Below are 288,358 nucleotides of genomic sequence, written 5' to 3' on the forward strand. Positions count from 1 at the left end.
AGCCCACGCGACGGCGGAGCACGGAGCCCACGCGACGGCGGAGCACGGAGCCCACGCGACGGCGGAGCACGGACGAGCTGAGAGACATGTTGAGACGAGTGTAGTGACGCATCGCCAACCCGCCGACGAACAGACCTCCTGGCTCCTCACTTGGGGAGCTCCGCTCCCCGGCTGCCGCGCTTTGACAAGCGTGGGCACACACACACACACGCACACACGAAGACACGTGGCACTGAAACACGCCTGGACACGCTTGGCGGGGAGGCGTTGCGGCGGCGTCGAACGGGCCAAAATGTCCGCCGCTTTGAACGAAGCCCCGGCGTCCGTTGCATCCGCGCCGGCATTACCGCGCGTTGTAGGCGAAACGTAACAGTCCCTTGTCATGACTATGTTGATATATCTGTCGAATTTCTGAGGCCAGTTGTTCATTGGGTCCGTGACGCATTGGGCTTTGTATGCACTGAAAGGCTGCCTTGGAGTCCCTAAAGACTGTCCATTGTTGTAGTGCTTCTTGATTAATGAAATCAAGTGCAGCACGGAGTGCCGCAATTTCTGCACCCGTCGATGTGGTCACACATGAAGTTTTTAATTTGATTTCTTCAGATTTTACCGTGATGATGACTGCAGCAGCAGAGCTGTTGAGTTTTACCAAACCATCTGTGTAGACATGTTGCCGGAATTTGTGCACGTTGTGAATGTGTTCCAAAGTTGCTTGCTTCAAAGCTTGCAACGGCGCTCCAGCTTTCTTTCTGATGCCTGCAATTGTCACTTGCACTTGCGGCCGGTGCAGACACCACAATGGGTCTGATAATCGTGTAGCAGGCGTAAATTGTGATGGCAAGTAGGACTGATGTCTTACAATACCTTTGGCAAAAGTTTAATGCGGCCTCTTTGCTGGCAAGCAAGCAAGATGGTGTGAGGGAATCCGAGTTAGATGTCGGATGTGTGCTCCCAGGACATCTGTATCAATGCAGACTGTCAAGGGAGCGTCTCTGGCAATGGCCACTGTCGCAATCGATTACGTAGTTTTTTTAGAGACCGAGACAAGTTCTGAGTGCTTGTGCTTGCACGCTCTGGAGCTTGCGGATATTTGCACTGCAAATATTTCCTAGTACAGGTAAGCTGCACCGCAGGAAGCCCAAAAACAGTGCTTTATGCAGTTGCAACATTGATGGTACTGTTGCGCTCCAGGACTTCCCGCCGATAAACGCAAGAAGGTCCACCATGGCGGCCAAACGCTTCGTCATGTACGAGACGTGAGGGCTCCAAGATAAATCTCTATCGATGATGACGCCAAGAAATCGGTGCGTTCGTCTGTATTGTAGAGTTTGATGATTAATCCGCAAAGCAGACGGGGCCATCGTTTTGCGAGTAAAACCAACGAGTGCACATTCCTCAGGTGAAAGTTCCAGGCCTTGCCTTCTTAGGTATGTTGACATGGCCGTTGAAGCCTTCTGAAGTCGTGCGCGAACTTGTACACCTGTCCGAAATGCGAAAGCACCGGTGTGCTTAGATTTAGGTGCACGTTAAAGAACCCCAGGTGGTCAAAATTTCCGGAGTCCTCCACTACGGCGTGCCTCATAATCAGAAAGTGGTTTTGGCACGTAAAACCCCATAAATTTTTTTGTACACGTGTCACTCCTGAAGCCCATATGCAAATGTCGTCGGAGAGCTGAACGGCTTGCGGGAACGAATCGGCGAGACCAACGAGCACCAGGTTGAACAGGGTAGGGCTGAGTACCGCCTTGCGGTAGGTACACCACGACTGGCATAGCTAGACGGCGTTGGTCCGTCTTCAGTTAAAATAAAGAAATATCTTCAATTCAAATAACTGCTTATCCAGCGAAAGGCGTGTCCACCAATCCCCACAACTTCTAAAACGTCCTGAATTACGTGAAACGGCTGCCCTTCTGTTAACTATTGCATACGTTTTATGGCATGCCCCCCGTTTTTGTACTTGTTTCTCGTCCTCACACTTATTAATGCACTGTGATGGGTCATATAAAAATTATGGTAACGATACGTGAGGGGCTGAAAATCGGCATAATTAGAACATGTCCGCCGATACCGTTATGGAAACATGCAGCAGGCCACCTCTTTAAGCGAAACCAATTTTTAGTCCGTATAAAAACGATTCGTGGCATCTTCGTGTGTTTCCTCCGGTTAAAATCCTTGTTACAGAAGTAACCCCATATTGCCGGAGTAATACGTACGTCATAAACGGCACTGGCCATAGAACATATATACTTTAAGAGTGATTTACTAGCTATGACCGTGCAGTTAGTGAACGCGTGGCCACACGTTTGGTAATCCGCTATACAGCACCTGCCTCTGCGCAACTTAAGTTCTAGGCGGATCATGCGGAGCCTGATTAAGGTACACTGCTTTCGTGCGAAGTGATCCGGGAGTCTGCCCACGTACCCGAAGCGACATAACGAACAAAACAGCGATTGCATTAAAGCGTCAATTTATCGTGCAGAAGACGTCTTTGGCGTTTACGGCGGGCGTTGGTTCTTTAAGGATTGTTCAAAAGTCGGGTCAACTGGTTTTAATCTCGATGCGTTTTTATGATTCCGGCTGTCCGGCTTTGTGTTCCCTTTTTGCTGTTTCATTGTTGCTTTAGTATGTGTGCAAGCTCGATCTTATACGGTGTGGTGTAAAAAGTCGTGACGTCAGCAGAATCGGCTCAGTTAATTTGGTCGCATGGCGCCCATGGGGCGGGGGGCCGTCGCGGTCCTAAAATCTCTCCTGTGTTCTTCCAATTCGCGCTCAACGCATATGCGCTCGCATTTATTGCATGCTTCTGTGGCACAATTCTTAATTGCCCACGATAGCTTACGCAGGAACACCTCGCTCAACGTTAGTTTTGACATATGCGCAACTCCACAAAAAGCATCTGGCTTTCAGAAAGTAACCCAAATATTGGAGCGAACGAAAGTAAATTAAAGGAAAGTGAAGGCATGAAGTGCGCCTAATTCCTATCCACCAGACGAAAAAAAAAAATAAGAAAAGAAAGACCTCGAATGTGTTAGTTACCACGACAGCAAGCAATTCTCGAAGCCCTGCGAAATCTTTGCTTAGGAGGACAACCAACTTTTAGGCTCCACTTAGGCAGTCGTCCACAATGTCGACGTGGGACGCGTCATTTGTTAAACGTCGAACGCCGGCGGAAGATGCCCGATCGCCTTTCGCTACTGGGCGCCCGCGAACAGAAGCGGCGAACTGTTTCAACGCCTCTCGCGAAGGACGCGGAGGTTGCAACGAGACCTTTGCATATTTTGCGCGGTCGTTCGGCAATTCAGGAACACAGATGTATATTAAATGTCGTAATCCGCCACGTTTTGCGTCACTTCACGCCAAACCAAAACAGCAAAAAAAAATACAAAGTCGCCTCCGTGTCCGCTTTTTCTCGCATTTCTTCTTTTGCCGGTTTTGTACGTGTTTGCTTGCGCGTTGCGCCTGGCATGGGATAAGTATCCGGATATGTATAACTCCGTTGAGTATACGGTCCCCCCCGGGCGTCCCTTCTCTCCCCGCCACTCTTTCGCTTCGCCCCCTCTTTCCTTCCGAATCCCGGCGTTGCGGCTATCCGTCTCTATATATCTGGCACCCGCCTTCAGCCTTCGGCAGCGTGTGAGAAAGAGATGGAAAGAAAGCCGGAAAGGAGGAAATAAAGGCGCCGGGAAAGAGATAGGCAGACGGAGCAAGAGAAAGGTGGAGCGAGAAGGGAAAGAGGAGAGAGAGATACAAAAAAAAAAAAAAAACTGAATTTTCCGCCGCCAGCCGACAGTGAGACGACGACGCGCAGTTGGCGAAATGAGAGAGGATAGAAAGAAGAACGACGGAACAAGAAAAAAAAATTGAAAGCAAAAGCCTCCGCACGCCGCGAACAAAGGAAATGAAGGAACGAAGAGAGCTGAAAAAAGTGGTCCGTACGAATGTGCGCAATGGCGGACGGGAGGGATTAGGTGGTTATTCGTACTTATACTCTAACGAAGCGTAGATTCTCTTCTCTATACCTTTTTCTCAAGATTTTAAGAAATCGATCCGCGTTTAGAGGAATCATTAATCCGTACTTTAACTCCCGTAAAATAACAGAACGAAGGTTGCGTCTATAGCTGTATTTTTGTAGCTTTTCGTTGGTGCCGAACAGTATTTGGCTACCTTCTGAAGTGAACACTGCTCTTGAACCTTCATGTGACGCTATCGAAAGACACGAAAGCGAGTACTCTGCGAAATCTCATTCATTCGGTCAGAGGAATGAATCACCTCTCTTTGAGATTTCGTTTGCTGAACGAACAAGTTTAGGGGATAACGATGGTACCGCTTCATAGGAAAAGTAGTTCATTCATTAAAAAAGTTTATGCTAATTAACCGTGGATGACATTCTGTTATGTGACAGTTGCTAGGGGGGAAAGCTTAACACCAGAGAACCGGGCCTGAACACGGCGGCTTCTCGAACCTATCGCGTGTCGCACAATCGGCGCTTTATGTAACGACGGAAAGAAAGTTGCATAACGGGAGATCGCCGCCACCCTGCCGAAAGCGGACATCTCGCAGTCTGAGAGCGGCAACTCCGAAAAAGCGCACGCGTTGTCGTAGGCCATTATTGCCAACTGCGATCACGTGGTATAATTTTACCGCTTATTTTCTTTTGCACGACGTCCCCTCTTATTTTCTCCTCTCCTAGCTAGCAGCCAGCAGCCGCTCTTAGCGGTAGGGTTGCCCGCTTGCTAATATTTGTGGGATATCTGATGACGTCAGCCAGCGCATGCGCACATACCGAGCGCGCGCGCGCTCTCGCGCGTGCCCCCCTCCCCCCCCCCCCCGTTTCCCCAGGCTTCTACCCGCCAGTCCATTTTCCTCCTCCACTTTGTTGCAGGAGCGAGGAGGGAGGGTGTGAGAAAATAACGTAGACATCTTTACGCCGATAGTCTTCTGTGTGGTGCCCCCGGCGGACCTACGCTCTCCGGCCCCCTGTGAAAAAAAGATTCGGGGACACGTTTTGGCGTTGTCCAAACTGCTATGCCCGCGCCTTCCGGACGCGACGAAGAACAGTCAGAAGATCAGGAGATGGCCACCGAAGAAGCAGAAGACGATTCTTTAGCCGGTGAGCGGTGATGCGGTTGGTCTTTTTGTGTGTGCGCGCCCGCTGTTCTACCTGTCGAAGCAGGACCCCCCCCTCTTATTCGAGCTCGCCGGTCGCTCGCTTGATAGCCGGCGTCGTCGGCTCGATATCGGCTTCATCCCGCGTCTATTCGCCGTTCACAGTGTCTGCGGGAATCTCCCGAGCACGCTTTGAGCGCCGGTGACCGCGGTCGGCCCCTTTGAAACGAATTCGGAAACGCCGAACTTTCGCGCCCGCTATCCCGATCACGCTAGGCTTAGTAAGCCGTACGGCGGCGTCGGACGCGAAGGGCTCTGTGCTTGCGTTTTTTTTTTGACCGGCGTCTCGCCGAGCACATGGGTCTGTTTTGGTGTGCGCGGATCGTGTCTTGACGGGTGTCACCGGTGTCTCGAGCACGTTGGGCTTTGAATGGTTGTGCACGGCAGGGCTGGATGGACCCGGGCCTCGATTTTGCTTTTCGGTACTTGTCGCCAATGGAGGAAGACGGCGGGATAACTATCCGGATATGTATATCTCATTATCATATTGATCTGAACCTCGGAACGAGGCTAGCTGGAGCGTATTTCCAAAATGGCTGGGTTTTTTTAGGTTTTCGATGACCGAAATAAAACTGTCAGAATGAAATTTTGTTCCGTTTTATATATATATTTTTTCTTTATTGCGTTTGTATGGGCGCACTATGGATGGTCCTAACGTGGCTACCGAACTGCGTGCTCGCACACGTTTGGGTGGGCACCTCCGAAGGACCTGTTCCTTCTTGATTTCTTTTTATTGTAATTAGCGGGCGACGCTGTTGGCAGTTAATTCATTGCTGGCTTTCGCTTTGGGTTGAGATTTCATTCTCGTCGTTGTCGCTGTGAATGAAAGGCTCTGGCATCAAAAGGAAATAAAAAAGAAATGGCGCCATGGTGACAAAGGCAACCAAAGTTCCTGGTTGTTATGGATGCAAATTCTCGGGTGTCAGCGCATTACAGGATGTCTCACTTTGCGCCGTTTCGAGGCACGTCCCGGCTCGCGGTGCACGCGGTCTACCGAGTTTCTGGAATGCGACTTTTGCATTTCGGCGTCTTCTTAGTTTGGACGCGTTACATTAAAAGCACTTGACGCGACACCAAAGTATGATTGACTGTGCGTTGTTGTGAATGAACACGGCCGGTCATGATCGTTTGGGTATTCCAAGATTTTGCAGGCCTTCAGGGCTGCATACCGGTTGCATTGGCCAACGGCGATAGCGTACTTGCCTTCTTGTGTCAGTGGTCTGAGGTGTGATTGATTGAACACTTTCTACATTAATAGACAATTGGTATGAACCCCTTAAGATATGTGGCGCGCTGCGCAACATGTCAAAAGCTGGTGTTCTAAATAGGCACGAATGCATTGAATTCACCGGCGCAACACTGCACTGCTTTTATTTCTGGACATACTCTCTAATGTCGACCGCCCCTCTCAAAGGTAGCAGTGATGTGTAGCTGATCGAATCCTTGCTTTTCGTGAAATGCAGTTGTAGTGTGAAACCTATTTTATGGGTGGTTAGGGTCCACAGGGCAGAATTGGTGCTTCCCTCGGACATAGCTTTTGCATGTAGTTTGTGCCGCCTACTTCCAACACCGCACAATGCACGTAGCTCTGTTGACAGACTAGTTGGAGCAGCAGTGCATTCACTGACGCAGTGCCTCATAATTTTATGTGCAATTTCTTTTGAAAAGCTACTTCATGAATTTGCACCTGTGCAATGACTTGACATATTGAAGGTGCAGTTAATTAAGGAATGTGGCATCATTAGTGTCCGGACCCATCTTTGAAGCGCTAATTGCTGCCGCCGTAGCTTTTTTGAACCTTGTTGCATGTGCATATGTGCAAGACAGTCACTCAACAGACGTTGCACGGACAGCGCTAGTTTTATTATTTCTAAACCGCATGTTTCAGTGTTGTGGTGCACATAACGCTGCCACAAACTCCCAGGTGCATCATGCAGCTTGTTCTTGGTGTACTATGCGTGCACGCAGTGATTTGGACGTGCACAGTGTGGTTACAGCTGAGACTTTGATATTAAGCCGTGCTTTCAGGCAGGTGCGTGATTTGACTGTTGCATTTAGTTTTTGTGTAAAAACGCAGTATCATCGGATGAGTGAAGGCTGGTTGTCACTCTGCATTAGACAATGCTGTAACATAGTGCCAGATTTTAGGGGAAGGAATGAGGCATTGACTTCCAGTGAAAGTTTGTTGAGAGGCCTACAAATTTATTACAGTGAAGTAATATGTGTCAAGAGAACTGACCAGAGCACTGGTCAAGTAACTGTCCTCACATCCATGCCTTCATTGTTGCATGCTGTGTGGAGGGTGCAAGTGTTGCAACTAGTGATATGAGTTATGTTTTTATTGCTTGCCTCATAAAAAAAAAAAAAAAAATGTTGCACTTGTTTGTATGCATTTGACGGGGTAGCAACAGTACGTTCAGTGAAGTCGGCACATTTTGTTTGCCCGCTTCTCGTTGACCTGTGTCTTTAGTGGTGCTGTGCATCATCCTCAGCAGAGCTCTGGTCATCACTCAGATGACAAGCGTAAGGCGCCAAGAGTATAACTTAAGATCAGGTGGTCTGCTGAGGTCCTGTAACCACCTCAAAGCAAAGCTGTATGTTGGTGCACAAACAATTCGTTTTGTGCCAACTACACCACCCATGAGATGTCGGAATCAAAAATGCAACAAAATATTAACAAGGATATGATCAATGTGCATTCTAGTGCGCAGAAGACGAGCCGACATGTCCAGTATGAATTGCGACTTAGGGTTTAGATTGGAATGGTTTGTGGAACACTGGACAATGCCCAGTTTTCTCTTTGCTTGTCTTTAAGGTTATGCCTTTTCATCATCTTGTTCTTCCGGTTGCTGCATGCACAGGGTCGGAGGTGGCGGAGGAGGAGGAGGAAGAAGCGGGCAGCGGCAGGGGAGGCGCAGGCGATGGGGGAAGCCAAGAATCAGATGAGGGGGCATCGACGCGTGCTCCCCCGACCCCCAGCATCGGCGGGGGAGGCACAGAGGATGAGCCCCCTGGGGAGGAAGAAGAGGAGGAAGAAGAGCCCCCTGAGACACCGCCCAAGCCCAAGAAGACCAAGGCGAAGAAGCGCAAGGGCAAAGGTGGTGACGGTGAGCGCAAGAAGGGCAAGAAAAAGAAAAAGAAACGCGCCGCCTCGGAGGACGACGACGACAGCGACAGCCAGCTGCTTGGTGGCCACTCGGACAATGACAGTGACTATGTGGTGGACCGCAAGAGTGCCAAGAAGCCCCGGCTGGACAAGGCTGCTGCCGCTGCCGAGTCTGCGGCGTCCTCCGCTGCCGCAGCGGCTGCTGCTGCCGCTGCTGCTGCCCAGGCGGCCGCTGCAGGAGAGCCAGAGCAGCAGAAGAGCTCAACGGAAGTGTGCCAGGAGCTGGGCCTGACAGACGTGCCTATGGAGTACACAGATGCGGACTACCAAAACCTGACGAGCTACAAGCTCTTCTCACAGCATGTGCGGCCTCTGATAACCAAGGTGCGCGAAGTGAATTCTGCTGCAGTGATCATTATTCTGCAAGCTGTGAAAGGGCTCCACGCATTCTGTGCTGGAGGAAGTGGTGCTTTTGTCCGTGGCTGTTTCGTGTGCCAATGACTTAGATGTGCCTTGTTGGTTTAGCCCTTTGAATCAAGGTTTCTCCATGTGGAGATGCAAGTTATTTTTGAAAATTCACGCTAGTCACAACAACATAGTGCTGAATCTAAAAGTATGCTAACCAAAAACAGTATCATAACTTAATGTAATACCAGGTTTGACGAGAAGTTCTATGTGTTGCTCTGTATCACTGCATTTAATTAGTGCTCTTCTTTGTATTAGAAGGCCCTCAACTCATTCATAACCAGTGCATCTACTTGTAACAAACATTTCAGTTGTTTTAATGTTATAACACATCACTTATGAGGGACCAGTGCCTGTCATCAAATTTTGTAATTGTGATGACTGGCGCGACGTTACTTATATACAATCATGCTACTGCCGAAACTCTTCCTGCCAATATTTTGCCCCATTTCCCCCCCAACAAACAAAAACGACATGAGAAAACAGTCATGATTTGTTACTTAGAAGGTTAAGAATTCCGATTTTGCTAGGAGTAATTAAACTTGAAAATTGTGCATCCTTAGCCATAGACATTGTCTTCAAATGGCTTGCTGGCTTATGCATAGCATTTCGAATCACCAGTATGCATTGGAGCTTAGATTGTCTCAGCTGCCAAGTCTTTACCTGGTGAAGTTCCATTTCTGATGCAAATTGGAATGATGAGAAACTCTCTTCTCTACTGGCAATTTCGGAAAGCAGAAATGGAACAAGCTTTCAATGATGTCACGATGCATCGCTGCCTTGCTCTGTGGCTTGTCTGAGTATTGCTAGTGCGTCTTTGTGCGGTGCAAGATGTTTCACGGGAATTGTTCACTATCGTAGTTTGCAGGTCAGCTTCTAGCATCCGTGTCTCCATGCATTTTTCAAAATGGGTCGTGATATTCCACATAGTTTCCTCTGTCACTGCGTAACGAGGGATTTGTGGGAAAATACTACTGTATTGCTGGTGCTTTTTGCCCAAATTTTGGTGACAGATTTCTTTACTGTAACTTTTTCTTGTGGTTTCCGGCAAATAACCATAGACTGATTTCACAGTGCCACTGCTGTCGCAAATCGTACTGGTAATCGTCTTTTGCAGGCTCAAGGGCGACTGTGATAAGGAGCATCTTTTGTTTGTATCATGGGGTAAAAGAAAAAAATGGTTTAATACAGTAAACTCCTGTTAGTGAGCCCTTGTGGAACTGGAACATTTGGTTGAATGATCCAAAACGTCGAATTATCCAAAAGGTTGTATTAAGAAACTGCTGCAAAATGATTGAATTCAAATCTTTTTTATTGCTTGAAGTTTTGAAGTGTTTCATGCTTTAGAAGCATGACTCAACCAGCATGAGGCTTTTAGTAACCGTGGCGTACACGAGGGGGTGCCGGTGGTGCCGGTGGAAGTCGAATTGGCCGTAGCAGCTAGCTTTTGAGTTGGAAATAAGTTTTCCTTTCGTAGTAATGTATATTTGCTGGGGCTTTTAAGCGGTTTCGAAGTAATTGTAAAGTCGCATTAACTGAGGTCAAATAAATGCGATTTGACTATCAAAAGGCAGGAAGGCGTGATAGAGTTTATATGATAGGAGCGGGTTTGAGGAAATGGTTGACCCCCTGGGGATGTGCTGTGAGCATAGTGGAATGGATCCATTGACGCCAGTTTAGGAAACTTGGTTACGCAGTTTGTCGACGCATACTCAAGTGCATTTCTTACTAGTGTTCACTAACCTGGAAGCATGGCAGAGATTTGTGGATGAAACGCTCATTTGTGGGCCTTAAGGAAGCTTCATTTAGGAGCCATGAATTTGAGATGACTGCATAGTACCACTCGAAGATGACTTTGTCTTCAATTTCTCTTCGATGTGAAGCTGCATGCTGAAGGGCAATTTCTTTTTTTTTTTTCTGGAGCAACTGAAATGTATGTACACACGCCCACAGAATTTGATGTTGCGTACAGTAAGATTTATTTCTGGAACGAATTTGTTTACAAAACCTTGGGATGCTTTAAAAGATCTTGAAAATAAGAATGAACTCGTGCAAGTGCAACAAAAAATGCATTTCCAACTGAAGACACTCTATCTAAAAAATCCATGTACGCATCTGAGGACAGCTTTGTATGTCAAAAACCTTAGTAAAGGTAGTCAGAAAATGAACTTTGTCACCAGTTAGTAAGCTACCTTGCGTGAAGGAGTTGTGATAGCTTATAGGTTGCTATAGTTGCAGGCATAGTGACCTAATGACCATGTCACTCTGTACTATGCATGGATACACTATTGAATGAGAGTAATGCACAAAAACACTATAATTGCTCGTAATTGAAGCAAAAAAGCTTGAAAGTGATTAGAGAGCCACAATATGCGATTGTGGCATCTTGCTGGCAACTTGAGAAATGCACGACTTAATTCGTTTTTGAAAGAAGCCCCAGCCGTCATGGTTCGTATGGAACGTAGGATAATGTGGAATGGATAGCTTTGTCATGTCAAGCTAAGCTAAACACTGATAGATTGGAATTGTGCAGAGAGCACGGGAATTGTGCAGAGAGCATGGACCTAGAAAGCCATTTTACATACATGGTTCCTTGCTTTCCAAGTTTCTGTTCTGTTAGCACTTTTGCCAATCTCAAATCGCAACAGACTTGCTCAACTTTGTCCTCAAATCACATGAGTGATACTGCTTGCCTAAGGCGAGCCTGAAACAAACACATCTAAATAATATATATGTAGAAATTAGGCTTGTTAAAAATAATATTCTCTCTACACTTTTGGAAGATGGCTGAATATGTTGTACGATGAGATCCTGCTTTAAGATGCTAAACCTTCTAATTTGATTTAATTTATAAACTGGAGCATGAGAAAGAGACTCGTAATGGCAAGCGCTTGCTTCAAGTTATTGTCGCCCCAACGAAATCTCGTGGTGAGTACTGCACAAATGTGAAGGAATTTTTTGTCAAGCGACTAGGGCAGAAGCAACACGTCCTCCTCGTGAGGATCGGAGCCGCTTACCAGCCCCAAACCGCATGCCTTTCGACACAGGCGAACCCCAAGATTGCAATGGCCAAGATAGTGCTGCTCATCTCGGCCAAGTGGCACGAGTTCCTGAGGGACAACCCCAACGCGGATGACGCCCTCGACGAAGATGACAGGCCAGTGCGTCAGTCTAGGGCGGCTGCATCCACACCTACTGGTTCCACCAAGGACAATGGTGAGGAGTGTTCTTGTGACAATGTTCTTGTGGCAGTGATCGTGTGATAATAGAACAGATGCCAGATGTCTGGGTGTTAACCCTAGCAAAAGTTTAGGTGCAAAAACTAATTGAAAATAACACTAAACAGTCCAGTAGGTCTAGTAGTGTGTTAGTCTAATAGATCTATTGGTCTATTAATCTAAAAGGTCTATTATTGTGTTGATCTAGTAAGTCTATTGGTGTGTCGGTGTGAATGCCAATGTTGCATATGCAACATTGATCCTCAGACTGGCGCACTAATAGACATATATAAATATGAATGTTTGTAACCCACCCCTCGGGCTATGTAAACGTGAATCGCAGAGCAGTACCACCCGGAGAACATCACATTACGGTCTACTGAATGCACCAGATGTAGAAAATCGAAAAGATAGTAAAATTGCAAAAATTGCCAGGAGTATTAGCATATTAGCACATGTGTTTGAGTACATTGCCTTTTGAGATCTTTGGCAGGTCAGTAATCCTGACTGCCAGAGCCTTTGGTCCACTTTGACCAGAGGGTGTCCTTTTGACGGAGCGGTTTAAAAAGCTGAGCACAAAAATACACACATATAAAAACATTTTAAAGCAGGGGAGCTAGTTCCACCACTAAACTTGTGCTGAGCAAATAGTGAGCTGTCAAGCTGCCTAAATGGTGGCTTATTTTTCACTCTTTTTAACGCTGGTGTAGCTAAATTGGTATGGCATTGCAAGGGTCATGCGAAGGTGGTGGGTATTGCTTTCACCAGCAGAAAGTTGTCTTTTCTTCTGCTTTCATTTCCCTTTTTCCTTATGATTTCAACATTTTAATTCAATACAATTTTTCTCATACTTTCCTTGGTTTCATTCTTTGGTTCCTTCTTGTGGCTGTTTAAAAAAGAAAAATCAAGCTGTCAGTCCTGGTTTTTCTTGCTCATTCCTTATACATAGGGTTCTTCACTTTCAGGTAAAGCCCAATAATCCATCGTTCTTGCACCTCAAACAAAATTTATGAAAATCAGGTTAAATTAGATTTCTGCCCAAAGTTTGCATCTTTGTAAAGGATAATTACAAATGCGAGTGTTACAGAAATACCAAATGCTGCCCACCTTTGTAAGCAATAGGTCAATATCTATATTATTATTAATAGTATTATGTAAATGTGCTATTATGCCCCGTTATTGCTTAATACTCATACGAAAATTGTTCGCCGCGGTTGCTTAGTGACTATGGTGTTGGCCGGCTAAGCATGAGGTCGTGGAATCGAATCCAAGCTACTGCGGCTGCATTTCGACGGGGGCAAAATGCGAAATCACCTGTCTGCTTAGATTTAGGTGCACGTGAAAGAATACCAGGTCGTCCAAATTTCTGGAGTCCTCCACTACGGTGTGCCTCATAATCATATTGTGGTTTTGGCATGTAAAACCCCAGAATTTAATTTTAATTTGATGCAAAAATCGGCCTGTATAAACATATATGTTCACCGCCTACTGGTCTAGCCTGTTGGGTTTTTAACAGCTGGGTTTACATGAATACGACAGTGGTGCTTTGCCTCGTATTTCCCATACGTTTCTTGCATGTGAAGCTAAGCATTTCGACAGAATTGCCTGTCTGGTTGGGAAATTGATTAGGACTTGAGACTGACTCCAACCAAATAACTGAATTTTATTAGCCCGATGTTTCGGAGCCCATTCGGCTCCGTCAACAACCCCCCCCCCCCTTTATGTTTCCCCCCACCTTTCCGTCTGTGAAGTGTCTCCCCACCTCCCGTGCTCCCCCTTCCTTTCTTCACAAAGACGCTTTAAAAGCGGTACACCGCCACCCCCCGAAGAACAACCCCCTGAAGAAGGAGCCGAATGGGCTCCGAAACGTTGGGCTAAGAAAATTCAGTTATTTGGTTGGAGTCAGTCTCAAGTCCTAAGTTTCTTGCATGTAAATGCCGGTAATGCACTGGTAAGCGAATTAACAGAGGCAGTGCGTTATGCACAGTGCATTGCAAATGGTAGCTGCAACGTTTACCCGTCTATGTTACATTCAAAGAAGGGTAACCGATTCATGTATTTGGTATTCCATTGTTTTTGTTGCAAGAGCATATACTGGGAACTAGTTATACAGGATGATGGCAAATGAATGAAAGGCTAAGCAGCCCCCCCCCCCAGGATGGACACAGAAATGCTCCCAGTGCATGTGATAATGTACATCAACAATAGCTTGTAAGATAAGGAAAAGTATCACACCTTATGCGAAACATGCCTGTGTGCAGTTGTTTTCATACTTCTCCTATTAAAAAAAAAAAAAAAAGTGCACAGAACAAAGTAAAGAAGGGATCACCAAACCTGTCTCCCCTTGTTGCTTTTGTTAATGTGGTTTCTTTTAAATGTATAACAATGTCTGCAACAAGCATTTTTAGAGGTGAATTTGCCACACGATTTGCGAGCCATTATGTTTGCCATTACATGTTCCTGTGAGCGATTTCACTTGGTTAAATAGAATGTTTTTGTCCAAAGAGATACTATTTCTTGTGTTAATCATTTGTAAAAGTCACCAGGAAAATTCCCGAACTTTGGGCAACCGCACAACGAAACCCCCGATTTATTACTGATTTTCCGTGCCAGACAACAAAATGGCTGACTTCTCTCCGGATTTCCTCTTTAGTTATAACACCCGATTTTTACCCCCCCAAATTTCAAAAAAATATAAAATCCACAAATAGAGAACCTTACTTATACACAGTAGGGAGTTTTAGAAATAGGGGTCCCAATGTTAGATGACACAAACCACTGGGCATGCAAAAGAAAGTACAAAATAGTGCAAACAAAGACGTACGAAGCAGTTTGTGTTTTTGAGTTCCTCTAAAGCAGGTTGGAGACACCGCTTCTAGAACTCGCCATTGTCTCAAGACGTTGCCACAATTGCAGCTGCTTGTGTATGTCTTCCACCAATCCAGCACTTGTCTAACCTAGCCCACAATTTCATTTTTTAAGTATGCTCGCACTGCATCAGCCCATTTGCTTACACTATAATTGCTCTGCCGCTAACTGGTGGTTCCTGAATGTGGCGCATTGTTGAACCAGGGTGCTAGAAGATGAGCACAAGAACTTGATGATTGTGTAGAGAAATGAGGATGGAAGAGTTTGACTTGCTTCTTTATCGTAAGATTAGAAAGCGTGAGTGTCCAGCTTATTGACGAAAGTTTGCCTAACATTTTTGCCCTTGTTTGCTTCTTGTGACGCAGATGGGGAGCGATCAAGCCGAAGCAAAACAAAAAAGAAGAAGTCGGTGCCTTTGCTGAAAATTAAATTGGGTGGCATCGGCAAGCGTAAAAAGCAGAGCTCTGTAAGTGGTTCATTGCATGGTTTGTTGGATTTTTTTTGCGTGGGTGCTTGTCTATGTGTCATGCAGGCACAGTTGGGTGGCGAGAAAGTCTTGCGCTGTGTGTCCTTTACAAAAATCAAGAATATAAGTGCTGTGGGATGCAAATGAAATAACCTATTGCAATGATGTTTATCTTTTGCCATTGCTGAAAATTGAAAAATTTGCCTGAGAACAAAGCATGTTACCTAGGTATGGTAACTTTGTGCTGCAAGCCTTTCTTTCCGTTAACAAGTTACTTGCCATGCTGTACACGTTTCGCGGGCAAGCAGTTTTAACTTTCTTTCATTTAGTAATAGTTGGCTTCACTCAGTTGGGGGCTGCTACACAGCAGTGCTAGTTACCTTTGTAGTCTGAAGAGTAGCTGAACGTAAATGAAGATGGCCATTGTTGTCTGACACAGCTGAAAAGATGCAGTTTATGATGTCACTGCGTAGGCTGGCCATGTGACATTTTCAGCTGCTGTTTACCATCGCTTGTAAGCATTGGATTTCAAAAAGAGAGCCAGGCTAAACAGAACGTGCTGGGAATGGCAGTAAGGCTGTTATTTGTCGGCACTTCTTTTTCTGTTAGCTCTAGCCCGGATGTAAAGCCAAAGTTAGCTTTTAAAAGCGTTCTTGGACTGCAGTGTTTCATAGGAATAACTTATATTTTAAATTAGTTTTTGCAATTAAAGTGGCATAACATTGCTGATCTGTGTGAAAACAGCAATCACTATCTAGTGATGCCATTGGCTATGACAGCGGTTCTCACGATAGGCTGTTGCCAATACTGCTAACACAGTTTTTTAACGCACACACAGACACACACACACATTTTTCAGGCTCTTTTTCTTCGGAAATAAGGGTTTGCATTAGAATTGGGTAAATATAGTACATAGCTAAAAGGGACATGTATTGACGGCAGTGAAAATTTGTTAGCTGCTCCTTGGTGAAATAGGTGACCGTCTGGAGAGTGAATATGCTTGCGTGCTTTGCGCCCTGCAGGAAGACGAGAACAGTGTGAGCGATCAGAGCGATGCGGATTTTGAGGCTGCGCTGGAAGAAGCGCAGAATATGACTCCTCCCCCGGCTAAGAGTGACAAGGGCTCCTCCAAGAAGGGCAAAGCCAAGAAGGCCAAGAAGAAGAAGAAGACCAAGACGACTGCAAGCTTCCCCAACTCGGATGCGGAGAATGATGGCTACGAGGTGTGTTGGATTTGATTAGATGGGATATTTTCTTAACATTTTCTCGTTTTGGGACGGTGCGATCTCTAGTGCAAAGCTGGTGTCGCACAGACAATCTCAATGGTCATTGAACATGGGCCACATTTTTTACGTGTTCACCTCGCTCTGTCCGATCTATACTGGCGCTGTAACATTATGTTCCATAATACTTGTAATTAACTGCCCCATCTTACTTGCTTGACCACATTTTCAGTTGGCTGTGTGTTGATCGGCTTATCAACAGCATGTATGCTTCCTTTCGTGTCATTGAATGTGGCAAAACTGTGCGAGCCCATAAGTTCCTGGCCTGAATTTTGTGTAAACGAGGCTAATCGGGCATATCTGTAGCTTCTAAGTTTTGTGGGTGTCTCTTTGCCTCTGCCGTTAGGTTTAATCGTCCTAACACTGTTGCCCTCTAGTTTTGTGAAACGTTCAGGTTGTAAATTTTTTCAAAAATTAAGAGCTCACGACGAGAAGCAGACCTTCCTGTCCTCATTTGGCGTGCCTTCTTTTGTTGGTTATGCCAACACATGGCAACTAGTGAAATTGATTTGCTTGAAGCTGATAGGCCAAGAAATTAAGAGTTGTTAGCTGGGATTGTAGCTTACCTCCAGTGGCAGGTCATGTGCACAAAAGTATGTTTCCTCGTGTGTCTTGAGCACTCGGGCATCTTGCGTAGCATTCCTGGCAGTTTAGTGCAGCCTCATTTGCATGTTTTATGTTAAGATGAGATGTCTTTGTAATGACGTGTGCGACTAGCGCATTTGCTTTGACACTGCCCTTTGCTATTTTCCGGCACTGATCTGCTTTCTTGCAAACGAACTGTGCCATGCGCAGACGGATCACCAAGACTACTGTGAGGTGTGCCAGCAAGGGGGTGAAATCATATTGTGCGACACGTGTCCACGTGCCTACCACTTGGTCTGCTTGGAGCCCGAACTCGAAGAACCGCCCGAGGGCAAATGGAGCTGCCCGCATTGTGTGAGTTGCTGCCCCCCGATGTCCATTTCCCTCCGTCCTTCATTGCTGTCACCAACAGAATGCCACCGCATGTTTTCAGTGAATGTTGATTTCTTGGGTGGTTGGTTGCTTTATTTATTTATTTATTTTTTATTTGTTTATTAACCGTGTTAACTTGTGTAAGATCTGCACCAACACTGCTGAGGTAAAAAATTTGCAAAATAAGAATGTCTTGTTAAAGATGGAACAATGAAAAACATTGTGTTTGGTATCAGATGACGTCATCACTAAAGGTTTTAATGTAGCTGAAATATCTAACAGCAGGGACGAGACTTCGAAGGACCATCTCGGAAAGTAGGCTGATGACAACTGGAGCAATATCATCACCATGGGAGTGATGATAGCATGAAATTTCATCAGTAGTGTCTAATGTTTAATGTTCGGTAAGCTACAGTAGAACCTTAACTTTTTATTGACAGCTCATATAAATACCCGAAATAAATTTTTATTTACTGCTCATGTAAATCTGCAAAACACATTGAAAACGAGTGTAATCAATGAAAAGAAAAAGATGTTTTTAAAATTTTTTTTCTGCAATAGGGTGCTAACCACAAGCAGAAAACTGGAAGCAGGCTTCACCCCAAGCCACCTATGGCTTTGTTCGGAATTTGTACAGACACCTCTCATCATAAGTTAACTGTAGGTGCACATTTAATTTGCTTTAACCCACGTGTGTCACGTCACGGCTGGAGATCTTCCATCTGTCTGTCTCCTCTGACTGTGCCTTCAAAAGAAAGCGAGTCGCGTGCCTACCTTTTATCTCGTCCTGCGTTCCTGATCAATACCAACAAATAATGCTTGCTGCCTGTCATTCAGGGTTGGCCGAAGACATTTAGCCAGAGACTTCATACTCAATACCAAAACTCGGCGAGAAAAAACATTTCCTGGCATGTTGCCTGTAGGACACATTCGTCAATAATGGTTTAATTATACATTGCTGGTTTATACAATTTCCTGGTTTTGCATACTTGTAGTAAAAAGACATTAGTAATTTCCTGTTTGTATCATGCGAGTTCTCTGATGCCATTTCTTTAATTGAAACCTTGTGATGAGCTGTAAATGACTTGATCACGGTGATATTGTCCTGTACGGCATGCAGGATTGCTGTAAGCGCCAATGTGCCTGTCCTCGTTTGTAGGATAGAGGGAGTATTCGCAGCATATTGTTCAGTTGGTGTGCACCAGGGCTGTGATGGGCGTAGTCCTGTATGGCTACACTGAAAATGGTTGACTGACATGCATTTGCGAGGATTATTTGAAGGCCTTCTCATTGATAACAGCTCGTGTGGGATAAGCAGTTCGTGCGAGTCTTGTTGTGTGTTGCTAAGGCCAAGTTTAAGATGCAATTAGATATGATGCTCACCCTGTCATAGTTGACTTAGCCATATAAACGAAACGTATTGCTTCATTGCGATTGAATTTTCTTGTGTAAATGGAAATTGCTTACATCGCTGCATCCTTATCTAATGCTACGAGGTGCAAAAACAAACTGACATTTATTTCTGCAGTATCGTCTAGGTTGTGCTTAGTTCTTTCTCTCCTTTTTTTTTCTTTATGGATGTTTGTTTTGTCATCATTCTAATGTTTAGTTCATAGTAGTTATTTGCGGTCATGCTTCATGTTGTGGCCATCACCCTGTGAAATCTGTACTGTTGGCATGTTTCCGAGGCAGCGACTCCTTTTATGGAGAGAAAACAGAACTGTTGCTTTTTGGTGCATGAAGAAGCAAGACCAGATGTTAGACGACATTAATCTTCTTGAATATTTGTAAAATCAAAATGTTTAATCCCTCAAAGCACTGAACAAATGGTACAATTCTTCCCATGATCAAATGCATAGTGCATTTCACTCAGAAAAATAACACTGCCATCGATTACAGCAAAATTTGACATGGAGGTGGTGTGCAGGCTATGTTTGCGCTTACGGGCGCCTGACACTTGATATGCGACTAGTCTTAGCCAGATGAAGTTAAAAAGCTGTTGATGTTATGTCCGCTTTATCATGACCGATAATAGTCCGCTTTATTATGACTGACTAGTGGCGGCACCAACATCCAACAAGTTCCCGACATGTTCTGGTGGTCAGAGCAGCCGTCTTTCTACTGGAACCTGTTGGAAAATTGTTGGGTACTGTTGTTGGACTCGCATGTCCGAGAACACGTGGTAGCGTACTGTGTGTCACCTGCTTTTAAACTTCAATAACGAGTTCTGTGCATGCTTTTTACAGAGTCTGTTTTCATGCATTTCACTCTCACTCGGCCCTGATCGCTTGTTCTCTCCCGTCGCTTGTGCAGGAGGGCGAAGGTATTCAGGAGCAGGAAGAAGACGAGCACATGGAGTTCTGCCGGGTGTGTAAAGACGGTGGCGAATTGTTGTGTTGTGACAGTTGTCCTGCGGCCTTCCACACCTTTTGTCTGAACCCCCCTCTGAAAAACGTCCCCACCGGAAAGTGGAACTGTCCGCGCTGCTCGGCAAGTGATCACCTCCTCTTCTCTACCATCTTCGTTTTTCACTCTGTCTCTCTCGCTCGTTTCTCGGGGGCTGCTCTCTCCTTGCGATCAATCGTTTACCCCTTGTAGTACGATTGGAGTGCGCTGCAAGCCCGTATAGATTGCTCTCGAAAAATGTTTCGACTCGTGCCTCCTCAGCTCTCCTTGCGAGTGGTGAGGAGGCAGAGAGATGCGCATCCTGTCGATTGACTCGATTAACAAGCCAGACTGTTGTTTGCTCTGTCTGGCGCAGCTAATGCCTTGTAGGTGTGTGTGCGCCTTATCTAGAGCTGTGCATGCCTTGGTTGCAGCATTGACCTTAGCACTTTGCCAATTTAACTGGTTAGGTTAAAACATTTTAAGGATGTTTATCGTTGAAGCTCTTAAATGTCCATCGTTCTGTTTAGTTTTTCAAGAAGTTTAGTTAGCTTTTAATGCCGAAAATTTAAATTGTTGGCCCTTAACACACTTGTTGGGTCGTCTACTTTGCTAAATTTAGCTGTGCTGTTGTGTGCTTTTTCGTATCAGTACACTGGCACTTGCAATCGTCCTGTGCAGTAAGAGTTTTGGTAAAATTGCACGTAGTTTCCTTTGCGTTGCTTTGTTTGTGGTTCAAGCTTTCGAAAGTTTATTTCAAACTTGAAAATTGCAGGAACATTGTATAGCAATAACTTGTCTAAAACTAGGGTATGTTAGTACAGGTTACTGTGACAGACGCAAATGAAAACAGACAAGGCTGAGCACTTTTCTGTTCGTGTCTGTTTTGTGTTTGTCGCAGCGTGTTGCGCTAACATACCTTAAGTAAGAATATGACACTAACTAGCCCGACAGTCAGTCCTTCTTCAAGCATAGCATACCATGCGCTGGGCAAGTATGCTTTGTAAATGCTTGGCCAGTGTGGGCACACTATGCTGCATCAGAGGCTATTGCTGCAACTAAGACCTCATTCTGACAGCTCCTGCCTGCAAGGCTTGCTAAATTTGACAAGCTTTGCTGCATTGTATACTACTTAAACATAAAGTGTTGAAACAAATTATTTTTCAAATCTTGGTGCCTGGCTTTTGGTTTTCAGTACTTTGGTTCTGAGGCGTTGGTCTTCCTGCACTTGCGCCTTGCACTGCACAGCTTGGTATTTGCATAACGTTTGAGGAAATGTGGTAGGAAATGTTTCTTCTCTCCTTAGGCTTGAAGAATCAGTGCACTAACTTCAAAGGTCTGTAATCACAGACGCAGCGATGGAACTGTTTGCATAGATGCTTGTTCTAGCTTATTCTAGCTGGCAAAAGCTTAACATGACTTATGTATTACTTGGAACTTCGAGTTGCAGGCATTTGAGAATGTTTACTTAGCATTTCTTAGGAATAAGACTGGTTTCATCTTAATTCGTTCTTGGTGTATGTAGTGGTTACAAATAAATAATGGGCTTTGAGAAGTTTGATAGAAAGCTTTAATTGTGATCGCAGCTGTAGCATGCCTTTTATCTAATGGTTAAGCTGGGTTTTCCACGCTTACTCATTGCAGCTGAAATTAGGAGAGTCCATGTAGGGATCTTATGCTGCCATTACTGGAATACCAGTATATGTAGAGTCCCCTGCCACTGGCAACAAGTTTTGTCAACAATTCCCACGTTAACCTGCACAGTAGCCAGTCATACTTTTGCATGATGTCGCGGAAGTTGCAGTTTTAACTGCTAGCACCAGCTTTTTTTTTTTTTCTTGCACATGGCTTGGTCTGGTTTGCCTGCTGTCTCGACTCCGCTGTCTGGTCAAAATTTTTTTGTTTGTTTATCTTTCACTTTCCTTGCTTCGCTACTTGCTCGTCCAAGCGACTCTCGCACTTTTGGTAATGCCAGCCTAAAGTGTCAGGATCCCCCTTCATGTGCCTGTCTTCCCTCTTCGAAGATGAACACCCTCCCCACTTTTTCCTTCGTGATCCCAGGAAATTCCGTGTAAGTTGTTTTGTGTGCCCTTGCGCTCCTGATCGCGCACATGGAACTTCGGGTTTGGACTCGAATTAATGTTTGCCTGCTGTTGAATGTCTTTAAAGATACATTTCCTTTTTTGTGGGTCGAAAGGTTAGTGCAGGCGTGCACGCTCGCACTTATTTCATTCCTTTAATTCTGCGCTTGTAGCTAACACTGATTCATTCATTGTCTTCGTGCAGCTCGCCTGATTTTATTCGCAGGTTTCTTTTCCCCTTTGTGTTGGTGCTTGTTTCAGAATTCGTTCTCCCAGTGAAAACGAGAGTCTAGAGAATAACGGTTGATGCTCTTGTTTATGTGAAACTAAATAATCGCCGAAACGTAAGTGTTGGAGTCATGAAGGCTGCCTTTGGCACTGTAGCTACAAATTATTGTGTGTGTGTGTGTGTGTGTTTTTTTTTTTGCTATCTGCCTGTATGGTTCCGTATCTTTTTGTCTTTTGACGTGGCCAAAATCGTGTCGTTTCAGTAGCTTCTTTTATTTTCTTTCGGCATGCTTGGGAAATGACGGTGTCGTGGAAGAGATGCAGTTTTATCAAACTGTACATGGCAGCGGGGCATTGCAGATATTTGGATTGGAAGGGCTAATTTTTGCTTGATGGACGGAGGCTTGCACAAAACTGACAATAGTCAAAGTTAGTGTTGTTTTTTGTGTATTTGTGCAACAACGCTTTTTGTTTAAGTCGGAGATTGTGGAAACGCACCAAGTTGTGTAGTGAGAAATGGGGAGAAGGTGGCCGGCAAAATGGGGAAATAGTGGGGGAATCGGGGAATAATCGCAAATGCCACAAAGGAGTGTGTCGGTTATTGTATGGGAGGGAAGGGATTTCAGTTTGCATCTATGGGAAGACGCCACTTGCTACAGGGCGTTGTTACCCTCAGTCGGAGTATGTATTTGGTGAATTACAGCTTTTGCCAAGAGAAGCGAAGCTACTGCTCGCGTATGTGATTGGAGCTGACTCCAGGCTGCATAATTGGGCTCGCATTGCATCTGTGCTATCTTAAAGCACTGGAGAGGGAGGCAGACTCCTCTCCTCATACTTTAGCTTTTTCTGCCGCCACTAGCTCCATGGAAGCAGGGTGCACTTGAGCACACTCGTGTGTGCTCTCAATGGCATAGCCTCTTTTATTAAAGGCTTCAGTGCCCAACATCTAAAGCTGCCTGAGACCTTTCAATGATCCTAAACATGCCTAACAATATGATAACGGTGAACAAACATTGTGAGTGAATGTTTAATTCTTCCATAGCATAAATTAAAGGCAATGAAAGAAAAAAAAATGCAGCAGCATGTAAAACTGGCCGAGTTGGTTGATGTTCATTGTAGTGGCAGCGCAAATGGGAAGGCTTTAGACACAGAATAGAAACACACAAGACAAACACTGAGCTAACAACTGATTAGTTCAAGTTGTTAGTTCAGTGCTTGTCCTGAGCGTTTCTATCCTTTGTGCCACAATCCTATTTGCACTGCTACTTTAAAGGAAAAAAAAAATGCTAGGAGAAAGAAAATGAATTTCTTTTTCTTGCTTTGTGTCTTTTTTCTTTTCCATCACACCCTTTCCCATTTCTTGCACATTCTTTTTTTCTTTCTGCCATGCACTTGTGGTGCTTGCGTGTGCGGCGGCTGCGGTCAACACCAGGTGGAGCCGCTCAAGGGAAAGGTTCAGAGAATCCTGTTCTGGCGCTGGGCCGAGGTGAAAGGAGACGCAAGCGGCGACGCCAAGAAGGAGGAAGGCGGCAAGGCCGAGGACAGCTCGAGCAGCAGCAATGGCCAGGTGGCCGCAGTGCCGTCAACGTCGACGGCGCCCCCACCGCAGCCGTCTACAAGCAAAAAGCCACAGCCAAAGCCACTGAGAGAGTTCTTTGTCAAGTGGCACGACATGTCCTACTGGCACTGCTCCTGGATCTCTGAAAACCAGGTTGGGCAGCATTTGAATTTCTAGTATTGTGTCATGTCACATTTTGCTTTTGGAATGAATGTCGTCACATGCTAACTGTTCGCAACTGTACGAGTGACAGTGAAGCTGTGATTACAGAAACCCAAGTGTCGTGTGCATTCTCGTACTTGCCATGATGATAGTGAAGAGCAGATTGTAATGGTTTTGGGGACCTTGGTGAGGCTGTAGATTCTTCCACGTGGTTTGAACACTTTGGTTAGTGAGGTGAACCTCTTGTTTGGACAAGAGCAAGGCTGGAGAGCCGACACTGATACTGAGAATGGGAGGTGTGTTTCTTGCCTTGTTCCGCATTCTTGGATTGTCAGCAGTATCATTTTGGAGGTGGCATTCTAATGGTATATTCAATGGGTCACTTTCAAGTGCTCTTGCGGTGTAGTTTGCATTCCGATGGTTGAAATCGAGCACTCAGAATGCGTTCACCTGGTTTGTTCAGAGTGTCATGCTCTGTCTCAGAGCACCCAGCAGCACTGTCATCTTCAAGGTGCGAGTGTAACCTATATTCAACAGATTCTAATCATGTAGCCCCTCGTATTGCTCTCGGAGTAGCTGAACATTCGGATAAGCCTCTAAGGCACGCCTTTTCCACCTCCAATGTTGCAAAGCCTCCACATCACTACAAACTGCTCAATAGCAACCAGTCAAATGTAGCATAACTGTACATGGAAGTGTGCTTGCCATGCAGAGTTTTGAGTATCGACTAGTATTGCACTATTTCTCGGAGTGTGGCTTGTGCGTGCGAGGGCTGGAGGCACGTAATTCACTAGTGTTCAGAAGTGTCAGCTATCTTTGAAAGAGCCTGTGATTTGCCTTTAATGGGTCCATTGCTACAACTTGTCTGTAGGAAGAGGCACACTTCACATTGATGCTGAAAACCAGAAACAAAGATCAGGGTTGCTATTGCACTGAATTTCTTGCTTTGGGTGTCTTGAAAAGGTGAGTGAAAAAGTAAATCTGACATCACAACACACACTGTGGAAAGTCTGCAGCTAAGCTTTGCGGTTTGTTGGCTTCCGTGTTTTCATAGGCCTCTCGTTCAGTGTTTGAGCATTCTTGTTGGCTAATAATGTTCTGGGTATGGTAGCCAGGGGTATGACGCTACTAACAAAGCCTCCTTACAGTGGCAAATGTTTGCCACAGCCCAAGCTAGTGTCTCAAAATGCAGCATTCTGCAGCACATAATTATTTTATTGCTTCTGGTATTGCTGATTTTAGCACTTGTGTCGTCAACATATTTCTGCTCCTGAGGATTTTCTTGTTCCATGCTAGCCGTGACGACTTCTACCTGCTGCAGTGGTTCAGTTCTGCTGCTGAGCTGGAGGTTGCGGGTTCGGTTCCCGTCTGCTGCAGCTGCATATTTTGATGGGGCAGAACACAAAAAACACTCGTGTACTTGGGTTTAGGTGCATGTTAAAGAACCCCCAGGTGGTTGAAGTTAATCCGGAAGCCTCCACTATGGTGTCCCTCGTAGTCCTCGTGTTGCTTGCAAGTGTGAAGCCCCATAATGTTGATATGACTTGTTGTGATGAAATTGACGACATTGTTGTGTTTCCGGTCAACCTTTGCAGTTGGATGTCTATCACCCGGGGTTGTATCGCAACTACTGTCGCAAGAATGACATGGACGACCCCCCGCTACCAGACGATGGCTCCAACGGGACCAGTGACAACAAGAGCAGCCGGGGGGAGAAGCATGCACGAGACAAAAACTACCAGAACCTGGAGGAGAAGTACTACCGGTACGGCATCCGGCCCGATTGGCTGCAGGTACACCGTGTCATCAACCACCGGACGCTGCGCGACGGCTCGAACCTGTACCTAGTCAAGTGGCGCGAGCTACCCTATGACCAGTCCTCGTGGGAGGCCGATGAACCCGGAGAGTTCGAGATCCCCGATCTCCAGAAGGCCATTCAGGACTACTGGGACCTGAGGGCCTCGGTCGAGAACGCCGACCAAGCTCCTGCCGCAAGCAAAAAGTCCTCCGGGTACTGCATGCCTATCCCTGCTTCTTTTTCCTCTAAGGCAGTGGCTGTTCTGGGGGCCAAATTCTATAGCAATCGATTCCGTTTTCCATCCTCCTTTAGTCCGAGCCAATGATGGGAGCTGCAGTGTCTGCCTTGGCGTGGCTAAGGGGACAGTGAATAGATCAAACAGATGTCATCCCCTGCCAAAAACACCTATTTCCGGCCTGCCATAGAAAGATTTTACAAGCAGGGACAGTAGCTCATAATGAATGATTACAGTAATTACCCAATTCTAACGTGGGCCTTTTTTTTTCTTCAATAAGATAGGGCTGAACAATTACTGGCGCGGTCTAATCGGATACAAAACTGAAACTATGTCGAACAACCTACCATCATAGCCAGCATCGTCGCCATCACAAGGTGGCACCGTCACAAGCTTAACTGTGGAAATGTGCTGCTTTCATCTTCGATTACAAAAGCTTGTTCAAAAGATCAGTTATCGTATGGGCTGTGCTAGTGGCAACAAGTGGCGTCGCATGTTTTTGGCATTTTGCAGCATTCCATGCGTTGCAGGGCAAACTAGCAAAGCGTCTAGGCGTTTGCCACCATCCAGTTTGCGATTGTTGCGAAGCCGTTTGAGAAATGGATAATATCAAACATGCAGTGGACCAGAGAGCACGTAGTTCAGAGGCAGTGATGAAGTTTTATCTGAGAGTGATGACAATAGACATTAAGTGTAAATAAACTTCTGTTCTGTTAAGGTAAAGTTAACTGGTTTCATTTTTTTCTCATTTCCAGAATTTCTTCTTTTTAACTAAAAATCGGTTGTTCATCAGATTTCTACTTTGTTTAGGAGTTCTATTGTTATTTCTACGTTAGTTCTCTACTTTGACACACAGAAAAAGTGGGAGTGCGTTTGATTCAAGTCCGTGTTAGAATCTGGTAAATGCTGGCAAATAAATTGGTGGTGTATTGCGGCCTTTTTTCTGCCATTGGTTTAATTCAGCCGATTTCGTCATTCCCATCAAGATTGAATTAGTGGCAAGTCTACTGTCGCTGGTGGCATGATTTGATGTTGCAGTCTGCAATAGACTAGCACAAAACCAGCACCAGGGAGATACATAGTTGTGCATGCTTCCCTGTCTTTCCACGAGTACTTGTTCATATTTAGGTGGCTGCATTTTCTCATCGAACACTAGGGAGAAAGGCTTGTTTCTCAGTGCTGTTTAGCTTTTGCCCCCTTTTTTCACCCTCTGTTGTGTGCTTCTGTCCTTCAGTGGGAAGAGCAAGTCCAAGAGCAAGAAATCTAGGGATCTCCGGGACGACGACTCCCGGGGCGGCCGGGGCACCCCAACCAGCCAGGACCGCACCCCTGTTGACCCAAAGCGAAAGTACGAGGTGCAGCCCCCATTTGTCCTCGAAAACGACAACGAGCTGCACCCGTATCAGCTGGAAGGGGTGAACTGGCTCCGATTCTCTTGGGCCAACCACACGGACACAATCCTCGCCGACGAGATGGGTCTGGGCAAGACCATCCAGACAATAGTTTTCCTCTACTCACTCTTCAAGGAGGTGAGTAGTGTCCTCTCACTTTCTGCTCTTTTGCTGCCACCTGAGCTGGAAGCTTTTTACTGGCTGGATACAGAGTTGCTTGACTTGGAGCTGTTTACAGGCTGTTTCGCCTGCCTGGCCATGATCTAAAGCAGTGATGAGTTTTTATTCTTGTTTTCCTACTTTTATGCTGTGGTTCTTCTCTGAATACCATAAACTTCTCATTCGACAAGCCTTGGTTGCCTGTAATATTGCAGAGCAAGCACGAACATGTCTTGAAGATTTCCTAAAGAGAACTTGGCTTGTATGGAGTTAGCCGATATTCTAGTCGGCTTCTAGTTGAGCTGGGTGGGCCATGTAATGCGTAGAGCAGACCGGTGGCCTATTAGAGTTACAGAATGGGTTCCAAGAGAAGGGAAAGGTAGTCGAGAATGGCGGAGAAAGTAGGTGGTGAGCTGAAATTTTAAAAAATTTGCAGGCATAAGATGGGGTCAGCTAGTGCAAGACATAGGCAATTGGGGATTGCTCAGAGACACCTTCATCCTGCAGGAAACATAAACTAGGCTAATAAGGATGAAACCAGCAAGATTAGTGTGCTGTATTTTGTTCCTTAATTTGGCGCCTGTGACCTCACGCACTCATTTATTTGGCACTGGTGTGTTGCAGGGCCACTGCCGTGGTCCCTTCCTCGTGAGCGCCCCGCTGTCGACCATCATCAACTGGGAGCGAGAGTTTGAGGTGTGGGCACCGGATTTCTACGTGGTGACCTATATTGGGGACAAAGACAGTCGAGCTGTCATTCGAGAGCACGAGTTTTCTTTCGACGAGAAGGCGGTTCGCAACCCCAACAAGGCCTGCCGCATGAAGGTAAGTGCACACCTGTACCGTTTTGCTATGCTGTTGGTTCCAGTGATGTCTGCTCTTGCGAAGGTTTGGTCAGCATATGCACCACGCTTCCCACTCTGAAGGGATGCTAGAGCTGGATTGTGAGGTTGTGTGTACTAAAGATTTCACAGTAATTGAGAACACTGTCGGGATAAGGGGGAGCATGCCCACAGTGCTATGCCTTGGCGCACCGAGCCCCCCGGTTGGCGCCCACCTACCCTTCAACTGCGGTCTGGAACAAGCTCGACGGAACAATAGACGGCAACCACATGTGCATTACGATTACAACTAACACATCGAGCAGGCCAGCCGACCGATAAATCGAACACCAATAGTCCGGACATGCTCTGTATTTCGGACAGCTTCGTGGCGCTGCCAATGGCCCCGTAGACTTCATGTGTAAAGACGACCTATATTTTGGACAGCCGCCAGCTCTACATTTGATAATCCGGACTCTGTCCGGGGCTGTAGTGCAGACCGACTCTGCCACCATTATCTCCTTTGGAAACCTCGACGAGACATCGAGTGTGGCCTCAGAGATTACACACCAGACAGTAATCCCTGAGGCCTTGCCTTGGTCGCAGCACTGTGCCTCAGAAATTCAGCTGCAAATGCTGATCTTGGAGGGTTTGCCTCTATTGTGAGGTCACATCAACATCGCGATCATTCTAATCCATTCCAGCACCACCGCGCGTGGCCCGCTCTTGTTTGTTGAATTTGCCTTCCAGACAGGCTCTGCCTATCTGTGCTTGTTTGCTTAGTATGCTTTCCAGACAGCGCTCTGCTGGCTCCAAGAAGTCTTCCTTCTTCCTTCTGAAGTTATTGACAGTCTGCCTTGAGTCAAAGCTCGAATGAGCCCAACTCCATAACTGAAGAGCCTCAACTGCCGCCTACCACAACGAGCTCAAATGCGGGCATCATTGATGACCTGCTAGGTTGCGGTGTGCCTATTCCTGCCACCGTTACATTTGAAGACTTCGCAGGCACCAACAGCGCGGTGTCATTGTGTGTCGAACTGAACGATGACGAAGCAATTGAGCAAGTTCTCCCACCGTCAAGCAGAGGCTCTAACAATGATTATGATGGTGAAGATGATAATGATGGTGTACAGTGCGCTCCGGAGCCTTCACATGTGTATCTGACTCGAGTCTTTGCATCAGCGTACAGAGACAACATAAAACTGGCAGAAATACAGGTCGACTTGGTTGCATGTGCGCGGATGCTTGTGCAGCAATGAATCGACCACTTCTTACTTGCACAGGGGCCATAAAACGTAAACAAAATAATATTTTTTTTATATAGATTGGATTTTTTGGACATTTGATAGTTCTGACTTATTTACGTTCCCAATGGAGTCCAAATTATCGGTCGTCGACTGTAGTTGACATCACTGAAGGTTCCCTCGGATTCGGACTTAACACCTGGGGATACGGGTGGCTGCTAGTCTTGCCATGGCAAAAGATGTGGTTGACTAACCACGTGCGGGAAAATCGGAACCGCGGCGGAGACTTCCGAACTCGCTGCTTGCTGGTGATCGAAGACAGTCGGGAGATGCCGGAGGGATCTCACGTGACACACCCGGTGGCAATGATAGCGCTTGAGATTCCTGTGCGTCGCCTGCAAAAGGGTTTCCGCTCTCCCAAATTTGCTTGGGACACGCATGCCCGACATGACGTTCGCCACACCTGTGACAGTCGTGGGACCCGAGGAATTCCACAACAGTTAAACATGTACATGTAAGCCACCCACCATGGTAGTTTTGTGCCTATGTCTACGCGCAGCTGCACTTGAAGTAAAGAGTTCCGTCCAGTCCACGGCGGCCGTATTTCAGTGGGTGCGAAATCTAAAAAATGCTTGCGTTACTTAGATGTAGGTGGATATTAAATAACTCCAGGTGGTCAAAATTAATCTGGAGTCCCCCAACTGCAGCATCCCTCATAGTCAGATTGTGGTTCTGGCTTGTAACACCCTATGATTTATGAATTTTTTAAGACTCCAATCATCCTCTGGTAGTAGATAGCTTGGCATGTAGCACTTGCAAACACCAGTTTATGGCATCTTTACTTTCGAAAGGCTTACTGATGCATATTTCTGAGGTTGTAAAAATGCTGCATCGCTCCTTTCATGCATAAAAAAAATTGCACTTGGCAAACTTAAAGTTGGGAAACATTTCTAAGATATTTAAATTTTATACTTAAGTTGGTCTTGAAGTGCTGGACCTGGTATCCTCAAAGTTATCGTGACGTCATGACATGGAGCAAAATTTGCAGATGTTATTTAGCAATAAGGCTAGCTGTGATGACATTGCTCGTAAGAAAAGAAAAAAAAACTGAGATCAGTAGTACTCTATGTGTGTGTATGTGGGACAATTGCAGTGATTGCAGTAATAGTGCGAGCTATACCTAATAGGGAGTTTTAGCTTGTCCATAAACGTGTTGCTGTTTGCAGAATACTGGGTTACTGGAAAGAGATGCAGTGGCAGCAATACTCGTAGCGACATCTTATGACGCAGAGTCTAACCAGACAGCACGCAAAACTAATATTGCAGTGGCTTAAATATTGCACTTCAATGCTGGTGCAAAGCAATGGTAGCGACATAATCGTTCACGTGCAGCAGTTTCGTCATTTTTCTTCAATAACAACATTGATGGGACAGAAAAAATTTTCAAATGCATTGTAGTTGGACAAAATGCCACAAGGTGACGCTACCAGCATTACTACTACTGTCCGTGGCTCTGGTAACCGGTCATCCGTGAACGTTGAAGAAATTTGTTGACAAACTGAAACTCTCTGTCTGGATGCATCCACTTCCTGAGTAGTGAAATCGAAAACTAGTTTGCAGGAACAAATGCAGAGTACAGTAAGTTATTTCGGGCACGCTGATGCTTGCTAGTATTTCTCCTGTAGCTTGGGCTTTCACCCTACATGTATGATACAGTTGACTCTGGTAATTCGACCCTGATGGAACCAACGAAAATGATTGAATTATCCAGCGGCTCCAATTAAACAAGATGCAGAATAAATGTAAGAACACGCCACAACTTCATTTGGCAGTATTTTCCAGAGTCTGGCATGCCCCTGAATTAAATGTGCATCCACTTTCTGTCTGTCCAAAGCAGAAAACTAAAGCAGAAATGACATTAAAGCTCCTAAACAAAGTATAAACATAACACGAGCCTGATTTTCTATTTTTAGCAAGAAAAATGGCCAAGGGGCTAATGTGGGTTACAATGTGGCAGCCAGATTCCTAAGATCAGCTTCGCTGCAACAGGTTTGTGTTCTGCGGTAAAGCATATGAACACCACGAAGGTGGTTTTGATAGTGTGTTCGACTGCACCACGCAGGCAATTTTCGACCCAGTTTTCATAAGGAAAAAAAAAAGGCACGTTATAGAAATGGGTAAATACCCTAATCAGACATTTTAAGTGACAGTTAATGCTTGAAAAATAAGGGTGTGCAGATATCAAAATTTTCTAATACAAATGGGCTTTTGACTTCGAGGCATTTGATTCTGTGCCGGCTGTCACTCATCGCATTTGCTGTCATGGAATGAGCTCAGGAATGGGGGTGGTGCTGCAAAATAGTGCACCACAGCCGTCCGTAAAAAGTGTCCCTTGCTATTGAGAAGCTGGCTTTCCTGTAAAGACTTGACGTCCAGTGGCTAAGCATACCTTACAGGCGAAATTTCACCAACAGCACAGAATTATGACTAAATTCAGCACAAAATCACACATATTCTTAGATCATATAGAAACAAATGCTTTGCTCTCACACAGCCAGCCATATATTTGATTTGTTTAGAACATTCGTATCCAACCGAATGTTCTACAACTTTTAATATATACTTTTCAAGCCAAATATGAATATTAGAAATGTAATATTCGATAATATTAGAAATTTTCGAATATTTGCGCTAGACCTACACAAAATGTGCAGGAAATGTGCAGGGTTTTTGATGGGAAATGACTTGTGGTTAAGGCATTCACTGTCTTCTATGCTTCACTGACACTTCCACTAAAGAGATCGCTACTGGGGTCACTATAGCAGTTAGGCGCATGCGTGCTGACTGGTCAAGTTTGAATTACCTGGTGAAGGCCAACTTTAGGATCGAAATAACGAAAGTTTGGGCATGCAGAAATGCAAAGGCACCGGCCGGGACCTTTAGGCAGGATCGAACTAACTGAAAAATCAAAATGGTCCGAGCTAGATTAACGGAAGGCTGCTGTATGTCAAGGATATCACATCAGCACTTCTTTTAATGTTGCAAGTGGGAAAAGTTAACTCTGCCAGCTTTTTCATTTGCCTGAAGCGTGCTCTCTGGTAGCAGTGCAGCATCTAGTCTCGGTGAGCTTGTGTGAAGCAAATTTTGGTTACCAATTCGCATGAACAAGTTCCACCTTCAGTATTTGTGCGTTTTGCTTCTCCTCATTGCAGAAAGATTCAGCAGTGAAGTTCCACGTTCTTCTGACGTCTTACGAATTGGTGTGCATTGATGCCACCATTCTCGGCTCAGTGGACTGGCAAGTGCTGGTCGTGGATGAAGCTCATCGACTGAAAAATAACCAGTCTAAGGTGGGTGCACGCGTGCTTGGGGCCCGTTCTTCGTGCTCTTGAATTTTGCCGTTGTAGTATGTGAAAGGGAAGGCACCGCATCGGTCACTCTTGTGGAAAGACCGTGAAACAGGACAGTTTTCCCACACTTTAGATAGTGCATTCACGAATATCTGAGCTTAACAATACTCTGGTAAGCAATGCTAAGCATGTTTAGGACTCAGCGGTTCAAACTCGATGCTCGGATCACATGGCAGATGGCACTTTTTGCAACACCAGCAAGCGCTGGGTGATCGTTGAGGAGCCTAATGCATTCACAGCGCATTAAAAGGGCTCTCACTTGCATTTGATACAAAAATGCACGAGCTTGGTCTCCCCAGCGCCCACTGGCAGTAAAGAAAGTGCCGGCAGCCATGTGTTCAGAGTACAGTAAAACCTCGTCCATACGGTTTCAGAGAAAAAAAATGCAAGAAAGAAACTTACTAAAAAAAAAGTCACTAAAAAAGAAAGTCACTAAAAGAAACTTGCCATAGTCAACAGTAGTTGAAATCTACATAATGCAAGGCATTGCGTGAATTGTGGAAGCACGAGATGCCAATCTGGTGGGGCCTGAGTGGCCTGAGAGACGCGTTGTTTTTGCAACTTCAGCAAACTTACGTTTACAATACTCAAGTTCGGCCTGTGTCAAGCTTCTTCGAATGGGGCACTTCCACAGGAAGGTTTACTGTGCTCACTCGGCATGAATTGTTGCAGCGTGAGGCCGTCGAGCTGGTCCCAAGCGACCCGAGACGCACATTGTCATTTTCTTAGTGCATGGTTTTTAGACGGTGGCAAAATGAAGTTGAGCTGGCTGCTGATGCTGGAATACAATGCTTATTAAGCTGCCAGAGCAAAGAATGGAGGCGTGTTTGGGTTATTGTCTATTGAAAGCGTGCAGTGCGTTTCCAATGGCACTATGCCCCATGCACTGCGAAACAGATAAGCGAAGATGCTTATTGTAATAGGGTTGGTGGTGGTAGCTTTGAATGTGGTGTTGTCGCCCTGGGAGGAGATTAGCTGGTCCAAAAATAACAAGCCGAGTGTGCGCTGCCATTGTCGCGTGAAGCCGGCAGGCAAGTATTGCGGTGAAGCTGCTCTGGCGGGTGGCTATGGTCCTCGCTGCACACGCCTTGCACCTTTTCTCATCTACGTGGGATCTAGCTGCCTGAAACGTGTCATGATCACAGTTTCGCAGTGTACGTTCTGTACGCTGGTGCCGAAAAGATTTGTGTCTTCCGGGAACATGTGAACCGGTAAAAAAGAAGAGTAACATAATTTGGTCATTTCATGTGCTCTGAATCGTAGGGGTGTGCGAATATTCGAAACTTTTGAATAACGAATGTGGAATAGTGTCCTCTTTGATTTGGTCTTCAGGTCGAATATACATTATTCGAAAATGTGACTGTTTTTAGAATACTTTTTGAATATTTCACAACATCAACTGCGCTGAAATAATAAAAATTGGAGCAAAAGCATGGTAAATTTTCAGCGCCGTGGGCATATTATAGGCATAAAATATGAGAATTTGCATAGTGGAGCAGGCTATGTCACTTACGTAGCCATACCGTATTTACTCGAATCTAACATGCACTTTTTTTCCGATAAGACTGGGCCAAAAATAGCCTGCACGTTAGAATCAAGTACGACCTTGAATCTGCGTTACCATTTTGCCATAGGCATTTCAAGATGGCCTCCTTACACATGCTTTGAGCCTAGCTGCAGTAGTTTTCTCCATGTGCTGTAGTATGTGTGCTTAGGTTAGTGCACCGTCCGTTTTCCCGGTCTTCCCGCTTTCCGCATTTTCTTTATCAGCATGGAAGTGCCGACTGCAAAGACATGCCGAGTTCATCACGGTGCCGCAATTAAAAAGAAAGTGATCACATGTGTGGAGGCGGACGGAAATTAGGCCGTATCACGGGTGTTCGGAATTCCGGAAACTTGCATGCGGGACTGGCGCAAACAGGAGAAGCTTTCTACTCCGGCGGCCGCTACATATGACTGGGATTACTGGGCTGGGAACTTGCAAAGATTACTTGGATGTGAACATTGTTTTACATTAATTGTGATAATGGCTAATTATTATTCAAGAACTATTAGAAAAATACTTGAGATTTGATTAGATTCGCTTCTAGCACTATTCACACACCCCTACTCTATAGTGAACGCTGGCACCGGTTAATCATGTGTTGAGGGGATCGTATCAACGAGGTTCTACTGTATTGCATTTCAATCACTGATCACGGCACAGGTCCGCTTGAAAAATGTTTTGTTCTTAACTAGGCCTGTGTAAGCATTATCCATTGTTTGCCATTTGTGGGGCATTCCAGAGAAGGAACATCTGTTATTGGGAGATGCCTGCAGTGTTGCAAAGACTACACATTATGCAAATGCAGAAATATTATGCAAATGTGCCACGTCTATAAAGTAGCAAGCATGCTCTTGCTGTGACATTGTTCTCATTCTTGCTTTTTGTTTCTTCATTGAGAAGTTTCTTCTTTCATTGACCAATCTTTGCTTTCTTTGTGTGTGTGCATGTATGCAGTTCTTCAAAGTGCTGAACAACTACAAGATCAACTACAAGCTTCTTTTAACTGGTACACCACTCCAAAACAATTTGGAGGAACTCTTCCATCTCCTCAACTTCCTGAGTCCGCAAAATTTCAAGTAAGTTCGAGCAGTGCTCGAATTCTTGGTGGGATCTTGCTTGATCGGCCGATTTATTGTACTTTTGCATGCAAGTTTGTATACTTCTACACCCTTTCAAATGTGCCACTGCCATTCCTCAATTTCCTTTTGGCCTCCTACCTAGGCAAGCAATATTTTCGTGCACATAACCTGTCCTCTTATAATGCACACCTTGGAAAAGTGAAAGAAGGAATATATACTCTAACCCATTTAGATGTATGCACAAAATGGAGCTCATGTATGTATAGGAATACCTAGACTCAAATGTATGCACAGAGTGATATTTTAGTAACAAACGTTTTATATGTTCAGTCATTATTAATTGCTGCTATAATGCAGCAAAGTGCTCAGTGCACTCCGCATTGCCGTGAAGCCATTCTAAAAAAGTTGCACATCATTCACGTGTGCATCTAATGCACGCACTTCTTGGATATTTGGTGCAGGCAATGTACGTAAAGATATGTGAGGTTGGCTACAGTGAGATGGGGAGGTGCAAAGGAACCAACAACAAATAAATAAGTGTATTTGATTACTCTAGTGGCGGCGCAGTCTTCCTTGTCCTTCAGCTTCACTTGTACGCACTTCTGCACCAGGCTCAGGCTTCTTGGGTCACGTGCTCTTGCAAATAAATTAGTGGCTTCCGTTTGCTGGCCTGGTCGGTCACCTATCCGTCTGCCTAGCCCATGGGACGGCCTTTACATATAGGACCCCATTTTGGTCCCTGGTCCAGGTCAAGGTCACCATACTGGTGACCTGGGCATGATACCACGGGCGATGCACCGCTAGAGTAATGGCACATTTAAGTTTGCCAGCATGAGCTGACTGCGTGTTGTTGCCGTCTCTGCACCCGCAGCGACCTGCAGGGATTCCTGAATGAGTTTGCTGACCTGGCCAAAGAGGAGCAGGTGAAGAAGCTTCACGATCTGCTGGGATGCCACCTGTTGCGGAGGCTCAAAGCAGATGTGCTCAAGGTGTGTACACAGGGGAAGCTGGCTGCTGCTGAGATGTGTTGCTGTGTGCGGGACACTCATTAGTTATGTGTGTTGGTTGATGCTACAGTCAACGACCGATTGTCTGGACGCCCGATGTTTCGGACATGCCCCATAATTCAGGTGCCTTCGCTGCACCACCACATGCCCCCATAAAAATGTATAAGAATGTCTGAAATTTCGGACGTAAGACACCTTCGCCGCCTGATTTTCCGAACTTTTTGACAGGACTGACAGGTCCGAAACTGCATTAATCGAGGCTACCACTGCTGCCATTATTTTGTCGCCTCAAACCGGCACTTTTGCGCGCATATACGCTGGCAAAGGCAGCCACCACCACCACGGCAATGCTACGTCTAGCTACTTTGATGTTTGCTACCAAGCATCTTGCTGTTAGGTGCTGTGCTTTTCATTAAAAGACTTTGCCGCCGCTGGCAATGGCACAAACTCCGCCTTTTTGACAACAAAATAAATGATTAAGAACATCTCTTGCACCCGATTACTTCAAAGTGCGACGTGTGATTGGCACATAGTTGGGTGCCGAGTGTGCTCTGGTCTCAAGACTAGGCCTCTGGGAATTAATCATCCTTATGGCATGCACAGCCATGGATGTGGAAAGAGAAATTCACCTTTTAGTTCAGTCTTGTGTTTGCGTTTCATTCAGACGTGACAGCACTGTGCTAAAGAACTGAAATGTGAACAGCGATGAATGTCTGTTAGGTGTAATTACATGGAAATGCAATGTGTAATCGCTCTATAGCCAGTTTCTTAACACGGAGTAGTCCCAGGTGTACATTTGGAGTCTCAGTTAAGCCACTCTTACATGTGCATGCGAACATGAAAATGAAATGAGGCATCGGTGTAGTTTTGGAATTGTTCACATTTCAATTTTTGAGCACGGTGCACGCACTGTGTCAGCACAAACTGTGTGAAAGGACTGATGAGATTGTGACTCTGCTCAACTCTTCTTTTCTGGTATGCAGGAATGGGGAATAGCTTGCTTATATTTATTGTTGTTATTGTGTCGGAGAAAGGTACACTCTTGGTGCTTGCCGATTTCCATGAAACTTGTGCTCACATTTCCCTCCTTTGTTGTGCAGGGAATGCCCTCGAAGAGCGAATTCATCATTCGTGTTGACCTTACCCCTCTCCAAAAGTGAGTTGGAATATTTTATGAGCACTGCTCCAGTTTTATGCCGCCACCATTGGGGGTGGGGGGTAGTGGGCGAGATGTGAAGTGACAGCAGTCACGCTCATTACAATGATGCTTAGGAAGAATTCTAGAGCTTCTCTAATGCCACTCCTGTGGCATTTTGATGGCAAAAGGCAAAAAAACATTTGTGTAGTATATTTAGATTTATGTGTACGTTAAAGAACTCTGGTTGCTCAAAATTAATCCAGAACCGACCACTTCATGGTCTCTTCTAGTGCCAGTGTTGCTTTTGGATGTTGAAACCACAGTTTTATCTGTACGTGAGGAGGGCCTCCATGTTTTTTATCATGTGCTCATCAACATGTGTGCAGGGGCAAGCGGTTTAATTTAACAAGACAAGGCCAGGAAACGATTTCTTTGTTTTGCGTTGTTTCACGAGGGTGCAGGAAAGTTTCAATCTGTCACCTAACGTGTCATGCCATGGAAATGTTATTCATGAGCTGCCTTATGAGACCTGTCCCATGAGGTTATAGCTTCCTGTCGTGGTACTAGTTCGTACGTATTTAGTAAAGGGGAAATAAAGACATGTGCCATCGAAGTGTCGCGAACAGCAATGTCGAAACTACAGCTTATAAAATGGCATGCGCCACTGAATGTACGAAAGTGTTCACTTGCACTTGCAGTGAAAAAAAAAAAAAGAAAATTAACAAATTTTAATGCTGTTGTAATGCTGATATGTGGTCATGCTTTATCTTTTTCCTATCAATGCGAGCATACTATGGCTAAGAGTTTCAGCAATGTGGAGGTGTGCTAGTGCAGATGTTTGTAGGAATTATGGCTCTGGTGACTGAAGCTTATTACTGTTAGCAGCACTGCATGGGTGCTTTCTTGCAAGCAGATTTGAGGTCTGTCCTCTGGTTTCTTCTATTCAAGGCCACCAGGCTTCTTTGTTCATAGGATAAGTGGTCCAGTCTACACCGCCAAGTTGCTGGTACAGCAACAACAGTGGTGTGAGCTCTGGCACCACTGCTGTCATAAAATAAACCTTTCAGTTTGTCCTTCGTCCATGTCCCTGTTGTGGTCCTTTTTTGTGTGGAGCTGACTCATTCATGCTGTATGCTTCTATGTAGTCAACACTGCTGCCTGTTTCCAAAGAAAGTTAGCTCTGGTCTTCTTCAGTTCGAGGACGTTACTGCTCTGTACTCATAACTAACATCGTGTGGACTCGCAGGAAGTATTACAAGTACATCCTGACTCGTAACTACGAGGCGCTCAATGCCAAGGGAGGCAGCCACTCGGTGTCCTTGCTGAACATCATGATGGACCTGAAGAAATGCTGCAACCACCCCTACCTATTCCCTGCTGCCTCCCAGGTACGTGCTTTCTTTTTTGCTTATGTATTCATGATATATCACAATATTCCTTTTGAGATTAGCACAAAAGGGATCTGCAAGTATATTTGCCTTGCCAGAAGTTCAGCCTAACAGAACATGTCAAGGAATTGGGCTACATTTTGTTTGTTCATGTTGTAATGTGCCGAATACAGCTGACAACCATGGAAGGACACACCAGACACGGACAACGGAGCTGCAAGGCTGAATGAGCTCTAAATATATGACAAATACATGAAGTGTTCAAGAACTGTCAAGTTTATACTCACTGTAGTGGTTTGACGGTTGTGGCTTTGCTGCAGTGTGTGAGGTTGCAGGAATGATTCCCTATCATGGCAGTCACACTTTGATAAGGGCAGAATGTAAGAATGCCTGTGAACTACAGTTTGGGTATTTCATTAAGGAATGCCTGGTTGGTCTAGGTTAACCTTGAGCCTTTTACTACAGCGTCTCATAGACTTTGAAAGGGTTGAATGGTTGGGCTAATTGCGCCTGTGTTCATCTTTCTTTCTGTTGTGCTGTCCCGTTGCGTGCTATTTCAAGATGGTTCTCGTGTCTCTCGTAGACCTCTGTGATAAACGAGAAGTAAGGGAGTAAACTGAGGGGCTCGATTTTATCATAGACCTCTGTGGTTTCTTTGGTACTTAAGTCCCATCAATCAGTCGATCAGTCAAGTTAGCTGAAGCCAGCTTATAATTTTCTTTGGTAGAGTTGGTCACTTGGAGTACACTGTTTTGTTCATTGCTGCTTTGTGTAATTTTATCGAGTAAAAGGCCTGTCAAGGAAGTTAAAACTGTTTCACGAAACTGCACTTGGAGCTAGCTGTAATGAAGAATGAATGTTTCTCAGTCTTCAGATCGTAGCAGACTTGCACATCTTCCTGCAATCTGGAGCTCTACTGCACATAGCTTGAAGCCTGTGCATAATGCTAAGTTTGTTGAAATGAACTGCTATGTATCCTTGCTTTTATCTTTAGTCCTTTGATTGCTTGTCATTTGGCTAGTGAGTGGATCCAACTCTGAAGTTTACATACTGCACGTAGTTGTTCTTTTGAACTGCTGTTTTGTGGTGAAAGTTTAGGTAAAAATGCAGAGCATTCTGTACTCTTTCTGTGCCGAAGTAAATGATGAGAAATGTACAGCCTTTCCCAGAGATATCCAACAACTCAGCACCATGTCAACTAAACTTGTCATTAGCTATATGGGTGAAAATTCCAGTGACAACTATGCTCTTCTGTGAAGTGGTAGTCTGTTGAAAACAGTGTTGGAATCCATGTGCGTCTCGTGCACATCTTGCAGGAGGCACCACGCATGCCTAATGGAGCATACGAGGGCACAGCTCTCACAAAGGCATGCGGCAAGCTGATCCTGCTGCACAAGATGCTGCGCCACCTGAAAGAAACTGGCCACCGTGTCCTCATCTTCTCACAGGTACGTTTCACTGTCCTTTTCCACATTGTGGGGTTCTCACAAACGTACTCTTGGGACAAAGGAGCGACAACACAGTAGTGCAAACAATCACAAATGCATTTATTGCACCTTTCATAGATCAATGCCTGCTAGCCGAGTTGCTATCCACAAAACATGCCGATGGGCGCGCGACAAATCTAGAAGTCCGACTCACCGCGACCGGATAGCGAGCGAATATGTTCACCCCACGCTGGATCCCAACGTCTGGTCGTTCGCGTGTACGGTCACGCGAACGGTGGCGCGTTCGAAGGCGGCCACGTGAGACAGACCGTCTCACGTGGATCAGCATAGATCAGCGTACGCGCGGTACGGCACGTCCGCACTGCTTGCTGTCCCGAACCAAAGAGGAAGCGCCTTGTCTTTCGTCGCCCAAGACAGCCTGTCGGCGGCATTAGCAGTGCAACACTCGCGCCATCTCTCGTACTGCACCTTAACCACTCCGACCGCCGCGGGCACCAGGCCACGTGAGCCGTGCGGGAAAACAACATATCAGGGGATGCGTGAGAGTCGCGCATCCCCACAACATGTATGTGACACGTTCACTGCCCAATATGAGAGTATGGTTGGTCTAGACTGTTGTTGCTTAACGTCACTCAGGAGGCCTGTTTAGATTTAATAAGTAACCCCCATCTCTGCTGTAGGCATGCATGTTTTGTTGTTTGGCTAACACAACTTGGCAAGGCATTAAGGAACCTTTGGCTCTCTTCGGGAGCAATCGACTGCAGGGATGTTCGTGTCAGCCACCTGACTAAGACAGGAAGCAGAGACTTGACAAGGAGAAAAAAAAAAATTGTAGACTTCTTGCCAGCACTATTTTCATGTTGTGACGTCACAAAATGCTGTCAAAGTTGTGATGCACCGCTCATGACACAACTGAATGTTGTGTCGTGAGGTACAGTCGAATCTTGTTAAGTCAAACTTGAAGGGGCCCGCAAATTTATTCGAGTTAAATGAAGTTCGAATTAAAGGAAGCTAAATGAATGTAGGACTTGCCTGCAGAGGCACAGTTGCACTGATCTAACACATGAGTGGGAAGTTGCGTAAGATTTATTCACACGTATTTACAAATTACAGTCAATGTCCGGCTGCCTAGGGGCCGCAAGAAAGTTAAAAAGATCTGGCGGTCTGAAAAAAATGAATGTATGCCTTTTACTGCCCTCAAGGGCTCAAATCGCTACAAGCATGTTCGAAATAGCTCTAAAGGCCTGCCAGTACACTTATTAGGCATATCGGTGCTCGTACTGTGACAGGAGACTGCGGGTGCACTTGTGTATGATTAAAGGAAACATACCACAACCTGTGACAATTGCCCCTTCTAACTTTTGGTATCCTTTACCGCGTAACACTGTTGGGGCGAAGCTCACTTTCGAAAACCGGCGTTGTGGAACATGCCATGCTCTCCGCGCTTCGAAGCCATTGGGGAGGATTAGAAATATGAAGTCAGCGCCTCTGCTAACAGTGGTGAATTGTTTCAATGAAAAACACTACACCGAACAGCAAGAAACTTTGTAACGAACGTCGAAATAGTTAGGCCTAGTGTTGCTATGGCTGCTAGCAGATCTGCTGGTCAGAGGCGCCGCCGCGTGATTTGGCGCGCTGCTGAGAGCATTGTCGAAGCGCAGTATGTTTGAATTAACCATTGCAAATGCTTGCGTGTTCGAATTACCGGGTGTTTTCGCCCATTGAAATACATGTAACTTTGACGGGATCGCAGGGTCAGTTCGAATTAACCTAAAGTTCAAATTAAGCGTGTTCGAAATAACTAGATTTGACTGTACTTGTAGAAGACCTAATTACTGCTTTGTAAAGGTTCCAATTGCTTGGTTGTCTTGTATTGCCGAGACACTAGAACTAGGTAACTTCTTAACTAACTATAGGTAGTATTGCATACTAAAACGATTTTGCACCAAAAACAACACACACAAGAAAGACAACGACACCACGGGCGCTGTAGTATAGCTGTAGTATAGCATGTCATATAGCTTGTAGATGCTCGATGCTTGAGTCTTGTGTTGTATTGCCTAGACCCTAGAAGCAAGCTTTTGGCAATTTGTCTTTAGCAGTCCCAGCATAAGATTTCTGAAGGTGATGAAAATTAGTTAATGTCCTTTCAAATATACTTTTGGTCTAGCAACGTGGGTAATGTCTTTTGAAAAGTAAACCTTGAGTGCCATTGATAGTTCTCTACAGATGTGCGCGATTTGCTTGCTGTTCACAGATGACCAAGATGCTGGACATTATGGAAGACTTCCTAGAAGCCGAGGGATACAAGTATGAACGTATCGACGGCGGCATCACTGGCAGCCAGCGACAGGAGGCCATTGATCGTTTCAATGGTATGGCTGTGTTGTGCATTGTAAATGTGAAACCCGCGACACTACGCCCAAGAAGCGAGGTTCTTCAGTGAGCTCTAGAAATGGGAAGCTCAATTTTGCAGAACTCTGTTGGCTGCCAGTGTTTAGGCTGTACACCCTTCATGCAATGGTGCTGTGGCCAAAGCTGACTCAAGGGTGTAGTAACGATCCAATTGCAGAAACAGTAATGATGTCTGTGGGAGGAAGCTTTCTAACAAACCTCGGCATCCACTTCCTTCTCTTTCGGGTACGAGGTCGCGGGTCAATCTCCGGCTGCAGCTGCTGTGTTCTGCTAGGTGCAGAATGCAGAAACGCTTGTGTGCTTAGATGTTAGGCAGCTGAAGTTATTCTGCAGCCCTGCATTTTGGTGTCTTTCATAGAACCTGTATTCCTTTGGGATGTCAAATTTAACGAATCAATCGGTTATTATAACATCCCTAGAGATAGCCCACCTAAAATCTAAGTTGGGTGAAAAGAGGGAGGGGACTAACTTTTGTTGTACAGTCAAGAAAGGTTGGGAAAGAAAGAACATTGTAGCCAAAGTTGTGAAGGTTTGTTTATAAGACCTTGTCCAGTCTTCCTCAAAACTTAAAAAAAGAGAGATAGTGAGTGAGAGAGAGAAAACAGTCTCCATCAATGTCGAACAAAATGTTGATGACCTCATCATGCATATGGTCAGACGTGGTTGGCGGGGAAGCAGAAAGGGGAACTGCTGATGCCAAGTGCTTGTGAAGCTCGCCATCTTCACCACCACTACAGCAAAGGGGGATGAACCAAAGATGACTCTCCTTCTCGGTCAGCATTATTCCTTACCCCCCCCCTCTCCCCTAAGGGCAGCGTGATTACGAGAAGTTGGCTAACTTTTGGCGTTTCGGAAAAAAAGAGCAAATCATACCATAAGTAGGGGTGGGTTTTCTTTCAGGGGTGGGGCATCTATTGGGATATTAAGGTAATCAGTCTGACACTCATTAAGCCAATCAGTCAACCACTTTGCCCTACTACTTATTCTGGGTGCACTAGATTTGGTGTTCGATTCCCGGCCACTGCAGCCGCATTCACATGTGGATGGAATGCAAAAACTCGTGTACTCGCATTTAGTTGATTTTTAGGGAGCCCTAGTAGTTGAAACTATCAGGTATCCTTCATAACAAGGGCATTGCTTTGGGACAGTAAACTCTATAACTTGATTTGATGTTGCACCCTCTCACTCCTCTTCACAGCTTCAGCGCATTGTCACATGAGAGTAATGCTCGTATTCCTTGTTGAAGCTTTTGAGAATTATAAGTACACTAGGAATCTTGCCATCAAGCAGCAGTTTTGTCATGTACTCAGTGGCTTGCTTGCCGATAATACTGTAATTGTATAAGGTACCGAATTGAAGGCGTTCACAATGACTGGTGGGACTTCAGGCTAAGTTAGTTTCTCATGAGTGCTGCCATTTTTCCTGAATAAAATTGAAGGACCCTGCGTTTCTGTATGTCTGTAGACTGATAAGACAATGTTTGCTGTCTAAACATATGTGAGAGCAGATTTGCAGATTTCTAACGCCATGTCTGTGCGTTGCATTGGGCATTGTACTGGACAGTGGTTATACAAGAGTGCTTCTTTTCCTTCTCGTGCAGCTCCTGGTGCGCCCCAGTTCTGCTTCCTGCTGTCGACGAGGGCAGGTGGCCTGGGCATCAACTTAGCTACCGCAGACACTGTCATCATTTATGATTCCGATTGGAACCCACATAACGACATACAGGTATATGGGTGACTGACTACTTTGCGCTCGTTTGTTGTTTGTGTGATTTCGGAGTCTACTGAATGGTGGCTGTGCATGTTTGATGTGAAGGAAAAAAGAAAATATGATGCCCATCTGTAAACTGCAATGAGTGGCTTGGGGCAGTACAGAGATGAGCTTTATGCTTTGTGGTACTCTCTCTCGTAAGTGTCAGAGGTGCTTTTGTCGCTCAGCCGCATTTGTACCGAGGTGCTGCCTCAGGAATTGTATAAATGCGTGATAACATAGTCTTGTGTTCTGAGCAAATTTGGGATTATTCTTTTTCTACAAGCTGGAATTCTGAGGCTGTTTTTAATGTCTAGCACGTTACGAATAGCTAGGCCGCACATAATGCCCAGTTGGTAGCTGGCACTTGAGGCACCACTGTAATACTACTACTCTTAGACAGAAGTACTAATACAAATAGTTAGGTGACATCAGCCATTAGTCAGCTGTTTTCATTAGACGGAAGGGTCTTTTATTATCTAATCTGAACTGTGATTAGCAGGGTGGTACCAAGATGTACAGCAGAACCTCGTTCATACGCATTGGGACATTTGGGGAAGAAATGTGAGAAAAAAACATACTATCTAGCAAAATGTGCGATCCAAAGTCGCTAAAAAAAAAAATTTGATAGACTCAACTGTACGTTTGTGCTTTTGGAATTCTGCCTGGGTCAGCAGCTTCTTTGAGTGAGGAATTTTGGCGGGAAGTTTTGACATGCTGACATGGCATGAATCGTTGCGGCACTGGACGCCGGTGTGCATCCAGCTGGTGAGGCCTGAATGATCCTAGACGCTTATTGTCGTTTTCCTATTGTGCAATGTTTCAGTACGGCGGCAGTAAACTGAAATTGAGCTGGTGGGCAACGTGGAAATACAGTGGCTGCAATGCCACCAGAGTGAACCATGCTGCTCACTTCGTGCTGCGTGCAGCAGAATATGGTAGCGCAATTTGGGTTATCGCGTATTAAAAGCTTGCAGTAGGCTCCCAGTAGCACTATGCCCCATAGGCTGTGAAACAGGTAGTTGAAGATGCATATCGCAATAGGGTTGGCGGCGATAGCTGTCAATGCGGCCTGTGACCACCCGCGAGGAGATTTGCTGGTACTGGAATAGAAAACTGAATGCATGCCGACATTTTGACCCAAGGTGGGCTTTTAAGTATTGGGGGGAAGCTGCTGCTGTAGCAGGCGGCTACTGTTCACGGTCATGCATGCCTCATGCCTTCTCTTGTTTACATGGGATCTAGCAGCCAGAAAATTTATTATACAATCGCAGTTTGGCAATGTACTGAACATTGGTGCCGGATATAGCTTATTCCGGGAATATATGAACCAGTAAAAGAGAAGTGTAACAGTATTGAGTAATTTGTTGTGTTCTCGATCGCAAACGTTGGGGATGGGAAATCGTACGTCACAGGATCGTATAAACGAGGTTCTACTGCAATATCTAGTTTTGACAAGGCGTTGTACACATGTATAGTATCTTATTCCTGTTCTATTCTTTGGCGTGTAACCTGAAAATGAAGACTGCTGTTCAGGCTAGGCATTGCAAACATAGCAGTGCATCGGTTTGTTTCAGGTTGTCAGTTCAAGTTGCCAAGAAAGTATTTCTTCTTTTCACAGAAAGCCTGATCCGCATACTTTAGAACACAGGTGTACCTCTCGTATATGTAGGCACTGATGACAGTAGATTCCGCATTCTGATATGTTAGCCATGATGATGCCTCATCAGACTCTTCTGAAAGAGGTATTACCTGTGTAAAGGGACCGTTAACTAGCGCGTGGATGTATGTCCTTGATGTTCGGCTTGCCATTGAGGAGATTGCCAAATGTTCACTTGATAGATAGATGCCCTAAGCCAGTGCTCTAACCTCTCTTTGTGGTGACAACAACGCAGGCGTTCAGCCGTGCTCACCGTATAGGCCAGGCCAACAAAGTAATGATCTACCGCTTCGTGACGCGTGCCTCAGTGGAGGAACGCATCACGCAAGTTGCCAAGAAAAAGATGATGTTGACTCACCTGGTAGTGCGACCGGGCATGGGCAGTCGCTCAAACACCATGTCCAAACAGGAACTGGATGACATTCTGCGTTTTGGCACTGAGGAACTCTTCAAGGACGACGAGGGCAAAGGTGAGCTCTCAATACCTGGTTGCGGTTGTCCTTCCCGCGCTCTGTCTTTTTGTATGCTTAAGTAGCACCTAAATTAAGCCTGGCTGAAGTGCACCAGTCTTTCTCAATCTGGTTGACCACTGTTTAGTGTCTTTGTTCGGTTACTAAGATATTGAACAAGTGTGTATCCTATGAAATCCGATTGATACATTTTCCAGGAGGTCTCCGAAGCGAAACTTTAAAGCTGGGAAGCCAAGAGTCTGCGATCTATGGGTCAAAAACGTACAAGTGCTGCGGCAGCCAGTAACTGAGAATATGTCAGCAAGGTCCTATTGCGTAGTGTATTACAGGGGTGTTGAATGCGCAGTGGGCCATTTGTGCATGTAGCGTCGTCTTCGTCAACGCGCAGTCATGTGTCATTGACAGCGCCGGGCTTCTTGCATGGCTCGAATCATGAGCAGCAAACAACACACTATCATTCTCGGCTGGGCTGGATGCTGTAGGTGCCACTGGGGTCGGCACTTTTTGCTCGTCGCCTTACCAACTAAATGTAGGGACGACGGCACTCCGGCGTCTGCCACCATAACATCGACCTGCATGCATCTGCGGAGTACTGTTAATTGCGACCAAACACTCTACTTCCTAGCTTCCTTGTCCTTGAGGAAAATTATGTGGTTTTTTGTCATCTGTATAACCCGAGAAATGTTTTGCCATTGTTCCATAATCGCGTCGCTGACGCGCAGAAGACACTATCCACTATGACGACAAGGCGGTGGAGGAGCTGCTGGACCGCACCAAGGAAGGGATCGAGCAGAAGGAGCTGTGGGCCAACGAGTACCTGGGCTCGTTCAAGGTGGCCGCCTACGTCACCAAGGAGGCCGAGCAGGAGGAGCCCGAGACCGAGGTGCTCAAGCAGGAGGCCGAGTCGGCCGACCCCGCATACTGGGAGAAGCTGCTCCGTCACCACTACGAGCAGCAGCAGGAGGACATGGCGCGCTCCCTTGGCAAGGGCAAGCGCGTCCGCAAGCAGGTCAACTACACGGACGCCATGGGCGCCCAGGACGATGCCACCTGGCAGGACAACCTGTCTGACTACAACTCGGACTTCTCTGTGCCCTCCGGTGCGTGTCATGCACCCTTATACTCTCTTGTCTCACTTTGGTTTGTTATGGATGAAGCTGTATGTTTTGTAAGCAGAGGGGCACTGTCCCAGCAACGCTGGAACACTTCGTGCCTATTTGTGCCTTTAAAGCCTTTATTTTTGCACGTTGATACCCACCATGGTTTCGTCCACAGCGGTTGCAGCAAACTACCATATAGACTTGTCTAGTGGCCGCACTTTTTTTTTTGTTCTCACAATTTTGGTGAGGTGCGGCCCTTACACAGGACCAAACCTTTTCGTCAAAATGGTGCCGGTGCAGCTTGACTTGTGCACACCCCGGCACCTCAGATGTACTATTGCATCAGAGGTCAATGCGCAGCTCACGCCATCTAGTAGCGGTATGCAGAAGTGCACAGCAAGCGAAATTTGTTGTGGGGTTCTCGTCCCGTACTCGTGGGACAAAAGAACGACAACACAGTAGTGCAAACAATCACAAGGGCATTTATTGCACCTTTCATAGATCAATGCCTGCTAGCCGAGTTGCTATCCACAAAACATGCCGATGGGCGCGCGACAAATCTGGGAAGTCCGACTCACTGCGACCGGATAGCGAGTGAATATGTTCGCCCCATGCTGGATCCCAACGCCTGGTCGTTCGCGTGTACGGTCACGCGATTGGTGGTGCGTTCGAAGGCGGCTCTGCGAGATGGTCTCGCAGAAGCATGGATCAGCGCACGCGCGGCACGTCCGTGTTGCTGTCCCGAACCAAAAAGGAAGCGCCTCTTCCTTTCCATGGCCAAGTAACCCCGCTGACAGGCGACGTTAGCAGCGCAACACTCGCGCCATCGCTCGTGCTGCGCCTCAACCAGATCGACTGCCGCGGGCACCAGGCCACGCGGCGAACCCGCACTGCAGGAGACAGGAGCTATGCGGGGAAACAAGATATCAGGGGACGTGTGAGAGTCGCGCATCCCCACATTGTCAATGCACACGTGCGGCATCAGGGTACTAAACGCGATTGCTCCTCCACTGAAATATTTTTCAAAATTTTTGGCTGCCAAGTTGGGGGTGCGGCCCTTATACGGGTGTGGCCCTTGCACAAGTCTATATGGTACTTTTGTTTTGAATCAGTGCGCGCATTGGTACCTTCAGTACCGCATATTCACCATCCATGATTGCATTGATAGCCACCGCAGTTATATGTCCAGTTGCTGCAGTAAACGGTAGTTTCGTCTTGACTTGGTGTGTGCATCAGCTGCATGCCTTCAAAACCGCGAGGTCCCTGCCCATCAACACGTCGAGAGTGGCCGCAGTTTTGTCCGCAGCGGTTGTAGTAAGCACTTCTTTCGTTTTGACTTGGTGTGTAGCTGTCGAGGATGAAGAGCACCGGCTACATTGCAATGGCCAGATGATCTGTTAGTGACCAGCTCAGTGGCGAAAAAATAGTCTGGATGTGCGTGTGGTAGTGAAAAGCATGTACAGTCGATGACCGATAATTCGGACTCCATGGGGAACATAAATAAGTGTGAACTTTCGAATGTCTGAACAAAAATGTATCCGAAAAGGATCACTTTGTTTACTCTGTAAAGCCCCTGTGCGAGGAACAAGTGGTCCTTGGTTGCACGTAAGCGGAAGTGCGCGCAGCAACCCAAGTGGGCCTGTATTTCTTCCAGTATTGAGTTGCGCTGTATGCCAGTGCAAGGACTGCTAAGGCTTGATTCAGATCTGCATGTGAAGGCTCCGAAGTACACGGCACATAATTATCCGAGTCAGAGTCCGGTGGGAGAACTTGCTCAATTATTTCGTCATCATTCAATTCAGCACACGACAAAGCTGCACTGTCGACCTCTGCAAAGCCTTCAAATGTAATGGCGGCAGGAGTAGGCACACCACAGCCTAGCAGGTCATCAGTGATGTACATCCGAATTTCAGCCCCTTGTGGTATGCGGCAGTTCAGCCTCATCAATTGTGTAGCCAGGCTCATTCGTACGGCGAGGGCACCCTTAATGCCATTTGACGCGGCCTGTCTATAACTTCGCGAGAAAGACTTCTTGGAGCTATCAGAGTGGCGTCTGGAACGCAAACTAAACGAACAAGCACAGCAATTAATCCGGAGTCCCTCTCCTACGGCGTGTCTCATAATTGTGGTTTTGGCACATAAAACCCCAGGGGGAGTGGGAAGGAAGTTCTAGCATTAACAAGTTTTTCATGCATACGGGTCCTGGCGATCACATTGGCAGTTCTCTTTGCCGTTTGCTGCATTGAACTAGAATCTTTGTCACTTAACTTTTGAAAACAACCATGTCTTGTGTTGTGAATTCCTAGTGCCAAGATGCGTAATCTTTGCAAACTTTTTATTTTATATCCCCTGCAGGCACTGTGTGATAAATTGTACATGCCAAGATAACGTGTCGAAGGAAAAGCAGTGATGAAAATAATATCTAAGAGATGTCGCACACATCTTGAGAACACTTCTGAGTGAACCTGAGCTGCAAGTTTGAGTAACGTGTGTAAATGTGCTTTTAGGTAGAACGAGCTGGAAGGCAGTTGAGTTGTTTGCTCTCAGTGTTGGAGTGCCGTCACGCAGCGCGTTCACTTTTGTTTGTTTTTCACAGTGTTCTGCACAGGGTAAGTAGCTGGATAGGTGCTTTTCAAGTATGATAGACTAAACATAATAACTGCCATGCATATTTGTTGAATGACATCGTTTTTTTTCTTTCATTACCTTGTTTTTTTTCTCCGGAGTCTCCTCAGCACAAGTGCTGCAAGGGGCATTCAAGAAGCAGCACGCACACGCAAGCAGCTGGTGGCACTCGCAGTGGAGCCGGGAGCACGGCTGTGGGCACAGAGGATCCGTGTTGTTGGGCTCAAAGCCGTTTGAAAAAAAAAAAAAAAGAAGAGAGATAATAGTACTGGGTCCTTGTCGTTAACTCTGGACGTCTGTGCGACGCCTTGCCACCCCAGGACATAGCCTTTACTCTTCCACCAGTGGCCCCGGAGGTGAGGGGGGGTGGGGGCTCGTGAATTGTCAGCAAGACACGGGTGACGTGGACCTCTGTGCCCCGCTGTTGTTTTGGCGCCTGCGCCTGCCAACTTCTCCTGGTGGTGTGCTTAAACCTGTTCTGTTGAACCCTGATTCTTACTTTCCATAGATGACAAAGAAGACGATGACGACTTCGAGGAAAAGAATGACGGTGAGTGTTCTGCCCCATCTGCATTCCTTTATGTCTGTGCCTGCATGTGCAGTTTTCGTTATATCTGCTTTTGCATGTGTTTGCGGTGAAGCTACAAGTGCTATCTATCCCGCGTGGCTCTCTATCCCGCGTGGCTATCTAATTTGTCCACCTCACCATTCCGGAACCATACCCTGTGATTATTGTTCGTTTAATCCGGACAGATTTTTAAGATATAGCATAGAGCACTTAGCTAGCTTTAGTCTGCTCTAGGTGGGTTATGTGAAGAGGTGACCATTACTTTCATGGCAAATTACAGTGCCTGAGTAGCTAATTAGATATGTTTGCTGATTAACCTCCCAATTGTTCACCTTAGGACACAAATTGCAATATACGCGTAGCTAAATAAGTGTTTGCTAATTAACTCTTTAATTGTTCGTTTGAGGAAACATGTTGAAATTGGAAACTTGAAGCCAAGCTTTGGTCAAGCCACACCTGCTTAGCAGAAATACCCAAGACTGGCACCACGTGTGAGATATCTGATCTTATTAACATGTGCTCTGCAGTACTTTGTCATTCCAATTAATACTTTTCCTAAAGTCTCCCTCTAGCAGTTAGATATTAACACGTGCTCTGCAGTACTTTGTCCATTCCAATCAATACTTTCCCTAAAGTCTCCCTCTAGCAGTTGGAGACTATACTCTGAAGTTGCGCCTCAGCACAAACTCACATTTACATATTATTTAATGCGGCATAAACAACACCGTGCCAAGCTTCATGTTGCACTGATGTTTGCGTATTTGCCATGAAGGTTGTACTGCATGTTGATAAAGCAGCTGTTGGGGGATATTTAGTTATGCATGCTAAATTTTTTTGAAAAAGAGAAACCGGGCTTTGCTGTCCATGTTGTTCCCTTTCTTGTGTGCCCTGGCGGGCAGCCTTTTACGACGCCCGTCAGCAGACAAGTTTGCTTGGCTTAATGCATGTCTGCCCCAAGATTAACTGCCACATCCTTGGACTATTCTTTCAGATGCTAACAACTGAATACTTTGTTGTGTGCAGCTTTACGCATGTGGAGGTTGATATGAAAGCAAAAATGTTTTTGTTAAGAGTGAACACAATTTTTTTTAAATCTCCTGTTGCTCATAGCACAATCACAATCCTTGAAGTGGAGTGCTCAAAGGGGTAGACATTACTTGCGCGATAAATTGAACTACATAATTAACTGATTAACAAACTTTCACAACTGGCTATGTTATGCCACAAATTGCAATTTATGAATTGTAGCTCTTGAGTTTGCAAGGCGGTAATTACCACTTGGAATGAATTCTGAGAATCATGCCAGTTTTGAGATACTATTAATTCTTGAAGAGTGCAACAGAAAACATTAGTGTTGCAGTTATTTTTATCCGGCTATGCATAAAAAGAAGTGTTGTAAAAAGAAACGTGTGGAGCAGCAGTGTGTTTAGCACAAGTTTGACAGCCTATATCTAAAAAAATTCTGTTCAGTCCAATGCAAGCTTCAACTGCTGCACTAGTGCAATGGCTTCGATATTGCAGTCGAGGTTGTGGGTTTTTAATCATGGGAGCTGAATCAAACTGATTGTGGGTCTGATTTACAGCTTTGGTACTGCACTGTTACGGTCGAGGTTGTGGGCTTGACCTTCGCTGTGGTGGCCACATTTCGATAGCAGCGAAATGCAAAAACGCTTGTGTACCTATATCTACATGTGTAAATTTAGGCCTCAAGCGGTCAGAATTAATTCCGAGCCGCCCACTACGGCATGCTTCATAATGAGATCGTAGTTTCGCCACATCTAACCCCAGCATTCTCCCTCATTTTTGAAATATATTGTGCTCCGTAAATACTCGACTGTTGCATCAGTGCCCGTGTGACATATGGATTTTGCATTCTTGTGCCTGTGGGGGTCCTTTGTTGCAACCCAATTAATGCTTAGCCAAATAATTCACAAACTCGCGTTTGTGCGGCACTTGCTGATGTCTTTTGCCCCCTTGTTTGCTGCCCACCTGTTGCGTGGGAGAACAGGCGGCGCGGGAGAGAAGTCGCGCAACCGCAAGAGCCGGGGCGGGAGTGAGAAGGACAGGCCTCTACCCCCGTTGCTGGCTCGTGTCGGAGGGAATATTGAGGTGAGTGCCACACATGTGCCTGCGATGTTTACTTCGTGCGGCAGTGTAAAATTGCAAGTCTGGCACAAGCCTTGTCTCCGCCTTAGTCTCCGCTTAAATTTTGCACTAGTTTATGTGTTCTGTTGAGTATGGACCATGGCATAGTTGTGTAGGGACATGGACATCGACCCCAAAAATTGAAGTTTGAAAGATCACAAGAGGTTTCGACCCTCTTTTGGCCACCATATTTGAGCCTTGTTCATAATGGTCAGAATGGTCAATGGAACGAATGCCTAATGTTCATTTAAGTCTTTTCTGAATTGTGCTAAGGTCAGAATTTTGTCCGTGGATTTCACATAAGAGTGCAGTTTGTTTTTCACTTCAGAGATGGGTGTATTGCATATAGTCATTTATTCGAGCTGGCTGGTTGTCTCCGGTAAGCACAATGGCACAATCTTCCAGTTTTGCCTCTCTCATTTGAGGTTTCCCCATTCAAGTTTCGTTTGCCCGCTATAGTAGTACGAGGCATGACCAAGCAAAACTCATTCTTTCAACATAATGTTTAGTGCTGCTCCAGGATTCCAATGATGGTGTGGACTGAGCGTAGTTAAAGTGCGGACAAATTGATGCAGACCCAAGTATGTGCTTGCTACCTCATTCTCCTCGCATGTGTAGTTCTTCAGCTTGTCCTAGCAAAATGAGTCTGTGTTTGTGGTTTTTGCTTTTCTTGCGGGAAGGCAGATGATGACTCCTTACTCATCCGACATGTCCACACTCCCCCAGGTAATATGCTAAAATGACTGGCATTGCCCACGAGTTTATGGACAGTGCTGCTTGTTGACGTGTGGACTACATAAACGATAATTGTTGCTGTCCTTGCGTTTTGTGCGAGGCGGGACGATCCAGGCTAAATGGGAATTGGGGCTGAGCAGCGTGCCCACTGATTCTAAAGGGAGCCTGGTACACAGATACGCATGCTCTTCGTCCTGTGACGAGATTCACAGATGTCTGATGCCTGTACGTGGGGTCAAATTTGACTGCTGTGCTGTCCGTTGATGTCATGTGCACGCAGTTTTGCTCATGAAACTGCCTATACCAGGTGTTCTATTTTCCTTTGTTTTTTTTTTTTAGAGACCATATAGAATTTTCGAAAATCTCCTGTGGTGGATGGCACAATTCCTGTCTTTGAACTAGATTGCTTGAAGAGGCGGACGTTACTTGAACAATAACTCTAAATGCATAATTGACTAGTGGGGATGTGCAAATGGTTGAATATACGGATATGAATAGAATACTTGTTAGTTAGAATAATCCAATTCACGAATCGAATATCTGCTTTGATTTTCCTAATATTCAGTATATCCGGTGAAAAAACCCGATTTGATCACACACACTCTCTGTCAGTACAAAGTTCGTCCAAGTGGACAGTACCGATCTAAACATAACACAACAATCGTGTGAACAGCAATCGGCCGACCAGTCTTCACCGATTACTTGAACTTGGAAACAGACATGCAGACATCGTGCATTAACGTGGAAGACCAAGTCACTGACCTGTAAGTGATAGCTGCGACGATAATCGGCCCACCCGTGCACTTGCTTTAACCCTTTCGCTGTCACTGACGTACCGGTACGTCATCGCGCTTCCCCCCCCACGGTGTCACTGACGTACCGGTACGTTCTCTATCGTGCGTTCAAAATTTCGCGCCTGAGCGCAAAAACAGGCGCTCCTGGATTGGCCACGCCATCTGTTGACTCTTTCTACAAGTTCGTATATTCGCTCCGATCTGTGTTAACCCATGTATTGAAGAGTACGGTGTGACTGCCACTCCCCACTTTCTCTTTGCTGAGTGGCGCGGTGGCTCCGCGTTCGCTGGATCATGCGTCGCGCGCCTGTGGTTATGGGTTCAAGGGTTGTTCTGTAATCTCCGCTGGTTTGAAGGTTTTTATTTTTCTTCTGTTGGTGTGCCTGCTACGGCGCGTCAAGTTCAGGCGCACGTGCCGTTGCCTCTCCAAGAAGAGTGACTCGATGGCTGCTTTCGCTCTCTCGCCGCACCCTCGCTTCCGACTTGCAGCAGTAAACGTAAAGCCCTTCGAACTTTGTTTAGCCTTTTTTCATCTCCCTCTGTCTTCTTGATCACGCAACGTCCCATTTCTCTCCGTTGCGCGGGTGACTGAAAGCGCATCCTCCCTGCGCGCGGTTACTTTCGGATGGCTCGGCGCGCGGGACGTTCGTCTGCTCATGGGAGCGGTGGCTGGATTCCGATTCAGAATATGAGCCGAGCTCGGATTCGGACTCGGGACAAAGTCGCTTGAGACGAAGAGGGTTCCGCATCGTCAGATTCGGATGTTGAACAGATTTTATAGTCAGGCTGATGATGATGATGATGATGTTTACTAACAACAGCTGCAGAACACTGAAATGTGCATATTGCATTGACTATGTTATTTGTATGCCAATCATAATCAAAAATAAATTGCTATGTTCATTCCCTGTTATGCTCGTTCCCTGAAACCAAGCCGACACTGGGGGTGCGTCACGGCCAGAAACGTCCGACAGCGAAAGGGTTAATGATACGATTCCTTGAATGTCGTCCGTTTCACTATTGCGAGACTCTGAGGTCTGCATGTACGGCCAGCAGTGTTTCTGGCGATGTGCCAAGCTCGTTATTTTCGCACAATGCCAGGAGTGCTGTCGGCTGTGTAATTCGGCGTGTCCAGTGCCAATATCTCGTGAAAGTGATGGCCCAAAAATACTGCGCCATGACTCTTGGCGCAGTGAACTACTGTGTCAGGCAATCTCATGTTAATGATTAGTTCGAGTAGTCCTGCTACACAGAAAATAAATGTGATATGTTACTTGTGGTGCACAGTTTTGTGGCGCTACAGGTAGCTGCCATGGGCCGCATTGCCACTATTGGGCAGGGCCAGCGGAGCTTGCACCTTTGCACCCCCTTTGCCTTCTCCCGCAAGTAGTGGAAATGAAAGGAGGGAATGCCGCTCATCGGTCCAATAACTACGTCTAACTTTGCTTATGCTTGAAGGAGCCGAAAAATTTTTGCGGCAGGAGATTTGTGAGACAACGTAATTTAATATAGTTATGGCATTCTATGATCAGTTGCAAAAGAGTTTCAGGGCCCCTTTAATATCTCTAAACTGGTGCCATCGTGAGAATTCGTTCCAAGTGCCTTGTGGACTCACCGTCTACATTTTGTAAATTGCAATATATGTCGTACACTAATCAGTTTAAAACTTGGTTAATAAATTTGGTTGATTAGTCGGTTATGTGCATATTTCGATTTCTCGTGCAATCAACTTGTGCCCCTTCGAGTAATCCAGCTCAACATCTGAAAATTGACCTGTCTGCCACAGGTGATTTTTGGAAATTCTATATAGTAAAAAAAAAAAAGACCTTGTGGAACAACAGTAGGTGAGCAAGGGGACTTGCCGAGCACAAATGCACTTGTCAGAACATTAGTGCAGCTCACTGTTTATTGCTCACTGTTTATTGCTCACTGTTTATTGCTCACTGCTTATTGCTCACTGCTTATTGCTCACTGCTTATTGCTCACTGCTTATTGTTCACTGCTTATTGCTCACTGTTTATTTCACACTGTTGTTCACCTACGAATGATCACTTTGTGCCCATCTTGCTGTGAACCTTTGTTGTGTAGGTAGCCTATAGAGCTAGTGTTTGCTGCAAAGGAAGTGCTATGGGATAGTAGGGCCACAGCAATTTTCCATAATTCATCACTTCACTAGAACTGTTGTCGATCACGGTTAGTTCAGGGTTACATGTGATGTCACTGTTTGCTAAGAGGAAAAAAGAAAGGGAGTATATGTGTATTATCTACGTGTTGCCTTGTATGAGTTAGCTGTAAATGCAAACCGTACCCCCTCTCCCCCCCCTCCTTAGTTTTTACTCCCAGGAATCGAAAGAGAAAAGCAAACAAAAGGTTTCTGGAACACGAGTTATGGCGGTTAAATGTACTTGTCTTACTGATGCTGTAGTCCGCATTGCTAGTTGCTGAGAAAACTTATGGCTTGCTGTTGGTGTTGTCTTCTGGAAAGCTTGCAAGCAGAGGCATAGTCAAAACAGAGTACTTCATGAATGCCTTGCGAATCTTGTTGGCTCGTAAGTCTGCACCGCACGCCGTGTACATAGAATGTCGCAGAGGCCAGCATGGCGTGCTCCATTCGTGTGGACTGTTTTTTCTGAGATGCTGAAGCTTGTCTCCACTGTGAGGTAACCTTGCGCTTTGGAGAACAGTATTGCCTCCCATTTGAGCTGTGCTGAGCTTGTAGTGGCTTTTTTGTTGCTTCGTGCACTTGACCACAGACCTTGCGAGTGATTGGTCACTTGTGCAAGGTGGCATCCTTATGCCTTTGGCTAGAAACTAACTCTAGAGTCAAACAAATGTTAAAGTGAATCGTGGCCGAATATGAGGCCCCTTTGACAAAGGTGCAACATAAGCATTATAGTTAAGCCTACCATCCCTAATTTAAATATATATATATTTGCTATAAAAGAACAAAATGAAGGTAGACATGCACATCAGTATACCATAAGTGTCAGTGACATCTGTGAGCAGCTCTTATGTCACGCTGTGTAGTGATGAGCTTGGTCATGTTCAGCCTTTGAAGCTAGCTGGCCACTTAAAGTATAGGCTTGTTCCACGCTTTCATGTGAGTGAATATTATTTTTCTTAATATTTTTGGCATTGTGCATACATTCAAGGCTCCCCTGGTGCATGCTTGGAGCTAAGCCATGCTTCTCTCTTGCAGGTCCTTGGGTTCAATGCTCGACAGAGGAAGGCATTCTTGAACGCTATTATGAGATATGGCATGCCTCCCCAGGATGCTTTTAACTCTCAATGGTGAGTTAATAATGGTTGAAGGTGCTAAAGGCTGGTATAGCAGACTTCCGTATATCTGACCCTGACCGGACTGCTGAAATTGATTGAAATATCCGTCTGGTCAAATTAAACAAGATAAAGAAAGAAACACAAGAGAACACTGCTGATTCATTTGGCAGTACTATTAGCCCTATTTTAATGTGCCCCCGAATCAAACGTGCACCCATGTTCTGTGTATCCAAAGTATAAAACTAACATAGAAATGACATTAAAGCTCCTAAACAAAGCAGAAATGTAACACACATCTGATTTTTTTTTAGCAAGAAAAATAGGCAAGTGTTGCAAAATGGCAGCCCCTTTCCTGAAGTCAGCTTCACCGCAAGACAGTTGTGTGATGCGGTAAAGCATACGAATGCCATAAAGGCAATTTTGGTTTAGTGCTCAATTACACTGAGGCAATTCTCAGGCCAATTTTTCTGAAAAAACAAAAAAAATTCATATGTTAAAATTAATAAATACTAGACATTGCGAGCTACTGTTATTGCTTGAAAATCTCCCTAGTGGAGCCCGAAAATAGGCGTTTTTGACAGGAGATGACATGTTCAATCATTCACTGACCCCTAAGGTCCACCAAGACAGATGCTGCCACTAGAGGGATCTCTGTTGGCTTCTGTCAGGCACATGCATGCTGACTGGTCAAGTTTGATTGATCCAGTGAATGCCAATTTTAGGATCAAACTGAAAATTTGGGCCCATGGAAATGCACGGGTGCCGGTCGGTACCTTTGGTCAGGATCCAATTAACCGGAGTTGAATTCAACAGAATGAACCTGTTGGCATCTAACTGCAGTGACATCTACTGCAGCATCTTGCTTTGTTCGTGCTTCATCCGGTTTGCTCATCTTTTGTTGCTGACACAGATCTATATGACAGCAGAAGCAGGTAGCCTTTCACTGCTGCAATATTATGTGCAAGTTTTACACATGGCACTGGTCCACGTGCTCGGAACTTGCCAGGAGTTTGCGTTGTGATGATAGGTGCACAGTCTGCCATGTTGTTTCAAGATGTAAGGAGGGGCAAGAGAACGAATGGCAGCCAGGTAGTTGTGTTTTGTAGCTCAGCCCTCAACAAATGCTTTCCTTAGCATGATCGTCTAACAATGCAACAAATAGGATAAGTTTCGGAAGAAGGCAACATGCGCTTGGATTGTGTGTGTAGAGTCCGACAAATGGTTGTTGTCGGACTCCACATTAGGCACTTCATGGCACTGTAGATAAAGTTTTCAACGAATCCAAGCCTTACTGGTTTTTTTTTTTTCTTCCTCTAGGCTCCAAGTAGACCTTCTCGTTATGTACTATGCCTCTTTTCTTTGTCCTTGTCATGACCCATCCTTTCCCAGTGTAATGTAGCTGGCTGGAGGGATGCACCTCAGGTTGACCTTTCTGCCTGTGTTATCAAACTTTCCTCTCTCCTGTGAAACTTGTCCCCTTATTGGTCACCTTGATTAAAAACCAGCTGGCTGACTAACAAACCCTAACTGTTGGCCTAACCACTTGCACACAATCACAGAAGAGGCCGCCCTTTATTCAATCCCTGCCCAGGCTGGTAAGAGACCTGCGTGGCAAGTCCGAGAAGAACTTCAAGGCGTACGTGTCGTTGTTCATGCGGCACTTGTGTGAACCTGGTGTTGACAACGCAGAGACATTTGCTGACGGCGTCCCTCGGGAAGGGTTGAGCAGGCAGCACGTGCTGACGCGGATCGGGGTCATGAGCCTCATCCGCAAAAAGGTGTGTGAGCTGTGGACTTTGCATCTATCTTTGCTCAGAGTAAGATCTGCCTACCCCAAAAAAATAAAGTGCCTAGCAGGAATGTCCCTTGTTTGTGGTCTGGAGCGCATACATGAGAACAGCTCTGCCTTGCTTCATAATGCTATGTGGTGCAGCTGTTGTTGATGTGCATGTCCGTTCTGCCTCTTCATCTTGCACTTCAAATTTGATCCTTCGTGGTTTTTCAAAAAGCGGGGAAATGCACTTGCACATTTCATTGTTTAGTAGCTTTTGTGAATGTTTTATTTGCGTTGAAGAAAAATGACCTGATGCATTCTTCTGCAAGAAGTGGCGCTTGTCATCGCGAAATGCTGTAGCTGTGTTTCCATGGTTAGGTTACATGTACAGTTAAATCTTGACATAAACTTAAATATAATGAAATTCTTTATATAGTGAAGTATTTACATTTTATAACTTCTTGTCCATAGAACACCATGTATTTTGAACCTCAGTATAGCAAAGTGTGTTTAATACACAGTTATCCACGTTTATACACGAAAGGGAGTGGGGGGCAGGTTGGCAGGCATCTCCTTCTTCAAAGCTGCCATGGTTGTGCATGGCTGTCAGGTGGCTGAACACATACGCAGCCCGCACGCCCTGTTATAGATGTAGTCTGCTGCGTGTGTGAAGGCTGGGTGAGCTGAGAGAGCGTGGCATCATGCGCTGTCTTCCTGGGGTTCTGAAAGCTCTGGAGGTTGCATAATCTTGAGTTTTTGGAGACGTGTCGAAGCGAGAGGCAGACTACCCACTGCCGTCGCTCTTCATTACAGCATCGTCCCACTGCAGGCAACACTATTAGCCGTCGGGATGGAACGTGGACGCAAAAGCGTCACTTGCTTGAAAACCGTTTCTTTCGTTGCAGACACAAATTCAACAAAATGAATTTTTTGCTTATCCAAATTCGTTTGACTCCAGTAGCGCGATAAATTTGGAAAATCTTGCGACCCCTTCCATGTAAGAAAAATCCATCAGCAACTGTACCTATCTGCATAAAAGGTCGACTTTTAATATAACGAAATTGCGATGAAGTAAATTGCCTGTTTTACTGACTTCATTATATAGATGGTTTAACTGTACTTGCTATGTTTGGAATTCAGTTCTGATTATTTTGTCCAGCTGATAAATTTCCATGCTGCAATCCTTGGATGCACTGTACTTGGCATCTGACTGCGTCGTAACTATTATCCCTTACCGAGTAATTTGTGCCAAATGCTGTCTTTATGCACAGGTGCAAGAGTTTGAGCACATCAATGGTAGCTACAGCATCTTGCCCGAGGAACTTGGCTTGGATAAAAAGAACGCTGAGGCAACGGCTGACGGAGCGGCCTCTTCTGAGGACAAGGACAAGAAGCCATCTGTGGATGAGAACAAGGACAAGGATGCAGCACCCAAGGACAAGGAAGGCTCTGAGGTGCTTTTTCCTGTCTTCGTATATATTTCATTGCACGCTGGGCCAAGTGTAAAAAGTGACTTTTAGAGTTTGTTCTTGCATACCTTTACCTAAAGTGAGCTCACCTCGTCTTTATAGACTTTTTTTGTTTATGAAATCTCCTACAGGGCAGCTCCATGCATCGTTTGGTGGGTGATTTTTCACAGGACTATCTGTACTTACCTGACCTGAGAAATTTTGACAAAGCCTTATTTGTTTTAATTTGTCAAGCTCAGAGTCGTGCAGAAAAGAGCATATGAACCTAGACCCAAGACAAGATGCTTTTCTAATCTGTGTCCTGTTGCTTTAGTGTCAAATAAAGACAAAAATTCAGGTTGTCAAGCCCTAAATTTCTGTGTGCTTGCGTTTGAATAGGTATGTTTGTTTACAACACTCATGCTAGCACATATTGACGCAGTGACACCGGTGAGGAATGGTCAGTATGGAGTTGACTTGTAATAGCTTCACAAAGACTGCCATTTGGGAAATAATAGAGCATGCTTATGAGAGGCTTTCACATTTGGCATCATTCCTGCTTGTATTATTCATTGATGGTACAATGCAGGTCTTGTGATCAAAGTGATAAAACCTAAGTTTCATAATTATTATTATTATTATTTTTTAACTTCACAGGCTTCAACACCCACAACGTCAACAGAGGATGGGGACAAGGCCAAGGAAGCAGCAAGCAAGGAGCCGTCGTCCTCTGCGAGCGACACAAAAATGGAGTCCGAGGGTTTGGGGTCATCAGAGTCAAAGTCGCAGGAAGGCAAAGCTGAAAGCGAGACCAAGAAGGATGAAGAGGCAGCAGCATCAACAGCGACCAAGGACAATAAGGAAGTCGGTAAGTTGTTTGCCACTCGACCAGCGTTACCAACACCGGGGTGACTCGGGGGAGGGCTGTGGCGTTGTGATGCTGGGCGTAAGATCACAGATTCGTTTCTCAGCAGTGGTTGATGCACTCCAGTGTTTGAAATTTACCAAGACAACATCAGCAGTCTTCTTTGCAGTGTTTGGTGCCATGTGATATTCTCAGGCATAGGATGGGTGCTTTTTCTTAATTTCCTTTGCATTGTAAGGGGCTTCAGAATGTGACAAAACATATCGCCGTCTAAACAGCGAGACTACATGCAAATAAGAGAGACGTGTCACCACTAAGTAGAATGTCTAGTTACTACAAGGCGCTGTTGTAGTGCCCTGGGGCCATATTCGCGGCTAATAGCTTTCAGATATATAGAGGTAAACGTTGATATAACAAACTTCAGTTCACGATATAACAAACTATTCAACTTCTTGTGACCTCTTGTCTGTTGAACACCATGTACTGTGTTTACTCCAATCTAACATGCACTTTTTTTCCGATGCAATGGGTCGCACTTTAGAATAGAGTACGACCCTAAATCTGCGTTACCATATGGCCATTGGCATTTCAAAATGGCCGCCTCGTACGTGCTTCGAGCCTGGCTGCCATAACTTCCTCCTTGTGGTGTAGTATGTGTGCTTAGGTTAGTCCACTGTCTGTCTTCCTGTTTTCTGCGTTTGCTCTATCAGAATGGAAATGCCGACTACGAAGACACACAGAGTTCATCACGATGCCGCAATTAAAAGGAAAGTGATCACATGTGCGGAGACGGATGTAAATTGGGCCGCATCACGGGTGTTCGGAGTTCCCGAAACTTTCGTGCGGGATTGGCACAAACAGGAGAGGTTTTCTACTCTGGTGGCTGCTGTGTATGGCACAGCTGCCATCTTGAAAGTGATCTGCGATGGAAACAGAGTCTACCGTATTTACACAATTGTAAGTCGACTTGAGTGTAAGTCGACCCCCCCATTTTACGTGCGACAGAAAAAAAAAAAAGAGGAGCATACTCGAGGGCGCATTCGATAACAGAAATTTGTTAGTAGCTGACATGGTCACTGGACTACTCGTCTTCACTAGTGCTGCCATCGTCATCGCTGCTACAGTCCCACGGCTTTTCGTGGTCCAGCAAAATTCCAGATTTGGCAAACGATAGCATCACGACATCTTGTACAACAGCAGCCCACGCCGAATGCACCCAACCACATGCAGCCGTCAGGGAGGCTCTTTTGACAGGTCTAGTCACAGGGATAGTGAAAAGCTACGGGTAGGGCCATAGAGTAAACATAAATTGTAGCTACGTTGTAGCTCCCATTGGTCACAATTTTGTGGTGGTGCCATGTTTTGGTCTCGATTGTAAGTCGACCCCCCCACTTCAGATTTTCAAATTAAAGAAGAAATAGGTCTACTTACAATCGTGTAAATACGGTACTCGTCTAGGCGCACCACGCTGTGTTCTCGTTGCTTAGTTCGTGTTGAAGCGAGAGGCTGCACAAAGGTCAATTCGCTCACTCCTGCTACTGCATTTCCTCAGCGCATTTTCATAAAGAGTTTCCACGGTCACTGAGTGAGACATGTTCATGTTTGCTTGTGCATGTGTGACACCACGGTTAATAATTTTGTTAGTAAGCGAATGTTTAAAAGTTTATACGGCTGACAAGACTACTATCCTTACTTTTCGTATAGCTGTCTCCTAATTCGCTATCGCAATCAATGCTTTGCCTTTCAGGTGAAACTGCGACTCTTTTATTTATCGCAACTTCAGTGTATTGGAAGTAAATTTTTTTTTTCCACATGAGAGAAAGATTTTCTGTATAAAAGAATGAGAATGAGGTATGCGGTACTGTGAAGGACTTATCTTTTTTTTTAGGTCACGGCAAACAGGTGTGCATCACAATCAAGGGTGCGTTAGAATTGAGTAAATACGGTATTTTGAACCTCAATGTAACAAAGTGTGCTTATGCACGATTACAGTCGCCGACTTCAGAGCCACCGTGGCTGTACCTGGCCGTCAGCATGACTGAGCACATACACAGCCCGCATGCCCTGATTTAGGGGTAATCTAATAATCTGCCGGAAGTGCAAAGACGGAGTGAGCTGAGATGGCGTGGCATCGTGTGCTGTGTTCCCGTGCATTTACTGCTGGAAGTTGTGTAATCTTGACTTTTGGAGACTCGAAGTGAAAGGCAGATCGAACATTTGCTCTCCAGTACGCCAGCACTTTTCATGGTAGTGTCGCCCTCTGCAAGCATGAAAGCGTGGCTGACTTCGCTCCGTGCCTCTGATGTGAACAAATCATCAACATGGCATAAAACTGTATCTTTTGTTGCAGACTCCTAAATTGAACAAATTTTTTTTTCTAAAATTTCCTCTTTCCAATTGTCTGATATAATTAGAAGAATTTTGTAGCTCCTTCCTTGTAAGAAGAATCCATTGGCAACTGTAGTTCTTGCATAAAAGGTCAAATTAGTGTAACGAAATTTCAATAAAGTAACGAAGCAGATTGCCGATTGCGCACAAGTACAGTAGTGCGGGACAAATCAGTGTCAGTGAGTGGCGGCATTCTTGGCACACTGCCGAGCGCGCTGTTTCAGCACAGTGCCAGGAACGCTGTCTCCTGTGGATACCAATCCATCTTATGCAAGTCACGTGTGTGAAAGGTTCCCGAGAATAACACCCCTATGCCCTAGGCCCGAGTACTTATCTCATCAAGTGCCGTGTCGAGTAGCCAATGTGAAAGAAAACGGAAATACAATGATGTCCCAGTTCGTGTGCACACCAGTCATGGAGGAAGGGAAGAGTGGAAAAATGCAATGATCATTGGAGTTAACGGTGCGGCTTCTTCGTTTCTACGCAGTGGTGAAGAAGGAACCAATGGAAGAGACTGTGCCAGAGGCCAAGGCTGCCGCCGCCACCACATCCAAAGCAGAAGAAGGGGAGAGTGGGAAGCAGGCTTCCAAGTCGGCCGAGGACGAAAAGAAGCCCGCTGCCGCTGCAGCCGACGAGAAGAAGTCTGCGGACGGCAGCGGCAATGGCGAGCGCAGCGGTGCCGCAACGCCCGCGCCAAGCACGGCAGCGACACCGAAGCCCATCGTGCCGCTGAGCAAGCGCAAGTTCATGTTCAACATCGCCGATGGCGGCTTCACGGAGCTGCACACCCTGTGGCAGAACGAGGAACGGGCGGCCGTGCCGGGCCGCGAGTACGAGATCTGGCACCGGCGGCATGACTACTGGCTGCTGGCGGGCATTGTGAAGCACGGCTATGGCCGCTGGCAGGACATCCAGAACGACGTGGCCTTCAGCATCATCAACGAGCCCTTCAAGATGGACGTGGGCAAGGGAAACTTTCTCGAGATTAAGAACAAGTTCCTGGCCAGGAGGTTCAAGCTGCTGGAGCAGGCCCTGGTGATTGAGGAGCAGCTGCGCCGTGCGGCCTACCTCAACCTCACGCAGGACCCAAACCATCCGGCCATGGCGCTCAACACCAGGTGGGGTGACCACGTTTGGGCTGATTGGAGTAAACTGATATCATGTTGAGTTTCATTAGGCAGCTTCAGAAGTAGCCTCCCCAAGTGGCCTTGCATACCCAAAAATTCAAACTTGTTTGTGCGCTTGACCGATAGCGTTGCCTAATTCTGGGCTCCGTATTTCCATATCTCCTTAGTTGGTGGTGTTAAGACACCACTGCTGCAAAGGACGCAGAGTGTAGGTGGTAGTTCTTGCTAGACTGAATGGAAGCTACAAATAAGAGTATGTGGTGTATGCTTACTTCTACTCTTTTTTTGCAAGAAAAACTGATCTCGCCCAAATGATGATGCAGCATGTCCTAAGAGGAGGGAGGTTAACGAGATTGGGAGAGAATGTAAATACTATATATTGTACATTAGGGGCAAAGCTTTATTTTGATTCAGATGATGAGGATAGGCTTGGTAGGAAGTATCCTCATGAGGAGAACTGAGAACACAGATAGACATGGGACTCAATGGCCAAGCTCACAGCACAAGAATAAATAAATTGAACCTGCAGTTTATATAGCCATTTAGCAAACTATTTAAAAGGCTTAACAAGATTGACTTTTCTATTATTCAACAAAGGTTGAAAGAAAGATGTGTGCTGAAACATTCCTCCGCCTCCCTCACCCCAATTATAAAGAGAAAAAGAAAATCCACTCGCAAAATTCATAGTGCAGCTAGCTTCGATGTTCAGCTCAAGGTTGCTTTGGGCCTAGCTGTAGCAGTAAACTACAAGCAGCTGGTGCATGACAGGGGTAATTGGAGACTACTCGCAGAGGCATTTGTTTTGCAGTGGACATAAATACCGTATTTACTTGCCAAATGGCCGCACTCGCGTAATGATCGCATCCCTGAATTTTGTTGTCGGAATTCAATTTTTTTTTCTTTCCGATGTAATGATCGCACCCCGAGCTTGTTGCGGCGATATGTCGTGTGCCAAGTCTAGCTAGTGATGATCGCGCTTACCATCTGTCGAATGCTACATGAACGACTCTTGAAGACATACCAAGCAGTCTGTACACACCAAACATCCTTGAGCAGATGCTCCATTTCATTCCTTTCATCACTTTCCGCACTTCCATGAAAAAAAGAAAGCTACAACCAAACTTACCTTGGCTTTATTATTTGTAGGCTTCATAATGGTTTTGGTCAACAACAACAACAACAAAAAATTTGCCTTTCGATTCTTCTCGTTTGCACTCGTAGGCACAAAAAAAATCGCAAGCGAGAATGATAGTGGCCACGTTTACACTGATACGTTAGCAGTGTACCCCATTCATATGCCGACGCTTGTAACGAAGCTAAGATATTTCTTTCGACACGTTTCTACGCCCACACTGAGCAGATTCTTGCCGTATTAGGATAGCAGTGAAGACAAATGCCGCAGTTTCCGCAGCATACCCGCCATGTGTTTCTATGTCACGGGCAGCTAAGCACGCCCATCTGTTTCTGTCCCCTCAAAGTGGACATGGCTACGTTATTGTCGCATACTTGCCGATATTAATGATATTATTAAATACTGATACGGAAGAAACTGGTTCAATGCACGTAATGTACTCGGGAGAAGAAAAAAAAAATATCTTTAGCGCATTCAGCTTGGTCCGCCGGCCACCATTTTTGTTTTGGTGTCCCGCACTGTTCAGCAGCAGCAGCCTGCTTGTTGGCCTGTTGTCATCCCGCAGCAAATGCGGGATGAAAAAAAAAAATTGTTCTTTTCGCCAGAAATTTAACCTGCGTAATGATCGCACCCCTGAATTTGCGTTAACTTTTTTTTTTTTTTTGGCAGAAAAGTGTGATCATTATGAGAGTAAATATGGTAGGTTGGTGATCACAATGATGATGATGATGATAGCAGTAAAGCAGTGAGGACTACGAAATGCGTAATGTTGCTGGCTGGAAGCACAGGTTGGCCTGCGCCTCAAACCTGGTGATGTTGGGGTCTATGGTATGGTATGGTAAAACTTTAATGAAGTCCTGCAGATCGCGAGTCTTCACGAAGCGGGCCGCTTGCACTTGGTAACCAGAAAGCTGTTGGGGTCTAAGCTAGAATAAATAATCAAATACTAATGGGTGCAGGTTGGAAAGCTTGCTTGACTGTTGAGTGTTGCTATGGCCTCTTGGCAAGTTCATGCTTTTATGCCCAGGTTTGCGGAGCTCGAGTGCCTTGCGGAATCGCACCAGCACTTGTCGAAAGAGTCCCTTGCAGGGAACAAGCCGGCAAATGCTGTCCTCCATAAGGGTGAGTGTACTGAACTTGTTGCTTTCTCCTTGACTGGCGTTCCTCGCTCTCCGACTGGCAGTTTTTAAAGCGAAAGCATTACTGCGCCAGCCAGCGAGCCATTTCGGCTCGTTGCACCATATGCCATATGCAGGCAGCTGTATGCTATATGCCATGGCCGACGAACGACCTTGAGGTGTCGCCTCGCGGGGGGTATATATATATATATGCGCTTTGCCTCAGTGTATTTAGTCATTATGGAGAGTGCGAAAGAGACGCAACAACGACAGAACGAAGCGAGAAAGAGACAACGCGCTCAAGAGATGCCAGAAGAACGTGCCGCACGACTCCAGAAGCGTCTAGAAGAAGTCGTGCCATGTCCCGTAGTGACTCTTCAACTGCTGAAGAAACCGCTTTTGCAGCTCTTGCTTTCGCAATTCAAGTAGGGTTAACCAGAGCTAAACCACAGGCAATTTTTATTGCATAGCTTCTTTCCAAAGCTATTGAGAATGCCTTTGTTAGTATTTGTATTCGACCATTCACACTTGAAATGGTATAACATGCGCAAGTGTAATGAATCTGATCGGTTATGCCGTTTCACCATTATCACTTGTTGCAATAAGAAAAGTGCCGCTGACCTATGCAGTCGGACATTATTGACCCTCGAAGATGCGTGATCTGAATTATACGTAACGAACACAGGTTTAACAAAGTAAATCTAAAATGTTTCTTGCCAATATAAGCATGTAACAAACATGTGCTTATGGTGAATATTGTATATAATGAAGACATCTTTGTGTCGGATGTGACTTCGTTATAGTGAGGTTCAATTGTAGTTTCCGCTCAATGACGCAAGTGAAGTGACCGCTGTTGGAATTGGTTCATGCCCTCATCTGGCGCCCTGTTGTGCTCTCCCAGTGCTGAACCAGCTGGAGGAGCTGCTGAGCGACATGAAGTCGGATGTGAGCCGGCTGCCTGCCACGCTGGCCCGCATACCGCCAGTAGCCCAGCGGCTGCAGATGTCCGAGCGGGGCATCTTGTCGCGGTTGGCGGGCCAGCCATCGGGGCAGGCAACACCCCTGGCGGCAGCCATGGGACCCCACGCTGCCGTGATGCCCTCACAGGCCGCCGTCGCTGCCGCTGCAGCGGCCGCCGCCGGCGCACCCCCTCCACCGCCGGGATCTGCCGGACCCTCCTCCGCCGCTGCCGCGGCTGCGGCCGCCGCAGCGGCGGCCGCCGCCGCTTTCTCGAGCCAGTCGGCCCTCGCCCAGGCCTCAGGTCAGACTGCCTCGCCTGACGCTGGCGGCAACAGCAGCCCGTCCTCCTCCTCTTCCTCATCCTCCTCCTCACCTACCTCTGCCGAGCCGTGATAGTGCTTGTGCTGCCTGTTTCCCAACCACCTCTGTCTCCACTGCCCGAAGCAGCCACCTCCTCCTCTTGCTTGTCCTTCACATTGAGGAGCAACGACTGTGCTACTCAATATTGCCTCTGCCTGTGCTTTGTTTCCTCGCGCACATTTTTGCCTGGACATCTTTCTAGACTCTTTTTTTTTTTTTCCTTCTCCTGCAACAGCCCTTCTCACTTGCTATGAATGCACTTCCCATGCTGCCTCAGCCTGATCCATCTGCACTGCAACTGTCTCTCAAGCTAACCTATCCTTTACGGCCCTTTTGTGCAGTGCAATGCATTTTCCTTCTGTTGGCCCTGCCTCTCTGCTTTGCTGTCTCAAACACACGTTTGACAGCCTGCTGTTCCCACCTGCCTCCTCTGCACCTTGGAAAGCTCGTGTTGTGTTGCACGCACATGCACCTTGTAACAAGCTGTATGACCTGTGGGATGCTTGGATTTAATTCTTTGTTGCCGACTCTGTCCAACTTTGTTCAGTGCCTGCTCCTTTTGTGACATGTTCCTGTCCTGTCTGTAGCCAACGCCTGCAAGATTTAACGCCTGCCGGTCTGCTGTTGCCACTAGGCTGAGCCACTTTGCTGAAGGCCACTTGTGGCTTTTCTGATCCAAGTGACACTTTTTGCGTCTTTGGCTGGTCAATTCACAGCATTCTGGTGGTAGTGCTACAAAGGTTGTGTAAGAATGCAGTTAAGCTTTGCTGCAACAATAAATAGGTGGTCCGGCCGTAGTTACGACTCCCGAGTTACCCCTATTAGGGCCTACTCATTCTTGCATTGTGGCCCGATAGCTACATGTCTGGCACAAAATTTGCAGCACAGCTGGAGATCTGTTGAAATGACCAGTCGAAGTAGCCTCGGGCTTCATCAGGCAGGACATTTTGTCCTGCCTGATGGAGCTAGGACAAGCGTCTGCTGCGAACTAAGTGAGCTTGGCGCTGTTGGCATTTGCCTGTCTCCCCTCATGTCTGTGGCTTGCCTGTGCAACGAAAGTCCTTCGCTGAGTGACATTGTAGCACAAGATGGCACCTGTATGCTTGCTTTTCCTGGCCATCTATCCTAAACACGTGCTCGTCAACCCATTTGAAGCTTTGCCATCGTGCTACCGGCTACCCGAAGCTTTTGCACGCTTGTATCTTCAGCTGTAACTGTTTTATTTTTGTAATGTTCTGTTTGATGCTTTCCTGTCTTAGTGCACCTTAGCACATTGAATTTTGATGTTGTTGTGCTTGTGCCAGTAATGAGGTGGCTTTCTCATTGTTTTATGTTGGGTGGCCAACTGGCATTATTTTTTTGTTTGCTTACAAACTGGGATTCTAACCTTTATGCCTCATTCACTAGTTTGCATGTCACTCAGTGGTAGTCATTTGTCATGTACACTCATGCTTGCAGATTGGATTGTGTTACGCTTCTTGGGGCGGCAGATCTTTAGTTCGCCTGCTTTTCCTCACATTGCTCTACTGCGAGCCTCTGTGTTGAAGGGAATAATGTCCTTCTTTTGAAATCTCATTTTCTCACAAAAGGCCTTCGCTGTAACGGACATAACAAAGAAGGTAGCTCTAGTCCCCCACTAACCTTGCATCACATGTCCAGTGCCTCTGATGGCACAATACATAGAATTATTTTAGAAATGCAGTTGCTCATTGCATGAAGACCTATTGGAAATGCTGAGACATGTTTTGGTTTTTCCCCACAGTATATTTGGCTTATGCTTTGATGTTTTGTTGTTAATGTTTGCCATTTTCTTGTTAAAAGGAATAAATGATTTAACTCTCTAGATTTCCTCTCTAATGTCTGCTTCGCCATCTGCGTTGTATGTGTTCTGACTCATGTTTTATATAACTAGTAATATATTTTTGTTAAGAAAGTGTGAGTGTTTAGCTTGTTCTAGTGTACAGGGCAGTCCACTCGCAACACTATTTGTCACTGTTATGTCCCGAGTGTGAAGCAATGAGGTCGAGGGGAAGGGAATTAGAGCACACAGCAACAACCTTGGTTGCGCTCATATTTGAAACTTTCGAATAGCGAGTAATAATAGCCGCCATTCAAACTTTCCAGTATAGTTATAATAATCCACACTCACATGGGGAGGATTGTGAAGTGGAATTTTCACTCAGAGGTGTTACCTTGCAGTTGAATTGCAGATCATCTGTGGACCTGGTAACAGCAATTCAGGAAATGCAGAGGGTGTTTACTTTCTTTTTAATAGCCAGACGGCTGCTTTGATGTAATCGTTCAGGTTTTCTGTGTCGTTCTCGTTGACGAGAATTTCTCGTTAACGCTGGTGTGTATACAGTGGACTCTCTTTAAACGGAACCTCAGGAGACCAGGTAAATTGGTTCCACTTATCAGGAGTTCCATTTACTGAGAAACAAAGCTGAATGCGACTGCATGAATACAAAGCCAACTAACCATGAGGACGGCGTTCAGTTTAAGAGGCACTTCTGTTTAAGCGATTTCCGTTTATCGAGATTCCACTGTAGGTCATTTAGTGTGCATGAGTGTTGTTGCTCGCGAGGCTGAAACCGGAACTTGATGCATTTTCTCAAAGGCATCAGATACATGTTGGAGGGAGTGCAGCAGGAGAGGTGTGATGACTCCAACAGAATCTCTTCACTGCTGCGAGGTATTGTTCCGGATGTTTCAGTACGCGAGAATGTGAGCACAGTAGGACTCCCTTCACAACAGACTCTAGATCAAGACCAAATCGCCTGTCATGTTGACTCAGTGGTAATGGCCATGGAGGAGAGAAGGATAACTTGGGAGAAAGTACTGTGTGACAGTCTTGAAGCCTGGTCATAAACTAATAATGAGGAATCGTGGGAAAAGCACATGACAGCAAGCAGTTGTTTCTGGTTGCCTCGCATGGCAGCGCTGGGTTCGTCGTCTGCTGCAATGCTCGGAAGTTGCAATGCATGGATAATCATGCAAACGCTTCGGAGCAGGCGTTGTTGCAGTGGTGACATTTCCAGGTACCGACGCCGAAATTTAACCCTTTGAAGGTTTTCGCCGTACATGTACGGCGGCGGTTTTCTGTCCCGCAAGGTCTTTGCCGTACGGGTACGGTTCCGACCCTCCGTTTGAAATTTCGCGCCATAATGACGATGAGCGCTCATCAGGAGGTGCTGCCACCTCTTAGCACTTACAAGATGCGTTTGAAATTGGTGCTACCTTCTTGGGGAGATAAACAGAGCTGATTGCTAGCTTCAGCGCGTCGCTCAGACTGCGGCAACGCCCCTTTGGCGATTTCGGTTTCGCCGCGTGATCGCAACGGAGGCGCGCGAAACGTCATTTTTTTCTTTGTCGGCACTCTCTTGCAGGGCGGTGGAAGTTGATTTCTATCTTGATTGGCGCTGCTCTTAGCTTGCTTATAGCGGCGTTCGCGAGGTATTCCCGCTCTCAGTGGCAACGCGCTTTCGCGGTTTCGGTTCCGCCGCGTGATCGCAACGGAGGCGCGCGAAACGTTGTTTTTCTCTTTGTCGGCACGCTCTCGCAGGGGCGGCGGAAGTTGATTTCTATCTTGATTGGCACTTCTCTTAGCTTGGTTATCACCACTTGCTTATCAGCGCCGTTCGCGAGGTATTCTCGCTCTCCGCGGCAACGCGCTTACGCAAGAGGGTGCCTCAGACCTCTGCCCAAGGCAGCCGCACGCAGAGATGGCATGTGTGCGCCAACACAACTCCTCGCTTCAAGAGAACAGACATGCATTTTAGGTGTGCAGACTGCGATAAGGCGCTGTGCGTAGACCCGTGTTACAAGGAGTACCACGCTCGGAAATACTATTGAACATTTTGCAATTCTGAGTGATGCCGACACCAAAATACTGTTCCTAATTATTTTTGACTATTTATTCCCGACTTAATACATCTTGGACATTCAAGATCCGCAAGAAAATAATTTGACCACCTGGGAAAGTTTTTTTCAAAATAATTCGACCCTCAAAGGGTTAAAGGTCTCAAATGCAGCAAGCAGAAAGTGAGTGGCACAGGCTGGACAGAGCAGCAGCAACTCCGATGGCCAGCAGTCATTCAAGTCTAGCATGATCCAGTCAACTTGTGGCATGCTGTTCCTTGAATTCAATGCGCACTGTGTACATTTGGCTTGTGAAAGCAGGGAGAGTATGGCACCATGGAAGGTTGCTTTGCGAAGGCTGTCCATCTCGTGTCATGCTGCCCTGCCAAGTATTTTTTGTTTCTTTACTCCATGGTAATGTCATTCTGGTCCCGAACACTGGGTTTCGTAGGTTTGATGCGTGGTCACAGGGGGCTGCATTGAAAAATGTTGGTGAGGATATGATTGATTAATTTGTGTGGTTTAATACTCCAAGGCAACACTGGGGCTATCAGACACGGATTATAAGGACTCCAGGTTGATTTCGACCTACTGGGACATGCTACCCAAATTTGTGTGCACTAGCAGGTTTTTTTTTTTGCATTTTGTTACCTACCCCATCAAAATAAAACCGCTGCACTTGCGGATTAAACCTGCAAGCTTGCGCTGGATACTGAACTGTTGCAGTGGATGTTTAAGAAAACATGCGACTAAGGCTGATGGCAATATTTGCAGCTGAACATGATGGCAAAGAATTGAGGCCCTTTTATAACATGAAGAAAACAGGTTTATCAAGGAGGCCAATTTCAGAAAGATATAGGCGAGCAATATATCCAGGACTTGCTACTGTTTTGGATGGCAGGGTGTGAGACCTAAGATGCCTGCATGCGACAGGTCCATTTGGCACTCAAAACAAAGTGCTTCGTCGCTCTCAATTCATAGGGCATTCAAGCAGTACTTGTTCCATGGTCTTTATTTAATCCACCACACCACAGGGAATCAGTCAGTGGTTCGTTTTATGCAGTGCAGGTAAGCTGTTCACGAACACTGTCGATTTCATTCAAAGCCAATGATGCAGTCTTTCCGGCTGATGAGGAAGCAGCCATGGTCTCTTGATTATACCGCAGAGTCAACTGAATGCAAGTTGGTTTTCTTTTTTTTTTATGTGTAAAAATGCACCTCGGTTTAGAAGAGCTGTGAATTTCGGAGATGAACAGGCTTTGAAAGTACTCCTCGCATTCTTCCTGAAGGGAGTCTTACTGTGCTGCAGAAAGTTTGTTGTTGCCGAATGCCTGAAGGGAGCATTCACATTTTGAAAAACGGTGTTTGCCTCGTGGGTGCTTTTTGTGGCCACTCACTCGCACTTTCCCTCTTCCCACAGGATTTCCTAGTGGGGCAGCTGCATCGTTGATGGCAGGCAATTTCCCACACCCGTTCAGGGGTCAGTACTAGTCGTATGCACGGCTAATCGAGAATGTAAGAAACGCTTCGCTCCTTCCCTTTTGTTCTGCATGAGGGTTCATTGTGTCTTTTATTTATTGCTTATTTTTTTTCTCAAAGGGACACTAACAAGCGAAAAAAAAATATTTGAACTGTTTTAGTTGTACTATAATACCGAAAATGCCACTTTTACCATAAGATGTTTAGTAAGCCAGAAAAGATGCAAAAAACGAACCAAAGGGGTCCGAAACACCTTTTCAGCATGGTGAGAAAACATTGCCTAGCTGTCATAGAGGCTGCTGTGAACATGCGAGCCAAATATTACTGCACTGCGTGCCACATGTAATTTACAATCTCCTGTCAAACCCGAAAAAAAATTGTGTGCTTTCTCTTCGCAATGTCATCATGTAGCAGCATCGAAAGCAGCTGGACCCACTAACACTGTTGGCTGATCTCGTGAAAGGGAGAGTATTCTCAGTAATATGTAATTGCTAATATTGATTTAAATAAATTAAAGATATACATGTCTGCAATCTTGAAAAGACAAAATTTCCTTTTTGCGCTGTGCCTGGCCTCCAAGATACAAGCGGTGTGCTGCGTAGCGTAGTTTACTGCGGCCGCCATGGGGTGCCGCGACGAGCCCTTTCGGTGCCGCGACACTCGGCTTCTGGCTGGGACTTTGCTTTCTCGACTTCTCCACTGTGTGTAGCTTCCAGTGTGCTAACAGAGATGAAAAAAGAAAGAGAGAAAGATGGATATTGGTGCAGTAGCTCCACTTATTGTTAAAGGATTAGAAAATTTTTTGGGCACGATGTTTGTGAGACGACATTCTTTAATAGTGAGGGCATTCTACAATTAGTTAGAAAAGTGTTTCAGGGTCTCTTCAAGGGTGGCGCCACTGAATTGAAGATTATGCTCCAGCTTGCTGTGACACCATGGATTTTAATGGCAATTGCTCGGGCCCAGTTACACTTTTAGCATTGGCAAAACATTTTTTTGGTATGTCCAGTTGCGTCGCCAATCTGCAATGTTCCTGCATACTGTGCTGCGTTTCAAATGCGATGCTCACGCAAATTTACCGCTCCAGAAGCATGTTTACTTTTGTACATTGCTTTGAATATGTTAAATGTACACTCGCGATAAAGCCTGTCATACCCCATCTGCGGCCCAGCCTCGATATGCCGGAAGTACGAGATCGCCGGTCCTGATGATCAGGTCTCGGCATGGTTGTAAATTTTTTTTTTTTCTGGCTCCCTAAAGTCACCTTCACCGTAATAAAGCCATGTTATGTTATGTTTAAGCATATTAAAATTGAAAAGGGGCCAATATTACAGGACGTAGTATGTGTTTAATTATACATGTACGCATCCGTCATCTCCGGTCATCGTACAAGTGCCGAGATGTCTAATAACTTTCCTGCCAGCCATTCAGAGCTGTTTCTGGCGTTGCTGGGTCAATTCAGGGCCTTTCTCACTGTTAAGTTTTTCTGGCTGCTAAGTTTTCTTTCTGCAGTCTCTTGAACAATGCATTGATAGGGTACTACTGTATGAAGAAATATATTAAAATTTGTGGCATCGGACTGAATCGTGAGGCTTATAGCGCGTTAAAAAGACAAGGACGAAAGTGAGACGTGACACACACAGGCGCTAGCGCCTGTGTGTGTCACGTCTCACTTTCGTCCTTGTCTTTTTAACGCGCTATAAGCCTCACGATGTCTTACCAACAAGCCCAAATCACTGCTTTATCGGACTGAAGTACCGGCATCGGTGTTACAGTGCGAAATTAAAACTGAACTTTGATCATCATTTTCTCCTCTAATAATGAACCCATGACCGCAAAACTTACGAAATTAGGGTCTTGAAAGGATGCTTTACCGGACTCAACTGATTTAGTATTTCTCTTTAGTGTTCCTTTAAGATCTGTCTGAACCATGGTTGAGTTAGTAGTGCTAAAGTATATCAGTGTCTTTTGCACATTGCACATCGTGATGTAAAATGGAAAATGTGTAAGTTATAACCATTGAATCCATCAGGCGTGTTGGAAAGGCGACATTTCCAACCGTTCGAAATTGCAGGTACCTGTGGGAATTTAATGAAAATTTGTTGTGTGCAGCTGCTGGTGGGATTTGTGTGATGGCTGATGGTTTTGACAAAGGTTTATTTTGTGTGTAATGGTTGACTTAGTGTTTTCTTGTGATGGACAGTTAAATTGTAATTTGTATATACCTTATCTTGCTTTATCCTAAAATTGTGAGGAATAGGCACTTATAAATTGGCTTGTGCGTTTTGACCTTGGATTTGACAAAGCTCTCAGTTATGGGGCAGGAAACATTGGCAAGCACGACGTACGTGGTGAACCATAACAGAAGGGAAGACCTGATTTGCGTTTCAGACCATTAGATGTCCTATGCTGGTTGACCATATTTCAGTGTATGTAAAAATACCTATGTGCTCTGATTTTGGTACACATTAGAGGGACACTATAGAGAAAAATAACTTGAGCTGTATCAGGAAATCAATGATGAAATGACAGCTGGGCGGGTTAGTATGCCGACATGGTGAAACAGCGCAGAGGACTAAGATGAAGGTTCGTCCTGTCGTTTGCTGCCCTTTGTCCTTCGCGTTGTTTCACCATGTTGGTAAATTACCCTTTTGTAAAATGACAAAAAAGCTACTTATTACCTTTAAAGGAGGTTTTACACGCCAGGAAAGGTCTAAATTAAGAAAAGAAAAGGAAAGAAAGTGGCACTGCTAGCTTTTTAGCACCAGCTCATTATGGCATCATAGATTTTGTTAGCCTGTGCTCAGGCCTAGTTACTTCTTCATCGCTGAAGGCATTGTTTTCTGAAGGAGCCAAAAGCTGCAGTTCGAGACTTTTGAGAACTCTTACTACACCACAACAGCCCCGATACAAGAAAATAACTTCTGGAATCTACGACATCACACTAACGTACCACTGCTGTGGTTCTAGCACGAAATTCGAGAAATATAACTTTGGGATTCATTTTCTTATCTAATAAGGAACTTTTTAACACCTAAATAATGAAAATAGAGTTTTGAAACATTATCAGTCTGTACAATGATGAAGTGTTTCTCTCCAGTGTCCCTTTATTGGAACAGATTTGGCGCACTCCATTACGGCATCCCTCTTTAGGCCAGGTCCAGGGTTGTATCGTAAAAGTCCACCATCATTCATAATATGAAATTTTGTGATGTGGCAGCGCCCTTACCTTGCATTGTTCGTTCTTCTTGTCTTGTTGCAGAGAAGTGAGCAACAAGTGAGAGAGGACCTTGTACAGTTTGGACAACAAGAATCAAACAAGTCTCCTTTGATGACTGACAGATTCTCAGCTTTCCAGCATTCGGAACCCAAACATTCTTCATTGCCCCCCCCCCACCTCATGTTTTCCCACTCAGGCACCCCCTTCCCATTTTGCAAGATTTTTCTCTTCTCTCGCACAATGAAATGGAAAGAAAAAAGGAGAAGCATCTGTAACAGCGTTACAATGCTTTGTTTATCATTTCGGGAAGGTGGTTTGAACCAGAGTGTGTGTCATTGTGGCGTATCCGCTGTCTTAGAGGAAACAATCTTTACTGCTGCTTTCGGTCCTGTTGGTTGCTTTTCTTCCATTTTTTTATAAAAATATGCCGTGGTGTGGGGTGTGCGGGGTCGGGGGAGGGAGTTATCGCGACATAGGCACATCTGTAAACTGCAGCTGTGTCAAAGATCGACGAGGAGTATTTTTATATCTCGGGGAGGGAGGGAGGGAGGGAGGGAGGGAGGGATTGGGGAAGGCGTCGTCGGGGCTGTCTGTTTTTTTGCTCCTTTAAGATTTAAAAAAGAAAAAGAAGTTCTTGTTGTCCTAGCTCACCAATCGTTTTTCTTCTTCTGTGCAAGTCTACGTCTTGTTGGCAGCCAGAAACGCGCGCCGTATTATTGTACTTTTCTCCTTTGCTTGTCCCCGTTCCCTGCTTCCTATGGAAAGTCAGCAGACGAGGCCAGCTTTCATTTTTTTTTTTTTGTACCATAAGATAAGACACAATCGTGAGCTCAAAAGTGGTGTGGTCTACTTTATATTTTCTGGCACAGTCAATGCGATTTTTGGTGCAATCAGTGACCAGTTGCGATTGCAAACACTGTGCCTCTGTTTACCTGAGGAAAACTGCCTCCATAACTAGCCAAACTACCAAGTCAAACTGCGAGGCTTATTGCAGTTATCTTTTGTCAGTTTAGTTTGTCGGTTGCTTGTGGGTGGGCAAAAGTTAACGGTTGGTTTAAACAGCACAGCGAAGACCACTGAAGCTTTTTGAGCGTTTTTATCATTTGCGGGCAGCGTTGCTGCTGCTAAGATTTCCAGTGACGTTGTTTCGATACTCATTGCCCGTAAAATTTTGCATTGAAAGTATTTCTTCCCTAAGCTCATAGAAAACACCTCTCATCCTGGTAATGAAAATTTAATGGATATGCGCTGCCCCATCCTTATTTTGCTGTGACCATGCTGGATTTTGTCAAACCTGTTTTGCTTGCAATTTCATTCACGGCTTCTTTACTGTGCCAGCATAGATATGAGCCTCCTATAGGTGTGCAGGTGTTTCATGTGCAAAAATTTGGTTTGGTACCTGTAGTGGCCATTCTTTCGTGTATAGTCGTCAAAAAATAAAATCATCATTTCTATGAACTGTGTTTCCCTTGACCTTTTCTTTCTTGGAAGCTCCCAAAATGGCTGCAGCCATTGGGGTTGGCAAGCTTTCTTTCTGGGCAACGGGCGGAGGGAGGGGGCATGGGGGTGGGGGTAGAGGTGAGAACTCCACAAGAATTTTCGCTCTGGACATTGGTATGGGGGTTTAAGTATTTGCTATAAGGGCGGTACAGCTTTAGTTGTGGAGAGGATTATACAGGACACTTCGCGATATGGACGGATGGCATTCTTAAAAGGTAAGAATTACTGACACTTCCCAGCAGTGTACCTGATGTAAGCATGTTCGAGTAACGCAGAGACATTCACAGTACAAAAAGAAAAAAAAATGTAATTTGTTAGACGCTTAGGTAGAAATGCCTTTGAAAGATGTCAGCACCGAGCTTTCTTTCCTCGATTCTCGCATTTATATATAAAAATTATATTAAAAAATTCTTATTGACTCGTACCTAAATCCCGCCCAACTTGAGCTCGGCGTACTGTTGTAAGCGTTTGTGGTTTTCCTTGAATAAAACTCTCCCATTCTCTCTTCGTAATGATTAAAGTAAGCGCGTCTGTTAAAGTTTGCCGGCTGCTAAGTCGCTAGGTACAAAGAGAAGGAAAGAAAAAGCCAGAGCACGGAAAACAATGCTCACTAATTAGTGCAAATGCTGCGTTCAGGAGCTGCCTGGCCAGATTAATGGCGCCACCGCCGCTAGTATTGCTCGATGCCCGCCGTACGTGAGAAGTAAATTGATGTAGATTGTTACAGAATGAACAGAACGTAGCCTCATGGAAAAAAATCACCGAAGTCGAGGCGGGCGAGCTGAGCGAGCCAGCGATGAAACGGTTTCGGTTACGGAAACCAAGCGCGCATGCGCACTTTTTCCTCTTTCTTCTGCATGACGTCACATCCTGTCGGCAAAATATAAAATAACACTTCCTGTCCCGTGCGAAATCTTGATTCTCTCGTTTCTCCCTTCGCCGCACTTGGGTGGAGAGCTACGGTGGCAGGTCGTGTGTTTTCCCCCTTCACCAAGTCTTCACTACTCGAACAACTCCTTCCTCCAACGACCCCCAAAATATGAGCTGCCACAAAGCAAAGTAAGTGCGCCAATTTCGTTCTCGGCGTGCCAGCTTCGCGGTCGCCGAGCCGGCGTCGCGTCAAAAGTACGCACGTTTCGGTGTGTGCGTGTGGATCGCGCGCGAGATTAGCGGTGGCGTGATTATCTCTTTGCGCACCGGATGATCGCGTGCATTAATCTAGTACGTTGTTGCATTAACGCCGCGGAATTCAAGTTCACGCACACACATAACCGATTCGTCTTCATCGCGCGCGATCCTTGCCGTGACCAACGTCGTTCCGTTCCATCGTCATGGGAGCTACCGGCATGGGAGCCGACGGTTTCTGCAGGCTATGCGTGGCGACTGTTATGCAAGGCGATACCGGCAGAAGCGCGTCGATCAGTTTTTTCGCTTGCTGCGACGCGATCGTGGGAAGGAAGGTCAGGTGTTCACGTGGATGCGGCAAACGGGCCTGGCAGGGCTGGCGGATTTCCTGTAGCCGCCAGTAAGGTGTAGTGTTGCTTCTGATGTAGGCGTGCCCTTCGACACACGAGCCGTGCTGCATGTTCGAGACAATCGAACGGATGGTGCTTTTTATGGCGCGCCTACTTATGTTCGGCGTCGTCGGCAGCATGTTAGACATGACGAGATCGATATACGGGTTCTTGGTGAATCGAACCGATCTCTTCAACGTTCGCGCAAGCAACCGAATATGCAGAACGAGCGAACGCATTCCCCGTGATATCGTATGCGATGATCTTTCGCTTGTGAATGAGAATCGAAGCGACCGCGAGGTTATGTTTGTAAGAGCAGTTGATGTGAAGTTCATGTTCTGCACGCTAGCTTTCGGTTTCGTGCTTCTGTTTTTGCTTGTAAGTAAAATTTCGGGCCAAACCAGCGTCTATGTGTTGTCGCTATGTCTTTCTTTTCTTTTGGAGTAAAAGCAAATACAGTGACTGTAAATTTGGCTAGGAGTGCACAAATACGAAATATCTTCGTTGTATGGTTTCTCTTAAACAAACAAGACTGACTGTTTCATTTTGTTTAATCGAATAACACTTCTTAATACATATTATACGCTTAATAAATCGCATAGTACGTTTTAGTCAGTGCGCTATTTCGTTCTCTCAGCGACCAACATAACCAGTAACGTTGACAGTGATCGCGGCTGCGTGTTTTGCTGCGTGATCTACTCGCTGAAATGATCACACGCCGATCCGAAAGTAAGCGTGTACTGGAGGGTGAACCAAATGTGCACAGGTACCTACCGAGAGTAGATTCGAGGTCTAATGAAACCATGTAAAATGTACGAGCAGGGCTTATTCATGTAGAAGAAAAGAGAGAAATAAGCGTTGCTCTCATAGTTCACTTTTTCCTCTGCCTCGTTTGAATGGCCGAGGGATATGTACCATACATTGCTTGAAAGCTCGTTTCCCTGCAAAGCTTGCCGCTACGTGCGGTCCGCACGTGCCATGAATATTCTCGATGTGCCCACACTTGGCGACGGGACGTAGAGCTAGCTGTATCTGTTCAAATTCGTTTTCTTTTTGTTTGTGTGGGTTTTCAGGTGACCCCACATGTTTTCCCAATGACGTAAATCATTTGGGAAAAACCGCTGTAGTCCTGACCGTAATTTCTATCGCAATCTTTGTAACTACACTTGCGCCTTAAGTTTGCAGCGCCACGCTTAGCAGAAACGAAACAAATTTTGGTGGAGTGTAGACCTATATGTAATCGCCTCCTGACATCTGGCACCCAAAGGGCATCTGTAGCTTTAACAACAAACACGTCGCTTGAACGACGCATCTGAGGCGGCCTATATAGGAATGACACACAGTGATTCACTGCTCCGCGGCTTGAGTGTCAGAACCTCCACATGAACCTCACATCTACAAATTTCGTGGAGCTACATGCGAGATGCATATGGTCCAGTTGATCAAGCCTGGTGGCTGGTTGGGATGGATACAAGAATCTGAAACACTCCATCATTATCCATAAACCAACACGTATATATGTATATAAACTAGATTTATCCGGCCTTCAGGCTGGCATCTCTTGGAGGGATCGGGAATGCGGAGTGAACGAGAGAAAATTCGAACGCTGAATTTATTCGGCGAAGTCCACGAAACGCTTGCACCTTGCGCGCTGGCTTTCTGATCGCGCGCCACGTCTGGTGAAGAAGGAACGTAGAAGAGAATAATCTCCGCTCCACCTCGATCGGCCGCGCGGGCGTCACCCGTGCAGGATGTAAAACTTCCGCGTGTCTGTGTGTAGCGGAGCAAACGCCACGGCATTGACGTCGTCTGCAATATAGTCTTTTTCGTCTGCTGGATTTTCCCGCTTCTCTCCGCCTCCTAGGCTAACCTTGGACGAAAACGTATATAATTGAGGCGCGCAGCTGGTGGAAAGCGGGGACGCGCTTCGTCGAGGACCACACGGAGCAACACGGGAGCGTGGCAGTTTTGTTCTGGGCACCCGAGCACGTCGTTCTATTGTTCCTTACTCGCCTGCTTGCGAAACACCTTTCCATTCGTTTTCCTTATCAAGAGTGAACTTAGTGACCCGACATATCAAGCATAGAGAGAGAGAGAGAGTGGGTTAGTGTGCGTGAAAGAGAGAGGAGAGAAATCTAGCACATGACCCGTTGAAAGCATTACGGGTAGCTAGCCTTGTCTTTCTCTGGGCGTGTCTACAGCATTTGTCGAAAGCTTCGAAGCCACTGCATGTACAGTTCGGTCCACTGCTAGAATTGAACATCTGATTAGTAATAAAGCGTCGTATGTATAGGCTCCTTGAAAATTTGGGGTTTGCTTTAGAATTCGTGGTGTCGTGACTCGTAGACTCGTAGGAGTGATATGCGGCAGCACTCTTATAACATTTATTTATTTATTTATTTATTTATTTATTTATTTATTTATTTATTTATTTATTTGCAAAATACCTTACAAGGCCCCAACATGGGGATTGAGTAAGGGGGAAATACAATCAGTAACATACAATCTATTAACAACAATAACAAATGAAATCAGCAGCCAAGTGCACAGCCTAAAAGTCAGAGAAACATATTACCTACATAAAGCTGCATATGATTACAATAAAAAGGAACAATATAAGTTTGTATATAAGTTTGTAAGTTTGTTCTTCACCTTCATAGGAAAGAAGTGCTTGATATGATCCATCGGGCGTACGCATATACTAGGGTTTAGTTTTTGGTCCTTTATATTATATCTCGCTGATATATTTAGTCGATGGGAGAATCCTAAGCGTACGTACGTTCTCTTTGACAGCAGATCATATACTGCGCGTTGACCGGTGTTTTAGCCGAAATACGTATTTGAGGTCTTGATGGAACTCCCGGTGTCCCAAAAACCACCGATGTTGTTAACGGGAAAGTAGCAATTTCTCTCTCTCTCTCGTGGTTTGAGGTTCGGAGAGCAGACATATTTTTTTATTTCTTTTTTTCTGCAGGGTGCCCTGCGTTGGTACTCGATACGGGTCAAGCTATATCAGTAAAAAAACATCGGTGCTCCAAAGTCCTGAGCTTGAGCGCTTACTCTTGAGCTTCGGGGGACCATGCAGTATATATCGTATTGCTGGAAACCCGATGATATGTGGAGCAGGCGACTACTCAACTATAGTATACTCACACAATAGCCTCGCAAACTTTTGGCAAAGTCTGTGCTTAAGGCCTCAGATTGCCGAAGACTCGCTAGCGCCGGGGGGGGGGGGGGGGGGGGGCAGCATATTGAATAACTCTGGTGCATACGCTTTCGCCAAGTATCGGCCCGACTACGATTACGTGCGCGTTCACTCACAAACAAGCCCGCAAGCGCACAGGTGAAAGTGAGAACTAAATTTAAGTTGTTCGGTCTTGATAGGTCCTTGCCTTTTTCTCCTATACACCAGTTTGTCCCCGCAATCGGTGAACGAGATGAATTGCTGTGATGAATGCACCCCTCCATTCGATATATCAGTCAATTCAATTTCGTGTTAACGTTTGTGCGTAAGGAGTGCAAAGAAAGAAAAAAAAAGCACTCATTTGCCGAAAGCAATCCGCAGCACATTTCATCCCGTTGTCTTCTTGTTAACTTGTTTGCTTAACACCCTGCAGTGCTATTGACGTGCCACGCATACCGCCTAAGCCTGCACTTCCACTCGGAGCTGCTGATAACCTCAGATTTGGGAGGTTGTGCCGCAAAGCCGCTTATTATTCTTTTTGTTCATTTTTTTTTTGCAATTCTCACAGTTCCACATCAACGTCACCCATGCTTCTGACCATGGCGAGTATATTCGTAAGACAAAAATGTTATTTGAGTTGAGACTTAATTACTATGCTTATCAACTATTTATTAATCGGTTCACTGAACTAGCCACAACTGGAGAACTCGCTCCTGCATTAAAAAAAAAAAAAATGACCCGCCGAAGTATCCAAGCGGGCATGGCGTTGCGCTGCTAGGCTTGAGGTCGTCGGTTCGTATCCAACCGCGGTGACCGCATTCTTATAGGGACGGAATGTAAAAAAAAAAAATGCTCTTGTATCGTGCATTGGGTGCACGTCAAGTATATTTAAAACCATTTTGGTCGGTGTCCGGAACTCTTCCTTTGAAGTATACATTACGGGTACATACGCTGCAGTTGCCGGGAAGCGTGAGTAGCAGTCGGGGATCTTTGAATGCTATCGCGTTCCACTCTTAAAGGCGAAGCTTAAGCGTCGTCCAAATTCTTCAAAAGAGTTAAGTATTTGATCAGCAAGCATCTGGAATTTAGGGACCCAATTATGCGGAAATACCGTGAAATCCCTGAAGTTTCTTCACTGTGATGCCAAGGGCCCTGCTGTGCAATTTCAGTTTATTGTACGAGTACACTTATGTATACAGAAGCAGCTTGTCTCCAAGTCAAGGTCTGTAGGGGCGAGACCTCTAGTTAATACCAACAAAAACGAAATATATATAAAAAAAAAATGATATTATCTCTCTTTTTTTTGTCGTCTGACAATAAGCTATCTTTTTCCGCCGAAGAAATCCGTGTGTAACTTTAAAGAAGTGATCTGTAGACATACCACGCAGTCTAGAACGATTAAGTCATATAATTCTCTTTTAAACATATGAACGCCCGAATAGCTCGCTCTTGTTCAGCAATTTGCCCTAACTTTAGGTCGAAGGTGAAGCTTGACTACGGTGCCACCGTGGTTCAGTGTCACGTGTATCCGTACCAGTCGTGACGTCAACACAGGTGCTATAGCGGCGCTGCCGTCATCTTCGATGGTGAGCGGAGAAGCGGAGAGAGATACAATTCGGCAGTGTGCTCTTTTTGCTTACTTCTTTGTTGTAGCCACTCTATAGCGATAAGGTTCGGACCCGGCTGATGATGCGCCTTGATGGCTCTGTTGACTTTATATAAAGACGGTTTCCGCTGTCATCGTAACGTATTTGTTGCTAAGTGCTTCCAAAGTTGCAGGCTATTGCATATATGATGTGTGGCGTCTGAGTGGCTGTGGCGTTTCTGCGGCTGAGAACGAGGTGGCGGGTTCGATTGCCTGGCGCGGTAGCCGCATGCCGATGGCGGCGGAATGCGAAAACGATTGCGTACGTTTAGGTGCATACGAAACGACCCCCAGGCACGCTGTACCGACGCCGAGCTCTCCACCGACCTACGGCAGATTGTCGGCGTCGGTATACGGTGTTACAGAGGCGCCGACACGAAGGAAGAAACGCTGTCGCCGACAGTCGGCTGACCGAAATCGGTGTCGTGTTGGCCTATAGTGTGAATGAGCTTTTATCGTGGTGGTCTCGCAATCCGGTGGTCGGTGTTTCGAATCCGCAGCCCGGCAAGCAATTTTTATTTTCGCGCGGCTTGGGTCTTTTTTTCGTACGGCAACACAGACGTCGACACGAGTGAGGCAATACATGCTTCCCTTGAAAAATCACCACCTTGCCTGTCAACCTCTGCCGCTCGCACTTCTGCGGTTTTGTGGATTCGGGAAACACACCAGACCGCGCTAGCGTTCATTTCCTATTGGCAAAATATGCACGACATCAATTGTGGGGCGCTGCTTTGGAGGTTCAGCCGTCATCGCTTGGTCACGACTTTCGGCAGTGCGAGTTTGCGAGGCTTTGGTCCGAATAAATGGCCTCCGGGATTGATGGTCTCGTAGACCGCGTCACATAATCGCGCCCAATGCTAAGTAGCAGGTCAGAACTTTGATTCAGGCCGAGTTCTCATATCTTTTATACCATAATCAATGCCTCTCTCACCCTCTCCCCCTTTTGTCAGATTCCGCCGCATTGTTGAAATCGCCATCTTTTGTCACCCACAGGGCTGCGTCGGCGTCTCTGATTGGCTCAAAATGCCGCTGTTACAGAATTTGACAATATGGCGGAATTCGACAATGTGCAGGGACGGCGATCTTCTAACGGGTGGCTTTCCGAACCGTTTAAGATCGCAAGCGCGATTCTGACCGATCACACAAGGGAAAGGGAACGGCTCGCTTTCCGAACCGGTTCGCATGCATTTACCCGACAATGCATGTGAACGTTGGGCACACTTTGAGGAACTTGTATGCAACCGGTTTTCCATGCATATTTTGTGCAAATTCTGCGTTTGACCCGAAATTGGAGGTCTGTTCACTAAAAACACGTATGATGTTATGATGCAGCACAGATGTTTTGTATGTACACAAAACACTAAAGAGTTGCCTATACCGGCATGGATTTCGGGTGAAAAACAAGTGTTCTATACGTATATCATTGTAGTCAGGGTTTGACACATGATTGCAATTTTTCTGACAAACAGATACAAATAAAGCGTGAAGCAACACAGATTCACTTTTCAAAACGAAACTAACACACTAGCTATGATGATGAAGCAACATTTACTGGGCCCGAAATAAATCGGTGGTGCACGCAGGCACCAGACGGGGTGGTTCCCTAGTTACGGGACCGCATGCATTTACCCGACAGTTGACACATTGAGAAACATGTATCAGACCAGTTTTTATGCATATTCCATAATTACCCTGTGTTTGTTACAGAATTGGAAGTCTGCTGACAGAAAAAACGTATGAATTATGTTGAAGTACAGCTATTCTGCGTGTAAACGACAGGACTGGCCGCGTAAGCTGCAAAGTACGCCGCCCCGCCATCTCGGAGGCCGTGACGGAATTGTTTCAGTAGCGTTAGTGGATCACAGATGGCGAAACGGTAGCGCGAGGAGCGCTGGAATGGTTATTGCAACTAAACTTCCTGGTCTGAGGCCACGATGCATTAAAAAAAAAAAAAAAAGAAATTAGCGGTGTCGGTGAACTTGCGGTGCGTTGCAATCAGTCGGAAGAGGTACGCACCGCTCTCTTCCTTGGTATTTAGTCTATTTTTTTTTCCGCACTTTCGCGAATCCAGAAGAGAATGCTTTAATGTATTCGGAACGCTTTTGTATATCGTCTGGAACGGAGAGGCTTATTTTTTTAAATGTCGCTCGGCAACACGTGCAGTTGATATGTAGCCGGGCTTGTCCGTGCTACAGGCTGCTGATTAATTGCGAGGCACTATAATACTACATGATTGATCCAAACTCTGTTTGATGTACACTTTATTGTACACCTTGTATAATAATAATAATAATAATAATAATAATAATAATAATAATAATAACGAATTAGAGGCACTCGCTATGGCCAGTTGTTTTTCATCCACTTTCATTTCCACTTATTTATCATTTCTTTGTTTCAATTAAGAACTAGAAGTAATTTCCCCTATGCTGTCCTTGGTGTTGTTTGTTGGGTTCTTATGATATGCCTAATAAAAGCTGGGTCGGTCGGTTTCCTTTCTTCTCGTCCATTACATAGCTGGGGGTCCCTAATTCGGCAGCTTTGGTGCCTTCAGGTAGCATGTGTGGCCTTATTGAACAGTTGCCGTCGCCCATATAGATCAGGTATCCGTGACGCCTGCGGCAGAGAGGATGTTCCACATCCGCCGCCAATGTTTGCGAGTAGTGGCGCTGGCCAACACTCCCAGGGTTAATTCCAGTATAGATAAAGTGGACGCGAAAAAAAATTAAATTATGGGGTTTTACGTGCCAAAACCACTTTCTGATTATGAGGCACGCCGTAGTGGAGGACTCCGGAAATTTCGACCACCTGGGGTTCTTTAACGTGCACCTAAATCTACGTACACGGGTGTTTTCGCATTTCGCCCCCATCGAAACGCGGCCGCCGTGGCCGGGATTCGATCCCGCGACCTCGTGCTCAGCAGCCCAACACCATAGCCACTGAGCAACCACGGCGGGTGCGAAAAAGGCGCCGCGCTGGTTCAGTTGGTAAGATCATCGCACGCGTAATGCGAAGACGTGGGTTCGTATCTTGCCTGCGGCCAGTTTTTAGAGCGTAGTGGTAGCGCGCGCTCCTGCGGCAAGCGTCGGCGTCCTACCGCGTAACCGAGTGAACGAGCACAGCGAAAGATGAGAGCGAACGCGGAGCGCAGCGGGGGACGAAACAAGCGGCGAGTGCGAATATAGTGCGAGGAGGAAAACGGTGGGGGAGGAGGGTTCAACGGAGCCATTAGGTGGAAAGCGGAGGAAGATATGTTAAAGCCCCTTAAACTTCTTAGGGTATATGGCGAAAGCGAGAGAAAGGTGGCTTTGGAGAAAAGCGTGGTGGTGCACGCACATGGAGGAAGGAAAGCATAGGAGAGGCCCCGGCTAGCACGGACGTGTTGGAGAAAGTGTGGCGGAAGTCACGTGCTGTTTTTCGCAAGGGAGCACGGGACTGGTACCCCAAACGTCAACATTGCCATAGCAACCGCGCTCCTGAAGCTCTCACTGCTGCTCTAGGCCTCTGAAAAGCGAGATGCGTTTTTTTTTTTTTTTTTGGGCCCGTGTCTTTCTCGCAGCACAGTCTGTTCGCGAGACATGTTTGCTTTGGAGTGTGATGTGTAAGCTTGAAAGTTGTGTTTAGGGTCTATGAGTGGTGAGTGTCGGCTAGCAACAGAGACACTCAAGTAACCACTTCACAGGTCTTCGTCGTCGTATTCAACGCGCCAGGGGAAAGCACGGGGCTGCGTCTGCTACACTAAGGCTGTTACAGAAGTTTCGTAGCTCTGTTCTGACGCGCGTCGGCAGCACGCACTTCCGGTGGCTCGTAGCAATGCAAGTTCAAAGCTCGCGCCTATCTGCTCCGGCGAGCTGATTGGAGGCGCAGAGGGAGATGGCACATTAACACGGCTGCGATTCCGACTTCAATAACGTGACGTCAGGGCCTCTCCTATTTTGTTTCTTTCCTCAATGGCCGCGCTCGAGGGTCTTTGCGGTGACGATGGCTATGAAATGGCGCCAGAGTAGCGCGCATCGTCTGTATGGGAAGCAAAGCGCTGCATGAGCGGAGGTCGTCTGCAGCGTCGCCTGCTGTGAATCGCGCCCACGCGTCATCCACGCGCTTCCTCTCGCGATCTCCCTCTATTAGTGAGGAGTCGCACCACACTTCGCACCCTTTGCAACGTGTCGCACAAGACAAATTGTCCGTGCCAGCCAATATATCGCGAAATGAAAACACGTACAGCTGCACTCACATTTCCCATTAGGGGGTATCGTATAATCGTCGGGCAATTTTTTCATTAATTTGCATTTAGTTATCGTCTCTTTATTCATTTAAGAACTACAAGTAGTTTCCCCTATGATGTACTTGATATATATATATAATATCATTTTTCACGTGCGCAACTTCCAAAACCGCCAAGTTGTTCCTGGGCACGTTAATCAAATTGATTGATTGATTATTTTCTTGGGTGTGCTCTGCAAACTCTGTATTGACCAAAAGAACGGACTAGTCGACTAATTGGTGCGGCATAACTTGAGCTAACGCGCAAAAAAGCATGGAAAATAACAGAAACGCTACGTGTGTCTTCGTCTCCTTCTGTCGTCCTGTATGCTTTCTTGTGCTTTACATCCGAGCCTTCGAGCATTACAGCGAGCATTCCAGTGTAGAATTTCACTTCTGTCGTCGTAATGGGGAGGCGGCATTTACAGGAGTACGAGCCATTGCTTAAGTGGGTATGAGCCATTCGTTGTCTTACGTGATGGACAGATTTAATTTTGAAGAATTGCAAGCGGCAATGCCGGGTGGATGCTGCTAACCATGCCACCGAGCAAACAGGAGACATCGAACGCAAACGAGAACGCCGGACTGCGGGCATACCATCAGTGACGTCGTTCTCTCCGTCGCAGCCGAACATGTGTGTAACATTATGAAGAAACACAAAGACGTCAATCGTGAAAAAATATTTCAGCGCCCGCATATCCAATGGTGGGCCTTACGCCCAATATACGGAGCTTCGGATTAGTGGTTCCGCACATTCCATCTCAGCTACAACTATGGGAAGACCACGAGTAGTGCTTACCCCTGAGGAAGATGCTGCATACCTCGAGCGTCAGCGATAGTTGGCTCGTCGCCGTAGGCCCTGTCTCACTCGCAAAAAAGAAAAACACAGGGAGAACCGAAAAAAAAGAGCACTCCTAAAGCATGATCACCAAGTGAAGCACGCAAAAGCGAATGTGACGTGAAAGCATTGTGAAACAAAAGACTTGCAATATAGACTGCTTGCGAAGTTTGACTTGCATAGTTTAACACCCGGTGTAACTGACACAGCTTCGCTGTTTGACCATCTTCACGGACTGGAAGGGGCTGTAATTTTTTTCAATACCTCACATGCATTCACAACTGTTGGCCAACTCATAGGCGTCCTTTGTGAAAGTGCCCCCCCCCCCCCACCTCACCCCTATCATTTGTGTCCGTTCCTGCGCGACAGGGCCACCGACAGCACTTGTGCCGTTGCGGTACAAGTGTATACGAGTTGTTGCCCTGTGTGAACGAGGCTATGACAACATCAAGGTATACGACTGGCCGTCTGAGGTGTAGTGACCAATTTCTCAGTATAATGAATAGCGGTCGAAAGCGGCTACAGCGACGTGTCGTCATGCAAATATATTGCAGGTTAATGAACGGCAAGACAAGCACGTACCATACTACGTCGTTTAATAAAGCGTTGGAGCTTGCAGAGTTAGCGCATGTTAATTGCGTCTCTGAAGTATTCGTCGACCTTGAGTAGCCCGACATTAAGCGTTTCGTTTGCGCCGAGACATGTGATCGTCTTTCGTATCACTCCACGTGACACGCTTAATCGAACGCGCAAATCACAGCCTCGCGATCTTCTTGCAGAGTTCTTTTTTCTGCTTCGCACTACTGATAGCACGGCAAATCTAGCTGCTGCTTGGCGAGCGAAGAAGCAGCAATCCTAGACGACGCGATCGTCCCAGCTTCGCTTCGTTCAGCGCCTGTTTGCGCTGCTCGACGCATCGGCGGCGTTTGGACCTTAGCCACAGCTTTGCGGAGGCACCCTCGATGCTGTTGCCGATCTTGGAGGCCGCGGTCCTGGCGCGCCCCCTCGCTCGCCATCCACACATCTCGTCGGTTGACGACCAGGCGGTGACCGGAGAGCAGCAGCAGTTCACGACGAGGAGACCAGGGAGACGCTGTCTCGTTATTCGCTTGGTGGCACTCCATGCTCGCCCAAGACGAGGTGCCGCTCGTTCTCCGATGAACGGTGTTCAGGGCCTCGCCGCTTGACATGGCCACTGTCTTCGCGGACGAGGTTCTGCTGCTTGCCCGTTGACGGCGACAGCTGCTTGGCCGATTCTTTTCGATGCGCTTGCCGACCGATGTGCCGCAGATGCGAAGACGCAAGGCTTCGCGCTTTCGCCCGCGACGACGGCGTCTTTCAAACGAGTCGCTTGGTTTGCCGCCGCACGTCGCTGTCTTCGCAACGCCATTGATGCCAAAAGCAAAGCGACTCCTCGAGCAACGCCTCCTATGTTGCCTCGAGCATGGACGATAACGCCCCACAGTGAAGGTCATGGCGGCCAGAGTCGTGCTCGGAGACGAGATTCCCGGCGTCTTCGCCTTCGACGCCTCCGTGCTCGTAGGCGTCGCGTTGACGTCGCCGACGCCGATCGGTGGGGGTTCTTCCAGTGCTCGCTTGGTCTTCCGAGAACTCGTTGTGTCCACCTTCCGCGTGGCCGGCTTCGTCCACCTAGCCCTGGCACTTTCCGCTGCGCGCTCATTCCGCTCAGAATAGGGCGATGGTCTTTGCCGATGTCCCAGGGCTGCGGCTGCCGCCTGTCTGGTCCTCCGCCGACTCTTCATCTCAACGACTGCAACAAACTTGTACCACGCAGGAGAAGAGGCGTACGCCTGGGCGATCGCTGACCGGCAGATTAGTTCGGTAGTCGGCGCGAAAGAACAGCGGCACCAACGGCTGCTCTTCGTCACCGGAGGCTGTTCGCTCTTGCTCGGCCTATGGCTTGGCTTTCTCCCTCCTTTCGGCATGGCGCTTCCTCTGTGGTCCGTTCAGCAGGCCTCGCTGGTCGACTCACGCCTTGCCCACAAAGCGCTGAGAGTAGCCTTGTCCTCTAGGAAAGGTCCTCGGACTCAGTAGGCCGTCTTGAGTGGGGGCTTGCTGGCAGGAAACCACGCGTTTAGGCTGTAGGGCAGGCGGGAAGCGGTATACGGCCTGACGATCGGGACAGAGAAACCCGTTCGATCTGGCGTTCCGAAGGTCCTCCTCGAGCTTGAATGCACGCGCAGCACGAAGTGCGCACGTGCACCCCGTGCTTCGTCATCTTCACGGCGGCGCTATGTGCTTTAGTGTCTCAAATAGCAGACGACGATGACGACGAGAAGGCGTCTGCTTCAACATTTCAGTTAATAATTTCAATCACTTGTGTGGCACTTTGTTTCTCTCTCCATATCGGTATTATTCGAGTTAGCGGAAAGATAAAGCCATTTAGTGCCATATTCAGAAGGAATGGGAAAATAATATAAATTAAGTACACGTGGGGAGAACTTCGCAACTAGATGGCGTGTATTTCAGATTTTATAGCTTAGACTACTAACGGGACCGACAACTGACTTTTACGTTTTACTTTCTTTTCTTTTCTTTTCTTTTTTCTTTCTTTCAAAGGAAAGCTTACGGCCCACAGGGGGATATTCGTGTTATTATTTCCCAATGTGTGGGACGAATACATGGGCGTTCCAGTTATATCTGTGCTTCAATCCATAAGATAACGTATTGTTAAAGCAGTAACTTGCAATAAAAGTGTATTATTACGGCGAGTTTCATCTCGCATATCTCCAAAGTGGTGTCAGAATTTGGTTTATTCTGACGAAGGCCGTGCCACGGCCAAAACGTTAAAAAAATTAAAGGTGCAATTTTCGTAAGTGTGGATCTTCGTTTCCTCAACTACCTATATGCACCGGAGCTACATAACTTTTCATTGAATTATATATACACGTTGCGCGTGCGATGCTCTAACCAATTGAGCTACCCCGGCGCCGTTTTCCCATCCACAGCTCCTCGCTACTGATTAATGGTTTGAGCGTGGGGGGGGGGGGGGGGTAGTTTTGATGGGGCATTGTCACATGATATGGGAGAGATCTGCTATCGCTACAGGACAAAAGCGACACTTGGGTGTCGGGTATGTGGCGGGAAAGAATAAGTGCAAAATGCGCGGGGTAAGAAAAGTGCGAGTTCGTAGTTGGCGCCACAGTATTTCTCTCTGGCGCGTTCTAGGCACAGAGAGAGGTGGATACATTAGGCGTTGGTGTCCGTTATGTATGCAAATTTCATGGAATGTGACGAGTGTCTCTTTATTGGTGTGTTGTTGGGAGTCATTTGGTTCTAGAGTTAGGCCCAAATTTGCGGCCACTCGGTCCGTGAATCCTCGAGCAGCGGCAAGAGCCATTTCGCTACCTTGGAACTTGCCAAGGTTGACGACTGGGCGTGTTGGTATAGCATACCAACACGCGTTCTGTGGTCTGTAAGCGCTGTGTGGTGTGTGTTTCTCTTCTGTGTGTCTCGTCAAAATGTTGTGCAATCCAACCTCTGAGCTGCCTTGGAGTCCTTGATGTGCTGGAGTCCAGACGAGAGCGATGTCGTTTTCTGGTGGGTGAGCGACAAGTAGAGAGTGCGCGAGGTTGTTAATGTAGCCGTTACTGAAGTTCTGGATAGCAGTCTTAGAGTCACTATAATGATGACGTCGCAATCGGGTAGCCCCGATGCGAGTGCAATGGCGGCCTCTTCCGCGTCGCCCACCGAGGTGGTCCTGACTGATGCTGAACAAAGTGTTGTCCTGGTTGTCTGCGACTGATAGAGCATAACGATATCTAGTGGTGTAGGCTGCAGCGTCCACATCGTAGACTCTTTCAGCCTGTTCCTAGCTGCGTTGTAGCGCCTTGGCTCGAAGCTTGCGGCGTTTGGCGTGAAATTCGGGGTGCATGTTTCTGGTATAGTGGCTGGATGTGGTATTGGCTGTGTATGTTCGGAGGAAGTTGATGTCGCTTGCTCTCGTTGAATGGTGGAGCATGATGAAATTGTCTCAGGATCTCACACCCATGCAGCTTCAGCTTTGGTGAGTCTGTGGTATTGCGATGATAGATGTGCTTCGGTTAATTGTTGAAGGGTATTTAGTGTGGCTGTGGCCATCACCCTTTGTGTGGATGCTCTAATTGGAGCACTAAGAGCGACTTTGTGTATCTTGCGGATCAAGCAATTCACAGTATCCTCTTCCTGCCTAGAGAGTGAGTAATATGGTAGTGCGAAGGTGATCTTGCTTAAGTCAAAAGGCTTGATTAGCTGAATTAGCTCCTTCTCTCGAAGCCCTCCGTGTTTGTTGGAGATCCTCCCTATCAGGCGGGGCGTATTATCTACCGTTGTTTGTGGTGCTTGCAAAGTACGCAGATTTGCTCGGTTGCATTTGAGGTGTAATCCTAGGACCCTTATCCTGTCTACGTGCGGTATAGGGTGCCCATTTACACCCATTAAAGTGAATAATGGTGTGAATCGGTCTATAAATCACACCTTTGCAAGCTTTGCGGAAGTAATGGCGTGTGTTATAGACAGGCTTGCATCATTATTCACTTTTAGAGGTGGAAATCATCTTACGGTGCAGGGTGACAGGGATAATGAGTTTTCGTGGACGTGAGTATTCGCCTATTCTGCTAAGCTACGAGTAGACGCGTCGATGAGCTCGGAATGCTGAACCCTGCAGCAGGCGCAGTTTTATCGTGAAAGAGGCCAGCCTCAATACGGCATGTTAGTGCGTTTACTGTGGCAGTATGCATGGATAACCTTCGAGGTATCTTGAATCTCGAACGCAACAGCCAGGTTTCCTGTTACCAGATCTCCCTTCCGCCCATACTTCCCGCGCAACTTCGTTAAATCGCGCGAGACGCTGAGTACACTTCGTTGCTTCGAGGTTTCCCGCGCGTTGTTAGCCTCTGCGAATATATGTCGGGAAATCGTAACGCACTAGCTTAAATAGAAATGTGACTAGTGCATGTATTTCCGCGGTTTTGTCGACGTTTGGTGATTTTGAAAATTCATCTGTAGGCGCGGGGTGCGCGGGCGCTTGCTGCGCCAGGAAATCGTGTCTAGTAAATGTGCAGGGCGAGCAGGACGTTCGACCGTATAAGCTCTTGCTCGGTATTTTGCGGCGTCTGCGATATAGCTAGCGCATTTAGTGGACGTTGCGCATTCTCTCGCAACTGGGTAATTCTATATGATTGACGACGCTGGCCCGTTCTCGCAACGAAAAGCGCGCAATCGCGGGAGCGTGCGTTACGCGGATAAGACGTTTCCAAATGCCTACGTTTCACGGTCGGAAGATACATTTCAAGGTCGTCGGCTTCGGCAGAGCGCACCCCCAGATACTCGTGTTTTAACCATTCTTGGGCGTGTGTGTGTGTGTGTGTGTGTGTTTGCTTTGTTTTCTTGCTCTTTTCCTCCGCCTGGAAAATTATACCAGTGGTCTCTCTCTCGCTCTTTCTGTGTCTGTGTATATGTGCTTTGCTTTCTTGCTCATTTCCTACGTCTCCACACAAACACACAGAGAAAGAGGGAGGAAAGAGAGAGAGAGAAAGAGAGCATTGATATAATTTTCCAACAGCGGTGGAGTGAACAAATTTTTGTAGGGCTGCTTGATTTGAAAACGCGTTGATTCTGCCAGCAGTGCCGTTTTCTGTTCGTTCTACCTTTCCCTTATGAGGCAGCAAGGTTTTCGTCATCGGGGAAAACTTCTAATTTTCAGTGAATTTTTCGTTTCTGAAAAATGCAATAGAAACACAACAGCAGTAACATTTTTCGTTTCTGTTGCTTGTAATTGAAGAAATCGTTACCTAAATCGGCTTTGTGAAGTTTTCGGTGGTCGTTTTCTGAAACATCTTGGGTTACTTCCATCAGCGGCGCCGTTTCTTTTCCCGTTCGTTCATTCCTTTCTCACAGCATATCCTATCCCGTTCTACTTGCGCCGGAAGAAACCTTGCGTGTTGACCACTGGTCACGATGGCAATGCCCAACAACAAAGAGAACATTGCGCACGTGAGAGGCAGCCGCCAAAAATGTTGCGTAACCCGCCGCCCAACGAATCGCACACCACGGTAAATACATATATGCATATGTAGGTAATCGATGGCAACAAAAAACAAGGTGCTCGTTGTCGAGTGTTCGTGCAGACTATAGTACCAACCACTCGGAGGCACCTGCAATTGGACGTCTATCAACGAGACATTTCCTCTCGTTGTGAGGATTCTCGTGAAACTCGGACCTCCAATCGCCTAACCGATAGTTTTGTTTTTTTCTCCTATAGGCTATCTGTCATGGTTGTGGTGGTTGTCGTAGTAAGAAATGCGCTGTTCGTGTGGCATAGATTATACGTGTCGCAGGTATGGTTGTTGTTAAAAGAAGTGCTTACGTGGATCTGTTATGCCGATTTCACCTTCTGACTGAGCAGACTTTCTTAAGACTACGTGAATCGCCATTAAGCCGTCCTCAAATCGTTTTCATCTCCAGTCCAGAATGATGTTTTCTCGATCATTGGACCAGGTTTTATGCACTGCAGATTATATTTGTGCAAACGGTACTTGAGCCACTAAACGCACAAATTCGCGACGCGCTACCAGATAATCACGGTTTGGCTGCACAAAAGAGGCAAAACCTAAAACAATTATTGTCAACATTTATAGTTCTCCAAGAGAGGAAACATTCTGAAAACGTGGTAGCCACCGCAATGCGACTCGCTCAAGGTAGGGACAAATTAATTTTGTTAGGAGATCGCACAACCCTCAAACTGGGGCTATGGGAGAGACAGTCCCAAGGGCATCTTGTTATATAGGATGTCGTAGAGCGCTGTAGACTTTTCCAACTAACCCAGCCGGATCTCCCAACGCGAATCGGAAACTGCGTGTCCAAGCACTTCGCCCGACCTCACGTTCATCAACAACGAAAGTGAGACGCGATGGACGAACCTGTAGGTGAGAACCTATGGGAAGCGATCACTATATTTTAAGCATATCGCGGTTAATGCAGCCAGGATTCGAAGAGCTATTGACAAGGCAAGGCTATCCGACTGGACCCGATTCCGCGAAAAACAGAAAAAAAGATCGGAAGCATAACAGACATGGGAGATCTGAGCCGAGCGGATTAGAGTTATCCACGCTCGGGTCTCAAAAACGATTGAAACAACGGAGGCTCCAGCCGTGACCGGTCACCTCTTGCACATCTGGGAAGCCCGGAGGGGCTTCACAAAAAATTGGAGGACGCTTAAGCTTCGCCTTCAAGAGTGGAACGCGATAGCGTTATCGCACCCCGTTCGCACCGCCCACTCATTCGCTCGGCATGCTCTTGAGTCACACAAAGACTAAACGTGCGCATGAGCAAGCGGAACGAACTAAAGAACTCGGTGTCCCGGAGGGAAAAACGATCTACGCGAGCCAAACGTCGTGATCGGCACGGACAGCCGGGCCGCGACGCGCCATGAAGGCGGACGCGATCATGGGGCTGACGCCTCGATGGGATCGTCCTCTATCTGGCTTGGGAGCACCACGCAGACGCATGACTCCTCACCACCAGCACGGCACATATCGCAGGGGATGCTTTCCCACCAGACGCGCTACGGCGCAGCGATCACGTCAGAGGCGTCCCGCATTGGACGCTGCACCTAGGAATCGCGCTTTGAGCGGAAAGAGGAGCCGCGTTGCCTAAACACGAGGGTTCGAGTGGCGCACGCTGGAAGTTGGAAGGAGAGAGAGCGAGAAAACTTATTAAACGCAAGGGTATTGGGGCATCCTCGCACCGGTCCCCGCACGGTCCCAACGCGCTCAAACGAGGCGAAGGGGAGAAGCGGTTGAGTGGCGCGCCACCTGTCGGGGCAGCGCCGTACATTGCGAGGAGGGGGTCTTCTGTGTTTGCCGCAAGATGGCTCTGCGTGCGCGCCAAGCGCAGATGTAGCGGAAACGTACTTCGCCTGAGCGCTTAACTGCGACTTCTGTAATTCATATGCTCATAATTACCGATATACACCGCAGTATAACTTTCTACGGCACGTTTCTGAGGCAACATCGCATTCACTAGAGGCGTTTTTGTCCCGCTATGAAACATCGATCTCATGGCTGAGTGGTAGCGTCTCACACTCCGGAGACCCTCGTTCGATTCCACCCAGCCCATCTTGCAAGTTGTTTTTATTTATGAATTGCCTTCCGCCATTTTTCGCTCGCGGCCAACGCCGCCGACGCCGACGACACCGGCTTTTCTGCGACACGCGCTCCCTACCGCTGTCGCGTTAAAAAGATGGAAAAGGCAGAAGCTTAATCGCGAACTTAGGATTCGCATAGCCGAGCTAGCACCGGAAGCTAACGAACGCGCACAAAAGTTAAGCGATAGCAACTGGCGTCAGTTTAGCGACTCGCTTCGTGGCACGTTGACTACAAAGAAAACACGGCACATTTTTCGAAGTAGGATCAACCCGGAAGGAACAAAGAAAGGTGTGTCTTCTTTTCACGGTCTTGTTGACATTGCCTTTATTGCTCGGTATAAAAGGCTCAGATAGGTAATAAGCTCGTAGCTGTTAGTCAGCGAAGCGTGTTTGTGGCTCTTCCGTTGCGTCCCGTCTTGAAGCGCTGCTTTCTGCCATCTAAGTCTCTTAAGTCACTTGCTAGTTTCTGCCTATCTGCAATGTGTTCATTTGATTTGGGTATACCCGGCCATAAAGGTTTGCTTTTTCAAGAAACTGCCGAGTCACTGGCAAAGACGTCACTTTTCGGCCCAGTCATTCCTGCTCTACTAGCACACACCACGGCGTCTAGATTTCGGAAGCGTTCAATAATGAAAGCCTTGCCAGATCTACTGACTGCTCCTCCTAATTATAATTTTCCCTGGTGTAGTGAATCTCGTAACACAAAGATGCTTGAGGTTTATCCCTCTCAAAAGTACGTTGCCGCGTATTCCCCTCCTTGAACATTTACTTACACAGGTCGGGTTTGGTGCCCTCCTCTCTGTGCTCGTTTTGTAACGAGGAAGAAACAATTCATCACTACCTTCTATCTTGTCGACGCTTTACTGCGGCAAGAAAAAGAATGCCGGAACTACCTTTTCGGAGACTTGGCCTGGACTTAACAGAGCATGTTCGTCTGGAGCCTCCACGTTGGAATTCAGCCACAGGGACGTTCGTTTCGCCGTCCGAAAATTTCTTACGAAATGCAACTGAATGCCCTGTTAAAATTTCATCTTTATTTCTTTCCTGTTCTTTCAAATTAATGGTCATTCATTCGATCTGACTTTACTGATTTTGTTTTAACGGATAAATTTACGTTCTACCTCGCTAAGTCCATAGATATCCTGTAATTTGTTCTTCATTACGTAAATTAGAATAATCCATCTATTTCTTGGCCTACGGCGTGCCTCATAATCATATCGTAGCATTGACACGTAAAACATCAGAATTAAAAAAAAAATGTCTGAGCTGCAGTGCGGCATGTCTGGCGCAAACGACGTTTTCTCTGCATAATCAGATCGTACCAGGCGGCAGCCGTTTAGTCGTCATTCCTGTTGGTATTTGTGTGTAGGTAATATTAGCGTTGATTCCGTTGTTTAAAGCCATATATTGTTTACGGTCTTCCATATTACTCGCCGTCTTTCTGTGTGACCAAGTCCCATGTACTGGGAGATATATTTTAAGTGAAACGGAAAAGATTTACCTGTGTCAGATTTCGAAGTTCTGTCTCATCAGCTAGATAACTTGATGAGCTCACATTATTTGTAATGGGCGTTGCAGAGTGACTTTAGCTAATTAAGCTTTATATAATTAATTTCCAGCATACAGTCGGTGAGTATTGAAGTAGCATCCAAATTTCGCGTAAGAACACCCGTTTCTGAGAGATAAGTCTCCACGATCTGTGGCAAAATGCATCGATGGCCCAGTCTGTACTTGTGAGCTACTTATGGAGTACCGATAGTTGCTCAGTGCTGATAAGCTCCGCAGATTGAAATCGCCATAACGCCACAGAAACTGCGGCCCTCAAAACAGCCAGCCCTCTAAAGCTCAACAAACATTGACAGTACGAAAGCTTCTTTGCCGCGTTTTGTTGCCAGATGTCTTCCCATTAGCAGTCACGTCTGGGACTGGCAGGTCTCGAGAAAAGTGGTTACCGAAGGTGCCTTCGAAATAGAAACAGCACCAAAAAGAACATTGCCAGGTGCTAAAATCAAAATAGGCATATATGGGCACAAGATACAGACATAGGCATATTGAGACACTATAGGTAAAACCGGTGCTAAAGCACTTCCGATTCGTGCTCATCTAAATCCAAAGGTGGCGGCTGTGATGCGCGGAGCAATATAAAAATTTGCCTATCATTCAATCTCTATGTATCACTGTAGTGCACATCTGTTCCGATTACGGTATTGATGCGGAGCGGTATTGAAAATCCAAATTTAGCTGTAATCCCGTGCTTAGCGCCAGTTTTGAGAAATGCGCCTTCAGCATTTGTCGCTAAATGCATCAGTGACGGTCCGGTTAATACTTATGAGCTATGTATGGAGTTCTGATAAGTGATAACTGGGCTGATGATAAGTTGGTAGAGTTATTGATGGCGTATTTCTCGAAATAGGTGCTAAGACAGTATTTCCGCTAAATATCCATTTCCTCATTACTTGTCGTCTTCTACCCCGCAGTTGAAACACGTGCTCATATGTAACTGCAAGTTCTATAGGTGAACTTTCGTCAATTACCTGAAAGCCATCCGCAGTATGTATTGCAACTAGCGTCCGCCTCTTCAACGACCCCTCTGATGTGATAGAATTGCGATATATACCACACATCTTTGATAAGTCCATTTCCATTAAATAGATAATCTGGTATATTTGAGGGAAGCTGTAGCTTCAGTCATGTTTTTTTTTTTGTCGTTGGAAGGACATTTGGTACTAGTGGAACTGAATTACCAGAACTGAAGTGACAGAACTGGATTGCCAGAATTGAATTGCCAGAACTGAACTGCCACAACTGAACTGCCAGAACGAAACTGCCAGAACTGAACTGCCAGAACTGAACGGCCAGAACTGAAGTGCCAGAACTAAAGTGCCAGAAGTGAATTGCCAGAACTGAACTGACAGAACTGAACTGCCTGAACTGAACTGTCAGAACAGAACTGCCGGAACTTAACTGCCAGAACTGAAATGCCAGAAGTGAATTGCCAGAACTAAACTGACAGAACTGAACTGCCAGAACAGAACTGCCAGAACAGAACTGTCAGAACAGAACTGCCGGAATTGTATTGCGAGAACTGAACTGCCAGAACAGAAGTGTCAGAACAGAACTGCCGGAATCGTATTGCGAGAACTGAACTGCCAGAACAGAAGTGCCAGAAGTGAATTGCCAGAACTGAACTGCCAGAACTGAACTGCCAGAACTGAACTGCCAGAACTGAACTGTCAGAACAGAACTGCCAGAACAGAACTGCCGGAACTGAACTGCTGGAACTGAACTGCCAGAACTGAACTGCCAGAACAGAACTGCCAGAACTAAACTGCCAGAACTAAACTGCCAGAACTAAACTGCCAGAACTAAACTGCCAGAACCGGACTGCCAGAACCGAAGTGTCAGAACAGAAGTGTCAGAACAGAACTGTCAAAACTGAACTGTCAAAACTGAACTGCCGAAACTGAACTGCCGAAACTGAACTACCATAATTGAACTGCCAGAACTGAACTGCCAGAACTGAACTGCCAGAACTGAACTACCAGAACTGAAATGCCAGAGCAGCCTGCAGCTTGCTCCAGAGTGCATCTCACTACTGAAGTAACCCAAAGGTTTGACTGCAGTGGTTGGCAAGCTGACGAGATTCCCGATTTTGTGAGGTTTACCCGAACGTCATTTGACCTTAACCACACATAGGGTTGACCCGCCGTGGTTGCTTAGTGGCTGTGGTGTTGGGCTGCTAAGAATGAGGTCGCGGGATCGAATCCCGGCCACGGCGGCCGCATTTCGATGGGGGCGAAATGCGAAAACACCCGTGTACTTATATTTAGGTCACGTTAAAGAACCCCAGGTGGTTCAAATTTCCGGAGTCCCCCACTACGGCGTGCTTCATTATCAGAAATTGGTTTTGGCGCGTAAAACTCCATAATTTAATATTTGTTTCACACAAAAGGTTGGCAACAGCTAAAAGTTCTGTGATTGAGACGAACAATTCAGATTTCCATCTGTGAGGTCGAATGCTCGATGAGGTGGGGCTTTTTGAGGTTAGTCTGCTGCCTATTTGTAGATTTGCTGATACTGAACGAATGAGTCGACGGTATCGAGTATACTTTCTTCCAGTGTAAATCTGTATAAATCTAGAAATATGGTATACGTATAATATGTAGGTCATGTTGACTTAAGCCATAAAGATGACGACGTTGCATGTTAAACATTCTACTTAGACAGCTTCTTCATTAAGCATTTAATTCGCTGTACCATAAATTTGAGCCATTTATATTATATGTGTCGGAACCGCGAAAAACGCGAAGCACTTGCGATATTAGGTACCCGATCTCAATGCTTAGCTTGAGGACCCGATTTCAATCGAATAATGAGGTCAAGGCCAGGTCGTTGGCGGCAACTCAGAGTTGAGTTAAGGTCTCCTGAAAGCACCTCAACTTCTTGGTAAGATTTTCAAACTAAGTAAGATCGTCTAACCTGACTGGCGGTTTATTTAAGGTCACACCTCGTAAGCTCGTTTGTCCACCTCTTATTTTGAGATTTAGGCTGCCTTGCGCAAGTCCGCTCTCTACTCCATAGTACTGAAATTTGCGTATTTGCAGACACCGTCTACCGTGGTATAGATGGGTCATTTAACACAAATGCATTTCCAGCTGTCATTGAGCGGATAACTGCGGGGATTAATAACAGTTAACCTGAGTCTACACGGCAGCCCAAACTGCCATTGAGATCTCAACGGCAATTGATCTCATTGGTGTCTGTAGGTCTCAATTGGTAGTCAAGACGGTGAACTTTCAAGATGGCAGCCTCGATGATGGAAGTGGAGGGACCGATACAGTGAGGAGATTGAAGTTGGTGCGAACATGACAGACATCGTGCACGTCTTTCTGGGAGACAATTTATATATGTGAGAGCCTTATTACAATATTTTTGAAAGAAATTAAATACAAGGCGCACAAACGAATGACGTCATGAAATGTTACAGAAATGCGATGATAGAGTAATGTCACATTAAAGCAGTAGAACAGTTATGTGTTGCGGATGTTGCTAAACGTATAGTTGCAAATCATTTTAGCGCACTCAGATAAGTACAAGAGGAAGAAGTGCGCTAATTTAAACCGTTCATTCTCTGGAAATTCGCACACTTATGCACTACGTGTTAATTCGCCCATCACTCCTATTAGAAAAGTCACACCACTCCTTTTAAAAAGGCCTCACCTTTATCTACCATAGATAACAGCTAATAGATAATAGATAGATAACAGCGATAGATAATCAACGATAGATAAACAGAAGGCCTGATATATAAGTGTGCATGGTAGATGTGCACGGAGGATGTAAGTGTGTGAATTGTTTGTATGGATATATAAGTGTGCAGTGTTCAATGTTACTGCCTTGGCCTTTTGTTTGACTTCACAAACCTTGTGCTGATCTGCAGTAACAAACAGCATAGCTCATTATTTTAGGATGAATAAAGCATTGTCCAGTGAAAGATACCTTGAAATGGGGGCCCTATTCTTATTGGCGTCTACAAACCGACTCCGCGTAGTCACGCGACCGTGAAGTTTTCTAGTCGAAGCCGTGTAAACTCAGTCGCCGGTCGTCCGCATCAATTCGAGTTGAAATATTTAACTGCCATTTGCTTGAATTATCATTGAGCTTGATCGTGTAAGCTAAAAGGGGGAAATTATTATCCAGCTTAATGTGCCACGAAGTTCAATTACATAGTTCCCGAGTTTCAAGTTATCAATTCGTGTTCGCCGCTGCCACCTGAAAGCCTTCTACTTAACTCACTTGAAATGCTTATTTAAAGAAGAAAAGTAATCCTGCCTAGCTCTGCCAAGGAACGGCCCTGTTCTGCCATTGGACCAGAACGAATTAGGATATGATAACGTATCGATACTTTCATTTGGGTATCTTACATATGGCCGCTGCTTTCACCGAGTTATTGATGTTATCATTACGCTTTTGTCTCATTATGAAATGTGCTCTCTGTATCAGATTACGTCACCTGTGCTACGTCATGAGCGCCAGAACGAACAGTAACGACCCATGCTTCATCGCTTGTCTGACAAGGTCACGGGATCGAATCCCGGCCACGGCGGCCGCATTTCGATGGGGCGAAATGCGAAAACAACCATGTACTTAGATTTATGTGCACGTTAAAGAACCCCAGGTGGTCCAAATTTTCGAAGTCTCCCACTACGGCGTGCCTCATTACCAGAAAGTGATTTTGGCACGTGAAACACCATAATTAATCGCTTGTCTGAGCGTTACGCAATCAGCTTTCCCGAGCTCAATCTTTCAAACATTCGTGCTCCTCTGATCTCGATCGTAAACACGCCCACTTATAGTCACGAGTTCGACGAAAGTTCGTCTGGTCAGGTAACATGATGATGAAATTGCGGCCACTGACCAAGTCAAGGTGAAAAAACACACAGAGACGTTTCGGGACCCGTACGGGTTCCTTGATCACAGGCCTGGTTTTAGTGTGATCAAGGAACCCGTACGGGTCCCGAAACGTCTCTGTGTGTTTTTTCACCATGACTTGGTCAGTCGCCGCAATTTCTTCAATGCCCACTTATGCTGACCGTGCGCTCTTCGACATGCTCAGGTCTCGGATACTATTGCCTTGTGGTGTGCGATCGGCGTCACGATATGGTGAATGTTCGTCACGTCGCTCTAATTTTGCTTCCACCGCCCGCTAGGCTTTGCCTTCTGGCGCTACTGCCTTCAGTGCGAGGTACCTTACACACAGCTGAATGCCTGTCATCCGTGTCATTAACCATATCTCCAACACCTTGCCGCGTATTTTCATGCAGGTTCCCCTTTCGACAAAACGAGGTTGTACTACATAATTGTTCCGGCCCGTTTCGTCGGTGCAAACGCCTCAGGCGGCACCACGTGCCAGCTGCCGCTTCTTTTTGCTTCGCTTTTGTGCTGGATGGAACGTGATGGAAAGTGCAGAAAACAAAATCAAAAGGAAAGAAAGTACCACAAGAGATTCGTGAACTTTCACTTCCCTCTTCTGGCTGAAGTTCTCCCCTTCACGTTTCGCCCCTTTTTTTGGCAGCGCACGCACTCGCACCGGTAGCTAGCACGGCGCCGGCATTCCATGTGCCGGATGAATGCTCGTCGGTGGCTGTGTCAGCACGCGCGCGCGTTCTTCGGCGTCGGCTTAGCGCGTGACGCTCTGACCGAGAAGACTTGTCTCGAGAATTGCTCTTTCTGCAGCGTTATTTCCGCCAGGGAAATAAAAAGTAGTCGGGGGGGAGGACATTTCGCCTCCCCCCCCCACCGTGCTCTGTGTTGAAGGGGGGTGGGCGGGAGGTTGCTGCTGCTGTCGGAGGCTGCGGCCACAATTGATTCGTCACGCCTTCTGGTATAACTGTGTTGTCGTCTCTCCTCCTCCGGTATAGCAACTGCACAGCCAACTCCGCTGTCATGCCCCCCCCCCCATCTCCTCTCTTTTTTAACCCGGTAGACGGGGGCAGCATCGCGGGCCTCCCGTAGCTGCTTTGCGTGTCGGTGTGTCGACGCGCTCTCTCGTTTTAACTTTCACTTTAATCCTCACACACACTGCAAGACCGGGCCGCGCATTGCGAAGTGGAGTCCGGCAGCTCGGTTCGAGGAGGTTGGAAAGGGGGAAGAGGCAGAGGAGGGGTACACTTCCGCGCGTTTCACGCGCGCGAGCACCTAGAAAACGGGTTCCGCGTTTTCTTGTTTCTTTTTCGCTTTCACTTTGTTTTTTTGTTCCTTTCGCGTCGCGCAGCGGCTAGTGGTCGCGGCTTTTTGCGGCCGGCGCGGCGTGTTTAATTTTGCTCCGCGGACCGCTGCTCCGCGCGTTATTACGCCGCTGGAGCTAGCTGGCTACGAGTCGGCTGCGCTCGTCTGTCTCGATCGGGTAGCTGTGTCGTCTGCTTCGTTTCAAGCCGTGTCGTCGTCTGCTTCGCTGTCAGAGACACTGTAGTGTCGCGTGCTCGCCCGCGTTCGTGTGTTGTTGTCTACCGACAGCCGCAGTGAAAGGGAGTGCGCGCATGCCCTGGAATCGTGGTTGCCGGCGGTAACCATCATCACCCATTTTCTCCGCCCTCCTGGTATCAGCGTGCCCCAATCTGAAGTGGAGAGCCTGTCGCCGTGTCAGTGCCGGGCTGCGCACGCGCGCGTTCGTCGAGGTTACCTTCTGTGGCTCTGCTGAGCACGGGTCGTCGCTCAGCCTGCTAGTGACATTGCAACGCTTACTTATCTTCTACTGAGATAGTTTCGTTTTTATTCAATTGACGGAGAAAGAGTACGCCCCCTTCGGTTAAACGACAGGGCGCCGCATCTCTGGAGTGCACGGAGTGGATCGTCTGCAACCGTGTCGAAGGCTCGCCGAGCTCTCCCGATCAGGCCTGGTAGTCCAGAAGTGGGCTGTACCGTTCACGAACCGTTCGTGTTCCTTCTGCGAGCAACGGCACAGTCCGTTGCGGATTCGTCCAGAGGGTGCCCCCGGAAGGTTCGAGACCCAAGAACATTTCGAACTGCTTTTGTGCGCAAGCAAGAACTTCTCATCCGTAGTTTCGCAGTAGCCGGGATTTCTTCTTTCCGCCGCAGTGATATTCCGGGATATCTGCAAATCCCGGGTCATCGCACCCGCTTTTCCTTCTGTTCGACGAAGCACTCTCGACTGTGCGCCTGACGTCACTCGGTGGAGTGTCCCGGACAGAAGAAGGCCGACGTTCCGCTGTTGACCGACCGTCGCGACGACTGGCTCGGGGAAAAGAAAAATCCCGTGTGCCGCCGAGCAGTTTCCGTTGTTTAGCCGAGTGCCCAGTGTTAGTCACAGCCGGCGACCGACCACTTCGCTCGGTTTACTCATCTCCTGCGGTCAGACATGGGCGCCGGTCTCTGCAGCCGTTCGGCCAAATGGCAGCCTGGAAAAGAGTGAGTGTCGTTGGCGCCTTATCTCTGTTTTGACTGGTTCATTGTGGTTGCCGTTATAAGACCGGGGATCTGCTAAATGGCCGCGGCTCTCGCGTTTCTCTTTTGGACGGTTTTTGTCGGGTCTATAGATGAAACTCCGAAGCTGCGCGTTCCCGGATGAACTCTCGAGAGGCGCTGCATAACCCGCCGCGGTGTGGGGCTCAGTGGTTGTGGCGTTCTCCTGCTGAACAAAAGAGTTCGCGGGTCCGATTCCCTGCCATGCCGGCCGCTTGCTTGTGGGTGTAGATTACCAATGGGGGTATCGTGCTTTGGGGTGCGTGCAGGTCCGAGAAACCCAGGTAGTCAAAATTAATCCGTTAACCCGCCACTACAGAGTTTCCCTCGTAACCAACTACGCGCGTGCCTTGGCACCGTTTAGCCTCACAATTTGACAATTCACGCATGGCGTGTCCAAAACACGGGCACATTTCTTTTTCTTCTCTACAGTGCGCTCGTCGGCAGCACAGCTTGCACAGGTTAGCCTTAGTTTTCGAAGGAAACCGGGCGAGTTGACGCCCAGTGATGAATCATTGACGTTGTCTTTCTTGGTGGCCTTGGCAGGCTTTATTTGTTTCGCGTATTGCTCCAATCGCGTCTGGTTTGGCGTGCAGGTCGTGGCCTTGGATCGGCTGCCGGAGTGATTGAACGCTCAAGCCTCGGGCGCGTTTTCCCCCGCCACTGTACTTCGAAGTTAAAAGGGACACTAAATATGAAAATAACTCGCCAGTAGTATTGTGGTAAAGTACACCTTTTACGATACCAAATACTAAAGCCACTCGTAGTTGTGGGAGGAGGAGGCTTGATGTAAGTTCTCACGCCAGCTTGCCGCTGATTTGGGTCGCGTCGATTTGTGTCTCTAGTTAAATTTTTTTTTTAATGGGCTGCCCCGTATTCTAAAGCAGCCAAATGTTGAAGTTGGCAAGTTTCGCACAGCAGCGCCACAGATACGAGAAAATGCTTGCGAGTTCGTGACGTCGCATTGATTTACCGGCGTTGCTGTTCCGAGGCTAAATCAAAGGGCTTTTTCTCCGCTTCATTTTCTTTTCTGCATGGTAATAGACCTGTTACCCTAAAATAACGAAAGTAGTTTTCGAAGAACACTTTCCCAGTTCGAACTGATTTCGTGCTGCTCCTCGTACTGTCCCATTGAGACAATAGCGCACCGGTGTACAGGCGCGGACAAAAGTAAATGGAACACGGGAGAGCTGTGGCACAACTGCGTCCCAGTGCACTCCAGCGCGCTCAAGTGGAAGCAAGAAGTCGGATTACGCATGCGCGCAGGACGGCGACCGTAGAATTTCAATCCCAACGGCCTTTAGCAGTCTCGAGGCTACTATAGAGAGGCCGTTGGGAGGCATCTCGGCCACAGAACCCGCGTTCCAGTTACTTTTGTCCGCACCTGTATAATGTTCAATCCTGAAGACGCTTAGAACTTGGCGCCAGTGTTGGCTCGAATGATGTGTGGTCACATTTTACGTCGGGACGGCCGCGCACTTCTAGCAAAACCGGGTCGCACAGCTCATGCCTGCCCGCATGTGCCATGGTATACTGCACGTCGCCTTAGTCGTTTTCGGTGTTAACTTGGCAGTGATTATTTTGTAGTATTCGTCTGTAATGTGAAGTAAGATGTCTCCGGAATTGTGTGGAAACGTTTAGTCGCATTATTTCCGTCTACCTTTTGATAAAACTGGCGCCAAGTTCGTTGTCGCAGTTTTGCCGCCACGCGTAGAGTAAAAAAAAAAAAAAAAAAAAAAAAAAAACCGCCGGTCAAGCGCACCGCGTTCACGGAGATGCTTCTCTCAGCATCTAACTGTTCTACTTAAGCTAAATTGCTTTTCTTTTTCTCCGCGATCGTGTCATACGAGTCGATAATAAGGACTGACTTGAAAAGCATTTGCGCCCCCGACCTTTTGCGATGTCTCGGCTAACTTTCTTTTGTATTTCGCGGGCACCTGCAGTAAGCGAAACAACACCAATACCTAATAGATAGAAAGTTAGAAACTGTTGATTCGGACGTTTCGCAAACCGCTCTACAACACTCTAATCGGATTTTTTTTCGCCTGACTTCGTTGCTTCCGCAGTTGGTTAGTTAATCTTCACTAATTACGCAATGAATCAAAATACAAAGAAAAAATGTGACACTCCATACACTAGTCGGTACCGTGCATTTGGTCGCGTCGTCTCAGAGTGCATTGGCATATTTCTCAACTCTGGCTAAAGTTGGATGGTATATATCCTGTATATATTGTCACGCGTCTCCAAAGAGGACTGGCGACGTTGTTTTTTCAGAAGCCAGCTGTCGCCCTTAAACGTCGGCAGTCCTCTTTGGAGAGACGCGGCAATAAACGTATTGCCGCGCAAAACCCACGCGAACAGTAAGTAGCTGCCGGGTTCAACGTACGCGGAGAAGCATGCGGCTTGCGTTTCAATATAAGCAGCTGCCCATGGCTCTGAAGCATCGTCTCCCACCCAGCGAGTGTATTATTCCGCTCCGAAGCGCACCTGTCGAGCATCGCAAACAAGAAGCGCGGCCGCCTTTGCGTGCACCCTCCATTGGCACGCATTTGCTTTCCTCATATGAGAACAATGAAAAGAACACGAAATATGTGGACAACTCAGTTCACGTGCGTCGCTTGCCGGTGCACGATAAGAAGGGGACTACATTTACCGCATAGGGGACTTAATTAAAGTCGACGCAGTTTTCGCGATACGTCCCGACTTCGTGTGAAAGGGGTCGTCTCGCGAACAATCGTGCCCACGTGTCGGTATACGCACCCACGGCCGGCTGTCCGTCGCGGAGTATATGCATCTTAATAGAAAGCGTAGTTTGGCGTTTGTGCGCATTTGCACTGTGGAAAGAATGCGGTGCAAGCAATGTATAGATCAGCATTACGATAAACTGTCCCCAAATGTCACCTTTACGGACGTTCTAATTTTTTTGCCACATTTTTCGCAATATAACTTTGCCAAATATTGGTGTTTGCGTGTTACGAACGTTCGGATAGGATGGGATAACCGAAATACATGGGTGCGCAAATCATGAGTCGTTTCCTGTACTTTTTTTGAAAAAGCTTGATTGCCTCGAAGTATACAATATCTCATCGCTGCTTCATCAGTATTCCCGAGTGGGGCTATACACGGACTCTTTCGCTTGCGTACGCGCGGTTTGTATGATGCAATCGTGCCGTCATCATGGTTTCCGCGTTATAAATACTGCGATATAGATAGTTTGCGTTGACGTCATCGTGGCCACCGTGTTGGGGTACTAGCGCGTCGAGAGGCTGCCTAAACAAGAAACGCGACAGCGCCACTTGGAGCATCAATTGTGCCGAGCGTACAAATCGAAAACGGTCACAATGCGGTGAAAAAACGGTCACCGTCAAAAAGGCCACACACTGGTATGTTGCGCTTACGTCCTAGTGGCTGCCACCTTCGGGTTCATGCAAGTATGGTGAGAAGCCGCGTCCGTGACGTCACGTGACAGGTGTACATAATTACAAAGACGGCGCCGAATAAAACAACACGGAGAAGGGGGACACGAGACGGCACGTAGGCGCACTAACAACTGAGTGTATCAGTGAAGCCTCAGTTTCGCTTTCGACAAAGGAACTGGCGTATCTTGAGAGTGACACTTAAAGGTTATTCTGTATCTTGGCTTCCTTGTGCGATGCAGATGACTGCCCTGTTTATTCTTGTTGTTTTGATCCTTGACAGCAGCTATATATTACTATGTCAAGAAATAAAACACTCAGTTGTTAGTGCGCCTGCGTGCTGTCTCGTGTCCCCCTTCTTCGTGTGTTGTTTTATTCGGCGCCGTCTTTGTAATCATGCTTCACCAACTAGCCCACCAACACATGCTCAGGTGTACATATGCGGCCGAATTCGCGGTTATCGGGTGTCTCGTTCGTTCGAGCCTCGGACGACGCGGTTATATCCTTGACCTCCGAAGAGAATATGACGCTCCGACAGTTCCTATACGCGTATGCGGTTGACGCTAGTTCGCCGCTTCGGAATGCCAGAGAGAATGAATGAATGAACGGAAAATATGGCGCGGTTACATTTGGGCAGCGTCATTAAGCGGGATTGAGGTCGAGACGAGTGCATGACCGCTCGGCGTTCCTTCTGTGTCCGCGTCTCGGCTTGCATGAGCGGCTTCCGGGAACGTCATCAGCGCGGAAATGACGGAAGCTCGCCTTTTCTTCTTGACGACCACTTCGCTTAAGCGGCCGCCTGACAAAAGAAAGAGGGCGAGCAGGGGGAAGGGAAATGTGTCGCCGGATATTCCTCCCCTGCCCCGCACCTCCACGAGACCCGAAGACAGCTTTTCGAGTCGGTCCTTATATTACCACGACTGGTATGTGTTGCGGACGGGGGAAAAATCTTTTGTTCAAATACCGTGGTTAGATGCTGAAGACGGCATCGTAAGCACTGCGTACAGTCACGTTCAATATGAGCCGCAACGAAAATGCCCGGTTTCGAAAGGGCTCCAAGACTGGACGGCGGAGCCGACATATACGGAAAAAATTGGTTTAATAAATACCGGTGATTCGGTACGATTCTAAGTTATTCCATTTCTTTCGTCTGGCCTGGGCATCGCCGTGCACTCTGGGAAGCCCCCTTCGACTAGGGACACCGTGTTACACAGCTCATATTCCACGTGACTGTACCTGGACAAAAGTAACCTGCTTCCTTACGTTTCCTGCCCGCCGCGGTATAGTTCGGTTGGGGAGAGGGGGGGTTGCGCTGCCGATCACGAGGTGGCGGGTTCGTTACCCGGCCCCTCAGTTCCAATGGGAGCGTAATGCAAAAAAAAAAAATAGCGTGTGGACGCACTTCATAAAGTACCCCGAGTAGTCGACCACATTCATTCGACGTCCTCCACTGCACCCAACGTTTTTAGATCTCTTCTAAAAACGCTGACTGCACCCTCCCTCGAAGCCGACTGCGCAGTTTCGGGGCGTCAATTTCCCATCAGTCTGTTTATTTATTTATTCCTCATATGCCCCTGGAGAGGGGTTTTCCATTAGAGGTGGGCAGCTTCGAAGAAGCTGTTCGATTACAGTCTTGAACTCAGTCGCACTGGAGTGGTGTACCGCTCCTTCAGGCAGATCATTCCGGTCTCTCGCTGTACGTTGGAAAAACGAATGCAGTTGGGATGATGTGCGCGCATGTATACTGACTTTGAATGAATAGTGCGGGATGAATGGCGGTGAGCGGGCGATATGACGGTTATTATCGATCGGGGCATGATAAAATTTGTGGTAATGAATGAGCCTGGACACTTGACGTCCTGTTTCTAGACTGGAAAGATTCGCATTAGATTTTAGCGCTGTGACACTATAGTATATGAACAAAAGTCGTGGAAGATAAATCGGGCTGCGCGTTTTTGGACAGATTCAAGCATGCTAGAAAGATTAGTATGGTGAAGGCCCCAAACTGAGCACGCGTATTCAAGTTTGAACCTTACCGCAGATTTGTAGGCAAGGGTTTTTACCGAAGGGGGGGCAAATTTCAGATTTCGTCGGAGAAAGCCTAAGTTGTGGTTAGCTTCGTTAGTTACTTTAACGATGTGAGATGACCATGAAAGATCGTGCGTTAAAATAAGCCCTAGGTATTTATAAGATATCACAGATGATATTGCCGAGTTACCCAAGAAATATGAGGGTGCTACATAAGAATGCCGATGATGGAAAGAGTTTAATGAAATTTTATTTACAGACATTAGCCATGTTTTACACCATTTATCAACTGTTTGTAAGTCACGCTGTAGAACAAGGATATCTGAGCTATTGTTAATGGGTCGGTAAATGACAGTCGTCCGCAAATAGGCGTATGTTAGAAGCTATATCATTAGGAAGATCATTAATGTAGATTTAGAAGAGCAGGGGCCCAAGAACAGAAGCTTGAGGAACCCCAGAAAGCACAGGAGACAGAGCAGATGAAAAGTTATTTGCCGGCCGGTTAGAAAACTGCGCAATCAATTATAAATTAGAAGATTGAGATTCATGACTGAAAGTTTCAACAAAAGACGATTGTGGGGAACCTTATCAAAAGCTTTATCGAAGTTTAAAAACAATGAGTCTACAGGTATATGAAGGTCTAATTGGGAACTGATGGTATGAAGAGTAAGTTGAGTATTTCAAGATAAATTAAGAAATCTGTGCTGACTATGATGAAAAAAGTTTTTAGAAGTTAGAACTCTCACGATGGGGAAAAAGATGACAAGCCCCATCAGTTTGGCACAAGCACTGGTAATGTAAATTGGCGGGTAGTCAAGACATGCGTTGAAGAAGCTTTTTTGGGGACCTGAATGGTCTTGCCTGTCTTCCAGTCCTGCGGCACCACTCCAGACGAGTGACGGTTGAAAAATGTATGGACAACATGACGCTAGCGACACCTTTGGTATATTTAAGCACTCTCGCGTTGATTTCGTCAATACCAGCCGATGAAGTTAGCTTCAAAGATTCCATTAGACTACAAATTCCATCAGCTTCAAACGTGATATCTGGCATGAGAGGATATTGAGGGTTAGGAAAAAAGGGGCGATTGCCTTCAGATTATTTTGTAAACGAGAGGATATTGAGGGTTAGGAAAATATGCGGTAATTAATAAATGCGGCAATTAATAAAACCCGCCTTTTCTCGGCCTCAACACGCCCGGATGAAGGTGTAGCGTGGCCGTGTTATGGGTTGGCACGTCGGTCTTGCGTCCTGAATCTTTTATGTCCACTCGCGGTATTCTTGAACGTGTCTCACGGTTGCTTATCGCCGTCTGTGAAGACACAGCCGTCCATAGATCGAATTAGCGTTCCTTTTTTTCCCCCTCAAGTTGACGGCAGGAATATGATTACACCACGTCCTTGCAGTTACACGTGCGTGTCACTTCGTATTCGGGAGGAGCATTTTACCGTTATCGCTGCTTAATCCAATTTCGAAAATATTGGAGAATAATCTTCAACATAATCTACGAGCTGTCTCGGGGGGAACATATACCTGCTACATGCCTGCCTTATCGACTCGAGGCGCAACTGCATATCCGTGTGCACCCTGTGTTGCAGACGCTGAAAGTATAGCGTTAGTGTATAAAGTTGGTTGTAGTGTGTATCGTTGGTTTAAATTTAGCCTCTATACAACGGGGATACAGACTAAAAGCATAGCTTCCTCTATAAAAATAACTACAGAGGAGCATTTGGTGCCTGTGTTTGGTGTCTTCAAGCATGGGAATCGTGGTTAGTACCACGGATTGCCTGAACTTCGTCCTTCTTTCTTCGGGCTGAGTTTTGCTACATTGAAACACTCGCAGCGCTAATATTGTACGCGTGCGCCTAATAGCCAAGAAAGTGGACGGAATAGTGGCCTCCACCATATGCACCGCCCGTCTAGTTCGGAAGATATGGGTTCAGCTCCCACCTGCGGCGGTATATTATAGTTCTTTCCGAGTCTTTTCGTCCGCCTTCATTTACCGTTTCCTTCTTGCTTCTGCACTTCAATCAAACATGACAAATAACTTCCCCTGCACGGCTTCATGGTCCGTGTTCTTAATTTTCTTCGTAATTCCCCCCGTCCCTCCCTTGAGGCGTGCCGACAGTCCAGTACGTGGAGCAAGACCCCCTCTTATTCTCCGATCCCTGTATGCGTTGATAAGCTTTCCACCCCGCTTCTGCTGCCTACGCTGGTTCCGCCTTCGATTACTTCAGACGAGCTTAAAACTGGCACCGAGGGTATGTGCGATTTTGCTGTCGTTGTTTACGCCTCGCCCTAATGAAAGTTACTCGTAGTTCTGAGATCCTGCTCTTATCTTTAAGGGTCAGTTGTTTGTTTTTTCTGTTTTCGTTTAAGACTTGAAAGCTTAACGCGCAGTTTTTTCATCCGCGTCGTCGACAGCGTTCACTTTTCGCGTCACCCACCCTATGGGCGTGCAACCCATTCCACCGCGGGCGGATTTGACCGCAGGCAATTTACTTTTTCTTATTCTTTTTCCTTTTTTTCCTTCTTTTATTTGCCTCGCAGCCCGCGCTGGGTTTCGCGTTCAAATTGGAGCGGCTCGACGCTTTCGTGTTTTGCTTCTTTTGCGCCGAGCTGTGTGTAATACACGTTGCCTGGCTCTCGTATATCCTGTTCGTTTGTACCTGCCGAAGGCGGGCTCCGTTATCGCACTCTCGTTTTGTATTTCTGGCTTTCTCTTCACTGCCACTCATGCGGAACGAGCAAAACGGCTTCGGGCTTGGTGTCGGTGTCTTTTATGCGCAGGTCGTTGTAGCTTGTACCCACAGAGGCCAAAAAACCTGGCTGACAAACCAATTTGCATGGAGCGAAGTTTGTTGGCTCGGCGCTGGCAACCCGCTGTTCTCTGCTACGCTGGTGGTACAGGGATCTGTAGAATTTTTTTAAGAACATTTTTTTTTGTCAATCTTTGTACACGTATAAACGCCCTGTAAGCCTTTTTAATCGCCGATTTCCGCCTGGCGTTGAAGCAAAAAAGTTGGCGTTTCGCTTGTCGTGCCAAAAGGGGAATGTCCTGTCTTTGACGAAGTGTTTCGAAACGAGGCATGGTGGAGCTTAATATATCGACGTGGTTGCAGCTGCCAAAAGCCCTACCCATATAAGCTTTATAAGTTTTTCGTTTTCATATCTCTATCGCATACTGCGGAGTAATCCTGCAAGTAAACACAAGCCGGCGTCACTGTATAGACTATATCTGTTGGTTGAAAGCTTCGAACTTCTCTTATCCATACGTCCTTGCTTTTATACCTGTGTATCATTTGGTGGGGCCGTAGTTTCCTACAAAAAGTGCTTAAGGGGGACTGTGACGCTGCGATTGTACAATTACCATGGAGATGATGAATATTGCATGGATTTGTCTAATCATCGAGATTGTGGCTTCAGACGTCCTTGTGCTGCTGTTCATTACGCTTTTATACGTTTTCTAAATTTCGAAGTGCCCATAGCTTTCTAAACACAGCAAGGCACAATTATTCTATGCACAGCCGTAACCATCGCGAATTATTAGGTTAACGGACATTTCTTTTTGTAGAACATGATATATTTGCGAACACGTACGCAAGGCCGTTTGAAGTCAGTTTGCATCAGTTCCGTGCTGGCTGAACCGCCATGCTTGCAGCTTCCAAAGACATTATGTAGCGCCGGAGTTGCCTCAGTGATATTGTCACGTGGTGGTGACGTTCAATAACACAGTATCAATACTGTGAATGACAAAACTAACTTTTATTGGGCGAACCTGTGCCCACAAAACAGGCTACACTTATAGCACAACGATAGTGGCGAACACGCTCGGCGATCGTCGAAAATCTGATCAGCGGGTCAAGCGCGTCGGCTTTTATACTGCAGTCGTCGAATGTTCCAGACTAATCGTTCGGACCCGCGTCGCCCGCGTGCCTTCCACAAAGTTCTACACCATTCGCGTCACGCGATGAAATCAGATAACACAGGGTTCGGCGACAACAGACAGTCGGATAGAAGCATCGATAACTTTCCAGAAACTTCGGATACATGCAGGCGCATCCCGCGCTGTGCGATTACATTTGTTAGGCGGCGAAACGTGGTCGCCCGATAAAGATAAGTACACGCGTCAATATATTTTTTTTTTGTAGGAAACACTGCGTATACGGCAAACTATAGGCCATGTCTTCGTGCACATCCAAACAAACCAAAGCCGAAGTCAGCCACCTTTATTTAAAGGTTTCTATACCACTGCTGAACTTACGCGTGCAAGCGTCCCTGTTCGTCTCGTTTTCATGGCGTTTTCCTTGCGTCTAACTCCTTGTCACACGCGAAGCCTCCCCTGTCTGTGTATATATGTATACGTACCGTTAGCTGATGGGCATTCCCGCTGTTCCACTGGAGTGGTCGGTTTCGTATACGCGATAATAGCAGCGTGCGTGTGGCTCCATAAAGCTTCCGGTCACATGCCTTATCAGTCTACTACATCGGAACAAAACGCGATTTTTCAACTTGTTTCAGTGTATGGAAAGTCTCCTCTTTGTTTTTTTTTTTCGTTTTCCGATAAGAAGGCGCATAACGCCCCAAGACTGCTGCGTATATTTCGTTTAACCTACGGTAAACTGTACTTGTAAAATCGTCGTTATGTACAGAAGTGTTGAAAATATGCGCCCTTTTGTTTTAACGCACTCCTGCTCGCCACTGCTTTTTGCCCCCCTTTTTGTCTAAGTCGGGCTAGTACGGTAGCTGCCGCAAATTTTGCAGCAACGCTGCCTACCTCTACTCCCCTTTAGCAAAAATGTGGGCCGATCCCGGAGGTAGTGCAATGCCGGGCCGACCCACGGCGGAGGTGAAGCAGGCTTCAAGGACTCCGCCCCGAATAATCATAATAATAAATAATAAATTGCATAAATCAATCAAAATGCATTGTTTAATGTCCGTGCGCATAGTGTAATCGTTTGTGAACAGCACATTGACTCCCGAGCAGGAGGCATTGCCATATACGCAAAGAACAAGATGTATGTGCAACCATGTACACCCTTGACTCGCAAGAGGACATTGCCTCCGGCTGTGGGGATGTCTGTGCCGTACAAATGAAAGGCGGAATGGTGATACACACTGTGTATATATCTCCAAGCAAACCCAAGTGTGACACCGAGAACTTAGTGACCACGCACTTTTGCATGGGTTAGCCGCGACGACACTACCTCTGTGATCATTGTTGGAGACTTCAAAGTGGACATTTCAAAGCCAGACAAGAAATGGTTCACTCAGTTTGCGCTAGAAGAGTCTGGTTTGAAGTGCCACACCAATCCAATTCACTCAACTACTCAACAGCGGTCGTGTATAGATTTAACTTTGACCAGGGTTCCGTCTAAGGTTGTAACCGAACCGATCAGTGTATATCGCAGTAATCGCAAAGCTATCGTCACTGCCGTTACCAAACGTTGAAAATAAATACGTGCCCTTGTCTAGCCCTGTGTGATGCGCTACAGCTTCGCTGGTCATCCACCTTCAGAGTGGAATGGAATTTTTTTGACCTCTTTGGTTACATATACAGCGCACGCACACGGCCATTCGCCCACATGGGCATGCACCCCAGGGCGCGATGTTGTTGCTCCAGGGTGCTCTTGGCTGCGGAGAATGAAATGCGTGCAAGCTGTCGTTTGCAATATCTCTAGTCGTGCCCGAAAGCCCTTGCCCATTATTCACGCTAACTCTAGGCGTGCTACGCGTTTCCTCTTAGCATACCTCGAAGGTCGACTTCGCTCTTAATATAGAGGGCGTCGCGCAGGGGATATCTGCTTCGTGCAATGCCCAGCGCGCCTTCGATTACGGGCGTCTCTGTAGTTATATCCGGGCACGCGCATGCCAATAAGACGTATGTGCAGAAAAAGATAAAAACCAAGAAAATCGGAAAGAGCTCAGTCTTTGATAGCGCGAAGCTGAAAAACGCCTGTTAACGGCCCTCGGCTATAATTGAGGGACGCCCGTTTTCCTTTCTGGCACAAGGCCGCAGACACGCCGCTGCTCAAGCAACGGCAAGGTTTTTGCGCAGAGTTCGACGCACGCTACGCGGCCCTTGCCTTGCTTGGCTTGGCTTGGCCGTCGGTCGTCTGGCGTAACCGCTGGCGCGTTCGCGGTGCGTGCGTACGTGCGGCCTTTTGGGGCGCAGACGGGCGGTGCGCGATTAGCGGTGCGCGCCCGTAATCGCCGTTACGTATCGTGCGTTCTCTCTCTCTCTCTCTCTCTCTCTGCGCGCGTGTTGTGTGGGCGCACGTGCTAGCGGCCGTTTTTCATGCAGCATTGCAATGTATTTACGCACTGCGCCTGCCGATCTGATCCGCAGTAGCACTTAATGGAATACAGTGTCGCTCGACTCGATCGCCGTCTTTTGCGGCCACGGGAGCTTGTTTCGAGCCGTCGTCTGTATACAGCGCAGAAAGCAGACGACGGCGAGTGACTCACCGAATGCGTCTGTTTTTTGAGAAACTGGAAAGGGCCAATTTTTGAAGATCTGTCTTGAGAATGTCTCTATTTACGTTCCTTTTAACGCAGACGCGGTAGGTTGGACAGTTCGTCCGTAGCCTGCGTTCGAACGCCGGGTTGCTCGATGCCTTTGATGTGATTTTCATCGTCGTCTGCAACAAACAATTAAGAATTGCTGGCATCGTCTATTCGAAAGATTCGTCGCCTGCAGACGTCAATCAGCCATCAATCCGTTCTCTTGGTTGTAATGCAAGTTAGACAGACAAATGCTATATCTAAGCTCGTTCTTCTAAACATTTTAAATAGTCTGCCTGCGAGACTGCACACTCAGTCGCACATAACATATAGCGGTCGATGCAAAACTGTCTGTTGGGCTGTTCCGGCTACTCTCATCACCCGTTCCCTACAGATTCGGTCAGCGGTTTCGCGCTGGCTTGCAGCTTAGTGATGTCACCAATACGCGCATTCATTATCATCCTAATTATATCCACTTCAAGACGAAGGCCTCTCGCGGCGATCTCCAATTCCCCCTTTTGCGCCAGCTGATTCTGTTTCCAGTTTCCCCTTCCGCTTAGTGCAGTGTAGCCGACGCGGCCTCAGTCTTGGCTAACCCCCATGCCTTTTATCATTCTCCTGTCTTTCTCTCCTAATTTCATCACGCCACTCAATTCTCTGCCGTCTTCGACTGTGCTTTCCTTCCATTGGAACCCATTTCATTACTCCAATAGACCGTCGGTTATAAGCATTACATGGCCTGCTCAGCTCCATTTTTCCCTCTTAATGTCAACTATAGAATATCGGCAACCCCCGTTTGCTCTCTGATCCACACTGCTCTCTTCCCGTCTCTGGAAGTTACGCCTGTCATTTTTCGTTCCATTGATATCATCGTGGTCTTTTTCTTAAGCTTCTTTGTTGACCTCAGTGTTTCTGGCCCCATATGTTATATACAATGTGCTTTGTGAGGATAGTGGTAAGCTGCCGGCCATGACTTGTTACGCAATACCTGCCGTATGTGCTTATCCGACCTGTTTTTTCTTTTTTTTCTGTAGGCTTCCTTTTCATAATCCGTATCCTCTGTGTTTAATTCGCGTATCTAAACGTGCCCTTGCGCGGATCCTAGAGGCTGACGGCGCTTCACGAATTCTTGTTCTCTCGCTGACGTATTGAGCATTACCGTATTATTCCTATTCTGCAACGAATGGCGGAAAACGGGTAGGCAGTGCACCAGTTTACGAGACTAAGGCTTTTGCCGCACTGCACGCAACATTTTTAGAGCGATCGAGCGCGCAGCTGAACGTGTTGACGGCTTATATTTCGCGTGCTATCGCCTCGCGCTTTTATCTCGCGCTTAAGAAGCAATACGTTCGCGGTATTCACGTATGCTGCGAATGACACGTAGTATTTATTCAATTTTTTTTTTTTTTCTGAGCCAATGTTTTCTTTCCGGGGCCAAGTACTGCATTTGCAAAGCCGCTATAGCACGTCTGAGCGCGGTTGCGCTGTTTCTGTTCGAGCGTTGCATGGTCGGTTGGTCGGTCGGTCGGCTGGCCCACAGCGCATGCTGCGACTGCACAATAGACGTGTACAGACTGACGAGCTGCGTGCTCGCTCCGTCGCATCTCTGGCCTCCATCTCGGGCACGCGAGGAGGACTGCTTGCGGGGGTGCGCGCGCCGCTCCTCCCTGTCGAGAAGTCTCGCTTAAAGGGTGTCGAGAGAGACTGTCGAGGGCCGGGGAGAAAGGAACGCCGTGCAGGTCGGTTGATTCGCTCGGTCGTTTTCTCTCGCTTCGGCCGCTGTTCCAGCTATCTCTCTCCGGTCGTTGTCGTATACGCGTGTTTTAGCTTTTCTGAACTCCCTCTTAAGCGGCTCCTAATGGCACCGTATACCGGCTTTCTCAAGCGCGCTCGTCACGAATGAGTTGGCGCGCACGCACGCCTTGTTGACTTTATTATATTTTTGAGCGTGAATTCAGCAGCTTCCTTAAGGGTGGTTGGTAGATGCGCAGTAGATGAGAGTTGGGATCAGCTTATTTAGCTCGAGGACCCGAGAAGCTTCTTCGCGTTCTGGCGAGAGAGGGGGGAATCTTTCGCCTTCGCCGATTTTGCACCGGTTTGACCCCTTTAGCGGGGAAAGGGTGTCCGAAGGGTGTAACTTGTACACCCTTGGCATCGTTGCAGGAAAGAAAAGGACCGTTCGGGCACCGGCGAAGCAGCGCGTCATTCATCACCGCAAGTTTCAAGCGCGACGGTTTCGTCTCGGCTTGCTTTCTAGGCGCTGCTTTCCTAATGGCCGCGAACTAGCTGTCGTTATGTTTGCGTTGAGTCGTGGCAACGTGGCCAAGGACATCTTTTGTCTTTCTCGTCATTTCGTCGCTTCTCTTCGGTGGTAAATACTTGAACTTTTTGTCCCGCGTGTAAAGCTAAATGCGCATCCGTGTGAGAGAATAGCGGGAGAACCGACGCTTATTCGAGCGGGCGCGACCTCGTTTCGGATACCGAGTATTCCGTGTAACCTGAACCTTGGGCTTCAGACGAATGCTGACCTCACGTGGGGGGTTCACAAGAATAGGCTGCCGGGCTAATTCGTTCATGATGAATAACTTTCAGCGCACAACAACGGGGGAGAAATTCAGACACAAACCTTGCATAAGCGCTACACACTCTAAGAAAAGTTTGAGTCGTATCTTTGCCACACAACAATAAACGTCATCCGTCTCGTCCACATTACCTTTCTTTAACGCTGCGAGCCGGGTGCTTTCCAGTAACGAACGGCATGCGCTTTATCAGCATTACATAGCATTCTCGACAGGAAGGTAGCGGGCGCGGCGTTTCCAAGAAAGGAAACGCAAGCAAGGCAGATGGCGATTATTGTTGTGTGGCAGATATACACCCCAAAGGGTGTACACTTTTTTTAGTGCTTCGATGGGGGCGAAATGCGAGAACACCCGTGTACTTGGATTTAGGTGCACGTTAAAGAACCCCAGGTGGTCGAAATTTCCGGAGTCCTCCTCTACGGCGTGCCTCATAATCAGGAAGTGGTTTTGGCACGTAAAACCCCGCAATTTAATTTTAATTTTTTTTTTAGTGCGCACTCTTAAACAAATGTACATGTACATCCTTTGGGGTGTATATTTGCCGCACGACAATAATCGTCATCTGTCTTGCTTGCATTTCTTTCCTTGAAAACGCTGCGCCCGCTACTTTCCTGTCGAGAATGCTCTGTCATGCTGATAACGGGCATGCCGTTCGCGACTTGGAAGTACCGGGCCCGCCGCGTTAAATAAAGGAAATGCGGAAAACACAGATGACGATTATTCTTGTGGGGCAAAAGGGTGTGATTTTGCTTAAGAGTGCACGCACTGGGAATGTATACAGTGCTCAGCGCGTGGCCGCCTGTGCTTCATCAGCCCCCGGTGGGCGCTGGGGGCACTGAAGCTGGTGCATTGTTATATACTACGAAAGCGGAGGCCTTTGTGATACATTGGTACTGAACTTGGCACCGCAGCGGCCAACCAGCATCTACCGGTAGCGGGAAATGCACCGGTCGCCATGGGGGTCCGAGTATAACGTTTCAATCGCTGAGCACTCCTCATGAGGCGACCACGTTTGCCTCGCGAGGCTGTGTCGCCTTCCTATAGTCAGAACCCCGCGTGAAGAGCGGTAGCGCGGCGCGAAACGTTGCTATACCGCGTTCAATGCTTTGACTGTGGGCGAAACTGCCAATTCGTTTTCCGGCCGCCCGCATCTTGGACGATCGCCGCCTCCGTGTTGTGGGCATGTGCCATTGTCCGGGATCATCATCACCGTGCTCAAGCCGAGGAGTCGGCGGGGTTTCTGCAGCCGGCCGCGGCCGAAGCGGCGAGGACGAGGAAGTCCACCGCGATGGTGGACCGGTCGCTGTCGCTGTCGCCGCGACCGCTGCAGGGGCTGCAGCCGATCACCGGCTGCCCGTGCCGCGCCTGCCTCCGCGGCGATGAAGCTCAACCAGTGGATGAGAAAGTAGGCGAGCCGCCCGAGTACGCCATCGCCTAGCGCCCACTTATACCTTTGATCGCGTGTATGCAATATATACAGTGCCTTCCTATACTCTGTGCTTCGGCTGCAGCCGTCTCGCATCACATTTAACGTCGCAAGTGCCGTTTTCAGGTTAAAGGGACTCAAAGGAAGATAGGTCGAGCTAGATCGATGGGCTATTCGTCTAGAAGTCTACCATCGCTTCCTGTGCGTCAACAAAGTTGCGTAGAAAATTGTCACCGGAGAATTGCTGCTGCTCCTCTATTTGAACCGCCCGCGCGAGAACTGAGGAGCTAACGAAAACTCTACGTGTCCTCTCTCTTTTCCGCTACTTGTGAATTGGGTAGTGCTGACGTCACGTGAGAGGTACCATAGTGCGCCACAGACGGCGCCACTCCGATTTTCTGTTTTCGTCATTTTCTTGCTTGCAGAAGCTCCGTTCTCGTTACGAATGATGGATTCGTTATTACAGATGCCTGTTCTTTCAATGTAGCTCGATGTAGTATTTCCCTTAAGTGTTCTCAAGCATGCATTTCAGATGATGGGGGCGGGAAGCTAGAGTACACCTGACGTGATTCACATTCGGTGTGAGCCGACGTCTGTTCGTGATGTCAGCCCTTTGATACATGCACATATTAGTTCTCTGGCAGTCTCGTTGACGCACCATCGAGCCCTCGGTTTTTTGTTCATTGGTTTTATTTCAAAACGCTAGCTATAATTCGAAAAGCTAGCAGTGAAATCGAGATGCCAGTCTTCATTGCTGGAGATGCCAAAAGTGAAATTAAGATATGGTTGTGCTGTGTTCTTTTTTTTCCCGTTTTGATTCGCCCTCCTTCGTCTCTCCTCCCGTGCAGAGTAGCATGTAGTCGAGTATCTTATGCTGGTAGGTGTCCTTGATTTTAACTAAAGAGCTCCCTATGTCCTCTCCAGATATGCCTTCCTGGACCTATCAGACCTTCCTAGACTGGGCACTTTATCCACTTTAGTGGCTGCCACTGTCATGGAATATTTATCCTATGCTTAGTGGTTTTATAAGTGTTCTCGTTGCACTTTGGGTTCGCACTAATAATGCGGATTTTGCAAGCTGTTATGCTTGGAGAAACTGCTCCAAAACAATTTCTCTTATCAATTGGGCTATTTACACATTGTTTGTACTTGTGCATTGAATGTACACATGACTGGTCGATACGTCAATGATCATACCACGACAAAAGTTGCAATTATTGCTGTTAGTGAAATTGCTGACTAATCAGTTTGGTCTAATTAGTACTTGCAGTCTGAATTATCTGAAATAAATACGCACACAATTGCTGGAGCAGTGTGTGTAAATTTTTAAGCGTGCCACACCATTATTGGAGCACCCTTGATTTCCACTAGCAAATAAAATCTAGCGCCTGCTTGCAGTCCACCTGTGTTGATGCTTGCAATGCATTTCATTGCGCTAAAAGCATATGGTTATTAGTCTACCACCCTAAAATGCTGCCTAACCTTGGATTAGTCCATTGTACTTTCCTACTAATAATGGCACCAACATTGCTGCAAAAATCCGCTTGTCAAAACATTGGCACCAGACTCGGACACCTCTTGCTTCTATTATATTTTGTCTCCAAGTCTCCAGATATTCCGCATACTTTTTGCATAAGAGGTCTTAGACTTCAACATTAAAGGAATGCAAGAAAGGTGCCGTTTTACTGAACATTCTGAAATAATTAATGTGTGCCTGTCTTTTCTTTGTGCAGGGCAGACATAGGCCTCATTGGCCTGGCGGTCATGGGACAGAACCTGATCCTGAACATGAATGACCATGGCTTTGTGGTGAGCATTCAGAAGTCTTTCTTTGTTTTGTATTTGGTCTCTTGTATCTAGCCAGTCTTCTCTCCAGTCATGCACCTAAACAGCATCAAAGACAGTTGAGGTTGCTGCATTAAGTGCTCACATGTAAAAGAGGCAAAGTAAATGCCATTGACTTTACAGTCAAATGTCGATATAACGACTTATTGGATATAAGGAAGCAAATTTAAGATGTGTTCACCGATATCTGCATGTAATGAATATATGCTTATAAAGATACCGGATGTAAAGAAGTTAGTATTTTCATGATGGTGGTGACATCAAACTCATACATCGTATATCATATGACATCAACATACTGTATGTAAAAATAAATAAACCGTAACAATTTTTTGCTTTATACTTCAGTGTGGTAACATGGGTAACCTCGGTGATTATTCAACTTATAGTGACACATGTGTATGTGCTACCACACGAACTTCTTATGTATAGTTAGCAAAGCAAAACAACTAAGAGCTTTTTCGGCCCTGTTGTACACTTCTCATAGTAGACAAAACACAATAACTTGAACCTTTATATTCCTGTTAATTCCACCATTCTCTCTTCTCTTTGGTGTTGTCATATTGCAACATTAATATATTAATGTTACCTTCTCAAGCATGGACCTAAATCACTTGGTGCAGATGTCATTGCCATTGATATATTTTTCGCGACTTACCAGTGACGTTTTGAATTGTTGCCTGAAGATCTGACCGCTACATCCATGGGGTCACAGCTACTTGCAGCTTCTTCACAGCAAATGAGTCTCTCAAGCTGTCTATACAGCTTTTTCCCTGGCTGTCCTCGCAACACCAGTTGCGGAAATAAACCTTCAACCAACCAACCTTCAACCTACCTTCTAGTGTTTGAAGTACAAGATTGCATGGTTGGGTGTGATGGTGGACTATTCTTGGTAACCTTTGCAGCGAGTTCAGATCTGCGTGTATTCGAGATTCAAAACTGTAAGAAACGCTTAAAGGCACAAAGGTACTCATCGCTTCTTGTTGCATCTGATAGTTTTGTCTGTCCATAATGCTTTGACATTACATTTTAATGCGAAAGCATTATATGCCCCATTACGCGAAAATTCGTCATTGTAGTCAAGTTGACGTCAAATTTCTCAGAGGTTCCTGTAAATTAATTCCTTCGAAAATAATATTACGTAAATTTCGGTCTCGATGGGAATCAAGCCCAGCCCCTATGGGGTGTGAGACGAGCACGCTTCCTCATCCCTACGGCCACTCCACGGTTCTGGGTGAATAAAGGTGTGGCTAGTGCATACGTCACTGTGCACGTCACATCGCGGCCGTCTGGCTTGCTGAAGATGTGGTCTAGTGCGTGCGTGGTTAGGCACGTGACGGCGCAGCCAATGTGTAGGAGGTGGTGCCACGTCATGAGTGTGTAAGTTGAGTGTATAAAATAGAAAGCATTAATATCCAGTTGAACGCCGCTGAGCAGTCGTTCGAATTATGAGCTCCTTACGGGCAAGCGAGTGGATTGAGACGCTTAGAGAGTTTTCATTTGGCCTTGCCGAGGCACTGGTAAAACGCAGGCGAGAACTTGCGCAGATAAGGAACGCGCAGAAGAAAAGCATTTCACCAAAAGGACTATAATGCTTTCGCATTCCCACACATAGGCAATCTTAAGTGTGTCTGCCGAATTCTTTTTTCTCCCCTAGGTATGTGCCTTCAACAGAACAGTCGAGAAAGTGGACGAGTTTCTCAAGAAAGAGGCAAAGGGGACCAAGGTTATCGGCGCCCACTCCCTCGACGAATTTGTCTCCAAGCTCAAGACTCCACGCCGAATTGTTCTGCTTGTCAAAGGTCGGGCTACATTTTGTGATGCCTAGGCAGCGAGTTTCAGTTGTGGATGATCTGCCCTATGTGTGAAATGACGAATTCGAGGAGATGCATGCCTGCTCACTGCATGTCCAGTTGACCGCTAATAAAAGAAGACAGAAAGAAATATAAAACGGTGACACGGTGATAACGCCTGTGTTGTCGTTTTGCGTTTTTCTTTGTCTTTGTCCTTTGTTAGTGGTCACCATGACGTGCAGTAAACACCAACTAGTAGAGGTGCGAGAATATTCGAAACTTTCGAATAGTTAGTCGAATAGCGTCCTTTTCGATTCGGTCTTCAAATCGAATAGTTGCAATTCGTAAATGCGAATGTTTTTCGAATGTTTCAAAACGTCAACTGCGCCCAAATAAACCTAAAGAAAAGTGGAGCAAGAGTGAAGTAAATTTTCACTCCCAAGGGCATAGTATAGACACAAGTCATGAAAGCTTGCATAGTGGGGCAGGCTACGTCACTTAGGCAGCCATACTTCGCAGGCTGTGCAGCAGTCATTCGCACTCTCTGAAGAGCTTTGTGCATGCGAAGAAACTACATGTTTGTTCCTAATGCCCCATTCGTGCTTTTAATAAACAACGCTTCATAACTATGTAATGACAGAAACTTGCCAACTTTGAGAATACTGGGTTGTGAACATCATATTATATTAATTGTGATAACGACAATTTATTATTCGAAAAATATTCGAATATTTGCTTTTGGCACTACTCGCAACGTATTGGATTCGTTCTCAAAAATAGCTATTCGCACACCCCTACCAACTAGGCCTAACTCAAGTCCTTCTGAAGCAGGCTTGCTTGTAACAATAAACAGCAAATATGACCCTGTATTGGCTTGTAATTCGTACATGCTATATTATGTACTTCAGGTTTACAGCGGAATATCGTTGTGCTGAATGTACCATAAAAAATGTATTCCCTTAGCACGCATACTCTTAAACCTCGCTTAGTTTTTGGCAACATTTGATCACAAGCGTGTTTAAACTGCAAAGTTCGTGCAGACTGTAAATTATGCTTGGCGTTAGTGTTCAAATTGAAGCAGAGGTTGTGAGGTAGTATCTTTTTTTCTTGCTGGGCTTGCACAGCATCATGGTGCTTCAGAGTATATTAGTATTCAAGCATGAGGCCAGCATAAAAGAAAATTGTAGTCATGTGCAAATAATATTTAGTGGTTACCTTACGGCACATATTTCAATCTACGAGCTGTGGCCTTGAGTTTGCAAGGCACATAGACTTGAAACGAATTCTAAGAACGGCACCGGTTTCGACATGAGCGCCGTCAAAGTTGCGGTAAAAATGAGCTCCTGTCCCACCTAATTTTTTAAAGAAAATGCAGTTTCATACATTGGAGCTCAAAAGTGACTGGAACGGCAATGCATTTCTTCGGACACTTTGAAAATTCATATCTCGGAACTGGCGTTCCGAGTGGATACGCCTTGCGTAATCAGCGATAAGAATTAGTAGATTGAAATATGTGTGTAAAGTAATTACACTTTTAAATAGTGTAATAGGACAGGGGTAATGGGAGATCGCAGAGAGAGGCCTTCGTCCTGCAGTGTACATAAACCAACCTGATGATGATGACTTTGTAGGATCTCATTCGCGCTTTCTGGACGAAGGAACGACAACACAGCAGTGGTAACAAACAAAAGGGCATTAATTACGCCGTTTATACGGTAAGGCCGGCTAGCCAAATCACAACTCATAGAAACATGCCGATGGGCGCTGACTAATCGAGGAAGTCCGACTCACCGCGACAGGATATCGCGCGAATATGCTCACTCCGATGCCGGATAACGCTTAACCGTTCGCGTGTACAGTCACGCAAACAAATGGTGACGCGTTAGAACGATCGTGCTTGTCCATCCCGGTGCCCCGCTCCGAAGCATTTCACAGGACGGTCCCGCGAAGCATGCTGGCGCGCGCGCGAAGCGTCCGCGCACCTAGCCGTTCCCGAGCCAAAAAGAAAGAGGCTACTCCCTTTTGCGCCCGAGTAACCCTACCGTTAGATGGCGTTAGCAGCGCAACACTCGCGCCATCTCTCGTACTATTCTGCAACTACGCCGACCGCCGGCGTTACCTAGCTACGCGGGGAAGCCGCACTACAGGAGATGAGAGCCATGCGAGGAACACAGGTTCATTATTCAGTTACGTATTTGGTTGCTCGTAAAAGTAATGACTACCTCATAAAGTAATTTAGCTCAAGGGTTAAAGTTCTGCTATCTGCCGCAGGCAACTTCCTGAAATTTGGTGCAGCTAAAAGAAAGAACACCTGGCAATGCAGATATGTATTATATGTATATACATATATGTACTTTTCAGACTGTGTTAACATGTTTTGGACTGAAGAGGTAGGCCATCAAAACAGTGAAATTTAGCTTGCTTCTTGCAATGAAGAAAGGGTCAAAAGAAACAGGACATTGAACACAAAAGGGTGTGGTTAAATGTTCTGACAATCTGGTTTTCACACTGCAGCCTTTGTTTGCCAACCCTGCACTTGCCTCTGCCATGTTTCTAACATGAACTTACTACCTAGCCAGACAAGACATCAAGCCATCAGTTTCAACATCATTATCATGCTGTCGTGGCAGCAGTAAGCATTGTAATAAGTAAGCGATAAACAGTTGACTGAAAGAATGTAGTTTGCCTGGCTTTAATTTTTGGCACTTTAGCTCCGGAAGCTGATGCTCCAGCTGATTGTGCATCAGAACGCAGGCAAGCAGACTGCATATGCTAAAGCTTGGGAGATAAGCATATCTAACGGGATTCAGGAGCAGCTGTGGATGAAAGTGGCACAAGCCAGTGCTAGAGATCATAGCACGATTTCTTGGAGCAGCACCAAGATGCTACCAAGTATTGTTGGCGTCGAGCATATAGCAACAGAGCCGAGCAAGAAGAGGCTCTAGTGAAATTTTTCGCGACAGCTGGTGGCACATGAAAGTACTCAATATTAACATCCTCAGTGTCAAGAAAAGGTTTTGCGTTCCCTCTTGCACTTCCTTACAAATTGTGTTTGAGCGATGGAGTGTTAATGATGACTTATGCAATTTTCCCTTCTGGGCAGCTGGAGAGGCAGTCGACGGCTTCATCAACAAGCTGGTTCCTCTGCTGGACAAAGGCGACATCATCATTGATGGTGGCAACTCGGAGTACCAGGACAGCGAGCGCCGGTGTGAGGCCCTCAAAAGCAAGGGCATTTTATTCGTGGGCTCTGGAGTGAGCGGTGGTGAGGAAGGTGCACGACAAGGCCCATCGCTCATGCCTGGTGGCAACCCTGAGGCCTGGTGGGTCCAGTCTTTTTCTTAGCTGAGATACTTGTCAGTTTCACTTTAGTATGATGAAATAATCAACAGTGGCTTAATGAGGAGGGCTTCAGCCTGGAGGCGACATTTTGATAAAGGGACTTGGCTTTATCAGACGAGTCCTATTGTCGAAATGTTGGCTTCAGGCCGAGGTGCCTTTGTCTGCCCACTATTGACCGGTCTCCGTTTCCCCACAATCAGTTTTTGTTTGGATCACTATAGCAAAGCCACTTATAATAGTAATGATACAACTTTACTGCCCTTCATATTAAATGGGTGTCACATCACCTTGGACACAGTGAGCTGTTAATGATAATACTGACTTTTTTCTGACTAAGGGGTCTGTATTCCAATGGAGACAGTGCTTTGAATGCACATTAAAGAACCCTAGATGGTCAAAGCTTATCTGAAGCTCTAACTGTATTTTCTCTCACATCCGAGGTGCTTCATTGTGATAACACTCGCCAGTCTATCTTGGTCCTCTTTTAGAGCGCAGCTTTTGGCACCCGTTCCTGTGGTGAGCGTCGGCATGACCAAGCGAATGAGCACAACGAAAGATTAGAGCGAATGTGGCGCTCAGCAGGGGATGAAAAGTGCCAAGAGAAAAATGGCACGAGGAGGTTGCTCTGGAACCATGGGGCAGAAAAGCGGAGGAGGGTAGGGTGATAGCATGAGAAGAAAAGCATAGTTTGGAGACGGTGGCTACGAGATGGCGCCAGAGTAGTGAGGGGCGTTTGGGAGGTTTGTCGGCGCCGGTTTTTGTGAATCGTGCCCAAGCGCCACCCACGCACTGACTCTCGTGATTTACAGATTAGCGAGGCAGTGGTGCCACACTTCGCTCTATTAGCAGCATGACACACGAGACCAATTGTCCGTGCCAGCCAGCATATTGCAAAATGAAAACAGATCTAGAGCTGCGCTAAAATTTTGCATTCGGGAGGATCATAATCATCGGTGAATTTTTTCTTGCACCAACAATTCACAATAAAGGGACCCTCAAACGATTTTGACGATTTTGTACAAACGTACTGAGTCGTTAGAGTATGTCCTTCTGATCATTAATTCACGCATCTGAGTGTTCTGCGTAAAGCGTGTGATTTACTATAAGGTTTTAAATGTCTGAGTTGTGTACATCACTGCCAAGTGCAGCACACCGCCCGGCTGAATTTTCAGCCGCCCCCAACTGTTTGATGTAAATTGCCCTAATGACACTAGTAGGGCGAGCTGTCCGATTGGCTGCCCAGGGCCTGTCATTGATAATTTTTCCAACTTTATGGTGAAGAAATGTTGTTCGAAATAGTTGGAATGTTAATTTGTTTCTATAAAAAGAAAGTAATGGAAAGAGAATGCACAATAACAATTTGTCGCCACACTTCAGTACTTCCGGCACACAGCGAGTGTCTGCTTATGTTACAACATGCTCCGTGTTGACGAAAGCTCCGCTGTCAATGTCGGCCTGTCTTTTCGCGAGCACCATGATTCGCCTTTTTGCTTTGTGGGCTGCAAACGGAGCGACTGGCAATTTGTGAAGCTGCGAGATAGTGTCCCTCCGCAAGGCAGCAGACGAGTAGAGTGGCTGCAGCGCATTGGACTATCAGTATCTGATCGGCGCCAAGATTTATGCGTTTGTGGCCGCCACTTTACACCGGAGGATTACTGCCACAATAGCGTTTCACAAGTCCGGTATTTGGGTGAATGCAAGCGCAAGGTGACTGGGCCTGGCTGTTTGACCATGCCGTTTCATGGGATGAGTAGAAGCACAAACATAAATAGTCTGCATGGTGCAGCCACCTGGTGGCTGCACCAGGTGGCAGCAACAGGTAAATTTTTTGCAGGAGCATAATCATTAACATGTTGTCTTTGTAAATGCTTAAAATGTTTTGCACATGGTTAAAGCAATATTAGCTCTTTGGCTGGTTAACTTCTGCACCACGAGGTGGCTGGGCCGTGCAGACCGATCAGGCTGCTCATGTACGTCTACATTAAAGTCCCTTCATCAGCTTGAATTTACGCCCAGCCAGAATACCAGAATACATACTAGGCACGTTCGTTGCTGTGACAGAATGCTCGTGACACACACTGCTTGGGGTCGACTGCCAAGCAGCTGGCGGAGAGTTTGGAGAGGCTTCGCGCGCGCGCTCCTGGACGACTGGAAGTCGACGACACGATGTGCCATCTTCACACAGAGCCAGTGAAGGCGGAGTGATGCCCGATCACTTGGCGAATGAGTTGAGAAAGTGCATGGCTATGGAGGAGCGTAACTTGTAATCGTGCGTAGCTCTCTTAGTATGAGACGCTTCATACAAATTGCGATGCAGATGATTAACTTTAGTTGTACCTTACGTGTCTACAAAATTTGTCTGAACCGTTTCAGGGGCCCTTTAATGCTATTGTGGCCTTGCAAGAATCCAGCTGCTAAAGTCGGAATGGTTTCCCCTAATGAGCGACACACCTTCTTGTTTTAAAAATGATGACTAATATCATGCCCTTATGTAATGTTGTCAAGGTAAGATTCATAATTAAATGGATATACACATTGTTCAGTAACAGAAGTGCAGTGTTTCCCCAGCTCCACAGTCATGGTAGAATGTAAGCTGTTTTCTTCTACTCTTGTGTAAAATGAAAAGATCTCCTAGCAGCCTTTCTTCCACCTTTCAAGATTGTCTGTTTTCATTGTTACTCTAAAAAGAGTACCAACAAGCAAACTTCAATTAGCTACTTATCTACACAAACAGAATGGGAAAACTTGCTATCATTCAATGTTGCGAACTTTTTAAAAGGATGTCTGAAACACTCTATAATTGGTGAGCATTTTGAAGCTGAAATGCTGGTTTAGTTCAAAAGCTTGTAGCTGGAGAAGTGACATTGTTAGGCTGTGCGCACAACAGTCAGTCCAATTTCACGCTAAACGCTTGATCGTTACATCCTTTAACACTGGCGAATTCTACTGCAAGTTTTGGACTCTGGCTTCCGGACTGTTGTTTTGATAACTGCTACTTTGCATTTCTTTCAGGCCCCACATCAAGGAAATCTTCCAGAGCATTTCTGCAAAGGCAGATGGAGAGCCATGCTGCGACTGGGTTAGTAATTGCGATTTACCCCTCAAAGAAAGAATAAATAGCTGTATTAAATTATGCTTCTACAATACCCCCCCCCCCCCCCCACCTCCAGAAAATGGCTGGCCCACCCGCTTTGAAGTTTCCGCACTAGCTTGCTGTGATGTCGTAGATATATTCATGGTCTGCTCAGACTTAGTTAATTTTGCTATAGGTACAGATGGACTGCATTGCATTCTAAAGGACCCAAAGACTGAACTAAGCAAAGTCTAAGGTTTACTGTGCCACAACAGGCCAAAAATGAGAAAATACATTGAATTCGATGACATCGCACAGATACCAGGACTGTGGTTATGACGAGAAATTAAAAAAAAAAAAAAAACATGGCCTAGTTTTACCTTTGTTCTCTGGTTTAGTAATGAATGTTGTACTGCGAAATTAACAAAAATAGTTTTGAAAAATACTTTATCAATCAAAGCTAATTTAGAGTTTCTCTTTAGCATCCCTTTTTAGACCAGTTGCTTGGAATTCAGTGTGAATACTTTTCTTTTAATGGAAGTAGTGAAGATGGTTCATTCATCGCTGTGCATGTAACCCAGGTATGTTGACGTTGCATGCACGGCACACCAAAAATTTACAAAATTGAAATAAAGAAGAGGGATGGCTTATGCTCGAGTTTTGCCTTCAAGTGCTGCTTCATGGCAGTGCTTTCTTTGCCACTTTGAAAATTCGCCTTGCTTAAACTTGAAGCTGCCGTGAAAATTACAATTGTGCACATAAAAAAAAAAAAAAAAATTGCTTCACTAAGAGACTTGGTATGCATTTCTGGATTAAGATCGTGCAAATAAACTGTACAGGAAAAGCTTTTTTTCTAATTTCTCACATCCTTGTTTCACTGCTTTAACTTGTAAAAACAAAATGTCTTTCAAAGCTCTAGCTTTGTGGTGACATTTGTGTTAAGTTTCTTTAAGGTTTGAGCATGGTTGTGGCCATGGTAGACCTTTACTTGAAGCTATGGTCATCCCTCATAGTGAGTGCGTTCTCTTGCAGACAAGTGTGCACATAATTTTGTCCTATTGTCCTTAGCACATCCTTATATTGGTTGCATCCACCTTTCAAGTTCAAGGTGCGACTCATTTTGTGCAGGTTGGCGACGGTGGCTCGGGCCACTTTGTCAAGATGGTCCACAACGGCATTGAATATGGTGACATGCAGCTCATCTGCGAGGCCTATCACCTCATGAAAAATGCAGCTGGTCTGAACCATGACCAGATGAGCGAGGTGCGTTGCGGAGTGCCAAGTGAAAAACTCCATCTGCTTGGCTGTTGATGCATGCCAGCACTTCATGTATAGTTTGCATGAGTGTTCTGTGGTCGGTGTGCTTAGTACATGATTCGTATTGTAGGACACTCAAAAAGATCTTAGCAGTTGATAAAATGCGGCTTGAACCTGGTGTAGATCCAGGAGTGACGTCCGGATGTCATGGTCCTCTATCAAAGTTCTCCTGTCTTGTCGATTGTAAAAGATCGGACGTCAAGCTTGTACCAAACCAGACCCGCCGTGGTTGCTCAGTGGCTATGGTGTTGGGCTGCTGAGCACGAGGTCGCGGGATCGAATCCCGGCCACGGCGGCCGCATTTCGATGGGGGCGAAATGCGAAAACACCCGTGTGCTTAGATTTAGGTGCACGTTAAAGAACCCCAGGTGGTCAAAATTTCCGGAGTCCTCCACTACGGCGTGCCTCATAATCAGAAAGTGGTTTTGGCACGTAAAACCCAAAATATTATTATTATTAAGCTTGTACCAATCACATATTTTGCCTCAGAGTTCAGCATCACATGAGTTGTACATTGTTACTTTTTGGAAGGCACACATGCCTTATCTCTTTATCTATTATCATGTTACTGAAGTCAAATCCTGAAATATTTAGGCAGTTTGATTTGCAGTTATTTAGTGAACATGCTCTTCATTTGGTCGGGGGCAATGATAAACGTAGTCTGTCCTGTTCTTTAAATGTAGCACAGGTACTCTGTATGCTTTGAGGAAAAACATTTAACGACGTAGTCACGCTTCCCGAGAAACTGTGCCCTCCCTCCAGAAATGCCTGACTATGGCTGGATTGAACAGGAACGGCTAGCAGATAGGTTCGTCGAGTGCATGCAGTGCCAGTTTTTATTCAATTCAGTGAGCTTTCATTTTTAAAGGTTGCCTACACTTCCTATAGGTCCCCATCACAACATATTTATAAAGCAATTGGTGTGCCATTTAACATTGATACAGTTTTCATGTGAAGCATTATTTGCAAACCCTCCGAGACTTTCCCGACTGTGGCTGCTGGGTGCTGCTGCTGTCTTGCCAAATAGCTCGCACTTAAAACAATCAAATTGAATTACGCGCTTGATGCTGGGATCGAACCATTAGGCCACAATTGCATATCTACTTCTGTCATGCCAACGTCAACGATCCATTTGAAATCTCCACATGTGCCATATTGTGTAGCATGGGTGTGCAAGTGCACATTGTACTGCGCACTAGTTTCTTTTAAGCCAAAGATTCAGGAATGATATCGACCAATTTATAACAATGATTAATGACTTCACGAAAGCTTCGCTTCTCATAGATTGCAAGATGTGCGCCGATTCTGCATAACTGCACAAGTTGTTGTTTTAAGGTTCCAGCGATCGGCATTTAGCAGAAGTCATGCCAACACTTGTGGCAGAACAAGTAGCAGGAGACAGTACTGTACTTTGGAACCGTTCACTGACCTATAATCATAAGCAGCAGCAGCAGTTTTTGTTGTCCCTGTCAAGAATACAGATTTTCATTGAACTTGACAGACTAATGCATTACTTATCGTCCTTGCGTGCGGATTCAAGTGCATGCATGTGGTGCTTGCAATACTGTGCATAACTTGCCCAGTGCATTGTTTTCCACCGATGCAGGAGCCACGTTCCTATTTGAACAATGAAAATTTTTGGCATTTCTTGCAGGTTTTTACGAAGTGGAACAAGGGTGTTCTTGACTCCTTCCTAATTGAAATCACAAGCAACATTCTCAAGTTCAAGGACACTGACAATGAGCCCCTTGTGACAAAGATCAGAGACTCTGCTGGGCAGGTAAACGCAAACTATTTGACTTGTATTTCTTTGCGTTTTAGTTTTTTCCGATTGTCTTAGTCAAATCCCATAATCATGTTTGTTTTGCGTTCTTGTAGTTACAGGTACAGGGGCTGTATTGTTTAGGGGTTGTTCTCCTCCAATTCTAATCATTGCTTATTTTCCATGCCAGGTGGTTGACCCTGGCAATGGCAAATGTGCAATTTCATTCGAGCCCTTGGACAATGTTTTTACAATTAAACAAACATTATTAGCATTGATAAGCCACAATAAGTTTTGTTCTATATGCATTGGAAATGTGCTTGTTGTTTGCAAATTTGTTTAATACTGTTTTTTTCTTTTGCATGTCTGCATTCCTCTTAATGCAACATTGCATTGTTGGTACTGTTTCTTGGCTTGCAGAAAGGAACAGGCAAGTGGACAGCAATATCTGCACTCCAGCATGGAATTCCAGTTACTTTGATTGGTGAGTTCCTTTCCCTTTTAAGAAACTAATACTGCACATTGCATTGCACTGTTTCTGTAGGTGCACCGAGGTGCATCATAGAGAAACGATGAGAGCCTATTTTGTTCTTTGTCCAAAATGTGGCATTTTATCGTTTTGTTTTTCATAAATGATGCGACAGTCGGCAGACCCCCCATGCTGTTCACAAATAACTGGGTCTGGGCTTTGAAACGTGGAGCCTGTAGAGAGTTTTGTGGCTTGTATGATTGGAGGGCTTTGGAAAAGACTACCTGTGGTACTGACAAATGGATGGCGAGGTTCATCAGCCAGAAACTAAACATTTTCTGCTTGGCTCACTGAATGATCCCATCTCTTAAAAGGAGCATGGCATAAGCCAGGCTGCTTCCTTTCTACCCAGTATTTAGTGCCTTTGGGTAAGCACAAGAAAGACACCACTGTGGCTATGAAAGCGATGAACAGTGTTGGTCAAATCGTACATTGTGGGTATTGGCTCCCACTTCTTTTTTTTTTTCACATACAATACCTACATTGTGGCTAATTTGGCAGTTATCTCAACCATATGAGAAAATGCATAGTATCTTGTACTACAAAAAGACATAGGAAATTCGTTCGTTTTATTTTGAATCCCTCGTAAAAATATTTGCAGCATTTGTGAGACACCAAGCAAAAATATTCTAGCTTGTTCAGGTTATCATGGAATTCATTGTTAGTTTATTTTTAAGGGAGTCTAATGTGCACCTAAAGGTCAGCAAGCCAAGTGTTATGCTGGTTGTGTGAAATGTTAAGTAACTGCAGTAGTAGCGCAGTGACTTTTAGCCTCAAGAATGACCTACAGGGGTGCTGCAGGCGTAGCTCATGTGATGTCACAGCATGGACTCACGCCTGTCGTCTGCTACACTTTGTGCTAAAGGGGCTTTAGTTTAGGTGGTGTCTGGGTGCCTCCTGCAGCGTTTCCATTTGTTCGCTCTTGTTCCCTGTGCTAGTGCAGTTATGATGGTCCTTTCAAATATATTTTTACAATGAATTTGTTTGTCAAAACTTATTCAAAGAGCTTGTCTTCTATACAACAATATATCAGTTCTCAAAGGCAATGCGACAGCCAGCTGTAGAAGTTAGTCCAGTGAATTGCGGGTTTTTCATGCGCGGTTCTACACTCTCCAGCGGCAGTTCACAGGATTGACGTAGTAGTTCTGCGGAAACCCGCAAGGTGGAGACGTAATTAATAAAGGCAAAATCAGACATCCACCTGTTCGTAGCAATTGCTACAAAGGAAACCCATACGGGTTCCTCGAAAGAAAAGCCTCAGAGTTGAAGAAAAATTCGTCCTGGTCCGGGACTCGAACCCAGGACCACCAGGTTCGAGTGGACAATGACAAGGCATGGCACACCACTGCATTAATGGACAAGGCATGGCACACCACTGCATTAATGGACAAGGCATGGCACACCACTGCATTAAAACAGCAGTAGTCCCTTTTCTTGTATGTTACATAGCTTGCAATATTCAAGCCACAAATTTTCACAATTCCTGCAGTTTAAAAAGAAACTGCAGAAGTGTGAAAGCAGAAAGCAGCTGCGACATCCTTCAAGAAGTATGGCTGGTGCGCCTAGTACCTGAGCATGCATGAAGAAATCGAGCGGATACAGCAGCCGAGCAAGCTGGAGTGAGTGGCATCCTGGATGTGATGTCACTCGCAAGAGGGCACCACTCTAAGTTCTTGTCACTAATAGCATTGCACTGTGGAGGCTGAGGCCACAGGTTAGATGCCGGTCACAGTGGCTGCATTTTGATGGTGGCGAAATGCAAAAAACACGCTTGTGTACTGAGATTCAGGTACACATAAAGAACCACAGATGGCGAAAATTAATATATAGTCCCTGACTATGGCATGACTCATAATCAAATTGTGGTTTTGACACATAAAACCCCAGAATTTAATGTTTTATTAATGTATACCTTTTGCGATATTCACAGGAGAGGCAGTATTTGCCCGTTGCCTGTCTTCACTCAAGGACCAGAGAGTTGAGGCGAGCAAGATTTTGTCTGGCCCAACTGGAAAGCTGACTGGTGACCCCACGGAGTTTGTCGAACACATTAGGAAGGTGAGAATAATCCACTTTTTCAGTCTAAGACCGATTTCAGTTTTGTCGTGTTGTAGATGTGGTATAGATTTGCTGTACCAGAAAGTTGCAGATAAGTCATGCCAATTTTTGCCGCAAATCTAAACTGTCTACTGCCTGAAAAACAAAAAACTTAGTTCTGGCTTGTTGGGCTTATTCTAGCAGCATAAATTTTTTATAACTGAAAACAGCATAAAATGTTTAAAGGTTGCTTCTCCTTATTTATTACACAAGTCTTTAATGTGCACGGTTCTTGTTGAAGCGAGCTTTCATCTTGTGCCTGCTGCAGTGGTACAGTGGCTGTGGTGTTTTGTTGGTGGGATTGAGGCTACCGGATCAGTTCCCTGCTGTGGTGGCTGCATTCAATTATCAGCATAATGCAAAATTTACCCTGTAGCAAGCTTTAGGTGCCCATTGAGAACCACAGGTGGCTGCAACAATTGGAGTCCTCCACTTTGGCACATCTTGTGGCCCCATGTGTAGCTTCGGGGCATCAAGTGCAATCAGCAGACCAGTAAAGGAAAACAAAAGCAAAAAAATGGTCAATTGTTACATGGTGAGCCAATCAAATCTTTCATCTTGTTCTCTTTCAGGCACTGTATGCTTCAAAGATTGTGTCCTATGCCCAAGGTTTTATGCTTCTGCGAAGCGCAGCCCAGGAATACAAGTGGAACCTTAACTATGGGGCGATCGCTTTGATGTGGCGTGGTGGCTGCATTATCCGGAGGTGAGTGTGACTGATATCCATGTGCTAGTGTTATTAAGATGGCCAGTGTCAAACACATGGTGCAGCTTTTTTGTTTGTGATGCTTCGATTGTACTGAACCGATGCTTTCTTTGCAAGCCCTCCCAAACTTTACTGATCGTGGCGGCTTCTGTATTGTCAAATAGCTCAACACAGGACAGCACATAATAAGTGCATAGTTTCTTTATTAAAGTGAAGCTTTGTTTTCCTTGCTGCCCATGGTTTCTCGCTGAGCAGATTGGACTGATCCTGGAGACAGCATAATGGCAAAGTAGGGTGATGCTGGAGATAGTGTAATCAGAATGGCTGATCCTAGAGACAGCGTAATTGGTAGTCACATGGGTCATGCTTATTTTTCTTTATTATACCGTCAAGGTGCCGCGTGCACTACATTGCAGAGGGGAGGGACAAAGGTAAGAGGTAAGGCAGTAACACAAGCTGGACCATAGGTACAAAAAATAGCAGACATGTAAAAAGTAATGATTAACAGAAGAAACAAAGAATTGTTCCGGAAGCGTTGGATATATAGCGTAGTACAATAGATGGCAAAAAACGGCAAGCATAAGCAAAACATGGCAGGCATGGCATACACATAACAGATATATAAAACATATATATAGCCGAAATAAAAAGCATAAACACAAAACACACGGCTTAACTAAAAAAAGATCGCATAGGAACAGTTGGGTACTTTGACAGAGCATACTGTCAATCAGAACATTAATTATAAAATAAAGCTTTGGAAAGTTGTTTGAAAGTCATTGGTGCCAGTTATGCTTGTCAGTGATGCGGGTAAGTTCCTCTAACTTTCGCTTGTTTGGAGAAGAAAAGCAGACGGTGTTGCAGTGCAGAATGCTTACCTTTTGGCGATGGTTAATGCGAGATGAAATGCAAGATATGTATGTGGCAGTTGAACACAGAACGTAGATATAAGTTGTGATTGTAGATTTCATGGAAAAGGCATAGGTGAGATAGTTTTCTGCAAGCTGATAACAGTAGGTGTAGGAATAGTAGTCTACCCTCTACATAATGAACACATAATGATTTATTTGATGTAACGGAATAAATCTGTCTTGCCCATATCAGTATGTAACGGATATATTCTTATAACAAATATGATATAATGAAGGTATTTTCATATTGGATGCAACTTTAACATAACCAGGTTCAAGTGCACTAATCACTTTCACACTTCTAGATGTTCTGAATCATAAATACTATTAATTCTACTTTGTAAACTTTCCTTTGAGGTATGGACAATGTGACAACAAAATTCTCTTCACTGGGACTAAGCAGCTGTGGTGTAGTGGTTAGAAGGGCCAGCTTGAATATGTATGATGATTTATTCAACCCAGGTATGACTTCTAAGATATATTCTCTTACTATGCCCAAACAAACATAATGAACAACCATAATTGGCCCATTTTGTAAAACAGTTGCTGCTTGTAGTAAAACTGTAACAAATCAGTGCTTAAGATAACCTACGTGACCTCCGGTTACATTTTTTCTTGAAGGTGTGTGTGCTGGGGTTGCTTAGTGGCTGTGGTGTTGGGCTGCTAAGCACGAGCTCGCGGGATCGAATCCCGGCCACGGCAGCCGCATTTCGATAGGGGTGAAATGTGAAAACACCCCTGTACCTAGATTTAGGTGCACATTAAAGAACCCCAGGTGGTCAAAATTTGCTGAGTCCCCCACTACAGTGTGCCTCATAATCAGGTCATTGTTTTGGCACATAGAACCCCATAATTTGATTTTTTTAATGTGTTTGTGTGAAAAAACCTTCACATTTGTTGTAACCCCCCATTGCTTGTGCCGAAAGCTAGCGATCCAAGTCTGTTTCTCACTTGCACTGTCACTTTTGACTCACTTTTATCAGTTTTGTTTTTGGGTGAAGAAAAGAAGACGTCAGCCTTACGTGAATCAATTCTTTATTTGCATTGTTCTCGTTCTCCCTCAGTGCCTTCTTGGGCAACATCAAGGCAGCCTTCGACAAGAACCCCTCACTGAGCTGTCTGCTGCTCGACAGCTTCTTCGTGGATGCCATTCGTGACTGCCAGACTTCCTGGCGCCACGTGGTGGCCACTGCTGCACAGCTAGGCATCCCCACACCAGCATTCAGCACTGCGCTGGCCTTCTATGACGGATTCCGCTCAGACACTCTGCCGGCCAACCTTATTCAGGTGTGCCTTGGTAGCATGCTAGATAATGTTCAAAGCTCTGTGAACAATCTATTTCAAAGTAGAAAGCAGAACTAGTAAAGTTTAGAGTGAGAGTAATTGTCTAAAGCTGCATGGTGTTTAGGTAGGTATATGTATGTATCCCTTTAGCGTTATGACATTGGAACGTCCATAGGGACTTCGAGAGGCTGTACTGGTTAAAAGCTCATCCCCGCAAAAATGGGCTTAGTGAGACTAAATGTTTGAGGGGAATGAGAAAACATTTGTTGCATTTTGATGTCAGATTTGAACATGCCATATTATGTATAAACTGACGGTTTAAACACTCGAGGAAGCATTAACTGGCGATGACACCTACTTGCAGTGTTGTGCTTAAGAGTTGAACAGTCATGCATGGCCGCGTGCACTAAGATTAGAACAGGATAAGTTCAAGACCATCCTGGTTATAAAAGTTTAGATATTTTTTAGTCTTTCATCCTTTTTTTGCATCCAACATTTTGACAGCACTCGGCAAACAAAAGTCTGCTTAGCCTTACACGGTTGCATCTTTTTAGAAACTTGCTTCTCTTGGACAATACCCTTCATGATGATTTACATCAGCAGGTAATTTCTGAATTTCGGTGCATGTCTAGGAGCCTCGAGTGATTCAAATTAACGGGAGCTTATATTCTATAAATTTAATAAACCTCCAGCCTGTATTAAATACCTTAGAACTTTGTTGATATAGATTTCCTAAACTTCCTGCATGTATTGAATACCATGAAGATTTATGCTTTCAGATGAAAGTAATGAGAGATAAAGATCTGTTGTTCAGGAATGTGCATTATCCAAGTGGGATATCATTATCGTTCCTAGCTGTAAGCAGATCAGTCTTGCCAAAATTTACACCCACTATGGTAATGCAGTGGCTAGGGTGTTGCACAGCAGAGGTCGACATTGCAGGTTCAGCACAGGCTGAAGTGGTCACATTTCGAAGGGGATTAAGTACAAAAACGCTCACGCACTTACGTTTCAGACCATGTTAAGAGAACCCCAGGTGTTCAAAATTAATCCAGATTCTCCCCACCTAGGCTGGCTTCATAATCAGATCTTGGTTTTGGCACGGAAAGCCAGAGTTCTATTCTTGCAAAATTCCCCAGAAAATTGAAAGCTGGGGTATGTTTTATGAGAATAGCATGAAGTTACAAAGGAAACCCAATATGCCTTCAGAAATAAAGCTTCGTGGTTGAACAAAGCTTTAGCAGTTCCTCACTGTAATAGTTTCTACTGGGAAAACGTAAAAACCATGAAAACACAAATGAGTTGTTTTAGTAAGTACGCACAGCCTTGCATTACAGCCCATGTGTTCGCACTCGTCGCAGGCCCAGCGGGACTACTTCGGGGCGCACACGTACGAGCGGCTCTCCGAGCCCGGCAAGTTCGTCCACACCAACTGGACCGGCCATGGTGGCAATGTCTCCTCATCATCCTACAACGCGTGATCTCTGCTGCCCCAGCCAATCTCTCCTCTCTGCCCTCCCCTCCCCTCCACACACGTGGTCCTCTCCTCCTCACCCAGAAGGCTTGTCACTTTTTGACGCCAGTTTTGAAATATAGTAGTTTTATTTTGCGGTTAAAATAAAGATTTTTAAAATACAAGTTGCGTGTGGCATATATATGTGCGTATGTATGCAACGTCCCTCCCTTCTGTCTTGAAGCTGTTTTTATTCGAGACCTCCTCCTCAGCGCTCTATTTCACTGCCCTTTGATTTTTTTGAATTTCAAAGTTGTAAATTTAGTAAAAAGTGAGGGTAAAAAAAGCAAGAATTGTTGATTGAGTCTTAGGGTTATCTTTCTCATTAAATGTAAATGTCCAAAATTCGCAACATTGTGCAGACATAAATGGCATCGCGAAGTTTAGGCCTGAAATGAAGTTGGCTTTCATTATCTTTTCAATGGTCGATCTACTGCTGCCAAAGAATTAGGATAATAGTTACAGGAGCACTCGCATGACATTTTCAATTTGTGGCCATTTTATGTTCACTGAAGGTCCAAGCTGTCCATGAACATTAGAAAAGGTGCTATCAAGTGCCAGTGTACCCTGATTATTTTTTATGAACAACGCCATCATACCTAGCCATATTGCTATGCAGTGTCGGCAAGCTTTGCTCAGAGTCAGGACTTCCCAATGTCAATGACGCCAGTTTTGGCATTGTGTTATGGCCCTGGAATTGAACATAAAATATGTTTTCAGACCTTCATACTTGCTAACTGTGATCCTCTAATGTGTGGGAAGCGTGTGCTGGTACAGTGTCGGTGCTTCTCTAAGAAATAACTTACCAGTTTAAACTGGCATTTAGTTTCAGGTGCTCCAAGCTACACATGCAGTCACAGGGCTACACTCTTGGTCGAAGCTCAGCTTTGCAAAATAATGCTGGGAATTGATCCAAGGAAGATGTTCCCTTATAGTAAAATTGCGTGTCTGCATCATTCGTTCCCTGCTGCGGCATTCGTGGTGGAATTCCACTTCAGTGCACCTTCTTTGGCAAAGTCGAGAACCCCATCGGGAATGAACTTACCTGTGCATACAAAGGTCCACCAGACGCTTGTTGCTTTGTCTAAGCAGCTTGTTGTAATTGGTGGGACTGTCCACGAACGAATGCCGCCAGCTGCAGCACCATTGTATTGACTAGATCATCGACAGCGAAATTCGGGCATCCTGAACCAGCGGGAAGTTTGCACCCTTTTGGGGCTTATCTTGTCCCTGAACAATAATAATCTATCGCGGGCCCTTCCTTTCCTTATTGTTGCGCGTCCAGTACTTCCAGGTCACTAACGCCATGCACGTTGTCGGGGCAACAGGTAGCATTCTCGACAGGAAAGCAGCGAGGGCTGCGTTTTGAAGAAAACGCTCAAGCCAGACAGACGATTCATTCTAAAAACTACTTGCACCCTTTCGGACGTATCTTTTCCCACAAGGATAATAATAATCATGCTTGCGTTTCCTCTTTTTTTGCAAACCTTACGCTCGCTCGCTACTTTCATCTCAACAATGGTATGTCACGGTGATAACGCGCACCTGGCAGTACAGTGCGCGCAGCGATAGACAAGTCACGCATCATATGTTATTGTTTGTTGCTTGATTATTGCTTGTGAGCGCGCGTCCGTCTCTTCCTCTACCCTGCCGCGCGCCGTCCGCGCCCTATCCTGGAGTTAATCTTCGGTCGTTGCAAAGCTTGGGCGAGCCAAGATGGCCGGTGGCTGCTTGTGCGCTGTCATTCCGCTCGCCTAGTGTTGCAGGTCGCGCAATCAGGAGTTTAGGAGACGCTTGAAGGGAGAGGCAGCAGAAGTGTTCGCTACCCAGTGTTGGCGCTCTTCCCGCCAGCGTTCGACAGCGAGTGCTCGCGGTCATCGAATAAGATATGTTCATGTCAGCCCGGGCTCGCCAGACACCATGCTTGCTTATTAATGCGCAAGCACTCTTTGGCGAGTGCCCTAGGCCTGTCACGCGAAAAGTGCAATGCCTTGCATCTGCACAAAAATGCGTAAATTACGACGCTGACATTTAATCGTTATAATAGGGCAAATGTAGATGATCGGTAGCTTCATAAGCAATAGGGAACAACGTAAACAAAGTATAAATAAAAATTGATCAGAAAGAACTGTTCTCGTCAGGCCGCCTTGAAAGCTTACTTTCCCGCTTTACGGATGTGCGTGCGGAGATGCCTGCTGTGGGGATGCTGAGAATAAAAACTGCTTGGTACAAGTGATAAGATAATATCAAATTATAGGTGGCATTAAACGGGTGCCGTCGCCGCGTCAAGGTCGTAACAAATGAAAAAAATATAATTCAAAAAGGAAATAGCTGCGTTGAAACAGGTTGTGATTGCGTTCCGGCCCATTTGATACCATCGCTTTGAAGGCCCATTTGATACCATCGCCCGACAACTCATCTCCCCACAGTTCAGTTCACGGATTTCATTTCTTCGGCACCGGAAAAGCGATGGGTAGACATGCTTAGGCTAGGAAAAGCAAGCAAGCAAGCAAAAGCGAAGTAACAGTCGAGCCAAAGTATGCTTACGCAATAGCAGATATTTCTCATAATTTCAGTAGCATCTGTAATTTGTAAACGAATGTTTAGTGCAAGTTATACGGCCGATAAAACTACGAACCCTATTTCGTGTAGTTGTCTCTTCGCCTTTCGGGTGAAATTGCGAAATATTGTGCTCTATTCTCTTTCCCTATTCGCCGCTGACGACCGGCCAATAGCACTGATAACGTAGTGGGGGCACCGCTTGTACTGCACACTACACTCGCAAAGCTAAAAAAAAAAAAAAAGAAGACATGCGAGTCAACTCCAGGGCCGCTATTTTGTAGCGATGCCTTATGCCTTATTCTATGCTAGTCTTATCATCCACCACACACGGCCGCCTGATCCCGTTGATAATGTGGGCAGACCGTCGCTCTGACCACTGGCCAAGCGCGAAAAGCCTGAAAAAGCATAGAATCGGAAAAGGCATCGCTACAAAATACCGGCCCAGTTGACATGTACGTAACCGAGCGAACGAGCACAGCGAAAGATGAGAGCGAACGCGGCGCGCAGCGAGGCATGAAAAAAAGCGGTGAGAGCGAGGAGGAAAGCCGAGAAGGAGGGTGCAGCGGAACCATGAGGCGGAAAGCGGGGGAGGAGGGGAAGTGCGGCGACGATGGGGCCAGAGTAGCGCGCGTCGTGTGGCAGGTTTGTCGGCGGCTGCTGCTCTGAAGCGCGCCCACGCGTCACCCACGCGCTGCCTGTCGCGATCTCCCGATTAGCGAGGCAGTCGCGCCGCACTTCGCTCCGTTTGCAACGTGCCGCACGAGACAGATCGTCCGCGCCAGCCTATATTTATATTTATATCGCGAAATGAAAACGCGTATAGAGCTGCGCTCAAATTTGCGTTATGGGGAGTATCGTAATCATCCCTCAATTTTTTATCACTGATACCCAGTGACCCTAAGTTGGTTTCAGAGGTTAATCGAAGAGCGCGCACATATCCACGGTAACGGCCCGTATTTATTTTATAGATTGCCCCGGAGATCTTATATATTGCCCTGCTCCCTTCTGCTGCTGCCGGCAGGCGGCGACACAAGTCTGTGCCAGGGCCGGCTTTTCAGAAGCCATATTTCCGATAGCGAAAACAGTTTCTCATTTTTTTCTTAAAAAACAGGCGGCTAATCGTGCCAAGTGTTATAATAAACGAGGTAGACAACAAAATACGATCGTTCTGCAAATTTTGAGCAAGAACAGTGCAGCGGCAAGGGAAAATCTTTTTTTGAACACACGCAGCCAAATATTCAGGACCATGTACATGCATGCATGCACGCGCACGCACGCACGCACGCACGCACACACACACTCACTCACACACACACACGCACGCACGCATGCACATACATACATACATACATACATACATACATACATACATACATACATACATACATACATACATACATACATACATACATAGGCTATATACGTGCATACTAGCTACAAATCGTACAGCTCCTAACAATCAATTGCAGACATCACATAATTCACAACCGGTTTTGAGACATCAAACTCGGCGTAGCGAAAATGATACGTTGCTCATTATAGAGGGCAGCTTAGAGCCGCACAGTCGCGTCGCTTTTAATGAAGGAAATCCCTGGCTCGACAATTCGCAACCGTCCCGGTTCACCGGATGACGTACCCCTTCTGTTAGAGATAGGGTTCAAAAATCGAGACAAACGAGATTCCCGTTACAACGAGCAGACGGCAACGCCGACGAGGCACGAAGTTCGGGTTGCGAAACCGCGCACGGCAGACGGCCTTCTCTAAAAGACAGCTACAAGAGGAAAACGAAACGAAACGAACAAATACGGCACAGGTAGTACGACGCAACGCACGTCAGACGAAGGATGTATCTTGACACGCGAGCGAAAAAGAAACAAATAAAAATTGCGCCAGGTCGGACTGAAGCGGGAGCAGAGCACTTGGTAATGCTTCGCACGTAGAAGACGAAATCCTTTTGTGGAGAACTCGCCAGCCGCGCCATAATTCTTGTAGTAATTGTTTATCCGTTCCTACCCATGCTGCGTAGGAAACCCGTTGTAGCTCTTGTGATGCTTTTGATCCAAGTCCCTTTCCTTTTCACTGCAACATCTGTTCGCCGTTTTACTTGCTTTACGTTTCATCTAATGGAATGCCACCGCACGCCCCTCCGCCCCCATACACCCTTTAACCTTTCTATTTAATTTGCGGTTTCATGTAATCCTTGTTGTACTTGCGCAAAGAAGTAATGCCCAAGTGGACCGAGTTTCACCGCATCCCCGTAGGGAAACCTGAGAAGGCAGGCAAAGACAGGCAAGTCAACTAGAAGATGAACTTCAGTTTTGCTACCCTGCACCTAACACTGCATTCTAACGCCTAAAGTGCACAATTCCAATCGTTCGGCTTACTTAGATTTAGGCGCACGTTAAAGAATCCCTGGTGGTCCAAATCAATCCGGAGTACCCCACTACGGCGTGCCTCATAATCAAATCGTGGTTTTGACACGTAGAAAACCCATATTTCTATGACTTAAAAGAAAAAAAAAACACATTCCCAATAGCTATAGAAGATGGTTGTCAAAGTAAGCGAAGCAAGATACTACCTGCCACGTTGGCTCATTGGCTATGGCGCTGTACTGCTGACCACGAGGTCATGCGTTCGACTCCCGACCGCTTTCTGCGGAGTGCAAGAAAAGCTCCTGTGCTTGTATTTAGGTGCACGTTAAACAAACCCTATAGGTGGTAAAGGTTGTACGAAACGTCCTACTACAGGCGTCCTCCGTATAACACATTGTGCAATTTCGCGACGTTACAGCGCATAATGTATTATTATTTCTTAATGCATTCTTTTTTTCGCGTGGTATGTGTCTTTATTGAGTTTTCCTGCAAAGCACATTCGTTATCTAATCGCCTGTTACTAGGCGTCACGGGTACATTTGATAACGGAGCTAGATAACAAGTCAAACTGACTATAGATACGCATATGGCGTGCACATTTTCTCTCTGGTTGCCACATTTGGCAAACGGTATTTCACGTATTGTTGGTTAACTAAAATCTAACCTACCATTTCTAAGCTTTTGTTTGACTTGTTTTAGGTTTGTTGTTTCCCATTTCATTTTCATCTACCCGGTTCTTGGCAAATACTACGGAGTCGATGTGTGCCACTGCATCACAAAGTTCTGCATCTAAACACATAGACGAGGTGGCGCTTTTCGATGAGCGCCTTTATAAACCTACGCTTTAGCGAGCTGCGCCATGAATGCACTGGGTGTGTGCTGCTCTTCGACGAACCTCTCGCCAACATGGGTCCCTTAAGTATGTGCCACACCGGCGCGCCATGCTTCTCGTCTCGGAGGCCATGCTGATAGTCTCGGAGGCCACGCACGAACTTCTCAGCAGCGCCACCAGATGGCACAGCGTGTCCAGAAAAAAAGCGCGCGACAGAAGCTCAGTTGCGCATGATGCGTTTATTTGTACGACAGCGCGCAACCTCTCTCTTTCATTAACGCGTAAGCGTAAGGAGTATTAGAGTACATTAACCATAAAAGCGAAAGGAGGTTGGAAATAAATTTGGCGAATAGTTAAGTCAGAAAAACAGTCCAACGTACTCCCAGACAGCGACGCATTAGGCGCTACTAACGCAGTTCGTGCCGAATCATTTAATGATTTCTTCGTTAATACAGGCACCACTACACCATGCAACCAGCGTATCCATCATGCAGAGTTTGCTTCAGTTCTACCTCTTCTTCAAAATAACACATTTGTTTTCTCAGAAATAACAACAGTGGAATCATAGATATTGTAAAGCTTCTGCAGTCAAATAAAGCCATATGTCACGACGGTATACTTGTAGGTTTACTCAAAAACAACGTCGACATCTTGGGGCCAGTGCTTGCAAACTTGTTCAATGAATCTTTCTATCACGCCCCTATCCTGACCAGCTCAACATGGGAAGAGGGGTAGCGATACACAGCGCAGATAACCACAATGGCTTGACCTATCGTCCAATACCTATTTTATCATGGATCAATACGGCTGTCCGAAAAACTGATTGCAAAGTGCGTCACGAATAATCTTGAAACGCACAGTATACTTTCAAATGCGCAGCACGGTGTTGAACTGGTAACTCTGTATTCAAGTGCCCTAAGCTCCCTAACAGAAAATTTAAACCAAGCACGTAATAAGAGCTACTTCGCAGATATTAGAAACGTGTTTGACTCGGTAGATCACGGTGCACTATTACGTAAATTAGAATGTTACGGTTTTCAAGGACAAGCACTTTACTTTTTTGTGCAGTTGTTCAACAAATTGGGAACAGTACGTGGTAGCTAGGGGCAAAGAATCTTCACTAAAGACAGCGCGAACAGGCGTTCCGCAAGGATCGGTACTGGGTCCAATACTGGTTCTCTCTTTTCATTAACGATTACCTTGGATCACTCAGATTTTCTCATTGCATCTTATACGCGGATGACAGAGCTCTAGTAATTCCAAGACAGTCACTACAGGGAGCAGAAGACATCGCTCGAAGTGATCTGCAGAATACTTTAGCATGGTTTGAAACTAATAAACTAGTTTTATACTCCGAATAGACTAAATATATAGTGTTTGCTTCTCACCGAATAACTACTCCTAATAAGTGGAACTTGCACCTCGGAGACACACAAATGCAACAAATTAGTAGTTATAAATATCTACGAATAAGTCTCGACTCGTCACTACACCGGCACCACATACAGAACAAGTAACTAAAATGTTTTTTTTTTTTTGCTTTTGTACCTTATTAAAGGCATGCTAGCATTTCTTTTCTCAAGCAATACGTTTCATGTATTTCAGCATTTTTCATTGCCACTTAACATGTACAGAATCATGGGATTTCACCTACGCCTCGTGCATTCATCCTTTAATCAAAGTTCGTATACGTGCAGTGAAAATAATTGCATCGGCCACAGAGGACGCACTATCTGCACAACATTTTGCACAGTTAAATATAATGCATCTTATCCAAGCTCTGCACTATAACATGTCTCTACTAATCCACAGTATACTAACCACGAACAAGCTGTATCACTCCTCGAGGTTCCTCACGCCTACAAGGGGTACTAAACAGGCAGAACGTAACAAATTCGACTTTCCTAAAACTGAAATGAAGCACCCAGCTGCATTAGGAAACTTCCAAACATTGTTCCATCATTAAAGCACCATTTAAGAGGAAGCTTTAGCTCGGGTGTTCCTATCTAAATACACGCAAAAGGAGAATTCGTCTTTCTCGGCAACCACTACAAAAACTTGATGAAGTTTTTTGCATTTAAAATAAAACTTAACATCTAGTGACTCTTGGCTTTCTTTATTTAGGTCGTCAATATTTGACTAAAGATAGGTAAAATTCGAAAATTTTCAGAAAACGAAGCTCTCAATTTTACGACTCCGTAACTCAGCAATCAAAAATGATATCACAATTCTGTGAATTGCAGCTCATAGTACGTCTAAAGCAGACAAAAATGATATGTTACACATGAATCTCAAAAAATTTAGTCATGTGTAAATACAGCTTTTGCAGAACCCTTGTACACAACGTAGCAAATTCACGTAATATATAAATTGACATATAGAATTTGTCCGCTTTGAATGATCTAATAGATGCCGTTCATAGAACTGCGATATCTGTTATGACGGAGAGCTATTAATTTGTAAACTTCGTACTTGTAGTTTTTCCCGAACTTTCAAATTTTTGAAAGTTCTGTCAAGAAAATTCAGGCTCTAAATCAAAATTCCGCTTCCAGCAGTCACTAGATTTTAACTTTCTCTCTCAAATGCAACAAAGTTCATCAAAATTGGTCCAGGAGTTATCCTAGAAAAACGTTTTTGCGTTTTACATGTATTTGAATCGGCGGCGTTGGTGTTGGGCCCGAGCTAAAGCTTCTTCTTAAGTCATGTATACAGGGTGTTTCAGCGAACACTTTCAAAATTTTTTAATGTTCCCTGCGCCAGATAGCTCACTTATAGTTTATAAGCCGGTCTACTCGAAGCGGCGGACATTACTTGCACAAAAATTGAAATGCAAAATCGACGAATTAACAAGAATTCACTAATTAACTTTTAGCTAATTATCTGATGACCCATATTGTAATTTACAAATTCTAGCAGTGGACTTCGCAAGGCGGATCCACTTGGAACGAATTCTCAGGACGACACCAGTTTTGAGACATAATTTCCTGATCTTTGCGGAGAAATGTATTGGCCTTCCAGTTACTTGTGTGCTTCAGTGCACGAAACGACGTTTTGGTAACAAATTAACTGGAGGGGAGGAGGAGGAATAAACTTTTATTGTGGAACCAGCACTTTATGATGGCCGGGCCTAAGCCTCCCACGAAGGAACGTCGAGGGCTTGCCTCGCCGCCGCCTCGCGGGCGTGCTGGGTCGCCCAGGTTTGGTCGTCGAGGGCGGAGCTCCGCAGAGCCTCGCAGGGTGGTAGCCTGCGCCCGGCTGAACTTTGGGTGAGGTGGGGGGAAGATTCGGCGACTGAGGTAAAATGCCTTAACGAGATCGTTATAAGTTGTCAGACTGTCCCTGGTGCCCAACTCATCTCCAGTGACTCCGGCGCGGTTGACTAGGCCTCGCGCAATGGAGTGGGTGACCTCGTTGAGATTGGGGAGGTGTGGGTGGACAGGGCCGGCATGGGCCGGGATCCATGTTAGGGAGATTATGCTGTCTTTAGAGTGAGGTGCCTGGCAGAGGATGCGAAGAGCTTGGGGAGAAATACGGCCTTTGCTGAAGTTAGTAACGGCTGAGCGAGAGTCACACACTATGGTGTGACAGGTGGGATCTAAAGTGGCCAGGGCGATGGCCACTTCTTCAGCCGTCTCCGCAGTGGGGGTAGTGACGCTGCAGGCGTGGTGTAGGACTCCATCGCGTGTGGCGACGGCCACAAATCGTGTGCCATGGGAGTATTGGGCTGCATCAACAAATGTGACGCCAGGTACGTGGGCAAGGGCTTTTATGATAGCTCCGGCCCGAGCTTGGCGCCGGGCCCTGTTATATTCAGGGTGCATATTTCTAGGGATAGGGTCTATGTAGATCCAGCTACGGATGTCGTTCGGGATCGGTTGTTTGGGGCCCTGTTGCTGATGGTAGGTGAAGCCAAGCGTGGACAGAATAAAGCGCCCCGTTTCAGTAAGGGTGAGCCGTTCAAGCTGAGAGCGCTGTTGGGCTTCAATGAGTTCGGAAAGGTTGTTGTGAACTCCCAGTTGGTTGAAGAGTTCAGTGCTGGTGCAATGTGGGAGACCAAGAGCTTGCTTGTAGACCCCTCGTATGAGGGTGTCGAGCTTGTTTTGCTCAGCCCGGTACCAGTTGAGGTACGCAGCAACGTAGGTAATGTGGCATATGACAAAGGATTGGACGAGTCGGAGAAGGCTTTCTTCTTTGAGTCCTCCGCGTCGGTTAGATATACGTTTAAGAAGTCGTAGGGTGTTTTGAGATTGGGCACAGATTAACTGGAACGCCAATGCATTTCTCTGCATAGTTCGGGAATTTATTTCTCGAAACCGGTGTCTTGAAAATTCGTTCCAAGTGGATCCGCCTTGCGAGCTCCACGGCTAGAATTTGTAAATTGCAATATGGGCCATAATGTAATTAGTTAGAAACTTAATTAGTGAATTTTTATTAATTCGTCGATTTTGGATCTCAATTTATTGTGCAAGTATTGTCCACCGCTTCGAGTAGAGCAGCTCATAAACTAGAATTGCGATATATGCCACAGCAGACCTCTAAAGATTTTCGAAAGTGTTCGCTGAAACACCCTGCATAGCATTACGTATTCTTGCCTCTTGCGTTGCGTTTTTAATTTACGCCGACCTTTATGTTATAGATTCAAAACTAGCCGCATAGGGTAAGGATCCAGATGGCAAAGTCAACCATGTTGTATTACAATATAGTCAAAAATTAAAAAAAAGAAGGATCGGCAGAATACATCTCCCGATGGCTATCGACAGTAATGCGTTTAGCATTGAATCGATATAGTGACACAACGCAATGCCACTTTCGAAACGAGTTGTGTGTGAGGCGTGTACTGCAGCGGGACTCCTCCTTCGCGCTTCCATAAGGACACTCGGCGCCATCTAGTGCCGCCGCCGCGAAGCCTTCGCCTGGCCTTCGAAATACATGGCGCGCCGGTGCGTGCGAATGCATCGAAGAAAGAATAAATCTTCACACTGCTACAGTGGCGCTAATTACGCCGCTACCGTTAATTTCATTCGCTCTGATACTAATTCTCGCTTCTTGCCTCGTTGAGACCGACATTTGGCGCCTTTTACGACGACGAGCTGGAGGCACGAAAATGGCTGTTTTTTGACCAGTAGGTCAGATGGATACTCAGATTCTACGTACACGCCAAACTCGCGTGAAGTTGCCAAGGGAGACCTCGTCTTCAAATTCACTGAGTTCTTTGAAGCGTCGAACACTGGTCGTCTCCTTCGCTGAAACTCGGTACGATGCGGTCGGGTGTAGCCATTGCAGACGCCGACGTGATATGAAAATGGCGCGCCGCTGTTAGGCCGAAAGACGACGATGATACGAAAAGTGGACGGGCAGGTAAAATGCAGCATAACTCCCTTGTTATCATTATTATTTTTATGCACCTAATTGAACCACCCGATTCTTGGCCAATCCCCCACTGTGGGTATGTGCCACGGCCACTCAGGACAACAACAACAACAACAACAACAACAACAACAACAACAACAACAACTCGTAGCCATTTCTCGGGCTTCTCTTTCGGTGTAGCCGCGGCAAAAAATGCTCCGTAAGATTACTGCGCTCCGAAGATCGAGTTGAAACAATCAGCACTAGAAGAAAGAAAAAGAAAGCACAAGAGTTCACCTCGAACTGGCGAAGGGAAAGAGAAAGAAAAAAAGAAGGAACGGCTAGGCAAGGGAGGAGAAGAGATAAAGAGGACGCCACCGTTACCTCCTCCACGGTTCCAGGGATATATTTCATACGTACCGCCGACCGTGCTGGGCGCGCTGCCAACAACAGGAAATTGTTTCTAGCCCGAAGATGAAAGATGCTTCACGAAAGGGGAAGGTTAAATGCCCAGAATTAAAAAAAAAAGGACGAAAATAAAGAGAATACAAATCGGAAACATAAAATTTCTCCAAAGAAATCACACTGCTGAAATGTGGTGGTGCCTGAAGTTGAACGCATGGGACTAACAGTACATATACTACTCCTATTGTGCCCATGCCTTGCGCGTCCCTGTCAAAAAAAAAAAAAAAAAAAGAGAAGCACACGCGCACACACATTCTTGCTCCGCCCCACTGCGTCCAGCGCTGCGGTGCCGCCGGAGCTAGCCGAAGCGAGCGTCTGCGTCTTTTTGTGGTGGAATGCGCGTTCAAGGCGGCGGAATTTCGTTTGTTCGTCTCCGCCGCTGAAGTCGTTTTGAGCAGTCGAGGGCGGTGGTTAGATCAATCCACCGGAGAGCCTCTTTGGTGGTGCAAATCTTGAAGCACCGTCGGCTCTCAAGTATTGTGTTCCGAAGCTTTGCACTTACAAGAAACGCCGTCTGCTACAGTCGAGGCACAGTAAAAAATAAAGAACCTAGGAGCTAGGTGCCGTTACCTTAGTCGCCATTGTGTTTTCTGATTCTACCCTACTCTCGAAGATACCTGGCGAAAGGTGGAAGAACAGGAGGCTCGCAGTGAAGGGAAACTTTCTTTTTCTCCTGTCATTTCTTCAAGGCTCACTCGTATTGTCACATGGTCATGACAAAAGTTGGCTGCCGGGCACGCAGGCTAACGACGGTCTTGGAAGGATTGAACTGGTCTTCAATTTGAATCAATTACGTTTAAAGTTAGTTAATTTATCTCTGCAATATACTTTGATGGAACCCCTTTGCTGTCATGATGTCTTATGATATGGGAAGTATCCCTAAAAGAAAGTGTGCAGGACCAGAGAGCATGACGTGATAAACACGCGTAAATGTGTCAAAATGTATTGGTTAACTTAGAAATTAAAGCGTGCGCGCCACTATCTCACTATGGCTACACACTTATGTCGTTCAGTAACAAATAACAAAACCGCTGTAGTTGCAGTAGCCGTATACAACGCATGGCTTTTGAATAAAGTATAGTCATGTTCTTTATTTGCATCTCTGACATACTGGCTTGTTTGCGTAAAATAATTTGCATCTAGAAAGACGAGAGCTGTGTCAATGAAATCCATTCAAGGAATACTCAAGACCGAGAACTGGAAAAAGAAAGAACAAACAAACTATGGGTCAGTCGAAACAAAAATAATTCACTGAACAACTCATTATTGGAGGCATTATTGGATTACTCACCAGGGGTCTGGTATGAGAGTACACTACCGCGGCATCGTTGAAGGAATGTAAAGCTTTAAGTAGTGCTTTATTCTTCACCTGTTTCAAAGGTCATTTTTGTCTTTTCTTTAGTTGCCTCGTAGTGCTCTGGCCACCATTCAGACTTTCATTACCCAAGTGTGTCCTGGCAATATAGCGATTAGCATTTCTACGAAGTTAAATCTAACGAGAATGGTCAATCCTCAAAAGAAAAAAGAACACACTTGGAACAACTGAAATGATGGTGGATGTTTAGCTGTCCCTAAACACTTCATTCTCTTGCGCGAATAATTAAGTTTGCTTGGCAGTTTTGTTTTGAGAACACAGTCTATTTATCAAGTCCTGGAATGGGCAGCCCAGTCAGCATTACACATTGTCATCATGCAAGATAACAACAACAAAAAAAAGACAAGGGATTGCTCACTGTCAATGCCTAAGCGTACACATTTCAAAAGCGCAAGGCATGAGACTGCAACAATTTTTGATAGATATAATGTGCATACCCGTTCTGTCATCAGCAAATTATTCGGTGCACATCTGACCCACGCACTAGAACACAGGACCAATACTCTCGTTCAAAGCTTTCATGGCCGCTCATGGAGTTTGTTGCTGCGAACACTGCTGTACTCTAATATGCATGTTTCCAAACACTTCTGCCTATTCGCGCTTTCCAGCAACGCTGACTTCCTCCAATGCCATTCACTTGTGATAGGTTGCCGGCTCATGCGGTTTCTGCGGTGTTTCTTTCATTCTCTTTCTGGGGGGGGGGGGATATAGAAGGGGGAGGGGCGATTGGCTACAAACTATCAGCGGGCGAAAAGTAACTCTATGTGCAGTGTGTCACGAGGCACTAATCGGCCAGTATCGGGGGAACAACCATGCCAATTTTGCCAAAATTGAATAAACAAACAAACAAACAAAAAAAACAACCGGAAAATTATTGACAATTCCACTCTGTGAAGAAGGATAGCCAGCGAAGCTGTGTATGTGGACCCATTAATGGTGAACTGCAGCTCCGCCACGCGTTGGCCCGGTATAGCACAATTTTCAGTATCGGCGCACGTATGGAGAGTGCTTAACGCCTGTTTCACCTCCGCCCTGGACGGCCCAGCATTGCACTATCTTCGAGATCGGCGCACGTATAGAGCGTGCTTAACGCCTGCTTCACCTCCGCCCTGGTCGGCCCGGTATACGTGGGCCGATCCCGGTATCTTCGGGATCGGCCCGGCCCACGTATGGAGACTGCTTAACGCCTGCTTCACCTCCACCGCGGGTCGGCCCGGCATTTCACTATCTTCGGGATCGGCCCACATATGGAGACTGCTTAACGCCTGCTTTACCTCCACCGCGGGTCGGCCCGGTATTGCAATATCTTCGGGATCGGCCCACATATGGAGACTGCTTAACGCCTGCTTCACCTCCACCACGGGTCGGCCCGGCATTGCACTATCTTCGGCATCGGCCCACATATGGAGACTGCTTAACGCCTGCTTCACCTCCACCACGGGTCGGCCCGGTATTGCACTATCGTTGGGATCAGCCCACGTATGGACACTGGTTAAAGCCTGCTTCACTTCCACCACGGGTCGGCCTGGCATTGCATTAGCTTCGGGATCGGCCCACGTATGGAGACTGCTTAACGCCTGCTTCACCTCCACCGCGGGTTGGCCCACGGTATTGCACTGTCTTGGGATCGGTCCACATATGGAGACTGCTTAACGCCTGCTTCACCTCCGCCGCGGGTCGGCCCGGCATTGCACTATCTTCGGGATCGGTCCACGTATGGAGAGTGCTTAACGCCTGCCTCACCTCCGCAAGGGGTCGGCCCGCGGTATTGCACGGTCTTGGGATTGGATCCCGCATAGGTAGTTTTGTGTCTACACACAGACACAATCTTGGGGGAACTAGCCCTTAACAACTTCGCTGTAAAATTTGTTGCGTGTGTGAATTTTTAATTAATTAATTATTTATTTATTTAAATAATGACGACAAGAAACGCGGGAGCACTAGCACAAACGCATTCGCACGGCAGCACCGAGGGGCACCAACAAGCCAGCTGTGGAAGACGACGACGACGACGCTGGAGCCACCGTGATGGCGATAGTTTTGTGTTAACACACAGACAGGATCCTGGGGAAAGCAGCCCTTAACAGGTTCTCTGTAAAAAAAACTGAGGATTGGGGAAGCATATGAGCGATGAAACGTTTTGCGCAACAAGTACTTCAGCACAATACAAATTTTATTTCCACCGCACGCTATGTGTCACAGTGATGGCGAATCTTTTCACCAGGGAGAAAACTACTTTCGGGACCAACTTCTTTATTGTTAGCTTACGCTGCGCCGCATTCGATGTTTCTATTTCACTTATTGCGAGTTAAACGTGAAGCACATTGTTTTAAAGTTGTCTTGAGGGTCCTGCAAATGCGACTTCACCGCACTCCTTTTGCTTTTGTGAAGATTCCACTGGGAGAGCGTCGTGTGAAGGGACGATCGGAGGCGTGCAGTGGAGGAGTCCTTCTTGTGGCTCGCCTGATTTGGTGGGCCAACTCAACTCGCAGCTTCCGCTGCACTTCACGGAATTAGCGAGACGGAGCGTGGGATGTTTTACATCCTAGCAGAAAAGAAGTTCATGAGAACAAGATATATATATATATAGTTAGAGAGAGAGAGAGAGATCAAATGTCCTTGCTGGGGTCAAGAGCGGCGGAGAGGGGGGCGGGAGACTAGCCCCACCAGAGCCCACTTCCTCAGGCGGTGGCCAGACCTTGAGTCTTGACCGCGGCGGCTTCTAGCCGGACTGCCCCGAGTTGGTCCTCTTGGCATGCGCCGAGCAGCACAGCCTCGTACTGCTCGGGCTTGGTGATTTTAAATGTAGGGGTGGTGCTGTGTTTACTGGTGTGCGTCGAAGCGGGACATGCGTAGTGTTACGATCGGCCTGCAGGGGTACTGAACTGCAAACATTTCACGGCCCGCTGCAGTTGTTTCGATCGACCTGTGGTGTTAGCGATCTCCGGAGAAGCGAGCTTCGAACCCTTCCCGGCCCGCTGCGACGACTCGCTTTGTAAAGACAACAATGCGCCTCCTCGGACAGCCTGGCGGCGCCGGCAAGGCTAGCCACGTTCGGCGGCCCGAGTATTATTTATTTATTTATTTATTTATTTATTTACATGTACCTTACAGGCCTTCGCGAAGGCATTGTGTAAGGGGGAAATACAGTAACATACTAGTATGCAATCGGGAAAAAGAAACATCAGTATAATGAAAGGAATATGCATGCAGCATGGAAAATTAATACGACATTAGCAAATACATATGTTGAACAATAACAATGAACGGTAAACACAATAACATAATAGCATAATAACATTATAAATGTTTTTGCATGTATACAGTAGTAGAAAAATTTGGATCACAGAAATTCTTTTATTAACATGTAGAAAAATGCTGGAAAGAAATTAAAACAAGACAAGACGTGTTAGATGGTTGAAACAGCATATTGATCGATTATAAAATTGCGAGATGCGCTGTGTTTAGATTGGCAAGCGATGCTATATCTGGTAGAGCGTTCCATAAACGGACCTCACGGGGCAAAGCTGAAAAATTATAAGCGTGTTTTGCCATAAATTCGAGTGTAGCTGAACTGATTGTTCAGTCTTTGTGACGATGAGGACGCTTTCTTCAGGTTTGATAAGGTTAGGCCATCTGTGTGAATGAAAGTTGATTCGCTGTCGCCTTCACGGTATCCTTGGAGCAAAAGAACTCCTGGAAAAGGGTGTTTTGCGGCGCTTTCTCACGGGCCCCAGAAATCGTAACAATCAATCGACAGACGCGGCGGCTAACATCGAGGTCAGCTATGGAATCAAGAGGAGCCTGCTTGAGTCAAGCGTATCAACCCCTGTCTACGACGACCCACTCCTCTCGTTGTGTTCATTGAAACCAAAGTGCGGAAGTGAGTGTGTGAACCCTCCCCCTCAAAGGTGGGTCGACTACGATGACTGGACGCCCCCATTGGACGAAGGTTGAACGGAAGTTTTCTCTCACCTAGGGATCTAGGGAGGACACAGTGTTTTTCAGCAGCCGTTTTCGGCTGTTCGGTGTGCTTTCTTTTTCAATCATGCTAGACTGATGAAATGTAACGTTTTCCATCCTTCATGTAGATATTGTAAACAAATCCCATATTCCTCGTTCTCGATGAGAACAAGTCCCTCCCTTCAACAACATCCTTAACATGGATTAGTCGGACGACGGCATGGGCCAGCTACCACTTATTTCATGCCCGATCCCAACTCTTACAGTAGATAATGTGGTCGAGGCCAGCGCGAGCCGGCTCGCATGCTTTGCATTGCACGCTTTGCATGAGAGCAAGAAAGATGCGTGCAGAGAGAGCAGTGTGGCGGTGATGTCAACAGCTCTCTGCGGGAAATCTTTAAAAACATATAGGGAGATCTTTGAAGGCATTGACACCTTTTCTCTTTTTTATTTCTTCTTTTGCAGTCTACGTTTTCGTGGCGGCTGTGGTTCTTGCGAATGTGAAATCAAGCGGCGCGGCAGAGCAAAGATTAGTTACGAAGGCACAAAACAGCCGCTTACATTTGAACGTATAGCCAGCACGCTTTCGCAAGCGTGGGATTGCATGGATATCGAACGCATGCGAGTACCAACATGATCGGTGTTCAAAACAGGAAAGCTTCGAACAACGCCCGCGCGAAATGACCTACACATACTGCAGAGCTGGATTGTTCGATCCCGCAATCGGTGACGCATTTCTTTACAGCAATATAGGCGGACTTCACACGCTTTGGACCTATCTAAGCGAAAACTTGAGGGGCGTTGAGCGAGCGCGTTACAGTGTGCAGGAAATCGCGAAAGAAGTACGTGGTATAGAAACGCCACCTTCATAAATGAAAATGTGCAAAGTAATGCACACGTGTGCTGGCGAGATGTCGCAATACAATTATGCTATCACGTACTTGGAGAGTTGACGTTGCTAAGTTCTGTGTTTCTGATTTATTAGCTAGAGCGCTGGAAGTAAAAGAAAGAAAAGCAAGCTTATCAGTGTGAGAATGGGTAAAAAATTGTACGTCACCAAACACTGCACAGCGGCAGAACGCATCAAATTCGTTGCACATAACCCGACTCATAATTGCTCCGCACATGCCTCAGTTCGTCTATGGTGACTATGAGTATTTTCGCACTCCGTTAAGCTAGAACAATGTCTCGAGCTACAAGAAGTGACGCTTAGTTAGTGCACAAAAAAAGGACTAAGAAGCCACGCGTACTAAATAAACGTCAGCAGAAACTCAACTCCCTCGAAACTTTGATGCAAATAACGCGAATTCATAACATATTCCTTCCACTTCCACCACCATCCCACGTTCTTGCGTCACTAGATCATTGCATTTTCATTAGTGCCAAAGGATAAATTATCGCGACTGATGACCACAACTGAAAGCCGCAGACGAAGGCCAGTGGATATTAATTGCCAAGAAAGAAAAATACGGACCAGAAAAAAAGTAAGAGAGCACGCACTGCTGTCGCAAACAGAAAAAGAGAAAGAGAGGGATACGAAATGCTCGAATGACATGCACAATAGCCAAAAAGGAGGAAATGAAGAAAAAGAGATAGAGGTACTTAGGCGCGGAGCTATTTTCTGTCGAGAGCCCGGCTCCATTGGGAATTCGTCTCCTCTTGTTCTCAACGCCCCCGTCTTGAGTTGCGGAACGCCGGGAAGCAGGAAAGCGTGGCCCGGCGGCGGTTTGAATGTCGACACCGTCGTATGGGTCGCTGGCCGCGCCTCGATGGAGCAACGAAAGGAGTCTCGCTAGAACCACATCGATCTCGTGCCTTCCTCTCCTACACCCATATGGTTCAAGAGGGACTCTGTTACTTTTTGTCACCATCCGAGCCGGGTATTAACCTCAGCCCCCGGCCATCGATTGCTTCCAAAACACTGTTTGAATCCACCATTTCTTTCGCCAGCACGACGGCTCTTTCGATGTTAACGAAACAAAACCCGTTCGCGGATGTTTTACTTTAGATTGCAAAGCCCAATACCGGAGCAAGTTAAGAGGAGGAGGAAGAGAAGGGTCGCTTGCTGCGGGCGGACCTGGGAGTAGGTTGGCTTTTCCCGTATCGGCGAGATCTTGCGCGCAAAAGGAGGACGAAAACACATGAGCGACCGGAGAAGCACAACTCGCCCACACGGCAACTCGCCCGAACCAGTACCCTGGTACATAACGAATAATACGAATATAACAGAATAACGAAATAGTAAAACAACGGCCGCACACACAATCACTCAGGTCGCAACCATGCAAATAATGTCAACACGGGCAAGGGCACCGCAAGCACGGCCTGGCTATTTGGTGCATTTGCCACATCAGGTTGGGTGAGTGCTACATCAAAACTTTCGCATAAGAAGCTTTCGCATTTCAGTGTAATGCGTTACACTGAAATGGCACACACAGTACTGATATGGCCCTGAGAGGTCTTCCATGGGATTGATATTCACACTAGCAACCGCGGAGGCCACTGGAAGCATGCCTCCGCTTATCAAGGCACGAGCACAGTCCACTTTGCTCACTGATGGAAGACGTCCATCCAGAAGGTTCAAACGGTCCATCAGGCGATCCTGCAGTTGGTCGTGTCGTGGGCATTCTATAAGTGCATGCTGCACTGAAGCGTCAGGGTTGTCGTTGTTCCTTTATTGAGACACAAGAAGTGTTCGTTGGCCTACGTGCGCCTTTCCCCCTTTCCCATGTGTAGGGTAGCCAACTTAATACGATCATATCTTTCTTAATTTTGGGATTTTCAGTGTTAAAACTACAACATTATTATGAGGCATGCCGTAGTGGGGGACTCCGGATTAATTTTGAGCTCATGCGCGAGCTTGGGTAACCTCCCTGTCGTCCCAATTTTTTTCTCTTTTGAGGCGTGCATTCAGCACAGATATAATGGGTCACGAGTGACTGATCGTAACGTAGGACCTAGGCATGTAGTCATATGGCACGGTGAAATCGTGTTGGAATTGTATTTTTTATTGCGAAGCAATACTACTTTAGGTCGCACTTCAGCCCGTTCCGTGGCGAGGCGGTGGTAGGCACCATTGACCTTTAGCGTGACCTCGCTGCGTGACGTCACACCACGTGACCTAGAGTGACGTCACACCAGCTGTGTAAAAACGGGGCCCCATCTCACGCCGTCGCGAGGCGAGGCGGTAGCCACCAACGGCGGCCTAACTCCCGCTCCTCTCACCAGGGGCGCTACGGTTGGTGTGACGTCACACCAGCTGTGTAAAAACGGGGCCCCATCTCACGCTGTCGCGAGGCGAGGCGGTAGCCACCAACGGCGGCCTAACTCCCGCTCCTCTCACCAGGGGCGCTACGGACACTATTGCTTCTACCCAGCGGTCGATTTAGGCACCACTGGCCTCCTTGAAGCCCTTGGGTTCAGCGGGAGCAGTGGTAAAGCAAACAGGTAAGATGCGATTGGAGGATTGGTGGAAGATAAGTCGGGAAACGAAAAAAGACGGAGACGTACAAAAGCACAATTCGCAATAGGGGATCACAAAGTTTGGACGCGGTAGTTCATAGTGTTTTTTTTTCTTTTTTCATTGGTTAACCTAGGTAGGATATTAGGCAGCATAGTAGCAAGAGCTTGGTGGCGCAACCCACCGCCCCGTTCCAAAGGGGACGCTCATAACATCCATCCATCCATCCATCCTTCGCAATCACCAGGCTTAACCAAGCTAAGCCACGGCCGTTTTTTTCTTTCGCGCCCATAAAGAAAAAAAAAAAGCTTCACCACATAATGAGTAGCGTAATGGTGAAGCACGCTTTGCAAAAACGACAATTCTAAGTTTTTTTTGTTTTTTTTTTTTTTTATGGGGTTTTACGTGCCAAAACCACTTTCTGATTATGAGGCACGCCGTAGTGGAGGACTCCGGAAATTTTGACCACCTGGGGTTCTTTAACGTGCACCTAAATCTAAGTACACAGGTGTTTTCGCATTTCGCCCCCATCGAAATGCGGCCGCCGTGGCCGGGATTCGATCCCGCGACCTCGTGCTCAGCAGCCTAACACCATAGCCACTGAGCAACCACGGCGGGTGGAATTCTAAGTTGAGTGCACTACGAAAACTGCTGATATACATATTTATTGCCGCATTGTGAGAAATGAGTCTCCCGGTAACACCAGCTTGCTCATGCGTATACTTTGTTGGAGCTAAAGTGAAGTAATCCCTGTACTGTCGTTGTGGCAGAAAAGTTCGCCGGAGAAGAAGACCCATTGGTCCCCCACCCAGAATTCCATTCCGGTTTGCAACGTTTGAGCCGTCGTGGCGTCATCTGTCCGCAAATTGTCACTGTCAGCGTGCGTCATTGACTGGCCGGAAATCTTGTGGAGGCTCGATGACGCTCGTCCGTTGATTCGCCGCCGCTACTTCTTCAAGCCGCACCCACACGAGCGTGTGTCGCAAATAGAATGCGTACGCCCGCGTGTTCGCGGTCGAGGCTTACTTCGTCGCGCTAGATGTCTGCTAAACAGGCTAAGCGGTGTGGCTTCACTGTACTGGTGCGTGAACGCTCACATTGACACGTACCTGCGAACAGTGCATTTTTTGTGGTTGCTGCGGGACACTTCAGCACGTGATAAAGGAGTGTCCTGCTTTTACTGCACCGCGCACGTCACCAGTGAAGGACTATCACCTCCTTCTCCTGCGGTGCACGGTTTTTGATGAACGCCTGTATCCGAGTGATCGCGCGTCTCGACGGCCGCCAGGCTAATCCTGCCGTCTTTAATTTTTCTGATAGGTACTGACTTTACTTCCCGTATGTAGCATCTTTTTTTGCTTGCGAATGTAGTGACCTCGGACATTATTTCAAGTATATTCTAAAAAAATTACTGACGCGACCTGCAGTGATTATCCTTTCCGTTCATACTATTCTTTTCCATTGTTTTGCTTTTAGATCTGTCATCTTGTTCTTTCGTTTCTCTGTCCTTCCCTTCTTCTCTTCATTCATATTTTTTTTGTCTCCGTCCACTCCATCCTGGAGAGTAGGCAGGCGTTCTGCCACTTCGACTGGTAGTTGTTAGCCAGCGCCTTGTTCTCTCTTACTTTCTTTCAAGTGCCTATGTTTTCCAACCAAATAGTAATAATAACCTGAATTTTTTAGGGTTAGCGGGATTTAGGATGTTGTATCCTAGTTCTGTCCCGTTTTCGCTGCGTACCCATTGTGTACGCGACTTGTTTTTGCCACCCGTATCGAATGACAGAGAAGAAAAGCCACGGCACATTGAGATTCGGATCAGTTGAAGCCCCTTTGTGTTAAATATGTCTTCGTCGCATTTCAATGCGCGGCGGGTTCATACAACTGACCATCTTGGCGATGGCGCTAGCATGTTTGACGGGATGATCGATGTGACGCGTTCCGTCTGCAATCGCGGAAGCGTAATTTTCATTTTGGTCCCGAAATAATACTACGCAAGAAAAATAAAAATAAAGAAAAATTGGGTAGGCTGTTTTTCGCCACCAAAATGTTCAACGATTCAACTCGTTTCTGGGGCGCCTTGAAGTATCAACGCTGCCTTTTTATGTTTTCGGCAAGCCGTAGCAGGCACATCTCGCACACTGGACGGCAGGGCCCATTCTTATACTGAGTTAAGAGGAACCCGACCTACTTTCTTGGCTCAATATATGTTAGAGGCGTCGCGGATCTCAGCAAGATAGCGTTAAGGTAGGCCGAGGCTTTCGAGATACATAAGAGGGCAAGAAGAGCGTCAATTTTGTCCTTTGTGGAACAAAGTTTTTATAACTGAACCGATCACAGACGTCTGTTCGGTACTCGAAACAAAATTTATCGCGGCGTGCGGTACACGGCCCCATACGCCCTGCCCTTAAAAACAGTATCTGGATTCATTGTTCAGGTAGCTCTCGGAAATTGGCCTTCCTCGGAAAGCTTTCATCTAGGTTCACTTCACGGCATAAAAAAGGCCCAATTTATTTTCACAGTCGGAGAACAGAGATCAATCGACCACATACAATAAAATTACGCAGCACTTTTATCTCGGCAGGAGAGACTTTCCCCTTCTTGACCAGAAGTTAAATATAGCGCAGGCATTGACCCTCCGATTATGGCAAACAGGCTCGTATCCCAGCCCGGCTTTATTCCACAAGCTTTATTCCGACACCTATGCCACTAGTTCTTGCAGGCACTGCAATGACTTAGCTAGCCTAGACCATATACTCTGGCGTTGCCCCTTGTTGCGAGGCACGGAACAAATCAAGGAGGACAAGTGGCTCTCTGCTATCAAGAGCCCCGATGCAGGGGCGCAACTATGGGCTGTCCAGAGGGCCCACGATGCGGCGGTCGGGCATGGCCTGAATGTCCCAACGTGGGAGCGGCTCGCCGCGCACTGAGTCGTGCACCTCAGGACTTTCATTAAAGTTTTCCGTCCGTCCGTCCGTCCATCCATCCATCCGTCCGTCCGTCCATCCATCCATCCATCCATCCATCCATCCATCCATCCATCCATCCATCCATCCATCCATCCATCCATCCATCCATTCATCCATCCATCCATCCATCCGTCCGTCCGTCCGTCCGTCCGTCCGTCCGTCCGTCCGTCCGTCCGTCCGTCCGTCCGTCCGTCCGTCCGTCCGTCCGTCCATCCATCCATCCATCCATCCATCCATCCATCCATCCATCCATCCATCCATCCATCCATCCATCCATCCATCCTCTCACTCGTGAATATAACTATCAACTGTAGTCTCCCATCTTATTTTTGTTTCTCATCGTACTCAGGAACCTTTTAATCCCTTTCCCGCACCAATGGGCCACCGTAAACCGAGTAGCATGCTGGCTGTCATACGCATGCCGCAAAAAAAAAAAAAAAAAAAAAAGCGAGGTCTGCCTTTGAATAAACATGTTCTTTCTCTCAGAAATGCCCGTCTCCTCTGGTTCGGCATTTGGGATTCCAAGTTTGCAGCGCTTTCGTTTCGCGATTACTTCAGCGCTAGAGTGCCTATGTGCGCGAGTACGCGCGAGTGTATGCATCTGTCTGTTGAACGGCGTCTTTGCGCGCGTGCGCATGTGGTATGGTATGGTATGGTATGGTAAAACTTTATTCTGGTCCTTTGGTACGCGTGTCAGCACGTAGCGGGTGGCGGTGAAGGAAGCAGTAGCAGCAGCGGGCTTAGTTCACGTGGCTGACGTAGTTCTCTATAGCGTCCAAATAAACCTTAATGCCTAAGTTTGTTGCACGTGACACACACCGCGAAAGATAAATAGAAAGCGTACGAATATATACTATTCGTGCAGTGGGCGCGTAGCTTGCAGATGAGCGCGTTAATGAGTCAGTCGCCCCCACAGAAGCAGATATAGGATGAAGCTTGCATTTCACAGCCGAGTGCGTGGCACGAGAGCTTTTTTTTTTCTCTCTCTTTTAGTTGAGATCACATTCTGAAGATGTGTGCAAAGACATACATACCAAGCGGAAATAGTATCTCACACGCTGTTTTTTTTGCCGTGTTACATGTTTGCCACAAAGTGTTGGACGGCAGCGGAAACGAATCATAATCAGAAAAAAGTGTACGCGCTCCCCACGCTTCATATGCGCAAGCGGGTGACATTTTACTTCGAGCCAGCACAGTTTCGTGCAAACATTAAACATCAGTATGGAAGCTAGTCCCCGCCTCGAGATTACGCCATTTCAGCAAGCGTCGCTTTTTCTCGATTATTTCGCAGCGTTCACAACGGGGCGATACGCTGAGCTCGCTGTCGCATCAATGCCCACTTATCTTCAACGAACCGAGGCAAGCAAAATGTGACGGGTCAGCCGTTCCAAAGCGACGCCCGCGCTAAGCGCCCACGGATGTAATTTCAGCCCCAAGCAAAGCTCGATCGTTTCAGGCGTTTTTCACATCGCTCGCTCGCAATTGTAAATAAAGGCCGCTTCTTCGCTTCGATAAAGGCTGGTTCTCTGTCGTTCGGCCTGTCGGCTCTCCTCGAAATCCGAGGAATCGGGTGGCGCTGCCTCACAAAAGACAGCCGCCGGCATGAATGCACGGGGTAGCGCGAAAGGCAACGTTGAAATCAACGTTGAAAGCAAGCGTTACGGATGACGACGGGAAACAATAAGTGTAACGACGATAACAAGAACTTATACCTATACGAGCTGTTCTTGATGCAAGAAAAAAAAAAAGTTCTTGAGGAAAACCGGGAGCGAAGGGGCGATTGCACACATGACTGTTTTCTTGTCGCAGCCTAGTCGTGGTCGAACGGATCTTTAAAAAAAAAAAAAAAAAAGCAAATTAGTCGACATTATAGACGGTGCCCTCGCTCTTTCAAAACCAGCGGGTCGCGCTCCGAATTTAATTGTGTACACACATGCATAATTCTCGAAGGAGCCTTATTCAGGTTCTTGAGAGCGCGCCATGCATTGTGACTGCGGGGCCGTGTTCTCGAAAAATCACGCACTGAAGACAGTGAAGGCACGAGAAAAGGGGTGCACAGTCAGAAAGACCGGAGAAAGAAAAACGAAACAAAAGAAAAAGAAAATGTCCCAATCGTTAAAACATAATACGTTCGCAAAAGCAAGATGTACCGTTTTCTTTTGTGCACGTGACACACACAGCGACACGTAATGACTAGACCCCGAATAAGTGCTGAACTAAACGACGCACACGACACCGAATAAGTTCTCAAGCACAGCATCAAAATGAGACACCGCAATGAAGACCGGAACGGCATTCGCACAAAAGCGGGCGAATGGCGAACGCATCCTGCTTCTGTCGTAGTCCAGTCGCGCTTTCTCAGAGCTTTAACTCTCTGAAACAAGATCGCCCCATCGAGGTATATTTTCAAACGAGGGTCGGTTAGGAAGGTCGATAGACACCAGTCATCAATCGGCTTTCACATTTCGTTCAGTTGAAAAACACGCACTTCGTGCGCGGGTTCATCTTGGACCCACGGGGGCAGGAAAACGCCCTCGCAAACTCGGGAAAGTTTTTCACCGCCTTATTGCAGTCGGTGCCCGTGTGGTTGTCCGTGCCCCTCAGCGCACACGTCACGTAGCAGAGGGTTATGAAGAACACCTTTTCTTCGCTCAGGTGTCTGCCGATTCTGTAACGACGTCCGTCCTTCTTCAGCGCCCTCTGAAGCGCGGCGTACGCCACTTCCAGGGCTGGGATCTCCGGGAACGCGGTCTGTCGCTGCCCTCGGCCGGGGCACGAGTTGAGCAAGACGAACTCCTCCAGCGACGACTGCGACAGAAACGAATCGACGGCGTTGCCGTTGGGATCCCATCGCAGACCTTCCCTGTCGATCGACTTGACGATCTCGAGTGCCATCAGGAAGCCGATGCCGCCATACAGCGCGCCTCGGGTGCCGTTCCGGTAGTACAGTGGCGCGACGAGGGCGCCCAAGGCGACGAGTACGCTGTTCGTGACGGCGTCGTAAGTCAGGTACGGTTCTTCGGAACCGATCGGGCCGACCGAGTGCCGACGGTAGAGCGTCCGACTTTTGGCCCGACGAATCGCCCTCCGAGAGGCGACCCAGTATGCGGAGAAAGAGGACCTGTCTTCAGGAAACTCCTCGTGCATGGCTTCCAGGACGTCCGTCCTCAGGAGCTCCTCGTCGGGCCAGATACTCGCGTTGACGGCCTTGATCTTTGCTTCGGCCGGGTACTTGCTGTCGGCGTCCAGCCAACTGGAGTTGGACACCTTTTCCGCAGCCGCGAGGATCAAGCTGTCGAAAGTGGCGTCGACGGACGCCTTGTCGTGGTCGGAAATTCTCGCGACGAAGTACAGGGCCGAAACAAGCAGCCTGTACGGAACCTCGACGCTGACGCCGCAAAACAAGGGACGGTAGAGTAGGGCGATCTTGGCGTCCTCGAGGCGATCGGCAAACAACTGAGGGTTCACGACTGGTCCATACATCCTCACGAAGCTCCAAGACAGATGTCGTACCAGCTTCTGGTCGTCGTACGTGGCGAACAGGTCGCCGATGGTTCTCACGTAGGCTACGTCCGTTAGGAAGATCTCGGTAGCGAGCGTAGGACGCAGCGGAAGACTCAACGTCAGCGCCCTGAACCAACTCGCGGACGAAATCGAGGTCGTGTAGTTTGCAAGTTCCGCGACCGAGGACAGCGCCGTCCTTTTCAGCGGCCTCGTCAGCGCTCGGTAAAGCTTCCACAAAATGTCGTCTTCCATCGCAGCCGTCTCGTTGATCGCGTTAGCATCGAGGGAAGCCGCAGAGTCGCCTACCAGCGATCGCCACATACCTTCCCAAAAGGAGACGTACGCCCCAGACTTGATCGTGGCCTTGTGATGCGCCCACAGCGCGGACGTGTAACGGTCCGGAGAGACGACCAGCCTCCAGTCCTGAGAGCCTGACGGCGACTCGGCGACGGCCACCGAGAACCACGCCGGAGCCTCGTAGTTGAAGGCGAGCGAAACGAAGACGGAGATGGCGTCCACGCCTTTCGGTGGGTCCTCGGGCCAGCTCAGCCCGACCTCTCTCAAGAACCGCAAGAACTCCGCCGGGTCGGCGCCGTAGTGGCGCGAGTCGTCTCCTCCCATGCACAGCTCGTACATCTTCAGGGGCTTGCGACCGGCTGGCAGCGCGAAGCTGCCGTTGCGCAGCGTCTCTCCCAAGCCGTCCAACCAAGCGTAGATGGCGGCGTCCACGGCGGAGGGCACCGCGTGCCGGTGGCCAGCCCGACCTCGAGCAGCCTGGCTTGCTGGTGACGACACAGCCGAGCAGACGTAAGCACCGAAGTCTTCGCAGGGATCCACGTTCGTCGCGACGGTGATGCCGGCGATGAGCTCGGCGTGCCTGACGCAGTCCTCTGTCTTGCACAGCGGGTCGTCGCGGTCGTCCGCCGCGTGACGACTCCAGAAAAGCAGCAGGATGCCGAGCGACGTCAGCCAGAACGTACAGCAGAGGGAGCAGGCGACCGCCATTTCTTCGCGACCTACCCTGCCGCTCCGCGGAACTCTGACTGCGGCGTGCGGAGCTCGCTCTGCCCGCATCTGAAAGAAATCCCAGCAACAGTGATGCTTGGCGACTGGTTGCATCGTCGGTTCGCGACGCGGGTGCCATTAATGGGGTGATTAGGTTGTCGCAATCGTATTGCTGAATGCGGAGTTCCGGTTTATACGAGTGGGGGAACGAAAGCAAGAACGCTGCTAGCGACATCTTGTGACGCAGAGTTTAACCAGAGAAATCACACCAGGCTACCACTGCAATGATCTGCTGTACTATACTTAACCGCTGGGTTAAAGTGCCGAGAGCGACATAATCGTTATAACACGCAGTTCTTTTACTTTCGTAATATTTTCATTAGACGAGAAAACTCGCGCAAGACAAATGCATTTAGAAACCGTTGTTGTAGGGCAAACCATCCATAGACGTTGTCAACAGCGTTCCTACTGCCGTTCGCAGCTCCATAACCCGGTAATCCGCAAGCGGTAATAAGTTTGTAGACGAGCTAAGACTCTCTAACAATCCATGGTAAAGAAAGGGTCCGTGGAAACATGCTCCAGACCGGAAAGTGTACAGACGCTGCAATAAAAAAAAGTCGCAATCACGCCCGAGAGGCAAAGCATTTATAGCGGTAGAAACGCACTATACACAACTACACGAAGTAGGGTTCTTATTTTTATCGGCCGTATAAACTGCAGTAAACATTTGCTTATTAATTAAAACAGCAAGCATTGTGTCACGCGACCACAGGCAAACACGAACAGATCTCACTCAATGACCGCGAACAATCGCCGTCACAGCGCTAGTACGAAGAACGCAAATATGAGCGATCGAGCGCTTCTGCTGCCTCTCCCGTCATCGCATCTGCGATGCTCGAGATTACGCGAGCTCAAGCACTAGGCGCACGCGAAGGCAGGCGCACATTCAGCCACCAGACATTTCAGCTCGGCCAAGCTTTGTACCACAGACTACCTTCAGGACAGGGCGTGGGTACGCGACCGTGCTAGAAGAGACACGCACTCACCTGCCACGGCCTACCCCCCTCCTTCTCTAGCGTATGCTCGATCACGGCCCCGTGCGCTCATTTCCCTCTCTTTCCTTACCTCCCATTACCCTTGCGCGTGCTTTATCACGTGACCTCCAATATTGGCCTTGCTCACCATCCTTTTCTGATCGCCGTCGCACGCTTTCCCTCACGCGCAGAGCACACGGCGTGCGGGCCGCGATCGAATCTTATCGCACTTGGACTTTATACGGTACCTCACGGCAACGCCAACGACGACAGCTGTGGCGATTTCAAGCTTTGCGTCACGAAGTTAATTCAAGCGAATAAAAAGAAAAAAAGAAAGCGGGCCAACGTTTGCATCGAATCTTATGCTACAGTAATCGATACGAGACCCGGCATAAACACCAGTGCGATACCTCAGACTCGGTCCGAGCGCCTTTCGTCGGATGTCCTGGTGCCAGCGCTACCGAAGTGCCCGCTGCAGAACGTCTATCCGGCGTTTGCTCGGTATCGGACAGCCATCGCACGGCAGAGAGTCGCCTTTGTCCTCCGGAGAGTCGCGACGGCGTGACACCGTCTTTAGGTGACGCGGGACGTTGGAGCGACCTCGCCGCCCTGCCTCCCGTCGCGGCGCTCAGCGCCGCAGGTACCGACGACCTGTCGTCTGGGGCCCAGCGTCCAAAGATCTCGGGCATGCTCGCGCGAGATCCTAGGACCAGCGTCGTCTCGTCGAGCCTGGTGCTGGGCGACAGGTCGAACAGGCTGCCGCCCCAGTGACGAGACGATGCCCGCCTGCTGCTTGGACCGGAGGTGCCGAGCGACATACCGACGAATGAGGCTTCCGACGGCAGTCGTTCCCGTCTTGATGGAGCACCGGGCTCTGGCACTTGCTTAGCAGACGTGCTACTCTCCACGACTGCCGTCTTTTGCAATTCCTTAGCAGACGAGCTGCTTTTGGCGGTGATCGTCTGCGGTAATGCTTCGACAGCCGTGCTCCTTTCGGCGACGGTCATCTGTTGCGGTTGCGGCGCGTCGCTGCTGGTGGGATCTTTGCGTGTTAGCCATCCGGCTGCCAGGGGCGCTGCACTGTCAGCCGATGCCCTAGTCGAGGCGACTTTCGGACGCTTTGCATTTTGGAACGGCCATGCGTTGTATGTTTCCCCGTCTTCCGTGGTCAGGAGTGTACTCCATGCCGCCGATGCTTGCGAAGTGAGCGTCGACTCCTGCGAGCCATCGCTGGCCTTACGCGAGATTTTTGAGCGGCGCTTCTTCCTTTTCTTCTGCTTCTTGTGTCCGCTATATGGCTGTTCTGGCTGTTCTGGCGGCTCTGGAAGCGTCGCGGGGTTTCTGTGAACAGAACATCAGCACAGGTTCAGATTTCACGGATAGAGTTTCGCAGAATTCAAGGTGGAGATAAACAAATGAAATGAAAAGTTGCCACCAGCCTTCTCGCAGAATATGGCTATAATGTCGGAAAGCTAAAGCTGATACGAGGGAAACCCGTGGACTTACTTTGCAGCATTATGTTGGAGGCGACCAAGAGCATGGAACATTTCTTCTCAACTGACTGCTCAACAAACCTCACCAACTCAGCCTTATGCATGGCTTCTCTTCATCTCCTTGTTATCCCTCTGGTATGGCTTCCGAGATCTACTGCACTCGCAGCCTCGGAGGCCATGCCTTTCCCCTATTGCCTACACGCTCGCCCAGGTGAACTGCAGCGCGCCCATGGTGTTGGCGACGTTCGGCCAGCGCAAACGGTCGGGCTTTAGCTGAGTTGTCTCTCTTACAGATGATCAGCCAGAAGATGCGCCCCACTCAAGTGCTAAGCACTAGCTTTTACGGTTCCGTCTTTGGTCGCTTCTAGTCGTCGCATCCTTGCCGCTCAAGAAATATTTGCGCTGTCTTCTCTTTAAAAGCCACACAAATCAACGAACACTGTCGTCAACGTATAGAAATGAGCCAGTCTTACTTCGAATCGGGAAGCCCATTCTGCGGTGTGGCCATGGCGAGGATTCTTCTTCTTCTGACAGCTCGCAGTGATACTAGTGCGTGGCGCGCACCTCGCTGGTCTTTCTTTTCTTCGCACTTCAGCGCTAGTGGCACGGACTGCTGTGGGCGTCACCCTGCGGTTGAAATATTTCCGCACATGTGTCGTCAGACAGGTTCCGTCAGGCCTGCTGCGAGTCCGCGAGGATGTTTGCTTCGGGGTTTGTCCCTGCGGCTGACGACATCGCCAGTTCTTCTGTCTGTGCGGGGTTGGCAGTTCTGACGGAGACACACTTGCGGAGATTGACTTGACAGTTGGCGACTGTCACCGTCATGACCTCTCTGACGGGGCCCGTCGCGCCCACGTATAGTATGTCTTCCTGGGCGTTCCACGCCCTCTAAAGGCTTCGTAAGAGTGGCTTGTTGGGCTAGTTGTGGTTATCCTAGGTGTAGTATAACCTAGCATAAACTTGTATGACCTCCTAAGGGTTCCTGCCAAGGCTTGTCATCGTTAGGTGTTGTGTGTGGGACGCATGCGCTTCGGTATTGGGTAGATTTCGTGGGGCTCACGCGGTACGTTCATGTGGTGTCCCTTACCGGCTGAAATAGCTGGTCGACCGGGCTCTGGCAGCGGAGTAAATCAGAAGGCAGCCGGACCAGGCTGCCCTCCCTCTCGTAGAGATTTCATGTCGAATAAAATAACACCGGGGATGCTTAAAACTTTAGAATGTGAAGGCGAAAGCCTAGTTATACCTTCGGTTGATCTGCTGTTCAACTAGCGGTCGCATATTGCTCTCGTCGAGCCGCTGCCGCAGCTTCGTCCACAGCCGCTTCCTCCCGACGGCGGTTACGATGAGAGGCATTTCGAGTTGCTCTAGTTTCTTCCGCCGTGGCGCACATTCTCGGTCTTCCCCGCCCATCGACTAGACGTGGCGCGTCGTCACCCGTAGCGATGTGGAACGGAGCTCTGAGCCCACGCGGCGACGCATACAAGGGGCGCGAGCGTGCTGCCGCCGTTTCCAGAGCGTTCCACGGGCGCCGCCGCTGAGATTTCTCTCCTCCTCCGTCGCCCTTTCTCAGAAGCCTCCTCTGGCGCTACTTGCGTTTTCCATCGCGCTCCGTCACTACAACTGCTGAGGGGGGTATGCAGTGCTTTATTAATGGTTCGGATGCTTGTTTTGACCTTGTTCTTTATTGAAATGTACGCTGCTCTGTGTGTTGCATTGGATGATTTCAGGGAATGTATGCACAGTTCGCTGCACTTTGCCGAGCGCTTGTAGCCTCTGCCTTAAGTGGGTATGGGTCACTGTATTATCTGTACCTCACGACGCGACCTTGAAACGTAGAGATCGAAGGCTTTCGCCTTAAAAGGTGTTTTTAATCAATCTGCCTATGGGGGAAGAATACGCGTTCACAAGCAAGACAGCTTCGCTTTAAGATCGTGTTGCGCATTTCCTTCATTGCTATAACAATAAAAGGTACGCACGAAAGCGGAAAATGCACTACTGCTGCTTACTATTGCTGGTGTCTGCAGCAAGTAGTGAAGGAATATTCTGTCAAATAACGCAGGTCCAAGATTAGCAACAATTATGGTGCTCGGAAGGCTGCTTGTAGGAAATGTTCTAATATTTGGTTCCGAAAGAAGTCAAAACTGGGCTTCCCGGAGTGGCGATAAAAACCAATTTCGGGTAATCTTTCTGGTTTCCTTTTCAATGTCGTCTTGATATATCATATGTAATGTTCTTGATACTAGTGCCCGCATAGTGCTGTTTAATGGTGTTTATTTATTTATTACCTCTGTACATAGCCCAGCAGATACACTTACTTTCATTAATTCTTGTACATAGCATAAGGAAACTTTTTGATACACATAATTATCTATGTGCATAGTCTTGTACACGAGTTTACTTTCGTTCATTTTTGTACATGGTGTAAATAAACTTTTTCTATGCAATACGGTTTCGTAGTCCAGTAAAACAAGCTAAAAAAATCAGTACGGCATTCGCTGCAAATTGCCACATTCTCCGCTTACAAGAAAAGATATCATCATCATAAGCATGATGCTGTATTTTCACCCCGAGAAATACAGAAGTCGAAAAAGGGAGAACCGGGAAAAAAAAATCGCAATTTCTTCGACTCGACAAAGCTCCGGTCTCGCAGGTATACAGTGGAGAGGCTGGTTTATGAATACAATGACGTATAAAGTGTTGACACAAGAGAGCATTTGTGTTCAATTTGTTCAATTGTGATAACGGTACCACGATACGATAGCGGCGTTGGGATGCGGGCGCTCGAGGTGCATACGAGCCGCTGTTCCGCTGACGGCGCATAGAAGGTTCGGTGTCCGCTGGAGACGTGCAGTGCACTTGGCGGCAAGAACGGCGAAGCGAAGTGGACGCACCGTCAACTATGCGCTTAAATCACCCCCATGGCGTAGCCAGGGCTGCGTCCTGCATGCCAGCGCTGGCGCGAGGGTCCTGCGCATCCATTATAAAAAGCACGCTTGCGTTTCTGCTGAGATGATGTGCGTATGCTATGTGGTCCGAACAGTGAACGTCAAACTAGACGTAATAGTCCTGCGGAAACCCGCAAGGTGGAGTGAAGAAATTATACCTAAGGGAAAATGATACATCCATCCCAGTCGTCAAGCTAACGTCACCGAATATTTCAAACTGTCGGCGCTGGCTAACGCCAACAGTTTCCCGCCAGTCTCATCGAAGGTGCGGCGCTTGCAGCGCCCCATCGCAATGCTCACCACTCCGGCATTGTGGGACGCCTGGTAGCTGCCTGGACGCTGTTCCTTCTGCACAGCAGGAGTGGTCTTCACGTGCTGCGTCGCGCTGTGCCACACCCGCGTGTATAGTTAGAACGTCGTCCGATGAGTCCAAGCTCTACGCTAAAACTTGCTGTCGCTGCGGATACTTTCGCCCTTCTGGCGCGATACTGCCAAATTTCACTGCGAAGCTGGTAGCCTCCGGTTGGCAGGGATTCTTAGTGGGCTCTTCCTCGTTCAGAAACAGTACCGCCACCTAGCGGTCGCGGCCGCTCAGACAGACTTCAAACGGCAGCTGGAAAAGAGGACGTATCGGCAGACGTTACTGGGCAGTGCGCGCACCGGCAGCTTACGGTGTAGGGATTGACGTCAATCGGGGCAACCCAATGGGAGATGGCGGAGGCCTTTCCAAGGAGACGTATCCTAGCAGCGGATTTGAGTGTCGTTGCGGTTGCGCTATGGCTAGGCCACGTGTACGTCGGTTGTGCCACGGCCGCTGGATAAAAAAAATAAAACGAAGATAAAAATAAAGAGAGATCGGTGCGGCCTGCTGCTTGCATCATAAGCGGTGCGATCCGCCATGGCGCCGTCAGTGGGGGCTGTTGTCTGCGACCGTTGTCTGGGATCGGCGGAGAAAATTTGTCAAGAACGCACTTGGAACGCCGTCGCCTGCGCAAGCCAACACGTTCCATTCCCGGCAGCTAGCGCTGTTCGGCCCAGCCAAGCGGCCGAGAATACAACTACGGCTGTCACGTTCGCTGCCATTGCAGCTCTCCTGATGCGGCAGGCCGCACTTTTTTTTTTAATCCCGAGTCCGTGGTTGCGCTTGACTAACGCCGGCAACAGCTTCTCTGTACATCCACTTTCACATCTTGGAATGCAGGCGCATTTTTTTTTTTTACTTACACAGCCCATAATCCTTACGGCATGTTTAAAGAGGAGCTTTCTTGCAAGGGGAAGAGACACACTTGGTGAAGGGAAGAGTCAAATTTACCCAAGTTGATTGACAACTCGCGCCGCTGGGTTGCTGCAACTGCCCAGCAGTAATGGCGGTTGTGGTGTCGCAGTAGGTGGGGTTAGCATGGCAATCCTCGGCAGCAATTTTTCTACCTGACCATCCTAATGATCCCATACGCTGTTAAGCAAGGGTATGCCACTTAATGTCGTCGGTCAACTCCGTGTCTCTAGAAGGGCAATTAACAGTCGTAGAACTCCCTTCCTGATTACTGCAGGCCCCTAACTCCGAAGGCCTCGTGGGCGGAATGCTTTTATTCATTAAGTTGTAAAGCAGCAGTTTCATTTCAGCCTCAAAGTGCAGGCACAACGAGCCCAAGTGTTCCGCATGACCGATCTCACGAATTGGGCGAGATGATCATCCAGTCAACCAAGCTGGGGTGTAAGCGGATTCATTTCTAACCTGAGACTGTAGGGTATACCTTCTTCGCGAGACCACACGGGGTTGATGGGAGGTGTGTGTCCGTTTTTGGCCGATCGTCAAAATAGGCATGTACCGCTGCGACACAAAATGCATAGAAGCCTTAAATATATTTACCTATCATCCGTGCACTTCTGTACATGCACTGTATAATCATCATTCTTCCCTGGCAAACATCGCACACCGTCTTCGACCTTGCGAAGCAGAAAGCTCTGCTGCTATCTTCGTTTACTCAACCGGCTTCGCGTCATTTAATTTTCAACGTTGCGTTGGATCTCCGGACATTTTTTTTTCGTCTGATACGTGTACATTGATACCACAATCTTTCCGCGAACGTCGCCCTACACTGATGTCACACAAAAAAAGAGAGAGATAAAAAACGATCCATAGAAAGAAGTTAACGGTAGACAGTTACCTACCTTTGGTGGCTTCTCTGCGAGGCTCAAGCATCGTGTAGATGAAACTGGGCGAAGAGCCACAAATATCGAAGCCAGCGTACGCCCAAGGTATCGCGAAAAACCCAGTGTCCCGGACGACGGTGAGAATCTGCTGAATCTCATACCGTGGTCGCGAAAAAAGTAGAAAGATAAAGAATTACCCCGAGCGGAACCACTTTTTCTTTGTGGACCGGTCTCCAGTGGAGGTTTTGCTCCGGAATGAACACAACCCGTCTTAAGTTTCGGGAATATGCGGTGCATAAAAGCGTCACGGAAGCGGATAAATGACGACACCGCACTATAGGCCACTGGCCTCGTCTCGGTGAAGCAACGGAATACGTCTCGCTGGAAAATATCGACCGAACGGCGTGCTATTTAATGCGTCTGCTTGTACAACCTACGTAGAAAGCATACAGTTTGCCTACAGCAATCATGGAAACGATCCATCGCAAGACGACAGACAGACGTTTGTCGACTGTCTTATCACGCAGAAAAGAAAGAAAGAATTATGAATTATCATCGAACTCGAACCACAACAACGTTATGGCCAGTTTGCCTCCACGTACGTACTTTTCGCCTGTGAGAGCTGCAGTCGTATTATCTTCGCCTCAAATTGAGCCAGGTATTAACCATGGTTTTCAGCTTCCTCTTTGTATGAGGCCACTTATAAAGCTCCTCAGCCTATCAGCCAGTCAGCCTGCATCACTGATAATGAATTCCAACTTCATCGCGAATGTTTCACCGCAATCGAAAAACCACAAAACGGGGTAAAAGGAGCATGACAGCCCTCAATCAAATCGAAAGAACGTTTATTATTTACAAAGTCGGTACTTGTGGGGTTGAATATACGGTTATATATACATACATATAGCCTCAACTGAAGCTCCTAGAAAGCACTAGGCAAGATTCACTTTACTCTGACTGGCGTATTACAGAAATTTAGCGTTTTTGCCGAGATGAAAAGAATAACGCCGTCAGGTTCCCGTGCCTTGTGCTCTCACCTCTCCACACGGAATCATGGCTTTCTTGCATAATGATGTGTTCACAATAAAGCACGCTTTACAGGAGCCGCTACTCTTGCTTTGCCGGGCCCGGAAACCAGCCGCTGTCTTACCACACGAAGACCTCGAGTCTTTGCCTGAAGAAGTTATTTCAAGTGGATGACGAAATAAGAGGTCAACTGCATTCTAATTTTGCATTACGTATGATAATAATAATAATAATAATAATAATAATAATAATAATAATAATAATAATAATAATAATAATAATAATAATAATAATAATAATAATAATAAATGTAGTCATTGCAGTGATAGTATAGCTACGATAAAGGCTCAGCGCAACACATTGTTTGAGAAATGCGAGAACGGATTCATCAAAAACAACTGGCATAAATCTGTTTTCATACAAAAAGTGCCCGTTCCTCTGTCCTCTGGGACACGCGGTTACCCCCCTCTGAACGTCTGCTTTTCGCAGTTGCCGACAGGCGGAGGCACAAGTTTATGCTAGCTAGCGGCGCCTTGTCAGCAGTTTGCAAACCCATATTGATTTTTTTTTTGCTTAAGAACAAGACAAGTAACCATGGAGGAAGAAAAAATATAGGACGGAGCATTACGTCACGCAGCTAGCCTTGGCAAGCGAACGCTCCGCTAAGCCATAGTAGTGGCCCAACGCGCGACCTCTTGCGTCGAGATAGTGGAGCAACAATGAAGATTTGCTGAGATGTTTGGTTCCCAGTAGCTACGTCAGTAGTTTTTATTCGGTGTGCGCTTGTTCAGCTGCCCTGCCGTGGCTCTGCATGCAGAGCGGGAACACTAAAAACCAACCGCGCAATTTGACGTGCGATCACGTGATAGGTCACCAGGTTTGGCTTCTATCGCGTTGCGGTATGCTCCCCCCTATCTTTTTTCCTTATTCCATGCAAGTAACTGTGTGGTATGTCGAACGACGTCGACCTCAAAATGCAATCCTTGTGCAAAATTTGAGAAAGCAGAGCAAGCGTAAGCGCAAAATGCCCCATGAAACGTATAATCCGGTGAGCGTCGGGCGTTAACATGAGATGGCAAGAAAACCCACGTGACCAAGAGATGACGTCATATTCCCGGCGCTGGACCTGCTACGGCTCGCACTGCGAAATTCCACGGTGAAGAGCCATGGCGTCGGACGGGGGCCATGACGCACTACCAAAATTGTATTACGGGGAATAAAAGTGGATTAGGGTAGATTAAAGTGGATTAAGGTGGATTAAGGTGGGTACAAATTAGAGAAAAGTAGATAAAGATGGAGTTTCAATTTAAGGTGATAGCTTAGACAAGTCCTAATACTTTCGCATTCTAATCACCTAACAGTACTTAAGTTACTGCCATTTTTTTCTAGACTTTTAAGCAATATATGAACATCCCTGCACAGTAGTATGCTGTCGCAGCCCGCATTATGACTGCACTTATCCTGTATAGATTGCGCATTATGACTATACTTATCCCGTATAGATTGCTATACAAGAGGTTGCTTTCCTTTGGTCCATTTATAATTCCATGTCAAGTAAGACAGCAAGGCCGTAAGTCCATGGGCTTGTGGTTCTTGTGCATGTATGGTTTCTGAACTCCTGCACGAAAGTGTATCGGCTGCAGGTACTTTACCGAATATGCCTGCGGGGTGTCTCCAGCAGGTCCTTGACGAATCTTCGCAAGATCTCTTTTGGTTTACTAGCACGCATCCTTATTTTTTTTTATTTAATTATGTTGTGATGCTCTCAATCCCATCAGAGATTTTTACAGGAGTGGGTTACAAGGGTCTGTAGACATTGTAGTACAGGCATTTAAATAAGAATACAAAAGGGTACTTAGTAAGTGTAAAGGATAATGGACCTATGTTAACTGCAATAAATATGGCAAAATCATAGCGCACAAACAACCTATTTCAATTATATATGATGTTTTGCAAAAAGAAAAAAAAAAGGAAGAAAAGAAGGATAAGCGTATGAGATATACAATTGATAGCATCATCCATAATTTCACATCACAGATTTCCAAAAACATTTGGTAATTAAAACAATGACAAACACAATGTTGATAACATATCACTTAGTCGTGATGACAGTACTGTTGGGCCAACGAATTCAACAAGTTTGTCAACAGTAAGCTGTGCGACTACCGTCTGGGCTGAAGCATTCCAGTCGCGAACAGCTCGCGGGAAGAACGAAAAGCTAAATATATTGTTAGTGCAAGGATATTCTTGGAGTGTAAGGTGATGCTTGTGACGGGTTACTCTGGATGTTTTATAGGAAATATAGTTGTTAGAATCCACGTGAACCTTATTATGCAGGATGAGATACAAAAATTTGAGTCGGTACAGCATCGCACGGCTGCTTAGTGTGTGAAGGCCAATCTCGGATAGCATCCATAGGCGAGTCGTAGGCGAGTCAGTGCGCCGAAATCGGTTGCAGATAAACCGCGCGGCTTTTCGCTGGACAGCCTCAAGGGTAGCGATTTGATTTTGGGCAAAGGAAACCACGCCACGTTCGCATATTCCAAGACAGGACGTATGATTGTAACATAGGCCAAGAGCTTGGCTTCCTTAAGTAAGAGTGCGAGTGATAACACGTATACGCGAAAAACGGCTAAATTTCTTCGCTTCTGCAGTGCGGCGGCGTCGTTCGTTCAACTCCGATCGGCACGTTGACATCAGCCGGCTACAATAGTTGCCCCTTTCCAGCCAGCAAAGTGTTTGTTTGCGACGTTGCCACCGCGCAAATTCTTCCTCCGCCGCTGTCATCATCTGTACTGCTGTAGCCCGTTGTGAGGAACGGAGCGTGGTTTGTTTTCCCGATTGCAGATGAATACGATTAACACACACTGGCATGACAGCATTAACATCCACGCTAGCGTGACAGTCAAAAGAGCTATAGAAACAAACATGCCAGGCGAGTGCGTCCGCAGAATGCAGAGATGCGTGACAGCGGCCACATGGCAGCCCGCACGTCCACCGGTTCCTCCCGTGGGACAGTGGCTGCAAAATAAAGGAACCGGGAAGAAAACCACTCGAGCGAGCGTTTCCCTTGTCTTGCGCACATCGCAATATTGCCGCTTTGCGCACCGGTGAGTTCGCTGGTACGCATACATCCATGCTAAGCAGCTGGAAGCCGCTGCTGCCATCTGATGGAAAGAGCGAAAGGACGAAAACTCGAAAGCGAGATCGCTCGCGGTGCCGTTTTATGCATCGCCTTGATCCTTCTTTTTTTTTTCTTAGCCTTTGATCCTTTCTTTTTCTTAGCCTTTTACTCACCCTGTGACTTTGCTAGTGATTTCGTGCTTGAGTACAAATATCGTACAGCTCATTTTCTTTTTCTTTTTGTCACTGTCTCAGGCAGGAGAAATGAAGCATAGGGCATGGTGGAGTGGGTGTACCAACAATGTGATTGCTATAGCTTCGCAAATCTTTCTTTCTTTCTTTCTTTCTTTCTTTCTTTCTTTCTTTCTTTCTTTCTTTCTTTCTTTCTTTCTTTCTTTCTTTCTTTCTTTCTTTTTTTCTTTCTTTCTTTCTTGCAAGAGAATTGCTTTCTTATACGCGGATAAAGGTGCATCTTGGTGTTGAAGTACATCATCATTATACTTTCACACAAAGTAGTTCCTGTGCCAAGAAGAAAGAAACCAAGAAAAAAAAAACAAGCTTGTTCTTGCTTCCCAAATGTTTTGTTTTTGTATGTTGGCTTTTTACCCCTCTTCGCCTTTTGTTGGGTGCCTGCCCTTTGCATTAACTCCGGTGTGGCCAGTCGCCCTCGAGGGGTGCGAGCCCGTTGCTTGGCGGTGGCGGCGGTGGCGGCGGTGGCGGCGGCGGCAGCGGCAGCAACAACCATGCTGAATACCATACCAACGACAGCAAGCTTCATTTTCTGGTGCACCGGCGGTAGCGAAGGGCAAGTGGAAAGCGCCGTGCAAGAGGTGGTAGACGTCACGGAGCAGTACCTGCTACCCAACGGACTGAGATTCTCCCCGACCAAATCTGAGCTTCTGCTTTATCGAAAAGAAAAAGGCGGCAGACCCAAGGGCTGGAAACCGGTCTCGGAAAGTGACATTCACCTGTTCACTCGGAGCGGTGACCCGATACCCAAGGTCGACACCATCAGAGTCCTGGGTATGTTCATCGCATCACGCGGCGGCAACGGCACTGCGTTGCGCAAGATAATAGCGATGACCGACAATGCTTTTCGCCTCGTGCGAAGGGGCACGAAGATACATCGTGGCCTCAAGGAGGACAACCTGCTTCGGCTCATCAACGCCTGTGTGCTGTGTCACTCCACCTACATGGTGGCCATGCACAACTGGCTCAGAGCCGAGCGGGAAAAGTTAAAGGCCCTAATTAGAAAATTCGTCGAGAGAGCCCTCGGGCTGCCCGTGAGAACGCATACCGAAGATCTCTTCCGGCTCGGCATACACTACACCATGGAGGAAATAGCCGAGGCTCAGGAACGGGCCCAGCTAACTCGGCTGTCCACCATGCCGGCCGCCAGGTGTATCGTCGAGGAGATTGGACTCGCCCCCACCAAGAAGTTGGCTGACAACACCCTAATCCCCAGAGAAATAAGGGAGAAGATCGTCGTCGCCCCACTGCTCCGCAACGTTCATCCCATTCACAACGCAGGTCGTCGCAAGGCAAGAACATCGAATATGCTGAAGCAAATATACAAGCACACTATCGAAGCAAGCTTCGTGGACACCGCCGCGCACCGAGACGGCAAGGGTTTTGCCGTTTGCGTCGTGGAAACGCTGGGAAAAGTCATCAACTGTGCCTCGGTCCGAACGACGGACCCCGAGGTGGCCGAGCAAGGGGCTATTGCACTCGCCATGCAAGGCGGTCGGAGGGACAGGGTGTATAGGGATTCCAAAGCGGCCGTCAGGGCATTCCAGAAAGGCCGGGTAGCCCGGCAGGTAGTTCAAATTCTGACAGGCGCCAAACACCGCGACAGTTCCATACATTGGTTCTCTGCCCACGTCGGGGCGATTGAGGGTGTTCCTCTGAGTCTGAACGAGTCTGCCCTCGAGGCTGCGCGTGGCTTTACTGACCACGCTGCCCTCGGACCGGGTGACTCTTTCCCCGGACACAGAGACGCTCCTATCACGCACAATGAACTTACTAAATTCTTTTATTTAGAGAGAAGGGTTTTCCCGCCGCCTCACTCCAAGCTAAGCAAGCCGCCGGCGGTCACGCTCAGACTCTTGCAAACGAACTCCTACCCAAATCCGGCGACCCTTAAAAGCATATATTCTGAGATTTATCCGAATTGTTCTTGCGTGGTCTGTGGAGAGGTTGCTACTTTGCCTCATATGCTCTGGGAGCACGGGTCACTGGGCCCGAAGTTCAGCAAGGAAAAGTGGGACGCGCTCCTGCGAAGTCCAATCTTTGAGGACCAAATCCTGGCCGTCCAGCGCGCCTACGATCGGACTGGCAGACTAGATCTGTCAGTCCCGTCGTGGAATTAGCCGGGCGCTCTTTTTACCGCGTTTTGCTGGACCCAATAAACGTTTGCTCACTCACTCACTCACTCACTCACTCACTCACTCACTCACTCACTCACTCACTCACTCACTCACTCACTCACTCACTCACTCACTCACTCACTCACTCACTCACTCACTCACTCACTCACTCACTCACTCACTCACTCACTCACTCACTGTCTCACTCACTCACTCACTCACTCACTCACTCACTCACTCACTCACTCACTCACTCACTCACTCACTCACTCACTCACTCACTCACTCACTCACTCACTCACTCACTCACTGTCACTCAGTCGTTTTCTTAGCCATCTAAACGATCTTCATTCCTTTTTCAATAGAACGGATGTGCTGCTGGTTGTCTTTTTCAATATTTGAATCTGTCAGATGGCTGAGGGGCTTAGGCATCCTTGTTTGTTTTTTGTTTTTCTTGTATCCCTTTAGCTGTCGATTTACGTGCATCTGGCTTGTCCCTGCGTTTATCCAGGCACCATCATTTTTCTATTTTCTACTATTCCACTCGGTATTTCTAGCCCGAAGTGGTATGTTACTTACTGTTCGCGAAATTGTCAGTAAAAAGAAATATTTAGTGAAACATCTTTACCGAAAGACAGGTGCAATTAGAGGTCTCTGAGAAAGACCTTATCCCTGAAATACACATAAATATAATTTTCATGATGGAAGGTGCGCTTACGTAAGAAAACCGAACTTGTATTTCGCGCATAGCTTCATCAACGGTCTGTGTTGTATATTGACTGTAATGAAACGTTGCGGGAGCTTCACCGTGGGTCATAGGCAAGCGTAGGAATCTAAAGGGCACTGGGACTTAAAGGTGCTGCCAAGATTAATAATCTCTCTCTCTCTCTCTCTCTCTATATATATATATATATATATATATATATATATATATGATTAATCTTGGCGGCGCCTTTAGATACCGCCAAGGTTTGAGATTGGTGGCGCTGGCAAACACTCCCAGGGTGAGTGAGTGAAGAAACTGTATTGCAGGTCCAGCGAGGACGCGAACTCGTCGCGCACACGGCTAGTCCCGCGTCGTGACCGGCTGGTCTAGCCCACCTGCCCGGTCGCGCGCACTTTTTCTTACGCATACCTCTCTTTTGCCTTAGCAGCAAGTGTAAGCTCCAACACAAAATTTAACGACGCAGTTCTCTTTTACAATGCAGAGATTCAAATCCTCACCTAAAGCGAAGAGAAAAAAAATGAACGACGCCTAACATGAAGCATTATAATTTTTTTTTGCAGCTTCTGTACAATAACGTTTGCCATTCAATCGCATCCTTTCACATACAAAAATGGTGCAGCGCCACGTTCGTCAGCTACTCACACACGAAAGTCCACTTCAGCAAACCTTAAATGTGGGGCACCTAATATGCTAGACATGCTGAAACGTTTTCTGCACATCAGTAGTGAAAATGGAACTAGGTGTCCGGGAAACTCGTCCACAAACCACTTCTTGCCCAGCTACATTATATACAGAGGAGTTATAGTTTGACTATGAGTACGCAAAAACTTCAGCAATGCCACGTCTGTGGCAGTGTCCAGCGCACAGTTCAAAGTAAAAGGAAAAAAACAACAACAAGAAACCTAGATATATGGCATGAAGAATATCCTAAGATATCCACAGATACGTATAAGAGGCAAACGTAAAAAACTAAAGAGAAAGAAAGAGAAACGAACAAAACAAACAAATATATAAACAAAAAGCAGGATTTACCGCTCAACTAAGTTGCCCTAACCAAAATGGTGACCTAGTGGATGAAGCACTGCCTGGGCCACAAGAAACACTTTCCTCAAGCTCGGTTAAGCTGTGGGTGAGTTATATAGTGGGCTACTAACCCCCGCACTGAAGCCTTATTTATATTTCTAGTTAGTAGTCGACTAAATATTGCTGCAATCAAATGAGATAATTGGCGGAAGCGCACTCGAGAAATTTCGCTCCTCTCTTGTCTGTCTTGAGCACAGTGCAAAACGGATATCAATTAGGAAGAAACAAGCGTCTATCGAGCAAGTTCTATATTGTCATGTCGGGTTTGCATTTCGGGAGTCAGTCAAAGAACCTGCACTGGACGAGTGGGTTCATGTTGGAACCGTTGGGGCAGGAAAACGTCTCCGCAAACGGGGGGAAATTTTGCACGGCCTTATTGCAGTCGGCGCTGGCGGGGCTTACGACGTATCTTCGCTGGCAGGTCGTGAAACAGAGGGTCAAGAAGAACACTTGCTCCTCGGTAATGTTCTCTCCGATCTTGAACCGGCGTCCGTCGCTCTTCAGTGCCTGCTGGAACGCGGCGTAAGCGACTTCTAACGCTGGGATCTCCGGAAAAGCGCTGACGTTTCGTTCTTCTGGACCGAAGCACGAAGAACGCGAAGCGTACTCCTCCAAGGACGTCTTCGAGAGAAGGGAATGGGCGACGGCGTTGCCGCTGGGATCCCATCGCAATCCGGCTTTGTCCAGCGATTTCACAACTTCCAGCGCCATCAAGAAGCCGATCCCTCCGTACAACATGCCCTTGGTTCCGTTCCTGTAGAACAACGGCCTGACTACAGCGCCTAGGGCGATGAGTACGTGATTGAGGGTTGCATCGTAGCTCAGGTACGGTTCTCGGGAACTGAGAGGCTGATTGGACAGTCGCCTGTACAGCTTTCTGCCTTTGACGTTGCGAATTTTCCTGCGAGATTCGACCCAGTAAGCGGCGAACGAAGACTTGTTTTCCGGAAACTCCTTGTAGATCTGCTCCAGGACGCCCGTCTTCACGAGAACCTCGTCGGGCCAGAAACGCGCTTCTACGGCCTTCATCTTGGCTCCGGCGAGCACTTTGCTATCCTCCTCCAGCCAACTGGAGCCGGCGACCTTCTCCGCTCCCATTACGATTAACGAGTCGAAACAGGCTTCGACCAAAGCTTTGTCGTGGCTGGAAATTCTTGACACGAAGTACAACACCGTAAGGAGCAGCTTGTAGGAAGCTTCGACATTCGACCCGCAGAATAAAGGGCGAGACGCGTTCGCGAGGTCTTCGTTCCCGAATCGATCGACGAAGAGACGAGGATCTGCGACGGGGCCGTACAGCTGCACAAAGAGCCAAGAGAGGTGTCGCACGAGCTGCCGGTTGTCGTACAGCGTAAAAAGGTCGCCGACCGTCCTCATGTAGCTTACGTCGGTGAAGTATACCTCTGTGGCTGTCGTTGGATCGAGAGGTAAGGTCTCTTTGAGAGCCTCGACCCAGCGTGAGGATGGAAGGGAGGGAGTGTACTTGTCGATATCTCCTAGAGTAAACAGCGCGGTCTCCTTCAGTGGACTTGAGGCTACTTCGTGAAGCTTTTCCAATATGTCTTCCATCGCGTGGTGCTCGGTGTCGAGATTGTCCTCCCTGGGAAAGGCGGCCCCTGGTACAATGGAGTTCCAGATTCTTTTCCAGTGCGAAACGTACCCGCCCTTCTTGACGATGTCCCTGTGCTGCGCAAGCAGTAAGGGCAGGTAACTGTCCGGCGAGATGACAAGTCGCCAGTGCTTCCGATCTCGGGAATCGGAAATGACTACCGAAAACCAGGCGGGAGCTTCGAAGTTAAACGATAGCGACACGAACACGGAGAGGGCGTCGACACGTTCTGGAGGGTACTCGGGCCAGCTGAGTCCGGCCTCTTTGATGAAACGCAAGAACTCGTCCCGGTCTATGCCGTATCTCGATTCGCCGCCGACGCAGGCCTCGTACATCTGGAGCGCCTTTATGCCAATGGGCACCTGGCTGACGCCGCTGTGCAGCGTGTCTCTGAGTCCCCAGTACCAGTGGTATATGGCAGCGTCCATGGCGGACGCGTAGTTCTCGTCCGCCTGGAGCCTGGGCGGCGACCAGACGGAGCAGACGTACGCGGCGAAGTCTTCGCAGGGATCCACGCTCGACGTGGTCGTGATGTTGGCGAGAAGTTTGGCGTGTCGAACGCAGTCGTCCGTCTGGCACAGGGCGTCGTCGAGCTCGTCGGACGCGCGACGTTCCCGCATGAGGAGCACAATGACGGCGAACGCCGCCCAGAATATGCAGAACCCGGCAGCGACCACCGTGGTCTCGCCCCAGGTGGTCTTGAAGACCGGAGATGTAACGGATGAGTGGGGAATGCGACGCTGCAAACAAAACCAAGCAAATGAAGTTAGTTCAGCAACTGTTTGCTGCCCATTCAAACAACATTGTAATACGCGCCGCAGAAGCTATAGCTTATTTGGCCGACCGATAAGCCTGAAGCGGCAGCAGAAATCTAAGGCAATCCATCAGCGTAGTTTCTGGCTGCACTTGAGATGCTTCGTTAGCGCTGCAGCTTATGGAACCAACAAATGACCGTGCCTTCAGCTTGTACTCAAATGTGAGCATAACAATGTATAAGTTCTTTCCACGTTTCTGGCGCGGTCTGGCCTCGGTCACAAATTTCTCTCTAGAAAGAAAGAGAGAGAAGAAAGGGCGGGGGGGGGGGGTGAGGAGCTCGCCCCATCTACTCGAGAAGTAGTTGGTGTGCCACTGCTGAGCAAATACGACGTCGTTGTTGAAATCATCGTTAAGTAAAGCTTCTGTGAAACGTTTCAACTACACGCTATGCAAAAAGAGACGCCATGCGTGCCATTTTATCTATGATGGTTGCACAGCTCAAGTCATCACTACCCGGCTTAGTAAAAAGGGGACAGGAAAAGGCACCTTCTCCTTTTTCTTTTCTTCCCCTTGAAGTTTCCCCTTCCGCTGTGTAGCCATCATGAATTAATACCGGCTGTCTCAAGGGTCATTGCTTATACAGTGAAATTTGAATTTGTATCGAAGTGCGCAAACAGAACTGTTCACAATTTTCTCCCATAGAAGATGTCTTGTGTGTCATTTCTCTGCGTAACTTGATTCGTAATACGCGTGTTGTACTGTGTGTGAGCTATTCAGCAGCCAGCATTATCCACAGGGGTCCGCAGAGAAGGGCTTCGCTGGCAAACAACACAGCGAAAACATACATCAATATTGTAGCACTTAGCCATGCAAACTGATAATTGCGCTGAGCGTCCCTCTACTCATGTAAGAAAAGCAGCAACCAGAGATTGTGACTTGCTTGTCCACGCGACAACAGCTGGTCGGAAGCATTTACCCTTCAATATAAGCAGCAACGCAAACGTGTGGCTTGTTCTTGCGTCCTGCACCCGCGGGTGGATGACATTCCTTCTTTATTTTCGCAAAACTTCATCCACCTAGCTGATTTCCACGGAACTGATTAGCCTAAAATGCAACAGATATGACGACAATTGAATTATTTGATGCATGTCGAGCCCAATGATTTCTCCGTTCCCATGAGTTTTGGTATGCTCACTAGAACAGGAACTACAGCTTAAGTAGAAGCTTACGTTGCAAAGTTTCGTTTTTAAGCAGGCTGACTTTAGGCTTGGGGCACTCACTCTTTTCTGCAGTCTAGAAAGGCCAGCCGAGCTGATCGCGTGCCTGACTTTCTTCGGAGCGCGACCACGCTGTCCCTCCGTCTCGTTGCCTGGCGACCTGAAGTAGCAGCAGCCCATGTCGTGGTCGTTCCAAGCTCTGCTCACGCCCGCGCTGCCGACTGCACTCGCACGCTGTCCCGGTTGCGTCACCCTCGCAGAGGCAGTTAGGCCACGCCCATCCTTCTGTATAGCTGAAGGGGAGTGCACGTGGACGGGTGGCATCAACGGTAAACGGCCTTCCAAGGCTTGTGATTTACCTTGATCTGCGATTCATACATATATAAATTAACCTAGGATTCATATATGTAGTATAATATGTGCATATTCATGTGTACCGGCGCTGTTGCATATGGAATGGCACTTTTCGGCTGCGTCGCTTCAAAAGCAGGGATAGGTACATGAAACAGGACTGCGCGAACGAGGCATTGAGAATATTAACGCCAGAGCGGAGTTGTGACATTAATGCGACAACATTCCATGGTCACTTCTCTCGTAAATCTGTCCGTATGTCGGCCTGTGATGCGTGGTACGGTGCGCTCCATAGGTATACATGAGGTCCTATAAGTGTATAAGCGAGAATGCCTTATGACCACGTATGACAACTGGATATATATATATATATATATATATATATATATATATATATATATATATATATATATATATATATATATGAGCGAGAGGAAAGAATGCTTCTTACGTAGTAGCTGACAAGTCCCCCTAAAGAGTTTGTTTCTGCAGTACTCTAAAGCGAAGCATTCTTTGCGAACTTCATACATGTTGAATCTATCCATCCTCCTACGTTGAGATACCGAAGCCGTCGTTTCTTCAACTCGATATACATCAGAATACGCATGAGGCGGCTTGAATGCATGCATACGTAAGATGAAGGACATGTCATGACATCACTGACATGACATATTCGACATGGCATAGATTTCATGACATGTGATGTGCGCCATGAACTGAATGAGAGGACATACAGCGCCTGTCATGTGATGACATTAGGGACCTCAGATGCTTGTCATGACAGTATGTCATTGCATAAATGACATAAACGATACCATGCTGCCGTGGTCATTTCTTTACCTCGATTTATGTCTGGATATCAACGAAATGACAAGCGTGCATGATCTGACGTGAGTGACATGACATAAATGCCACCCCATGAATGTCGCATTTCATGACGTGAATGCTATGTATTTCATCACATGACAATAATGACAAGACTCATGAGCATGTCATTCCCGCCATCCTTGTCATGTCATGCATGCATGTTTCGCCACACATATCCTGGCACATTTACATTTAAACAAATCACCACGACACCATCACCTTATGTCTTTTATATGATTCACAGCAATAATATCGCGACATGCTTGTCATGTCTTTCATGTGATTCATGAAATGCCATTTCATTCATCCCATGAATATCCTGACATGTGAAATCTTAGAGTATGAAATGTACATGAATGACATTCATATCATGAGATGAATGTCATAAATGAGATGACTGGAATAGATTAAAATACATGATATGCATTTCTTTACCTGCATTTATTCTGGATATCGGTGTTATGACATGCATGCCATGTATACCAGAAAATATGAACGTCATAGTCTATATGGTAAATCATGACATGGTTCAAATGAATGTCATAACACACACGACAAGAATGAGATAAATTCATGACATGCATGCATGTAATGATATTACCATGACAAGGACTAATGCCGACCCAGTGGACCAAGTTGCTTGTGCCGACGACTATATGCTCGCGTTCGCGCTGCCGTGATGGTTGTTGCATCGTCATTTCAGCTTTGTATTCCGATTCTCGTTTATTGATTCTCGCGTGTCATCTCCAGTCGAGGCAGGTGGCATGTGTAAGAACATCCGGGCATCTCGGAGGCAGGACACCGAGTAGCGGTTGCATTCGTTCAAACAGCGATTGAAAATGTGGAGGACGCTTAAGCTTCGCCTTTAAGAGTGGAACGCGATTGCATTCAAAAATCCTCGACTGCTTTTCACGCTTCCAGGCAATTGCAGCGCATGTAACCGTAAAGTTTAAGGGAAACGCTGGCGACGAACGCAATGCACCAAGGCTAGCTTTCTGGTTGAAACGACGCCTCTTGCATGGGCAATCGATGGATGGATTTACGGATGGATGGAAGGTAGGAGCGTCCCCTTTGAAACGGGGTGATGGCAGTTGCCATCATGCTCAGTTCTTTATTTTTGTTTACCTGGGTTGCAAATTAATAAATTTCGCCATTTTCTTTAAATACGTCTTCCTACACTTTTAACCTTATGTCACGTCTCTGCTTTTGTGCCACCAATCTTCCTATCGCTTTTTGCTAACTTCCACCGCGTATTTATTTACATGAATATTGTTATCTCGATACCCTAGGGCCTGAGGAAGCGTGACTGTGCCCGCATCGAATTTGGGATGGATACCATCAAATTTTAGTATGACGTGTTCTATTGCTTCTACAGGTTTCCCACACACAGTACATGCGTCTTCTTCGTTAAATTTCTTTTTGTAGCTACGCATTCTACGACATCCTTACCTAGCTTCAAAGAGTACGGCACTGCCTCTTAAGTTTTCATAAAACGCTTCCTTCCTGATCTGCTGTTTCCAGTATCGATATAGTTCAGCACTATGCTTGTATTCCATTGAATTTATCCAATTTTTACATTCCGCGTTTTTAACCTGTCGTTTAATGCTCTGTCTTTCTCCGCCCTCAGGTCTGGTATACTTACTGGTTAGCTTCCTAGTTCTTTTCCGTCACTGTGAGTCAACGCTCTAGGTACAGGTATAGGTACGTGTTATCGTTCGTTCGTATTTTACTCTGAGCTTCCCGTGCTTCGAACGATGCCCAGCCCATATACACCTGTACTGCCTCGTTTGTGGTTTTCCCGTGGGCACCTAGTGCTAATCTTCCAACAGCTCTCTGATTCACTTCTAGTCTCGACTGAACTCCTGCCCTTAAGCACAGGACCACATTCCCGAAAATAAGCTCCGGTACCATCATTCCTTTCCAAATACCTCTCAGTACTTCATACCTGTTGTATCGCCGCGGAAGTCGCCTGAACAGATTCCCTGTGAAATATTGAGTAAAGATGCCATAAACAGGTGTTGCAACTGTAGCGCGCGAATAACAGGCAGAAAGGGCGAATTTGCGCTCACTATCAAAACTTCTCGCTCTTTATACTGCAAGAGCAACCACTCGTTGCAGGGCTAAACAAGGAGAACATGACAAGTGCGGTCCTCGATACATATCTCTTAAGATTCTGCAACGTTTTCCGAATCCGAGCCTTGCATGTGGAACGCGTGTTGCGCTCTATATCCTCGTTCTGGAAGAATTCGTGCTGAACGGATCGTTACCAGACTTGGCCGATTCGCAATCATTACAACGTTTCTCACGTTGCCTTCGTTGTCGTTTCTCGGCGCTGCACATAAAATTCGCGACGTTCGGGGGTAACCCTGACCGCGAGAGGTCGCGGCGGTGAGCAGCTGCCCGCTCTTGGACGGAGCCAGCCCGTGGACAGACTGGTGCCTGTCGCGACATTCTGCTCACCTTGAAGCGCCGCGGTGCTTCGGGAGGCGACGCCGGCGCGCCGAGGGTCCTCCGACTGCACACATCGACCGAATAGCCCGAAGGTGCGCGAACCGGGGGCCGTCGTCGTGTCGTCGAGTCTGGTGCTCGCAGACAGATCGAAGAGGCTGCCACCCCAATGACGAGACCGGGATTGGCTGCGAAATCAGATAATAAGCGCCCGAATGAAATTTGAAATTTACACCGCTAAGCATCGGTTGAGGTTTCACTGCGCATCGCCGCGAGGGAACATCAGAAATTGAGGGACCCGGATGCGGGGCATAATCCACATTAAAAAACAAGAAGATAAACTTACGTAAACGAATAGACGCGCATACGCGGTTTCCCGGAATCGTGACCCCGATCGCACTGTTGGCGAAGGTGACCCGGTTAATTATAAGCATGCCTTGGCGACCGGATTGCTTCCCCAATCTGGTCACTGCTTTGTAAATGCCCCTGTTGTTTACCGCATTGTCGACAACCTGGCAGTGAGATCCGCTGTACATGGTGGAGTTACACAACACACTAAGCATGTCACCAACAGCTCATGCTTTATGAACTAATCTAATTCCGTCAACTCTAATCTATCGTATATACGTGAGCTGCACGCACATCACTGCGCAACACTCTGGGGTAGGGCACCTCCATTACCAAACGCATTGCAGCAGACGATAAACTGTTAACATCCTCGTGGTATGCGGCTCTGCGACATTCGCAATACCCATTGACATCGCCGCAAAGGCGAATTGTGAAATAATAATGCCAGTAGCGTTCTTAGGGAACTTGGCCCAGTTTGCGGTAGGCCTCTATCTTTGTCCACGGCTAACCTTTTTCCCAGCAACTTTGGTCACGAGGTACAGACCATGGTCGAATAGGTAGGACACAGGGCTGATGTGCCGAAAGAACCGGGCTAAAAAGCCAACCGTCGGGAGAACTTGGGGCCACTGAGCACGCAACTCAGGGTATGCGGTGCTATTCAATGAATCTATCTGACGTAAATTTGGGTGATTGGGGATGTGGCAGTGTGTATCAGCTGCTATGCAACGCACCTATTTCTTGTCAGGTTGGGTCACTGCTTACGTAACTCTGGGTATGTGGGGCTCCTTCAATGAACCGCGCTTTTATGCAAACTTGTATCACAGTATACTTTGCCTCTGGGCAGATGCTGCTTTCTAATAAACATCTTTGATACGGACTTGGGTCACAGGGTATGTGTTACTGCGTAGGTGGCACCTTTTAGAAATTATTACATAAAACATATCAACATTTGCGCGCGAACCGCAAGATATAGAGGTTGCTGATAACATTAATGTCGCCAATCAACTCTAAATGACTGATGAGCCGCTAATGTTCTGACTGCCGAACGAGAGGGATCCGCGACCGCTGGCATGAGGTACATGTTAAATGCGGCCTCCGTAGCAGATCAGAGGCCGGCAACGCCACACATCGAAATTTTCTCACTGTACCGCGCCAGCGTACGTCGGTTCTACTAGGTAATCCAAGATACGCCGGACCGATCCCGTAAGAATTCTCGTTCGGCTTGTCATTAAGACAAGGCCACAAGGCAAGGTACGAAATGCGCGCGATCTACATCAAGGTCGCTAACAACCATTGGCCCCACGGCGAAAATGCTGCACAATGGCGGGCCCATGATCGGAACCTAGCGTCACGTGGAGCCTATGTTATACCGAAGGCTGGTAAAATAGCCAGGTGCACTCACTTTGCTTGACCAAAAGCGCCCGGCAACGTCGCAGGACCGGAGACATCTGACGGCTGTCGCTCACACGTCGTCGTCGACCGCGCCTCTGGAAGTTGTCCAGGTGCACCGCTGCTACCCGCGGTGCTAGCCAGCGCCCCCTGTGGTAGGTTGCTGAAGCCGACGCTGTCCTGACGACGTAGAGACCGGGAGCCTGTGCTGTCGAGCGCGTGGCTTCCGAAGACGGGCGACGTCGCATCGGATGCCTTCGGCGATAGCGACATAGAATTGGTGGAAACTTCGTCGCGCGGTGTCATGATCGCACTCGACGTAGCCGACACCCGCGAAGCTGTCGTCGTCGTAGAGTCGTGCGTCGACGCGCTGACGTCACATATTTCGGCGCTGTGGCGAAGCGACGTCCCCTTTTTCTTACGCTTCATCTTCTTATGCTTCGCTTTTTTCTCGACGTCCTGTTCTTTTTGTTGCGTCGAGGTCACTGCGTCATTCCTGCGAAGGAGTAATTATTCCTCTTCAATCGGTGATTGGACTGTACTTAGTAGATGTGTAACAATGAATGCAGGGACAACCCGCCGTGGTTGCTTAGTGGCTATTATGTTGGGCTTGTTGGGCTGCTAGGCACGAGGTCGCGGGATCGATTCCCGGCCACGGCGGCCGCATTTCGATGGGGGCGAAAACACCCGTGTACTTAGATTAAGGTGCACGTTAAAGAACCCCTGGTGGTCGAAATGATTCCGGAGTTCCCTATTACGACGTGCCTCATGATCAAATCGTTGTTCTGGCCCGTAAAATCCCATCATTTTATTTTATTTCAACGGAGGGAAAGAAATAACGCGAATCAACACCCAGGTGTTCACGCGCTTTGTGTGTGTCCCACGTGTCCCGGCTTAACTGTGAAGAATAAATGCTGTGCAGTCCTGCCTTCCGTAAATTAGGTGTTTAAGTTATTTCTTGGCATAGAACTCTTAAGTCTAACCCTGACCTTCCCCAAACGCGTCTTGTTTTTGTTATAGAAGCAGTTCAAAATTAAGCCGTTGAAGAAAGTACTAAGCAATTAGGACCTTCGTTAAAATGCAGTTGAGCAGTCACCATGGCTATATGACGTTGCGCTGCTGTGCAAGAGATCGCGAGTTTGGTCCTCGCCCGGCGGGCGCATCCCGGTGGAGGCCGTATGCGTAAACGCTCGTGCAGTTTCCTGTTATGTGCACGTTAATGTACCCGAGGTGATCAACTTTAATCTCTCATTTGCATTACATGAATGCATGGCCTTAGAGAATGGTGTCCGTTACTCAAAGAAGCCGTAATTGGCGGTAAGGTTGGGAAACCACGTAGCACACGAAACCAGCTGTCGCTTCGCACTGCACCCCTACGTCACGCAGCGATGGCGGGCTTGCAGAAAGAGGAACACATCTGCCAAAGCCTAAGCGGACACAGACACACCCGAGGAACCGAGTATATTCATGCCCACTATGTCGCACGGAAGATGACAAACCAAGCATCAAACACCTGCTTTCGGACTGTCTCACTACACAAGATACTAGATAAGAATTTGCAGGAGCACTTTGCGCCACCAGTAACGAGGAGTAGAAGTCCACAACAACCAATCTTCCTCTGGAAACGCAGAAACATCGTCTGCTTTAAGTATGAGAATACGCCACAGAGGGGTATCTACCTCTGAGGAATGGCCTGATTGCACTTCAGTGGTTTTAGTGAAAAACTGCTTTCATAAACCCGCCCGAATGCCCTCATACCCTGTCCGGACTTCAGAACCACCCCTTCCCCAAATCAAGGATTGATTGATTCATTCATTATGACTGAACGTGCCGTAATTTAATGGTTGAAGGTCCCCACGCGAGTCAGCATCAGTCTGCACGGTAACATTTTGTGCAATCCAGTCCCTCCTCTGCCCTCGCTCTGCTTTCCTGTAAGCTTGAAGGTATTTGAACAAGATTTGTGCAGGGGGCATAATCCTGCTCGTGCGCACAGAGAAATTCAATATGGAGGCGGAACCAACTCAGAGCGACACAAATATAGGGGAGATCGCGTGTGTTCAGGGTATTGAAGTAGGTTGTATTCAAAGGCATGCGACAGTGTGAACCAGACTCACTTGGAATCGGAAAGCTTGTTATAGTCAGTGGCCATTGGGAGCATTCTATCTTGGCACTATTCCACAGCATGTTCTCGTGGTCCCTCGCTTGTTCTTCTTCTTCTTCTTCTTATGATGATGATGATACCTTAAAATGGCACGTAACCGCAAGTAATAACAAGTCTAGCAATGAAATGAATAGACAAAAAGGATAAAACTGGGAGCAACATAATAGTGTGCGACTGAGTAGTCAGACCACATTAATGTGTTATTGGATTTAGAAGACTTCGAATAATTTAGACGGAATAAAAAACATTTTGGAAGAAGCATAGTATAAATAGTCAGAAAAGCATAAATTGGCACGACAATATTACAGCGGAGCTGTATATGTCTACTCTCCCACACGTTTTGAATGTCCTTACTTCAAAACTCCCGCGCCTTCTAGAGCAAGCAAATCAAACCACTAAGGCATGTGCTGACCTCTGGCGTAGCAAGAGGAAAGCTAAGAGGCCAACTAATACATAGTTTCACACAATAATTCCTCATTCAGATGTGGCGCTAGTATCTACGGGAGCTGCTACGGTTGGTCCACCGTTGGTTCAGGCAGCAAGGGAATTATGGGAAGTACGTAGATCTGCTTAAACTTCGTCCGCTTAAACTTCGTTTCAACGTGTCTTCGACTTTGTAAATTGGTCCTTTTGAACCAAGAAGTTTGTAGTAGGTAATTAAACAAACATTATTAAAATCATCCGCCGGCAGGATCCGAACACAGGACCCCTAGCACAGAAGTTCAACATTGAAACTATTAGGCCATGGACGCATTTTTTTTTCTTTTTTGAATGCCACGAACGCATGCATCGACAATGGCATTGAACGCCGTTGTGAATCCATGCGGGCAAGCCAACGCCTTGAGACCTTGGCGCGTTTCAATTTGGACACCTCGACAACTTGAGGGGGTATTAGTAGCGATTGTGCGTGTTCGCACGGTATTCTACAGACGCGGAAAGAAAAAGCCCCAAAGATAAGTGAACTTTTATGCTCAATGGTGTGCTTTCTCGTATTTTTATAGCCCCGCTGGCAGCCCACATTCACAGAGTGGAATGGCTGTTCTTTTTTTGCAAACATTGTCTGTCGAGAGAATTCGTTATTGCAGCGGAAACGTTATCCGCTGTTTAGAAGAAAATCATTTCGGCAAGAGACTATACGAACACCGAGTCTTACGCTAGGAGAGTTTGGCTTGATAGTGCCACACCAATCCAAGTCACTCAATCAACTACCACAAGAAAACGTTTATTTCAACAAGAGACCATGCGAACATTGAGTCACCATCACGGCACAATTCCACCAGGCGATAACATATACAAAGTACGCAGCATTCCATACATGGCACGTTTTCAAAGAAGTATCCGAGTCCACACTTAATAACACAAAGCGCAAGAGACGGCTACTGCGAATGGAGCCAAGCATGTACGTAGCGCTAACAGTGGATATCTTGAAAAGCCGCCGGAGTTGCTCTGGTGAGTCTGCAAATTTCATAATCATATCTGACTTGTATTATAAACAACGTGTGCGAAAAAATTTACTGAAAAAAATTTTACGATTCATTCATGTTCTTTTTAAAAAAGAAACTCCACAAGCAAGGCAAATATGCGTGCAGCTATATGTTTCGACGCAAAACGTTTATCAGTATGGTTAGCATAAAGGGTCACCTGCTAAAACCCAAAGTAACGAAAACGTAATCCCCTTGTAATGCTTAGGGATCCTATACATGCATGTCTTATTGGATCGCTAGTAATACTATTGACACGCATACTTCTTTTTTCACCTTAATGACCCGAAGGCATTAAATAAAGAGGGGGGATGCCTTTTATTGGTTTGAAATCATTTGCACCCCTCCGCCCCCCCCCCCCCCCCCCCGCGCCCCAATACAGAACAAGAAAGAACACAAAAAATTCAGGAAGCACTCTAAGAACAGTAGAACAAGATATACATTAACCGGGAAATCCCTACAATGGATTATATTGTCAGTTGAGAACAGCATAGTTATACTATTCAGTTATACGAAATAATAAAAATTGATACAGTCGTAAAGATAACACAGTAACTAAATGGATAAAATGCGCGGTATGTGATTTGTGCTCAATGCCCGATCCGCCAATATGTTTGGTGTGTGTTACGAGAGATGACCATTTATCTTAGCGCGAGATGTTTCGCGATCAGTGCATGAGTATTATTACAATTAACGAAGATTTGGTAATTACGTTTTTTTAATTATTAACGTTACGCCGCCTATGACAATTTTACGTTTCTAGGTGACGTCGAGCTCATAACAGTTGGGCTTTTAATAGTAATGAAAAGCTCCCTATTTAAGGTACGTCAGCCCGAAGCGTTGCGACTCAATTTGGGCGCGATACTGAAACCGAGAGCGTCAGGAGCGCACGTAACCACGCCTTAAAATTACGTCACATGTCACCAGCCACGCATGCAACGAAAGCAAGAAAAGCACGCGGGGTCTAGATGTCATTGGCTGAAAAAAGAAAAAGAAAAAGAAAAAAAACGGGTCCTCGATGCGTCGACATGTGAACCAGCCATCAAGCAGCATTGATGATTCTTAGCTTAAGTTCTTGCTTTTGACATCACGAAGCACAAAGCGCGGGCTGCCAGCCGAGATTGCCTCACGTACCTGAGCTTTGCGCCACGATATGTCACGGGTCCCTCACGTCATCACGTGACGCAAATTTATATGTGGTTAGGCGCTCTTCTGACGGATTCAGTTTTCGATTTCGCGAAAAATTGGTCAAACTTTTTAGGTGGCAGCGTGTCCTTTAGGTGCCAGCGTGTCGTTTTAAACACCGTTTTGTTTCGAGCTCGCAATTAGCCACAAATATCCATCCAACTGGCACCGGCGGGATAACCTTATTATTGAGAAAGTAATCGGGGAATATCAATTAATTAAGGTGCAAGAAAATCGAACAGTACGTTTTCTTTTGTCAGCCCATGTTGCGAACCTTTTCCTGTCTGGCAAGAAGCATTAATGCGTCTCAGCAGGTTTTCTTTTGTCAGCCCTTGTTGCGAATCTTGTGCTGTCTGGCAAGAAGCATTAATGCGCCTCAGATCCCCTTTATAGTTATTTAATAAACAGCTACAGTCGTTGCTGAAACGCACGGTGGATCTATGCAGATTTACTAGAGTGCGAAGCTGATGCTGCCGGCGTTCAACCACCACGGGAGTGATACTCGCATACGCATGATTCTCATGTTGTATTGAGAGCGAGGGAAAACAAGCGCCGACACCACCTAGGCTTTCTAGTACCAGCTTGCCGTGACGTCACAGATTTCGGTAGCTTGTTCTGCTCGTGACTGCTTAATCGCTTGCCGAGAAAAAAAAAGAGAAAAAAAATGGCCGTCGATTACACTTCTTGATAATGCGATCTTTGAGCGCAGCTGCTGTCTTATTTCAACCACAGGCAACCGCATACAGAACACGCAGTCACGAACGGAGGCGGTTATGCGTTTTGGATTGGGGAGCACACACCGCGATCCACCGCTATCGAGCCGACGCTCCGGCGACGCGCCATCGCGCCGTCTTATAGTGATTCGCCGCCGCGGAGAGGAGGGGGGATTAGCAATTATTATTTAATGTTTCTTCTGAAGTGGCGCGAGGAAACGGGCGGAGAACAGGGGTATTGAGTAGAGGCCACAGACTCATTCCCTCACAGGCAGGCATCAACGTGGCCGCACAAAGTAGGGGTGGGAAGTAGAAGTAAGGAGACGAAACGCTATAACTCTCTTTCGTGTCACCGCAACGGCACTGCGCCAGGTAAGGGGAGGTATAGGGCAAGAGTGGAGACGGGAGAAGGACAGCCAGGCGCAAGCACTGCCTAAGGCCACAAACGCCACTGAGGAACGTGCTCCGAAAACGGGGAAGCGAGAGACACGGCTGAGAGCCGTACAGCCATGCCACGCACAGACGGAGGAGCGGAGAGCCGTGAATCACGTGCGAGGAGGCAAGGAACGTCCACCGCCGGCACCGTGGCAGTGCCGCGACAGCGGGAGAAGGGAGGGCGCGGGCGGAGTGGACGGTTGTGGCTATAGTGTACTAGAATGATGTAATGAGGAGTAGAAGTCCACACCACCAAATCTTCCTCTGGAAGCGCAGAATCGCTGTCTGCTAAAAGTAGGAGAATACGCCAGAGAGACCAACCTCACAGAAATGGCCTGTTTGCATTTCAGTGCTTTTAGTGTAAGTGCTATCATAACCCCGCGCAACAACCCTCATACCCTGTCCGGAACTTAGAGCCAGCCCTTCCCCTTATCAAGGATTGATTTATTCATTCATTATGATTCAACATGCCGTAATTTAATGGTTGAAGGTCCCCACGCGCGTCAGCATTAGTCTGCATGGTAAAATTTTATGCAACCCAGTCCCTCCTCTCCGTTCCTGTGAGCTTGAAGGTTTTTGAACAAGATTTGTGCAGGGGGCGCATAACCCTGCTGTTGTGCATAGAGAAATTCAGTATGGTGGTGGAACCGATTCGGAGGGACCCAAATATAGGGGAGATGGCGTTTGTTCGGGGTCTTGCAGTACGTTGTATTCAAAAGCATGCGACCGTGTGAAGGAGGCTCATCTGGTATCGGAAAGCTTGTCCTGGTCAGTGGCCATTGGGAGCCTTCTACATTGGCACTATCCCACAGCCCGTTCTCGCCATCCCTTGCTTGTTCTTCTTCTTCTTATGGTGATGACGACATCCGAAATGGCACGTAACCGCAAGTAATAACAAATCCAGGAATGAAATGAATATACAGGTAAAGGATAAAACTGGTAGCAACATAATAGTGTGCAATTGAGAAGTCAGACCCCATGAATGTATTATTAGATCTAGAAGACCTCCAATAATTTAGACACAAAAAGCATTTTGCAAGAAACACATTATGAACAGTGAGTAAAGTACAAATTCGCACGACAATTTTACAGCGGAGCTGCATATGTCCACTACCCACACATTTCTGAATGTGCGTACCTCAATACTCCCGTGCCTTCTAGAGCAGGTAAAGCAAACCAGTAAGACATGTGCTGGCATCCGGCTTAGCAAGAGGAAAGCTAAGAGGCCAAATAATACATAGTTTCACACAATAATTGCTCATTCAAATGCTGCGCTAGTGTCTACGGGAGCTGCTGCGGTTGGTTCACGGTTGGTTCAGCCAGCAGTGGAATTATGGGAAGTACGTGGATCTGCTTAAACTTCGTCGGCTTAAACTTCGTTTCAACGTGTCTTCGACTTTGTAAATTGCTCATTTTCAGCGAAGTAGGTTGTTGTATGTAATTAAATGGGCATTATTAAAATCCTCCGCCAGAAGTATTTGGAACACAGCACCACTATAGCACAGAAGTCGAACATTGAAACTATTACGCCAAGGACGCATTTTTTTTTCTTGAACGCCACGAACGCATGCAAAATGGCAAAGAACGCCGTTATATATTTGTACTATTAGTAGCGATTGTGCGTGTTCGCACGTTATTCTACAGACAGAGAAGGAAAAAGCCCCCAAAATAAGTGAACTTTTTTACTCAGTGGTGTGCTTCCTTATTTCTTACAGCTCCGCTGGTAGCCCACATTCAAAGAGTGGAATGGTTGCCTCTTCTTTTTTTTAAACATTGTCTATCCAGAGAATTCGGTATTGCAGCGGAAACATTACCCGCTGTTTATGAAAATTTTATTTCAAGTATCCGAGTCCACACTTACAAACACACCGAACCGCATAATTGAAGGCAGGGTTTGCCTACGCACTGCCAATGGAGCCTAAAGAGACATAAGTGTTAACATATGATATCCTGAAAAGCCACCGAACTTGCCCTGCCTAGTCTGTAAATGTCGTCACGATATTTGATTTGCTTGATAAACCTCACTAGCTCAAAAATTTGGTGAATATGGTTTTCATTATTCCTTCATGTTCTTTTAAAAAAACTCCACAAGTAAGGTAATTATTCCTGCAGCTATATGTTACGACGCAAAACGTTTATCAGTAGGGTTAGCATTGGGGGTCACATGCTAAAACTGCAAGTAACGAGAACGTAATCCCCTTGTAATGCTTAGGGTTCCTATACGTGCATTTCTTATTGGATCCCTATACTCCGTTTCATACATCAGGTGCAACGCTGTGGAGGCTAGAGATACTTTTTGCAGTGGCCGCGTTCGCGATAGATATAGTTCGGTGTTTCTCGAATACTTTTTGTGAAAATGTTCCTTATATAAAGTCAGTTCTGAATGAAAATAAGAATTTACCCTTAGAAGCAGACAAACCGTGCGCTTATTTGGCTACTAACACGTTGTTTTACATCAATTTGCTTTTCGTTGTTTTTTATTTGCATCCCGTCGCGGCAGCATCACGTGCATGCTAGCGCGAGCAAACGCCGCTGGCGCCTATAGCGAAGCATAGACGAAACGTCAGCTTGCCGTGACGTCACAGATTTGGGTAGGTTGCTCTGCTCGTGACTGCTTAATCGCTTACCGCAAAAAAAAAGAAGAAAAGAAAGAAAAAAATGACCGACGATTGCGCTTCTTGATAATGCGATATTTGAGCGCAGCTGCTGCCTTATTTGAACAACAGGCAACCGCCTACAGAACACGCAGTCCGGCCTCGGAGACTCCGCCGCTTCCGTGGCAGAGGTAATTGGCGCCATCCATAGGGAGGGCGGGAAAGCAACAACGCTTCCCTTGGACGGCCTCTTGGATTGGCGCGCGCGGCGCACGCCGATCCCGGAGGCTGTGCACTTTAGCCCCTCCTCTAAGCTGCTCTCCCCTTGCCCTCCCACGTAACTCCCTCACTTTCGGCTGTCTTCGCGCCCGCGCGCCCGCCGGCCCGACGCCAGCTTAGACCGCTGTATGAAGTTTCATGTTTCGTTATCTGCTGGTTATCGAGAAGCGTGAGGTGCTGTACGCTGACCAGCGTGGGCAGTTTCGTCAGTTTCGTAGTCCTAGATAGCTGTGTACTTGTACTCCGCGAATGGCACCGCTCGTGCATCGTGCAGTTGGGCACGAATATCTCAAAAACAAGCCCTGCAACGTTCTTCCGGGTGCCTAAAGACAACAGGTGAGCGCGCAAACCGAAGGATTTAGGAAGACGCGCGTACACTAACACGGCCCTCTGCATGTGTGTGCTCCATGAGTCTCCGGACATCGTTGCGCCTTGATTGTGCTACACGTCTTTCTTACCGGTAGAGAAAGCTGACAAATAGATATTCCTCCTCATTGTCACCTTGTCTATGACTTGTTTTTCTGTGCCAAGTCTCATTCTGCAACTTCACTAGCTCGTCCAGTTTTCCATTCCGACCTCAGTGCTTTTTCTGTGTGTCACAATTCTACAAACGTAGTAACAGCTGAAAATTTTGCGTTCGTGTTTATGTATTATCTCGGTAATTGCCGATGGGAATACCGCGCGAACAACCTTTATGTGTAGGCATGATATGCTTTTTTTCTGGAAAGCATGAGCATTGCAAGTGTCCTTTATGCAGAGTTTTGCAGTTCGTGTTTACTACACAAAGGAGTGCCCAATAGGTATGACTTAGTGCCTTAAGTGGCGTAATTTTGCTGCTAAGCATTGAATTCGTGGTGAAAGAAAAGTCGTGTTGTTGGCTTATTTCACCTGGTCTTTGAAATAAGAATAGGCCTTTCTGCGAATGTTTTAATGGGCTGCAGCAAAAGCTGACTACCTTTATTCTGCTCCCCCTTGCCACCGTTAATTACTAAAGTTATGGCCAAGCGCAAAATAATGTGATAATGTGTATTTCCGTTTTTAGTGCAATGTTATTTTTGTTCTGCCATGTCTTTTTATTTTGTTCAGTAGCAATGAACATGTCACGCATTTCATATACTTTTGTGCAGGTTTATAGGTAAGTTCTTGTGTTTTTTCTCGGTATGGCTGTCAAAACAATCTTCGTATTTTATTCTATTTTTGAGGTATTTTGCAAGTCATTGTTCTTGCCATTACCAGTGAATTTTCCCTTTCTTTAGTTGTCATGACTATGTCACACACGTCGTACAGTGTTGAGCAATATCTCCGAGAGTATATCAGAAGCTTTCAGTGCGAACGTCAGACGTTCCTCTACACTTTGGTCTTGAGGGCATTATATAAAAATCTGTTATATGTGTGTACATGACAAGGCCTTCGCGTTTTCTCGAGTTTTATGCCTTTATTTTTTGTTATTGCACTGTCTGTGAACTTTTGTTTTGTTTAGTAGTCATGTACATGTCGTGCCTTTTTCACTTTCATTTTCTGAGCGTGTATCATACCAAGTTATGCAAAAATACTTGTTTTTGGAAACGGAAGTCAATAAAACGAGGCCGAGGATCTGTTGTGTCGGAAGTGGAAACTATATACATCCTGGCATATGCTGGCATACTCAAAGTATGGGCAAGACTGCATGCGTGCTAACGCATGAACAACCCCATGGTGACCACTCGCCAGTACACAAAGCATGCCTGGTGTAGCGCGCACGCGTGATAAAAGAAAGAGAAAAAAAAATGCACGCCGTGGACAGGCAAAAGAAAGCAAAAGTCAAGGCATGGGGAAGGGTGGAGAGGGTGCGGAGCACGTCAGCATAATAAAAACAACAAAAAGAAGCGCTAGGGAGCGAAGGCGCCGTGCGGCTGCTGTACGTGTTGCCATGACAACGTAAACATTAGTGTGCGCCGCCATTTTGCTAAAGCATCGCCCTCCTGTTAGGGCCGTAACTGAGGGGGATCTTGGCGCTAGCGTCGAAAGAGCGTGTGCTTCAAAACAGCCAATGGCAGCCATGCGGGGATTCACCCCTGGGACGCAGTGCCAAACGGAGGCGGTTCTGCGTTTCGGATTGAGCAGCACACACAGCGATCCGCCGCCATCGAGCTAGGCACTCCGGCTACGCGCCATCGCGCCATATTATGGTGGGTCACCGCCGCGGAGAGAGGGGGGATTAGCAATTAATATTTAATGTTTCTTCTGAGATGGCATGAGGAAACGGGTGCAGAACAGGGGTACTGAGTAGAGATCACACATTTATTCCCTCATAGATAGGCATCAACGTGTCCCCGCAAAGTTGGGGTGGGAAGTAGAAGTAAAGGGACGAAACGCTATAACTGTCTTTGGAGTCACCGCAACGACACTGCGCCAGGTAAGGGGAGATATTGGGCAAGAGTGGAGGCGGGAGAAGAACAGCCCGATAGAAGCACTGGCAGAGGCGGCAAATGCCACTGAGGAACGCGCCCTGCAAACGGGAAGCGAGAGACATGGCTGAGAGCCGTACAGCCACGCGACGCGGAGACGGAGAAGCACAGATCCCTGGATCACGCGTGAGGTGGCAAGGAGCGCCCACCGGTGGCACAGCGGCCGGGCCGCGACAGCGGGAGAAGGGACGTCGAGGGCGGAGTGGACGGTAGCGGCGGGAGTCACCGCAACGGCGCTGCACGGAGGAAGGGGTTTAGAGGATAGGCGAGAACACGTGATCCGGCGCTGCCGCGCGGCCGCCGTATCTTGAAAGCGATCTGTGATGCGTGCAGAGCGCGCGTAGTGCCCGTAGCTTCGTATGCGCTGCGCTTTCGACGTTTCGTTCGCATTGAAGCGAGAGATTCCCGAAGGTCAATTCACTTGCTGCTGCTGCCGTGATTCCTCGCTCCAGCATTTTGACAGCGAGCTCTCGCGCTCAGCGAGTGAGATGTGTTCTTTACCTGTGCACGCGTGACAGCGTTCTTGTTAATTTAGCTACAACACGTTGGCGGGCTAGTTGGTTTGTATCCATGACACAATGTGTAAGCGCGACTGAACAAGGACGTATACAGAAGCAGACGCATAAAGACAGCGCTGTCCCTGTGTACCCGTTTCTTTCTACGTCCTCAGTGAGCCACGCTTACGCATTGTATCATTGTTAATTTAGTTAGCGAATGTTTACAAGTTTATACTACTATTCTTGCTTCGTACAGCTATGTACTAATTTGCTAACGCAGTCGGTGCTTCGCCTTTCAGGTGGAAATGCGACTTTCTTGTTTTGTTTTACTCTTCACATCTTGCGCAGGCCAGCTGCTGTCTTCCAGGATGGGCCACGATAGGTCCGAAGGTCGGCTTGCACGCAAGTCGACTCTACAGAGAAAGTGAGAAAGAATCGATCCCGGAGATTGCCCCAAACCGACGCGGGTCGCGGGATAACCAGAGCCATTTTACGCCGTACGCAGAGGCGAGTTCCAATACAAAAAAAAACAAACGGAGCCGAAATGTGTACTTAATGCGGCATGAACTTGGAAGAAGCGTCCTGCGGGAACGTCTTGAACACGCAGCGAAACGTGGTTTAGAACGCGAACGCATGCTGGCTCGCAAACGCGAAGTGTATAGCCGCGTCGAATGACAGCGACGAGCACCGTTTCTGCGCGATGAACATTTCGCGCAGAAACGTCAAGTGGGCGCTTGTCGTCTTTGCCGGCTTCCGCAGGAAAAGGGGGGCGGACGATAGTCGAACACGGTTCAGTCCACGTTGCATGCAGCAACCTAGCTGCTCAAAAAAAAGAAAAAAAAAGAAACGCGACGCAGTGACAGACAGAAGATTACGGGAGCAAAAACTCGCACCAGCGTTGCGGCATCAGCGTGTGGCTGTATACGCCACACCAAGAATAGCTTCGAACTCCAGTGCACAGCGACTCGTAAATGCGAAGGCGGGCGGCGTCAATATGCAGCGATGAGGCAGGAACGGGAGGCCAGCATTTGATCGTGTGTTCTCTATATGCAAATCGTCGCTAAACAAAGAATGCACTGCTCGCAAACAGCAAAAACAAGCTTCGCTTAAACACATTCACGTAGCGCGTGGGATCCGCATAATTTTATACCTTAATAAGTGAAGAAAGAGGGGAACGTAGGCCTGTTTAGAAGCCCGCTATCCCAAAGTTGCAAGCGCTACCTAAAAAAAAAAAAAAAATTAGAGAGCAGGAAACTGGGTTAAGAGAACAAAAATAACAAAATAATAGGACAAACATTGCTCACACTATAACATGTCACAGCACATACTAAGTTGCATCCTGACAAGCATCACTACCCGAAGCGCGGCCCAGTTATTTGGTGCAGTCCCCACAACGCGTTGGGGGAAATTTACACACCACTTAGCAAATATAAGTGACGCCAAAACTTTCGCATAAGCGCGTAAGTGGAATGCATAACTCTTAGGTGCCACTCAGTCAATACGAAAGTGGCACCGAGAGTCAAAACGTTTTCTTGCGTGAGTGAAGACACGCGAAGCGTCAAACACATCCCTGCGAATAAAACCTCGTGTCGAGGTCACAAGCGAGAGTAAGACCAAAGAACTTAAACTAAAATGCAAGTTTACGAATCGAATCTTCAATTAGGCTTTCTATCTAAATAGTAAACAGGTCACAGAATAAAAAAAGAATAGTCCAATCTTATTGTAGGAATAGCACAGCCGGAGAGATCACCAGAGCAGATCCGCGTAAATACATATTTTAATGGACTGTCGGCATCTCCGGTTTCCTTAGAAGAATCAATGGAGCTTGCAAGTGTCTTCGCGGATGCAGCGTCTCAACGTGAAGGTTTTTGCAGTATGACACCTATAATGACTTCAATGTATCATATTCACTGGCGCGGGTAAGCTCCTTCGATGGGAGAAGGAACGCCTAGCAGCGGCCCCTGCTTTGCAGCGGACCCTGCCACTCCTAGGCCCTGAGGCAGAGGAAGAGGCAGAGGAAGAGGCAGAGGAAGAGGCAGAGGCAGAGGAAGAGGAAGAGGAAGAGGCAGAAGCAGAGGCAGAGGAAGAGGCAGAGGAAGAGGCAGAGGCAGAGTCAGAGGAAGAGGCTGAGGCAGAGCCAGAAGCACTGCCTCTGGCTCTGTTGTAGAGTGTTGGTGCCGTGTGAGACGCCACTGAGCGCAGCTGATGAGAATAAACAAAACAATTCTGCAACAGAAGAGGGGTTGAGCAGACGCAACCCCTCTCCCCCAAACAGCTTCACCCTAAAATTTACTCAAGTATTCATTCCACCGATGACATGGTCCTAGGCATTCCCCTTAACATTGCGAGGGAAATAGTGCGAAAGCGCAGGGGACCACTTTCCTTTTTATTTATTGAACTATCCTAAGTTTCCTTGAGGCCATTACATAAGAAGGAAGGTAGGGGGAGAGGAAAGGACAATACAAGATCATTGTGTGGTACATAAAGAACCAGAAAAAAGAAAAAAAGGACAAAAAGACAAAACAGGAATTCCAATTTTGTAAATGGTAACTAGAGTAGTGTAGAGGAAGCTCAAGGAGGTCATTCAACATGTTATTCATTATTACAGCAGGCACAACCCTGACATCATGGCGCCCCTGCGAATGGGCTCTTAACGTGCATGGTGAAAGCATTCTATTAAAGACAGGTATTAAAACGGGGTGACCAAGAATCCTATATCTCTGTCTTCAAATACAGCACGCTTCAGCAAATACGTTCGGAGTTCCTTAAGTTTAGAAAATGTGCCACATTTGGGCGATACCTCGGTATTGTTCTTCCTGCGGAGGCACACATATTAAAATGCCAGCAAAACGAAGGGCGAGCACCAATGTAGGTTTCCTTTCCCCCTCTCGGAAAATGTGCCTGTGTATGCAACTGACATCCATATAATGATGTTGAATAAGTTGAATTGAATTGCAAAGCAACTTTCGCCGCTTTGATTTCCAATAAACATAGCCGCAATACAAGTCGTGCCTTCGGTACCCTTCACCGAATGTTCTTACGCCCTGTTTGCGAAAGTGTTTACGAGAAGTATTCCGAAACTTTCGGTATGCTAAAGCTGCAGCCCAGGTCATAGATGCGCCTACTACAGCAGACTGCAGATGAAAGGTCTCCTTCGCTGGTAGAAAAAGGCGACTATGTACAATGACCATAGAAAAAAAATAAACCTTGCGCTTCGAGAGTACGTGTGGGCAAGTGCGTTTGTACAAGAAAAAAAAAATTGCATATCGATCTGCTCTGCCGCTCACTTCCTAGTTCATTTGAATGAAGAGCGCGCATACCGGCTTCCTTATTGAAAGCACATCTGAGAAGGCGTATTATGCTGATTGTTCTCTGTACGTATCTGATCGAAACTTCGCCGGCCAACTTCAAAAGAGGGGTAAAGATAGGTGCGTCAAAACTAATTTTGTTAGCGTGCGGGCGTTTCCAAGAAATATTTGCGATTGAAGTACGCGTACGAGCCTTACGGATCATCGAAAACTTACGATGAACTTATGCGAGCGCGAGTGAAAAACCCACACAACGGGAGTTATTTTGCATTGAAGACGGCCGTGACGATGACGTCATTGCGTGGGAGGGTTCTTTTGACTCGCTCCGTGGAGTTTCCTGCAAAAGGCACCAGAGGGATGTGTGGCGCTGTCATCGCGCAGCTACTATTAAAACGATGGGTCGTGCATGAATTTATGCAATCTTCGTGCTTGTGGGTTCAGACTTCTTGTTAATTATTCTATAATAGGACTTGTTGTGGGCCTAGTTGGTGCATACCTTACATAGTTAGTGAGCGGAGAAATTCCTTTGCTTTCGTCTGTGTCCCCTTTTGGGCCCATTATGGTAATTATTATGGCTTGTATTTTGAAATGTCCCAGCAATTACATATTTATAAACAAAGCAAGGCAATGAGTCTCTGTGATCGTGTATCATCATTCTGAACCATTGAGCTTAAAACGCAATAAATAAATAAATAAATAAATAAATAAATAAATAAATAAATAAATAAATATTGAGAATGATCAATTAACAAAGTGAGCAAATTGTTTGAAAGCAAGAGGCCGAAGTTTAGGCAAAGTCATCTACTAACCATCATGCTGCCTGAGCTCCCATACGCTAGCAGCCGCCGTGGGCACTACAGTCCCAGAAACCTCCTAGTAATTTGGTAGGCGAGCCATGGGCCTGAGGGCCCGCGCTGAGGGCCCGTGCGGGTACATGACTGGGATCATTTGCACCCGATGGGTTAACTCAGCGTTTATAAGCTGTTCTGCTACCGAGCGCGAGGTAGGGGGATCGAATTCCAACAACAGATCGGCCTCACTCCAATAAATGTTAAAATAAAATTACAAGAAATTATCCGACAACTACGATACTCCCTAATGCGAAATTTGAGCGCAGCACTATACGTGCTTTAATTTAGCTATATATTGGCTGGCGCGGACAATCTCTCTCAGCGCTTGTCTGTGGTATTTGTTTCCTTGTGTCCTCGCCTTTTTCGCGCTGTTTAACCTCAGTTCTAAGAATGAACCAACTAGCCCTCAGCAAAATCTTACTAATGCGAATCTCTCTAGTGCGGCACGTTGCAAACGGAGCGAAGTGTGGCGCGACTGCCTCGCTAATCGGGAGATCACGAGAGGCAGCGCGTGGGTGTCACGTGGGAGCTATTCACAGCAGCCGCTGCAGACAGACGTCCGGTAATGCAGCGCTTTGTTTCCATATATGGTATCGGTGGACAACCTTGCCGCATACCTCATTGATGGCGTCATCGGTGAAAAGAAGATGCGTGCGCAGTACTCTGGCGCCATCTCGTAGCGATTGTCGCTGCAGAACGCGTCTTGCGCGGCACTACGCTTTTCTTCTCACGCTTTCGTCATACCCTCGTCCTCCTCCGCTTTCCCCCTCGTGTTCTCTGCGCTATTTTCGCTATTATATCTAGCGTCACCATTGCCTGATATATCAGCGCTCTCCTGTTACGAGGTGCGTGGTATGGGAGCTTTCACACTGCATAATCTTCATCAGAATAATTACCACAGCTACTACTAGCTGTCATTGTTCTCACCCAGTTTGGGCCCAGCTGTCATATATCATCACTTGTTTCGTTTGAAAACAGACGTAGAACAGATATAAGGGGGGGGGGAACAAAGGTAATAGGCTGACCTCTGACACCAGAAGGGGCACGATCTTGCCTACTCTTCATTAAGAAGGGGACAGAAAGATAGAAATCGAAGATATGAAGAAGTGAAGGAAGAACGAAAGAAAATTGGCGGTGCATCCATCCTATAAAGAGGATTGGTGGCTCAAATGCTTTTACTAATGGATGTAATGGTTAGTGCGCAATTGTTGATAATATGTTTTATACAGTGTTTATCATGAAAGGCCGCACATAGGCATTGACATATACCCAGTTACCCAAGTTGGTCCAGTGGCTGATTTAGCACCTCATTCTGACAGCATAGCAGCCCAAGATAGATAGATAGATAGATAGATAGATAGATAGATAGATAGATAGATAGATAGATAGATAGATAGATAGATAGATAGATAGATAGATAGATAGATAGATAGATAGATAGATAGATAGATAGATAGATAGATAGATAGATAGATAGATAGATAGATAGATAGATAGATAGATAGATAGATAGATAGATAGATAGATAGATAGATAGATAGATAGATAGATAGATAGATAGATAGATAGATAGATAGATAGATAGATAGATAGATAGATAGATAGATAGATAGATAGATAGATAGATAGATAGATAGATAGATAGATAGATAGATAGATAGATAGATAGATAGATAGATAGATAGATAGATAGATAGATAGATAGATAGATAGATAGATAGATAGATAGATAGATAGATAGATAGATAGATAGATAGATAGATAGATAGATAGATAGATAGATAGATAGATAGATAGATAGATAGATAGATAGATAGATAGATAGATAGATAGATAGATAGATAGATAGATAGATAGATTCCGAAAAGTGGGTGAACCACCATAATACCCCTGGCACACGGGCAAAGCTTAAGGGCTTTCCAGTAAACCTCTTTTGCTACTCTGAAGGACCCTTTGCAGAAAGGAGTTGCGCCGATGACACACGGCACCGCACTAAACTTCTTTAGGTAGTTCCTTTAGGTAGTTTGCGGCGTTCCAGATGAACGCCGCAAGAAAAATAGCGCTGGCTGTTAAACCCACAAGAGAGAAAACATTCTTAAAAAAGCTGCGTATTTTAATTACACTTAGCTACTGTAGAACCTAAAAATATATTTTTTTCACTGTTGATGGCTAATAATGCTTATAGTCGTTTATTTTATTCGTCTTTTTGCGTTGTTAGCAGCCATTTAACTTGGTCCAGCAACTATGTGCAGCCGGTGTTTTGCTGTGCGTGCTGTTCATTCTGGTGATGCCCACGTTTCTGTCGTCCTTTTTCACGTCTTTGTCGTCCCTTACTTCGTGAACACACCACATGCGCGCAGCAAACGACGACGACACTGCCGGAATTCAACATGGCGGCACTAGCGACCTTATGCGAGCGTTTGAGAGTATAGCTAGAGGAAATCTTCACGATTCGACAAATTGTATCACCGCTAACAATTAAAACATTTTCGCAAGGTAAAAAAAATACCTATGGGCACCGTAGTTGTGTGGCAGGTTTCCTTCTATTGACGAGTTGTGCACGCTGTGTGCGAGAGTAACTCCTTTTCCGCTCGAAAAGTAGTTGCGCGATCTCCTTTCCCGGAAAGGAACTTCGCAGTAAAGGAGATACTCCTTTGTCGTGTGTCACTGCACTTGAACGCCTTTCCGGTAGATGTCCCCTTACCTAAAGGACTTTAGAGTGCCCGTGTGTCAGGGGTATAAGAATGCTGATCGCATTAAAAACAGGGCTGGAGACGTCATCTAATCCGTGGGTGGTCTATCAGAGTTACAGAATGGGTGCCAAAGGAAGGAAACCGCATTCGAGGACGACGCAGAATTAGGCAGTCCGAAGGAATTAAGAAATTGGCAGGCACAACTTGGAATCAGCTACCGCAAGACAGGAGTAATTGCGAATCGCTGGGAGAGGCCATCGTCGTGCATCGAACTCATAAATAGGCTAATTCTATTATTTATTTATTTATTTATTTATTTATTTATTTATTTATTTATTTATTTATTTACACGTATATCCGGCGAGACAACGAAGGACCGACCCAGCAGCTGCGCCACCCCAAAACCTGGGGGCGTTTCAAAGAAAGTACCACTTCAGAGCTTCTGCATCTGGTCCCCCTACATTTGTTCTCGAGCAGATCCACATGAATCTACATATGAACGCAAACACTCTACGGCATTTCCTTCGTGACAGAAAATGCTGTTTGCGAAGGCACTGAATGGGCGCCTCGTCTATTTTTATCTCCTTCTGGGAGCGCAACAGCGGATGAAAAACAGGGCTTGTGTAAGCCGCCCAACGAGACAACACAGAGACGAAGGCGTCGGTGAAGTAAAACTCGACGAAAAGCGACGGAACGTTGCGAACTGGGCGACGGGCGAAGTTTGTTTGGACCTGCGCCTTCGGGTTTGCGCTGCCGGCTAGCAACCGGACTTCCACCTGTTTAACATGGATGTATGCAAAGCAGCTGAATTGGCAGTGCCGCCGAAAGCATCGCCTTCTTTGTCATCGTCGGTATGTTCGCGCGAAACAAAAAGGACCGCTCCATGTGATGTGTCTCTCGCTTCCAATTCACAGCTTTCTTTATTTCTTTAGCGATCTAAGAAAAGAACGCAAGGGAAAAAAATAAAGAAGACCAACCTCTTAGACATCTCTGGCTGATTCATCGGCGAACAACTTCTCGGAACTTGTCGCAGAGCTCAATCTCGCGGAGGCAGCTGGCGACGGCCAAAAAAGCCAACACGATAAGATGCATTGCAGCATCTAGAAGGTGAAGATATGATCTAGAAATCTCTGGCAACCGAGAATCAAAATTAATAAACTTTGACTCTGTTTTGAAGCTGTTCTTCTTCCTAATCATCGAATTATTCTTCCTGATGATGATGATGACCTCACAGGCGGTAAAGGATACAGAAGATCTAATTTTTTTTTATTGAGTAAAAAATAAACAAAGGAGTTGTAGTCACCGTTTGCTGGCGATGGCTAGCCCTTTTCGCTTTAGAGATAATATTATTAATAGAGGAGAAAAAATTAAGTAAATATAGATGCTTGCATCAAGTAATGCCTAAAAAAAGCGCACACTAGGAGTGAGGGTCTCGATAAGTTCTCATTCCCAACGAAGTTTGTGGATGTCTGGAGTTCGCCTGCTTTAAATGCTGGAATGAGACAATTCATTCACGACGCAGTAGAGTAAATAAACGTCACAAATGCCGGCACCTTCAGAGAAGCTTTGAAGTGCGCTCACAGCTTTATGATGCACTTCCGAAGATCCTGGGCCTAACACCTTGTCAAGGGAAAAAGGCCGGTGTGTAGTCAGTTAAACGCAGTTCTCGTTCAAGGCGCTGTCTACCTGTGGTGTACGACTTGGGGCGCTCGAGTAGTAGGCGGTATATATCTTCGTCGTCGTGTTCGCACGAACATGTTGGAGGAGGTCACACGCTTTATTCGAAAAACAAAAGTGCTTTGTGTAAGCAGTTCCAAGGCGGAGACGATGTAGAGAGAGAGAGAGCAAATGATAGATGAATGGTAGGGAGGTTAACCAGGACTGAGCCCGGTTGGCTACCCTATACGATGTAAGATGATATCGATGTCATCGTGGAATCTGAAATTCTAACTGGTAGTCTAGATGTGCATTTCTGCACATAAGATTGATTCTTTTGTGCTCTCTGTGAACAAGTTCACCACACAAGGTTCTCGCTCAAGGCCTCGTAAGATGCGCCTGGTGTCGGACTGAGCTATGGTAACAAATCGGGTTTCCGAATGTTCATGAGGCAGTTTTGACAACGCGTCCCCCTTTTCATTTCTTTTGATTCCACAGTGACTTGGAACCCACCGGAATACCACATGTTTATTTAACGTTGTAGCTTGAGCATGTTCTTCTTGTAAAGCGTAGGTTACACGTGCGTCTATTTCTCCTGGAGTGACATTTTCAATTCATGTAAGCACCTAAAGAATCAATGATGACGACCTAATTTTCTTGCGTCTTTAATAGTTTGGTAAAGCCGATGGCTAGAAAAATGGCAACGAGCTGCGATGACGTTGAAGAGGAAGGATGATCCAATCGACAAGCGTGTTCTTCGTGCAACTGTGAAATGATAAATGCTGATGTTGTACTTTCTGTTGTAACGGGAGCCGTCAGCTTACACCAACGAAGTGTTGGCATCTTTCAAAAACATGACGTGAAGCCAACTGCGTTGCCGCAACGGCTGGTGCTTCACTTTTACTGCGCTGGACTTCTATTGATCTTTCAGTTGTTGTTAGTTCCAGAGGCCCGCGAGGGTAGTTTAAATCTGGATACCAGAAAAACGGCGCTTGAAGCTGCGGAATTATGCACTGTTAGAACTCACAATTTATCTATATTCCGGTTCGCCTCTTAATATGTGAAACCAGCGGGCGCGAAAAGTGCTAGTCGAAAAAGATGGCGACAGGCCTCCAAGTTCCGGATCGCATTAAAGAATCCTCATTTTCTCATCGCCATCTTGCAGCATCTTCTTCTCATTGCACTTCTCATCCTGCTTCTCCTTAATTATTATCGTCAATGTTGTTGTTCTCGTAAACAAATGGCGCATGCCCAATGTGGGGAATCGGCCAAGAATTGGGCGGTTTGCCCAAAATGGGTAGAATGAGTTTAGAGAGACAAAAAAAAAAAGTCATCATTCTTCAACTTCTTTTCATCATATATATATTGCTTCTTCCCATCCTTCTTCTTCTGATCATTACCATCATCATCATTTAACACTTTCTTTTTTCCGTGATTTTTAATAATTCTTTTCATCATTATTTTCACTGTACGGGAAGCAACAGGGTAAGTTGAGCGCTGCATGAACTCGGTTTTCCAAGGAGGCTGTAGCGTCACGTCCCACCAACGCACTTCCGAATTGCCAACCCTCACAATGGCACTCGGTAAGTGATATACTTTGCCTGATACACTACCCTCACACTCGTGCCCCATCCATCGTCACCGACAGCAGCTCGCACTATATACGACACCGAAGGCTTTTTAATAAGTCCTGGCTAATGAATGCCGAACTTTTCATTTCCTTACCTGGAATGTTCGTCTTGTCTCCTAAAAATCCTGCGGCTCCTCGTATAACCCATTGGAAAAATCGTTCATGACGTTCTGCTGTGCCCCAACATAACGCCTACTGAAAGCTACAAAAGTGAACAGAAAGAGATTTACTAAAACGACCTTTATAAGGGTTGGACCTAGCGCCATAAATATGGAGCTCGACTTCGTGCAATGCATTCCACACGCTGTCATTCCATACAAGCCCAACACTTCTCGTATAATGGGCGCCTACGGCTGACGCTGTAAAATGCACAGGAAGGTAATTATTCTGCAGTATATGCATATATTATATATGACAGTAGTTTATGGACAGCTTAAATTCTAATGCCGTAAACGGATGGTTCAGCCCTTTCTTTTTTACAGAATCACAAATAAGGACATCTAACCGGGATGGGGAACGGGGAGGACTATAATAAGTGCGGAGGGAAGCTACGGTCTTCAGTAAGGCGTCGGAATAAATATTTCATCGCTAAGACAGTTCTCCGCAGCTGCGATAGCTAAAGCGCCATACGTATTGACACAGGAGCAGTCGAAAGATTCCGGCCGCCCCCCTTCACACACAAATATTACGCACACGCGCGCACACACGCACACACAAAAAGAAGAGCGCATAGAAAAGAAATAAAAGATAGCGAACGAGGACTCTATCTGATTAGTGACTGCACTTCTCTATTTTCTTCAATTATTTTCGCGGCAGCGCAGCCAGCATGTTTGAACCAGTGCGGACATCCGCTTCTGTTGACTCTCATCGGCCCACGCGGTTACTGTGCCAAGCGATCGATTCCGGAGAAGAAGAAGCGGAAGAAGAGTGGTCACGTGGTTTACAGCGCAAAGCGACATGGTGGATATAATGGATGCCGTAGAGGACAGATAGTAAAAGAGAGAGCTCAATGAAGATTGAAAATCTAGCGAGTGTCATACGAATCGGTCCGCCGGTTGCCTGTTTAGGGCATTTATGCGTGTTGCGCGTACTTGAATAGGAATATTCGCAGTTGGAACCTCCAGTTTCCACTTGCATAGTATCGTGACACGTATCGAGGGATGTTACATGTGCACCGCGTGGTCTCGCTACCTGTGTTACCTCTTCAGAACACGTTATGGCGCCTCCTAGGCAACTCCTAGGGGCCCTAGGCAACTGTACCACGCGTTGTCTGAATAAACTCTTTGACTCCTCGCGAGGTACGAACTGCTGCTGAAGAAGCGACTCGCAGAGGTGCGCGCGCAGCTGCAACCAAGAAACGTTGAGCTCAGCAGGCCGCTGTGCGGACAGAAGCACAAGCCGCAGGTCGCCGTCGACACCGTGCGGACAGTTTTGTTCGTTCTCGAGAAAAAGTCGCAGAAAGACTTTGCCGTGAAGACCCTCAAGTGTGCTACCGAAAATGCGGCCCGGCGACTTCGCCCGCGAAGACCCTCCTGTGCATGCTGCCAAAAGTTAGGCACGACAGCTTCTACGCGAGCAACCTCACGTGCGATCAGCCGAAAGTGCGGCCCGGCAGCTTCGCCGCGAAGACCCTGCAGTGCGTGCTGCTGAAAAGTAGGCACTGTCAGAGTTGCAGGACGATCTCACCGCTGGCATCCAGTTGCAAGGTTTGTAGTCGGGCATGAACTATGTGGTAGCGGGCCCATGCCGTCGTCCAGCTTACTCACGATTTGGACGTGGTTGTAAGGAGGAACTTGCTCTCATTGAGAACTAGGAGTACAGGATTTATTTGCATATTTACATTAAAACAAGAGATACATTCGACAGTCTAGCGTGACTCTCAAATGGAGCACGCAAGACGAAACATACAGCACACGAGCACAAAGCTCCAAGAACCAAGCACACCGCTTGTCGAGTACTAGCGCACACTAGCAGCCGACAAACTGCTGCTTAAAAAGGCTCTGTCCTCCCTAGATCCCTAGGGGAGGAAAAACTGCTGTCCAACCTTAGTTCAATCGGACCGTCCACAGTCGTTGGGGCGTAGTCGATCCGCCTTTGAGGTGGAGGGCTCACACACACACGTACGCACTTTGGATTCCCAGAACCAGAGTTGAGCGGGTCCTCGTAGCCAGATGGCCCCGCCTGACCCCAGCCGGCGCCTCTTAATTCCAGAGCTGACTTTCTCAGGTAGTCGACACGAGTTTCAGCAGACTGTGACGAATCCTAGGGCCCGAGGATTTGTTCAAGAAGCTTTAACAAATCTTTTGTTAAAGAAGCTCCCTTGCTGCAAAGAGACCATGAAGGCCACGGCAAATCCACCAACAATACACGGTCGGCCAAACGTGGTAAGCCCTGCTGCCGTCGCCGACTCTTCGAAGAAGGCACATGGTGGATTAACGTTGCCGCAGTCTTCAGTTCTCCGAATGAAGTTCATGGTCGGTTAGCGCTGTGGTCCTCGCCGGTTCTCTGAAGGGCGCCACCACCGCGGGTCGATCGAAGCACCTGCAGCGGGCGGAGATAGCTTTGCAGAGCAGTACCCCTGCAGGCCGATCGTAACAGCACGACAGTTTCTACGTGAGCAACCTCCCGTGCGCTCAGCCAAAAATGTGACCCGGCAGCTTCGCCGCGAAGACCCTTCAGCGAGTTCTGCCGAAAATTAGGCACGACAGCTTCTACGCGAGCAACCTCACGTGCACTCAGCCAAAAATGCGGCCCGGCAGCTTCGCCGTGAAGAGCCTTGTATGCGCGGAGCAGAAAATGATGCCCGGGAGCGCCGCCCGCCGCGTCGACCCTCATATGCTAGCTGCCGAAAGTGAGGCCGGGGCTTCGCCGTGTATATGAGAACCGTCAACATAAACGTAATGGACGGGCCGGTCAATGGTGCCGTTAGGAGCCTCGCCCACATTGGAGTATACGAGTCGGGCCTTGAAAAAATGATGTGGTTCAGGTTTGACTGTGGTGCCAGGGGAAGACTTGCACGGCTAAAGGCGGCACCATTGCGCAGTGCACTCGATAGCGTGGTCCGCCCCATTTGGTCATCAACTGAAGAACTCGCGGTGACCATAACGTTGGGCCGTAAGGTTGGCATCACATGTCAACTTACGGTGCAGGCTAGTGCAATAACGATTGACAAGTCTCAGGGTGGCACGCATACTAGCAGTGTTTACGAATATAAAGAACGTCACCCCCCGAAACTTGTGTACGTGGCACAGAGTTGATCCACTTCACTTGATGGCCTTGACACCACCGACGCTGAAGACGACTTTACGTTTTACCACGCCGCTGAAAAGCCCGGTCGAGCGCTGCATGACAAATTCCATAGACTCAAACAATATCGTTTTGACACAATCATGCAACGTTCCTTTGCACTGCTCGATCAGCCCCACCGATTTGCCACCTGCTCTCTCAACGTACGTTCTCTGACACCACACAAGCTTGACGTCGTGCACGACTACTTCTCCCTGCGGGTGCCCCTACTATACGTTTCTCCGAGACCTTGGGCCGTCCACGTAACATCAGCGGCTACAGGTGTGCCGTACGTCAGCAAATATAACTGCGCACCGGGCCTCGGGTGAGGCACTATACGAACGAGAAAGTGAGTGCGTACCGTTCAGACTCGCAAGAGCAGCGGACGCAGACTTTGCCGACGTGTGCGCAGTGTGTAACTTCGATGGTATTTTGGCTGCCAAAGTGCATGTGTCGTCACGTGCTGAACATGGGACGATGGCGGATTTCGTGGCAAATACCTGCGCTCCTCATCACGATGTGCCCCTAATTCTTACGGGTGATTTCGACGTAAACACGGAGGATCCCCACAACGCCTGGTTCTTACAGTTTTTGCAAAGAAGACTTCGGCACGGAATTTGTGCACAAATGCACAATGCAGCTCTTCGCGCATCAATTCTTGTTTGGAATTTGTATTTAAAAACAACAAAGTAGCTTCATTGCCCCGCTGCCATGTCCTTCACCACCTACATTTCACCCGATTAAGTAGACTTGAATGTGGTTTATTAAATGCACATAAACAAAAACGCGACTTTAAATATACTTGCTACTTGCAGTTACCGTATTCAATCAGTTTAAGACGGCCTCCTACAGAGACGCTCCTCCGGCTTACTCTGTGACTGTGATCTGCATGCCGCGCAGGCCTGTAGCTCTTTTTCTTTTAAAGCGGATCTTTCTTTGCCTCTTCCACTTTCCCACTGCTGCTGCTGCTGCTGCTGCTGTTGCTGCTGACACTGCTGCTGACACTGCTGCTGTCTAGCGCATGCGTTGAGGGGTGGTCCACAGAGTGTGTACACATGAGAGGAGTGCGGCAGAGAGCAAAGGTGAATGCGAGAGAGAAACAGAGAATAATTTTTATTTGCTCCACAGGTGGAGTCCTCTGGAGCAAAGGTCTTCTCGGTTGGACCTTTGCATCGCGTTGAATGTGCACAGCGCCCACTTGGTCTATAAAATCTCTATAGACGTTTCTCTGAGCGATATATACACTGTTTATAGGCAACCTGTGGACGTACGGCTCCGTATGTTTTCCGCTTATAGCTATAGACATCCGGTAAGCAATTCATTTCACAGTTTACGGATCACGACAGAACAAAGAAAATATTTTTTTTTATAGAACTTACATAGACTTTCCATAGAAATATTTACAAATCTAGAAAAATGCGAAGCTCTCTTAAATTTGTATAGACATCCCGCAAACTTTGTATTTCATATTTTTGTGTGTATTCAAATGAGCTCTAGTTATGAGGCAGTAGAAGAGACGTTTGATTGTCATTTTATTACTGTCCTCCCCACTTTTTCTTTTCTTTTAAGAACGTGTCGACGACACCTGGATGTCCTCTGCATGAAAAGAAATGATTGGAATGTTCGTTTGACTATCAGGTTCTGCGCGTCGCGACTTCGTCTCTTCCCGAGGCATGCATTCATAATTAATGCCACGTCGGGCCACTGCGCTGCTCGATTTCGTAGATTCCGAGGAGAGTCTGCAGAAAAAGATGACTGAAGAGCTAACTGCACAGAAAGGAAGCGGAGGTCACAGTGAAAGTGGAACGAAAATAAAGAAAAAAAGTTCACACGATCCAACATTCTTGGGCAGAAGTTACGCATGCAGGCTCCCGGGGATGGAGTGCGCTTTGGGACCGGGTCGATCATCACATTTTGCTAAGAGTTGCGAAAGGCGGAATCGGGCGTTGACGGTAAGCGGTAGGGGGGGGGGGGGGGGCAGGAGGGGGGGGGGGGGGAGAAGGATGCCATTGGTGCAGAAACAAGCTCAGCGTTTAACGCGTTTTATTATGGAAAGACGCCTTGCGGCATCGAATGCTGGAGCGCGATACGAGGAAGACGCCAGGCTATGCCGAAGCGTGCCATGGGATCAGCTTGAACGAAGACAGCCTTCCCCTCCTCCCGCTCCTCCTTGCGGGATAGAAGTGGGAGAGGGTCGTTTGTTTGTTTGTTATATTCGGGTAGTTGGTAGAAGAGAGCGAACGCGGCGAGGGGCACCGAACTAAGTTTTTAATTGCACGGCGAGCTATGTCGAGAGTACGTCGAAGCGGCGTTGGAGGTGGCAGCCAGGCCACGAAGCAATTAAGGTTAACGTATAACGTTGTTTAAATTATTGTCTCTGTTTTCGCTGCTATCGAAAGCACGGACGAGCCTTGCCTACGAGATGTGAGACCTAACCCTGTTCCTAGTTCTGCTACACATAAAGCTTTGCAAGACTCGTTGTCAGTGCTCAAGATCGCCTTTCCGCTATTTTGAGAACAACTCGTGGGGGAGACAGATAAAATTGGCGCATGAAAAAGCCGGCATATAGCGACCCTAGTAACTCCTAAAAAATAATAAGTCAAAAGAAAACAAATAGCGAAATTCCAAAAGTTCCGGCAAATGTTTTCCGCCTCTGGGTGAATGTTCAAAACGTGCCGAAAGCGCTCGAAAACGTCACACCCACACAGCCACGGAAAAAGTTGTATTATACGAAAATAAATCCACGCTTTCTGGCAGGTGCGAGTAGCCAGTGTTTGAGCGATCGGCGGCAGCCATCTTTTATTCCTTTCGGAACGGGGTAGCCTGCGTCTATTCAGAAAAAAAGAAAACAGTTTTGTGCGCGATATTAATGCATCTTTAACGCGTACACGTCACTTTGACGCCGTGTGTTTTCGCGGTTTTTTGACGTCGTGTGACAGGCAGGTGAAGTGGATGCAGACCGAAAGCTTTTGACCAATAGCAGAGGGCTAATGGCGAAAAGGCGTCGAATCAGGAATAACTATTTTTCTTTTGTTTACTTAAAGCATGCATAATCAGTGTGCACACGTCATATCAGGTGGGGAGCTATCAGGGTTTTCGGGACGTCACGTGACAGACAGACGAAGTGAGGGTGGTCCAAAGAAGTTTTTGACCCATTGCGCAGGGCTGGTTGCAGAATTGCAATAGAAAAGTTTGGAATAGATTTACGTCATAGTAGGCCCCAAAAATACAAGTTGGCTGATTATTCATTCTCCAGAAACGTCTTTACCAGTAGCCATAAAGTTTGATTGTGTACGACGAATTTATACAGTCTGTTGCCTATTAGAAGGTAGCTATTAATTCGTGTAAAAGCAGATCCGACAGTGCCAGTAGCTTGGAGTCTAGCTCCCGAAACGTTGTGAAATATTGAAGAAAACTATTTCGTCAGATAAATGAATAAGGCTCCAGACAGTTTACCGGCATCAGTACATTTTTTTTAACTCAGAAGTAACATTGAACAAGCCATGATCAGTAAAGAAAGGTGGTGGCAAGCCCGACTAGGGAAAAGTTAAAATGGTGAATTTAGAAAAGAGAGGTTCTAGCGGCTCTGCGGCGTTATTGACGGCTAACATGCGTTCAACGAATCACTACGGGCCATGTTATTTGGGGACAGGCTTAGAAGATGAACCGGGAGTCTCAAACGGAATCAGAAGGCCGCACGAACAAGCCTGCTGGGTGATTTGCTTTCCGTGAAGATTTTGCACGACGTTACACCATGAACTGGAACTGCCCGAGCATAACGGGGCACACTGATGAATACCCCTTTGGAGCTCTGGCTGTTTGATTGCAGTGTCGGGTGAAACATTACTAATTGATGCGCTGATTTGCGGGGTTAAGCTCTCAAGGCAGTAGACCTGGAGCTGTGAGAGACGCCACATTAGAGGGCCCCGGATTAATTTTGACCCTATGGGGGTTCTTTAAAGTGCACCTAAATCTGAACATACGAGCGTTCTTGCATTTCGCACACAGCCAAATGTGGCCACTGAGGTCGGTAGTCGAACCCGTGACCTTGTGCTCCGCAGCAGATCGCCACAGCTAGCACCGCGGTAGGTAGCGCACTTCAACAACAACAACAATAAAGTGTTAGTTGAGTTCAAACCTAATCAGTATAATAACCAATTAGTAATTGGTTTGCTGAACCATGTATAACTGAACACTCGCTCCAGTGTACCGAGAACGCTGATATACGTTATGCGTTAGGTTTTCCGTGCTCAGATCAGAATTTTGAGGTGCATATCTGTCTCTGCGTAGCATATGTTATACGAGCGGGAATTACAGGGTTAAGTTATGGGCTGATATATTGAAACGTGTACTTGTTTACCTTTTCCTGGTGACCGCCTTTCACCGTCTAACAAATGTTATCGCTCATCGTGGGACGCGCCCGCATGTATCGGAAATTTCTCGATGTTATCGATGGTTCTTTCTGGTGTCTGCTGTCACCGTAGCTTGTGTAATCTAAATGCATGTGTGAAGCGAATTGTTTAGAACTTTCTGTAAGACACGCGGGTACCAGCGATTACTCTCGAACGTTCGATGGCTAGTGTACAAAAGCCGACACGTTTGACTGGCAGATGAGATTTCGACGACCGCCGACCGTGTTCGCCGCTATTGATGTGCTTTGAGTGTAGCTTGCCTTTGTGGGCACAAGTTCGCCCAATAAAAGGTCAGTTTCGTCATTCACAGCTGTATTATTCACCGTCACTACTGCATGGCAATATATTTAAGCTGATCAGGATGTGAAGATAATCTTGCTTCGTGGTTGGCAACGTTAATAAATTAATTGAACTAAATTGGGTGTTTTACGTGCGAAAACTACGATCTGATTATGAGGCACGCGGTAGTGGGGGCTCTGGAAATTTGGACCACCTGGGGTTCTTTAACGTGCGTCTAAACCTAAGTACACGCGTGTTTTCGCATTTCGCCCAGGTCGAAATGCGGCCGTCGTGGCCGGAATTCGATCACGCCACCTCGTGCTGAACAGCCCCCAACACCATATCCACTAAGCAACTGCGGCGGGTCCTGGCAATGTTAATGTCCTGGCAACGTAAACTTGTCTCCTGGCCAACAACCACAATATAAACATTAGCGGCACGTATAGGAAAAATACCGAGAAATGAAATCAATGACGCTATCATTATGTGCAGTTTGCGATTGTTACGCAGTACCCCGTGGGAACAGCCACACAGCACCACGTGCCGAGTACGCCTATTGTTGAGAGAGCTGAGCTGGGCGACTGGTTGTGTTGCAGCGAGTGACCTCAAGAGCATTGACTTCGGTCAAAAATAAAGTGATACGACAAGCGCCACGCGTGCTTTGCTCCAGGCAGCATTTGAGCACATAAGCAATCAAGAGATACGACATACGGAGAACGAATGCGGGTGGGAGCCATTTGCGGGGCTATTAGGAACAGCCGCTGCTACTACAACGCCACCAGCCATTGCTACAACGATGAAGATGGGCCAGCGCAATCAAATAGAGAAAAACGCCGACTGCGGTGTACGGTTGTTCGATGCGGCTGAAGGTGTCCTGGCATCGCTGTCGCTTTGGCTCGGTCTTTCCATTCGATTGCAGATTTCTCTGCCTGGTCCGTGCGACGCGCTGCCTGCATTGGTCATTTCATCGACTACTCTGGTGCAACATTTAGTATCGTGGCAGTCGGCGCAGGATGCGGCGACCTAATATTTTCTCTACGCCCAGAGCAACAACACTCTTTGTCCCCAGCTTAATGGAGTAAGAATACAATTGTACTCAATGATTAGGATACCCTGTAAAGGACAGAGAAGTAGACAATCGGCCGTCCGCCAGAACGCCTGGTTTACTTCTGTTTCTTCATCTTCTCTAGCACCGCCGTGCGAGCACCCTAGCCTGAATGCATCTCCTTCTCCTGGCAACACTGCTCAAGATTAGCTGAGACGGTTATGAAGGCAGCGGGCTGGTGACGAAAAACCGTTGCGTACAAGACGTTGGAATGGAAGTAGTCGTCCTTATGACCGTGCAGTGCGCAACCACTTCTCCGGAGTCGGCACTTAATGTTACGCTCTGGTCTCAGCTCTTGCCGACGATTATCAAGACGCAGTTGAAAAGACGGGGCAGGCGATCTCGCACGCTCAACCGCAGTTTGTCTCACAAAGTGAGGTCGATCACGTTGGTTGGGGTCGACCGTAGTGCGAAGGAGCTCCGAGGTGCTCGAACCTGCTGGTCTTGACAAAGCGTCGCGCGCCGTCGCACTGTCCCCTTTGGAAGCCGTATTATCGGCAAGAGATGATCGGCCTAGATGTGCATAGTGAAAGGCGGTGTTTCGAGCTTCTGAAAGCTCGAAGCAGGGGACAGCTGCGTCTGCACTGAAACCGATGGTCTCTTGCGCACCCTGTCTCTTGTGCGTTTCCGGCAGTCTCTTACGAGCGAACGAATGTCTCCGCATTCGGCTGATTACGGTGGCGAAGTCAGGATGTGTGGTTCCGACAGGGTCGCAAGTATTTTATGTCCGGGATCCGTAGACAGATTGTCAGGGTCTTAGAGTGGTAGCGCGCCATCATCGGAGCTCGACGAAATACTAGATGATGCTTTATCCCTTTCTGCGGTACCGAAGGCTGATGACGGGCCCGCGATTCCCATCGGGAAAGCTGACCGGTGCTTTTCATTTTGAACCTCGTTTTCGGCGGCTGTTGGTTTGAACTGAGCCTCAAGTATGCCACCGGAGGCCTCCCGGCAGTGGGCCACAGATGGGGCGGTGGTCCGCCGAGTGCTATCGACCGCTTGGTGTGGGTCTGATATCGTCGTCCGGTGAACCGGCACACCCATGTGTCCAAGAAGAAGCGAAGTGCATCGCCGTAATTGCATCGCCGACTGCGGTGGATGGGAGGCAATCTCCGGGTCTGACAGTGATGGTGTGGTATAGGATATCGTAGCAGAGTCCTAGACCCATGGCGGAAAAAGTAGCCAGTAACCGTGGCCTACAACAGGCCAGACCGTAAGCCCATCTGCCATAAACTTGTCGGGTGCACATGCAGCTGCGAGATGGTGCCGCTCCTGAGCTTCGCGAGGTTGCCATTGCAGAAGCTCGGGTGGCATAGGCGGCCATGAAAAAGTAGGAGCGCGCCGTCCACTTCCCTTCTCTGGAGTGGAACCGACGGCGTCACCCGGTGGGCCGCCGCCTGCGGCAGGGCAGTCTGCAGGCCTCTCTGCCGAGACGCTCGTGGACATGACTGCTGCGTCAAGGTGATGCACATCACGTGCCCCGTCCACGGAGCTAACAAAGCTTCAGTTCATTCAAGCCAGGAACAGCACCTGATGCCTGCGTACTCGTGCCATGCCTTGGCGCCACTGCGAAGTCGGTTTACTGCAACTGTCAATTTCACGTGGTCCGGCCAAGCATGGCGAGCGCCGAGCATGTGGGTCGTTTCCACTCAAAGGCAGGCGTCATCCTGAAATCGGGTGATCCATGTCCAAGGCAGCGTGGACAGCATGCCTCGGCAGCTCGGAGATTGACGTAGTCCCACGCACGCACGCACGCAAAACGCAGATGACAAAAGAAACGCTATTTGGCACTTAAACTCAAGGCTGTTGTGGTGAAGCTTCGCTGTCTAGATTCAAAGCAGCTTAAATACGCGATTGGTCCAGTTTTACTTGATAGACAGGCGTGACGCATCCATTAAGGCCTAATTTACCTCCAACCAAAGTTCCTTCCTTCGAATGACACGCGCTTCAAATGGATTTCACAAATGCTGTTAAAAGTAAAGGAACAGTGTTGAAATTATACTTTGAAAAAAGTGGCAGTTTCACCCGAAAGGCGAAGCACCGAATGCGATAGCAAAATAGTAGACAACAATGCAAAACAAGGATAGTAGTTTTATCGGCCGTATACGCTTGTAAACACTTGATTACTAACTAAATTAACAGGCATGGCGTTACGCGCGCGCGCTCAAGCATGAACCAATATCACTCGCGGAAGCTCGCTGTCAAAACGCTGGAGTGAGGAAGCGCGGCAGCAACAGTGAGCGAATCCACCTTCGTGCTGCCTCTTGCTTCAACGCCAACTAAGTGACGAGAACACAGAGCAGACTGAGATATCTACTGTCGGCGCACTTTGTCCACGTCGCAATCGCTTTCAAGATAAGGCGCGTGCGGCCGCGTCCTAAGCAACCGCACCCGGAGTGGAGCCCGCCTGCCTTCCCTCCTCCCGGTGTATTTCGCGCGACGAAAGACGGCGCACTTCCTCCCCCATGTCCTCCCTTGCGAGCACGAGATTGAGCCGACGATCTCACGCAGTTTCACTCGCACATACACCATACGGCAAGCGGCGACGATGTTACCGCCCTTACACTTTATGCGAAACGTCACCGCGACACCGACGCCGACGGCAAAAATGCGCCTGGAGTGTCCGTATAATTTGTGGCACAATAAAGATCCAGATAGCTGCGTCACAACGTTTGAAAAACGACCAAGGATCAGAAAAAATTGCGCCCGTTTAGATTTGTGCTGCCTGTAAAGCGTGCTTTACTTTTTACACACGCTTTGTGCGGCAAAGGTATTGACTCATTCAGAGGAGATGAGGAAGAGAGAGAGAGAGAATCAACATTTATTTAGCCCTTAGTAAAGGTTGGTGCGCGCTGGCATCAAACGGGGTGGAACCTTCTTCTCCGGTCCCATACGCGTCCAGCAGTTCCTGGCCCCTAGCCGCCAGCGCGAGCTGGGTCGGTAGGTCGGGGCTGGACAACAACGTCTCCCATCGCTCGGGGGGTTGGGGCTGGGGATGGTGGGGGATAGGGATGGTGGGGGGTTCTTGAGCTTAGTGCTCTCTGCAAGGATGTGTGCTAGAAGGCCTTCTGATCGTCTGCAAAACGGACATGAAGTGTCATGCTCTGTTGGGAATATCTTGTGCAAGAGCACGGGATGCGCTAGCGACCCCGCTTGCATGCGTCGCACGATCGTTGGCTGCCTTCGGCTCAGTTGCGGATACGGCCGGGGAAGCCTACATCTGCCGCTTCTGTACATTTGGGTGATGTCTTTGTAATTTGTCACGGGGCGCGGTAGCTCTGACTCGTCCTCGGCCCGGATTGACAGTTCTCGGGCATAGTGGTCGGCGAGTGCGTTGCCTTCCACTTGCGAGTGAGCCGGGACCCACACGAGCTCAACGGCCCGTCCCGGTGATTTGCGTTTGATGAGGATCGCTAGTGCCGTGGGAGAGATGTTCCCCTTGCGGTAGTTTGCGTAGGCGGTCTTGGAGTCTTTGACCACGGTCCTCACTCCCGGTTGTGCGAGTGCGAGGGCCACGGCTACTTCTGCTTCGGCTGTATTCGTCGTCCGTATCGACGCGCCTGTGACCAGTTTATCGCTGGTGGTGACGACTGCCGTTGCTCTGGTCCCGTGCTTGGGAAGCGAGGTGTCTGCGTAGAGAACCTCGGGGTCCTCTACCAGCTGTAGAGCCAGTGCCTTGGCCCGCGCAGAGCGTCTCTCGTCGTTCCTCCCCGGCTGCATGTTCCGGGGGAGGGGCTTGGTCTTAATAATGTCTCTCCGCGTTGTGGGGAGCGGCTCCGTTGTCGGTTGCTGTTCAATTTGCCATCCTATCTTGCGTAGGACGGCCCGGCCCTGATCTGTCCGGCTCAGCCGTACTCTCTGGTGGGATAGGTGTGCTTCAACCAGCTCTTCCACCGTGTTGTGCGCACCCATGTCCAGTAGCTTCTGCGTTGACTAGTAGAATGGGATGCCCATGGCGAGCTTGATTGCTTTCCTTATCGTCGTGTTCAGCGTCGCGCGGTTCACCTTCGTAAGCTGGAGGTAGGGCGCGGAGTACGTTACGCGTGACACGACGAATGCCTGCACCAGGCGCAGTGCGTCGTCTTCTTTTATCCCTCTGTTCCGGTTGGTGACTCTCCTGTTCATGCTCAGGACCTGCTCTGGTGTGGCCTTGATTTTGTTGACGGCTGCGTGCGCCTTCCCGTCGCTGCGCAACAGCAGGCCGAGTATCCGGATCTGCTGCGTTGGCTTGATCTCTGTGCCGTCGATGGTGATAATTATGTTGGGTGGCGGCTCTTTCTTTGGTGTTCCGGGCTGTACCATGAGCAGCTCCGATTTTTCTGGAGCGCAGCTCAGGCCGCAGGTCGTGGCATACTCGTGGACGGGCGTTGCCGCTCTCTGCAGGGCTTCCTCCGCGCAGGCATCGGACCCCGCGCGGTTCGTCCACATGGTTATATCGTCGGCATAGAACGCGTGGTCCACGCCTTCGATCAGAGTGAGTAGTTAGGGCAGGGGCAGGAGGGCCAGGTTGAAAAGCAGAGGCGGCAGGACCGACCCCTGTGGGGTACCCCTGTCTCCGAGCTCCACAGGCTCAGACCGTCCATTTCCTATCAGGATAGTCGCCGTTCTATTGGTTAGGAAATCCTTAATATAGCCGTAGTTCTCCAACAACCCCGGTCATGTACTAATTGTGGCCATGTCGTCCCTGCAAACTTCTTAATCTCATCCGTCAACCTAACTTTCTGCCACCCCCTGCTATGCTTGCCTTCCCTTGGAATCCAGTCCGTAACCCTTAATGACCATCGGTTATCTTCCCTCCTCATTACATCTCCTGCCCATGCCCATTTCTTTTTCTTGATTTCAACTAAGATGTCAATAACTCGAGTTTGTTCCCTCACCCAATCTGCTCTTTTCTTATCCCTTAACGTTACACCTATCATTCTTCTTTCCATAGCTCGTTGCATCGTCCTCAATTTAAGTAGAACCCTTTTCGTAAGCCTCCAGGTTTCTGCCCTGTAGGTGAGTACTGGTAAGACACAGCTATTATAAACTTTTCTCTTGAGGGATAATGGCAACCTGCTGTTCATGATCTGAGAATGCCTGCCAAACGCAACCCAGCCCATTATTATTCTCCTGATATTTCCGTCTCATGATCCAGATCCACCGTCACTACCTGCCCTAAGTAGATGTATTCCCTTACCACTTCCAGTGCCTCGCTACCTATTGTAAATTGCTGTTCTCTTCCGAGACTGTTAAACATTACTTTAGTTTTCTGCAGATTAATTTTTAGACCCACTCTTCTGCTCTGCCTCTCCAGGTCAGTGAGTATGCATAGCAATTGGTCCCCTGAGTTACTAAGCAAGGCAATATCATCAGCGAATCGCAAGCTACTAAGGTATTCTCCATTAACTTTTATCCCCAATTCTTCCCAATCCAGAACTCTGACTACCTCCTGTAAACACGCTGTGAATAGAATTGGAGAGATCGTATCTCCCTGCCTGACACCTTTCTTTATTGGGATTTTGTTGCTTTCTTTGTGGAGGACTACGGTGGCTGTGGAGCCGCTATAGATATCTTTCAGTATATTTACATACGGCTCGTCTACACCCTGATTCCGTAATGCCTTCATGACCGCTGAGGTTTCGACAGACTCAAACGCTTTCTCGTAATCAATGAAAGCTATATATAAGCATTGGTTATATTCCGCACATTTCTCTATCACCTGATTGATAGTGTGAATATGGTCTATTGTTGAGTAGCCTTTACGGAATCCTGCCTGGTCCTTTGCTTGACAGAAGTCTAAGGTGTTCCTGATTCTATTTGCGATTACCTTAGTAAATAGTTTGTAGGCAACTGACAGTAAGCTGCTCGGTCTATAATTTTTCAAGCCTTTGGCGTCCCCTTTCTTATGGATTAGGATTATGGTTCTTCCAAGATTCCGGTACGCTCGAAGTCATGAGGCATTGCGTATAGAGGGTGGCCAGTTTCTCTAGAACAATCTGCCCACCATCCTTCAACAAATATGCTGTTACCTGATCCTCCCCAGCTGCCTTCCCCCTTTGCATAGCTCCCAAGGCTTTCTTTACTTCTTCCGGCGTTACCTGTGGGATCTTGAATTCATCTAGACTATTCTCTCTTCCATTATAGTTGTGGGTGCCACTGGAACTGTATAAATCTCTATAGAACTCCTCAGCCACTTGAACTATCTCATCCATATTAGTAATGATATTGCCGGCTTTGTCTCTTAACGCATACATCCGATTCTTGCCAATTCCTAGTTTCTTCTTCACTGCTTTTAGGCTTCTTCCGTTCCTGAGAACATGTTCAATTCTATCCATATTATACTTCCTTATGTCAGCTGTCTTGCTCTTGTTGATTAACTTCGAAAGTTCTGCCAGCTCTATTCTGGCTGTAGGGTTAGAGGCTTTCATACATTGGCGTTTCTTGATCAGATCTTTCGTCTCCTGCGATAGCTTACTGGTATCCTGTCTAACGGAGTTACCACCGACTTCCATTGCACGCTCCTTAATGATGCCCACAAGATTGTCGTTGCAGTCTTGCGGTCGCACCCGTCTTGCGCAGGAGGAAGAAAACAATAAAAGCTTAAACAGCACACACTCCGTGCTTTCCTAGTGGGAGGGATAAACGCTACTTATACCAGCACATTTATGATGCGCTTAGTGCACATGCAATGAAGCCAAAATGGGGGTGTGATTCTAGCAACGCTTGCTACCAAGTCATTTGGCTGCTATCGCTGTTTTCGAGAAGCCGCGTTAGAAACATACACGAACGCACAGCTTTTGAAGAAGTTTGCAGGTACTGACTGAACGGGTGAGTGTCATTGCTTGGTGCGGTACGTTGGTAAGATATCGGGCGCAAGCAGCGCGCGCGATATGCGAAAGTCTGCAAGAGCACGCACACGAGTCTTGTTTCCACATTTCTGTCCGGTATGGCCCCCAACCATGGTATCCAAACCAGCTACGAAGGGCAGCCTGCCGATCAAATTCCCTGGACAATTACGTCGGTCAAAGCAAAGTGACTTCATAGACAGACAGAAGGAAAGTGTATTGGCCCTGAAAAATTCTAGGAGGCGCAAGTTGAGCGAACGCAAGGTAATTCCATACTACTAAGAGAAGAAATGACAGCCAACAGAATTCGAAGAAGATTAGCTGTCCCTGGCTTAAAGCACTTCTCACGATGTGAAGAATGGTGAATGGCGTCCTGGGCTTAAGCGTGCCTTCATTGGACGACATTGTATTCCCCGCTGGTCACGCTTTTGTACGCGATCTGGCTTGGAGCGCTCTTCTATTATTTTTGAAGTTGACAGGTTTATACTCCCGATTGTAGTCGTAAATTTTCTGCCCAATCATGTAGTTTAAGTCTGCGCGAACTCGTAGACCCTCAACCGGACGCCGAGTGTCGTATTGTGTAATGTTTTGTTCTGCAGTGTGTGCATGTTAATATTGTTTCTATAATCACGTTTTTTTCATTATTCTCTTTCCTCTTCAGTCATTAGCCATTTCACCATTATAAATCGCAAGAAGTCAACAAACGATGACACGAAGGACAGCTATGGGGAAAATAATCGTAGTTCTTTATTGGAGTAAAAGGAGTAAAGAAATTATAACTATACGAAACTGAAAGCGGATGAAAAGACGACTGGTCGCAGGTGGGATACAAACCCACGTCTTCGCATTACTCGTGCATACTATTACCAACTGATGCACTACGGCCCCGTTTCCCCATACACTTTCTGGAGTATTTATGTTTGTCTACTAGAACTAACCCTGGGAGTGTTAGCCAGCGCCACCACTGGCGGCCATGGGAGTAAATATACCCGCGTTAATTTATAAAGCAGGTGGTGGCAATCGCCGGCCCGCTCTTTTTCTTTTCTTTTTCTCGCTCTGTTATCGTTGTTGCATATACAAACCTAATAATATCAACGTTAATTACAGAATAGAAAGGCAAGATGAGTTCAATGTGGACGAGGCATATGATCACGTATTGTGAAACGTTGAATACGGGACACCTGAATGAATGCAAGTTATCAAACGAGCTACGTTATTTTCTCGCGAACAGTGACTTGAATCGGTACGGATCGATACCGGCAGCGCCGGCTGTGAAGTCGTTACAACAAACTCTGTTGTAGCCGTAGGACTCGGTGGGTAGTACTCTAGGTCTTTCAAAGGGCCCTCTTCGACATGAACTGCACACTTCGCTTACACAGAGTCCCGTTGATATTATGGCCACTCGAGCGCGCCAACTCGCGGTTAACGACTCTGCACAGACGTACGTGGAAACCTCTCTGCGAAGTCGCACCGGGTATCACTTAGAAGGAGAAAATATTGCCAATCACCTCGCTTAATCTTCCGAAAGACAATCCTTGCCCTACTCGAGCGCACCCTCTACATTTTCTTGTTCTCGCTTCCCAGCTTACCTTCCCAATGACACCTTGCACGTCTTGCTAACGTTCTTTTTTATTTATTTTTGATTATGCTATGTTCGTTATGTTCTACTATGTTTTAGTATGTACCGTTACGCGTTAAGTTTTAATATTTAATGCTGTCACGTGGGCTAAAGCTTCCTTATACGTATTGCCTCCAAAGCTCTAAGGAAAAAACAAAAAACAAATGAATGGGATTTAAACGCAATTGGTTTTAGACGCAGGTCTACGAATAATCGTTATATTGAGAGCTCAGTTCGGAGACGCGCTTCGCTCAGCTCCGAACTGTGGGTAATTGCACGAACATTAACTACACTCTTTCTTCATTTACTGTTTCTTTTTTTGCGTGTGTAAGGAAAATGAGTGCCTCTCTGTGGAAGTCAAAGGCCGTAAGCAAAACTGGGGAATGCATCTGGCTCTCGGCGCGAGTCGCCGCGGACGATTTGCTTTCCTTTACTGAAATATACCACGTGTACGATAAGACAAGACTTTCGTGGAGACTTCCGGCTTCGGTAGCAGCGACTCAGCCGATGCCACTACGGAAATAATAACAAAAGAAGTTTTAATGATCGGCTTCGAAGAAAGTGATAGCCGGGAAGTAAGTTCAATGCTCGGCCGCAACGGAGGAGGCTAACAAGTGACTACAACTCGGAGCTAAGTGCTGGCATGCGCCAGGCAGGCCTGTGAAGCCACTGTGGCACAATATCGACGTGGTTCTGTACCAAGAGACGGCTTTAGTTGCGTCATAGAAGCGAGGCCGGCGACCTACACAGGCGTCAACGTCGCCAAAGCACTCTTTTTGTTTCTAAGAGTTGCGTGACTTCAAACCGTGCAGCGTTCTTGGAATCGTGGAGTACGATTCCCCGTTCTGAGCATGACACTCAGGAGAAAAGAAATATGTTTAGTGCGAGTTTTTGTTTTTATTTTATTTTCCTTTGACAAGTAGTGCACAATGCAGGTTTCTGTGGGTGTTAAAATTATGGGGTTTTACGTGCCAAAACCACTTTCTGATTATGAGGCACGCCGTAGTGGAGGACTCCGGAAATTTCGACCACCTGGGGATCTTTAACGTGCACCTAAATCTAAGTACACCGGTGTTTTCGCATTTCGCCTCCATCGAAATGCGGCCGCCACGGCCGGGATTCGATCCCGCGACCTCGTGCTCAGCAGCCCAACACCATAGCCACTGAGCAACCACGGCGGGTTTTCTGTGGGTGTTAACGCTGATCTAGCTGTCTTGGTTTTCCTAAAGGCTGCTGTAGAACGCATTTCCTTGTTGCTGTATTTTCCTGGCGCTTTTTCTGCGGCATATTCATCTTTTAGGTTTCTAAGCGTTTTACTCTAACTCACTTTCTTCTTCTTTTTCTTCTGGCTGTTCACCTTCCTGCGGTACTACCCGCCGTGGTTGCTCAGTGGCTATGGTGTTAGTTTGCTGAGCACGAGGTCGCGGGATCGAATCCCGGCCACGGCGGCCGTATTTTGATGGGGGCGAAATGCGAAAACACCCGTGTACTTAGATTTAGGTGCGCGTTAAAGAACCCCAGGTGGTCAAAATTTCCGGAGTCCTCCACTACGGCGTGCCTCATAATCAGAAAGTGGTTTTGGCACGCAAAATCCCATCTTTTTATTTTTTTTTCCTGCGGTACTAATGATAAGGTAACGCAGAAATAATCTTTGAATAGACACAGAAACGTTCGCCTACCGGTAGGCCTGGCATGCCACAACAGACGATTAGGCAAAGTCGAAATAAAATATAAAGATATATGAGCATGAGTAACAATACACTGTGAAAAAGTGAGAAAGCAGTCGATGTAGTAGCTTGGCTTTTTACTTTATTTATTATCTTGAATACCTTTTTTGTCTGGACCCTTCAACGTATTTCATTTTTCTTTTTTAAAGAAAAGTTTAAGATTTTTCACATTGCAGTTAAGTGCACCTCATTGTCCGGTGACTTGTACGTGCCCACATGCGAGACAGACAACTCTTCAATGAACAGCTATCAGTGTATAAGAACTGGAAATCGGTCTAGTTAGTAATAATTCATTACGAGTACACCATAGCACAAGATAAGGTATATTGAAGGTAGGTCAGAAGTAGATCGCGCACATCACTTAGATCGGAGTCATCGCTTCACCTGCTTTTACGGGGGTGACGTATGACGAGCTTAGGATTTATAGGCGGCTATCGATCGCCTTCTTCCATTCCCCTTTCTGTGCTTATCCACTCTTCATATGCGCATGCGCGTTGTAAGGCAACAGTTGGCTTTTTATTTAGCCGTGCGCAGTTGGGAGTTAGCGCCCGCCTTATTTCTTTCGTTCTCTTCGTCTTGTCTCACATGCTGCCGTACTCATAACAAGTTATCAGTTCACTCTGAGAACAAAACAAGAGAGACAGAATCGCTAGTTGTCGTTCGTAAACACATCGTACGGCTGTGTGGCTTTGTGATTAAGCCACGCGACCGTACGTGAGTGAGCTTGGGACGCATGATTCCAAAGGGAGCGCTCCCTTTAACGCAAGCGCAACTGTCCGTAGCTCTTTCTGCGCCCTGTTGCTTCTCATCGGAAGTTGGCAACGTAGGAAGCGATAAGAGCGAAATGACAGATAAGATACAGGAGCAAAAGGTTATGCGAAAAGAGAACGGCTTGTAGCGCAAACGAATTACGTTTTTCTGCCGCCTCTTCAAGTAGGCGGAGTTTCTTTATTCCGGCCCAGGGCTTCGGAACGAAATCCCCGAGAGCGACCAAAGCTGCTTGAAAATCGTGCCACCATGCAGGAAGGGAGGGGGGGGGGGGGGAGCTAAGGCGGATTACGTAACAACGAGCATCGCGCGGCGGCTCGAGCAACTCGACGCAAGACACGAGAAAACGAATTCCGATGACGCAATCCAAACGCGAGCACTGTCTGAGACACCCCGACGGTTCGCTTCGCCAGAGGAGTGTAACTTGGCGCGGGGCGTGGCGCAACGTCTCTCGGTCGACAATAAGGCGCGCAGCTATGTCGCAAGAAAAGGCTTGATGTGTTAGGACTGTGGCGTTAGATTTTAGCAACATTGTCTTTTTTTTTTCTTCGGTTGCATGCTATCATTTAATCGTTTAGCTGTGCCTTTGTTATCTTCGTTTCCGCCTTGTGATTCTTTTTTTTTGTCTCTCTGATCATATCTCCCCGCTTTCGTGCTGCATCGCTCAGCCGTTGATACAAAACAAACTTTTTTTTTCTTTTGTAGTCATGTTTTGTTGTTAGCGCCTACGTTGTTGGCCACGCCCAGGGGTTGCACAAACAGGCAAGCACGTATTAAAGACCGCAAAATTGTGGCCATAATGATAACGTTCTTTCTAACGGGTATGCTGGCTTCCCCTGACTTTTTTTCCAGCTCAGCTTCGGAGACGATTCTTTTTCCTTTGAGAAACGTTCAGACTGAAGTGGGAGAAAACACTGATGAGAGAAAGACAGTAAGCAGTAGTAATTTCTTTTTTTCTGGATTGCAACACCATATGGAGGGAAGAAGAGCGGCAAGTGAAATAGAAAGACAGAAAGAGAGAGAAAATGTGCGTCTGTGTGTTGCAAGATGCGTCACGCGCCTTGCAATTTCACCAGCTACAATTCGGAAGTTGCTATATTTTCCGTAATGTAATCAATTCAGAACTTAACAACAGATTTTTGTGATTAGCTGAATATGTGTTTCCATTGCTGGCGCAAGTAATTAATGTCTGCCTCTCTGAATAATCTACATCAAGGACTAAGGTTAGGTTATCTGCAACAAGCGATATCTAAAAGGAAGATCCGGAAAACTTGAAAATTACCATCCCGTAGAAGAGAAGCTAAAGTGATATTTTCCCCCTTTTCTTTATTTTTTTTTTACCAGCAGTGTAGCCAACCATGCTCACTGCTTCCATCATCCCTCGTTTGCTGTCTCGTATCCCACAGAGGCGTTTTTCCACATTGGCAATAAATAAGTTTCGGTCAATCAATAAATCTCTATTCTGCCCCATCGCATGGTTCTTTCGGTCAGATGAGGAATAAGCACGATATCTGCACAAAGACATATTCCCACCTTCGTCTATCATTCTCACGCCGACACTTACCATCCAAAAGTAAACCTCACAAACTCACAAACGCATTGTATTTGAGATAGCGATTGTACGCACACATTCGAGGCACATTCGCGCCGTTGCCGTATGCTCAGGCGTGCGATATTACAGTCTCACCAAAAATTGCAATCTGGACATTAAGATATGCTCGAGTACAGTACATGGGTTTGCCGTCATTAACGTGGAATTAAAGATGATTATAATCCCACATGAACTTTTTCTTTCATTAACGCATGAGTCGCTGATGCATATCGAACTACTTCGTAGTTTAGAATGAATGTCTTCTTTAGAATGCTGAAATAAATGATCACTAAAAATAAGTATATAATGAAAACTTGAAAGCTAAAAAAAAAAATTGACAGGCTTTCCACTCTATGAATAAGGATGACCAGCGAAGCTGTGTATGTGGGTCCCTTAATAGCAAACGGCACCTCCGCCGCGGATCGGCCCACGTATGGAGAGTGATTAACGCCTGTTTCACACTCACCGCGGGTCGACCCGGCATTGCACAGTCTTCGGGATCGGCCCACGTGTGGAGAGTAATTCACGCGCTTCATGGCCACGGCGGGTAGGCTTTGCATTGCACTATCTTCGGGATCGGCCCACGTATGTAGAGTGCTTAACGCCTGCTTCGCCTCCGCCGAAGGTCGGCTCGGTATTGCACTATCTGCGGGATCGGCCCACGCATGAAAAATTGTTGGTCTACGTGTGGACGCGATCCGCCCAGATCCTGGCCGTAGACATCTTTGCTGTAAAAGGCCTTTCAAAGTTGCCACAAGCGGCTGCACAAACTTACGCAAAAGGTTTAAAGCCTGCGCGTCCAAATCCTATTATTGATGGCCGGAACCGGCTTGCCTGGTTCATCAGCATGAGTCAAGAGAGCTCTATTATTCCTTCGAGCTGAACAGTGCTGCCGATTGTATTATAAGGTACTACGACCACGCCACTCTGGCACAGATAAAAGTGGTGAAACGTAGAATAATATAAAACGTCGAATAAAAACAAGCGAGTGGATGTTGGCGATGAAACGAAAGGCAGGAAACGTGAAAATAAACCTGAAAGAAGAAAGCCGGCAGATTTCATGCCCTGTGGGTGATATGCGAAGTAGTCTGCGGGGAGCCTACCAAGTTAACGAAGTGACAATAAGAGCACCAAGACGCAGGCGGCTGTTTCATGACCTACATGACGCGCATGTCATGATACTCATGTCATGACCAATCATTTATGTTCGTCATTCACTGTTTTAATACTATGGTAATTTTGGTGCATGCCAAAACATAGGCGGCTGTTTCGTGACCTACATGACACACATGTCATGACACTCATCTCATGACCTATAATTTGTCATCGTCGTACACTATTGTGATATTATGCCAATTTTGGTACCTACCAAGTTAACGAAACGACCATGACAGCACGAAGACGTAGGCGGTAATTTCATGACCTAATTTACACAGGTGCCATGGAATTCACGTTATAACCGATCATTTATGTCGGTCGTACACTCTTGTCATAGTATGCACACTTTAGTACACACTAAGTTAACGAAAAGACAATGAGAGCATCAAAAGGTAGGCGGCCACATAAATAGATGCTGTCAAACAGGAAAATTTTCGCCCAAAAATGCTTCGCATTTTCCCGATAAGCTCTTACGAGAAAAGAAGAGACAGGAACTGGCGTACAAAAGAATAAGCAATTGTTGCGAGAATTCTGACGTGACCGCCTGGTAGTCAGCAGACTGACCTCGCTTCCTACGTGCGGTGCGTTGCCAAGTGCAGCGCCTGTTTCTATCCTTTCGGGGTAACTACTGCGTGTGGTTGCGTTTTCTGTGCATCTGTGAGCTCTGTGTATGTTTTAGGTACGTGCGTGCTTGAAGCGACATCCTTCTTCTGATGCGCGTTGCGTCAAGTCAGCTCCTCACGCTTGAGGAGTCTTGTCGTGCACTGTCCTCTTTCTGTCTTTATTTCTTGTTCACTACATACTTTCTTTCCCTCCTTCCGCTTTCTGTAATCAGAACGCTGTCTGCACGGTCCTTCGTTTCGCAGCCTCACTTCGTTTGTTCGTGTTCAATGTCGGCGGAAGTGAGCGGTTATCGTTCGATCGAGTTTCTTGCTATGCATTTCGATACGGAAGCCGCGATACCAGACCAAGAGAGAGGAAATGCTCGATCTTCTCTTTCTCGACATTATTCCTTCAAAGCATTATTGCGAGAGCAATCGTATTACAATCCAGGCAAATTTTCGCCATCGGCGTCGAGGTCGCCGTGATGGTTCGTATAATGTTGAAGTCCAATGACATCGCAGCCGCGCGCCGCATGCTACAAGTGCGAGCGAAAGCTTGCGAGGGTGAGCCAAGAAGTACGGTGGCTCGGTGCGGCACTGACTTGCCAAGCTCGCAAGGGAGGCAGGCCGGGACGGTGCCCGCCGTCCTCTCAAGCGCGCAAGGGGCGTAGCGGGCAGAGGTGCGCCTGCTAAGAGGGGAGGGGGGCAGGTTATTGCACAGCTCCTCTTCTACTCCAGCTGCGGTGGCCGAGCGCGCCCGCGCTCGTCCTATCTCGGAGGCCGTTTGGGCTGGGTGCGAAGGCTAGCCGGCCGGACATAGCTGACGGCTTCGTGTGCGCTGGGTTCATGCATGCATAGTTCAGGTCGAAGCGAGAGACAGCACGAAAGGGAATTCGATCGCCGCTGCTGCCGCACTTCGTCAGGCCAGCGCTGTGACCGCGAGTGTATCCTGCCATCGAGTGACATATGTTTCTGTTTGCCTAAGCGAATGTTTACAGCAGTTTATGCAACTAATAAAACGACTAACCCGACTTCGTATAGCTGTCCAATAATTTGCTATCTCAATCAATGCGTCGTCAGTCGGTTGAAGCTGTTGCCTTGTTTTACTGTTATTATAATGCGTAAGCATTGCTTGGTGAGTGCCCCAACATTGTATATACAGGAAATTTGGTACTAAGCCACCTTCTGCGGGAATATCGTGCCAATGATGCGAAGTTTACGCGGACTGCTAAAACCCTGCTGTTAATAATGCGTAAGCATTGTACATACAGAATATTCGCTACTAGGCCATTCTGCCCTGTAGACTTCGCCCATGGAGCCAAAGTCATGCGGCCTGCTAACATACGATATGCTGAAAAGCCTCCCAACTTGCTCTAGCTTGTCTGCAAATTTGGTTTTTATATCTAACTCGTAATAAAAACAACATTTATGTAAAAATTTATGAAAAAGAAAATTTGACGTTCCTTCATATCCTTTAATATAACAACTCCATTTGCAAGGTAAATATGTTTGTAGCTATATGTTTTGACGCAAAACGTCTATCAATATGATCAGCACAGGGCGACGCGCGCTAAAGCCTTAAGAGCCTATACATGCATGTCTTGGCTCCATAGTAATACTACTGACACGCATATTTTTTTAATTTGAATGCGCAAACATTCTTTGGGGAGCACCCAGCTCCGTCACGCGAAAGTTCACACGAAAAATTGAATGCCTTGTATCTGCATAAAAACGCATAACTTGAAATGTTAAGAAATTTTATCCTTGTAACAGTGTAAACGTAGATTATTGGTAGCTTCATAAGCGATAAAGAACGATGTAAACAAAAAAAAAAATCGTGAGCCATTCCACTCTGTGAACGTGGATAACAACGAAGCTGCTTATCACACGACACAGAGGTGACATAATTTTGAACAAAGGTACGAACTCACTTACCGCGATTTTTATATACTGACACGTCGGGTGACCGCGTTTTACCGTCTAACAAATGTTGTCACTCAGCTCAGGACGCGCCTGCGTGTATCGGAAGTTCATCGAATGTTATCGATGGTTCTATCCGCTGTTTTTTGTCACCGAACCTTGTGCAATCTGAATGTAAGCACGATGCGAATTCCGTAGTGCTTTCTGGAAGACAGGCAGGAACCAACGATTACTCTGGAACATTCGATGACCCACATATATAGGCTGGCGCCCTTGGCCCGCTGATTCGATTTCTCGACGATCGCCGACTGTGTTCGCCGCTGTGGTTGTGCTTTGAACGTAACTTGCTTTAGTGGGCACAGGTTCGCCCAATAAAAAAGTTAGTTTCGTCATTCACAGTTTTGCGACTGTTTTCTTTGTCGTCACTAGAACGTCACATCTGGTGGAGGTGCTTTGTGTTCATGAGACATACGAACGAATCGCGACTTTCAACGACTGAAACTCCGACGATAAGCTGCGGCACGTATACTTCGCCTTAGAAGAGGCCGCCAGAACGTGGTTTGAGAACAGGGAATCAACCCTGAACACATGGGACCTGTTCTGTAATGGCTTCCTGCGGACCTTTACTGGCATCGTGCCCAAGCAAAGGGCGGACGCTCTGCTAAAAGCCAGAGTGCAATTGCCCAACCAGAACTTCGCGATTTTCACGGAGGAGATAACTTGCCTGTTCAGAGACACCGACCTTGACATGCCAGAAAAGAAAAAAAGTTCCCTTCTTTATGAGAAGTGTTAAGCAATAGCACTTCGCCGGATTGATACCCAACCCGTCTAAGACCACTGCTGAATTCGCTTCCCAGGCCACAACCATTAAGAAGACGCTTCATATGCGGACAAAGCAATATAACCACCGAAAGCCCACCGAAAACTACACCGATCTACAAGCACTCGGCACCGACGACCTGTGAAAGACCATCAGAGTGGTCGTTCGCGAGGAACTGCAGAAGCTCTCTACAAGGTCGCAACCTCAAGTGGCCTCAGTTGACGCCACCGTCAAAGAAGAGGTTCTGCGATCACTTGGAGCTACCGAAGTGCAACCACAATCACCGCAGCCTCAGCCGGAAGCGGTGACATACACAGCCGTCACACGCCGCCAAGATCACGTCAGAGCTCGCGCTACGGTCACGTAGCGCTGCAAGTCCGTCGTCCGCCACCACCACCAGCACGCCAGCCCGTCGCCTATCGCAGTTTCCACAGGAAGACAGACGTTTGGCGTGCTCCCGACCACCGCCCGCTCTGCTACCACTGCAGAGAAAAAGGCCACGTATACCGCCGGTGCCCGTACCGCTAAATGGAAACTATGAGGGTTCGCTATGAATGCTCCGTGCCCGTAACAAGGTGAACGGCTTCGCGATATCGCCGACTACCTCGTCGCCACTTCCCGTCATCGCTCTCAGCCTCTGTCCTACAGTTGCCACAGCGCTTCACTGGGCCTATCGCCGCCAGGAGCTCGAGCCTCGCTGTATTCGCAGTCTGCCTTCTATCGGGGAAGCTATAGCCTCGGGTTCCCCCGGTCAAGTACCGTCATCAGCGCCACGATCCCGCCATCTCGAGGTCTCCGCTCTCAAGGACCCGGAATTCTGCTTGTCGGACTCGGAGCGTTGGTTCATTACCATCGAATCCTTGTATCGTCAACGCCACCTCAGTTCGTAGTTGAGCATGTTCCACCACATTGTTGGAACACTTCCATCTAATACTGCTGCAATCGTTCGCAGCAGTATTAGATCCGTCGCAGTTCCTACGCTCTACGTCCGTCGACCACCCGCATGACTACCTTAAAGCGACGCTCATCCAGCTCACTACTGAAATGGAGCATCATCGATTAAAGCAACTTCTTGCATAGGAGGATCTCGGCGACTGCAAACCTGCCGACTTATTGCGTCACATGCAAGCCTTGGCCAGAGGCCTGGCTCTTTCAATCGACAGCGTATTCCACCGCAGGGGTGCATGATCCTGACTGCGTCTTAATCCTCGACGCTTGAATCTTCAGCTCAGTTGGCTGACAAGATTACAGATGTCCGTTTTCCCTGCGTGGCCAAAGTTCATCGCCCTTCTGTCCCTCCGTCTCACGGCGCAGCCGCTGGCGCCAGCTATGCGCGTCTCCTGAAAGCTAACGAGGAGCTTACACGGCAAGTAGCGCGACTGATAGCTGAGGTCGCTGCCATCCGGACACGCCGGCCGCGTTCTTCGACGCGACATAGGCGCCCCAGCCCCGTCACTCTGGATGCCGTTGTCCACCTCCCGTTACGCTTTGTTGGTACCACCTTCGATACGACTCTCGCGGAAGCCAGTGCCACCGGCGCTGCTCCCACGTGGGGAAATCGTTGGGTCAAACGCTGACGGTGACCGGCCCCAGATCCAGACGCCTCGTCCACGCCACCGACTGTGTCACCAAAGTCCGCTATCTCGTCGACACTGGCGCCAAGATCTGCGTCCTTCCTCCTACGATGGCTGAGCGACGCCATTCTCCCGGCTTGCCTCCTCTCACCACGGTCAACGGGTCGACCATCCGGACCTGCGTCCAAATATAGGTGACTCTTCACATCGTCCTCAGTCGTACGCATCGCTGGATCTTTGTCATCGCGGACGTGCACCAGCCATAATTTGAAGCCGACTTTCTCTGGCACAACACGCTGGTCGTCGACGTGCAGCACAGCCGCATCCTGGACTCCCAGACGAGCTTAACCGCACAAGACGTTCCCTGTCGCCCTCCACCGCTCTAGCTTCTCCAGGAGATCATGGCCATTCCGGACCCTCGGTCAGCCGTCCTTGCAGAGTTTCCGGACGTCTTCCGACCACCATACTTTAAGTCCTCGGTGGCTCAGAGCGTGACACATCATGTCGTCACGACTGGCCCTCCCGTGTTTGCTCGGGCTCGTCACTTCGCGCCGGATTGTCTAGCTGTCGCCAAAAAGAAGTTTGAACAAATGCTTGACCTTGGCTCCCCTCGTCACTCTTCCACTCCTTGGGCGTCACCATTCCATATGGAAGAAGACCGGTGACTGGCGCCCCTGCTGCGATTATCGTGCACTCAACAAGGCCACTGTCCCGGACCAGTACCCAATTCCCCAAATCCAGGATATTACGTCAGCACTACACGGCTGCAACATGTTTAGCAAGGTGGACTTGGTGAAACCTTACCACCAGATTCCCAAGGAATCCTCAGATATTCATAACACCGCTATTGTAACACCTTCGGCCTATTCGAATATCTGTGCTAGCCCCTTTGGTCTTCGTAATGTGGCGCAGTTTAGTTGACCAGGTACTAAGTGGCTTGACGTGATGCTCTGCCTATCTTGACGGATCGTCTTCAGCGCCACCGTCGAAGCTCATAAGCTCCAAGTGATTGCAAGACTCAGCAACTTTGATCTTGTCGTTGACAGTCCGAAGAGCGAGTTCAGTGTTATGGAGCTGGATTTCCTCGGCCATCGCGTCAACGCACACGGCATTTGGCCACTCTGGACAGGCGTCACAGCTATCCGTGAGTTTCCTCAGCCGTCCAGCACCAGGCAACCACGTGAATTTCTTGGCCTCGCGAATTATTACCGCCACTTCATTCCTTGCTGTGCCAATATACTGCAGCCTCCCCACGACCTTCAGTCGGGCCTCAATATACTTCATACTCCGGTTCCCTGGAGCGACACCGCTCACCGTGTGTTAGAGGCTTCGAAGAAGCCATTGCCGGCGCGACGCACCTCGTCCAGCCCAAATGCATCGCCCCAACATCCCTCATCGTTGACGCAGCAGACACCGCTGTCGGCGTAGTCTTGCAGCAGTTAGTTGCTGGTGCTTGGCAGCCTATCGCTTTCTTTTCCAAGAGCTTGCTCCCCCTGAGCGCCGCTAGAGCATGTTCGGCTAAGAGCTGCTCGCCATCTATATGGTGGTGAATCACTTTCGACATTTTGTCGAGGAGCGTTCCTTCCACGCCCCTACAGACCATAAACTTCTGACTTCGCCTTAGCGTCTAGCATCACCTTCATCGCTCTCCGCGAAATCAGACAGTTCGCCTACATTTCTAAATACACCAGCGACATTCGTCACGTCAGCGGAAAATCCGACGCTATGGCCGACGCACTTTCTCGCGCCGCCATTTGTGCAACGGACCACGGAACACCGGTCATCGGCTTCACGGTCACGCCGAGCTCTAGCTGTTTCGCACGAGTGGCACCTTTCTGGCGTTCGAAGAGATCTTGCTCCCAGCCTGGGACGTATCTCTCGTTTGTGATACGTCAACCGGGCGTCCTCGTCTCTACGTATCTTTCCTATATCACCAGAGAATCTCTGATGCCGTCCATTCTTTGGTTCATCCTGGCATTCGCGGCACACAGCAACGCGTCACTTCTCATTATGAGTGGCCTCGCATAACCGTAGAAGTTCGTCGCTTATCACGGGCGTGTCTCAGCGGCCAAGAGTCTAAAGTACATCACCACACCGGACTCCTCTTGGCACATTCGCGTCCGCGGGCGCCCGCTTCCGCCATCTGCACGTCGATATTGTCGGCCCCCTTCCTCCCTGCAGGAACCAACGCTACCTGTTAACCTAAATTGACAGGTCCACCAGATGGCCTGAAGCGATGTGCTTCCTGGACATAACGGTAGAGTCGATCGCTCAAGCAGTCATCTCAATTTGGATTAGCCGCTACGGTATCCCTTCCACCATTGCGACCGACGGTGGTCATCGATTCGACTCAACGTTATTCGCCAGTATATTTCGCCTCCTCGGCTTCAATCACACGAAGACTACCTTTTACCACCCGATATCCAGCGGGGTCGTCGAACGTCTTCACCTCCTGCTGAAGGCTTCACTCATGGCTGCGCGTCTTCTTTCACCATAGATCGAGCGGCCTTCTTTTCGTCATGCTTGGCACCTGCACCACTCTTCGCAAGGACTCTTCCTCCAGTGCCGCCGAGCTTACCTTTTGCACCACTCTGAGTCCCTGGCGAATTATTTGACGACTCGCTCACCTTAGCTTCTGACGTTCCCGACTACGCCTGCAGTCTATGCAGTGCTATGCGTGCGCCTCCTTTAGCGGGCACCTCCAGCGTGAGAGCTTTTTGCGAATACGGGCTTTGGACTCTGAGGACATGCGCTGCAATGGAAGACGTCTGCAGACATCACATTCCTCGACCGCACATCTCACCCACTGACTTTAACAGTCGCCGTGCTTGGACGCCTTGGCCTTCGTCATAATGACTCCTCTTTTACATCATGGACTTGGTTTGGACTGCATTAAGTGATGTCGGAGCAGGAGACACGAAGTGCCCGAGCCCAAAGTTCCAATAAAAATGTTTACATCACCACCATTCACTGTGAAGTTGATGGACATCTAAAGCTCTAGAGGATTTCGTATTCCAAACCATCGTATCGACATCGGCTACTAGTGAGCATTTTGTAAACGTGTCTACACATATTTAGCGCGATAGCGTTAAAAGGAAGCTTTAGCTCGGGCCCCACTCCGACGCGGCCTATTCAAACACATGTAAAACGCAAAAACGGTTTTCTGAGATAACTTCTGGACCAATTTTAATGAAATTTGCTGCATTTGGGAGATAAAGCTAAATTCTAGTGACTGTTGGAAGCGGAATTTCGATTTACGACCTGAATTTTATTCAAGAAATGTTCAGAAATCTGAAAGTTCGCAAAAATAGACGCACGAAGTTTATAAATTAATAGCTCTGCATCAAGAACAAATATCGCGGTTCTGTAAACGGCATCGACTAGATCACTGAAAGTGGACCAATTCGCTCTGTGAATTTATAACTTACGGGAATTTATTACGTTGTTTACAAGGGTTCAGCAAAAGCTGCATTTACACATTACTAAATTTGAGTATCATCTGTGACATAACAATTTTGTCCGCTTGAGATGTACTGTGAGATGCAATTCACAGAATTGTGGTATCATTTTTCATTGCTGAGTTACAAAGTCGTAAACTAAATAGTCTTGTTTTCTGAAAATTTGCGATATGTGCCAATATTTTTAAAAAGAATCACAATATAAATAGAAAATTCAAAACCAGCGGTCACTAGGTTTTAGGTTTTTCTTTTAAATGCAACAAACCTCATTGAGTTTGGTGAAGTGGTTGCCGAGAAAAACGAATTCTCCTTTTACATCGGTTTAGATAGGAGCACCCGAGCTAGAGCTTCCTCTTAAGGCTCCCGTGCGGCGGAAGAGGCGGCGTCGTCCACAGCATGTCGAGAAACCCACGTTACAGTCACGTGATGGCTCACAATCACCCAAACTTACAAAGTAAGCAATTTTAGCTTTAAAGAAAAAACTTTCACATTCTACGATTCGAGCTGGGTCCGTCGAGTTAAGAGTCAGACTCTTGAGTCGGACAGGCAACCGCTTCACCACACAGTAAGCTTGCAAGGTGCGAATAGAAGCGGGTTTATATATATGCCATGCGGTCTTTCAAACGAAGCAGTATTTGACGATTGTTGGCTCTGAGTGTCGGCATGTTGTCGCCATATAAGAAAAGAAAAAAAAAAACAGCAATCTTCTGGAACCCTGGAACCATCACACTTTTTCACATACCCCGGAGCACCTCGTACCTATTGTATCCCCATAGCAATCTGTGCTTTATTATGGCTGCATTTCGCTTCCCCTTTAGTGTTACTGTTTTTTCCTGTGTTTCCATATATCAATTGCCTTCGTTTATCCATATACCAATATATTTATATTCTTTTACCCAAGGTATTTCCTGGCTTCGAAGGGCCACCGCGATGGCCATTTCTTCCGCTTCATGAGTGAAGTTGTTAACTACCGTGGTTGCGTTGACGAGTGAGCCACAGGCGTCCACGGCAGAGACCGCGTACGTGCCTCGATTCCAATATCAGGCCACGTCAACGAAGAGGACTTGCGTTCCGTTACGCTTGATGTTGTCGAGGATTGCCTTGGCTCTCGCTTTTCTCCGCCATTCTTTGTCGTTCGGGTGTATGTTTATTGGGATTGGATCAACTGTTATTGCACTCTTGGCGTTTGTGCATAGTTGCGACTTCTCTGGTGGCATGAAGAGGGGCTGTATGCCTGCTTCTAGTAAGATCTCGGTGGCCGCCCTTGTGAGTGATAGCCGATTAATTTGGGCGTTTCGCTGTGCCTCAAAAATTAGGTTGCCGTGTTGTGTATCCCCAATTTGAGGAGTCGTTCCGTGCTAGTTCCATGCTACTAGGGAGGCTTAGGACCCTTCTGATTAGTGTGTCGATTTTGTTCAGCTCCGTCTTCTTCCAGTTGTGCAAGGGGGCGGCGTAGGTTACGTGGCTGATGAGCAAGGCGTGAAATGCTTTCATGAGGTTGTCCTCTTTTAGTCCATTCCTTGAGCTGGTGACCCATGATATGACCCTGATGAAGTTGAGGGTTCTCTTTTCAATGCGTTTTACTGCCTTCGCGTTGTCATTGCTGTAAGCCCTATGACCATGCCCAGGACCTTGATTTTGTTACAGCTGGGGATGTTTCCTCCGTTCCTGGTGTGTAGGTGAACGGTGAGGGAGCTAAGGGGCTGTTTCAGCCTGGGGCCTTGTTTGCACAGCAGGAGCTCCGATTTGCTGGGGGAGAGCTTCAGTCACGTGTTTGTAAGGAAAACTTCCGTGGTGTCCAGCGCTCGCTGTAGGTTCTGCTCCAGAGTGCCTAGCGGGCCGCTCGCGAAACAAATGGTGAGGTCGTCCGCGCAAATCGCGTGACCTACTCCCGAGTCTTTCGAGAGTTTGTTGGAGAGATCGTGCATTGAGATGTTGAAAAGAAGCGGCGAAAGTACTGATCCTTGCGGGGTGTCGATGTTGCCTAGCCTGTGCTTTTTGCTTCTGATTTGTGGGACGTTTATGGCGGCCCGGTCGGTTAGCCAAAAACGAATTTACAAAGTTGTGAAAATTTACTCCGAGATTCAAAGTGGAGATTTCGTTGAGGATGTGTTCATGCCTGACCGTTTCGAAGGCCTCGGTTAAGTCGAGCGCAGATATTAGTCAGACGTTGCAAATAATTTTCCTTGTTAGCTAGCAATACAATGTCGTCTGCATAAAATAAACCTGGAAGCTGCTGCTCTGCTACTGTACCCGCTTGTTTGTATGAGAGATTAAACCAGATATTACTTCCTTCTAGGACCCTCTCCGTCCTCACCATGTACGTCATAAACAGCAGTGGGGATAAAGGGCACCCCTGCCTCACCCCCTTGTGTACTCGATGGCTGTTGAGCACCTCCACGCGGTTGCTGCTGCCGCTCCCCTCGCGCTCTAATTACACCGCTGTCCAACAGATGGCGCGCGAGCTCATGCAAGCTTCGTTCCTCATTTCTGTGTTCAACGCCCAGCGTGCTGCAGTCAGTTCTGCAATGGATTATGGGCCCGCTTCGTCTTTGGCATCGTGTGGTGAGCCATCGTCGGTATCTCATGCTGGGCCGTCTTCTGAAGCATGTGGTAGCCCATCTGTACCACCGCCTCGGCGTCCAGCCAGGCCGTGGAAGACAGGTGCGGAGAAAGCGCAAATTAATGCCGATTGCACAGAACGCCATCGTTGCAGGCGACGCGCAGACACCGAATTGCGCGCACGGAAGGCTGCGGAAGCGAAGCCTCGCATGGCGAACCCTGTATTTATATCCTGACCGACAGGAGCTCAATAGCGAACTCCAGGCGCGTCTCGCGCGACACGCGGAGGCTAAGTGGCTGAAGCAGCAAGCCGAAGCTGAGCAACGACCTCGAAACAGGGCCACTGTAATGGAGCAGCATACAAGACGGTGTGCAGGCGCAAACATGTTCAGAAACGCTTCGTCAAGAACCCTTCGGCTTCTCGTGCTCTGTGTGGGACCGGTTGTGGCACGAGAATGACCTAAAGCCCCTTCCGGAAATGCACTCTCGCGTTGTAACAGAAGCGCTTCAAACGGACGTGCCTGCATTGGTCCTGTGTCGGACGTGCATGCAGTCTATATGGCGGGATCGTATCCCAAACTTCTCAACCAAGAATGGGCATAGCTTGCGACGCCAACAACGGCCGTTTCTACTAGTAGAAACACATATGTTGACTTGGCATTCCATACTCGCCACTGCGTCAGCGATGTCAAGCATGTCAGCTGCCATTTCACTGATTACAAGCTACTGGGGTTGGGAGACAGGCAGCCTCCTCAAGACAGCACCGACGATAGTCAATCGAACGACCGACCAATATTCACGTCCGACAGAGTGATGTGTGGGTGTCTGCGGGGCATGGCGTCGATACAGATATTGCTGACAGTAGGGGGTGCGTTCAATTAGGACCATGAATATTGCACGACAGTCCTCACTATGGAGGGGCACTAATGTTGGAGCCAATGCATGTGTCACGACAAGGCGGGCCTCGAACACATTTCATTGCGTGCACTGCACTGCGTACTAATAAATGTGTGCGCATGTACAAGCAGCGTTATGTGCGTAAAGTGCACAGTGCAACAGTTCAGAGACAATACAACGATACAGAACCTGTGCTGTGATAATTACTATAAACGAATGAATGCGAATAAACAACAGTGAATGTGTAAGAATAAAACCACTGAAGGGAACAATTAAGCTATCGCGTCAGACCCGTAAAGTCGCAGCTTCAGTGTCCCCCTATCTTTTTTCACCAATGAGCTGTTTACGTATACCATACTGTTCGCAAGACACAATAGACTAACAAGTTATCGGGACCTTCTGGTTCCGTTATTCTTCTCGCTCGAATTTAGAACTCGCGATAATATAATGTAACGCACAGGCGTTTTCGTTGGCCAGTGTCTGCTCACGTACTGCGTGACGCCTGCGGGTAAGAAAGGCGTTTCGCGTCAGCAGCATTGGTCGCGATCGGCGCTGACTAACGCGCTCAGCTCTACGGCTACACGCATACAAAAAAACGCCAAGAAAGTGGACTGATGGGGACGACCACCGCTGCAGATTAATTTAACTGGTAAAGCACCGCGTGCGCAAATGCGAGAGATGTGCGCACGCCTCTCACCTGCGTCAAGTTACCTTTACGCTGTCTTTCATTTCTCTTTACGTAATCATTTCTACGTCCAAATAAACCATAACAACTTATTTCTCCTGTGCTTCCTCTGGCTTCCGCAAATCGCTTGCCGCAAATCCCCTTGTCCTTTACTCCCAATACGTTTTTACGACCTGATTATAGTGCACGCTAAAAGCAGTTTGCACAGCGCACAACTACGGCGCATGCGCGCGTCTGACGGCGCGCGTACGCGTGCGCTTGTAATTCCATACGAGAAAGTAAGAAACCCTAAAACGGAACGCATGGCCGGATTCCGCGGACCCCGGGACGTTCTTACGCTGAATTTACTTGAGATCGTTTTTTCTTGTTTTTGTTTAATAGCAGGCCTATATTGGAGCAAATATCAAATTACCAGCGCGCGATCTCTAGTTGCGCTGGGGGAACGAACAAAAGAAAATTGGATATCAACACCGGAAGCGGAACGAAACCCGATGATATCAACAGTAATGCGTCAGAAGGAAAACGGCGCGCGGAGCGGCCGTCCTTCTGCAGTGAGAACGAATGCACGTGCGTGTCGGCGATTTGTGGTTCTCTGCCTTAACAGACGGCGTACGCTGCTGGGACACCGAGCACTCTGTTTACGGAAACCGCAGGATCCATTAGGGAGAGGGGTGCGGCCATCCCTTTCCCCATCCAGATCTCTTTCTCCGTTATATCGCTTTCCCAAATATCGCCCTCGGGCAAGCTAACATCATGCGTTCTTTTTGTTTGCTTTGTAAAGCCTGCCCAGAATGTAGGCTTGACGTTCAGCTATAATAGCTGGTGCCGTGTATGTCTCGTAATTCGCTTGGAGTCACAGGCCTACTACGGGTTGCTAATTTAGGAAAGAGTCCGTAAGCAGCCGGACAGGAGATTTCTGCAGCCGGATGGAGTCGTAGCCAAACGAACGAACAGGCGAACGGGACTGTCCAGCTAACTTGCCTCAATTGTGGCTCCTAGTCGTATCAGCAGTGCGTCAGGGCGAACATGATAAACGTGTCTCAAAACGATGGCTTCACGGCGTTCGCGCCATAGAGTTCCTCTTAATTGCTTTCCGCGAACAAAACTGGGCGCATCGCGTCTAAGAAGGCCCGTAAAAATTTCATCTAGCATAACACACGTGCTCTTATCCCCCTGTGAGTCTGCTTCCTCCCCACCTCCTTTCATTCGTCAATCCACGTTCCAAATAAACGAATCTTTCTTTCTTTCTTTCTCTCTTTCTTTCTTTCTTTCTTTCTTTCTTTCTTTCTTTCGTTCGTTCGTTCGTTCGTTCGTTCGTTCGTTCGTTCGTTCGTTCGTTCGTTCGTTCGTTCGTTCGTTCGTTCGTCACTAGAGTGGAGAAAGTTGCGGTAAAAAAATTGCGGAACCTGTATTACAAGTGGCCTCAAGCACTAAGTGGATTCAGTATGACGTCACTGTCATTCTCGACAGAAGCAAATGCTTGCCATTTACTGCGACCTTGTACAGCTTTACAACTGGAACACTGCTGTGTTATTCTGCAAGTCGGGCATGACTACAGTGCCACCGTTTACTAGAATTGCTGGATACACAACAGGACATTCAGGAAACACTCGTTAGATTCATGCGCAACACAGGAATTACAACATGCAGACTAAAATTGCCATATTGCAGGACCTCGCCACAATTAAATTGAGGGAGAGGAAGAGCACAAGGACGGGTAGGTTAACCATACGTAGTTCTGACTGGTTGTCCCAAGAAAAAAAAAACGCGGGGTAAGGGGATAGAAAAAAAAAACATAAGAGCTCTGTCTTTGCTCTGTCGAGCTTGTTTGAAGCCACAAAATGGAGCAATGTACAATTTGGGTACCGTGGTCCCTGAGTTGTGCGTCACACAGAGCGTCGCACTATAGCCTACGCCGCCAATGCGTCATACAAAGACTACGCTGGCCCACACCGTCGTCCGAACATTCTTTAACGACAATGGCTTCTTTGCTGATGAGTGTGAGGTCGGGGGTGGGAGGAATAGAAGAGGAGGTTCATTCACATGGGGGAAATAGGGCAAACTTACTCACAGAGAAAGGCATACTCGCGCTGACCGAAGCACGAGGCACGGTACATATGAACAACGTAGCGCGCTCTCGGAGCCCAAGCTGCGTGTCAGAGCACGCTACGTTATTCCGGAGGAGCACATCCAACTCACACATAGAGGATTCTCTTAAAAGCTTACCGTCTTCCCTATATCGCTCACTAGGGAAGCAGGTCGTGTCATAAACGGTCAATCGGAAGAGCCGCACTGTTCGCAACATCCCGCCCACAATGTCGTACCACGCCTCCGGACTCAGGACTCCTTGGACCATGGCCGTAGGCGTCGATGGCACAGAAAGCCACGAAAGCGCTGTTGATATACCTCAAGTCGACAGGTCTTGGCAACCGTGTGTAGACTCGGTGAGAACCTTCAAATGTGTGCTAAACTGTGCTCTCTCTATATCTCCCCCCTCTTCATCCCCATAACCCTTCCCCCGGTGCCGGGTAGCGAACCGGACGTGCGTCTGGTTAACCTCCCTGCCTTTCCTATCTTCTATTGGTCTTTCTCTCTCTGTTCTTGGCTCCACCTTTGATGCTGCACCTGCAACTTCGCAAATGACGCAACAATTAGGCATTCGGGAAGCACCAGTCGAAGCATTTCTCACGATCTGACGTTGGCTCATTGCAGCAAATATCTGAGCCAGTCCCTTATCATTGTAACTTCTTTCACAGAATGGGCCATGGTTGCAGATATGTCAAACGGGTGTTTACCTGTCAGGATGACCTCACCACTCTTTCTAGGCATAACAGCGGGAATGCTGGACTCTTTAGCAGTCCCACGAGCTTTGCGTTTTGTCTCTTGCTAATAAGACAAACGTAACAGCACGCGTTCCCGGACTGATTTGGATAAGCGCGCCTTCCAAACAGGATAGGATACGCCCACCTCATTTTGCTTCTTGTGTAGTGCGTTCCGTCCCGTTCTAAAGTCTTTCTTGTTTCAGCGCAAAACAGCACATTTATCCGATGCAGTGCATAATCACCGAACTCCAGTTGCAGCTTTAGTTCCTGCAAACACGATGTCGTACAAAATTCCAGCTTTTCTGGACACGTACAGTCTTCGTCAAAAAACTTGAACCAGCTGTGAACGGCCGGGGAGCAGCTGCGCTCCGCTTTCCAGGCGCCTGCCACCGTCGGCAGGCGCCTGGATAAAGAGGGCGAGGGAAGCACGTCTCTTACGCTTAAGTGCTATCGCTATCATCATTTGATAACAGCGCTCGTGAAGAACGCTGGCGAAGCGGATGAAACCCGACCGGCTAGCATGCCGTTTGCAACGAAGGCTGGATGTGCGGGCGGGGGTCTCTGGAGACCTCTGTAGAACGCGATACGCTCAAATTTCGCAATTCCGCGTATCGTAATCATCATTTAATATTTTTGGAGACCAAATTAAAGGAACAACGCTATGAATAGTCCTGCGCATGCTCGAACACGGGCACTTTGCGAGGATCGTAGCTAAGATCTGTCTTCAGCAGCTGAATGATATATTAAATAATGTGGCACAATGCCATCTCGAATTTGTAAACGTGAAAGTCACAAGTAGCAAATCAATCAAGAAAGCATAAGCTTCAGTGTGGCATTGAGTGTGGCTTGGTCTGTGTTGCCCCGAACAATTACAGCTTGCGCATGTGTTTGACTGTAAACTAGCCAAGGTCTCTGGTTGAAAGAACGCTACGTATACCCTGCTTTTTTTTAACTGCCTGTGAAGCCCTTTCTCGTAGAGACGAACGATGCCTCAGTAAACTATATCCGCAATGCGTCTTCCAGTGAACCCGTGACAGCAACCAGACCACCGATGTGATGCCTTCACTATGCGAGAATCCTATAATCTCGTGGCCGTGGTCTACTTTACGCGATTCGAACGAGTGATGCCCGATGAAGACTAGACGAACTTACGCTGGCCTCATGTGTGCATGAAAGTGGGCCCTAATGACAATGAGGCGTTGTGCACGAGGACATCAAGAATGGCGAGGCATTCCCTCGGCATTTTCCGAAATGCCGAGAGAATGGGTCTAACTCAATCGGCTACTCAGGCAGGGCAAATTTCTTCTAGTCCCGAAATGTTTCCATAATTTCACTGTGGGTTTAATTAAAGAACTTCAACGCCAAACGAACTCGCGTGGTCGTTCCTTATCGAAAAAGTGCGGTCAACGTATTTGAAATATTGTAACGGCGGTTACAGGCACTTTCCAGAAGAGAGCCTTTGTAGTCGAAATTACTACTTGTGGTCTTTTCTAAACAAACGATGATTGAGTTGCCCGCACATTACAATAAAACCTGGAACAACTGCTAGACAGCACTGAGAGATGTCAGTTTATATTTTATCTTTTGTTTTCATGGCACTCCGAAACGCACCCAAAATGTTTATGTGAAAGGATAGTGCGAAGGCTCTCGCCCTGGAAATATGGCCTAGGCGTCCGGCGCCGGCGTCCCCGTGAGTGGAAATTTCCGTATATATTTAGGTATATGTATATGCTACGCCTTGCGATATGACATGCGGTATATGCGGATTATATTGCCGGGCCATTCTGTCACAAAAATTTTTCATACTTTGTCCCCCATTCTTGACGAAGTTATTCTTCGGAATTTTGAGGATGAATTCCCAAAAACAAGTGTCATGAAACAATACACTGACAGCGCGTGCGTCTTCGAAAACCGAAACAGTAAAAAGTGCGAAACCGTAACAGAAAACTAAACATTAAGTTTTTTTTTTAGGCGCAGCTCGACACCAGCTACCTCCGGCATCGGCCCACGCAAGAAGCCGCGTTTCTACCAGAAAGCTCTCCTTCGTGCATAGTGTTCGCTGCCAGCGCCTCCCGGTAAACATTAGGGTTACATACACTGGTGTTGCCGGGAAGCGCGAGAAGCAGTCAGGGATCTTTGAATGCTAGCGCCTTCCGCTCTTGAAGGGGAAGCTTAAGCGCCCTCCAAATTCTTTTGCATCACTGGTGAAATGAAAGAATGGCAGTGTTGGGGGGGGGGGGGGGGGGGGGCTGGAGCTCCTTGTTGTGTGTGCGTGCGTGCCATGTCAGGCCGTTAGCAAGGCAAAAAACATTCCCGGCTTCTTTGTTAAGGCCAGCGTCTCCCCATCTCTCTCTCTCTCTCTCTCTCTCTCTCTCTCTCTCTCTCTCTCTCTCTCTCTCTCTCTCTCTCTCTCTCTCTCTCTCTCTCTCTCTCTCTCTCTCCATCTATCTCTCCCTCTCTCCCCTCTCTCCCTTCCCTCTCTCTCCCACTATCTCTCTCCCTCTCTCTCTCTCGCTCTCTATCTATCCATCTATCTATCTATCTATCTATCTATCTATCTATCTATCTATCTATCTATCTATCTATCTATCTATCTATCTATCTATCTATCTATCTATCTATGACACTTGATGACGCACCCAGTGAATAAGTAAATAAAAGGATTTATTGACAAAAAACTGGCAAAAGTGCCCACTCGAAAGTCGTTGTCTTGTAGCAGCGGTGAAAGTATTCAAAATAACCTGGACAGTTCGCGAACAGCACACTCCTGAAAAATGAACAAGAAAGGTTAGTGTACGGTAATCGAAAAGTCGGTGTTCGCGAGCAGGTTACGTTTTTACATCTTCGAAGATGTTCTATACTAATCAAAGCATATTATTTTGTTTCTACACCATGGGATTTGTCGACGTGGAAGCTTCTTCAGTGTGCTGTCACTCGATCACACTCTGCAAGCAGTGGTAAGATATATACCCCGCACAAGGCGCGTTCGCTGTTCCGAAATATATATATATATATATATATATATATATATATATATATATATATATATATATATATATATATATATATATATATATATAACATTCCGCTTGATCCGAAATATATATATATATATATATATATATATATATATATATATATATATATATATATATATATATAACAGCGAACGCGCCTTGTGCGGGGTATATATCTTACCACTGCTTGCAGAGCGTGAGTGACAGCACACTGAAGAAGCTTCCACGTCGACAAACCCCATGGTGTAGAAACAATATGCTTTGATTAGTATAGAAATATATTTTATTAGTGTATATATATATATATATATCGCACCATTGTTCGTAACAATAATTATTTGCTTATTAATAACCCAGCGTGATCGCGTATCCATGCAAAACGGACGAGGGTCACCTCCTGCAGCCATGAACACACAAATATATAAAATACTGACTCTAAATACATGTCCATTCCGCTTGATCTCTTCATGGCGGCGCCCATTGAGGCCCTGTGAGAGGCAAGGGAAGCGTACATAGTTAATCAGTGCGCTAGACAGATTTTAGAGGATGATTAGAGATGATCCGTCATTTTTCCGTTACTAAAGAACATGTTCTCACGTTGTATCGTTTGCGCAGAAGCTAGGCACATGCATGAAGCTTGGCCATGCAGAATCGTGACCGTCTCTCTCGATGTTTTCGCCATTGAAAGGCCGTATAGCTTCTTGGGCATTGCCCAGTAGTCTTTGTATTTTGGGAAGGGAAGCATAGATATCTATATTTGCTTCAAAGTACCCACCAATTAATACACCTGCATGGCTGTATTTTGCATTACCTTTCTTTATTGGACTTGAAGCCACCTCCTACATAAGTAAAGCCGGTTTTGCTACCACTGCGCAATCTTTTTCAGGCGGAGAGACGACCTGCACTGCTAAGGATGCGTCGGCAACGCAGCATGCAGCAGCACTCACAAGCAGGCAAGTATGCTTCCTTCTCATATACAGGGTGTTTCAGCGAACACTTTCAGAAATCTTTAAAAGGTGCCTGCGGCAGATATGACAATTCTAGTTCATCAGCTGGTCTACTCCAAGAAGCGGACAATACTTGCACAAAAAATTTTGATGTAATATCGACTGATTATTAAGGATTCACTAATTAAGCTTTTAACTAATTACATTGTGGCCCATATTGCAATTTACAAATTCTAGCCATGGAGTTCGCTAAGCGGATCCACTTGGAACGAATTTTCAAGATGACACCAGTTTCGAGACATAAATTCCCGAACTTTGCAGAGAAATGCATTGACGTTCCAGTTACTTTGTTAACAAAACGTCGATTCATGCACTGAAGCACACAATTCGATGCTGTCGATTAATTCTTTTCTTTTTTTTTTGGAAGTTCTGATTGTCAGTTGTACCAGTGTAGTGGAATGATACGAGACCTCGCGGAACATCTGTAAAGGCAGCTATGAAGCTCTATGACGTCGTAATTCAACAGTACCTCGTACTGGCTTGACTATAGCTTCAAGAACAGGTACTGTATACGGCACGCAAGGACGCGGTGCTCTACAACCGACCGACCGACCGACTGAGCAAGCACAGACAGACAAACAATGTTTTCCGGCTATATTGCACTTACTGTCGAGGTTTCTTCTGCAATCCTCTGCACCCTCTCCAATTCTTGCAAACATACTTGCGCTGAAATATGAATTAGATGCTGTGTTAGAAGAATAACGTAATATAATAGAAGATACAAATCACGGAGCTCCGTGTCAGGAACGCACAAATGAAATGGCATGTTGAGAAGTGTGCCTAGAGGTAGCATCTGGTCTAGGATATTCTGTTGTAGAATACAGGCTGTTCCCGAGCAAAGTTAATAGCATTCCAGTATAGATCGACTAAAACAGTGAAGGTTGAGACAAAACGTTACGCATCCGCAGATGCTATCTGTGATAACACCAGTTATAGCAAGCATGCATTAGGACCAACTTGAAGCGAAGAGAAAAGGAGCCTTCGTTCTAAGGCGCCGCCTGGAGTCGAGGTTGATCTGAAAGCCGGGCGACCTATCGCAAATTAATTGAACGCAAAGAAATTACAGAGTGGGTTGAGAACCATACGACACGGCTGTCGTGAAATCGAGCCCTGTTGTTTTCTTTTTCGTATATGTGACGGATACGACGCGCCTCCTCCTTTTGGCACATTTACACAAACGAACAACGTCGGAGATCTGGCTTCGATCGGAGGTAGGGAGAGGGGGGAGGAGGGTGCAGTAACGCACGAGTAGATGAATTGAGGCGCAGATAAAGAGAAGCCCAGGTAAGTGAACCCTGAGCGCTTCACAAACGGCTGCTTTCACGAGACAGAGTGCATGCCCTTTCGGGACGTTGAACAGCATAATATAGGTAATTACGGCCTAATTACTCACCGATTTCTTGGGCAAGCCTCTCGGTGTTGTCAAGTAACCGTGCGGGGGGAGCGCTTGCTTCGTCGGTAGGTGCTGCGCATGCGCCCACCAGCAGAGCGACCGCGGAGCACAGTGCCAGCGCGCCAACCATGTTGCCGAGGGGAATTGTCCGGACGAGGAACGGCGGGACTCCCGAGCGATGACAACGCCAGCTGTGCAATCGCAGCTTAGCGACCTCGCGTCGGTTTATATAAGTGTCTAAGGACAGCGTCGACCACTAGTCGCCCCTCATGCTCCACGTCACCTAATGCGTGCAGCTCAGTGAAACCTACGAGTCCGACAATTAGAGTGTGTAAGGCTCGCCCGTTGTCAACCGTTAATATATCTCCAGTGCCCGGATACGGTTTACAGAAATGATCACAGACGTATTAACAGCGCGCAAAGGGATGAATTTATTTCGTTCATTCGAAGAAACGCAGCCGGAGTTCTCTTTCCCGATTCGCCGAAAGCTGGGACATGCGTAAGCGTTATGCTGTACTGCACGGAACTGGTGAATGCACTCTCGTGCCCTCGGTGCTTATCAATACGCCACGCGTGCAAAAAGCGCACGCGCTGCGGCTTCTCCCAAGATTGCCCCGGTCTGTCTCTTCCGGCATGGGGGAAAACCCACGTATATCTGCTTGCAGACGCTTTGCCGTCTGATATATGAGTATGTATCCTTATTGCAAAATCCAGTATCCAGTGTCCAGTGCCGCGCGATTATTGCTGGGGCGCTCGGCAGGCGCGGCGTACTGGCTTGGCAGGCGCGGCGTTTTGTCGGCGACGATTTTGTGGCGACGACGAAATCATAACCTTTTTTTGTATAGCTTTCAATAGAATAAGCGCCAAAAGTGACGGCACACAAGAAGAAATACAGACAGGACAAGGCGCCTGTCTGTATTTCTTCGCCTTGTCCTGTCTGTATTTCTTCTTGTGTGCCATCACTTTTGGCGCTTATTCTATTCAAAGCTATGTACCGCATTTTCTTGTATCCTTTGAGCTTGCTTCAGTTTTTTTAGAAATCATTAAGAACGTTTGCTTAGATGTCCATCCACCTTGCCCTAGGTATCCTACCATACACGAGGTCTCCAGTTGGTGAAAGCATAAATGCAGGTGCGGCTCTAAAGGGGATCGACATAATACGGCCGACCCCCCAATACTTCCTCTCCCATCAGTTTCTTCCCTCCTTCGACCACGTAGTGCTAAGTGGTGGAGTGCCCTCGTGCGACCCCAGAAAAATAAAGAATCATGTTCTGACCCCTCCCCCCCCCCCCTCTCCAGCATAAGTTTCCTGGCACCGCCCCTGTGCAAATATATCTGCAGTGGACAGTGTATAGTAAGAAAATATTGGATTATTGGCGGCACCTATTATGGGAAAACGCACGAATGAGTCAATATTGCATTTTGAATTATTTAGCTCAATGGTTAAACGATTTAAAGGAAGCCACAGCAGAAGGGTAAAACCAAAGAACTTGCTGCATAAGTGCCACTATCCTTATTCAAAGGAGATGCTCATGCTATCATCAGCAGCCCTGTACGCAGATGTAGAAGGGGTGTTTTTGGGTGCTAAGTCAGCCTTGAATATGTTACTTATCTTTCAAGTCGCCAAATAATCCGCAGCTGGATAACTATCTCGAGCTCTCTTATTTCTACGGCTTTCTATATATATATATTTATATATATATATATATATGTAAAGATATACAGAAGCGAATACCCGACATACCAAATAGCTTCAATAGCGCAACACTCCACTCACAGCCGGCTTCCAACATATTTGGGGAGCGATAGTAGGAAGCTATAGCTCGGGTGCTCCTATGTAAATACATTTAAATGGAAAACTTGTTTTTCTCGGCAACCACTGTACCAAATTTGACGAGATTTGTTGAATATAAAATTGAAACTTTAAATCTAGGGACCGTTCGTTTCAAATTTTTGATTTAGGTAGTCAATTTTTTGCTATTTAAGGTATTTTCTAATTAAAAATTTCTTACCAAAATATTTGTGGTCTACTGAGCAATATGAACCACTGGCCCAGCAACATGCATGTAATTCTGCCTCAATAAACGTCTATTCAATCAATCAATCAATCAATCAATCAATCAATCAATCAATCAATCAATCAATCAATCAATCAATCAATCAATCAATCAATCAATCAATCAATCAATCAATCAATCAATCAATAGATTCCGGACAAAAGGTACGCGCACAATTTCCTGCACGTTTAGTTTAGTGATTTATTTCTTCGGCCAGCTTGTTAGCCAACGCGTATGTGTGTTGGTATGCCTATATAACAATTGGTCCTCCTGTACATCATGGTGTTATGATCGACCTGCCAAGCGTGAGAGACATTCAGGCGTACGTTCCCATGACAAGAGTATTTGCCTCATCCGAGAAAAGGCCGTTGCGATAATCCTAGACATCGATTGTTGCGATCGGCCTGCAGGGGTACTGCTCTGTAAAGCCATCTCAGCCCACTGCAGGTGCTTCGATCGACCCGCGGTGGTGGCGCCCTTCAGAGAACCGGCGAAGACGACAGCGCTAACCGACCATGAACTTCCTTCGGAGAACTGGAGACTACGGCAACGTTAATTCACCATGCGCCTTCTTCGGAGAGTCGGCGACGGCAGCAGGGCTGGCCACGTTTGGTGGACCGTGTATTGTTGGTGGATTTGCCGTGGCCTTCATGGTCTATTTGCAGCAAGAATAGCTTCTCTAAAAAAAGGGTGTTTTGCGGTACGTTTTTCCTCGGGCCGCAGGATTCGTCACAGTCTACTGACACTCGTGGCGACTAACGGAGAAAGTCAGCTCTGGAATTAAGAAGCGCCGGTTGAGGTAAGCGGGACCACCTTGCTCCGAGCAGCCGCTCAACTCGGGTTCTTGGAATCCAAAGTGCGTATGGGAGTGCGTGAGCCCTCCCCCTTAAATGCTTAAAGGCGGGTCGACTACGCCCCAATGACTGTGGACGGTCCAATTGGACTGAGGTTGGACAGCAGCTTTTCCTCCTCTAGGGATCTAGGGAAGACAGAGGCTTTTTAAGAAGTAGTTTGTCGGCTGTTAGAAGGTGCTCGTGCTCGAGAAGCAGTGTGCATGGAGCTGTGTGCTAGTACGCTGTATGCTTCGTTCTGCGTGCTCCATTTGGGAGTGACGATAGACTGTCGAATGTATCTCTTGTTTTATTGTAAATATGTAAATAAATTCTGTACGCCTAGTTCCTCCCTACGACCCCAACTCTGACAACTGGATGGCAACGCTGAGAGCGGCCTACGACTCGTAGTCAGCAATGAGTCCTCACGGACTTTGGGACATGATGAGCGACCGGTATCCCGATTAAGTTGGAGGCGACTTGGGATTGACCACCTCTTGCAACTGACTCGATACGGCGGAGAAGGACTGGTCATATGGTGCTGCTTGAGTGGGTAAGCGTTTGGTTTTGGCTGCAAGATTTACCAGGCTTCAATTTCTCTGTGTTTGCGAATTTTAAACGTTGGGGATCTTTTACGTGTATTCTGATTTACGTGGGTATCGAAGCAAGTATTGTGTGACAGCAGAGCCAAAGCATAAAGTAGCGACCATGGTCCTATTGTGTTTGACGAGAGCTGACCTGTTGTGGTTGTGTGAAGAGGTCGGAAGCAGAAATTCGTAAAACCATTCTCCCAAATGGCAATTATTTGAAATTCATCGAACATCTAGTTAACCAAATTTTAAGCAAAACACGGGAACAAGAAGCAATTAGGCAAGAAGAGGAAGAAATGAGGCAAAAACAGGATGAAGTTATGCAGAAACTGAAAAGAATTTCGCAGGAAAAAAGCCTAACAGAAGTAACGAGGCAGTATGCTGCTGCAGTGAACAAAGACATTCAAGGTTTTGAGCAGGAAATCGAAATCTGTAGGCTGGGCGCAGCGAAAGCGGGAGGAAGTCGATAGCTGATTTCGGTCGAAAGCCGAAATAAGAAGCAGTACCTACGAGATTAACCACACGTTCACAGGTGAGCGCAAAGTGCTAGCGGCTAACGATGCCTTAGTGGCAACAGAGGCCGCTAAAGGTAGTAGTGAGAGCGACGAGGGGCCGTGCCAACAGAGCACTGTAGAGACAGCTAGGCCAGCTGTGAATGAATTGGCACAGTCACCATGCGTGTGCGTCGCTTGTAATGTTAGCGAGGTTGTTAACGAAGTAGAGAGCACTGCTCACCCGACAGACGCGAGCACCCATGTCGAGTCGGATCTGCGTGCCGAAGTGCCAGCTGGACGATGCAGTTGAGGGTAGTTCTCAGGATTGCGAGCTGCGTAGCTCAAGAGAAGACAACTGCATTGTTCAGGGATCGGTGCAGCTGTCCGCCAGTCTAGGTAGCCACGAGAGGGATGATTTAGTTAGGAATAATTCGGACTGTGCGGGTGAGACAGTGATCGAGACCGACGGGCTGTGTGCCGATGCACAGCGTGAGCTGGGCGATTCAGTAGAGGGCAGTTCGCAAGAGTGCGAGTTGCATAGCTCGAGTAAAGACTGCTGCATTGTTCCAGAGTCGGTTGAGCTGTCCGCCAGTCGAGGGAAAGCGAGAGTAGATTTAAAGGAAAATCACTCAGACTGTGCGTGTAGGAGAGCGATCCGGACCGACGAGATGTGTACCGGCCAGCTTGAGGCACGAGAAGGCGGCATGAAAGAGAGTTCGAGGAAAAAGCGCCGTAGAAAGAAGTGCCGTAATGATCAGAATGTGGTGGCTAATGTAGGACAGCCAAAGGCGGCGACAGACGCAAAAAAGGCGAAAGGCAAAAACGCAAAAAGGAGAAAGTCAGTTCTGGAATTAAGAGGCGCCGGCTGGAGACAAGCGTTACCACCTGCCTACGAGGACCCGCTATACTCGGGTTCTGGGAATCCAACGTGCGTATGTTGGTGTGTGAACCCTGCTCCTCAAAGGCGGGTCAACTACGCCCCAACGACTGTGGACGGTCCGATTGGACAAAGGTTGCACAGCAGTTTTCTCTCCCCTAGGGATTTAGGGAAGATAGCGGCTTCTTAAGCAGCAGTTTGTCGGCTGCTAGAAGGTGCTCGTGCTCGAGAAGCAGTGTAATTGGAGCTGTGTGCTGGTGTGCTGTATGCTTCGTCTTGCGTGCTCCAGTTGGGAGTCACGCTAGACTCTCGAATGCACCTCTTGTTTTAAAGTAAGTATCTAAATAAATCCTGTACTCCTAGTTCTCGATGAGAGCAAGTTCCTTCCTACAACCACGTCCCAAGCATGAGTGAGTTGGACGACGGCAGGGTCCCGCTACCACATAGTTCATGCCTGACTACAAACCTTACAAATCGATGCCAGCGGTGAGATCGTCCTACAACTTTGACACGACCTGTCAAGTGTGAGAAGCGTTCAAGCGGGCGTCCCCATGTCGACATCATTGCCCTCTTCTCCGAAACAACGTCACCAATTTTATTCCCCAAGCTGACACAAAGGGAAGGACGAAGAGAACACAAACCGAAGGGCAGAAGGTCGTCGACAGCAGAACCTAACGAAAGCACTAATACTTAAACAGGCTGCCCAAGAAAAATCGATGACCACAAGACCACAAGGGGTAGCAAGGCCGTCTTGGCCGTATTTCATTTAATTTTATTTATTTGTTGTTTTAGACATACAGCTGTCTCAGGTGCTGCAGCAAAAAGCAGTATGGTTGCCTTACAAAGGCTGCAGCACCCAAAGCTTGTTGACACTCTGCAGCAAACAACAGCACAAGTGTAACAATTTTCAAGATATGATAACATATCAAAACAATAAAGAATTCGAATCTTAATCAGAACATGCTAAAAAAGGAAAACAAAACAATAACATTGAGGTACATATAGAAGTCAGAAGGAAAACGGCGCGTGGAGCGGCCGTCCTTTTGCAGTGAGAACGAATGCACGTGCGTGTCGGCGATTTGTGGTTCTCTGCCTGAACAGACGGCGTATGCTGCTGGAACACCGATCACTCTGTTTACGGAAACCGCAGGATCTATTAGGGAAAAGGGTGCGGCCATCCCTTCCCCCTTCCAGATCTCTTTCTCCGTTATATCGCTTTCACATATATCGCCTCGGGTCAAGCTAACATCATGCGTTATTTTTGTTTGCGTTGTAAAGCCTGACCCGAATGTAGGCTTGACGTTTAGCTGTAATAGCTGGTGCCGTGTATGTCTCACAGTTCGCTTGGAGTCGCAGGTATACTACAGGTTGCTAATTTAGGAAAGAGTCCGTAAGCAGTAGGACAGGAGATTTCTGCAGCCGGATGGAGTCGTAGCCAAACGAACTAACTGGCGAATGTGACTGTCCAGCTTACTTGCCTCAATTATGGCACCTAGTCGTATCAGCAGTGCGTCATTGCGAACATGATGAACGTGTCTCAAAACGATGGCTTCACGGCGTTCGCGCCATAGAGCTCCTCTGAATTGCTTTCAGCGAACAAAACTGGGTTGTTACGTTTCGCCTACAACGCGCGGTAATGCCGGCGCGGATGCAACGGACGCCGGGGCTTTGTTCAAAGCGGCGGACATTTTGGCCCGATCGACGCCGCCGCAACGCCTACCCGCCAAGCGTGTCCAGGCGTGTTTCAGTGCCACGTGTCTTCGTATGTGCGTGTGTGTGTGTGTGCCCACGCTTGTCGAAGCGCGGCAGCCGGGGAGCGGAGTTCCCCGAATGAGGAGCCTGGAGGTCTCTCGGCTCAACCGTTCGCGCCGTCGTGTGGGCGGGTTGGCGATGCGTCACTGCACTCGGTTCAGCAGGTCTCTCGGCTCGACCGTGCGCGCCGTCGTGGGCTCATGCTCCGCCGTCCCGTGACCTTCATCCCGTGACCTTCATCCCGTGACCTTCCCTTTTGGACCGCGACGCCGAGAGTATAAGAGCAGCTGCCCCCGGACGCCAGGGAGAGGCTCCGATTTGTACTGTTGAGTGACGTGCTCTCCCGTCTCTCCACTTCGGTCGACCTGACCGGCCGCTCTTTTGCTATATTAGAATAAACAAGTTGTTCTGTTACCAGTCTTCTCATGCTTTGCCGGGACCTTCGGATGCTTCCAGTGCCACAGGCCGCCAGGCCAACGCTACCCTTGGGGCTTGCGACCCATTGGCAATAACGGGCGTCAGCACCGAGACCCCAACAACTCGTGCCAGCGGTGCGATTCCAACATCTGGTTGCCAGCGGTGAGATCGCGACAACGGAGGCCAGCAGCGAAGAGATGCGGTTGACTGTATGCTGAGCAGCACAACGACCATCCGGGAGCAGCGCAACGAGCCCTGTGTGATGACTGGTTGCCTGCAGCGGAACGACTGCGCTGAAGTCTTGGCTGCAAGGTTTGGTGAGTGCGGGACTTTCTTCTTCTGAGTTTTGCCAGGCTTTTGTTAGTGTTAGAAACAGAGCTGGTAATTGTGGTTGTCGTTGCTGCCGGGTTAGTTTGCGGCAAGACAATAGTAGGCAGTAGAGAAAGCAGCATTCAGAGCAGCCATGGATTTGAAGTCGTTGCGCAAACCGAAATTGCTGGAGCTTGCAAGAGAGTTGGGTCTGGATGTCTCAGACAAACTCAGAAAACCAGAACTGCTAAGGGCTATTCTTGAGTTAGAAGCTGAGGATGACGAGCTGTCGGAATGCCTTGAGACCATTGAGGAGAGGGAGGAGCAAAAAGAGAAACAGGAGCGCGAACTTAAAGAACAAAAAGAGAAACAGGAGCGCGAACTTAAAGAACAGAAAGAGAAAGATGAGCGCGAACGTAAAGAGCAACAAGAGAAAGAAAGAGAGCGCGACCGTCAACACGCTTTGGAAATGAAGCGTCTCGAGTTAGAGATGGAACGCGCTCGTAATGGAAGTCAGGCACACGGTGCCGGAGAACGAGTATTGTTCAAAATGACTGACCTGATGCGGCCGTTTAAGCTTGGAGAGGACATTGGTTTGTTCCTGGTTAACTTTGAGCGAACGTGCGAGAAGCAGGGGTTCTCTCGGGAAACGTGGCCACAGCGCTTGCTCACTTTGCTACCCGGCGAGGCGGCCGACGTAGTCGCTCGCTTGGAGAGAGAGGAGGCAGAGGATTTCGACAAAGTGAAATCGAGTCTGCTAAAAAAGTACCGGCTGTCAGCGGAGGCGTTCCGTCGGAAGTTTCGGGAAAATGAGAAAGGCAGAAGTGAGTCATATACAGAGTTTGCGTACAGGCTTATGTCAAACATGCAGGAGTGGCTCAAAGAAGAGAAAGCGTTTGGTGACCACGAGAAAGTTCTGCAGTGTTTCGGGCTAGAACAGTTTTATAGTCGGTTACCTGAGAACGTGCGGTACTGGGTCTTGGATAGGCCAGACGTTAGTACGGTGGCTAGAGCCGCTGAGTTAGCCGAGGAGTTTGTGACGCGTCGGGCTCGTGGAGCTAAGGACGGTCAAAAGGGTGAATTTGGCTCCAAGTTTGAGAGGCCAAAGTTCACGCCCTTGAGAGCAAAGGGGGATACACGTAGTGCGGATGCGAGTGAAAGCAGTCCGACTGAACGTACGGAGACGGCGGCAACCGAAGCCGAACGCAGAAATCGGTTCGAGATGAGGCAAGCGCGCGTTTGTTATACGTGCCAGAAGCCGGGTCACTTTTCGGCGCAGTGTCCGACCGAACGTAAGGAGACGGCGGCAGCCGAAGCCGAACGCAGAAAGCGGTTCGAGGCGAGGCAAGCGCGGCTGTGTTATACGTGCCAGAAGCCGGGTCACTTTTCGGCGCAGTGCCCAGAAACAAAACCAAAAGTCGTGTTTTTTTCATTAGGCAGCACTGACGAGAACATCAAGCTTCTCGAGCCTTACATGCGAGGCCTCCTCGTGAACGGGAAAGAGTGCCGAGTGCTTCGCGATACCGCAGCTACGATGGATGTAGTTCATCCCTCTTACGTAGAACCCGATATGTTCACGGGCGAGTGCGCATGGATCAAGCAAGCAGTGGAAGCTCATAGCGTGTGTCTGCCGGTAGCAAAAGTGCTTATTGAAGGACCTTTCGGAGCACTTGAGACGGAGGCCGCAGTGTCATCTATGCTGCCCCCCCAGTACCCGTACTTATTTTCAAACAGGTCCGATCACCTCCTGCGCGAGAAGGGGCTTTTGTTTGGTGAGGCTAGCGTTCAGACCTTAACCAGATCGAAGGTTCGGGAGCTCGCTGCAAAGGCGGTAGTTGCGGGGCCGACGTTGTTGAACGATGAAAAAGGGTCAGAGGCGCAGCAAGCTGGAATTCAGAGCACGCCCGAACGGGATAAAATTGAGCCTGTAGCGTTAAAGGCACCAGATACTGGAGAGGAAATTCCCGATGCGGGAAAGTTAGAAGAGCTTCCGGTCGAGCTTCCGGGACTAGGCTCAGTGACGAACAGGAAAGACACCGATCAAGTCATTAGTGACTTAATAAGTAAAGCATCGCTGTCGCCTGAGCAGAAAACAGAACTACACCAGCTCTTACAAGAGTTTCAAGGTCTGTTCTCTGAGAGGCCTGGTAGGACTTCTGTCCTTACTCATGACATAGAACTTACCTCCCCAGAGCCAGTACGATCCAAGGCGTACCGGGTGTCACCCCGCCAGAGCGATATTATGGAGGCTGAGGTAAAGAAAATGCTACAGCTCGGTGTTATTGAAGCGGGTGAGAGTGATTATACCTCCCCTTTGATTTTAGTTGAGGTACCGGGCAAGGAACCTCGTCCTTGCGTCGACTACCGCAGGCTTAATTCCATCACTAAGGATCAAATTTATCCGATCCCTAACATCGAGGAGCGCCTTGAGAGAGTGAGTAGCGCTCAGTTTATTTCCACCCTAGATCTTGTCAGGGGTTATTGGCAGGTTCCACTTACAGAAGAGGCTAGTAGGTATGCGGCGTTCATTTCACCAATGGGGACATTCCGTCCTAAAGTTTTGAGTTTTGGTTTGAAAAACGCGCCATACTGCTTTTCAAGCCTCATGGATAAAGTGTTGCGGGGACAGCAAGAATTCGCTTTACCGTATCTAGACGACGTAGCGATATTCTCCGCATCCTGGCCTGAACATATGGCGCACTTGCGGGCAGTGCTAACCCGCCTGCGCGATGCGGGCTTGACAGTCAAGGCTCCCAAGTGCCAGTTAGCACAGGCCGAGGTTGTCTACCTCGGACACGTGATTGGTCGGGGTCGACGCCGCCCCTCTGAAATAAAGGTGGCCGCTGTGCGAGACTTCCCGCAACCGCGTACGAAGACCGATATTCGGTCGTTCTTAGGTGTCGCCGGCTACTATCAGAGGTACATCCCCAGGTACTCTGATATCGCGGCTCCCTTGACGGATGCTCTAAGAAAGACAGAGCCGCAAACAGTCGTCTGGGATGAGACGAAGGAAAGAGCTTTTAGCGCCCTAAAGAGCGCCCTAACAAGCCAGCCTGTGCTACGATCGCCCGACTACACAAAAGGGTTCGTTGTTCAGTGTGATGCTAGTGAGCGAGGCATGGGCGTTGTACTGTGCCAACGGGAAAATGGAGAAGTAGAACACCCCGTCCTGTATGCTAGTCGTAAGCTGACCAGTCGTGAGCAGGCGTATAGCGCCACCGAGAAAGAGTGTGCGTGTATTGTGTGGGCCGTTCAGAAATTGTCATGTTACCTAGCCGGCTCGAGGTTTATCATTGAAACGGATCACTGCCCTCTCCAATGGCTGCAGACCATCTCTCCCAAAAATGGCCGCCTCCTGCGCTGGAGCCTCGCTTTGCAACAATATTCCTTTGAGGTGCGTTACAAAAAGGGGAGTCTCAACGGTAACGCCGATGGCTTAAGTCGAAGCCCCTAACGTGGGAATCAGCCTCAAAATTGCTTGTTACTGATGTTTTTCTTCCTGAGGCAGGATTTTTTTTAACTTATTGCTTTTGTGTAGTGTTTCAAAGTGATGATGTGCTTTTTAGTGCAATTTTTCCGATTTGTGGACGCGTTCTGAGTGCTGCTAAACTACTGTAAGGAACTAGGCAGCAGTAAAAAAGGGGAAAGAGCCTGGCGGGGCTTAGTGAGGGTTGTGCCGTGCTTGCTGACTGAGCGGTTGACTTTCAGGCGTGGTTCTAACGCTTGCCGGAAACGAGAACAAAAATGTCAACTCTCCCGAAGTCACTTTGCAGTGTCCTGTGTGCACCTGAACGTGAGAACGAGGCCTTCTCTGTGCGCTGCGCTCAAGAAACGCCAAAGGACGCCCGACTACGGTTATGAGCATCATCGAGCGACATCCCTCCGGACAGCGGATGCAGTCCCCTGACCATCGGGATCTCCTTCCCCCGGCGGGGCGGTCTGTTACGTTTCGCCTACAACGCGCGGTAATGCCGGCGCGGATGCAACGGACGCCGGGGCTTTGTTCAAAGCGGCGGACATTTTGGCCCGATCGACGCCGCCGCAACGCCTACCCGCCAAGCGTGTCCAGGCGTGTTTCAGTGCCACGTGTCTTCGTATGTGCGTGTGTGTGTGTGTGCCCACGCTTGTCGAAGCGCGGCAGCCGGGGAGCGGAGTTCCCCGAATGAGGAGCCTGGAGGTCTCTCGGCTCAACCGTTCGCGCCGTCGTGTGGGCGGGTTGGCGATGCGTCACTGCACTCGGTTCAGCAGGTCTCTCGGCTCGACCGTGCGCGCCGTCGTGGGCTCATGCTCCGCCGTCCCGTGACCTTCATCCCGTGACCTTCATCCCGTGACCTTCCCTTTTGGACCGCGACGCCGAGAGTATAAGAGCAGCTGCCCCCGGACGCCAGGGAGAGGCTCCGATTTGTACTGTTGAGTGACGTGCTCTCCCGTCTCTCCACTTCGGTCGACCTGACCGGCCGCTCTTTTGCTATGTTAGAATAAACAAGTTGTTCTGTTACCAGTCTTCTCATGCTTTGCCGGGACCTTCGGATGCTTCCAGTGCCACAGGCCGCCAGGCCAACGCTACCCTTGGGGCTTGCGACCCATTGGCAATAACGGGCGTCAGCACCGAGACCCCAACAACTCGTGCCAGCGGTGCGATTCCAACAGGGTGCATCGCGTCTAAGAATGCCCGTAAAAATTTCATCTAACAGAACACACGCGCTCTTATCCCACTGTGCGTCTGTTTCCTCCCCACCTCCTCTCATTTGTCAATCCACATTCCAAATAAACGAGTCATTCATTCATTCATTCATTCATTCATTCATTCATTCATTCATTCATTCATTCATTCATTCATTCATTCATTCATTCGTTCATTCATTCGTTCATTCGTTCGTTCGTCACTAGAGTGGAGTGAGTTGTGGCAAAAAATTGCGGAACCTGTACACCAAGTTGCCTCAAGCACTAAGTGGATTCAGTACGACGTCACTGTCATTCTCGACAGAAGCAAGTGCTTGCCATTTATTACGACCTTGTACAGCTTTACAACTGGAACGCTGCTGTGTTATTCTGCCAGTCGGGCTTGATTACAGTGCCACCGTTTACTAGAATTGCTGGATACACAACAGGACATTCAGCAAATACTCGTTAGATTCATGCGCAACACAGGACTTACGAAATGCATACTAAAAATTGTGATATTGCAGGACCTCGCCGGAATTAAATTGAGGCAGAGGAAGAGTACAAGGGCGGGTAGGTTAACCATACGTAGTTACGGCTGGTTGTTCCACGAAAAAAAAAGCACGGGGTAAGTGGATAGAAAAAAGCATAAGAGCTCTGTCTTTGCTCTGTCCAGCTTGTTTGAAGCCACAAAATGAAGCAATGTACGAGTTGGGCACCGTGGTCCCGGAGGTGTACGTCACACAGAGCGTCGCACTATAGCCTACGCCGCCAGTGCGTCATACGAATGCTACGCTGGCCCACACCGTCGTCTGAACATTCTTTAACGACAATGGCTTCCATTGCTGATGAGGGTGAGTTTGGGGTGGGAGGAATAGAAGAGGAGGTTCATTTACATGGGGGAAATAGGGCAAACCTACTCACAGAGAAAGCGGCATCCTCTGAGCGCGATCGAAGAAGACGATCCTAGGCCTCTTGGTAACAGAGACGAGCAGCATATGATTGGCGTAGGCCCCTGGTTTCCAAGTCCGCAGCAATAGTGACTCCGTGTGACGAGGAAAAAGTCGACGAATGGGTCACGACCTATCCTAGCGGCAAGCACGCTCTGGTGACGACGCGGCGACTTCCACGGACCTGACGCGCTGACGTGGCCTGGTTCCTGAGCTCCCGAACACTGGTTCTGGTCAAGTAGCTGGCGGTTTTCTTTTAATCTGTGTATTTTACGTATTTGTTTTTACCTTTTCTTTCAATATCTGCTAACCTTACAGAGTAATTACCTGTTTTTTTTTTTGCAATGTCACTCTCATCGCCAGGCCAGGAGGCTTCCTCCTGGTCGGCTTCTGTTCCTAGCTCTGATTTGCCGGTGGAGCTTTTCTTACGCAGTGGGACGAGCAGCGTACCTGTGGCTTTGGTTCCGAGTGATGGCGGTGCGATTCGCATGAAGAATCCCAAAGCAATTCAAAGCGAACTCCGGATGGCCACGGCCAATTTTCAACAAATCACCGAGGTTCGACAGTTCGGCCGAGGGGGGATTCTTTGCTGCTCGTCAGACCAGGCTTGTGTTCAAGATTTACTGAAGTGCGATGTTTTCGCGACACATCCGGTGAGCAGTTCCATTCCTCATCACCTTGCATGTACCAAAGGCCTAGTCCGCGGTGTCGACATAAGTCTATGTCCGGCAGAAATTTTGGAAATGTTTTCAGCAGCAGGCGTGATTTCTGTGTATCGTTGCAGCCGTGTCGTTGACAATAAGCGCATGCCCACTGAAACAGTCATTGCTACTTTCGCTGGAATGAACCGCCCATCGGAAATCAAGGCATGGCCACTGATATACCGAGTTGAGCCTCTATCACCTCGCGTCCTTCAGTGTTTAAAGTGCTGGCGGTTCGGGCACTCGATAAAAGGCTGCAGATCCAACACACGATGCCGAATTTGTGGAGAAGGCCATCACTCAAATGATTGTTCTTCCCGAAATGAGTCCTGCTGCCTTTGCAGTGGGCCCCACCCCGCAAATGAACCTAATTGCCCTGCAAGGGCAAAAGAAATGCAAATCCTCGAAATAATTGACAGACGTCGATGCTCCCGTCGTGAGGCCATTGGAGAAATTCAGAGCAGATCTCAAGGGTATGCTGGTATAACGGCCCGTCAAACGTTGTCTATGGAAAACTCAATCTCTGAGGCTGTGGCAGCTTCCGTAGAAAAGGCATTGGAGAAAGCAATGGAGCGTATCATGACAACTCTCACCGACTCCCTTGTTCAGGTGCTGTCCTCCCAACTAACTCAGTGGCTTCAACTAACTAATAACGCCAATAGAGAGGATCCGGTGTCAGATCTACCGCGGAGTCCACCAATTGGAATATCGAACGCGCAGACATCCACAATAAACGAGCCATCTAAGCCATCAACTTCTAAGAAAATCGACCAGATCTGTCTTTCTGACACAGACGGGATGGAAAATCAAGATGTAGATATGGACCCCCGATCTCTTAAACGAACAAGGTCACCGATAGAGAAAAAACCTAGCTCTCCCACCAAGTCCAAGGCAAAGAAGTACGATAGAGAGATTCCTACTAAGAAGGACTTCTTAAAAGAGAGCGTTTTAGACCAAGCAGTTTCTACTGCTCGGATTTATTCACCATAGGAACTTTAACAGTAATTCAGTGGAATTGTCGTTCCATACTTTCCGCTGCAACAGATTTGTTATATCTCATTTCTAAATATTCTCCAGATATTATTGTTTTACAGGAAACTTGGCTTGTTGCAGGTCAGGCTTTTCATCTAAAAAATTTCCGATGTTTTCGATTGGATCGCCTATCCCGAGGCGGTGGTTTAGTCTTGTTTATCTCATCAAAAATCTGTCATAGAGCTACTATAACATACCAGGTAATGTCCTCAGACTGTGAAATCTTAGCACTGGATATAATACTCCCTGGTTGCACACCTTTTTCTATATTTAACACGTACTTCCCCGCTGGAGTGCAAGATACCCGCTATCTGGATACCTGTATTGCACGTAGTCAGAAAAACATCCTACTGGTGGGAGATTTCAATTCTCATCATGTATCGTGGGGTTTCCGAACGGACACTTGTGGCAAACGCTTGTGGGATTGGGTCTTAACGAATCAATTCTCTTGCTTAAATTCGAGAGCACATACTTTCGTACGGGGTCAGTCGCGATCTGCCCTAGATCTTACGTTTGCTACCTCGAGCATGTCTGTCACCTCCTGGAAGACTGTAGACTCCGGAACTAACAGTGATCACCTCCCTATAATTTTTGAACTGCTTACCCCGTTAACTAGTTTAGATAGTAATGTGCGCACTTTTGTTAATTACGAAAAATTTAAAAATGCATTAAAATCAGCTTTACAGGCTCAGGAGGGCATGGAGAGGGATATTAAAGCAATGAGCCTATGTTCCATTCTAAAACAGTCATCAAAAAAAGCTCAGTTTGTTGTGCAATCCACTAAGGGTGGATCATATTGTCCCTGGTGGAATTCTGACTGCGAACGAGATTTTAGACGTAGAAAGGCAGCGTGGAAGAAACTTTTATTCAACCAAAGTCCTGTTAATTGGGCTGATTATACATATATAGCTACTACATTTAAACGAACAGTCTCAAAAGCTAAGGAGGATTATGATTCCAAGCACTACACATACCTTTCAAAGACTTGCAATAAAAAGGCCCTGTTCAAATTTCTTAGATCTCGTAAAGTTATACCAGCGCCCGTGAATGTCGATTCTGTCGTTTTAACTACAAAAGAAGTATCGGAATCACTTGAAAAAATTGCTCAAGGACTTGCGCAACGTTTCAAACATAAATTGTCCTTAAACCTAAAGAAACCTCCCTTGGCAGACGACTTTGAGATAATAACAGCGACAGAGATTGAACGCATTATTAGTTCGCTGCCAGCGTCATCCCCCGGTCCAGATGGAATTACAACAGGAATGCTAAAAGTCTTATTTGATAATGCACCTCAGGACCTCCTAAACATAATAAATTTCTCTCTCAAGAATGCATGGGTTCCAAGAGAGTGGAGAGTAGCTAAAATTATTCCACTATTAAAGAAAAAATCAGCTGGACTTGACTTAGACAACATACGACCAATTTCTCTTACTTCCAATGTCGTCAAATTAATAGAAAGAGTTCTTCACGGCCGTATAACAAATTTTATGGAGGATGACACACTTCTCAGTCCTTGCCAAATCGGATTTCGTCCCGGCCACTCCATATGGTGCGCCCATGTAGACTTAGAGAGCCGCGTTAAACTTGCTCGCCGCAAACGAGAGTACGCAGCTTTGGTGACGCTAGATGTAGCAAAAGCATACGACTCTGTAGAACATTGTATTCTATTCGATAAACTTCAGTCTACGAATATCCCAAATTATATAACCGCTTGGATCTATGAATTTATAAGAGATAGAGAGTTTTATTGTTACCAACGCGGTATTTCGACGTCCAAACACAAGCAGACAAGAGGTGTACCACAGGGTTCCGTTCTTTCCCCTATATTATTTAATATTTTGCTAAGCACAATTCCTTTGTGTCCGGAAGTACATGTTTATGTTTACGCGGACGATATCGCATTTTTTACGTCCGCAAAAAATATACATTCACTACAACAGTCGTTGCAGAATTACTTAGGAATGCTGGAGACATGGCTAGAGGGGTTATGCATGTCGTTAAATATTAGCAAAAGTGCGGTATTGGTATTCCCATTAACTGCACAGGTGCAAATTACTTTACAATACCGACAGGAAATCATTCCTCAAGTTGACGAAGTCAAGTACCTTGGGGTCATTTACGATGGCAAACTCACCTGGCGCAGTCACATTGAACATATTAAAACAAAGGCAGAACGAGCCGTAGCTATGCTCCGCCGGCTCAGCCACCGTCGCTCTGGACTACGCAGGGATACCTTACTGATGATATATAAAATGTATGTTCGGCCCATATTAGAATTCGGCTGCGTGATACTTTCCGGTGGCCCCGCCTACAAAATTAAACCTCTCATACTTTTAGAAAGAGAAGCTCTACGGTCATGCCTCGGGCTTCCTAGATTTGTTGCCAATGCTGTTTTATATCAGGAAGCTCATATACCCACCCTAGATTGCAGATTCCGCATGCTTACGGTTCAGACATTTTTAAAAATTTATGAGTTTTCAAAAAGACGTACGCAATATGCCTTTATCACTGAACCTGCTGAGTTTTTCCAAGTATCGTGGTCGAGATTGCACAGCCCTCAGATAGTATTCGTACAAGCACAGTTACAAAAACTGGATGTATCCATACGCCAAGTTTACCATTCAAATGATGCCTTTACAGACCTCAAAATTGAGTTCGAGGACATATTTCCTAATCATGCAAAACTATTACCAAGGCAATGTTTAATTATTATCTTACACGGCCACCTGCACCAGCTAACCACTGACAACGTAGTAGCTACTGACGCTTCTGTTTGCAATGAGAAGGCAGGAGTGGGGATCTTCTCTGAATCTCTTCAATGGTCCTACTCCCTTCGCCTTCCCGACTTCACACCTATATTTCAGGCAGAACTATTAGCGATTATATTAGCATTACGAAAACTCCCCCAAAAAGACCCATTAGCTGTTATCGTGACCGATTCGCTATCTGTATGCACCGCACTAACTGCATCATTAAATTCAGCAATTCAAAGAACATTTCGTTCCATGATACCTCCGTACTTACGAAAAGTATGTTTGCTTTGGGTACCGGGACATCGTGGGTTGCACTTGAATGAAATGGCAGATTCACTCGCACGAGTATCCCTTAACGGCCCTATAATATCTGTTTTGCCGACATCAGCTTATGTCACCGCGGCAAGGTACAGAAATTTCGCTATATCTCAAAATTCTGCAATATCCATGCTAACACCGTTTTCTGAATTCTACCATCTTGGCTTCCCATGGAATATTAATTGGTGTCCTTCAAGGCAATTGTAAGTATCTATTACAAAATTGAGATGCCGTATACCTCCTCTAAATTTTTACTTACACAGGTCTGGTCTCGCGATGTCCCCTCTATGTTCTTATTGCAGTGCCCCCGAAACTATCGAACATTATTTTCTCTCATGCCGCCGCTTTCTAAGACAAAGAAGAATATTAGAATACTCATTTACCAAACTTGGCCTATCACTAACCTCGACAAACATTCTTTCGTTTGGGGCAACTTCACTGGGAACCAGCCACAGGGATGCTTTTCTTGCTGTTTACAATTTTATTAGAGAGACAAAAAGAGTACCTTGCTGATTTTCTACAATTATCCATAGTTTCTATTACTTAATTTCTTTACGTTAAATTATTTTATCAAAATTCTTACCATTACTTTCATTGCAAGTCTAAATTACAGTTCTATCGTCCCACGCTCCACTATTCACATCTAGTTTCTCTATACTTCTAACCTTACGAAAAACCGCCTGCTTCTTGGCCAATCCCCCATAGTGGGTACGCGCCACTGTCTGGGACACAAGACAAGACAAGAAAGGCATACTCGCGCTGACCGAAGCACGAGGCACGGTACATATGAACAACGTAGCGCCCTCTCGGAGCCCAAGCTGCGTGTCAGAGCACGCTACGTTATTCCGGAGGAGCACATCCAACTCACACATAGAGGATTCTCTTAAAAGCCCTCCGTCTTCCCTATATCGCTCACTAGGGAAATAGGTCGTGTCATAAACGGCCAACCGGAAGGGCCGCCGCGCTGTTCGCTACATCCCGCCCACAATGTCGCACCACGCCTCCGGACTCCGGACTCCTTGGACCATGGCCGTGCGCGTCGATAGCACAGAAATCCACGAAAGCGCTGTTGATATACCTCAAGTCTACACGTCTTGGCAACCGTGTGTAGACTCGGTGAGAACCTTCAAATGTGCGCGAAACTGTGCTCCCTCTATAATCTCCCCTCTCTTCATCTCCATAACCCTTCCCCCGGTGCCGGGTAGCGAACCGGACCTGGGTCTGGTTAACCTCCCTGCCTTTCCTGTCTTCTATTGCTCTTCCTCTCTCTGCTGTGGACTCCACCTTGGATGCTGCACCTTCAACTTCGCAAATGACGCAATAATTAGGCATTCGGGAAGCACCAGTACAAGCATTTCTCACGATCTGACGTTGGCTCATTGCAGCAAATATCTGAGCTAGGCCCTTATCATTGTAACTTCTTTCACAGAATGGGCCATGGTTGCAGATATGTCAAACGGGTTTTTGCCTGTCAGGATGACCTCAGCACTCTTTCTAGGCATAGCAGCGGGAATGCTGGACTTTTTAGCAGTCCCACGAGCTTTGCGTTTTGTCTCTTGCTAATAAGGCAAACGTAACAGCACGCGTTCCCGGACTGATTTGGATATGCGCGCCTTCCAAACGGGACAGGATAGGCCCACCTCATTTTGCTTCTTGTGTAGTGCGTTCCGTCCCGTTTTGAAGTCCTTCTTGTTTCAGCGCAAAACAGCGCATTTATCCGATGCAGTGCATAATCATCGAACTCCAGTTGCAGCTTTAGTTCCTGCAAACACGATATCGTACAAAATTCCAGCTTTTCTGGACACGTACAGTCTTCGTCAAAAAACTTGAACCCGCTGTGAACGGCCGGGGAGCAGCTGCGCTCCGCTATCCAGGCGCCTGCCACCGGCGGCAGGCGCCTGGATAAAGAGGGCGAGGGAAGCACGTCTCTTACGCTTAAATGCTATCGCTATCATCGTTTGATAACAGCGCTCGTCAAGAACGCTGGCGAAGCGGAAGAAACCCGACCGGCTAGCATGCCGTTTGCAGCGTATGCTGGATAGGCCGGCGGGAGTCTCTGGAGACCGCTGTAAAACGCGATAGGCTCATATTCCTTACTTCCAAGTATCGTAATCGTCAATTAATATTTTTCGGTAAAAAATTAAAGGAACAACGCTATGAATAGTCCTGCGCACGTTCGAACACGGGTGCTTTGCGAGGATCGTCGCTAAGATCTGTCTTCAGCAGCTGAATGATATATTAAATAATGTGCCACAATGGCATTTCGAATTTGTAATCATGAATGTCACAAGTAGCAAATCAATCAAGAAAGCATAAGCTTTAGCGTGGCATTGAGTGTGGCTTGGTCTGTGGTTGCCCCGAACAATTACAGCTTTCGCATGTGTTTGACTGTAAACTAGCCAAGGTATCTGGTTGAAAGGACACTATGTATAACCCACTTTTTTTAAACCGCCTGTGAAGCACTTTCTCGTGGAGACGAACGATGCCTCAGTAAACTTTATCCGCAATGCTTCTTCCAGTGAACCCGTGACAGTAACCAGACCACCGATGTGATGCCTTCACTATGCGAGAATCCTATAATCTCGTGGCCCTGGTCTACTTTACGCGATTCAAACGAGTGATGCCCGATGAAGACTAGACGAACTTACGCTGGCCTCATGTGTGCATGAAAGTGGGCCCTAATGACAATGAGGCATTGTGCACGAGGACATCAAGAATGGCGAGGCATTCCCTCGGCATTTTCCGAAATGCCGAGGGAATGGGTCTAACTCAATCGGCTACTCAGGCAGGGCAAATTTCTTCTATTCCCGAAATGTTTCCATAATTTCACTATGGGTTTATTTAAAGAACTTCGATGCCAAACACACTCGTGTGGTCGTTCCGTAGTGCAGAAGTGTGTTCAACGTATTTGAAATATTGTAACGGTGGTTACGGGCACTTTCCGAAGAGAGCCTTTGTAGTCGAAATTACTACTTGTGGTCTTTTCTAAACAAACGATGATTGAGTTGCCCGCACATTACAATAAAACCTGGAACAACTGCTAGACAGCACTGAGAGATCTCAGTTTATATTTTATCTTTTGTTTTCATCGCCCTCCGAAACACACCCAAAGTGTTTATGTAAAAGGATAGTGCGAAGGCTCTCGCCTTTGAAATCAGGCCTAGGCGTCCGGCGCCGGCGTCCCCGTGAGGGAAAATTTCCGTATAAATTTACGTATATGTATATGCCACGCTTTGCGTTATGACATGCGGCATATGCGGTTTATATTGCCACGCCATTCTATCACTAAAGCTTTTCATACTTTGTCTCCCATTCTTGACGAAGTTATTCCTCGGAATTTTGAGGATGAATTCCCAAAAACAAATGTCATGAAACAATACACTGACAGCGCGCGCGTCTTCGAAGACTGAAACAGTAAAAAGTGCGAAACCGTAACAGACAACTGAACATTTTTTTTTTTTTTTAAAGGCGCGGCTCGACACCAGCTACCTCCGGCATCGGCCCACGCAAGAAGCCGCGTTTCTACCAGAAAGCTCTCCTTCGTGCATAGTGTTCGCTGCCAGCGTCTCCCGGTAAACATTATAGGGTTACATACACTGCAGTTGCCGGGAAGCGCGAGAAGCAGGTAGGCATCTTTGAATGCTAGCGCCTTCCGCTCTTGAAGGGGAAGCTTAAGCGCCCTCCAAATTCTTTTGCATCACTGGTGAAATGAAAAAAAAAATGGCACTGTTGTGGCTGCAGCTCCTTGTTGTGTGTGCGTGCGTGGCATGTCAGGCCGTTAGCAAGGCAAAAAACATTCCCGGCTTCTTTGTTAAGGCCAGCGTCTCCCCATCTCTCTCTCTCTCTCTCTCTCTCTCTCTCTCTCTCTCTCTCTCTCTCTCTCTCTCACTCGCTCTCACTTTCTCTCTTTCTCCCCATGACACTTGATGACGCACCCAGTGAATAAGTAAATAAGAGGATTTATTGACAAAAAACTGGCACAAGTGCCCACTCGAAAGTGGTTGTGTTGTAGCAGCGGTGAAAGTATTCAAAATAATCTGGACAGTTGGCGAAAAGCACACTCCTGAAAAATGAACAAGAAAGGTTAGTATACAGTAATCGAAAAGTCGGTGTTCGCGAGCAGGTTACGTTTTTACATCTTCCAAGATGTTCTATACTAATCAAAGCATGTTATTTTGTTTCTACACCATGGGGTTCGTCCACGTGGAAGCTTCTTCAGTGTGCTGTCACTCACACTCTGCAAGCAGTGGTAAGATATATACCCCGCACAAGGCGCGTTCGCTGTTCCGAAATATATATATATATATATATATATTGCTGTTCCGAAATATATATTTATATATATATATTTCGAAACAGCGAACGCGCCTTGTGCGGGGTATATATATCTTACCACTGCTTGCACAGTGTGAGTGACAGCACACTGAAGAAGCTTCCACGTCGACGAACCCCATGGTGCAGAAACAAAATAAAATGCTTTGATTAGTATAGAAATATATATCTATATATATATATATATATATATATATATATATATATATATATATATATATATATATCGCACCATTGTTCTTAACAATAATTATTTGCTTATTAATAACCCAGCGTGATCGCGTACCCATGCAAAACGGACGAGGATCACCTACTGCAGCCATGAACACACAAATATATAAAATACTGACTCTAAATACATGTCCATTCCGCTTGATCTCTTCCTGGCGGCGCCCATAGAGGCCCTGTGAGAGGCAAGGGAAGCGTACATAGTTAATCAGTGCGCTAGACAGATTTTAGAGGATGATTAGAGATGATCCGTCATTTTTCCGTTACTAAAGAACATGTTCTCACGTTGTATCGTTTGCGCAGAAGCTAGGCACATGCATGAAGCTTGGCCATGCAGAATCGTGACCGTCTCTCTCGATGTTTTCGCCATTGAAAGGCCGTATAGCTTCTTGGGCATTGCCCAGTAGTCTTTGTATTTTGGGAAGGGAAGCATAGATATCTATATTTGCTTCAAAGTACCCACCAATTAATACACCTGCATGGCTGTATTTTGCATTACCTTTCTTTATTGGACTTGAAGCCACCTCCTACATAAGTAAAGCCGGTTTTGCTACCACTGCGCAATCTTTTTCAGGCGGAGAGACGACCTGCACTGCTAAGGATGCGTCGGCAACGCAGCATGCAGCAGCACTCACAAGCAGGCAAGTATGCTTCCTTCTCATATACAGGGTGTTTCAGCGAACACTTTCAGAAATCTTTAAAAGGTGCCTGCGGCAGATATGACAATTCTAGTTCATCAGCTGGTCTACTCCAAGAAGCGGACAATACTTGCACAAAAAATTTAGATGTAATATCAACTGATTATTAAGGATTCACTAATTAAGCTTTTAACTAATTACATTGTGGCCCATATTGCAATTTACAAATTCTAGCCATGGAGTTCGCTAAGCGGATCCACTTGGAACGAATTTTCAAGATGACACCAGTTTCGAGACATAAATTCCCGAACTTTGCAGAGAAATGCATTGACGCTCCAGTTAGTTTGTTAACAAAACGTCGATTCATGCACTGAAGCACACAATTCGATGCTGTCGATTAATTCTTTTCTTTTTTTTTTGAAAGTTCTGATTGTCAGTTGTACCAGTGTAGTGGAATGATATGAGACCTCGCGGAACATCTGTAAAGGCAGCTATGAAGCTCTATGACGTCGTAATTCAACAGTACCTCGTACTGGCTTGACTATAGCTTCAAGAACAGGTACTGTATACAGCAGGCAAGGACGCGGTGCTCTACAACCGACCGACCGACCGACTGAGCAAGCACAGACAGACAAACAATGTTTTCCGGCTATATTGCACTTACTGTCGAGGTTTCTTCTGCAATCCTCTGCACCCTCTCCACTTCTTGCGCAGTTGCCGCAGGATGAAGCAACCAGCAAATGGGAAATATATCGGCAGTAAAAGTCTATGGTTCAAATAGTGGTGCAAGCAAAATTAAAAGGTAAAAGTGAACGTTGGTTGTCAGAAATACGTGAGAAAAAGAAAGCCGCACCTAGAATATTTTGGAACCACACAAATCTATTAGGCAGGAAGTCAACAACAATACAACCTATCCTGGACGAAGATGAAAACAGACTGAAGGAGAAGCGGCAATATATTACATCCGAAAAGTAACAGCCGAATCTTTCCAAGGCAATGACGAAGTTGTAGTTGAAGAAAAAAAGAGCATGAAAGAGACCCAAGTGGAAAAGGAGCTGGTGCTGACAAATTTAAACTGGAAGAAAGGGGAAGAGAAAATTCCTAAGCGCACAGCCACAGGGCTAGACGAGGTTCCCGTTAGGCTGATAAATGAACTAGGACCAAAAAAGTAAGGAAACTCTGGTGAAAGCAGTGGAAAAAGCTTTAAAAGATAGACAAATACCAGACAGTTGGCGACAAAGAAGAATGAATTTAATTTACAAAGGTAAGGGGGAGAAAGACTGAATTCACTCCTATAGACTGTTGACCATTACATCGGTAATATACAGGCTAGCAATGCAGGCAATCAAATTAAAGCTTCAAGCATGGGCAGAGAATAATGACAAGTTGGGAGAGCTTCAGAATGGCTTCAGGATAGGTAGGCGTTTGGATGATAGCTTGTTTGTTCTTACATAGTGTATTGAAATATCAAAAGCAGAAAGCAGACCGTTGTATGTGGCCTGTTTAGACATTACAGGAGCCTACGACAACGTAAATCGCAGCATTTTGTGGGACATTCTGAAAGGGGAAGCCTTAGGTAACGATTGTCTACAGATTTTGAGAGAGATTTACCTAGAAAATACCGTTTGCGTTGAATGGGAAGGAATGAGGAGAGAGGAGAAAGTTTATATCAACAAGGGACTGAGGCAGGGGCGCCCTTTATCCCCGCTGCGGTTTATGATGTACATGGTGAAGATGGAGAGGGCGCTAAAAGGAAGCAATATCGGGTTTAATCTCTCATGCAAACAGGCGGGTACAGTAGTAGAGCAGCAACTCCCAGGTTTATTTTATGCGGACGACATTGTGTTGCTAGCTAACAAGCAAAGTGATTTCCAACGTCTGGCTAATATCTGCGGACAGGAAGGCAACAATTTAGGCTTGAAATTTAATGTTAGAAAATCAAGTGTTATGGTATTCATTGAAAACAGTGAACAGACAGTGGAGATACAGGGCAAATAAATACCTCGGGCAACAGTATATAAATACCGTGGTATATGGATAAACGTAGGCAACAGATATATGGAAAAACAAGAAAAAACCATAACAGTAAAGGGGAAGAGAAATGCAGCCATAATGAAGCACAGAGCGCTATGGGGATACAATAGGTACGAGGTCCTCCGAGGTATGTGGAAAGGTGTAATGGTTCCAGGACTTACTTTTGGAAATGTGGTTGTTTGCTTTAAATCAGGGGTACAATCATGACTCGACGGGAACCAAAGGTCAATGGGTCGCCTCGCATTGGGCGCTCACGGGAAGAATACAAATGAAGCTGTGCAGGGTGATATGGGCTGGACTAGTTTTGAAGTGAGGGAAGCTTGCAGTAAAATTGAGTATGAAGAACGGCTGAGGAATATGGAAGAAAGTGAATGGGCTGGGAATGGGCTGGGTTCAGGTATCTGTACAGAAAAAACATTGATTGACAGTGGAGGAAGAGAACTAGGAAGCTTACCAGCAAGTATGCGGCGTGTAGGGTGGGCAACATAGCAACAAAGAAGGTCAAGCGGAAAGTCAGAAAGGCTGAAATAGTCTCATGGGTGGCGGCAATGGAAAAGAAACCTGCCATGAGTAACTACTTAAAGGAGTACTGACACACACAAAAATCCACGTGGTTTTTTCTGCTTTAATAAGTAGTTAATGACGCAGTAATCACGGCACGAAACCTCATTTACTTCAGAGCACGACAGGTAATTATTTGCAGCCTTTTTTGTAGCGACCAGTCGAAGTTTCGGTTCCAGAGAGCAACGAGACGGGACAAACAAGATTGTAAACAAAGTGGTCACGTGTTCGCAAAAAAGCCATGACGTATGCTCTGACGCGCAGCCAGCGTGCGCGATCAACTTGCTGAATATTCTCGTGCGACTGCCGCATCGGTCGGACGACCGCAGCCAATGACAGCGCCGGTAGCGTGAACGTCATGGCCACGTGGTAGACCCGGTGGGGCGGGGCCGGCGAGCGGGCGCCTCGGCGCTCGATCATGTCTGTTTTTTTTCTCTCCCTGGTCGAAACACGGGCCTCTTTCGCCGCTGACGGCGGCACATAAATGGGCTACAATTTGTTTAT

The 288,358-nt window shown here is 47.2% G+C and overlaps 3 protein-coding genes, 1 long non-coding RNA gene and 1 pseudogene across 11 annotated transcripts; 2 read left to right on the plus strand and 3 right to left on the minus strand.

Moving 5' to 3' along the window:
* The first annotated feature begins 4,878 nt into the window (after positions 1-4,878).
* Positions 4,879-79,334, plus strand: Mi-2 (chromodomain-helicase-DNA-binding protein Mi-2 homolog). Of its 6 annotated transcripts, none has more exons than XM_050195052.3 (33): positions 4,879-5,110; positions 8,028-8,656; positions 11,785-11,953; positions 15,189-15,289; positions 16,312-16,512; positions 17,368-17,511; positions 19,843-20,019; positions 23,656-23,934; positions 25,539-25,954; positions 27,211-27,505; positions 28,151-28,351; positions 32,804-32,941; positions 35,502-35,623; positions 36,498-36,615; positions 37,734-37,789; positions 39,018-39,159; positions 40,476-40,607; positions 42,865-42,982; positions 44,623-44,747; positions 46,667-46,901; positions 47,624-48,001; positions 51,135-51,176; positions 53,203-53,303; positions 58,068-58,159; positions 59,739-59,925; positions 61,193-61,375; positions 62,027-62,237; positions 65,110-65,740; positions 67,909-68,003; positions 68,901-69,260; positions 71,937-72,011; positions 74,598-74,692; positions 77,919-79,334. In XM_050195052.3, the coding sequence occupies exons 1-32, from the start codon at positions 5,026-5,028 to the stop codon at positions 74,666-74,668; spliced, it is 6,309 nt and encodes a 2,102-aa protein (XP_050051009.1). In that variant the 5' UTR covers positions 4,879-5,025; the 3' UTR covers positions 74,669-74,692; positions 77,919-79,334. The 6 variants fall into 6 exon arrangements, with proteins under 6 accessions (XP_050051009.1, XP_050051025.1, XP_050051034.1 ...); XM_050195068.3 differs by having other exon boundaries at positions 51,144-51,176; XM_050195077.3 differs by having other exon boundaries at positions 51,147-51,176.
* A 944-nt stretch (positions 79,335-80,278) lies between these two features.
* On the plus strand, positions 80,279-144,198 carry Pgd (phosphogluconate dehydrogenase). Of its 3 annotated transcripts, none has more exons than XM_050195234.3 (12): positions 80,279-80,435; positions 125,635-125,710; positions 127,404-127,548; positions 130,643-130,862; positions 133,894-133,960; positions 135,083-135,217; positions 136,926-137,051; positions 137,454-137,517; positions 139,493-139,620; positions 140,232-140,365; positions 142,341-142,563; positions 143,922-144,198. In XM_050195234.3, the coding sequence occupies exons 1-12, from the start codon at positions 80,416-80,418 to the stop codon at positions 144,039-144,041; spliced, it is 1,458 nt and encodes a 485-aa protein (XP_050051191.1). In that variant the 5' UTR covers positions 80,279-80,415; the 3' UTR covers positions 144,042-144,198. The 3 variants fall into 3 exon arrangements, with proteins under 3 accessions (XP_050051191.1, XP_050051182.1, XP_054919025.1); XM_050195225.3 differs by lacking the exon at positions 80,279-80,435 and adding an exon at positions 107,107-107,894; XM_055063050.1 differs by lacking the exon at positions 80,279-80,435 and adding an exon at positions 123,840-123,880.
* LOC126521020 (U2 spliceosomal RNA) lies at positions 118,188-118,309 on the minus strand (annotated as a pseudogene).
* Positions 144,199-187,368: 43,170 nt separating the features above from the next.
* LOC126543908 (membrane metallo-endopeptidase-like 1) lies at positions 187,369-191,710 on the minus strand. Its single transcript, XM_055077294.1, has 2 exons — positions 191,523-191,710; positions 187,369-190,226 (listed from the first exon to the last, which is right to left on the minus strand). The coding sequence occupies exons 1-2, from the start codon at positions 191,637-191,639 to the stop codon at positions 188,157-188,159; spliced, it is 2,187 nt and encodes a 728-aa protein (XP_054933269.1). The 5' UTR covers positions 191,640-191,710; the 3' UTR covers positions 187,369-188,156.
* A 92,290-nt stretch (positions 191,711-284,000) lies between these two features.
* Positions 284,001-285,972, minus strand: LOC129380874 (uncharacterized). Its single transcript, XR_008609081.1, has 3 exons — positions 285,924-285,972; positions 284,744-284,797; positions 284,001-284,124 (listed from the first exon to the last, which is right to left on the minus strand). It is a non-coding gene; the product is annotated as an uncharacterized lncRNA (long non-coding RNA).
* Between the last annotated feature and the right edge of the window lie 2,386 nt (positions 285,973-288,358).

The sequence above is a fragment of the Dermacentor andersoni genome, chromosome 3, assembly GCF_023375885.2.
Source record: "Dermacentor andersoni chromosome 3, qqDerAnde1_hic_scaffold, whole genome shotgun sequence".
Lineage (NCBI taxonomy): Eukaryota > Metazoa > Arthropoda > Arachnida > Ixodida > Ixodidae > Dermacentor > Dermacentor andersoni.

Bases quoted from the DNA above. Each gene is read 5' to 3' on its own strand.
- Mi-2 (XM_050195052.3), top strand. From the start codon at position 5,026: ATGCCCGCGCCTTCCGGACGCGACGAAGAACAGTCAGAAGATCAGGAG. The intron at 25,955-27,210 runs GTACTGCATGCC...TCTGTCCTTCAG, and splicing joins GCAAGCAAAAAGTCCTCCGG to TGGGAAGAGCAAGTCCAAGA. The intron at 44,748-46,666 runs GTATATGGGTGA...ACAACAACGCAG, and splicing joins ACCCACATAACGACATACAG to GCGTTCAGCCGTGCTCACCG.
- Pgd (XM_050195225.3), top strand. From the start codon at position 107,845: ATGGGCGCCGGTCTCTGCAGCCGTTCGGCCAAATGGCAGCCTGGAAAA. The intron at 107,895-125,634 runs GTGAGTGTCGTT...TTCTTTGTGCAG, and splicing joins AAATGGCAGCCTGGAAAAGA to GGCAGACATAGGCCTCATTG. The intron at 137,052-137,453 runs GTAAACGCAAAC...CTTGGCTTGCAG, and splicing joins TCAGAGACTCTGCTGGGCAG to AAAGGAACAGGCAAGTGGAC.
- LOC126543908 (XM_055077294.1), bottom strand. From the start codon at position 191,639: ATGGGCTGCTGCTACTTCAGGTCGCCAGGCAACGAGACGGAGGGACAG. The intron at 190,227-191,522 runs GTGAGTGCCCCA...TTTTGTTTGCAG, and splicing joins TTTCTAGACTGCAGAAAAGA to CGTCGCATTCCCCACTCATC.